The sequence below is a fragment of the Squalius cephalus genome, assembly GCF_949319135.1.
Source record: "Squalius cephalus genome assembly, chromosome: 18".
NCBI classification, from domain to species: domain Eukaryota; kingdom Metazoa; phylum Chordata; class Actinopteri; order Cypriniformes; family Leuciscidae; genus Squalius; species Squalius cephalus.
Window position 1 is genome coordinate 12,595,723 of NC_137139.1, and position 237,500 is coordinate 12,833,222.

The window sequence follows — 237,500 nt, forward strand, 5'->3', positions numbered from 1 at the left end:
ATATTATCTCAGAAGTACTGGGATAAAAGTGTATAGTTCGGATATAAACACTGATGTCTACAGAAGCAATCAAATTAGAGTAAATCACCTTTTGAAAGCAACATGGCGCTTCAAATAACGATTGTGTCAATTACATCGTTACACCAGTAGGTGGCGGCAAATGACGGTTAAAAATGTATTTGGCATTGAATCATTTTTTCAAGAAATTCGTTCAAAAAATGCTGATTCATCCAGTAATGAAACAATAAAGTACTTACAAATGAGTTTTTTAAATAATTAATTCAGATTAATTAAACATTTAAATAGACTGCAGCAATTAACATTTTGTCAGAACCTCTAGTAAGATACATGTTTATTAGTCTGTTCAGAATCGCGGGAGAATCGTGATCTCTCTCTCTCTCTCTCTCTCTCTCTCTCTCTGTCGATCTGTCTATCTATCTATATATAATCATTATAATGGAATGCATTTAAAGCAAACTGAGGCATGTTGATGTGTGTCCCAGAGATCCCAGGGTTCCTGAGTGTGGAGGAGAGCAGTGTGGTGATGCAGCTGGCCCAGCTGAAGGGCTTGACCCACAGCGCTCTCCACACGGCCCCGGACAGCCAGGAGGAACAGCTCACTCAGGACGAGCTCTTCAGCCTCCTCGACCTCAACCAGGACGGGCTTCTGCAGAGGGAGGAGGTCAGCCGCAGTCTCCTACACTTGTGTCAGTTCAACAGAAATTCTGTCATCATTTACTCACCCCCATATCTTTTCTGCAGCTTTTACTGTGAAACTAAGAGTGAGTTGGAATATTTTCACAGAATAATGACTTCCGGTATATCGCCAAAACATTATAGTGCTTCTTTGATAGCTTAATATCTCATTTGTTGTTCCACGGAGGAATCTCATGCAGGTTGAAATGACACGAGAGTGAGTAAATGATGACAGAATTCTCTCCCTTTCGAGGATGAGAGTGAATATGGAGAGAGAGAGAAGCAAGAGATGAAATACATTTTCCCAGAGTTAAAAGCATCTGTTCTGCCACAGATTTTGAGTCTGTCCCATTCGACTGATGGATCTTGGCTGAGCTCATACAATTTACGGAAAATCCACACCGGGCTTGAGACCAACCCTTCTGGTAAGTGTGTGTGTGTGTGTGAGAGAGAGAGTGGTGGGTCTGATACAATGACACAACATGCAATGTTTTCTAGCAGCTTCCGGATGGATCCTATTAGAGTCTCATTATTATGAGGGTTACACACACACACACATCCGCCTCAAATACGGACTCACCGAGGTAGTGTCCCCTCTTCCGGTCCCCCTGCCCTATTGTCTGGAGAGCATCCCGCTGTGGTTCGGTTCCGGAGGGGAAAGAGTGAAGACTCACTGACCCGCGAGTAAAGGAGAAAAATAGAGAAATGCTATTCTCTTTATTCTCGCCTTGTTCATTGTAACGCTGCCGTCAACTGTAATATTTTTTTGGTGCTGTTTGCTGAGACGAGCATCTCTATTGCTCTCGCTCGTACTTAAAGCTGAGGAATCAAACACACCCCTAACCCTAAATATTAAACCTCAGCATGTAACTTGTCCCGCACCATTTGTGATTTTGTTATCGACATGAATGATAACTGAAAGCATGCGTCTTGTTGACTAATCCCATTGAGTTACAATGAAGGAATGATCCAAGCCATATATAGAAACTAGAATATCTTAGAGACTTATAAACAGGCTCTCTTGACTTGGACCTGAAGGAAACCACTTAGAACACGCTAGCAACCACATAACAGTGCATTAAAACCATTCAGAACAACCATCTAGCAACATCCTTGCAACCACATAACAATAAACTAGCATTGCACATGAAAATGAAATATAAATTCCAATGAATCAATTTTTTTTTTATCATGACATCTTGCTTTTTTAAATGGTCGAATGGAAGCATAATGTGCAGATTCAGAGTGTGATTTTAATGCTGCATGACTGAGATTGGGGTCTGGTGTGCGTTTGCAGGAGTTCTGTCTCTGCAGGAGTTTAAGCGTGTCAGTGGAGGAGTGTTGCAGTACAGTGGAGCTGGACAAGGCTTGGACGGAAACGGCGAGGTCAGGCAGAGAAGCACACACACACGGCTTTACCTCGGAGAGGGCACACACCACCTGCTGAAGAGCATCAGAAACAGGTGATGCAGTCTGATGGCCGCTGTAGTGGTTAAAGCTCAGGGCTGGGACACTAAAGGATCCTGGTTCCATCCATCACAATTGTGCACTTGGCGCTTAAAGATAGTTCACCCTCAAATGAAAAGTCTGATAATGTTTGGTCCGTGTATCTTCTGATAATTTGATCTTCTACTTAAGAAGATTTATAGAGAAATGTGAAATTGTTTGTTGTTGTTTTTCCCATTTTTTGCTTAAAAGTCCTACCCTGGAAATCCAGAGTTCTCGCGAGAGCACAAGTTGAATTTGCTCAGCGAGTTTACTCTGGCGTCGCGTAATGTTGCTCATTAAATATGCCCTCGATCTGAGCTGCACCAATCACATCGGGTTATCTGATATAGGCGGGCCAGAGGCGAGCTAAACAGATGACGACAGCGCTGTGACGTCGAAGTCATTTGTAAACATTGCAAGATGGCTATGGATGAACACCAGTTGTTTGAAACGGCTTTGGCCGCTACAATGAACGAGTTAGACTTGGCTTTTAATCTAAAAGAGGAACAGAAGACGGCACTTGAACCGTTCCTTTGCAAGAAGGATGTTTTTGCTGTTTTGCCGACCGGATACGGCAAGAGTCTAATCTACTAGTTAGCTCCGCTGGTAGCTAAGCGTATGGGGTTTATTGTTGTGATTGGTCGTAGTGTTATCCAATTGCGTGCAGTGAGATTTTCAAAATGCATGCTTGGTGCCGCCCCTCGAGCTGGCCGATTTTCATTAGTTGATGCCAGACTATTAATCTTTCAGATTTAGGTCTGGATTTCCAGGCTATAAAAGTCCCCCTGTAGTCAATAATTTTATCCCTTAAAACTAATCTTTGATTACAAAAATTACACATTTAAAAGTTTTTTCCTTGAAAAAAATAGCTTGGATGTAACTCTACACCCTTGCCTTATTTAGTAAATGTGGTTCTATGAATATGCAAATGAGCCCCGCCTCCACTCACTCACACCAGCTCAGAGATCCACTCGTTAACAATTGGTTACAAGGTAGTTTGTGACGTTAAAAACACCAGCGATTTCAAACCGTGTTTTTGGTTCACTGCAGTTTTAAGGAATTTGTACATGGTTTGCCTTAAACACCACATAGACATATAAACAACATTAAAAGCTTGATTTTCAACACGGGGACTTTAAGAAAATGAATGAGAATTAAGCTAGATTTTTCGTTTACTGCTTTAATATTTGATTCATGGGCGGCCCTGAAATGGCCCTTTCGTCTGATTGGTCTTCTGTACTGCAATCAAAGCCACTTTCAACATTTTTCCATAAAGAATTTGGTTTAGATTGATCTACTTTTAGAATTCACTCCGAAAAATTAGCTGTTTTAAGAGAAGTCATTCACAGACAATTTTATGATTAGTTTGTTTCAATTGTTTTGAAGAAAATATAGAGAGTCATTTCTTACATGGACTATTATTTTGTGGGATGGGACTAAGGCAGTACAGAAAACAGGGTGAGTTCAAAAAGGCCATTTCACACATGAGAATAAAATATTAGCAGTGAACAAATGATTTTTTACTCATGAACAAAAACGAAAAATGTAACTTAATTATATATATTTTTTTGTTTCTTAAACAAAACGAAAAAACAAAGAACAAAATTCTTGTTTCTCTTCGTATCTCAAATGACCAGAACATGGCCCAGACAGCAACGTTGACTTTGATTGTATGGACAAAAACTGTTGAAACATGTTTTGTTTGGTTTTGTTTTGGACACCTTCTCATTACTTTGATTGTATGGACAAAAACATGTTTATTTTTTTATTTTATTTTTTGGACACCTACTCGTTGACTTTCATTATATGTCATACATGTTTAGAACGACATGAGGATGAGTACATTTTGAAGAATGTTTCAACTGTTTTTGTCCAAACCTAGAAAAGAAAAGAAAAGAAAAGAAAAGAAAAGAAAAGAAAAGAAAAGAAAAGAAAAGAAAACCATGTTGTGTTCTGCAGCAGAAAGACAGCCATATTGTTTTCAAATGATATGAGTGCGACTAAATGATGACAGAATTTTAATTTTTGGGTGAAATATCCCTTTAAGCCCAGGTGAGCCCAGGAAGATGGTTCTGGTGTTGTTCTGGTACATTGATTTGAGTAAAATGGTGCGTTTATGTTTTGTCGGAAAGATCATATTTATGAGTTTGAACGCAAATGAACGCCACCACAAAGTCATAAATACAAGTGGGAAGCTCGGGATTTTCTTTAAGCCTCGATCTTTTCAAGTTGGGGACTTGCCAGTGAGAAACATGGCGGAATACCACAATACGTATAGGCATTTAGCAATGACATTGTCAGGCATTTTATTTACAAAAAAAACAAGCTACAAAACTACATGCACAAAATATAATAGCATTGTAATATAACTATATAATATGTAACAATGAAGTTTACAGGGGATTCATAAATTAATCAAAAGCATAAAAAGCAAAACACTCCTTTGTTCTTCATTTTCTAGAAGTAGAGTTTAAAACCCTTGCTGTGTTTTTGTGTAGTTAAATAAGAGAAGGTGCACCGCCATCTTACTCCGATGAAAGTGACTTGAACATGCCTGACGTCGCAAACACGAATTCCCAACTCATAAATGCAAACTTCCCAGGAGAACATCTGGTAAAAAGTCTGCTAAATGGCTCCTTACTTGTGCACTAGACGTAGTACACAAAGTAGAGCTAGTTTAAGACATAAACGCACTGACAAACTTTGTTTTTCTCCAGAGTGACACGTGTAACGCGACTGCCGTCGTCGCTGGTCGATCTCAGCGAGCCAATGGAAGTTGTCCGTTACGAGCAGGGCGGGCACAGCCACGCCCACCACGACAGCAGCCCCCCCAACCCCGACAGCAGCTGCGCACACACACATCTGGCAGCAAATCACTCCAACCAAGTTGCATGCAGGTACATTTTAAGTACATTTGGTATCTAATTTGGTTGATTCGTAAAAATTCTGCGGCATAATAAAGGTGTTTCTATCTCCCAGGTATCTGACGGTCCTCATGTATCTGAACTCGGCGGATGGAGGGGGAGAGACCAGCTTCCCTGTGGCCGACAACAGGACGTATGAGGAGGAGGTGAGCCACGTCTCGTTTCTATGGCAACAGCTATGTTGCCTAGCAACCAGGCGGCAACAGGAAGAAGGACTTGAATTGTGATGGCTATCTTAAGCACTTGACGTTATGTTTGAGGGTTCACTTGAAATCTGCGCGCGTGTGTGTGTGTGTGTGTGTGTGTGTGTGTGTGTGTGTGTGTGTTTCAGGTCTTAGGTGATCTCTCTCAGCAATACTGTGATAAAGGAAATCTGAAGGTCAAACCTGTTGCTGGAACTGCTCTACTGTGGTACAACCACCTCTCAGATGGCAATGGTGATTTTCGTAATTATTCCAAACTTTTGACCGATAGTGCATGCGTAATGAATAGTAATGAACTCCACATTGTTTTTCTCCATTCATTTTAATCAGGTTGGGTTGGAGAGTTGGATGAGTTCTCTCTCCACGGCGACTGCTCGGTCACTCGTGGCTTCAAATGGACAGGGCGTGTGTGGGTGAACATCGACCCTGACCAGCAGCGTCAGGAGCGCTACCAGCGTCTGGTCTCGTGGCATCCAGAGGAGCAAAGCAAAAGGCCAGAGCATGGAGACCTTCACCAAGACCTCTGAACCAGACCTCCCGTCAGGAGTTACGCTTTACGCTGATCCAGGGTCAGTTTCCGCTAGGCAAGTCCTCATGTAAAGCCTGGTTTAGGAAATTAAAAGCTGGTCCAGTAAGAGATATACCCGGCGCTGCTGCAAGCTTGACCTTTATATAGCCGTCACCCCCTGCTCCGATGACATATCATATAATATTCATGAGCTCAACAGGGAGAATAATAGCTAAACTTTCACTGATATAATTTGCTGGTGTCAAACAAGTTATATATTCTCTATTTATGGAAGAGTTTATTTATTCAATGTTGCATATTTATTGAAATTATTTATTTGTCATATCACCATTTATTCAATTATTTATTCCTTTATTATGATTTATTAATATATATAAATGTGTGGTGTGTACATATATATTTATAAATATAGTCACATAATGTGTGTCTATTTATCTCAGGTTTGGTTAAGCACAGGTTGTCTTTATCCATTTTAATGCACTATTTCAAACAAAGAAATTGTCAGATGTGTAAGTTAAATTAAGAAATAAATTAATTCATACTTGTAGAACAGTATGGGTGGTGTGTTAATTGTTGTTAATTGTTGTGAATTAAAGCGTTAGTTCACCCAAAAATGAAAATTCTGTCATCATTTACTCACCCTCATATCGTTCCAAACCTGTAAGATCTTCAATCATCTTCCGAACACAAATGAAGATCTTTTTAATGAAATCTGAGAGATTTCTGTCCCTCCATTGACAGCTACACAACTACCACTTCGACGTTTCAAATAGTTCATAAAGAATCGTAAAATGTTTCTATGTGAATCGAGCGGTTTAGTCAACATTTTTTCTGAAGAGGCTCGATCGCTGTCTATGATAAACAGATTGAATTTAGGCTTTTATTCACATATAAACATTAATAAACTCACACATCAGTTGTGGTAAACAGAAGCTCAAGCATGTTCACTTGATGTGCGAGAACCTATTTTTTACAGTCTATGGCGAGAACCAATGAGGTTAATTCTAGTGTTACGCATCACGTTTGAGCTTCAGCAAGAACCAATGAGGTTCATTCTAGTGTTACGCATCACGTTTGAGCTTCAGCAAGAACCAATGAGGTTCATTCTAGTGTTACGCATCACGTTTGAGCTTCCTCAAGAACCAATGATGTTCATTCTAGTGTTACGCATCACGTTTGAGCTTCAGCAAGAACCAATGAGGTTCATTCTCGTGTTACGCATCACGTTTGAGCTTCAGCAAGAACCAATGAGGTTCATTCTAGTGTTACGCATCACGTTTGAGCTTCCTCAAGAACCAATGAGGTTCATTCTCGTGTTACGCAGCACGTTTGAGCTTCCTCAAGAACCAATGAGGTTCATTCTCATGTTACGCAGCTCGTTTGAGCTTCCTCAAGAACCAATGAGGTTCATTCTCGTGTTACGCAGCACGTTTGAGCTTCAGCAAGAACCAATGAGGTTCATTCTAGTGTTACGCATCACGTTTGAGCTTCAGCAAGAACCAATGAGGTTAATTCTAGTGTTACGCATCACGTTTGAGCTTCAGCAAGAACCAATGAGGTTCATTCTAGTGTTACGCATCACGTTTGAGCTTCAGCAAGAACCAATGAGGTTCATTCTAGTGTTACGCATCACGTTTGAGCTTCCTCAAGAACCAATGATGTTCATTCTAGTGTTACGCATCACGTTTGAGCTTCAGCAAGAACCAATGAGGTTCATTCTCGTGTTACGCATCACGTTTGAGCTTCAGCAAGAACCAATGAGGTTCATTCTAGTGTTACGCATCACGTTTGAGCTTCCTCAAGAACCAATGAGGTTCATTCTAGTGTTACGCATCACGTTTGAGCTTCCTCAAGAACCAATGAGGTTCATTCTCATGTTACGCAGCTCGTTTGAGCTTCCTCAAGAACCAATGAGGTTCATTCTCGTGTTACGCAGCACGTTTGAGCTTCAGCAAGAACCAATGAGATTCATTCTCGTGTTACGCATCACGTTTGAGCTTCAGCAAGAACCAATGAGGTTCATTCTCGTGTTACGCAGCACGTTTGAGCTTCTGCAAGAACCAATGAGGTTCATTCTCATGTTACGCATCACGTTTGAGCTTCAGCAAGAACCAATGAGGTTCATTCTCGTGTTACGCAGCACGTTTGAGCTTCTGCAAGAACCAATGAGGTTCATTCTCGTGTTACGCAGCTCGTTTGAGCTTCCTCAAGAACCAATGAGGTTCATTCTCGTGTTACGCAGCACGTTTGAGCTTCTGCAAGAACCAATGAGGTTCATTCTCGTGTTACGCATCACGTTTGAGCTTCAGCAAGAACCAATGAGGTTCATTATCGTGTTACGCAGCTCGTTTGAGCTTCCTCAAGAACCAATGAGGTTCATTCTCATGTTACGCAGCACGTTTGAGCTTCAGCAAGAACCAATGAGGTTCATTATCGTGTTACGCATCACGTTTGAGCTTCAGCAAGAACCAATGAGGTTCATTCTCGTGTTACGCAGCACGTTTAAGCTTCTGCAAGAACCAATGAGGTTCATTCTCGTGTTAAGCAGCACGTTTGAGCTTCTGCAAGAACCAATGAGGTTCATTCTCGTGTTACGCATCACGTTTGAGCTTCTGCAAGAACCAATGAGGTTCATTCTCATGTTACGCAGCTCGTTTGAGCTTCCTCAAGAACCAATGAGGTTCATTCTAGTGTTACGCATCACGTTTGAGCTTCAGCAAGAACCAATGAGGTTCATTCTCGTGTTACGCAGCACATTTGAGCTTCAGCAAGAACCAATGAGGTTCATTATCGTGTTACGCATCACGTTTGAGCTTCAGCAAGAACCAATGAGGTTCATTATCGTGTTACGCATCACGTTTGAGCTTCAGCAAGAACCAATGAGGTTCATTCTAGTGTTACACATCACGTTTGAGCTTCCTCAAGAACCAATGATGTTCATTCTCATGTTACGCAGCACGTTTGAGCTTCAGCAAGAACCAATGAGGTTCATTATCGTGTTACGCATCACGTTTGAGCTTCAGCAAGAACCAATGAGGTTCATTATCATGTTACGCATCACGTTTGAGCTTCAGCAAGAACCAATGAGGTTCATTATCGTGTAACGCATCACGTTTGAGCTTCAGCAAGAACCAATGAGGTTCATTCTAGTGTTACGCATCACGTTTGAGCTTCCTCAAGAACCAATGATGTTCATTATCGTGTTACGCATCACGTTTGAGCTTCCTCAAGAACCAATGATGTTCATTCTCATGTTACGCAGCACGTTTGAGCTTCAGCAAGAACCAATGAGGTTCATTATCGTGTTACGCATCACGTTTGAGCTTCCTCAAGAACCAATGATGTTCATTATCGTGTTACGCATCACGTTTGAGCTTCAGCAAGAACCAATGAGGTTCATTATCGTGTTACGCATCACGTTTGAGCTTCAGCAAGAACCAATGAGGTTCATTCTAGTGTTACGCATCACGTTTGAGCTTCAGCAAGAACCAATGAGGTTCATTCTCATGTTACGCAGCACGTTTGAGCTTCAGCAAGAACCAATGAGGTTCATTATCGTGTTACGCATCACGTTTGAGCTTCAGCAAGAACCAGTGAGGTTCATTCTAGTGTTACGCATCACGTTTGAGCTTCCTCAAGAACCAATGATGTTCATTCTCGTGTTACGCATCACGTTTGAGCTTCCTCAAGAACCAATGAGGTTCATTCTAGTGTTACGCATCACGTTTGAGCTTCCTCAAGAACCAATGAGGTTAATTCTAGTGTTACGCATCACGTTTGAGCTTCCTCAAGAACCAATGATGTTCATTCTCGTGTTGCGCAGCACGTTTGAGCTTCAGAAAGAACCATTGAGGTTCATTCTAGTGTTACGCATCACGTTTGAGCTTCCTCAAGAACCAATGAGGTTCATTCTAGTGTTACGCATCACGTTTGAGCTTCCTCAAGAACCAATGATGTTCATTCTCGTGTTGCGCAGCACGTTTGAGCTTCAGAAAGAACCAATGAGGTTCATTCTAGTGTTACGCATCACGTTTGAGCTTCAGCAAGAACCAATGAGGTTCATTATCGTGTTACGCATCACGTTTGAGCTTCAGCAAGAACCAGTGAGGTTCATTCTAGTGTTACGCATCACGTTTGAGCTTCCTCAAGAACCAATGATGTTCATTCTCGTGTTGCGCAGCACGTTTGAGCTTCAGAAAGAACCAATGAGGTTCATTCTAGTGTTACGCAGCACGTTTGAGCTTCAGCAAGAACCAATGATGTTCATTCTCGTGTTGCGCAGCACGTTTGAGCTTCAGAAAGAACCATTGAGGTTCATTCTAGTGTTACGCATCACGTTTGAGCTTCCTCAAGAACCAATGAGGTTCATTCTAGTGTTACGCATCACGTTTGAGCTTCCTCAAGAACCAATGATGTTCATTCTCGTGTTGCGCAGCACGTTTGAGCTTCAGAAAGAACCAATGAGGTTCATTCTAGTGTTACGCATCACGTTTGAGCTTCAGCAAGAACCAATGAGGTTCATTATCGTGTTACGCATCACGTTTGAGCTTCAGCAAGAACCAGTGAGGTTCATTCTAGTGTTACGCATCACGTTTGAGCTTCCTCAAGAACCAATGATGTTCATTCTCGTGTTGCGCAGCACGTTTGAGCTTCAGCAAGAACCAATGAGGTTCATTCTCGTGTTACGCATCACGTTTGAGCTTCAGCAAGAACCAATGAGGTTCATTCTCGTGTTACGCAGCACGTTTGAGCTTCAGCAAGAACCAATGAGGTTCATTCTCGTGTTACGCATCACGTTTGAGCTTCCTCAAGAACCAATGAGGTTCATTCTCATGTTACGCAGCACGTTTGAGCTTCAGAAAGAACCAATGAGGTTCATTCTAGTGTTACGCAGCACGTTTGAGCTTCAGCAAGAACCAATGAGGTTCATTCTCGTGTTGCGCAGCACGTTTGAGCTTCAGAAAGAACCAATGAGGTTCATTCTAGTGTTACGCAGCACGTTTGAGCTTCCTCAAGAACCAATGAGGTTCATTCTAGTGTTACGCATCACGTTTGAGCTTCCTCAAGAACCAATGATGTTCATTCTCATGTTGCGCAGCACGTTTGAGCTTCAGAAAGAACCAATGAGGTTCATTATCGTGTTACGCATCACGTTTGAGCTTCAGCAAGAACCAGTGAGGTTCATTCTAGTGTTACGCATCACGTTTGAGCTTCCTCAAGAACCAATGATGTTCATTCTCGTGTTACGCATCACGTTTGAGCTTCCTCAAGAACCAATGAGGTTCATTCTAGTGTTACGCATCACGTTTGAGCTTCCTCAAGAACCAATGAGGTTCATTCTAGTGTTACACATCACGTTTGAGCTTCCTCAAGAACCAATGATGTTCATTCTCGTGTTGCGCAGCACGTTTGAGCTTCAGAAAGAACCAATGAGGTTCATTCTAGTGTTACGCATCACGTTTGAGCTTCCTCAAGAACCAATGAGGTTCATTCTAGTGTTACGCATCACGTTTGAGCTTCCTCAAGAACCAATGATGTTCATTCTCGTGTTACGCAGCACGTTTGAGCTTCAGAAAGAACCAATGAGGTTCATTCTAGTGTTACGCATCACGTTTGAGCTTCCTCAAGAACCAATGAGGTTCATTCTCGTGTTGCGCATCACGTTTGAGCTTCAGCAAGAACCAATGAGGTTCATTCTCGTGTTACGCAGCTCGTTTGAGCTTCCTCAAGAACCAATGAGGTTCATTCTCGTGTTACGCAGCACGTTTGAGCTTCCTCAAGAACCAATGAGGTTCATTCTCATGTTACGCAGCACGTTTGAGCTTCCTCAAGAACCAATGAGGTTCATTCTCATGTTACGCAGCTCGTTTGAGCTTCAGCAAGAACCAATGAGGTTCATTCTCGTGTTACGCATCACGTTTGAGCTTCAGCAAGAACCAATGAGGTTCATTCTCGTGTTACGCATCACGTTTGAGCTTCAGCAAGAACCAATGAGGTTCATTCTCGTGTTACGCATCACGTTTGAGCTTCAGCAAGAACCAATGAGGTTCATTCTCGTGTTACGCAGCACGTTTGAGCTTCAGCAAGAACCAATGAGGTTCATTCTCGTGTTACGCATCACGTTTGAGCTTCAGCAAGAACCAATGAGGTTCATTATCGTGTTACGCAGCTCGTTTGAGCTTCCTCAAGAACCAATGAGGTTCATTCTCGTGTTGCGCATCACGTTTGAGCTTCCTCAAGAACCAATGAGGTTCATTCTCGTGTTACGCATCACGTTTGAGCTTCAGCAAGAACCAATGAGGTTCATTATCGTGTTACGCATCACGTTTGAGCTTCAGCAAGAACCAATGAGGTTCATTCTCGTGTTACGCATCACGTTTGAGCTTCAGCAAGAACCAATGAGGTTCATTCTCGTGTAACGCATCACGTTTGAGCTTCAGCAAGAACCAATGAGGTTCATTCTCGTGTTACGCATCACGTTTGAGCTTCCTCAAGAACCAATGAGGTTCATTCTCATGTTACGCAGCACGTTTGAGCTTCCTCAAGAACCAATGAGGTTCATTCTAGTGTTACGCATCACGTTTGAGCTTCAGCAAGAACCAATGAGGTTCATTCTAGTGTTACGCATCACGTTTGAGCTTCTGCAAGAACCAATGAGGTTCATTCTCGTGTTACGCAGCACGTTTGAGCTTCAGCAAGAACCAATGAGGTTCATTATCGTGTTACGCATCACGTTTGAGCTTCAGCAAGAACCAATGAGGTTCATTCTCGTGTTACGCAGCACGTTTGAGCTTCCTCAAGAACCAATGAGGTTCATTCTAGTGTTACGCATCACGTTTGAGCTTCAGCAAGAACCAATGAGGTTCATTATCGTGTTACGCAGCACGTTTGAGCTTCAGTAAGAACCAATGATGTTCATTCTCGTGTTATGCAGCACGTTTGAGCTTCAGCAAGAACCAATGAGGTTCATTGCAGAAAATTTGGACTAAACTGCTCAATCCATATGGATTAGTTTTATGATCTTCTTTATGAGTTTTTTAAAGCATCGAAGTGGTATTTGCGTAGCTGTAACTGGAGGAACAGAAATCTCTCAGATTTCATTAAAAATATATTCATTTGTTTTCTGAAAATGAACAAAAGTCTTACGGGTTTGGAATGACATGAGGGTGAGTAATTAATGAAAGAATTTTATTTTTGGGGGGATCTAACCTTTTAAACCTCATCAGCTGTCACTGATACACAAGTGCACATTTTCCCCACAAGAGGGCATTATCTTCACTTACACTTACAAAGGTCTCTTCTTGCATGTGCACAGCAGTTATAATGCCCATGCAGCACTTGTAAGTCAGCAGTGTAGGGAGCAGCACATTCCAGGGCACAGTTTTATGGCAGGGCCCCTGTCTTACTGCAACAGTGGAGAAAGGTTTGCAACATTTCGATTGGATAATGGTGGACTAGCACAAACAAATGTCCAACACCATCAGATAAGGATGCTAGGGCAACTGACTGACTCTTCAAGCTTGGGAAGGACGGGACTTCTCCATGATCCACAGGCAGTTTCTGCCCTGCACCCATCATGAGACTAATCCCTAAGGTTTAAGCCAACCGCCACAAAAAATCTTTAGGACTTTTTGGACCCAAGAGCAGTGACTGAAACAAAGGGAGGCCGCAATGATTCATCCTATCCATTAATGTTTGGAAATCAGTGACAGCTATTTGTTGGTCAACATCTCACACAAATTCAGCTGTTAATGTACAAATTAATGTTTGCATGGCAGTCTTTTTCCATCTTGTTTATAATGTTGCCAAAGGTATTCTAGTGGTGGTTTGGAAAGTGAGAAATGCATTGGTAAAACTTTAAAGACACTGTATGTGTGCTTTAGATTATGCAAATGAGTTCCACAGGGGAAAGAAGGGAGGGCCAGCAGCCAATCACAGCACTGGAATTGAGAAGCGCCAAATTGCCATCTCTTCCTCATTGGAAAAGGATAAACGTACCCTTTCAACAGACACACCTTCTCCGGATCATCCAGTGAGACATTAACAGATACATACAAGGTCTGAGCTTCTGGCCCGTAACAGGGAAGGCAGCAACAGATACTTTCAGGTTCTGAGTCTCCCATCTAGAGAGACTGTAACAGATACGCCGTCCTGAGTCTCCAGCCTGCAAAGCTGAGTCAACAGCCAATGAGGAAAGAGACATTATCAAAGACTACGTTCAGAGTCTTCATCCAGCGAGACAGTAACGATAACAGCATGTCCCGAGTCTCCATGCCAGAGAGACAAAATCAGATTTGACATACAGACACATTTGAAACAAGGTTAAGCTCCGGAGTGCAAACATTCACTTCAAGGTACCTTCGTCTGCATGTTCCAGATTGTCAAGGTCCTTCTGCACCAATACTTCAGGGCCTCATCTGTGTGTTCAAGATTAGGACCCTTTTGGTGCTCCAGGAGATCAGCATCCTACAGATCTTCATGTTCAAGGCTGTTGAGATGATTCTGGCTCCTTTCCCCACTGCATTGTCACCCAGAACCCGTCCGGTGGAAGACGTCACCGCCATCAGACTGCTCACTCGACCACCTGGAACTTAAATATCACTCTACCAAAACCTCTTTCCAGAGACCTTGGCATTGCTGTATATTATCAGTATATGATTTTCTAATTTACATTAGAGGTAATATAACTGATTCTAGTGAATAACAAATAATATTTAATTCATTTGTTTGATGTATAATAAGGGTCTTCACCTTATTTGTTTCAGAGGAACATCAATTTATCTTTCCATAGGATAATGTATCTCTGCCATAGCCACACCCCACTTAATCACTTGTATTTTATGCATCCTGTGCACTTTATTCCTTTATCATGCACGGTATTAATTTAGTAGTTATGTTGATTTACTCTTCTTTATCTTTTATTTCATTTTAAATAAAACTTCTTTTATTACACCTGTGTCTTGTGTTAAATACAGAATAAGATAATTGTCTTGAGATAATACAGAAGACGCTCTACAAGTTAACAATATCTCATGAATCCTTCAGATTGGTCTGATGACAAACTTTCTGAGCATGAAAGAAGATATTGTGAAGAATGTCAGCAACCAAACAGTTTCCCACTGACTTCCATAGAATTTGGGGCCCATCAACTGTTTGGTTACCAGCATTCTTCAAAATACATTCTTTTGTGTTCAATGGAATAAAGAAAGGGGTTTGGAACAACTTGAGGGTGAGTAAAGATGACATGATTTTCTGTTTTGGGTTAACTATACATGGCCAAAATTCAGAATATTATATGGTGCCCATACAGACCAAATCCTTACATTTTTGGTGCCCATTTTAAGCATAAATCACAAGAGTAGTAAGGGTTAGTTGCAATATGTTGACAATAAATGTTGACTATATATATATATATAATAAATGAGGTGTCTTGTCTTTTGAGTTTTAATGGTCCAGGTCTGGCAGTGATATTTTAGATAGTGTGAAACTCATGAGGCACGATTATAGAAATGCACGTATGCATCCTCAAGGGATTCTAACAGCAATTTGATAGTCATCATGATAGTCATCATTTTAGAAACCTTAGTTCCTGTTTGTACTTTAAGAGAGCTATAGTATATTCTCTGAAAGCTATGACACATGCTATATTCAAAAGAAAAATATTTTTCTTGTTTTCAAGTATGGCATATGTGTGTGTGTATATATAGTCTTTCTTTAGTTTTATTTCTCCTGTACTGTTGCAGCCGAGGGAACTCGAGAGACCTGCGTGTAAGCTCTTATTGCAAAAGATCCTTTAATACCCCTGGATCTTGAGGCTTAATACAGAGTTTATGGAATTTTGGGGCTTTTGGTGACTCACGAATAGTTTCTCGCAGCTGTTTGGCTGTGCTTGTATGTATTATGCACTGTAGGCCTATATATTATGATATTTTCTGCCAGTGAATAGCATTGGCAAAATACCTTTTATATCCACTTCAGTACAATGCAAACTACTTGGGTTCTTAAGGTCCAAAGTTAACTCACTCTACAAACATAAATGTAACTATATTTCTTTAAAAACAATGACATTTTGACCCAATTCGAAGGCTTCATCAGACAAATATATTTATTATTATTAAAAAGAACTGTATAGCATGCTGAAAGTCCAAAGGCAACAGTTAAACAAGAAGGTTTAAGTCCAGGTTCAATGCAGGTTCCTTTTACCAAACCACATTTATTCTTCCTTTTTCACCAGGTCCTCAAGCTAATAATCAACCCAGTGTACTCAAATTAAACCAGCATTGATGACTTCATGAGTTGCTCACTCGGTGCGTTTCTGTATTTAGTCAGGCTAGCAGTTTATCTCTGCAATTCACAAATCCAACAGTCATCTTCTGACATTCCTCGACAGCAATGCATACCTATGTACTTTTCTAGATGCATACTAGTTTGTATCAGTACGCGTGTCTAGTCAGGTACGCGTTTGTGTGACTGACTTCATCGGACATCAGCCAATCACAGACGACCGCACGTCCGTCAGCCAATCACAGCGCCGCGTCGAGCGTTACAGCCGGGACGCTGCGAGCTGAGCGCTGACGCCTAGAGCAGTGTAAAATCCAACGAGACGGGCGCCAGCATAACACCTGCTTTCCCGTTATATTACTTTACCAAACCGGGAGATTCCCTAAGACTTACTATCATTCTCGTTTAACCGACATCCATGCGATTCTTCAGGCTGACCTTCAAGTGCTTTGTCGACTGCTTTTGAGACCCTCTTATTCCTCGTCTGCCTGCGACGCACGTCAATTACTGTAATTTGGAGCTCAATCTTATCAACCTTCTGCTGAAGATCAATTTATTTAAACAACCAGACAGCACCCCCACGGAAAAGCACTGAACAACGCGAATTGAAAATAAATAAATAAATAAAAACGTTAATAACGGTTATTATTAGTCGATTCTCGGGCGCGCGACGCTCCTGCTGTCCAGCGCGCGGTATGTCGCCAGAAGAGCATTTCTCCAGTAAGAATGACTTTATGTTTGTTTGATAATAACAAGAATGCATTTTAAGGGCTTTGGTTTTGACATAAAATATTATCTAAAAACTGATATCGAAAGGAGTGTGGTGTAATGTATCTTTCCATTAGCAGTACTATTGATGTGTCTGATGATCAGGATCCGGATATGGTGGTCTCTTCATGTTTTTACCTGTATCAAGTGTCTCTCTTTCACTTTCTTCCTTACACGTGCTCTCTCTCAAACACACAGTCAACACTTCAATCCGCTCCAATCTGGATTCAACTGCATCTCTGACATGCATAAAACTGCCACTGATGTCATAGGAGCACAGCAAACAATCAAACCCTCATGCTGTATGGGTGCATTTGCATTCAATTTATATATACTGTATATTATACATATATGATATCTATATATATAGACTTCATATCAGCACAAATTCTGCTGTCATTAAAGCAAAAGAAGGTCAAACATTGACAAAATCATGTTCATCTCTCCCTCAGATGATGGAAGCACGTGTGAGGATGAATCTCAGGAGGAGGCAGAAGTCGCCCGTCCTTTGGTGTCAGAGACTGAGGGGTCTAACACAGAGGTGACTGAGCCCAGTGTCTGCGTGGGTTTGGCGGATACAGGCGACCCCACCACAGAACTGGGCCATCCAGAACGACAAACATGGAGCAGACAAATGGACTTCATCATGTCCTGTGTTGGATTTGCCGTTGGCCTTGGAAACGTCTGGAGGTTTCCTTACCTCTGTTATAAGAACGGAGGAGGTGAGATACTCACACATATAATCATATCTAACAGTTGCGTCTAAAAGTCTTGAGACCACATTGAAAACTTGAGATTTTCATCGCTGTACTTTATTATTAATGATCAGTCAGTGACCCGGAGTAAAAAAAAAGAAAAGGAAACATCAAAAAACCTTCTGTTGTTCACACTCCTAACACTAATAGACAAATATCTGAAATGTAATGAAGTATCTGCCGGTAGAGATAAGTCAGAAGGTCAGAGCGCTGAGAAAAATAAACGTGGGCATGACAGACAGGAAGAAAGAGGAAGGACAATGGCTGTCTAATGTACATGGCCTGAGTTTATCAAAGGTTGAAGAAGTGGCAGTCTGTTCTTTGTTCTCCTCTCCCTCTCTTGTAACAGTAACCGTCTGCGCAGATCTTCTGACGTATGAAGGTGGTGATGTAGCCTACGCTGCTTAGAGTTATCAGCTTTTTTGTTTCCCCTTCACTTTCTGTTTTTTCGTGCCAGCTGAAGCATGTTAACAAGCCAGTGTCAGTGTCATAAGGCCATCTCAAGAACAGTGTCAGTTGTGTATATGGAGTTGATACTAAACCTCTGGATTCTTTATCTGTCAGTAAACAACATGATTAGCGAGGGAGACATAACATATCTTATTCTCTCTCTCTCTCTCTCTCTCTCTCTCTCTCTCTCTCTCTCTCTCTCTCTCTCTCTCTATTACATACACAAAGGCCTCGTTTACACTGCTGGTCTTGATGCCCAATTCTGATTTGTTGGCTATATCCGATTTTTTTTTACTTATCTGACGTCCGTTTACGTGTTCTTTCAATTGTGACCCATATCCGATTCATGTGTTTACACTTTACATATTATCTGAAACGTTGCGCATGCTTAAAGGGGGTTCTTGCACAGATGGACAAACGCGAAACATCACCATGATTTTGAGGCGGAGGAGGACGAAAAGGGCCATCATTGCAGCCTGCGCATGTGCTTCAGTTATTGTGTGCGAGAGAGATCTCAGGACTGGTGGGAATATACAACACGATCTCATGAAAGTAATTTTATTTCTCGTGCCATTTATACGCCAAAAATAGTTTTTGCGTGCATGATACGCACTGTAAACCCCTTGGGTGGGATTAGGGGTGTGGAGTGCATGCGTATTACACGCCATAAAGTGCATATCATATATATGCGAAAACTGCGTATCATATGCACGCAAAAACAATTTTTGGCGCAAATGGCACGAGAAATAAAATGCTGTTTATTGTTTCTGTTTACACTGTCATAGAACACATCCGTTTTGTGTCGCATATGAGCAAAACATCGGAATTGGATCACATTTCACTGACAGTGTAAACGAGGCCGTGCATTTTAAAAGTTTACTTAAAGGGATAGTACAGCCAAAAATGTAAATTTTGTCATCATATACTAAACATTTCATGTCATTCTAAACCTGAACACAAAAAAGGAACAAAGTTTTTTTTAAAGGGACAATGGTCTACAAAGTGAAAGTTAATGGGGTCTAGTGTTGTTTGGAATAATAATATCTTATTATTAGTCCAGGCGTTTTAGGAAAAAAGGGTGAACAAATTGCAACAGAATCAAACTCAACTGATTTTGTGTCCTGAGTAAGGAAAAAAAAGCCCCGAAGAATCCCATTAGGGGAAAGTTTCGAAAAAGACCCAAATATATCCTATTCATACGCCTATTCATTCTTTTTCTCACATGAATAGGGTAAAAATAAACTTAAAATACTTAATATTAAGGTCTGAATGGAACCCATTTAGGCTACCCATGAGCATTAATACATAGAGGCAGGAAGAAGTACTTTAAACCAGCCTTTATTCATTTTTAAGAGATTGGGTTTGGGGCTGAGTCCGTGGGACTGTTTCTGGGGGACGAGTCTGAGGGAAGAACAGGAGACAATGGTAAGGAGAATTCAGAAGACAAAAGGTAGGCAAAATAAAAAGTGAACCCCCAGAAACAGTCCCACGGACCCAGCCCCAAACCCCATCTCTGCAATAATAATTAATAAAGGCTGGTTTAAAGTACTTCTTCCTGCCTCTATGTATTAATGTTCATGGGTTTCCTAAATGGGTTCATTCAGACCTTAATATTAAGTATTTTACTGTTATATGTAAACAAGATTCAACAAGACATTTTCACCTGGCTATACCCAATGTTTAGATCTGTTGTGGTATTTATGCAAATTAGCACATCTGTAATTAGATTATGCACCGTTTGTCCATGTTAACAAACAATATAAAAAAACTTGTAATACATTTTTTGTTTGTCTTGATATAAGTAATCAACTCAGTAATTTTCATGGTGATATCTAAAGCTTAAAATTTTTACCCTATTCATGTGAGAAAAAGAATGAATAGGCGTATGAATAGGCTATATTTGGGTCTTTTTCTAAACTTTCCCCTAATGGGATTCTTCGGGGCTTTTTTTTCCTTACTAGGGACATATGGAGGATACAAAATCAGTTGAGTTTGATTCTGTTGCAATTTGTTCACAGTTGACGCCCATTTTGGCTTAAAACGCCTGGACTATATGTGTTCCACAGATGAAAGAAAGTCATACAGGTTTGGAATAGAATGACATTGAGTAAATGATGACAGAATTTTCATATTTGGGTGAACTATCTTTTTAAGAACTAAGCTACAGACATTGTTACCCTTGTAAAAAAGAAGTGCGCTTAACTGTATGTAATGTGCACTTAAAAATAAATATATATATATAAAAAAAGATATATATATATATATATATATATATATATATATATATACATATATATAAACAGTACTTTCAGATAATATAATGTTAATGAAATAAAAGGGCACTTAAGTGTACTTAAAGGTATAGATAAATTCTGTCATCATTTACTGGGGTCCCTCAACTGTTTGGTTACCGACATTCTTCAAAATATCTTCTTTTGTGTTCAGCAGAAGACAGAAATTTATACAGGTTTGAAATGATGACAGAATTTTCATTTTTAAGTGAACTATTCCTTTAAAGAGAGTACACTGTCATGACAATGTTTCTGCACACTTTATTTTTAAGGTGTAGTTACACGTTACTATAGGTCTAGTTACACCTTAATATTAATACTGAATACTGAACTTAATACTTAATACTGACATTTTTAAAAATGTGACTCTATGAGCGTTGCTGAGCGGAATCGTAAACACCTCTGATTGGCTATTGTGTTCACGCGCTCATCGGATATGTCTGATTGGCTACAATGATCAGCGCTTCAAAAACATGTTGTAAATATACATCAGTGATGCTCTTCACAAAGCGCTTACACAGATACAGACTGGAGCTTTTGAAAGCAGGCGTCTATCAGCGGACCAGTCCTGCTTGTGCTTGCAAACACTCCCGCTCCCGTTTTTTAAATCACTTTGAAACACTTTCGTGTGCCTTTAAACACTCCAGTGCGTCATATATCACAGATATATCCGATGAGCGTGTGAACACAATGGCCAATCAGAGTTGTTTACGATTCCGCTCAACAGCGCTCAAAGTTAAAAAAAATCAGTACCCGCTTGGTACCGAAGTCGGTACTTTTTTGACAACTCTAATTACAAACATCTAACCCTAAACCAAGCCCTAACATGAACCCTATAGTAAGTACATAATGTTAAGTCATGTTAATTAGTACTTATGTGTGTAATTACACTGTAACAGTGTCACCTTAAATGAAGTGTAACGGTGTGTTCACACTCGGCAGGTTTGGTTTGATTAAAACAGACTCTGGTGTGATTGCTATGTTAGTGCGGATCTTTCAAGTGTGAACGCTCCCATCTGAACCCTGCTGCGCATCAAACAAGCAGTCTGCTTCTAAATGATCCTTGGTGGCGTTGGACAGAAATATGAACGCAACATGGACCAAAGACATCTTAATTAACCAAAAAGAGTACGTGATGTCACAAGATGCGACCCTAAAAATGAACATAATGCCCAAGCATACCTGTTTCTTCTCATCATAGTCGTGTTGTTGCCCACTGGATGTTCGGTTCGCAAAATATATGTTCTAAAAGCCGTTTATTTTTGTGTATTGTATCTTTTGGTTAAGTTTTAAAAATGTTTGAATGCGAAGTGAACCAGACCTAACAGTGTAACTTTCTTTTTTGGTCCAGACCAAAAGAACCAAGAGAACTGAACTTTAAGGGTGTGTTCACACTTGTAGTTCGGTTCGTTAGGTCCAGACCAAAGAAAAACATTTAGGGTCACATTCTTTTTAGGGTCACATCTTGTGACATCATGTCCTGTTTTGGGATTGTTTACATGTATTTGGTCCGTGTTGCGTTTAGATTTCATTGGAAACGTATCTTTTCAGTGATCTCGATCCCCTTGTTCGATGCGCACAAGGGTTCAGATGGTAGCGTTCACACTAATTCAAATGAATTGTGTGAATAAAGTGTGTTAACACATTCTAAAGGGCCCTACACACCGGGACGAATATCGGCGCGCGTTATTCGCCATTTTGTGTTCACACCCAAGCTATTTTCGCTGACGATGAGCTTAGTGAACATGCAAATTCATTCCCTGACATCAGATGGCACTTAATGTAAAACAGAAATACGCCGGTACACAAGGTGCAATACCACTCCATAACAGTTCTCTTTTATCAAGATTTTTGTAGTCGCTGTCGCGTTTGTCATATAGTTCTTTATGTTCCGACACCAACGAGACCAGCAGCTCTACAATCATCTTGCCTTGCATCTTCCTCGTCTTATTTCTTCCCGGCAGTGTAGACGCTACTTGGCGTATATCTTCTTCGCCTTTACGTATGTGTGCTCGGCAAGACCGTTTTGTGTTTGTAACTTCAGAAGCTCCAGACACGTGAACAAAAGCGCCAATCTCATTGGTCGGATAGTTTTTGACGCGGCGCGTCAAACCAAAAAAACGAACCCGAGGCGTTTTTAAAAAAATGACGCTTTTACGCGTGCCGTTATTCGCGTCGGTGTGCACACTCACATTGGCGCCCTTTGTTTAGTCACGAGGCGTTAAACGTCGGCGAATATCGCGTGCGAAATTCGTCCCGGTGTGAACAGGCCTTTAGGGTGCTTTCACACTAGCAGTTTTGGTGCGCTCCTGGGTTCGACTGACGTCAGAGTGGAGTGTTGTGAAGTGTCTGAAAACATTACATTAATTTCACACTGAAGTATAATCTTTTGAAGTGTATTATTTCTGCAATAAGCACTCTTTTATATATTATAGAGAGTAGTCGTGCCCTTACTGTGTCATTTAGATGAAACGTTTTTCCTGATACATTTGTTCATTTCATGTGTGTTGCAGGTGTGTTTCTGATCCCCTACATTCTGATGGTGTTTTTTGGGGGTATTCCAGTGTTCTTCCTGGAGATCGCTCTGGGTCAGTTCATGAAACAGGGTGGGGTCGCCACATGGAACATCGCGCCTCTTTTTAAAGGTGGAGTATTATTAATTGCCAGATGTATTTGTATGCGCACCCCAACCTTTACAACAGCCACAAAGAGATCCATTTCTGGTCCTGCCAGCAATTGTCTTGAATTTTTAATGGTAAAACCGAATATTGATCTGTCTGGGTTTTATTATTGTCCAGCTTGAGACACAGCATGTATTGGAGCAGGGGGAATATCTTTCTTTCCTCTAGGTCTTGGTCTGGCATCAATGGTGATTGTGTTCTTCTGCAACACCTACTACATCATGGTTCTGGTATGGGGCCTGTACTTTCTGGCTCACTCCTTCACTTCTCCTCTGCCGTGGGCCACGTGTGGACATGAGTGGAACACCGTCAACTGTACCACCAACTTCAGCCGGGTGTGTTTCAATCAGTCACTGTCCCCTTCCCCTCTTAACGTCTCCTCCCTCAACCACAGTGCCAGCTGCCTGGAGCCCGCGGGTTTGAGATCGTCTGTTATGGAGTTCTGGGAGTAAGTGTCTTTTAAATGTTTTCAAATCTGATTTTGCCCTGGCACAGATTTGATGAGACATTTGTCAAAGTGCTGTGCCATCAGATGAGCTGTTAAAGCTATAGTTCACACAAAAATGAAAATTCTGTCACCGTTTACTCACCCTCAAGTTGTTCCAAAACTTGTATGAATTTTTTCTTCTGCTGAACACAAAAGAAGATATTTTGAAGAATGTCGGTAACCAAACAGGTTATGGATGGGCTTCCATAGTATGGAGAGAAAAAAAGTACTATGGAAGTCAATGCTGACCATCAACTGTTTGGTTACTGACATTCTTCAAAATATCTTCTTTTGTGTTCAGCAGAAGGATTAAAGTCATACAGGTTGAGTAAATGATGACGACTAAATCTGCATTATAAAAAACAAACTGACCCTGGACACTGATTGGTCAATACAGCATTCCAGCTGTAGTGATTAAGCAGATACTGTAAAAGTAATGATGCGAAACACCTGTTCACCTACTGTATATATCACTGCGCTTAATTTGCATAATAATAGAGATACTCATTTTTAAATATATGAAAGAATTTGAATGCATTTTCAATAAAAACAAGATAAATATTTTTTTTATGTTGTGTATTAACCATTTGCAGATGCAACCAGGCTTTGCTATATTATCAGTGGCTGTGTGCTCTTTAGCTGTGATAACATTTACAATATAACATGGTCTCTCAAACCTTTTTTTCTTAATTTTTGGAAAAGCCAGGGTAAAGTATTTTGACAAAATGTTTCTTTCTTGATCAGGCGTAAAGTACTGCGTCTATCTGGTGGTTTGGATGAAGTGGGTAACATCAGCGGTTACTTGGTCTTGTGCCTACTTGCTACGTGGGTCATCGTCTACTTCTGCATCTGGAAGGGGATTAAATCCGCCGGAAAGGTACAAATACTTTAAATGTTTGTGAAAGATGATGGCTAGAAGCTTAAGAGTCATCAGTTAAGTCAAGGAAACAAAAATACGGAACTCAAGAACAAGGAACTGAGTGCTAACGTGTCTATATATACACTACAGTTCAAAAGTTTGGGGTCAGTAAGACTTTATTTTATATTTTTTGAAAGAAAAAAAATACTTTCATTCTGCAAGGATGCATTAAATTGATCAAAAGTGACATTAAAGACATTTATAATGTTATAAAAGATTTCTATTTTAAATAAATGCTAAAAAAAAGAATCCTGAAAAATGGAATCAAACACTGATAATAATAATAATAAACATTTTCATTGAGCATCAAATCATCATATTAGAATGATTTCTGAAGGATCATGTGACACTGAAGACTGGAGTAATGATGCTGAAAATTCGCTTTAATCACAGGAATAAATTAAATTTTTAAATTATAATAATATTTCACAGTATCACTGTTTTTTCTGTATTTTTGATTAAATAAATACAGCCTTGGTGAGCATAAGAAACATGTTAAAAAAAATTAAGTTTTGAATGGTACTGTATATAAATATAATAAACAAATATACAATATACAAATAAGTATTTTACTATTGTTGCAGCATTTGCCTTGCTGCTTGTTTTGTATATTGTAATGGCCATTCTTATTGGAAGTTTTAGCTAATCTACAAGTACTCTAATCAATATTTCATGCATCTATTTGGTAACTAGATGTGTAATAAGTGGGATAATGCACAGTCAGATGGTCATTATCTGATTCGCGTCGAGGTCCTGTTCACCCTGCTAGGGTTTATTTTGTGGTAAGGATTGGCTGACTGTACATTTACATACACTTACTGTACACACACACATTAGTCGAACCATTATGAATGTTTGTTGCGAACATGAGAAATTAGATCAGAGGCCAGAGCGCTGTCTGCGTGTAAGCCGATTATTAGCTCTCCCAGCGGATATGTTTGCGTGCTGTGTTTTTCTTCCTGTGCTTGACTGTCAGAGAAAAGGTACTGTGATAATAAACATGAGCCTGTGATGATTTTTCAGGAGGTACAGGGGTTTTACCTTTTAGGTGGGAAAATAAGAGTGAGGTGTAGTAATGTGTCTGTATGTGTGTGCAGATTGTATATTTCACAGCTGTGTTCCCATATCTGGTCCTGGTGGTCTTGTTTGTTAATGGAATCACACTGCCAGGAGCTCTTAATGGCATTATTTACTACCTGAAACCGAACTGGAGCAAACTCTCCGAGGCACAGGTGAGAGGCTCTCTGCACGGGTTTAGTTTTAATGTGTGCCTGATTCTATGGCAAGTATATCCAGGCAATTCCACATTTCATACAATTTGAATGTTAAATGGTATCAAGTCAATGTAGAGATGGGTTTTTAAAGACTTGTTTTGGCCCATATCAATTGAGAATCAAGATCAATGCCTGTCAATCAGTGTTATTTTAGTATCATTGTATCAATACTATTATAATTTTTATTAATATTTTGGTTAATGCTTTAGTTAAGGGTCCAATTCTCACTATGAATTAGTTGCTTATTAGCATGCATATTACTAGGATATTGGCCGTGTATTAGTACTTATAAAGCACATATTAATGCATTATTCTGCATGACCATATTCTACATCCCTTAATCCACCCAATACCTAAATTTAACAACTACCTTACTAACTATTAATAAGCAGTAATAGAAGTTTAGAGGCAAAAGTCGTAGTTAATAGTTGAACCCTAATCTAAAATGTGACCTTTTTATTTTTATTTTAGTTAATGTTTTATGTCAAGTAACAACAATGTTTTTTATGGTTTTGGTTTTTAGTTTTAGTTAAGTATAATAACCAGGGTTTTACATGAATACCCACCAAATGCGGGTGGATTTCAGCAGTACTAGCCACTAGGCGGGTTGAATTTTATATTTAATATACATTTTTCAATTTTAGTTTCAAAGGCATCTGAAATAAACTAAGTGCAATGTAGTTTTGTCAAAAATATAGATTTTTCGATACATATTGATACTGAAATATCTGAAATGCTTCCAGTACTTATTTTATTCTAGTATACACATAGTTTTACTCACACCCAAAGTGCAGCACATAAAGCCGCCTCTCAGTACTAAATTGAGTTATTTTTACTGCTTATTGTGCTTATAAACTGTCAAATACACACAAAATAAAGTCAAAATGCCAGTCTTGGCGAGTATTCATGTAAATACAGTCAGTTGTTTTAAGTGAACAGTAACAGTATAATGGATCCGTGCATCAGGTCTTAAAGTAACAGCAGCCTCATATTCCTGCTGCCAAATTCTGAAATAATATTAAAAATATCTATATGTCAGTTTTCCCCATGGTATCAATGTCAGCATTGTGGCCAGTGAAAATGCTGAGTAGTTAGTAACTTTGAAAAAACACTAGCCACAGTGGCTGATGAGCAAAAAAGTTCATGTCAATGTCAAGCCCTGATAATAACCCAGCTAAAAATGTATTTAAAAAAAAATGTCTTACTGGTCACTTAAAATGTGCTTGTGCATTCAAGAGTAGCAAATAGTTACTCTTTTGAAACAGAATTAAGCTCTGAAGGTGATAGAAGTGTAAATGCGAAATGCTGTTAAATGCTGACATTAAAATGAACTCAAATCTTAAAGGTATTTTTAGAAATCTTTTTCAGCTGGTTAGCAAATATTGAGCTGTAAGCAAAGATTTACCCATGTACCGAATGTTTAAAGCAATAACTAGAGCCTAGTGACATGGTTATATAATTCTTGTTGTCGTGACAATTATGATGGCAGGTATGGATTGACGCCGCCACACAGATCTTCTTTTCTTATGCGATCGGTCTGGGGGCGCTGACAGCCCTCGGGAGCTACAACCGATTCAACAACAACTGCTACCAGTAAGCAGAATATCACACACACACAAGGATTATTTCATAATGCTATATCTCAACTTTGTGATCATTATACTGTGTAAGAGTAGATTTATGTGGATTTCGATTGGTCTGCATATTGTATTGATGAACATCAAGAGTGTAAATAAATGAGTCTAATATGTTTTTGTAAATATGATTTTTAACAAGATTATGACATTTATCTGAATTTTGCTAATATATAATATTGTATAATATATTATATAACATTACATTATTGAAAAAAGAAAAAATTCCACAGTGAAGCAATTCAATTGATTTTAATGTTTTATATATATATATATTAGGGATGCCACAATTCTCAATATAATATTGAACCGTTCCACGGTTCAATACGCGCAGGTGAATTGCGTTTTTTTCGGTTTTACGTTTGAATAATTTATGTGCATTTTATTTCTCTCCGAATTGACTGTTTGTGTGTGCCTGTAAGTCTACGAGCTGAGATGAGGAAACTCCTCCCCGCGAGTAAATATTCAATCACTATGCTCTAAGTTTAGGGGTGCTTAACCATCATTCCACACTTTAACATGGCGAGCGGCGGTGAAGTGAGGCTACAGTACGAGGAAGCGCTTCGTACGATAGTACGACATTTCGCTTTTGCCGTGGAGTATAATGCCGACGAAGAAAAAACGGTAAACAAAAAAATGACTGTGTGCAAGCATTGTTTTACACGTGTAGCCTACTCAAACGAAAACACTTCCAACATGACTGCACATCTGCGGCGCCGTCACCCAGCAATATCACTGTCTGAAGGCACAAATATGTTTATATGAAATGGTCAATTTATGTTTACTAACTTCACGTGTATGTTTATTTTCAAAATGTAGGAATTTATGTGTTCCCCAGTTTGTACATGGGCTACCAGCAGCTGTGAGATGTCAGTGTTAATTGTATATTATACAATACACTAGGAACTAATGGACTTTTCTTAGCTTTTAAGTAAAATAAAGGAGTATTGCAATAAATCGTTTTAATTTTTTTCTCCTTAACCTCTTACTGTTCCTATTGCCTAAGCATAGAATAACAAAAAAAACACTCTTATGTGTCAAGCCATCAGAACCGAACCAAACCGTGGTTAAAAAACCGAGGTATGTATTGAACCATGGGCTAACTGTATTGTTGCATCCCTAATATACAGTATATATGATTTTTTACAAGATTACTCCATTTATTCTTCCTTATATGTAATACAGTGTATTATAATATATAATATTACATGAAAAAAATATATATAACATGTTTCCACTGTAAATATATAATCAAGATATAATAAAGCTCTAGACTTTTGGTCCCGACTGTATGTATTGTGTTGTACAGAGAATAGTTTATTATTCTTTTGTCTGTATATAAACACAGTAATGACACAAAGGCCTCCTGCCAAAAAAAAATGTTTGAGTGTTTTTTTCTTTATGGCTTCATAATCCCGCGGTATCCCTGTGGGACAGCAGTGCGTGTATGTTTGCATGCATGTGATCAGAGCAGAGATCAGAGGTTGAATGAGTTCAGAATCCAGCCAGTTTAACCCTGCGCGTTGCGTGTCCTGCTACATGCTAATCCCATGGTGATTTCTCTCAATTTAGGGATGCTTTCATTCTGGCTCTTATAAACAGCGGCACAAGCTTCTTTGCAGGGTTTGTTGTTTTCTCAGTTCTGGGATTCATGGCGGCCGAACAAGGCGTTGACATCAGTAATGTGGCAGAAAGTGGTGAGATATGCGTTTGTCCTCATCACACTCTCTGGTCCTTCATTCTCCTAGATTACATGAAACACTATTACAATAGGCTTTTGGTACCATGGTTGTACCATTGTGCCTGAATACACTTTGGCGTACCATGCAAATACAATGATACATCAACATATGGATCTTCTTTTCCCTCAGGTCCTGGTTTAGCGTTTATTGCCTATCCAAAAGCAGTGTCGCTCATGCCTTTAGCGCCGCTGTGGGCGGTACTGTTCTTTCTCATGCTTCTGGTGTTGGGATTGGACAGTCAGGTGAGGCCCCACCCACTTATTTATGACAAATCCTGCTATACATTTTAGTAGGCTCAAGCTGATTAAATTACAATCCATTTCATACAGAATGTTCTGAAAAACCTCAAGAAAGTTATCTGAAAAGCTCTAAGACATCAAATTATACAAAAATGTCTTTGTCTGAACCGTATCTGGGACTTCTTCTTCTACGACGATAGTTCACCCAAAAAGTAAAATTCTGTCATCAATTTTCTCACCCTCAAGTTGTTCGGTTTGGAAATCATGTATGAGTTTCTTGACAAAATTGATGACAGAATTTTAATGTTTGGGTGAACTATCCCTTAAAGTGGCTCATTCTTGCGCTCAAAAACCACAAGGCGGTAGAATCAAACAGAATATATGTATTTTTAATCTGTTTTTAATTTGAAGTTCAGCAAAGCAGCTTTACCCTTGTGAAAAAGAAGTACACTTTTGCTTACTTTTAAAATAAGTTCTGATTACATAATATATTGAAAAGAATATACTTAAATGCAAACTGTGTTTTCAGACACTGCATGTTAATCATGAAATATTTTTAAGATTTGAATCACACTACAATTGCATACTAGCAACCAACACTAGTGTACAGCAACCCACCAACCTCCAGCCATTTAATCTCTGTCACTGTGACGCATGTGTACGTAAAGCAACCATCAAAGAATAGCACAGGAATGCAAGAACACATCCTGAGTGAACGGCCCCTTAATGTTCACATAAAGCCTCAGATTAGCCTTAGAGCTCTTAGACTAGCAACAATGTTTAACAAGGTTAGACACATTCAGCTGTCCTTGTTGCCCACATATTTCTTGGTTAGATCATTAGCTTCCTTTTAAAATAGACTCATTTTTCTGTTTTCTCTCTCAGTTTGTTGGTGTTGAAGGCTTTATAACTGGAGTAATGGACATGCTGCCCCCGAAGACATTCATAGGCTCTCTGCGTCGGGAAGTTGTTGTTGCAATATGCTGCTTTACCTGCTTTACTATCGATCTTTCCATGGTGACCGAGGTACGTCTGAGGCCCATAGTGAAGTATGTGATGCTTCAGTAGAGTTCATATTACCACAGTGTGTTTCCTGGATGTATTTTTGGTAACATTTTCTCTCTGTACAGGGAGGGATGTATGTGTTCCAGCTGTTTGACTATTACTCAGCGAGTGGGATTACTCTGCTTTGGCAAGCCTTCTGGGAGTGTGTGGTGGTGGCCTGGGTGTATGGTAAAAAAAAAATCTGTAGTTTTTGCAGAGTAAGTCGTGTTTCTGGATCAACATACTTTGTTGGTCCTACAACAACATTGCTAACAAACATAATCCTTACAAAAATTCAACCCTGATGAAAAGACCAGTTGGAATTTCCATGCTGGTCCAGACTGGTTTATGATGGTCTAGCTCAGGGGTGTCCAATCCTGTTCTTATTAAATGTTTAGCACCAACTCCAATTAAACACACCTGAACAAGCCAATCAAGGTCGTACTACACTCTAAAGGGCCCTACACACCGGGACGAATATCGGCGCGCGTTATTCGCCAGCGTTTTTCAACGCGTTTTTTGTGTTCACACCCAAGCGATTCTCGCTGACGATGAGCCGAGTGAACATGCAAATTCATTCCCTGACATTAGATGGCGCTTAATGTAAAACAGAAACCACTCCATAACAGTTCTCTTTTATCAAGATTTTTGTAGTCGCTGACGCGTTTGTCATATAGTTCTTTATGTTCCGACACCAACGAGACCAGCAGCTCTACAATCATCTTGCCTTGCATCTTCCTCGTCTTATTTCTTCCCGGCAGTGTAGACGCTACTTGGTGTATATCTTCTTCGCCGTTACATATGTGTGCTCGGCAAGACCGTTTTGTGTTTGAGCGCCCCCAAGTTGTGTTTTACTGTAACTTCAGAAGCTCCAGACACGTGAGCAAAAGCGCCAATCTCACTGGTCGGATAGTTTTTGACGCGGCGCGTCAAACCAAAAAAACGAACCTGAGGCGTTTTTTTTAAAAAATGACACTTTTACGCATGCCGTTTTTCGCGCCGGTGTGCACACTCACATTGGCGCCCTTTGTTTAGTCACGAGGCGTTAAACGTCGGCGAATATTGCGCGCGAAATTCGTCCCGGTGTGAACAGGCCTTAATGCTGGGTTGTTTCATCCCATGTTTGGGTCAAATATGGACAAACCCAACCGGTGGATTTAAAATTTGAATTAAAAAATTAAAATCCTCAGTTGACTGAGGAAGTCTTGCTTGGTTTAACTAGTTAGGAAGTCTCATTGGTGCACAGCAGAGACGCCTCAAACCTGAACCTCAAATCTTTATAGCAGGGTTTCCCAAACAGGGGTTCGTGAGTTGATGAAATAAAAAAAATTATCTAAATCAAATGTAACACTGAAATAAACAAAAGGGGCTCTCTATCTATGTCTCTCTAAATCTTTTTTTTCTCTCTCTTTTAAATAAAAAAATAAATAAAACTACTAACTACAAAACTAAAATATTTTTGTAGTTTACTTGCATGTCATGTGACCATTAACCGACATCAGAGAACCGTGAACCAATGGTTTTAGTTTTGTTATAACCCTGCCGTGAACATGAATATGTGTAATTAAATTATTGAAATATTCAGAATTAAAATCTCAGATACTTCAAGTGAATATTTCACATCTAAGGGCTTCGGGTGACAAAAACGTTTCGGGAACCTCTGGTTCATAGGAGTGCTATCCCATGCCAACAGGGATATTGATTCAGGAACATGTACTTGGAAAATCATGGTGAGCATGCAGAGATGCACATATAGAGTCCGAAAACTGAAACCTCTCACTCTCGTTCTCTCCCTGCAGGTGCCGATCGCTTCATGGACGACGTGGCCTGTATGATCGGCTATCGTCCTCTGCCATATATGAAGTGGTGCTGGTCTTACATCACGCCGGTAGTGTGTATGGTGGGTTTTACGTGCAATATGCATCAACGCTGGGTTTCACATTCTTTCGAGGGTATTAAAGGGGTTTGTGTCTGTGTTTCGCAGGGTGTTTTCCTTTTTCATGTGGTCAACTACAAGCGATTAGTGTATAATGCCGTGTATGTGTACCCGTGGTGGGGTGAGGTGCTGGGCTGGTTTCTCGCTCTCTCATCCATGCTTTGCATTCCTCTCACCGTCCTCTACAAACTGCTGCACTGCAAAGGCTCTCTCATGGAGGTAGGACTTTGATGTGTGTGAGTGTGTGTGTGTGTGTGTGCGTTTTGCTACTTTGCTTGCCATGGAAAAAAGCTGCTCTGTAGGGGGTATGGGGTTATATTTGTTGCATATCTCCAGATAAATAGATTCTGAGCCACAAATGAATGTAAAGAAATTCACAAATATTTAACAAATTCACAAACAAATAAATTGAGATCCACAAAAATATACAGGAATTTCACAAAAATGGATCAAATTCACAAATAAATAAAATGAGATTTGCAAATAAAAAAAGTGTCCAGAAATATGCTTTTATGTCACAAACACAACTTTGCCTGGCATTCAATTGTGGATCACTTCCTGTGCATTTGTGGATGGCTTCCTGTGCATTTGTTGATCGGTGTACGCGTTTGTGGATTTCTTCCTGCGCATTTGAGGATCGCAGCGCGTATTTGTGGATTTTGAAACATTTCTAGCTTCAAGATGCACACAAATCCACAGATAGGTGGACTCCACCCACTAGGGGTGGAACGGTACACAGAAGTCACGGTTCGGTTCATACCTCGGTTCAGACATCACGGTTCGGTACGATTTCAGTACAATGGAGGGAAAAGCAAAACAAAAACGGGGTTACAGATTAGGTGTCCCTAAAGAACCCGCGTATCTAACAGTAGTTCCGCATTACATTAATTAATTTGCACGCGAGTTTTATTTATTTTTATACCGTGTATTCTCCGTTTAAATTCGTGCACTGAACCGTGACGCCCGTACCGATTCGATTCGATACGAATACATGCACCGCTCCGCCCCTACCACCCACTGACTACCAAAGCCAATCAGATAACAGCCACATTGTGCTGACCAATCTTAGCACATTCTCGATTTGCGTTTTGCTTTACACTCAGGCCGGGAACATATTCATTTTGCAACCCTTTTGCAACTATTGTATGGGCGCTTTGTTCAAATTGAGCTGAAGTGCTGTGGTTAACACTATGGAAGCTTGTTTCCGCCACCGAGTGAAAAATAAAAAAGGTAATTGCGAGTTTACATCTCACAATTCTGACTTTTTATCTCAGAATTACGTGATATAAAGTCGCAATTGCAGGTTATAAAGTCAGAATTGCGTGATATAAAGTCGCAATTGTGTTATTAAGTCAGAAATAAACTTGAAATTCTGACTTTATTTCTCAGAATTGCATGTTTATATCTCGCAATTCTGACTTTATAATTCGCAATTGGGAGATATAAAGTCAGAATTGGGAGATATAAACTATTCTGAGGTAACATCTCACAATTCTGACTTTATATCTCGCAATTCTGACTTTATATCTCGCAATTCTGACTTTATAACACGCAATTGCGACTTTATTTCACGCAATTCTGACTTTATATCTCGCAATTCTGACTTTATAACACGCAATTGCGACTTTATTTCACGCAATTCTGACTTTATATCTCGCAATTCTGACTTTATAACACGCAATTGCGACTTTATTTCACGCAATTCTGACTATATCTCGCAATTCTGACTTTATAACACGCAATTGCGACTTTATTTCACGCAATTCTGACTTTATATCTCGCAATTCTGACTTTATAACACGCAATTGCGACTTTATTTCACGCAATTCTGACTTTATATCTCGCAATTCTGACTTTATAACATGCAATTGCGACTTTATTTCACGCAATTCTGACTTTATATCTCGCAATTCTGACTTTATAACATGCAATTGCGACTTTATTTCACGCAAAATTCTGACTTTACATCTCGCAATTCTGACTTTATATCACGCAATTCTGACTTTATATCACGCAATTCTGACTTTCTAACACGCAATTGTGACTTTATTTCACGCAATTCTGACTTTATATCACGCAATTCTGACTTTCTAACACGCAATTGTGACTTTATTTCACGCAATTCTGACTTTATATCTCGCAATTCTGACTTTATAACACGCAATTGTGACTTTATTTCACGCAATTCTGACTTTATATCACGCAATTCTGACTTTATATCTCGCAATTCTGACTTTATATCACGCAATTCTGACTTTATAACACGCAATTGTGACTTTATTTCACGCAATTCTGACTTTATAATACGCAATTGGGAGATATAAAGTCAGAATTGGGAGATATAAACTATTCTGAGGTAACATCTCACAATTCTGACTTTATATCTCGCAATTCTGACTTTATATCTCGCAATTCTGACTTTATAACACGCAATTGCGACTTTATTTCACGCAATTCTGACTTTATATCTCGCAATTCTGACTTTATAACATGCAATTGCGACTTTATTTCACGCAATTCTGACTTTATATCTCGCAATTCTGACTTTATAACATGCAATTGCGACTTTATTTCACGCAAAATTCTGACTTTACATCTCGCAATTCTGACTTTATATCACGCAATTCTGACTTTATATCACGCAATTCTGACTTTCTAACACGCAATTCTGACTTTATTTCACGCAATTCTGACTTTATATCATGCAATTCTGACTTTCTAACACGCAATTGTGACTTTATTTCACGCAATTCTGACTTTATATCTCGCAATTCTGACTTTATAACACGCAATTGTGACTTTATATCACGCAATTGTGACTTTATTTCACGCAATTCTGACTTTATATCTCGCAATTCTGACTTTATATCACGCAATTCTGACTTTATAACACGCAATTCTGACTTTATTTCACGCAATTCTGACTTTATATCACGCAATTCTGACTTTCTAACACGCAATTGTGACTTTATTTCACGCAATTCTGACTTTATATCTCGCAATTCTGACTTTATAACACGCAATTGTGACTTTATATCACGCAATTGTGACTTTATTTCACGCAATTCTGACTTTATATCTCGCAATTCTGACTTTATTACACGCAATTCTGACTTTATATCTCGCAATTCTGACTTTATATCTCGCAATTCTGACTTTATTTCACACAATTCTGACTTTATATCACGCAATTCTGACTTTATAACACGCAATTGTGACTTTATTTCACGCAATTCTGACTTTATATCTCGCAATTCTGACTTTATTACACGCAATTCTGACTTTATTTCACACAATTCTGACTTTATATCACGCAATTCTGACTTTATAACACGCAATTGTGACTTTATTTCACGCAATTCTGACTTTATATCTCACAATTCTGACTTTATATCTCACAATTCTGACTTTATTTCACACAATTCTGACTTTATATCTCACAATTCTGCCTTTATAACACGCAATTCTGACTTTATTTCACACAATTCTGACTTTATATCACGCAATTCTGACTTTATAACATGCAATTCTGACTTTATAACACGCAATTCTGACTTTATTTCACGCAATTCTGACTTTATTTCACACAATTCTGACTTTATATCTCACAATTCTGCCTTTATAACACGCAATTCTGACTTTATTTCACACAATTCTGACTTTATATCACGCAATTCTGACTTTATAACACGCAATTCTGACTTTATAACACGCAATTCTGACTTTATTTCACGCAATTCTGACTTTATAACACGCAATTCTGACTTTATTTCACACAATTCTGACTTTATATCTCACAATTCTGCCTTTATAACACGCAATTCTGACTTTATTTCACACAATTCTGACTTTATATCACGCAATTCTGACTTTATAACACGCAATTCTGACTTTATAACACGCAATTGTGACTTTATTTCACGCAATTCTGACTTTATATCTCACAATTCTGACTTTATAACACGCAATTGCGACTTTATTTCACGCAATTCTGACTTTATATCTCGCAATTGTGAGATAAAAAGTCGCAATTATCTTTTAAAATGTTTTATTGTGTGGCGGAAACAAGCTTCCATACACCTCGTTTCCAAAAGGTTGTTGGAGCTTAAAGGGATAGTTCACCCAAAAATGAAAATTTCAGTTATAATTTTCTCACCCTCAAGTTGTTCCAAACCTGTATGAATTTCTTTCTTCTGCTGAACACAAAAGAAGATATTTTGAAGAATATCAAAAGCAAATAGAGCGCATTATAATGTCACTGGATGCAACATGACAAGTCATCTGCATTAAACGGATCCGTTCTACTTCTGATGTACTCCACGCTTACGCTACTTGCACAAATATAGGACATAATAGCACGTATATAATATGAATATGAGCCCAAATGACCATCAGTGATGTAACGGTACCAGCCTCAGCATCACCACAGGTGGAGTTTTGTGAGTGGATAATGCAAATTAAAATTTTGCAAAGCTGAAAAATACATCTTTGCATTTATTTTGGATCCTGTAAGTAATTTTTACAATCAAAAACTATTAAGTCTAATTCATATGAAATATTATTAGTGTGTTTTAACCAATAAATATATATTGCTTGCAAAATACACTATATTGCCAAAAGTTTTGGGACGTCTGCCTTTACATGCACATGAACTTTAATGACATCCCATTCTTAATCCGTAGGGTTTAATATGGAGTTGGCCCACCCTTTGTAGCTATAACAGCTTCAACTCTTCTGGGAAGGCTTTCCACAAGGTTTAGGAGTGTGTTTATGGGAAATTTTGACCTTTCTTCTAGAAGCGCATTTGTGAGGTCAGGCACTGATTTTGGATAAGAAGGCCTGGATCACAGTCTCTGCTCTAATTCATCCCAAAGGTGTCCTATCGGGTTTAGGTCAGGACTCTGTGCAGGCCAGTCAAGTTCCTCCACACCAAACTTTCTCTTCCATGTCTTTATGGACCTTGCTTTGTGCACTGGTGCAGTCATGCTGGAACAGGAACATCCCCAAACTGATTCCACAAAGTTGGGAGCATGAAATTGTGAGCATGAAGAGTTCCTTTCACTGGAACTGAGAGGCCAAGCCCAACCCCTGAAAAACAACCCCACACTGTTATCCCCCCTCCACCAAACTTTACACTTGGCACAATGCAGTCAGGCAAGTACCGTTCTCCTGGCAATCGCCAAACCCAGACTCGTCCATCGTATCGTCAGACAGAGAAGCGTGATTGGTCACTCCAGAGAACACGTCTCCACTGCTCTAGAGTCCAGTGGCGGTGTGCTTTACTCCACTGCATCCGACTCTCTGCATTGCACTTGGTGATGTGAGGCTTGGATGAAGCTGCTCGGCCATGGAAACACATTCAATGAAGCTCTACGCACTGTTCATGAGCTAATCTGAAGGCCACACAAAGTTTGGAGGTCTGTAGCTATTGACTCTGCAGAAAGTCTGTAGCTATTGACGCTGCACTCCGTGGCTGAGTTGCTGTTGTTCCCAATTGCTTCCACTTTGTTATAATAGCACTAACAGTTGACCGTGGAATATTTAGTAGTGAGGAAATTTCACAAATGGACTTATTGCACAGGTGGCAACCTATCACGGTCCCACGCTTGAGTTCACTGAGCTCCTGAGAGCGACCCATTCTTCCACAGATGTTTGTGGAAGCGTCTGCATGCCTAGTGCTTGATTTTATACAGCTGGCCATGGAAGTGATTGGAATTAATGAATCACCTGAATTTAATAATTTGGAGGGGTGTCCCAATACTTTTGGCAATGTAGTGTATATATTGCTTATTTCACTTTTAAATGCATGATATGATCTTTTGGGAATGCAACAACCTGTCACAAATTTAAAAAGAACCCACGTATATTCTCTACAAACAACGGGAATCATTTTGTAATACATTTAATTAATGTTTTAAGTATTGTTTATTTTGCTTAATGGATAGTTAGATCCACGGAGCTGCTCATATCCATCATTAAAACTGCTTGACTGAAGAACTGGGAAATGCTGTTGGCTGTTGTGTGACAGTAATTTCATCTGTTACACAAACTCATATGTTTATCACAAGGTTTAATCCAGATATTTATTTGTCAGCTACTTATTGACGCTTTCTGCTCTCTGTTTTTGTTCTACCAATTTTTTTTGGACCATATATCAAGTTATTTCAGGGCGAGACTGCCCTGATTGTAAAGCAAAATGTGATTGGTTGTAGCAAGGACGTGCTATGATTGCACAGATTGCACATGATTGGCTCCACGGTGGGTGGAGTTCACCTATCTGTGGATTTGTGTGCACCTCTTGATGCTAGAAATGTTTCGAAATCCACAAATGCGTGCACAAACTCACCAAAAGTTGTGTGAATCTCTGGCCTGTGATTGGATATTGTGTGATTCTCTGCTTCTCTCTGTTCAGCGTTGGCAGCATTTGACCACACCTATCTGGGGGCGACACCATCTTGAGTTCCTTCCACCTGAGAATGAAGCCAGACTTCTGCCAAAGGCGGAGGAGAATAAAAGCACACTGTTATATGAAAGTGTCATTTAATATCCTCTCCAGCACAAGCAACTGATCAGAAACGAACAGCACTGCCCTACACCTACACTACAGAACCACACACACACACACACAGCAGTGTTCACTCTGTTATGAGAAAGCGAATCAATGTCAGATCCATACTAGACACCCATATGCCATAAACACAGTTATCCACACCAGAGTCTGCGCACATCAACTGTCATGCAGTAATCATGCTGATTTTGTCCAAGCGCTCTTCTTTGGATGTAATTATATTTGAAAAGAAGGCCTCAGGCACACAAGATAATCACACGCTTGTGTTTGACGGTCTGTTCTCCGCCTAGTGTGCTGCTGTTGTTCAGTATTATGTGTTTGTTACTTTGCACTGAGATCTTACAGCAGTGTTGTGGAGCAGAGACTGGGATAATTAATAAAAACAATTTTCAGTTTGATATTGTGTACATTTATTTGGTTTGATAAAATCATATGTTTTTAAGTAATATCTCAGCATGTTTTTCATATTTAAAATTATGAAAATATGAAGGCATTTTGTTAAGATTTTTGAAGGTTTTTTGAAAGAAGTCTTTCAAAACAGGCATTTATTTGATCAAATGCAGTAAAAACATTTATATTGTTGAATATTATTTCAATTTAAAATAACTGTAATATTGTATTTTAAAATGTAATTTATATCCTTGATACAAAGCTGAATTTTCAGCATCATTACTCCAGTCTTTAGTGTCACATGATCCTTCAGAAATCAGTCTAATATGATGAAAACATCTCATATTTTTTGAGTAAACCGTGATTACATTTATTTTTTCTCCAGGATTCTTTAATGAATAGAAAGTTGAGTTTAAATAGAAATATTTTGTAACATTATAAATGTCAGTTTTGGTCAATTGAATGAGTCCTTGCTGGATAAAAGTATTAATTATTATTATTATTTTTAAATGTAATGACTCTAAATTTATAACTGGTAGTTTGATGTAAAGTCTACTCATGTAAATATACATAATAATAAAAAAAGAGTGTCACAGTGTAATATGTGATTTTAATCAGCTGTAATCATAATGTTCCTCATTAATGTAGAATTATTTATGTGTTATTTGTGTTGTCAACTTATCAATTAGTTTTCATTAACCAAGCCAGTTCACACACACCTTTCTGAAAATGGCTATACATTTTCTTTGCGATATACTGTATATCAATACCCATATTGTTACATCACAGTGATGCAGGGCATTTCCTGGAACGGAGCAAAAACTCACGTGACTGTGACAGGAAGACATTAATGATATTATTGAGAAAACATGGTGATGTATATAGTGCAAACTCAGAGAGGACAGATCTCTCTGACACAGGCAGTGCTGCAAGGCATCATGGATAGATGGCCAAAGTTGATGTCTGATGACATCTATTTTGGTTTCACTGTGTTGAAATGTTGAAACCGCTAAAAGCAGAATGTGTTCACGATATATTTTTGTAATTTGATATGGTTTACTGAACTGGAGTCAATGTCTCAGCATGTGGCGTAACAAATCAGAGAGATATAGTCTCAAGGTCAGTGTCACTGAAGCTCCTTCACTGTTATCTGTAGGCCTACTCCTTCCTGCAGCTGCAAGCTCATTTTCTCACTCTTTTTTGTCCTTTACTCATTCAACTCTTTCTTCCCCTTTCTGATTTGCCCTGTCAATGTTATGTTTACATGCACTCATTTATATTCAAATTTGGGGATATTGCATAAAAATGCTGGATGGAAACACCAAGATGTGCATTAATTCTAAAAATGCGCATTAAAAAAATGAATTTGAAATTGAGGCGGATCATTTTTTTATCCAATAAGAAATCATGCGCATAAACTACAATGGAATCACATTTAGTGAATACATTTAAATAAATGGATGCCCAACAAAAGTCATGTAACTTTGCCTCAACAGATCATGTGATCAGAAAAATCTCAAAAACCTCACAGCATCTCTAATGTAGGTTTGGTCATACCAGAGCCCGTCTACGGAGAGCCTGGCCACTCCCTATTAAGTCCTATTGTACCGAATTTTGGTTGTAGTTCCACCAGAGCTCCACTGGGGGCGCTCGCAGGCTAGTGCAAAATGAATGGGAGTCTATGGGGCTAGACGGCTAAATTTGTCTCTTTCACCCGATTGCCGTTGAGAAATCTCAGATTTGATTATAGGTTTTGCAAGTTCAACATGGGTTATAGGACGAAAGTTGAATGAACGAGTACTTATGTCCTTTCGATTTCTTACAGGTTGAGTTGTTGTTGCCCATAACACGCTAGCATTCTGCTAATGAACGCTGATTGGTCAGTGAAGGACTGATTACGACCAGAGATACCGCTTGATGGCATCGTGGCATCCGAAGCGGGACCAGAAACAAACAAAACAAAAACCTCGTGCATTTACCTCTGTCAGCTGTGTTGTCGATGCCTCGAGAGAAAAGAAAGTGCAGAGCACGAAAGCACCAAAGCGACTGAAGGATTGCTGTAAAGCAGTATCTCTGGTCGTACGATGTCGTCATTGATATTTTAAAAGACTTTTTAAAGCAAATAAGTGACTCTAAAAAATCTAACACCCAGCAATGTGTAATTTCTTTGCATCTCCTTTCAAATACAACATTCAAATTACTACACAAAAAATGATATCCTGAGAAAAGTGGATTTTGAGGGGTATAGCGCCATAGACCTCCATTTATTCTGCACTCGTCCTGTGAGCGCCCTCATGTGGAGCCAGAGTGGAACTGCAACCAGTTCAGAAGCCGGAAGTGTACTGAGAGTGGAAGTTCTCCCCTTATTAGACATTCTCTGGTCATACTGAGTCAAAGTCTGTAATCAAAAGGTTTAATGAAGTCCCAGAACTCTCACATGATATTTTTCAACAATTTCCGTTGTTGCGACGGTTCACTCTCAATATCAGTCTCTCGATGTCGCGTCATTGACGGCGCTATGGGAAACACCTTTCTCCAAGAAATACTGAAGCTTGACTGGAATAACAATTCAATTCAATTCAATTCAATTCAAATGTGCTTTATTGGCATGACAATTGTTTCAACATTTAATCAACATTTCAGAATTCTATGAACAATTTAGAATTCAGCGAGTGTTTGCGTGTGTGTTTGTGTGTGTGTGTGAGCGCATCACTGATTAGTTGACTCCTCCCTCTTTTTGTGACAGGAATAAATATATCTTGCCTATTAGAAGGATACAATCTCTTTTTTCACCTAATAAATGTTGAAGTTGTGTTTTATTGTTTAATTTAATGAAGTTAGGGCAAAGTATTTCAAATTGTGTATAATATGTCCCTCTAATGTCCTCATAGTTGGGACAGCTGATGAGGAAGTGCTGCTCTGTCTCCACTTCTATGGAAGACCAAAAGGGCCAAAACGTCTGAAACTGTCGTGTTAACATGTAGTTATGCGTTAACGCGCAATTAACGTGTTAACGCGCAATTTACGTGTTTACACAACAGTTTCACACATTTTGGCCCTTGTGGCCTTCCATACACTTCTCCCTGGTCACAGTACGGCCAGATGCGTCTCTCTCTGGATCTGGCCGTCTCTACAGTCAGAGTGTGATTGCTCAGTCTGTGCCTCTTCATTCTGTATTCCCGTCATTGGCGATGGCCAATAATGGTGTTCAAGCGCACTAACTAGGGGTTGTCATAACACAGACGGGATCTTTAGCATTTAAGAACTGAACTGAAATGGAACAAAAGTGATTTCAGCCAGGCCATCTCGCTCCACCAGCCCAGTGTGTGTGTGTGTGTGTGTGTGTGTGTGTGTGTGTGTGTGTTCGTGTGTGTTCTTTATTTGCACAAGAAAGAAAGCGGGTAAACTCAGTGAATTCATGACTGCACAAATCCGTGAAATGTGTGGGATGTAATGCTGGAATTTCATAAGGTCTGGAATGGGATTAGTGCTGTAGATGTTGTTTAATAAGGGTTTAACAAGCCAGTCAGCAGTCGCCAAGAAACCTTTCTGATCTTCTACCTGAGCTCATGTTATTACATTTAGTGATTGTATTGTTTTGAAAAAGAAACTTTTAACAGTTTAAGAGTTACACAGTTTAACTCTGCTGAATGCAAAACAATGTCAGATGATTTCAAACCTGCTGCATATCTAGTACTAAAAGTCTGGTGTAAAGTCCAGGTTCAGAAAGTAAAAGTCCTCCTCAGTATTTTGTTCCAATCACCTGGATTTGCTAATTAGCACAGTTCTTCAGCCAGGAGATTAGTGAAATCAGCCGGCAGAGTTCATGGGTGGAATAAACATTTGGCAGGACTTTTACTTTCTGACACCTCTGGGTCTAATATACAGTATTATCAGAGTTCACGGTGTTCCTGTTGTATCCTAAGCCTTAGAAATAGGCAAATGTATCACTGAAAGATTAATATGAAACATAAACACACTTACCCACTGTCAATGTCTCTCCAACCACATCAGTATAAACTAGTCCCTGCAATAATCTATAAATATATTGTAAAGAATTTACATAGCTTAGCAATTGTGACAAATGTGTTTTGAAAAAGTGTGCAGGATCCTAGACCTTTTTCCTATTTCCAACATATTGCATTGCTAAAGATTAAAACACTTCGGTTCCTTTACCTGCTATTCACCTTGGATTGTCAAGAGATTGGTCATCCGGAGAACTGGGGGAAAACTCCCTGTGTCCTGGCCTGTGTCTCGACCTGATTCGTCCCGCGCGTTTTCATCTAGTAGCGATCTGATCATATTGAACAGCACGCGCTGGCGACCTCTGCTGGGCAAACCCGTGTAGATGCAACTCGAACACAGCCCAGGCGTTTCTTAAAGGAGAAGTTCACTTTTAAAATGAAAATTCTGTCATCATATACTCACCCTCATGTTGTTTCAAAGCTGTATGAATTTCTTTCTTCTGCTGAACAGAAAGGAAGATATTTAGAAGAATATCAGTAACCAGACAGTTTTTGGGTCCCAATGACTTCCATAGTATATTTTTTTCCTACTATGGAAGTCATTGGGACCCAAAAACTGTCTGGTTACTGATATTCTTCTAAATATCTTCCTTTCTGTTCAGCAGAAGAAAGAAATTCATACAGCTTTGAAACAACATGAGGGTGAGTATATGATGACAGAATTTTCATTTTAAAAGTGAACTTCTCCTTTAAAAACCAAGTGAATTAAAGTTGAATCTTTTTACAAATTATTAAATATCATTTTTCATTTTATTTTATTGGTTTATTTGAATAGGGACAGTACAGAAAACATGATTCCAGCTAAAAGCTGAAAAATATTCAATTGTCAATCCTCCAATTTCCTCCTATAGTAGTTGAACTACCATCCTGTCTCTTTACCACACAGAACCAGTGGTGCCTTATTATGCAAACATTTAATCAGTTTTATATGACAAATTCATAAAACTAAGCATATTTCGTTTTTATGTATATAAATATGAGAGTGATGCCATCAATTTGGCTTTTTATCTAGTATTTTTAGAGCCTGATTATACAACCTTTTTAGTTTTTATTACGGAGACATTTGAGTCCAGACTGTAATACAGTTAGAAAGGCAAGACAAAATGATTGCATGTATGAAAAGATGAGCTGCCTGATTCCAGATATACTGTCTAAAAAGTTTAAAACAATTTAGATTAATCCTTTTTTGAAAGTGTTTTGTTTTTTAAAATTTAAGTGAATCTGAAACTACACCTAAAAAAATAAATGTCTACCTCCTCTATTTTTTCTTTATGTACCCTAATTTCTTTTCTTTCTTTTTTTTTTTTTGTGTGTGTGTAAAAAACTGTTTTCCTAACATTTAAAGTGAGATGATTTTCCTGCAGCCACATGGATTTTCCTCTCCATTTGTTCATTTAAAATTACAGCAGTTTAGGACCCAAGGACCAGATGTTTGAAAGAAGACCCAGAGTCAGAATTATAATAAACTGAAGAAAAGTTTTACTGAAGATAGTTTGCAGTTTCATCAGCAGAAGTTCAGCTTCAAGACTCACACAGGAGTTCATAGGCCGCTCCGCTGACAGTTACAAAGATCATAGCAGTTATACCCTTCACCACACACACACACACACACACACACACACACAGCAGTTATACCCTACACCACACACACACACACACACACACAGCAGTTATACCCTACACCACACACACACACAGCAGTTATACCCTACACCACACACACACACAGCAGTTATACCCTTCACCACACACACACACACACACAGACACACAGACACACACACACAGCAGTTATACCCTACACCACACACACACACAGCAGTTATACCCTACACCACACACACACACAGCAGTTATACCCTACACCACACACACACACAGCAGTTATACCCTTCACCACACACACACACACACACACACACACACACACACACACAGCAGTTATACCCTTCACCACACACACACACACACAGCAGTTATACCCTACACCACACACACACACAGCAGTTATACCCTACACCACACACACACACAGCAGTTATACCCTTCACCAGGTCTAAGATACATCCTTGCTTCAGGTTTCTGATTGGCTAAGAAATAGATAAACATAGTAATTTTCCACACATATACAGATAGACTGAAGCATATCTCCATAGATTATGCCGCTGACACTCGGACCCTGCAGGACCAGTTAGGCACGTCGTGACCTTCCAGGTCGCAGATTTGGGTTGCTGGGTGCCAGCATGTCCCGAACAACAACTCAGTCAATCTCCAACAATGCCAGTGGTTCCTTAACCTGTAACCAAGAAGACTAACACACACACACCGACACACAGCTTTTCCAAGGCTGGATTTGGCCAGGCTCTAACTATAAACAGGAGAGTCTTCTCAAAACATCAAGATAATGCGTTCTTTCTCAAGGAGAGCTACACTTTAGTTAACTGGAAAGTAAGGCTTTAACAAAGAAATGGTCCCTTAACCTATAGACTTCAATGACCCCTATATGTTTTAACACGTTGAAGACCTTTCTCAAACACAAAACAATTCCCTATTTCATTTCTGGAAGCCGGGCTGAATAAGCAACATGGCAAATCATTTATAAACAAACTAAAAAGCAAAGGGCCTAAAACTGAGCCTTGAGGTAAGCCCATTTTATTGTTCAAGAACGATGACATTATACCCTCATTTTTTGCACATTGCTCTCTCAGATTTAAATATGAGGAAAACCACACTCATAATTTGTGTTTTATTAATTTGTAGCACTTTATGTGATTTCTTGCTTTGGGAGGAAGTAGCTAATCAGGGCAATTACAGACAATTAACTATCATGCTCCATTTTTTTCCCATTTACACGCGTTTGTCAGCTTTGCTATAGCATATAGATTAATCTCACGAAACATTGTGCGCGTGCTGCTCCTGCACCGCATACGCACTGCACACGGAGTATGTGTGAAACGGGCGTTATATTGAATTGTATTTTTTGTTTGTGACACTAGAGGGCGTATGAGTATCTGAGTATATTTAAATAAGGGGATGATGAGTTACAGGTGCGCATATGGAAGGTCAAACAAACTTTTTTGGCCGTGTTGAGCGTCGTTTTAGATGTGCTCATGCCCAACAGTTTGTTTGAATCAAATAGGGGAGAGCGGGGCACAAAGTAACGCTTTTTGACTTTCTCAGTTTGTGTAAATCTACTTATGGTTCAAAGTATTTATTTTTTCCCACATTAATTTCCCACATGTCTAGTACAATTATGTGTTTTTGTTTTATTAATACAGTATATACTTTTTTCTTGATATACCCCGAAAGAATGGAAGTGAAATGTGACAACATGCCCCATAGGTGGGGTACATTGTAACATGTGTGGGGCACATTGTAACTTAACATATGACAGCTTAAAATGTTATCTGATCTAATAAAAATATATATATACAAAACAAACTAAAACATTTTCTAAATAAAATACAACTAAAAACTTTTTCATATAAAATAATGGCAGTTTTTAATAATTAAATATAAACTCATTTTTGAGTTTTGACTACGAACCCATGAAAACACAGCTATACAACATAGTTCAAAACAAATAAATAATTAGTAATTTCTGAATATTGACTCTCAGTCTTTATTCACCTTTTTGTCACGTTTTCTCAATAAAATTAATAAAAGTATAGAATATAATAGCATATTTCTAGGGGCACATTGTAACGAAGTGTTACAACATGCCCCCGCCTGCACAACTGGGATTTAAACCCGGCTAGTGTCTTCTGCTAGTTAGCGAAGCATTAAATAACTATCTCAACTGTTAAATAACATCTTGGAGATTTAAAATAATATCAGATTTGTCTTATTTTAAATAAACACAAAAAATAGAGATGAAAAAATAACTTAAGTAAGAAATTTACTTTTGCTATGGTTTAATAAATGTCTATGGATATCTTCCAAAAAAAAAATTTTTTTTTTCTATATAGGCCTAGTGTTTATATGGCAACTAGTAAATACACAAAGTTTCGTCATCCAAGCATGTGCGGAAGTATTTAAAACAAGCGTGTTACAACTAGCCCCGCGTTAGGTTGTGCCCTGCGCTCCCCTATTTAGTTTGTTAGTAATAAGTCAAAGTAAAGTGTTGAGTATTTATTTATTTAGTTTTATTTGTTGTTTGCAATGCCAAATGGACAATAAATGGATTTGGCATATCCGAATTTATTGAGAAGGTATGGACAATTAATTCATTTTATTTTTCAAGGCAAAGCATGCGTCAGAAACAGACTAATAAAAAACATCTGCGTCCCTACAGAGTGTTTCCTTAACGTTCGCCGAAACCAAGAAAACACATGTTTTTAAAACATGCAGTAAACTTGACTTTTTGAACGATAAGATCATTCAGAAATAACGTTTTCGCAACTTAATGGGAATGTTATAAACCGGTCTCAGCTGTGGATGTACAGCAATAACTTTTACAAACAATTCACCTATAAGATCCTCAGATGTGAAAAGCTATAGAAGAATGGGAAGACGGTCTCAGTGAAGCTGGTTGTGAACGTGTATAGATGTGTGTTAGATACAGGATCAGAGAATGACACCGTTCCTCTGTCATAGTCCAGCTGAACTCTCACCCGCTCAAGCTTCTGTTCCACAGGAAACCCAGACTCTTCAAACAGTCTGTACTGCACACTCCACACACCCGTGTCAAAGAAATCACATCCCTTCCTCTGGTTCGATGCCGCAGTTACTCCCAGAGCCCAGGACGAGCTCTCTTTAACCTCCACGTCCCAGCAGTGTGTCCCCGAGTCAAACCCCTCTGAACCCAGAACGCACGAATGCTCGTCAAATCTCTCTGGATTATCGGGAAGCGTCTGACTGTCCGAACTGCATCTCAGACTGGTCAGATCATCAGACAAGAGGAGATCCGGATGAGCTGTATTTGGATCCAGAATCACAGGAGCTGATGAGACACAATCAACAGCTGCTTTTATTCTGATCTCCATATGAGCAAGAGTGAACTGTACACAAATTAAGATGGATTATGATCACTCTGAAACACTGCCACGTTACTGGGGCCATCCAACCTTTCATCCAAATGTTGCAAAAAAAGGGGGTGTTGTACATGTGGACTGTGGATGAATTTATAAACATTGAGAAACAAAGTTGAACAGAAATAAACACAAACAGAAAAAGGAAATCTTGCATATGAAATTATACCAAAGTATGAACTAAATAGTGTGATACACTCACCTAAAGGATTATTAGGAACACCTGTTCAATTTCTCATTAATGCAATTATCTAATCAACCAATCACATGGCAGTTGCTTCAATGCATTTAGGGGTGTGGTCCTGGTCAAGACAATCTCCTGAACTCCAAACTGAATGTCAGAATGGGAAAGAAAGGTGATTTAAGCAATTCTCAGCGTGGCATGGTTGTTGGTGCCAGACGGGCCGGTCTGAGTATTTCACAATCTGCTCAGTTACTGGGATTTTCACGCACAGTCATTTCTAGGGTTTACAAAGAATGGTGTGAAAAGGGAAAAACATCCAGTATGCGGCAGTCCTGTGGGCGAAAATGCCTTGTTGATGCTAGAGGTCAGAGGAGAATGGGCCGACTGATTCAAGCTGATAGAAGAGCAACTTTGACTGAAATAACCACTCGTTACAACCGAGGTATGCAGCAAAGCATTTGTGAAGCCACAACACGCACAACCTTGAGGCGGATGGGCTACAACAGCAGAAGACCCCACCGGGTATCACTCATCTCCACTACAAATAGGAAAAAGAGGCTACAATTTGCACAAGCTCACCAAAATTGGACAGTTGAAGACTGGAAAAATGTTGCCTGGTCTGATGAGTCTCGATTTCTGTTGAGACATTCAGATGGTAGAGTCAGAATTTGGCATAAACAGAATGAGAACATGGATCCATCATGCCTTGTTACCACTGTGCAGGCTGGTGGTGGTGGTGTAATGGTGTGGGGGATGTTTTCTTGGCACACTTTAGGCCCCTTACTGCCAATTGGGCATCGTTTAAATGCCACGGCCTACCTGAGCATTGTTTCTGACCATGTCCATTCCTTTATGACCACCATGTACCCATCCTCTGATGGCTACTTCCAGCAGGATAATGCACCATGTCACAAAGCTCGAATCATTTCAAATTGGTTTCTTGAACATGACAATGAGTTCACTGTACTAAAATGGCCCCCACAGTCACCAGATCTCAACCCAATAGAGCATCTTTGGGATGTGGTGGAACGGGAGCTTCGTGCCCTGGATGTGCATCCCACAAATCTCCATCAACTGCAAGATGCTATCCTATCAATATGGGCCAACATTTCTAAAGAATGCTTTCAGCACCTTGTTGAATCAATGCCACGTAGAATTAAGGCAGTTCTGAAGGCGAAAGGGGGTCAAACACAGTATTAGTATGGTGTTCCTAATAATCCTTTAGGTGAGTGTATATGCTTATACTGACCTAAATCAATGATAAGATGTGCTGTCCCAATCACCCAAATATTACCAAAAACGGTATTTTGGATCAGTTTACATAAAAGGGTATGTGTTGGGCTGATGTTTTTAATTTATGGCAAGAAACCTTACACAAGGTGGAAATTCAAAAACTGTCTCAATCACCCTTAATTCACCCCTATGCTTTGGGTTTGACTTGAGCGCTTGAAAACAAAGTCCACTAGATAGTGCTAACGCGCCAAACGTGTCTTTCCGCACTCACAGCCAACGGAGTAAACTTTGAAATGCTCGCGCAAAGTAGAATGCAGAAAATGAAGTATACCCGGGCCTTAAGAAATGTTATTTTTGCATCCCATGATAAAAACGGTATCTAAATAACTAAATATCAATGTGTGCCAAAGTTGTTGTTCTCTTGTTTACAGCTCATCTGGTTATTCCACATATTATGACTAGATCTTTAAAGTCCCCTGTATTCCGTACTTTTATCCCTTAAAACTCATCTTTGATCACCAAAATTACATATTTAAGTTTTTTCCTTGAAAAAAAATTTCCACATACCTTAAAATAGCTTGAATGTAACTCTACACCCTTGCCTCATTTAGTATATGTGGTTCTTTGAATATGCAAATGAGCCCCGTCTCCACTCACTCGCTCAGCTCAGAGATCCACTCTTTGACGATCACACATTGATCTGATTGGTTACAAGGTAGTTTGTGACGTCAGAAACACCAGTGATTTCAAACCGTGTTTTTGAGACTGTCTTTGGTTCACTGCAGTTTTAAGGAGAAAATACTCAGCAATGCTGTTGACTTGTAAATTTGCACATGGTTTGTCTTAAAGCATATTAAAAACACCACACAGCCATATAAACTACATAAAAAACTTGATATTCACCACAGGGGGACTTTAATATTCACCCATCTGTCATTAAGGCTGTATGTGCAACAGCGCAGTGGTTCTCAACCAGCGCCGGTACCCTCAGCAAATGTCCAAGGGGGCCGAAAAATTGCTTAAAATTATTAAAAATAAAACAAAGCTAACAATAAGACAGCTAACAATCAATACATTTTTCTTATTTCAATTTGCTCCCTTGGTCTTAGAAAGCCTGGATACTGTATAAGGGGGAATTTTAAAAGTGTGATTTCCAGACATCGTAAAGTCATGGAAATTTCTATAATGAATATTAATTTCATAGTTATATCAAGCTCTAAACTATTTTGAAATATATTACAAGACAATGTTATTACAAGACAAACCTTATCATGTAATGAGTTCTTTAAATATCTGCAATTATGAAATGTAATTATTTTAATATACTATATTGCCACTCCTTATTTCCTTGTTTATGTAAAAAGTTGAGAAAGTCAGTAAGATTTTTTTTTTTAAGAAATACCTTTCTTTAGCAAGGATACATTAAAGGGGTGGTATAATGCCGTTTTCACAAGATGTAAAATAAGTCTCTGATGTCCCCAGAGTGTGTGTGTGAAGTTTTACCTCAAAATACCCCACAGATATTTTTATACAGCATGTTAAAGTTGTCACTTTTTGAGGGTGAGCAAAAAACGCACCGTTTTTGTGTCTGTCCCTTTAAATGCAAATGAGCTGCTGCTCCCAGCACAGGGGGCGGAGCTTCAAGAGCTCGTGTCCTTTTACCTCACACACACATGCACTGAAAATTTCAAAAACGTTTAGCCTTTTATGTTCAACCGGAGTCAGACAATGATGGAGAGACTCAAGAAGAAGTGACAACATGTAGACAACATTTCTGAATGGTTAGTTGATGAATTTATGTAGCTTATGTGTAGTTCTAGTCATTGATTAGCATATTCTGTCTTGATAATCTATAAATCGTATTCCGGGGGCGGGGTTTATGTAAATTTTAGGGTTCGTGATGTCACTAACCCTGGAGGAATGTCGTGTAGTCCCTACCAGTTTGCTGTAGTCCTTAAAAAGCGATTTCTGTAAAAGCAAATATCTCCCTTTGCTTTGAACTTTGAGTGTCGTAACTTTGCAGATGTTGTTTATGCTCAAACAGCAACATTACACACTAACTCAAATTAAAAAAGTGAAATCATAATCAACCACCCCTTTAAACTAAACAAAAGTGACAGTAAAGACATTTACAAAGTTACAAAAACTTCAAAGTTACAAGTTACAAAATATTTATATTGCAAATAAAGGCTGTTCATTTTGAACTTTCTATTAAGGATTCAATTCAAAGAGCCTTGGTGAGCAAAAAATGTTTGAGAATCACTTTTCTAAAGAAGACTCACTGTTTTGGACAATGCCTTGTGCCTTCTTCCAGACTCTGAACGGCAGGTTGCCCAAGTAACGCGCCACATGAATCAAAGCTCCAGAAGCCATGTGTGGATCCGGCTGTGAGCTCTGGACTCTGGAACCACATTCAGGAGTCAGAACTACAGTGGCTTTGGACCAGAAACAGAGAAACCACCAGTAGATCACTCACCTTTCCATTGTGACTGGAAAGTTCTGCAGAATAAACAGATAATTTATTATCTCATAAAATTATAGGTTGTGATCAATCAATGAATCAATTATCAGAAATGACACCTTTAGAAACAAGACTTCGCTGGCATTCATCATCTCCTCCATGTCTTGGATTGTGTGTGAAAGAGCTAAGATGTGTCTGTTCATCTCCTCAAGCTTCTCCTTCATCTTCTGGTTCTTCCGCTCCTTTTCCTCCCTCAGTGCAGTGACTGCGATTTCTTCTTCATCTCTGAGGAACTGATGAAGCTTCTCAAACTCCAGTTTAATCTGACGCTCTGTGTGCTCAGCTTGAGACTGAAATTAATAATACATTTGATTTGTAATGTTCTTTTCTTACATATTATGCAACAACAATTTAAAGTCACATAAACATATAATTTATGTCTAGTGAAAAACTTCTTGTGAAAAATAAGTGTGCTTAATTGTACTGAATGTGCAATTGTAGTGTACTTCACATCGCAAAAAAAAAAAACTTTACTAACAGATAATATAATAATAATAATGAGACAAAAGGCAACTTAAATGCACTTTAACAGAGTACAGTCATAACTATTTCTTAACACACTTAAGTACAATTCTAAAAAGTACACTTTGTTATAGTCAAATTAAAAGTTTACTTTAAAGTACATGTAAGAGACATATTTCATATTTTTAGAATTTATATTTTCACATTTTTTGTGTAAATTTGGTCATTAAATATTGAATATATTTCTTTGGTTTATATTTGTTCTTATGGCGCATATTATTAATGACAGAATTATCCTTTTTGGGTGAACTATCCCTTTAAGTCAGACTTAAGTGGGTTTTATTAGCATTTCATTACATGCAAATAAATGTCATGTTTAGTAAATATTAGTTTGCACTTATGCATTTTATTTTTTGTATGCTTCTAAATAAAAAAATGTGTACTCGTTTTTCACAAGGATTAACATGTTAAGTTGACTTTAAAGAAATTTAATCATAATAAACTGGAATCGGTACCGTTACATTAAATTTTAGATCCTACCATTTTGTATCCTCACCTTTATGTGTTGAATTGTTTTCACACACTCTCCTTTAATTTTCTCCCTGTGTTTAAGTTTCTCTTGTAAGAACCTCAGCTCCTCCTAGAATTGAACAAAATAAAACATAAAGAGTATAGTGATATGATCGTACATCATGTGATTATAAAGTTGAGCAAAATGGCATAGAGAAATACTGAGTGTATGAATGTGATGATATCTGTGACTATTTATTGTTCATATGAAACAAGAGACATTTGTCCTACCTTATAAGATGAAACCACTTCACTGATGGGTCTGAATGTGTGCTTGACATGTTTCTGTGAATCTCTGCACACTAAACACACAGGCTGCTTGTCCTCCAGACAGAAGAGTTTGAGCTTCTCGCTGTGTAAACTGCAGACCTCCTCAGACCCTGATGATGAACTCCTCTTTCTCCCCTTCAGGAAGGACTCGCACAAGTTTCTTAACACAAGATTACATGGAGGATCATCTCGTGACGACCTTCTCCTGCAGAGAGGACACTCCCTGGTGCTCTTGCTTCTCCAGAACTGTTGAAGACACTCTTTACAGAAACTGTGACTACACGACAGAAGAACAGGAGCCTTGAAGATTTCACAGCAAATTGGACAAGACATTTCCTTTGCAGATAGTGAATCCATTTTCACGATTTTTTTCAAACGAGACTTCACTTTCCCGGATGAAAAGTAAACATGCAGGAAAATCACTCAAACTATGCTAGCTATTTGGAAATAAACTTCTCAAAAATCCCCTTTGAAAGTGTCTCTCTTCTTCTCCACTGATTGCAGGTTATTTTATGCTTTTGTCGAGACGCTGAGATAGATTACAGTCGCTATGACAGAAAGTAAAAACACTGAGACAGTCAAGTCCTTTCAAGTTTTTTAATCGCCTTTGGGTATTTAAAACAGGTCCGACGACACCATCAGAATTTTTTTCCTGTGACGTGGCTTGATCGAGATGGAGAGAGTTGCGCGTGCATGCGAGGAGGAGCTGGAAACTGAGACGTGAAGTCAGACACTTGATGGTTTATGCTTCCCGTAGACGCTCGCGCTGTTTGCAATGCATAGGCCTACTTTATCACAGCTGAAGTGAAATAGATGCAATATTTGTCAAATATACACAGATGTTTCAGAGACATTTTCATTCAATACTTTATGTACTGCTTAAAGGTACAATATGTAAGAATTTTGTATCAAAATATCCAAAAGCCACTTGCACAGTGTTATATATTTCTTTCAATTGTGTACTTACATTATCTTAAATGTTTCCAAGAATTTATAAATTCAGAGAAATTCACAATTTTAAATTGTGCCCGTCCCTTGTCACTTGGCATATCCGCGTTATCCCTTGGTTCCGCTTGTACTGCCATAGTAACCCTAGCGACAGATGTGGACAACTGCGATCATGGCAAGCAGACTTAGGGAAAAAAGGAAAACTAAACCAAGGATCAATATCAGCGTGGCGTTTTGGAGATGCTGAGAGCTCCACATCCGCGACTATAACTTCGACTTGACAAGGCGCCGCTCTTGCATGTACTTTATTAGACAGGTGAGCAAATACTACGAATCAATGTTATATAGCTCAACATGATGAAATGTTAGAATATAATCAGTATGTTATTCTAATGTTGATCTAGCTTACTGCTAGTCTTATAGCCAACAAACAAACACATAGAATAACATTATAACTTTCATAACTTTTTTTTTTATAGTGCATATATTTAGCAAAATGCTCTTCTTTAGAGTTACATTTTCTTTCTAACTAACAAGCTATTTCCAGAGGTAAACGTAACGTTACGTGTACATTGTTTACAAGCTGTTTTACTGACCGCTTTCCGCAGTTGAAACACTGATTGCTCAGCTGTTCTGTCTCTTTCAACATACCTTCTGATGTTCATGTGCTGTAACTAGTAGTAAAGAGGAAGAGATGATCGGTTCAACTGCTGCTTGAAACAAGGCAATACAGCGATCTGCCATGCCACATTAAAGAGCGTCAAAACGGTATTTATTGTTTGAATTTCGTAACAAAATTGACAGAATTTGAAAGCTAAGACTTTGTTTCTTATCAAAAGTAGCCTGATCTGTCTTGTCTTGTCTGTCGGCGTGTTGTCAGTGTCCTCTCTGCTCCGCGATGTTTTGTGAGGTGTGAATGCGCTGAATGCGTGATAGTTTGCAGCACTGCACACATATAACGTTATCTCAAAATCACTAGATGTTTTCATTGTGGGATGTCAACATCCATTGACTTATATCATCCTGATGCCGGTCGTCATGGTAACACGAGGTCTTCACATAGGCACATCAGTCCAAGGAGGAGGAGATACTGACATCTGCTGGTCAGAACCTCGTAACGCAGGGCATTTCCTGTGACAGAGCAACAGTTCACATGAATGTGACGGGAGACAGATTAATGAAACGCTCAGTGTGATCACAGTCTCACCAGTGCAAACTCAGAGCAGGACAGATCTCTCAGACACAGGCAGTGCAGCACAGCATCATGGAGAGATGGGAAAAGTCGCCCTTTTGAGACGGACTCTGAGAAGAATCCTCCTCGCTCCAGCTGCTGCACTACACACACTGCAGCCACAAAAAGGTGCAGTTGTTGACGGTCGAATATATTATGCATATTCTAATAATGTTATTTATTTAGATTTCTGATTTAGCATGTGAATGTTTGTATTTTAATTAAGGGTGTATCAGATTTTACCCACCTTGACATCCAGCGATGTAAACAGTGACATCTACTTCAGCAAAGTTTTGAAATATCTAGAAGAAAGATTACCATGTCTTTCTTACCAGCATGTCCATTTTTTTTCTCTCAATGTGATGTCATTTCTATGGAAACTTGTTTCTGCCATGGAATTAAAAAGGTAATTGACACTTTTTTTTCCCAATTCAGACTTTTTTTCCCCTTGCAAGATTATATCTCACAATCTTTACTTTTACTTTAACCCTTTTAAAGCATAGAGGTGACTACAGTGGACAGCTATTCAAAAAAGCATTTTCTTGCAGATGCATGGGTTTTGATGGCATAGTTGCACTTCAACTTCTACAGTGGACACTAGTGCCTCATCCTATACACTGCTACCAAGTGGCAAGCCGTTGTATGTGGATTTATTTGTCCAAACAAAGATGGCCGACGACCAGTCATAAATGCCAAGTTGCTCCGGAATATCCATCCATTCCTTCTATCCTAGGAGACTCTTGCAGGTAAAAATGTTGTAACATCAAGTAACATCTTAGAAATCAAATCGTATATAACAAACATTGTTAAACTGTTAAGTATTGATTTCAGATTGGGAGGAAATTCTGATTAGTCATCTGTCCACTTAATTGGACATCATGCATCACTTTATTTCAGCTACAGTTCATACTATTAGTGTGACTGTTGTTCTTGAAAATACTTCATCTGCAGTAACTTTTTTGTCTGTAAATAAATGTATTTGAGTTATTAGAATGTAATTTGCAGTTACATCAAAAAGTAATGGTTATGTAACGTATGTTACTTGCAATGTGTTACTTTACTCGTTACATAAAAAAGTAATGATTACATTACGCATGTTACTTGTAATGCATTACTCCCAACACTGCTCATTTCAGATGAGATTGAAAACACCTGATCTCTAGTTTTTCCACAGGGTTTTCCACAGTCTGAGGCTACGTTTACACGTGGCCGGCTATTTTCATAAACAGACATTTCACCCACGTTTTCAGAAAAGTGTTCGTTTACACAAACCCGTGTATATGCCGTCAAGAGCATGCCAAACCTGTAGGTGGCAGTGTAACGAGAAGCTCAAGCCCATGTTAGCCAATCAGAATCCCGAAAATATAGGTCGCACCTTTGACGCAGTGCAAGTTCTGTCACATACTGTGACGTCGACTGCCTAAAACTCAGTTTTTCTCAGTTTACATGCAAACGTGCAAACAGAGTTTTCCAAAATCTCCACTCTGGCTGGAGTTTTTAGAAAGAATCGGTTTCAGAGGCGAATTCTCCATTTGCGTGTAAACGAGGGGCACAACCGAAGGGAAATGTCTCTGTTTTTCAAAATAACCATGTATGTGTAAACGGGGCCTGAAATCATCAATAGATCGATGAAGATTTCAGTCTGAGGTTTTCTCAGAGAGGAGAGCTACGGTAGAAATGAGTCCATTTTTGAACATAATCAGAATGATCAGCTAATAAGGGTAAATCAACATACTCTGGTAGACTGGAGGGAGCATGAGCGTTTGCTGCAGAGTTGTACATTCAGAAAAAAAAGTTGTATTACACAATTCACTTTTTTTCTCTCAATTCTTTCTGAGAAAATAAGTCAGAATTGCGAGACATAAACTCAAATTAACTTTTTTTATTTTATTATTCCATAGTGGAAACAAGCATCCATTCATTTCTCTTTCTATCTCTCTAACTATTATCTTCTGTAGAGCTGCTTTACAGCTGAAAATTTTATTTTACAACATTAACACCGTTTTTGTCGTGTTTATCAATGTGACGCTGCTTTTGAAACAATCTTTATTGAAGGTATATATAGGCCTATAAATAAATGTGACTTGTTTTGACCTACGTTTTTCAGTGTTTTCAGGGTGACCGTGTCGATGAAGCTGACAGGAGTGAAGTCCAGGATGATGGAGTGTGTGTGTTCCTGCACACTGTCACAGCTGGAGGAGTGTGTCTCTGTGTTGTCCCGTTCCTCCTCCTCAGAGTCCTGCTCTGGCTGGAAGCCGCGGTTCATGTTTACTGTTGCTATGCCGTTGTCATTGATGATGTGTTCATGGTCCGTTCTTTGGCGGTGCACAGATTCACTCACATTCTTCATGGAGACCAGCAATCTGTTCGCTAAGACTCTCAGAACTCCAGTCTATAAACAAGAAACAAAACCGCTTAATTTCACATGCTCACATCTTAAAGAACTAAAACTTTAAAAAGGTTTCTGTAAAGAGGTATGTAAGAGTGTGTGGGGACGTATGGCGTAGGATGAATGACGTAGGTGTAGTGTAAGCTTAGGTGAGAATTGATGAATGCGGAAGCACAGACAATAGAGCAAAACAAAACACTAGTGACGATTTAGAAGTCTAAAACAAGATGTTTGAAAGAAAAATGTTGAAGGATTTCGATATAAGAGAAAGGAGCTACTTCTTACGTCATACGTCAGGTCAAAGGTCACCCTTCCTTCAGAACTCGACTCTCTTAACGCAAGCTGTTGCCTAAAGCCAGTGATTACTCACTCACTCAGTCACTCCTACTAGCCACCTTGGCGGGTTGAATTTTACATATAATATATACATTTTTGTCAAAAGTGTTGTCGGTCAAAATGCCGGTCTTGACGAGTATTCACGGAAACACAATCAGTTATGTTTTAAAAGAAAAGAAAGCGCATGTGTAACAGTATAATGGATCCGTGCATCAGGTCTTAAAGTGACAGCAGCCTAATATACCTGCTGCCAAATTATGAGATAATATTAAAAATATCTATATGGCAGTTTTTCCCCATGGTATCAATGTCAAATTTGTGGCCAGTGAAAATGCTGAGTAGTTAGTAACTTTGGAAAACCACTAGCCACAGTGGCTTCTGAGCAAAAAAAGTTAATGTGAAGCCCTGTTCATAAAGGTTTAAATATGGATATTTTTCTTACAAAAACCATCGCTTCGTTCAGAAGGCATTTATTAACCCACTGGAGTCGTATGGATTACTTTTTTGATGGATGGATGGATGTGATTTTTTGGAGCATCAAAATCTCGGGTTCTATTCAATACCATTACAAACCTGGGAAGAGCCAGGATATTATTTAATATAACTCCGATTGTGTTCGGCTGAAAGAAGAAAGTCATATACACCTAGGATGACTTGAGGGTGAGTAAATTGTGGGATAATTTGAATTTTTGGGTTAACTATTTCTTTAAGTATACTTAATAAAATGAACTTGATGTAAGCTATACTTCTTTTTTGTAAGGGGTTGTTGGAAAATTATTCACATATATATATATATATATATATATATATATATATATTTTTTTTTTTTTTTTTCAAACATACACAAAGTTTCTTTCATGGGTAGGGTTAGTGTAATAATGATGAATGTGTCTATGTGATTGTCTGTGGTATTTGGACAGAAACTCTCATGTTCTCATCCTTTCAGAAGAGTTTCCAGAGTTCGTCATCACAGCATTCCTCTCGCACCTGTTTATCTTTTTCCTTCTGTTGTCTCTTTTTTCCCTTCCCCTCCTCTTTCCTCTTTTTCAGCTCTGGAACATTGATTCCACACTAGAAAGAAAGACAAGCTGAAAGCTGTTGACGGTTCATGTCTTTAGTCATGTGTGTAATTCATCTGTTGTGTGAGGTACCTTCTCCAACAGGGCCTCTTGATAGAGTTCAGCATTTGCATAGTAGAGCATTGCAGAGGAACGGAAGATAGTGATACCTGGGATTGCTTTAGCCTGACCAGAAACACAAATATAGATTATAGAAGTTCCATAAGCAGAACCCATAAATGAGCAGTTTGCCTGCAAGGAAGTCTCACCTCCTTATATGACTCTGTTTCCAAGTACAGTTCTGTGTCAGGCACCCTGCCAAGTAAAGAGTAGCTTGGACTAGACAGAAAGACATTAGGAGGGTTATGAAATACAAAGCCTTTATCTTTATAGACACACAAATACACTTTCACACAGGCTCACCGCTGAGTCCTGAAGATCACTGTGAGCAGTGTGAATATGATGGATGCTGCCAGACCCAGATCCAGATTCAGCAGGACAGTACAGAGAAACGTCACCAGCCACACCAGCTAGAGGAACAGACAGAGAAGGGCTTTTCACACTAGCTAACCCTGGTAGCCTGGCAAGCCAGACCCACATCAAGATGTTGGGTCTGGGAACACACCATTGGCAGGGCTCAATCCGAGGGGTGGGATAAATGGTTGTCTTTCAAATTCCCTCTACGCGCAATAGGATACAGTGCTACAACCAACCAGAGCGTTTTCCCACCAGTGGAGCTAGTTGATAGATTAAACATTTGCCGTATCTGGTCGGCAAAACTACGAACACATCTTCCTTTTTTAAGAATGACTTCAGTGCCGTTCTTTGTTCTTTTCTCAAAGAAAAGCTTAACTCCATGTCCTCCAGAGTTGCAGCCAAAGCCGGTTCGAAAGAGTGCTGTTCCCCAAGAAGCAGGGAACCGTCGCAACTCTGTCGTCATTATGTTAAGCCCGCCCGTCGACTCTATACACGATGTGATTGGCCTGACTTTGGTTTTTCCAGCTCGAAAGCCAACGGAGAGTTGCTAGACCACCCTGGCTGCAAAATAAAATTTGCTGCCGCTAGGGTGCGTCTAGATTTCTAGGCTATAACCCTGGGTTATTTTGCTTCACATTTCACACTGCTCATAATTTACCCGTGGTTAAAGGGGTGGTATAATGCCCTTTTCACAAAATGTAAAATAAGTCTCTGATGTCCCCAGAGTGTGTATGTGAAGTTTTAGCTAAAAATACCCTGCAGATATTTTTATATAGCATGTTAAAGTTGTCACTTTTTGAGGGTGAGCAAAAACGCCTCGTTTTGTGTCTGTCCGTTTAAATGCAAATGAGCTGCTGCTCCTGGCACAGAAGGCGGAGCTACAACAACTTGTGTCCTTTTACCTCACACAGACATGCACTGAAAATTTCAAAAACCTTTAGCCTTTTATGTTCAAACCAGAGTCAGACAGATGGAGAGACTCAAGAAGAAGTGACAACATGTAGACAACATTTCTGAATGGTTAGTTGGTGAATTTATGTAGTTTATGTGTAGATATTTTCTAGTCATTGATTAGCATATTCTGTCATGATAATCTATAAATCGCGCTCCCAGGGGCGGGTTTATGTAAATATTGGGGTTAGTGATGTCCCAAACCCGTGAAGAAGCTCATTGTAGTTCCTACCAGCAGTTTGTTGCAGTCCTTTAAAAGCAATTTCTTTAAAAGAAAATATCTCCCTTTGCTTTGAACTTTAAACTTGATGTTGTTTATGCTCAAACAGCAACATTACACACTGACTAAAGTTAGAAAAGTGAAATCATAATCAACCACCCCTTTAACAATTAATCCTGGGTATTGATAAGCAGACATTTCACTGTATATTCTTATGTCCTTATTTGCATATTTGTGGAGTCAGTGTCACTGATTGGACGAATGTGGCATGCAACCTATTTACATAAAGGCTCTAGCATTGCGCATCCTCGTATTACGGTATATATTGCCATAGCCTACTATCAAGTTTATACTAAATGGACCTTTCGACTATAAAGTAAGAATAAAACGTTCTCTTCTTCACTCCAATTGTCACATTTTCTGACACCATTTAACCGTTTATGTTTTGGTGACTGTCCAATTTGAATATGAGGCATGTAATTGGTTGTCCATCGCTAAGCATCTAGTCGTAACAATCTAACACCTCATCCATCGTTTCACACTGTATACATTTGGTACACGGTTAAAAGCAGTGTTTAGAACAATGATAACCCGGGGGTTAAGTGCAGTGTGAAAAGCCCTAGAGAGGGTCGGGAGTCGGGACACAGTATCATACACAGGAGACAGACATATTAATTAGCCTTTAATGATCAGATCTCACCAGATCTACTCTGTTGCTCTTCCATAGAGCAGGAATATCCTGACACTGCATGAACATTCCCTTCAGATTCACAAACACGATGGTGGAAAGCACAGCCTGATGACAGACACACAAACAACAACTTTAGGAATACATTTTTAATGTACTAATCTTAAAAAAATTGCCTAAATCAATTAATAAATAGAGTATTTAAAATTATGTAAATATGTAGTTAAATATATAAATAAATATATAAATAAATAAATTATTTCTAAACACAGCTTTCATTGGCTCCAGAAGTATTTTTTAATTGGCATTTATTCTAATAATCTAATAATAGTAGATCAATCACACCTTTACAAACTTTCATTTTGAAAAAACTATTTATATGGAATTTGTAGAATAAATAGTAGAAGGAACAAAATTTGTAAATGATGTAGGCTGACTGCAATAAAACATACTGATTATAAGTATGGACTATAATACATTTGAAGTTTACTGCAAAATATTCAGATACATACAAATGTTTAAATGCAGTTCCCTGCAGCCTGGCAGTTTTTTATTTTATTTATTCACTTTAATTAAAAAAATAATAATGTCATTGGTCAGTTGATGCAAGTGGATGCAACCAATGAACAATTTTAAATTATACCCCCTCTTTAGTATTATTTATATAATATAATATTATAGTATTTATTAATATTCTGTATTAGCATGTTGTTGTTTTTTATAATTCTATTTAGCTTTAATTTATATTTATATTTATTTATTGTTTTAGTTATTTTAGTACTTCAAATAATTTCAGTTAGTTGCCAAGGCAGTTTTTCAAGTTTAAGTTTTCAATTACCAAACAATATTTTTTAATAATATTTAATTTAATAATAATGTGTCACTGGACACAAGAGCCACCAATGAATGCCAATGTTTGGAGAGAGGTCCTTAATTAACCTCCGTGTTGTATTAATTACAAGTATTTTAATTACATGATGTAATTCTATATCACAAATGCTCCTCTCTATATTGATTGTATCTTTATATTTTGTGTAGTGTTAATTTGAGTGCATGACTTACTGTGGGCAGCTCCTCAAACAGTGACCCGAGCTTTAGAACTGTAATGAGCACAATAACAGCAGATATCACTCCAGCCACCTACATGACACAAAAGTACATTTGTAGTTGAGCATAACAGACAGCATATGTTTTATATATTTATACTGCGTGTGCAAAAGTTTGGGGTCGGTATGATTTTGAATTTTTTTTGAAAGAAGTCTCATTTCTCAAGGCTGCATTTATTTGATCAAAAATACAGTAAAAACAATAATATTTTGAAATATTATTACAACTGAAAATTGCAGTTTTCTATTGTAATATATTTTAAAATGTAATTTATTCCATTTGATCAAAGCTGATTTTTTAGCATCATTACTCCAGTCTTCAGTGCCACATGATCCTTCAGAAATCACTCTAATATGATGATTTGATGCTCAAGAAAACTTTATTATTATTGTCAATTTTGAAAACAGCGCTGCTTCATATTTTTATGGAAACCATTATAAAAATAAAAAAATTCAGCTCAAAAGAACTGCATTTATTTGAAATAGAAGTTTTTTTCTAACATTTTAAATGTCTAAATACTGTCACTTTTGGGTAAAAGTGTTCATTTCTTCTTTTGAGCGGTACTGTATGTTTTTCTCAAGTGGAATATCACCTGTGTTTTCCCCCCTGTGCTCTCCTGGACAAGACTGCGAGATAGTGAGGAAGTGACGGAGTAGCACTGGAAGAAGCCACCAGTGACATTACTGAACCCCAAAGCCAACAACTCCTGCAGAGGGACAATGAGAGACTCTCACCTCTGCACAATGCTCACACATCTTCAGAGCATGATTTATCTATGTGAACAAGTGTACTGAAGGCATACGTGACACATGGGTTGGTTGGCCCGTGTCGGTTTTGGGTGAAATATGTTGTACCTGATTGCTGTCTACTTTATATCCATATTTGAGAGCAAAAGTCTTGCCCAGAGAAATGCTGATGGCGTATCCCACCACAGCCACAGCAAACGCATCTCCTACCACTGAGGAAAAGAAGCCCACCTCTGGGACTCTGGGTGGCACCAGCCTGTGGAGAGGTCAGAGGTTAGAGATCTTCTCCCAACCGACCTTTGAGTGTGTCTTATATGCTTAACTCTGCAAAGCCTGACGTGTGAAATAATATAATAATAGTCAACCTTTAGACAATATATTAAAATATTTGCATGTTTTTTGTTGAGTATCATATTTGATAAATCAGGCTTTTATGGCTCATATGATACAGGAAAATATGAAGCTCTTTTTTCAGAGGCCAAAACTGAGCAAAAATGTGCAATTTGATGCAGTTACTGATATGGCCAAAAAAGTTTGATGAAATTCTGATAGCTTGTAATGTAAATCAATTAGATCTTTATAACAGTATAGCAGATACTTACATAAAATGCATATAAATATCATTTATCACTCTATATTTCTCATAATGTCTTAGGATGGTATTTAAATGCTTAGTTTTATGACCAAAGTTCTGTAGTTTTTATAGTGGGGGCAAAAAATATAATGCAATGCATTATATCGAGAGAAAATCTTATCGAGAGATGAACAAATAAACGTTCCTCAAACCCTGATGGATCATATTTGATACTCACATTTGAAGGAAGTCAAAGGTCCAGTAAATCTCACACGTGAGGGTGTAAGTGATGGAATTTCACAAGGCTTAGGATTAGTGCTTTGCTGTAGACTGTTTTGATGGTGTTAACAAAGTCAGTCAACAGAGATTAAGACCAAGAAGTGAGTCACCAAGAAAACTTTCTAACCCTTCTGCAAGAGGATTGGTGTTTCAAAAGAAAGAGTTTAATTTTCAGTACCCACTCAAAATCTATCCCTATGTACTGTATGTGATGTGAAGCACACACTTACCCACTGGGAATTTTTCCCACCACATCGACACCATTGACAGCTTTCAGATCAGTATAATGAGAAACAAGAGTCCCTGCAATAATCTGGAAAGATACACCCAAAGTTGTTTACTGAGCATCTGAAGTTTTGAAAACTACTGGAGTTTACTGAAAAATCATGGCACACCATGTACTCACTAGCATGAGCTCTATGGGAACAGGGAGGAGTAATTTGTGACGGTAGCAGGAGTTGATCTCTTTTACAATGACCAGAGCTGTGAGAGCCACCAGACTGATCACCAGAGTGGGAATATGAGTCTGCGCTAATAAACTGCCCAGCTCCACCAGAGTCTAAAGAGAGAGAGAGAAATTAATGTACTTAATATAGTAATAACAGTAAGTTATGCATAATTACAAGTAACTAAACATAAGCTAAACCTTAGTTAAAGGAGGACTCCGGTCAATTTTAACATTGAGCTCATTTTTTTGTAAATTTGGAGTGCTGTCAGTACAGAGAACAACGACAAAAATCGGTGTTGCCTACACCGTGCTATCCTCTTTTTAAAATTTGCACCCTGTTGACTTCAATGGGGCAAGTTTTAAACCTGCTTTTAGCCTCTTAACATCCTTGATGTGTCATTACAAGTGCCCAGCCAATGTGAGTTATTCCTTCAGAGTGAACACGGGTGAATCTGACTGCAGTAGATGTGAAAGAAATGAATAAAAATGATGTTATTTAAGCCAGCGCTCATACCTGTATTTACATCCTGTTTTTGGTTGAAGTCCACAGTAGTCGATTGTCGAGTTCACGCGCGTGATCATAGGTAACTAAACCTATGCGCCCGAACTCGACAATCGACTACTGTGGACTTCAACTTCAACCGTTGGGTAGGCAATGTTTTTCATAAACTAAACTCTCTTCACATCCTGATAGTAATCAATAAAAGAAGTGGTCTAGATATATATATTTTTTACATGTCTTCTGTGGAAGTATCAGGGCCAAAAAGATGTTCGTCCAATCATTGCATTCGGTCCGAATCCAATGATAGGATGCCCTACCTGCTTGTCAACATATGTATTTCAATACCTCCAGTCATCCCTGTAGACCCCATCCCCTCACACCTTCTACAAGCCATCTCTCACTCTCACACACTTCTACCAGCACTCACACACATCATCAACTCATCCCTCCATACTGGCATTTTCCCTACTGCATTTAAGCAGTAATAACTCCACTGCTTAAAAAAACAACACTAAACACATCACTTGTAGAGAATTACAGACCTGTCTCTCTCCTACCATTCATTGCGAAAACAATTGAACGAGTTGCTTTCAACCAAGTAACATCCTTCCTGTCTCTGAACAACCAGCTGGATGTCAACCAATCCGGCTTCAAGAAAGGGCACTCAACCGAGACTGCATTGCTATCGGTCACAGAAGCCTACGGATCGCAAAAGCTGCTTCCAAATCTTCAGTTTTCATTCTCCTGGATCTGTCGGATGCCTTCGACACTGTGAATCATCAGATCCTTCTGTCCACCCTCTCTGGGCATCACAGGTACTCCTCTCCACTGGTTTGAGTCCTATTTCACAGGTAGGTCCTTCAGGGTTGCATGGAGAGGCGAAGTATCCAAAGCACATCAACTGACCACAGGGGTTCCTCAGGGTTCAGTTCTTGGACCCCTCTTCTTCTCCATCTACACCACATCACTGGGACCCATCATACAGGCACACGGTTTCTCTTACCACTGCTATGCTGATGACACACAGCTCTTCCTCTTATTTCAACCAGATGATCCCACATCAGCTGCACGGGTCTCTAGCTGTCTGGCGGACATCTCCACATGGATGAAGGAACATCACCTGCAGCTCAACCTGGCAAAGACTGAGCTTCTCGTCCTCCCTGCCAATCCATCTCTACAACACGACTTCACTATCCAGCTAGATTCATCATCAATCACTCCATCAAGGCCGGTCAGAAATCTTGGAGTAATATTTGATGACCAGCTGACCTTCACAGACCACATTACAAAGACAACTCGATCATGCCGGTGTGCACTGCACAACATCAGGAAGATCAGGCCTTTCCTAACTGAGCATGCAACACAACTTCACGTCCAGACCCTGGTCATATCTAGGCTTTACTGCAATGCTCTTCTGGCTGGACTTCCATCATGTGCAACTACACCTCTACAAATGATTCAGAATTCTGCAGCTCGTCTCATCTTCAATGAGCCCAAAAGGGCCCACGTCACTCCTCTGTTCATCTCTCTGCACTGGCTACCACTCGCAAGGCATTGACGCTTGCTTACAGATCTATCACAGGGTCAGCTCCCTCCTACTTTCACTCACTCCTACGAGTCTACATCCCTACCAGAAGCCTACGATCAGTCAATGAGCGAAGTCTCGTGGTACCATCACAGAGAGCCAAAAAATCACTCTCCAGAACATTCTCATTCACGGTTCCATGCTGGTGGAATGATCTCCTAGCCTGGAAATCCAGACCTAAATCTGAAAGATTAATGGTCTGGCATCGACTAATGAAAATCGGCCAACTCGAGGGGCGGCACCAAGCATGCATTTGAAAATCTCACTGCACGCAATTGGACAACACTACGACCAATCACAACAACAAGCCCCATACGCTTAGCTACCAGCGGAGCTAACTAGTAGATTAGACTCTTGCCGTATCCGGTCGGAACGATTCGAGCTCCGTCTTCTGTTCCTCTTTTAGATAAAAAGCCAAGTCTAACTCGTTCATTGTAGCGGCCAAAGCCGTTTCAAACAACTGGTGTTCATCCATAGCCATCTTGCAATGTTTACTAATGACTTCGACGTCACAGCGCTGTCGTCATCTGTTTAGCTCGCCTCTGGCCCGCCTATATCAGATAACCCGATGTGATTGGTGCAGCTCGGATACAAGGGCATATTTAATGAGCATCATTACTCGACGCCAGAGTAACTCGCTGAGCAAATTCAACTTGTGCTCTCGCGAGAACTCTGGATTACCAGGGTAATGATCTCCCCACCCTCATCCAGAATGCAGAATCCATGACAACAATCAAAAGACAACTTAAAACTCATCTCTTCCGTGAGCACTTTAACCTCTTTAAAAAAAAAAAAAAAAAAAAAAAAAAAAAAAAAAAACCTTCCTTTTCTCTAAATCCTCCCTTGTCTGGCTTATGGTACTTTGTATTTTGAGCACTTCTTGCATTGTTTTTGTCTCTTCACGATGACTCACTTAATTTAGTCCTAATTTGTAAGTCGCTTTGGATAAAAGCGTCTGCTAAATGACTAAATATAAATGTATTACATTTATTTTTTTAATAATTGGCATTAACGCATGCTATTTTTAATTTACATTGTTAATTTCAAGATATACTGAAATACTCACATAAAGCAGCTGCAGGGGTCCAGTGAATCTTCTGGGCGAAACTCCTAACATGTATTTGAGCTGAGAGATGATGACGTGAGTGGCCGCGCCTGTCGTGTAGCCCCGCACTAACGGCTCGGAGAGATACGTCACTACAAACCCGAACCGAACCAGACCCAATAAAACCTACAGAAAAAGACACAACACGAAATTAGCAAAAGCACTTTTGAAAAATAATTGAAATTACACAGAGCAACTGCATTGGTTTCAAAATGTATTGTTTTGTTTTTCTAAATTAATCCTTGGTTTGTTTGTTTGTTCATTCTTTTATTTTCTTATTTATTTATTTGATTGTTTTTCACATTCCTTCATGCGTTTCTTTGCTCACTCTCTCATTCTTTTGTATTTTCATGTTTGTTTTCATATTTCATATTAATTTGCAAGACTCACTTGAAAGATGCCGCATAATAACGTCGTTGCTGCGGCTACTTTCACCCGTTGCACGTCTCGCGCCTCCGTATCCATGACGACTGATCCATTTGTCCCATTGGTCAGAAAGTGATCCTCAGGAGCCAATCGCTCTGAGACGCTCCCGATCATTATGCTAATCACCGAAAAGGTTCCTAAAAGGCATTGAAAGCGCGCGAATTGGGTGTTTTTACTGAATCCCACTGTCAGAAATTATTATTGTAGGCTATACATATCCAGTATGACAATTATGCGTGATAATGCAGGTAAAAGTATTAGATGTTTTAAATGTATTTTGTATCAAATACAAAATCACATTTCACATTAGTCTCTTCCCCTCACCTATGGAGACGTGTTTAGAGGTGCCAAAGATGAAGTACACCAGTACAGGATAGAAGGAGGTGTAGAGACCAAACACAGGTGGGACAGAAGCCAAGAGAGCGTATGCCATACCTGAGTATCAATCAACACACAGACAAGCTTTTAGTGGATAGAGAGTCATTGCAATTTACGCAATTTGTGTTTTTGCAAAGTAGGAAAAAATTCCCAAGTCAAGATGTCCAAACAAGCCGAGTGCTGTATGCAGTTAATTATTCCAGAAATATATATTTTTTTGCTCTTAAAATGTGTCACTGGTTTTCAGTGGTAATAAAGGTTGCAATTTTTTCCATGAAACGTGCTAAAGTTCTGACATGATTTATCTTTGCTTCCTTTTTTACAACACAATTAACAGCTGTTTTAACAGGGGTGTGTATACTTTTAATACCCCCTCTATAATGTATCCCTTTAGAGACTTCCCGTTCAGTTCTGGTGTTATATTTTAATTAAAACATTATTTATCACGATTATCAAACCTTTTTCTTGGGGACATCCCAGCAATGTTTTTTTTTTATTCTTCAAGGAAGATTTTGTGAATTTTTATCCAATGTGTAGTTTTGCTTTGTAACTTGAACTTGTAAACTGACCCTGAGGCAGATGCATGATTCCCACACTGACACCTGAAACCAGGTCACCAAGTCCATTCTCCTGAACGGAATACCAGGGGATCCAGGACAAAACTGGTATCCATGTTAGAATCCAAATCTTCCACTGTCCTACAGAGCACCTTGTAGACAGTGAAAGAGTAAGAGTTTTATAGAATGTGTTCATGGAAAATAGTTTAACTCTAAATCTTCTTTTGCATTATTAACTAACAGCAACAATATCCAATGCATTAACGATTTCATTAAAGACAGACAGACAGACAGACAGATAGATAGATAGATAGATAGATAGATAGATAGATAGATAGATAGATAGATATACATTTTTAAAACAAACTGATTGATGATAAAAATTATAATTAAATTTTAAGTGCAAATTTACCACTTCATATCAGTCATAAATAGGGTTGGGTATCATGAACCAGTTCCATTTTAGAACCGGTTCCAAAAACCGGAGATTCGATTTTTTGCACTTGAACGGACAAATACACAAAAATGTCAAATGTCCTTGTAAAAACATAATAATTGACAAAGAAAACGCATGTGTAACAGTATATTGGATCCGTGCAGCTCTTAAAGTGACAGCAGTCTAATTTTCCTGCTGCCGTCTCTACAATCACATCAAACAACAAAATACAAAGAGAAAATTCCTTCACTGTTTTTGACTGAATAACTTTCTATATTTGTAATTTGTATTTTATTTTTAAAGCGCAGCGTTATTTTACATTAGATTACAGTTTCTGTATACATATCTGCATATCTGCAAATCTTATAACAATTTATTTCAATCATTTCTTTGTTCAGTTGCATCTATTTGTGCAATTGCTTAAAAAATGTTTTATTACTGAGTGTTTACTTGTCTTTAATAATGCTTGAATTTTATATTAGTTAGGCTAGTTGTCTTTTAAACCTGCAGAAGTTCCTTGTGTAAGTGTTTTTTAGCCTGTTGATTTTTGTGGTATTCAGCTACAATGAAATGTTTTGCAATAAGACTCAGAATAAATGTGAATGATATCCAAGTGTTTTTTTTTTTTTCACCTTATTGGAATCAAAATTAGGAATACATAAGAATCACAATCGATAAGCAGAATCGGAATCGGAATTGATCAAACAAATTCAAATTATACCCAACCCTAGTCATAAAGGGGGCTGCATCATTTTCCTTGCATAACAACACACTTTGTGTCTTTGAATCTTACCTTATAGAGTCACAGATCTTCTGCTTTATAGAGGGCCCGTGGATTTCAGTCTGCCGTTGAGCTACTTCCTCTAGTTTAAGTTCATCCAGGATGATCCTCTCCACGCAGAATTTTGCTCCAGCATGTTCAGAGAAACCCATGCCTGTCCTATTCATGTTCATTGTATGTTCCTTTTTGCCTAGGTTTGGGGCTTTCAACAACTCAAACCCCTCAAACCCTCAAACCCCTCCCAGGGGGTAAAGTGTAAATTGAAATGTTTTTTTCTCCCTGAGAATATATCTTGTGACGATTCTTCTTTTCACTGAGAATAATGAGTATAGGTTTCCATGGACAGATGACAGACAGATAAAGGAATCATCTACAGGAACAGCCAAAGGAGGCTGCAGTTTTGTTCAAACCAGAAATGTCCATATGGGAAAAGTTCTTGGGTCATTATCAGAGTCTTCAAAGATCCATCCCACACCACACCCACAACAATAAACATGAGTGTGCCAAATTTTACACATCTGTTAATGAACTTGTGACACTTCACTGACTCACAAACACACGGACAAAAAGAGTGTTTTTAAAAGAGTTATTTGGACACTGTGCTTGACCAGGAATGAGGTTCAAAATAATGACAGTTTCAGTCCTTGTATGAAAAAAATATAAAAAGGCAACACCTTATTTGCAATGAGCTAAAAGCTGTCCCTTCAGCAGTAATAAAAGCCTGACCAGGTTTTGCTCACTGTCCAATTGTTATATATTTTTTCATCATCTGTCAGTTTACTTTTAGTTGTTTTATTTGCCAAGATGACTTCCCCAAGTGAGCAAGATGAGAAGAACTGACAAAGTAATCAGACAATTTATATGTAGCAACGACTTAAGATATGCAAAGATGGTGCACTCGTATTAGAAATATAGAGAAATTGAATTAGAATTAGAGAAAATGCAACGCACAAGATGGCGGAATATGTCCCGCCTTTTAAATAAAAGAGACAATGGCCTATTGGTAAAGTCACTGCAGCTGCCGTTAGAAGCTCTGGTTGCTATAGAAACAGTGTTCTGAGACATGCGCTTATGACTGCACATGTGAATTGGCTGAGAGGCGTTTCAAAGATGGACGCAGAGTGAAATGACTTGCCTTAAAGCTACTTTGTAAGTTCTGTATGGAACAGAGCCACCAGACACTGGGTGCACTCATTGCAAATTATTTGCGGTAAGAAACTCTGTTCTCGCTTGATTCTCTATTGAGGGATGAGAGCTGAGTATCTCCTTCGATCATGGCGTTGCAGGTTGGTAGAGTCGAGGCAGGTGTTATCAAATGAGTCCGCCTCCTCTGCTTTACCTCCTTGCGGCTTGTGGCAAGGCAAATGTGGCGGCAGGTCAGCCCATTGGGTCTCTGCACACCATGGGATCTGCCCAATCTGCCCAATCTCCTCTCAGCAGTGCTGCCCGAGGGTCAGCTTAAGCTGATGTTGCTTTCTGCCTTCATGGACCTGCGGGAGTTTTCCTACAGAAGAGTTCTCCAGCTTTTAGGCTTGGAGAGTGTGGACACAGTTAATGTCTGCTCGCTTCTCTAGGAGAACCCTGCTTAATGCTTATATCCTGCTTTTGGAGGGGCTTAACCACAAAGTGGACAAATGTCAAGAGCGTGAAGTTGCGGTGAGATTATGCGATCCGCTATCTTATCTTATGCTGTTGTTCAGCATTTTCCTCTGGGGCTGAGGTCCATAGGATGTAAGGTTGCGGGACGCTGAAGGTGTTAGTCGTTGTGAAAAGATGCGGCCCCTTCACTTTTATAAGATGCCCTCTCTCCAGCATATCTGGGGGTGTTAGGCAGAATGTGGCCTTGAGGAAAAGGAGGTTTGAATGGATTAAAAAGCTGGTGTTTTAAAGCATTTCCATCAGCTCATATTCAGCAAAGATCTGTTAGTGTAAACATTGTCTCTATGTTGGCATGCTTCCTAAAAGTAATCAAGGAATGGGCAGATTAATAAAATGTAGAGGACTTTTGTAAAAGTCCCACTTATTATCTGTATCCCTCTCTAGAGTAGGAGGTGATAGTGCAGTATAGCACGCTTCCTTGGTGAACTTGCGGTGATAATAGCGTCTGTAGGGTTGAGATTGACCCTCCCCAGTTCAGTGTCTGGGATTAAAGCATGGTTGTGCTCACTGACAGATATTCTTATGAGTCCAGATAGGTGAAACTGAATGTGGTCTCTGTTCATTCTTTCATAGGCTCACCTCTCAAGGCTTGGTTAGTATACTCATGGTTTAGAGCTGAACAGATGCTAGATGAGGTGGACTAAGCCACACAAAGTGGTCCACTCTCTCATCTGTCACCCTCCCCAATCTATCAGATCTATCAGGGGACCTATTATGACCCTTTTTACAAGATGTAATATAAGTCTTAGGTGTCCCCAGAATGTTTCTGTGAGGTTTCAGCTCGATTGATGTAGTGCTATGGACTTGGCTGAAGCTATGTCTATATAGTCCTATAGTTCCTCTTAGCTCTGCTCATAGGGGCTCTGGGCTGTCCTGTAGCTGTGCCTCGGACTGGTCTAATGCAAGAGTCTCCGTTTCATAAATGGCTGAGCATAGGGGCTTCAGGGTTTTCCTAGCGCCTATAACACTGAGCTTCTAGCAAGGCTTTGGTGTCACAGGACGCGTCCGAATTGGTTGCTAATTCATTTAGGTTCCTCCGGGTTGAGGCCCATTGATACCCCTTTTCCACCAGGATGAACCGGGTGCTAGTTCAGAGCCAGAGCTATTGCCAGTTCAGAGTTGGTTCAACTGACGAGCCTTCTAAGAACCGGTTTACCTTTCCACAGGCCAGAGAGCCAACACAGTGCCAGATCTTACGTCACTGTACACATCTCGTGTTGCCCAGCAACGCAAGCACGGCAGCGCAAAACACAAGCACACCAGGCTTGTTTGAGATGGTTCGGCTTCTCGCAGACCGATCCGCGCATAACATCAAAGCACTGCGAAAGCGATCCAAAAGCACAAGGAGTCTTATGTTCTCCAAACACTCCCGCTGCTCCGACCGGTCCACGCCGCTCTGATGCATCTCCAACAAGCCTTCCATCAGCAATGGCAGTCGTTGCGTTACTATTGATGCTCATGGCTTTGCAAACCTACTTCGGCATCCAAACACAGCGAATCCAACGCGTTCTGCAGCTCGCCGTAACTTGCATAGATGGAGATTACAATCGAGCTGCTATTAGTTCGATTAGCTGCTATTTAAAAAATGGCGGTCACAAGTTTCTGTTCGTCTTGTTGGTCACGGTAACCCGGTAGCCTTACCAGCCCCTGACGCAAGCGGTTCTTACTTCTAGACCAGCAATGTTTTGGTGCTACTTAAGAACCACTTTTACTGGTTCAGAGCTGGTGCTTTGGGTGTACTTTCACAGTGCACAGGCAGGCAATGGTCAGCATGGCATAGTGGGTATTACGTCCCCATAGAGTCAGCTCCTGACGCAGCATTGAGCATTGAGAATGTCTTAGGGTTATGAATGTAACTCGGTTCCCTGAGAAGCATCTTGATGCTGGGTCGTGTTCCCATGCTTAGGTTATGCCTGTGCGTCTTCCTTCAGACAATTCAAATCTGATGACGTGTAAGGCAAGCACCTTTTATACGCCTGGGCAATCCATGTGACGTCATCGGCCTGCTGTCAGCCAATAAGATTGGTGTGAATTCACACATGCTTTAGACACCAGGATCCGCAGGATTGTGTCAGCTACTGACAATGTGTCTCGTTCCCTTCTCTGGGAACCAGATTACCTACGTAACCCTATAAGTTACATTCAAAAGTTGAACTCAGCCATGATGTATCTCAGTTTGGTCTCATTTCTAATCACAACAATACTAATACAAGCTCAGCAACTAATATGTAAATATTATGTTCAGTTGTATTTGTATATGATCATAATGTCAGTCACTAAATGATCTTTGACATTTACATATTTGTTTTCCCTAATAGCTTCAGCTCCAAACTGTTCATAACAGAAATGCACTGAAAGTGGAGACTTTAGACACATATAGAATAAATAGCCTGTGTCAGATTTACATTATATTGAGTACAATATCTCTAAGAAATTTGTATCTGTATCTAGCATCCTTATGCTAGACCTTTTCTCACAACTAACACTTTTCTGAGACATTTTTGCTACTTTTCTGTGCAATGTTTTGATGGAATTTTGTCTTCAAAATAAATACAATTTGTTTGATATTTTATAATCCAATGCAAAAACATTAATCTTCGGTGTGGCTTAAGTGTCCAATTCCTTTTTTTTTTGGCTACAGTACAGAACAATTCTTAAGCGAGAATAAAAATAATTTTCTCTCTGAACAGCAAACCATGGATGTAAAAGCCATTGAGTTGCAGTCACACTGTAAGGTAGGATTGAGGTCAGCAGTCCCACATCCATCAGAGTCTGGCTGGCACTGATGCGCGTCACCGCTGGTGATTGACAGCAGGACTCCACCCCTCCCACTCCGAGTCTCACCATCCCACCGCATAAATATTAGCAGAAGATGTTTGAGACGTTCAACATAACACAACATGCTAGTGTCTTTCCTATTATTTTATCACCGTAAATGTCAGAAAAACTATTTTTAAGTCCGTTCAAACCAAGCCTCACTGCAGGTGAGCGGAGCCTCCGCGCGCGGTTGCCATGGAGCGGCAGCGGGTCACTGACGCGGCCCCCACACACACACCGGAGGAGCGAGCGGAGCGCCAGACCTCATGCGGAGTGAAGAAACACCATCACACACACAGACTCAAGCGCCGGTATGAAGTGCTGGAGACGCTGGGCACGGGCACGTACGGCAAAGTCAAGCGCGCGGTGGCGAGACAGTGTGGAAAAACGGTGAGCTAATTCTTTTTAGAATATTTTAAATTTGCAGTGCATAAAAAAATGGAAATATCAGGGATTTTAAAAAATTTGTTTCCCATAACTGTAAAAATCATGGACATGAAATCTTGAGGAATTATAGAAATATTCATATAATTTAATGCAATGATTATACCAACCAGAGGAACACCATGGAGTATAAGGAGGTTTAGGGATTTTGATTGTGCTTTGTTAAACCTTGAAAACCAAAAATGATGACTTTCATTATTATGATGTAGGGTAAAATAGTTGCTTTAACAAATTCAGTTTTTTAAGAAAGAAGTTGGGCTTGGTTCACGATTTTTCATACTTTATTTGATGAGATTGAAATCCAGCCATACAAAAACGGTAAATTGTTTTGCTTTTGTTAAGCATCTGATCTGGTTTTGTGAATTTGTAAATAAGTTCACTGTTACAAGAAGGTCTTTATTTGAGAAAATGTCAATATGACGTGTTAAAACAAGTGTCTCAGGTGTCTCAATAAAGAGAGAAGAGACTTCATCATTTATTTTCATCCACAGTATTGATTGTTTTTCATTTAAAAGTGAATCATTATAATAATAGCGATTTTAATCATATCAATAATGATGCTCAGTGATATCAGTTCTGGTTTTAGAGTTGATGAAGGCATACTTGAGCCTGTTGCTGAGATAATATATAGGCTAAAGTATAAATTATGCCTTTCTATACAATTATAATAATGATTTGACAAAAAAGTATTATGCAGTGAAAATGAAGAGTTATGGAAATGTATTGACAAAAGTTCTGACAAAAACACTAAAGTATTACATTTTAAATTTAACTGAAGTAAATTCACAAGTATGCATAAATAAATAAAATCAATAAATTATTTAACTTGAAACGCTTTCAGTATTCCCCAAAAATATTTTTTTTCTTATTATAGTTCCTAATAATGGCTACATTTTATTGATTTATTTAATAAAAAATGTATAATGACTTAATTTTTGACGTCAGTTCTGACAGCCTTGTCTGTCATTCAACACAACTTTACTTAGCAATTAATTACTCTTGGGGTCTTACTTTTGGGGCCATCCAATAGGTGCTTTGTGTGTGTGTGTGTGTGTGTGTGTGTGTGTGTGTGTACTGTAGTTAGACCTCATGTTAGCACACTTAATTAAATACTTATCACTCAGTATGTCATTTAACAAAAACAAAGGAGATATTTCCCCTAGCCTGCTGTCTGCACTCATTCACAGCCTGAAAACATATGAGAGCGTTAATGGAAAAAACTGTCCAATCAGATTAGAGCAGCAGCTGAGCCTCTCTGTCACTCATCTGGACTCAGAGGTGAAGTATTCCGGAATCCAGGAGCCTTCGCATAGCTGGGATTCCTGCAGACAAACACTAACAGCATTCAGAGGGAGCCGGGTGCTTGTGTGCATGTGTGACAGGGGAGCGAGGCGTCTCTCCACATCTCCAGATTGGGGTCAGAGGTGCTTGGCAGATTCCCAGATGCCAGTGCCGTAATACAGACAGCAGGTTTCGGCCACCTCCGTTAGAGTTTTTTCAGTGATAAAATTTTGATATTCCACGCTAGAGACCCGCTCAGAGCGGGTCGTGTAGGACCGATTGCTTTTGGTGCCGTGACCCGGATGGGAGTGAGGTTTAGGGGGTTGAGTGTAACAGATGTAGGCCAGTAAGAGCTGTGTATGTAAACCTCACTCCCCTGGCCTTAAGAGGCGCGCTAAGAAGAAATGTATTCAAGTTGATATTAATTGCGATATTCCACGCTGGAGACATAGCCAAACAACGACGTAACTCGCTGCTTAACTACCATAGTACGATGCATCATTGAAGAAATCAACTAGCTAGTCACGACTGTTTCCCGACACCATATTTTCGCTAATTTGTCGTTCAACCACGTTGGTTAATGACCTCACGCAGGTATTGGAGTAATAACTTCTTTTAATTAATCTGTGCTAGATGCTAGATGTTTTGCTTTAAATTACAGACATGACATGTATTCAAAATAAAAGATATAGATTGTACTGAATGTCAGCTTGCTTATTTTGCTCAAGATAAGGATTTATTAAGTCCACGTCATGCAAGAAACTGCTTCTAACCACACAACTTTGTGATGCTGTTTGCGAATGTTCGTTAGAACGATGGTTTCAGGAAACACAGAGTCGTTAAACTATGCTGATAACGACAGAACTTGCGACCATAGTTGGCTTTCGATGCTTTTGGGAAATGCTCCCCAGAACGGGTCGAGTAGGACTGTTATATTTGGTGCCGTGACCCGGATGGGAGTGAGGTTTAGGGGGGTGAGTGTAACGGACGTAAGCCAGTAAGAGCTGTGTATGTAAACCTTACTCCCCTGGTCTCAAGAGGAGCGCTAAGAAGAAATGTATTCAAGTCAATATTAATTGCATTTTCCATAACTTAATAAATGAGCATCACATCATTGACCCATATTCTTACAGACATTCGTGTTTTGTTAAATGATGTGTTTGATTACAATGTGTCTGTTTGTGTGCTTCAGGTGGCTATTAAATCCATTAGAAAGGAGAGATTAAGGGATGATCTGGATAGGGCTCACATCCAGAGAGAAATTGAAATCACCGCCTCTCTTGCGCACCCAAATATCATCCGTCTATACGAGGGTAAAACACACAACAGTCTCACACTACGAATTTGTTTGTCACAAATCCTAATGCAAAATGCTGTTTCATAGAAATTAAGATACTTTCTCTTTCCATTAACCCAACAAATGATTCATGAAATGTGTGTGGATATGTTTTCAGTGTTTGAGAGCAGGGAGAGGATTGTGATGGTGATGGAGTATGCGAGTGGAGGAGAGCTTTATGAGTACATTCAGGAGAAACAGAGACTGTCAGAGGACGAGGCCAGACACTTCTTCGGACAGATCACCTCTGCTGTGCACTACTGCCATAAAGTAAACACATTTCTGTTCTTAAATTCTACATATGAGCAGTTTTCTTAAATAGGCATTTCAATCATGACGATTCTCGGAAAAGATTTAAACAGCATTTTATTGATATGAATGGAATATAGATAGGCTTTGTCTTGGCGGACTAGATCTGCTGCTGGATTGAGTGAAGGCTAATGCTAAAACATGCTCACAAATACAGGCACTAGGATATGAGCCGCTGCAAGGAAAGTAGGGAGAACCCCCTAGCAGATTTAGACAGGTGGTGCTGGGGACCGAGGAGGGCGAGGGAAATTCCCATGCAGCACTGCACAGAGTTGAGTCAGTTCGGGACAGAAATAAACAGGTTACGTAGACTGAACAAAAAGACGATTGGCCATGCAGTTGGCTTTAGGAGAACCAATCAGCTGCTCAGAAGAGTTAACTATCTATTTCACCTACAAATGCTACTAAATGTATCAAATGTGCATGGTCAACACTTTACTAGCCGAATGTACCTGAATGTAACATATTTTAATAAACAACATTCAAATTATAAATGGAAGTTCAGTTCAGTTAAGTTGACAAATTTGTTATTAGTAACTTTTATTTCTCCTCAATACACCCTAAACAAAACAAAGTCCTGATTATTACTGTATTCATCACCTAGATAACAGTGCTGTCAGTGAGAAATGTTTGGTAATCTTAGTAATATTATGAAACTAAATAACACTCAAAATACTGCAAACAGACTTCGCCTCAGCAGTTTAAAAAAATTTGTAATGTATACAAATTACATATTTATATCTATAGTATACACTCACCTAAAGGATTATTAGGAACACTTGTTCAATTTCTCATTAATGCAATTTTCTAATCAACCAATCACATGGCAGTTGCTTCAATGCATTTAGGGGTGTGGTCCTGGTCAAGACAATCTCCTGAACTTCAAACTGAATGTCAGAATGGGAAAGAAAGGTGATTTAAGCAATTTTGAGCGTGGCATGGTTGTTGGTGCCAGACGGGCCGGTCTGAGTATTTCACAATCTGCTCAGTTACTGGGATTTTCACGCACAACCATTTCTAGGGTTTACAAAGAATGGTGTGAAAAAGGGAAAAACATCCAGTATGCGGCAGTCCTGTGGGCGAAAATGCCTTGTTGATGCTAGAGGTCAGAGGAGAATGGGCCGACTGATTCAAGCTGATAGAAGAGCAACTTTGACTGAAATAACCACTCGTTACAACCGAGGTATGCAGCAAAGCATTTGTGAAGCCACAACACGCACAACCTGGAGGCGGATGGGCTACAACAGCAGAAGACCCCACCGGGTACCACTCATCTCCACTACAAATAGGAAAAAGAGGCTACAATTTGCACGAGCTCACCAAAATTGGACAGTTGAAGACTGGAAAAATGTTGCCTGGTCTGATGAGTCTCGATTTCTGTTGAGACATTCAGATGGTAGAGTCAGAATTTGGCGTAAACAGAATGAGAACATGGATCCATCATGCCTTGTTACCACTGTGCAGGCTGGTGGTGGTGGTGTAATGGTGTGGGGGATGTTTTCTTGGCACACTTTATGCCCCTTAGTGCCAATTGGGCATCGTTTAAATGCCACGGCCTACCTGAGCATTGTTTCTGACCATGTCCATCCCTTTATGACCACCATGTACCCATCCTCTGATGGCTACTTCCAGCAGGATAATGCACCATGTCACAAAGCTCGAATCATTTCAAATTGGTTTCTTGAACATGACAATGAGTTCACTGTACTAAAATGGCCCCCACAGTCACCAGATCTCAACCCAATAGAGCATCTTTGGGATGTGGTGGAACGGGAGCTTCGTGCCCTGGATGTGCATCCCACAAATCTCCATCAACTGCAAGATGCTATCCTATCAATATGGGCCAACATTTCTAAAGAATGCTTTCAGCACCTTGTTGAATCAATGCCACGTAGAATTAAGGCAGTTCTGAAGGCGAAAGGGGGTCAAACACAGTATTAGTATGGTGTTCCTAATAATCCTTTAGGTGAGTGTATTTTGTATTTATAATTAGTAAGAATTTCTATCTCAACGCAGTCTGTACATTAAAATCAGCCTTGAAATCAAAGATTTTTCAATATTAGGACTACACTGTAAACACATTACATTTAACAAAAAAAATTTGAATATGATTTTTAACATTTATTTTAAAGAAATTTAAGAAATCTCTTGTTATCCCTCAGAATGGTGTGGTTCATCGTGACCTCAAACTCGAGAATGTGCTTCTGGACAAGGACTTAAATGTGAAGGTAAACAATTCAAGCTCAAACTGATTAATGAAGAACTGACATTATGTTTCATGCATTTTCATTTTTTATTCATGTTACCATCACATTACAGAAACTGGTGGATCCTTTGAGAAAAGCAATTCAAACTTAATGCACTTAGAATTTTTAAAATCATAAGTACGGTGGACAAAATAACAGAAACACTATATAAAATAAAGACCCTATAGGATCAGGTAGAATTATGCGTAATCATCATCATTTTCTTCCTGGAATCTGTCAAACATGCCTTGAACTCTGGTTCTTTCGCCTATTTTTGATGGGATGATGAAGTATTAATCGACTTGAACCTCAAACATCCCCATGACGGTTTAAGGGTGTGCAGATCTGGTGGCCATGGAATGCATTTAACTTCATCCTGGTGTTTATGAAATCACGCTTTAATTACTTTAGCACTGTTTACTGGAGCATCCTGGAATATGGGAACATTATAAGGGAACAATGTTTGCATTATTTTGCACAATAGAACAGCTTCATTCCTTGGTCATTACAAACCGTACAGAGCAGTCATTGGATCAGATGACTCTTGCAAAATGCTTAAACCTCACCATGATTCATAGTTGGTAACAGACAGGTTTGAAGGTATCCTTTGTCTCCACATGTTAACTGGATGTGGGAAATATGATGAAAGATGACTTGTATTCATTATTTGTTATATAGAGTCTGCCATGAACAGTTTTTGATGTAATATTATTCATCTCTGCAGCTGCATTTATAATTTTAATTCTACTTCAAAATCAACCACCTTTCATATGGACGTCTGCTATTTGTATCCACCCTGTGTGATTCTGAAATAGATTATATTAAATAAGTTGATGTGAGTCACCCATTTTAATACAGAGTTGATTTATCTCTAATTGCTCTGTTTGTTTGTAGCTGGCTGACTTTGGCTTGTCGAACCGCTTCACGAGAGGCCGACGTCTGGACACTTTCTGCGGGAGTCCTCTGTATGCTTCACCAGAGATTGTCAACGGACTTCCATACCACGGCCCTGAGGTGTCGATCGGTCTCCACAGTTTGCTCACCCTTGTGAAAAGACATGTACTAGCATACTTATAAAAAGAGTACTTATTACGCAAATAATATACTTTAAGAGAATACTGTTAATTGCAGTGAAATTAAAATGTATTACAGAAATTTATATTAAACGCAATTATTTAAAATTAAGAATGCTTTTTTTGACCTACTTAAGTACATATTTATATGTAATTTCATAATTACTTCTGTTGTCTATAAAATATGGTTTAAAGTGTTCTGACAAGCATTTATGGTAAATTTATTTTAATGTAATTTCTATTGAAATGTATTATGCTATGTATTTAAATATATTTGTAATTGCAGATTTGTAATGACAAAGTTCCATTTTAATATATTTACTTTAAATGTAATATCAAATAACACACTACAATTAAATTATAATCAAGTACTTTACACGTGCTTTAGTTTGTTAGTCGACACATCAAAATAAGTAAAACACAACAAAAGATTATTAAAACATAATGACTTAAAATATACTTTAAATTAGTGCACTTTTTAAAAATGAAAATTCTGTCATCATTTACTCACCCTCATGTCGCTCCAAACCCGTAAGACTTTCGTTCATCTTCAGAAGACAAATGAAGTCGATATTTTAGATAAGAAAGTATGAGAGATATGAGAGATTTCTGTCCCTCCATTGACAGCCTATGCAACTACCATTTCAAGCCCCAGAAAGGTAGTAAAGACATCATGAAAGTAATCCATAACTCCAGTGGTTTAACCTCAATTTTATGAAGTGTTGAAGTGAAGTTTGTTTGCTTAAAAAAACATAATTTACCACGTTATTTAGAAAATAATAATCTCCAACGTGCTTCTCATTCACAAGGGCATTTAATACTTGAAATCCCACTGTTTGTACAGCAAACACGTCATATACGATTCAGCATGTGCTCTTCTTCCGTCCCAGGTGGACTGTTGGTCTCTTGGTGTGCTGCTGTATGCTCTGGTTTACGGCTCCATGCCTTTTGATGGCACAAGTTACAGCATCCTTAAAGAGCAGATCTGCCAGGGACGATACAAGACCCCTGATGTCCCATCGGGTGAGATTCACTTCCATATGTCTTCTCTCCATCATGAGTGAGAATTTACCGTGACTCTTTCCATTCTTCTTACAGAGGCCTGTTCATTGATCGGATGGATGCTCACAGTGAAAGTCGAGGACAGAGCCACTGTGGAGGACATAACCAACCATTGGTGGCTAAACCGAAACTGTCCCAGCTTTCCAGATGCTTCATTCTCAGGAGTTACAGAGAGTAAACCATGTGCTTCTACCCTACCGAGAAGGAAACATAAGGAAAGAACATTCAGCAGCTCTTTTCTGGTGTCACCTCTTGAAGCTTCTTCCCACAACCAGCACATGACACTGCCAAAGAAGGGCATCCTGAAGAAGCTCTACCATCAAGTTGAATACACATCTCTCTCTGAGCACTCGGACGGGTCTGGGACTGCTGGGAACAGTAAGGCAGACACTAGCCAAGATGTGGAAAGAAATGGGACAGATACTGGGAGAAATAGGAAGGGTATTCTTAAGTGTAACGGAAAGTTTTCCGGTGTTTCTCCAATCACATCGGCTCCTACATGGTCACACAGTTTCAGCAAAACCAGCCGAGAGTGTGATGGAGGTGGACGGCAGGAAATGCAGTTTGAGATCAAGATCTCCCTGTGGAAAACACACGAGTCTACAGGACTACAGTTTCCCCAGAATAGCTATTTTGATCATTCACACTGACTATAAATGTATGAATTCAACTACGGAATATAGGTCAAGGTTTACAATAAGGTTCAATAAAAGAATAGTTCATTTCAAAATGAAAACTCTTTCATCATTTACTCTCCCTCAAGTTGTTTCAAACCTGTATGAGTTTCTTTCTCCTGTTAAACACAAAAGAAGATATTTTGAAGAATGTCAGTAACCAAACAGTTGATGGACCCCATTGACTTCCATAGTAGGAAAAAATACTATGCAATAAAATACTAAACAAAACTATAAAAAATCTTCTTCTGTGTTCAGCAGAAGAAAGAAATTCACAAATGTTTGAAACAACTTGAGGGAGAGTAGATGATGACATTATTTTCATTTTGAAGTGAACTATCCCTTTAAGTATCATGAACAGTCTAATTATTAATCTGAGTTAATGCTAAATGTATAAATATTAATCTGAGTTAATGTTCATTAATAAACATACGTTTGCTAATTGTAATTAATCTTTGTTACTAACATTTATGTAAGGGATAATAGCGAGGCGACGCGAAGCGGAGGGGTCTTGAATCAGCCTGAACCCAGATAGCAAATAGTAATTGAAACGATGTTAAATCAACATCCCGCTGTCAACGATAAAATAATTGAATCAACGTCGAACTCTGATGTTGATTCTTCATCATGTTGCACCCTCTATTATCATTGAAACAACGTTTAAATCATACCTAGAGATCAACAGAATTTCAATGGTATTTCGATTACAATGGATATTGAAACAATGTTGAAATCCCAGCATATCAACAAAACTTCAATGGTGTTTTAGTATACCACAGGTTTAATCTGAAGGTCTGTAAATTTTAATATAATATTAAAAACATTATTATTAGGCTATAATCCTGCTTTATCGACAGCCAGGATGGGCTAGCAAAATATAGAAAATATAAACTATACCTTTAGGCTATAGACTACCACAAATGACACCCCACGCATTCTTTAAAAATTAAACAATCATTTTTATTGTATTATTTCATTTTTTTTTTTTTTTTATCTTCGTCCTGCTGCGTCTGTCTTCCAGCTCCTCCCGCTCGGTCTGGGGCGTAGCGCAGCCACTTCTGTACAGCTTGAGCGAAGTCATAGGTGTTTGTAAGACGTTGAGTCAAGGCATCTAGAATACAAGTAAAAGTATGTGAGTGCATGTGGTGTGCAGAATCAGAAACAGATATTTTAAGATTCTCAGATGAGGCTTAATATACTAAAGACTTACTTGAAAAACGATGTGGATTAATGATCTGGAAAAAAAAAGGACAAAAAGTGTCAGTAAACAGCAATTTAATTCAGAATCATCCACTGCCCTGATTATTTCGCCACAAAGCAGATGATAACATGTTCTTTTAAACTGGGCTTGCAAAGTTTTTTCTAAAGACTGAACAATTTTTATTCATGAATAATGGACTCCGTTCACTATATTTAAGTAAGATGTCTATATCACATCACGTAATTTTCTGTCACATGTGCTAATGTCTGAATGGAACATATATCCGTGACTGGTCGAGTGGCAGCTCCACCTGCCACGCAAAGATTTTACCCCCTCTCTTGCCATCTCATAGTTAGGTAAATAATTTTATATTTCTGGGTAGAAACGCATTTTTGTTGAGGCTGTATAAGCCGGACTACATTCAAAGCACTTTTCAAAACTACCCAATATGTTCATGGATGTATTCGAATTAAAGGGAGGCAAAAAGGATTAGCTTGCAGTGTGACATATTTCAATTTATGAGGCCAAGTGACTCTAAAAAAAAATCATGTTTATTATTTTATTAAATCAGAACTAATTGTTAACTCAACAAATTAAATATAAATAACTGGATACTTATAACTAATTAAATAGTAAATGTATTGATTAGAGTTACCATAGACAAAAGATTTTTCTAGTTGACTAAATCTAAATTGCACATTAATTTCTGCTTAAATACTGGGTGCATGGAGGAATAGCCTATGCATAAATCTCACCCCAAAAACAGGCTAATAATAAGGCTATGTCTTTAAAATTAACGAGGCATTTTAATTGTTTCTAAATGAAGTATGTGGGGCTAAGTCCCCCCTTGACGCCAGGCCTGGTTGTCAGGCGCTGTATAACAGTGCGCGTGTGGCGCGCGCGCTTCCCCGCGCTCAGAAAAGGTGCAGAAGATCATCAAAAATCGTGATATCGCATAAGCACTATATAAAACGACTGTTATCATTTCTGAAAACAAACACAATGGAGTTACAAAACTGTATCGCACGCATATCGCAGCACTGCTCGAGGATTATTTTGGATTTAGGCTATTACGACGAGATGGTCTAATCGGCATTTCCAGTTAAAGATAGGCCTACAACTCGAGACAGTTCTGCATTGAATAAAGTAAAGGTAAACCATGTCATTTGTGTAATTCTGGCCCGCCGCGGTCACTGCTGTGGGTAGCGCTAGATAGAGCACTATGCTAGCGTTGGTTCCGCCGGTGTTCTCCGGCGGTCAGAAGAAATAGCGGTGCTGTGTTAATAGATTTCACGACACTATAGCAATGGGTACAGACATGTATTTTGAGCTAGCTGTCACAAAAATAGACTGGACCAATGAGGTTTTGCTAACTTTATAACCTAGAAGAGAACCACAAAGTACTTTTGGCAGATTTGGACACATTGGTAAAACAAAAATCTATTTCAGTGACTGCAGCACTGCGTCGGTTACTACATTAACCATCATTTTAACGATCAACCTAACAGTATTTGATTTGGTACAATTCATTCATATCGAACATTAAGCAAGCTTACCTGTACGCTTGTGCCAAGGTCCAGAAATGAGCTGTGTCCGGTGCAGTTGGTGTCGATCTCCCAGTCAACCAAAAATCGATGGATTTTCAAACATATTTCCCGGTCAACTATATATCGATGCATTTTCAATCATATTTCCCGGTCAACTATATGCCGATGACTCTTCAACAACAGCGTTGTTTCCCGGTCAACTATAAATCAATGACTTTTCAACAGATTCAGTGATCGCCCGGTAAACCAAATATCAATGCTTAATCAATCATAAAGATAACTATAGATCAATGTTGTTCCAATATTGTTGCCATCAACATTAATAACATCAGATTTTCATCGATATGGTAATGGTGATTCAACATTTATTTTGCATTGAAATTTCAACATCAACCATAATGATGATTCGGATGGAAAAACAATGTTTATTCAATGTTGGCTTGCTGTCTGGGAAGGTTGTTATTCACTATAACAACCGCCTCGCTATACATTATCCCGCTTATTACATGGCTACCTACAGAATAAATAAATAATTTGACATAAAATATTGATTTAAAACAGAGTTTATTGATTTAAAAATGATTATATTGCTTCCGCTAAAGAAAATAGTCCGTTCCGCGTCCATAGCAACGCTCTGTTTTTCATGGCAACGGTGTGTTATACTTCGCAGCGGTCTGTATGTTATCAAGAATTATTACATGGCTTGGTTGAATTCTAATGTAGAATGCGGTCTGTTATTTCTTGATAACAGACCGCTGCGAAGTAGACCGTTGCCATGAAAAACAGCGCGTTGCTATGGACGCGGAACGGACTATTTTCTTTGGCGGAAGCAATACATTCGTTTTTAAATCAATAAACTCCTTTTTAAATCAATAATTCGTGTCAAATTATTGATTTATTTTGTAGGTAGCCATGTAATAAGTGGGATAATGTATAGAGAGGCGGTCGTTATAGCGAATAACAACCCCTTCAGGCTGATTCAAGACCCCTCCGCTTCGCGTCGGGGTCCTGTTCAGCCTGTCGGGGTTGTTATTCGCTATAACGACCGCCTCTCTATACATTATCCCTTACATAACAGACCGCATTCTACATTGGAATTCAACCAAGCCATGTAATAACTATTGTTAATGAATTAAACCTTACTGTAAAGTCTTGCCATATACAGTATATCAACATTCAAAGGTTTGGGGTAAAGTTTGTTATTTTTTTTAACAAAATGAATATGTTTATTCAGAAAGGAGGAATTAAATTGATCAAAACTAACAGTAAAAAACATTTACAATGTTAAAAGATTTCTATTTAAAATGAATGCTGTTCTTTTGAACTTTTAGCAGAATAACTCAGGAATACCTGAGGCATTACAGCTGCTAAGATAATGTGTAACTTACTGTGTAATTGCTAATAACCCAGGTCAATGTTTATCTGCCTCAAGGAAGTTAAAGCAGCCATGAATCCACTAATCCCAGCCCAAAAGAACAGAGGGCTTTGTCCAGAGCTGCAGTCGTGCCATTCTCAGTTTGTGCTGGCATACAAAACTGGCAAGAGTTTGAGGGCATGTTCATTATAAACTTTATGCTCTCTGGCTCTAGTTGGCTTTCTCACGTGAAGAGAAAACACGCTTTTTAGACTCGACGCCAGACTGATTAGCATGACACAGTAGCATTAGTATTAAAATCTCAGCAGCAGGGTTTAGTCTTATGTGGCCTATTAAAGGAATAGTTCACTTACAAATGAAATTTCTGTCATCATTTACTCACTCTCAAGTTGTTTCAAACCTGTATGAATTTCTTTTGTTTTTGTTGAACTCAATAGAAGATATTTTGAAGAATGTCAGTAACCAGACAGTTTTTGGACCCCATTGACTTCCATAGTATTTTTTATTTTTTTCCTACTATGGAAGTCAATGGGGTCCAAAACCTGTTTGGTTACTGACATTCTTCAAAATATATTCCTTTGTGTTCAGCAGAAGAAAGAAATTCATACAGGTTTGAAACAACTTGAGAGTGAGTAAATGATGACAGAATTTTCATTTGTAAATGAACTATTCCTTTAAGTGGATAATTTTTCTCCTTTATTCATCATATTGTATGACTGAAGGTTTATTTTTTTGAGGATTTGATTTCAAGAACTGTACTGGACACCAACACTTTTTGTTATCTAAAACTTTTTAATAAAAAGGGTGGGAAAAAAATCCACACATTTTTAGAAAACATTTAATCTCTCCAAAGTTAAATTACAAAGATAATCTACATCTTTACAGATTGTTAGCAGTGAGAACGTCTGTTCAAGAGTTGTCCGAGAAGACTTGACCCATGACGGCCAGTTTGGCGCTGAACGGCTGCACGGGGCAGGAGAGCGCAGGAGGTTTCCGTTTCTCTCCCGGCTTCAGTGCGATGCTCTCCGGGGCGCTCCGGTCCCCTGACGTCTCCCCTGATTGGTCCGTGGGAGGCCTGAGTGGTTTTGAGAAGCTGAGGAGTATGTCCTGTAGTTCCCTGCGCTCGTCCTGGTATCGGCTGCAGCAGTGGAGCGCGGCGGGGTCGAGCGGGTGAGCCTCCGTGTTAAATATGTACCCCCCCGCGCTGAGAACGCAGTCCCCGTGCAGGCCGCCGAGCTCAAACTCAGTGCCCGTGTTATGAAGGAAGTTTTCAGGATCGAAGAGGAGGTAGAGGTATTTAATGGTCTCGGCCAGGAAGAAGGACTCCATGCGGTTGTCCAACTTGTGGTCCCTTACGTCCTTCACCTTTGGCGGAAATAAAAAAAAGACGAGTACGTTTAGAGACTGCTGGATTCAGACTCAATGTTTGAGACTCATTTCGAGACACTCACAGTGGCGAAACCACAGTTCACCCGGCTGATTTTGTCGATCGACTCGATTGCGTCCCGGCCAAGCTGCATGAATGTCGGGTCGCCGGTGGCCTTGTACAGATACATGGCGCTCTCGATCAACTCTGCACAACACAATTAGTTACTTCAATGTAAATTAATCAATACAGATTTTACAGCAAAATGTGAATGCAAAACTTGCTGCCAACATGCCTGTTATCTGCAAAGCCATTGATTGCTAAAGTGTTCTCAGCGGATTGTAAAACACTAGGCCATCATTCACTAAAAGATTGAGGATCATACACTACTAGATTTTCAAGTTGTTACAAATATGAACACAACAAACTCACGCAGAAACATGCGGCTAGTTGAGTTGGCGCATGACAAATGAAAACAACGCGTGTTCTTAAATCAGCTCAAAATATCAAACATGTTTGATCGTGACGACTGGATGGAATCAATAGTCAGAAGTTTAAAAAAATAATAATAATTAGCAGTTTGTGGCCATCACAAACTGAGAGATTTTCTGTGAAATCTGTCAACTCAAATCTGAAGACCGGATTTGACTTCCGACAACTAGTGCCCATCCAGACTGTAAATCAGGCAATCAGTTATAGTGTATTCCGGCTCTAAAGTAATCTTAACCCTTATAAAGCATTAAAAAAAGACCCACATTCCAGGGCTGTTGTGAAAATCTCTGAAATTTCATATTATACTGTATACTGTATGAACTTTACTGTGATGCAAGAAAGAATATTTTTATCAATACAGATAAATTTTACTTGAATATATTGTTATATGAGAATTCCCAGTATTTGTTTATTCCTTGAACTTATAACTCGGCACAAGATCAAAGCAACATACACTACTGTTCAAAAGTTTGGGGTCACTAAGAGTTTTTATTCAGCAAGGATGCATAAAATTGATCAATAGTGACAGTAAACACATTTATAATTTTACAAAAATGTATGTTCTTTCTGTTAACTTTTGTTCTTCATAGGATCCTAAAAAAATTTGTTAGGGTTTCCACAAAAATATTCAGCAGCACAACTGTTTTCAACACTGATAATAATCAGAAATGTTTCTTGATTAACAAATCATCATATTAGAATGATTTCTGAAGGATCATGTGACACTGAAAACTGGAGTAATGATGCTGGAAATTCAGCTTTGATCACAGGAATAAATTACATTTTAAAATATATTACAATAGAAAACAGATATTTTGAATTGTAATAATATTTTATAACATTACTGTTTTTACTGTATTTTTGATCAAATAAATGCAGTCTTAGTGAGAGACTTCTTCCAAGAACATTAAAAATCGAACCAACCCTAAACATTCAAACGGTAGTGTAAATATTACTTTAGAATGTTTTCTAACGAAATACATTTATTTTACTTCATTAAACTAACCTTTATGATGAAAAAGATGATCAAATGTTCATGCAAATTGGTGTCAGCAGAGTGAAATATCGGCTTCTTTAAAATGTAGACTATTTGGTTTTTGAACTTTTGCTCTGCGCACCTTCCAGGCTGTAGTTCATTATGATATTCTTTATTTATATCACTTACATTTGGTGTATAGTGCGTCTAAGCATGCATTTTCATGTTTATCAACATTTGTCTCAAAAATACTTTTGTAAAATAAAATTCAGAGATGGAAAAAAAGGCATCAAATCACTTCTAAAGCCACAGTTGATATTGACCCATAATGCAAAAAGGACTATATATATATATATATATATATATATATATATATATATATATATCTCATCATTGAGACCCCACGAGGTGAGATCTTGCATGGAGCCCCAGTCCGAGGGAGATTGACAGTCATGTTTAGCTTCTTCCATTTTCTAATGATTGCTCCAACAGTGGACCTTTTTCACCAAGCTGCTTGGCAATTTCCCCGTAGCCCTTTCCAGCCTTGTGGAGGTGTACAATTTTGTCTCTAGTGTCTTTGGACAGCTCTTTGGTCTTGGCCATGTTAGTAGTTGGATTCTTACTGATTGTATGGGGTGGACAGGTGTCTTTATGCAGCTAACGACCTCAAACAGGTGCATCTAATTTAGGATAATAAATGGAGTGGAGGTGGACATTTTAAAGGCAGACTAACAGGTCTTTGAGGGTCAGAATTCTAGCTGATAGACAGGTGTTTAAATACTTATTTGCAGCTGTATCATACAAATAAATAGTTAAAAAATCATATATTGTGATTTCTGGATTTTTTTTTTTAGATTATGTCTCTCACAGTGGACATGCACCTACGATGACAATTTCAGACCCCTCCATGATTTCCAAGTGGGAGAACTTGCAAAATAGCAGGGTGTTCAAATACTTATTTTCCTCACTGTATATATATATATATTTTTTATGTTTTTAAGAAAAGCTCAGGAATGTGATATAATGGTTTAAAAGACAACTAATCTATGGTTTGAGGACTTTTCGTGCATGTATTGCTCTGATAGATACCTGGCCGCAGAGGGTAGCCCTCGCGTTTGTCCACTGTGTAGCCTTGAGGAATGCTGTAGAACTCTGGGAGGCCGCCGAACTGACGCCAAACACTGTAGTAGTTATGAAAGGTCTTTGTGGCACTGGAAATATCACCTATCAAACTCTGAGATTAAATAAACACACGTGCATTACTAGGAGTCACAGGAATCTGCTCTCAGAATATATAAAATGGTGTTTTCCCATTGTCTTGTGACATACTGGACTAGTGAATGGAGAAAGATCTGCTCTCTCACCTGCAGTCCAGGCCAGAACGCCTCCAGAGACTGAAACACTGGCATTGATACGGTTCCTTTATGCATCTGCACCCACAGATACCAATCATCAAACTTAGTGTAGTTCTTTATGGACTTATCAAATTCTGCAACACACATTTGAAAGTTGATAATGCTTTCACGCAAGCAAGATAAGGAAAGATATACAGCAATTAGTGGAAATGAGTTGGTGTTATGATGATTATCTAATGCTATCTAAATAAATAGCAATTTAATTGCACATACACAAACAAATTTGGTGCAGGATTTACTTTGAAACCATTTTCACTTGGAAATTGCAAGTAAACTTCACGAATAATTACAAAGGAACGGCAAGTGACACATTGAATTAAACATGACATTTTGAAGTAGAAAGCCTGAAATAGTAAAACTATTGTACAATGCTCGTGTAATACAGCCGCTTTATTAATTATTTAATGTTTACCTTGAAACATTGCCAGCATCTCCTCATCTTGCAGCAGGATGGCCCCCTTTACGAGATACTCGAAGTACGAGTCCACTCCCGCCCCGATCCCTGCGTCCTGAGCCACCCACTTAGAAGTTACGACATCTATATGATTGCCCACCTGTAAAGATGAGATGGTTATGTGATACAGTTAAGAAGAACAGTGAATGCTGGAGTCACAGCACATATTTCAAAAATCCATATTTTTCCAGACTTCTCTATCAATTTTACAGACCATATTTAACAACTGATAAATGATTTTAAAAGCCAACATTCTGACCATGTATGCTATTAATGCTAATTAATTGCTGGAATATTGTGGTTACTGTAGCTCATACTCATCAAATAACACCAAACCCGGACGAGTTCAATCACTCATTCATTCAATTTAAATTCCACTATGTAGGAAAGCTGTGGTCATATAAAAAAAATGTTTGCACGTGTGTGAGCTCAGCAAAAAACATTGCTACTCATATCACATGCAAAAGAGGGTTTACATTGCGGCCCTAAAGCCCCACTTAATTCTCAGGGTCAGAGAGAGGATGGAAACTGATCACAAACTGATTTAAATTAGCATTTTTGGTGCAAATCAATTGCAAACATTATAAACTAAATGATTCAAAATGAAATCAAATGATATAATTAAAAATAATAAAACATGTATGACCCTTTTAAACCATGTCGAGCTATGCAAAATGCTAAACTGTTCATTTAAATCAGATTTGGATCTCTGAAAGCTTTATGGTTCTATTGAATACTTAATCCCAATAAAGAAAACAGGGATTGGGGAAATAATCTGTTTTCTGTGAACTCAAATTCTGTTGTATACAACCAATTATCCTTGAATCACAAGGAGAAACAACAACATAAACATAGATTTTGCCTTTTTAATCAGCCAGCCACCCAGTAGTTGCTGTTAAAGCGATTAACATTCTGGTAAGAAAGCAGGGGCTAAAACATAAATATTAATGTTATTAGAGGCATTTGGTCAAAGCTTTTCAGAAGAGACATTTCTGGGTGGTTTACTTGAGTGCGGTCAGTAGGGCTACAGGGTCATTCATGACGCATTACACTCATGTGTTGTAGTATGAAGTAAAATGTACTGTTAATATTGTATGTGGAGTTAAAGGGATAGTTCACCCCAAAATTAGAATTCTCTCTTCATTTACTCCCCCTCATACGATCCCCAATTCATGACTTTCTTCCTTCAGATAAATACAAACAATGACTTATAGAGTTCATTCGCCCCAATGGAAAGCATATTTACACCGTCTGAATCGTTCCCTATCCCCTATATAGTGAACTATGTGCCATTCACCATGTAGAACATAGTAAATGTGTGAATAAATGACAGATTTCATCGTCTTATAATGTAGGGGGCGGGGCTTCAGATTCTAGAGAGCATTTGATTGGAAGCTGAAGTGCAGAGTCATCAAAATCATTGACCCATATTGGAGGAAGTGAGACTGTCAGCTTTGAATGCTTATATCTTCTAAATATGAATTTTGTCATTGTTTTGGAGCACACTAGCTTATAGATAACTGTAAAGCCTGGTTTATAATCGACGCGTCCGCACCACAGTCTATGGTCCGCACGAGCGCGAAGGTGCGCGCGGCAAAAATGACGTCATTGCGGAGGGGGCGGTCGTGCGCGTTTGGTTCGCAAGACCCAATTTCGCCTGCCGGTGTGCGGGACATTTTTTGTAACAACGCGCGCGGCGCCGCATCCGAAGATGAACGACTTCGAGCCGAATCTGGCCGAGCTCGAACTTCTCACCACACCGGCACCCAGTTTGCACGTCTAAATGAGTTGATTACATTTAAAAAATGAGCATACAATAGCATAAAAAGTATTTTTAATGAACATAAAGGTCCATGTTTAATAAAAATGTTCACGAAACTTAATGAAATGTTTAGTGAAATTAGAAAATATGTAAGAGATCGTTAATTTAGTTATGTTGTATACACATTCTCATATCCATATATTTTGTTTTATTGTCACGAGTAATAATCTCAGGGTTTACTGGGTTTTACACTATTCTTTTTATGGTATTGGTGGTGGTGTACTAAAATAAACATTGTCACGTGTGTATAGCTTTCTTCTTCTCACTGCTGATTCCTGATGGTTTAGAGGACAATTACTCGAGTTGCCCCCTGTCGTTTCAAAGAAGAGTACAACGGCGAGCGCGTCAAGTATAAACGCCTCGTCCGTTTGGGGAGCTCCGCAGTCAGCGGAGACTCGCGCTGCGGAGCCAGGCGAAAGTATAACCAAGGCTTAAGACTAACATATTCACATTCATTTTGATTTCAAGGGGACTTTAAATAGCCAAGTAAACACACAGTTTACATATGCTTACTCCATGAACATGGAAAACAGCGATACGACTAACACACAGAAAGCTAATGTTAACAGAAAGCCTTCGTCTGCGACGTTGTGTTATTTTCTTAGCACAGGTGGCTAGTTCCGATAACCGAGTTCCTGTAACCACCGGGTGTGAAAGCTCTAAGACTAGATCATTTTCATGTCTGGGTGAACTATCCCTGTAGAACATCATGGCTGACTGTACTACAAACAGCTTGATCCCAGATAAAAAGATTTTACCAGGCCAATTTCTGAGCGTTTTCTCCATAAGGCCCTGAGAGCTTTGCGAGCCACGTTCTCAAACACAGGGTCTCCAGTCAGTCGGCTGAGGGTGGAGAACTCCAGGATGAAGGTGCCCACTCCAGCAGTGCAGGTGACGGGGGTCTCAGCGGGGTCCACCCCCCGCAGCAGGTTCACCGTGCCATACGGCATCCCTGTGGGCGTCTGGAAAGCTGAGAAGGGACAGAATGGAGAAAAACTAACAGCATTATTCAATTATCATGATCAAATATTATCATGATGCTAAAATATGTTAAAATGCCAGATTAGGATTAGTGCATTACATTGAAGGAGTTTTGGATAAATCCATGCATGCCTTTTGGGCAAAGGTTGCTCACACATCCTTACACAATTATGAAAGATGCAATTTTATGTCCCAATACTGGGATACTAGCTTAGCTAATGCTTAAAACTACATGTTTTTCCAAATTAATAGGAGTATGCAAATTCAGTCTTGATTTGAGTGAAAACTATTAGCACGGTAAACTAGTGATGAATGTATGTATGATGTAGGATTTTCAAATTATTACTTTTTGATTTAATGGCAGGAAATATAATATATATACTAAAAAACTAAAATGAACAAAATGATAAATGGAGAGTTAAGACAATCATCACATAAAAAACACACTATGCACTCATTAATCTGTGTTATTTTTATATTAATCATATACTGTTATAGTATTTATTAATATTTTGAGTGACCATTTATTTTGTATTTTTAGTTTTCATTTTTAATTTGAGTTTGAAGAAAATTTTTTATTTTCTTTTTCAATAATTTAGAACTTATTTTATTTGATATTTGCGGGGGGGGGGGGGGGGGGGGTTATCATTAAAGTCCCCATGAAATCAAATTTGACAATTCTTATTTGTTTTATGAAATATTGCAGTAATTATTATAAATCATTTATCCGTGCACATCATTATTTTTTACTTTAAATATGTGTCCTTGCAATCTTTTATCAAAATAACTTCCCCTCCCTCTTGAAGCGACATCTCTTCTCTGATGATGTGTTTAGTGGCGTGAGGGCGGGGCAACCTGTCACTCACATGATCCACCAATAGCAAACCACAACCATCCAATCAATTCCCCATGGACAAAATCAAGTCCCGCCCTACATTTCTTCTTGGTCTAGAAGATGTTTCACTCAGATATACGTCACAATAGTGAAGAAAACCCTATTGCAACTTCCTTTCCATGCCATCTTTAACAAAATGTATGGCTCATTTTCTGTGGTTCAATGACGAATGCAACAAACGATTCATGCTAAATATAATTTCAGATAGTGATGTAATTTGAATATGGTTTTGAAGTATCCACGAGCTCCCTCACCAGGCAGCAGTTTGCGTGCGGCGTCCTCTGCCATGCGCAGAAGGGGTCCAGAGCAGGGCCAACCCTCCTCCACCTCCATCCCAGCACGCTTGGAGAGCAGATGGGCCGAGAGAAGCCCACCAACCACTGCAGAGAAACACATCAAGTCACCAGATTATAAACAGATGCACTGGTGAAACTCACTGAACGCCAATGATAACAGCCCTGCATTACAGGATAAATAAAGATAAATGAGTTTGCCAAAAACATGTCCGGGTCATATGTCCCCCCAAAATCAAAAGAAAAATATCAGATCTGTTTTGCATGACGAAAGTAGTTTTCATGGCTATATATATATATATTAGGGGTGTAACGATACATGTATTCGTATTGAACCGTTCGGTACGAGGCTTTCGGTTCGGTTTTCGGTATGCATTTTCACCATGGATTTACTGTAGTAACACTGACTGCAACCATGGAAGTTTGGCAGGAATAGTAGGCATAATGCCTTCAAGTAACATTACGTCGGTTTTATTTTGACATTATGAATACAATTGCTGCCCTCAAATGTCAATCTGAACTAAAATAAACCTTTGTTTATAACTACTACAATATTACATTTAATTTTTTCCAAGGAGCTGTTTTGTTTTATATGCTCCTAAGAAGAGTCATTTATAACTCCAGAATTGCTCAAAGTAAAAAAAAATATCATATTTTATGATGTTAGTTTTAATAAAAAAAGAATAAAAAAAAATTAAATCAAGGAAATTTCTCTGGCATTTCTTTCTTTTTGCTGTATCAAAAACGTATAGAAGCGTACCGAACCGAACTATGACACAAGTGTATCGTATCAAACCGAACCGTGAATTTTCTGAACCGTTACACCCCTAATATATATATATATATATATATATATATATATATACATAAATATATGCCTTACCTCGTATATTCGTCTCAAACACAGATGCATTTACATCCGTGTCAAAATCAACCGTGTCCTGGAGCAGAGTGGCCACGCGCTGGAACTCAGTGTGGTTTCCCAATACCTGTGATCAAGAAGGAAAAACACTCTCTGCATCTGAACTACAGAAAACCACTGTATGACACCGAAGAATCTTGTTGAATGTAATTCATACCAGCAATGTGTCCAGAGCATCAATGAGTGTGAGGGAAAAACTTGAAGGAAAAAGGGACAAATAGAGAGGTCATAATGCTAGAATATGATTTCTGAATCTTCTGAATTATGTGTTCCACTATTAAAGATAATATATTACAGACAAAACTCAATTCCAATTCCAATTCAAAACCTGCAGCAACTTTTTTGTGTATTTTGTGCCAAAAATTCATTGAATGTAAGTGAGAATTTTACTCTGACCAAGTTCAATTGAAAGAACCCCATTGCTGTCCATTTTAATCTAGTGAATCATTATTTTTTAATTTTTTTAACGTCATGTCAGCAGCAAGGCTTTCTTCACGCAGAGAACACAGTGAATGACAAAAATCTTACAATTAACAAAAAAAACACATTAGGCCTAAATATTTAAGATTAATACAAGACAAATGTCCTAATTTTGAAGTACATCATTTAAACTGATCTCTGAGTAAAATGTCTTTTTGGATTAAAACTGTGCAGTCCAGTAAAATACGTTTAACATTGGAGTTTGACAAAGAAGGCATGTCGATAGTTCTTCACCTTTCAAGAAATAACCATGTGCAAATCTTTTATGACCTAAATGTCCCCAAGTTAAAAACTTGATCATGCCTAGATTTAAAATGACTAAAAACCTTCTCATTATTCTAGGTCTTAGTTAATTTAACTTAGTGTCACAGCTTTCATCCCATTGGGTCTGTCACTTGATGGTAATAGAAGAATTTGACAAGCTGAAAGCCTCCTTCGCGGTGATGTCTGCTCTCTTGTTATCGAATAAACGAATATATATATGATGGTCGTGTGTGTGTTAATATTTATAAATACTGTTTCCAAAAAGAATTAATTTTGACAGAAAAAATGTCTGATTGTCTTTTGGTGATTTCTATATACCGGTAAGCTAAATTTGGCAGATCTGTTAGTTTATTTATTTTACGGATGCACCAATATTACAATTTTGGACGATACCGACAGCCGATAATTCTTTACATTTTAAAGCCGATAACCGATATATTGGCCGATAAATCTAAATCCAAATTTTTATATAATTTTAACCTGATTACAAAAACAAAAGTCTCACCATTAAAAGCAATGTCCCAAGCACACAATTATAATGTTCTCATTATAATTTTATAAAGCCAATATGACAGACTTGCCCTGCACATGTTGCACTGAACCATATTTTTCTTTTTTAAAGGGATAGTTCACTCTGAAATTAAATTTTGGTATGTTTTAGCTTACCTCAAGGGCATCCAAGATGTAGGTGTCTTTTTTTCCGCAGTAGTTTCAATTTTGATATTTTTAGGTCAAACCGTTCTTGTCTGTCAGTCATTTAATGCAGGTCTGTGGTCACTGTCTCAAAGAGCATGCACAGAGTCCAAATTAAACAATTCCCCATCGTAAGTACACATTGATGGCCTAAGACACGAAACGAGCGGTTTGTGTGAGAAAACGAACAGTATTTATATCGGTTTTACCTCTTATACACAGCCACGTCCAAGTGATCTGAGGGCGCGCGTGCATCCTGGTGTGTGACGTGTACGCAGACTGGTGCATAGATATATATATATACACTAGATGTCGCCTTGTCTACGGCATTCATTAAAAACTGCGTGGCCGAGGCGACATCTAGTGTATGTGCACCAGTCTTCACCAGATCACTTGGACGTGGCTGTGTTATAAGAGGTAAAAACGATATAAATACTGTTCGTTTTCTCACACAAACCGCTCGTTTCGTGTCTTAGGCCATCAATGTGTACTTACGATGGGGAATTGTTTTAATTTGGACTCTGTGCATGCTCTTTGAGACAGTGACCATAGACCTGCATAATGCATTATATGACTGACAGACAAGAACGGTTTGACCTAAAAATATCAAAATTGAAACTACTGCAGAAAAAAAAGACACCTACATCTTGGATGCCCTTGAGGTAAGCTAAAACATACCAAAATTTTATTTCAAAGTGAACTATCCCTTTAAGAGATTCAAAAGCATCATGCTGAACAGTGTGCATCTGAAGTGTCTCAGCTGAAGGAAACAATCCATTATTTATCGGCTTTAATATATCGGCCAATTTTTCTTATTGGGCCGATAACGATAACATTAATGAACATATATCGGCCGATACCGATATGGTGGCTGATATATCGTGCATCCCTAATCTATTAATTTTAGTTTTGGGGGAGAATATAATGTGTTTTCATTGGTTAACTGCTGTCTTGTTTGCTGGCCACATCTATTCAGATGCATGTATACATTTTAACATTTGTGACTAACTGCCGAAGAGCGAAATTGTAGAAATGTAGTTTGCCTCTCATTAATGCAGTTCGAGAGTGTTGTGGCAGTGTGTGCTGTCCTTTTGTTTTCCTTGTTATTGAAGAACAGAAATGTTTCTGCTGTAAACTCATACCTTCCCCAAGTGTCCTGTCCATCACATGTCAGGGGTCTCAACTCATCATAAGGATATGCGTTTTCTAAGTAGCTGTTGTAAGCATGATAAAACATCGACTTTATTCTGTCCCTGTTAAGACAAATAAAACAGACAACAAATATCAAACCACTTTAACCAGGAATGATTGTCAATATTCCTCAAAGCAGTGTAAGGCATTATGACAGGTGCCTAGTTTCAGCTGACTCCTGTATTTACACATGAGCATAATGGCAAAGCCGATTGACTGACAGCAAATACCCCTTCCTGACCATGAAGGACAGAGATTCATACTTGTTAAAGCAGTTGTAACTACTTATTTACTCTATACGGCACCCCGATCATCTGGCCCTCTTATTACACATCAATAATTAAAGATGAATTAGCGTATCATAAATGAATCTCACCTGTAATGAGACATTTCCTGCTCAGTAAAATCTCTGCCTTTAACATGACTGATGATGGGAGACAGGTATGTGGCGCAAAAAACGGCGGAGAAAAGGAAAGTAAGCATCAAGTAACGAGATGTGAGCAGACATAAACAATACTATAATTTCAAGCGACATGGATATGCACAAATACTACAAACAGTGACAATAGGAAGTGCACGTAGTGCGCATGCGCATGGGAGAATGCTGACGTGCAGGTAACACGCGCTGTTTTAAAATAAAAGCCCCGCGACTGCTACAGAGAACATATAAAAGTCATTGTTTCTAAAAAAAAAAAACGATTGTGAATAAATAATAATAATAATAAAAATGCATTTCACAGTTTGAGTCTTTTAAAAAAGCTTTTATTTATTTATTTTTAAACCTACTTACAGTAAAAGTGGACTAATGGAAAGAATCAACAAAACAATACATAAATCAGCAGCACCATTGCAGCAAAATTATGGATAAACTGACGTCCATAATGAGTTTCTGAACATTGGAAGTGTTGATATGATGAAATGCCTGACAGTTTCCAAACATTCCACCATCCAATAAAACTTCAAACACTGTAATTCAGAGAAATAAACACCTTCTTCTACCCAACACATTTTAACAGATGAATCCACTGAAATAACATGAGATAAGTTACTGAGTGTATTTTGTATAGTGTTAGTTGGACCAATGAGAACATGAATAACGTAGTCAGCGTTAAATTATTACAGCTGTAATTTTGGCTCAATTTGCAGCACCAGATGTGAGTGTCCATATATATGTGCATCTAACTGTGCGTAACTGTACTTAACATGAATATCTTTTGAACTTGCTATGCATAAACCATATATAGAGCTATCAAATAAAACATATACAACCAGAAGAAAGATAATCATACGATTTCTTATGAGCTTGACACAATCTCAGTGTATCATTTCACTGAAGGAGTATTATACAAAACACTTGGTGTTCTTTTTTCTTTAAGTGAAAGTGAATAAATAATGATAAAGGGAAAATGAATGTGCATACTGTTTTAAATAATGTGGTGTGGACGGATCTGAAGTGTGATTTAATACGCCGTCACACTCAGCAGCCTCTGCCAGCAGTTTATGAGTCTTCCCATCATTTTCATTCTCCACTGATGTCTTCCTTTACGCTTCTTCCCCGGCTCGCAAGATGCTTTCTTGCATCTGTTTGCCTGCAAAGTAATATATTTTCCTAAATCATCACCTTTTTATTTCAGATTATTACTATTCAAATTAACTTTATTTTGATTATTCAAGCCACAATCAATCAATCAATCAATCAATCAATCAATCAATCAACCAATCAGTCAAATCAATATCTAGTAAATAAATAAAATACTTTCTAAATAAAAACATTTCTAGATGATGTTATCCTCTGTTCATTTCAGATGACGATTATTCAGTAAAAATTCAATTAATTTAATAATTAAATAATTAAAATTTATTTCAGAATATAAATATTCAGATTAATGTTTTTAATTATTCAATCAACAAATAAACAAACAAATTAATTAATTTCTAGATTCTTACCTTCTGTTCGTTTTAGAATATAATTAATTATTCAGATTAACTTTATTTTGATAAATAAATACATTTCTAGATAATGTAATCCTCTGTTTAAGATTATAATTATTTATATTCATTTTTTTTGATAAACAAACAAACAAACAAATATATTTATTTTGAATGATCATTGTTCAGATTATTGTTTTTAATTATTCAATCAACAAACAAACAAACAAACAAACAAACAAATTATTTAATTTCTAGATTGTTACCTTTTGCTTGTTTTAGATTATAATTAATTATTCAGATGAACTTTATTTTGATAAATAAATAAATAAGTTTCTAGATCATGTAATCTTCCATTTATTTCACATTATAATTATTCGGATTAACTTACTTTTGTTAAATAAATTAATTAATTAACTAGTTTCTTGATCATGTAATCTTCCGTTTATTTCACATTATAGTTATTCAGATGAACTTTAGTTAGATAAATATAACAAACAAATAAAAAAAATAATTTCTAGATGATGTAATCCTCTGTTTATTTCACATTACATTTATTCAGATGAACTTTAGTTAGATAAACAAACAAACAAACAAACAAACAAATACATTTCTAGATGATGTAATACCCTGTTTATTTCACATTATTATTATTAATAAGATTAACTTTTTGATTATTTTGATCATTCAATCAGCAAACAAACAAACACTATACCAAGCTTTGGGGTCTGCAGCAGTTTTTTCGGATGAGCTGTGCCATCTGTCCCACCACCTTCGCCATGTCCCCGCCTCTGTCCACTCGGCCCCGCTGCTGCCTCTTGCTTTCACTCAAGCATCTGAAGATTTGGGTCATATTATAGATGTCTCGCAGGATACGGTGAACCTATCGCAAAACAGACGAGCGATTATTAAGACGCCACCAAAAAGAGAAGCGCTCGGTATATCAACAGTCTCTAGAAAACATCAAAGACAAAGTACAGTGTATTAAGGAAACATACATGTGTCTATGTACAGGTGGCTGTACCTTCTCAGAAGGACAGTGGTCCTTTTCTTTTGATATGTCAAATGAACCAGTCAGATTCTGGGCCAAGAGTGAAAAGAGCAAACACAATCAGTTCACCTTCTACAGATAACCAGAAGAGGGCAACAAGTGAACACATATTCATAACTAATCTTCCAGTAGTATGAGAGAATGCTTATATAATTTGTTAAAAGATCAAACAAGAACAGCAAGTCACATGTTACATAAAAACTCTGTTTTCGTGGATTCTGCTTATCTGACATGACACTCACCAGGTTTTGGAGCTCGACCAGGGTGACGGCCCTGTAGGTGCTGATGATCACAGAATAATCACATGCGCGTTTCCCGTGGGCCACTGCGAGCAGCAGCATTACAGCCACACAGACAGCAGGCCTGTTCACACACTGAGCAAAACAATCACATTATCAATTATCCTAAAGCATCTCATCATGTAACATTGATGATGGGACATTTTCCTTTGTGCAGAACCTGATGCACCAGTAGCCTATCATATCCTCAAAATATAGTTCATCATTATTTACCCAATTCATTTAATCTCACTGATAACTGTGGTAACTTTAAGTCTTAAAGAGATAGTTCACCCAAACATTTTAATTCTGTCATCATTTACTCACCCTGAACAGTTCTAGGGCACCATTGAACTATGCACCACTAATATGGAAGTCTTTCTTCAAAATATCTTCTTTTGTGTTCAAAAAATTCACACGTGTTTGGAATAACCCGAGGGTGAGTAAACGATGACAGGATTTTCAATTTTGAGTGAACTATCCCTTTAAGTGTTTTACACAGAACAAATCATAGTGCAGACTCTTGATCTCTTGAGTTTTACATGGCTGCTATAAAGTCAAATGACCAGAATGCCTGTCAAAGCTCCATAAAACATGTCATAATGCATATGGCAATAGGCCTGCAACTACTATATTTAGAGACTTCTGCTCTGATCAAAGCATAAACAATTCACATTGAGTCACATTTTGAATAAACAAACTGATTCATATTATAATTATCCATTTCAAAGCATTGTTACATTAAATCAAAGTAGGCCTAAAAGTAAAAACTATGCAAAGATTATCATTCCTTACCAGTACTGCCTACTAAATAGACTACTTTATTAGTTGTTTTCAACTTTATATTTGGTCTCACTGAAGAATTAGATTTTGTTTTTACGTTTTCCACCTATATAATAGAAAAGTAAAAAATGCTGGGTTGTTTCGACACATGTTTGGGTCAAATGGACAAATCAAATATTGGTTTATTTATATTTTTAAACCCGCTTGGGTTTGTCCATATTTGACCCACACATGGCTTGAAACAACCCAGCATTTTTTAGAGTGTACTCTTAGACACGTTTTATATATTTTTTTAGAAAAGCATGCAGTGTAACTGTTAACTTATTAATTCTGGGATTAAATAGGTTAATTTAGAATCTGATAACGATACTTAGCCTATCTATTAGTATTAGTAATAGTTTTGCAAGTTACTGATTTTTCAAGAAACAGAAGACAGAATACAGCCGTAGTGCGCATGAGGGATCTTACCATTGACCATGGGATGAAGAGGGACTCTTGCGCGCACCAGTCAGGGCTTGGAAATGTGGACATGGTCCAGCGGCGTCCAACGCCTGTTACATGTTTCTCACCGAACACTTCAACAACGGTCCGACCGGAAAAGAGAATCAACCTTAAAAACGCGTTTTTGGTCTAGTTAGAGTCGGTGGTCTGGCGAGAGGCGCGTTGATGAGGCTTAACCGCGTCCATTCCAGCATTGGTGAAAGAAAAGTGTCGAGGCTCTCATGTGTCTCCGCCGTCACGGGCTGCTGCTGCCATCGCGCTTCTGATTTCACCAGGTCTCTAGTCTGATCAAGTCGAGAAAAATTCCGCGATCAATCAACTTTGCGCTTTGTTTCGGTTTCGGCGGGAGATTGCTTTATAAACCTGGTGCACTTAAGGGTTTGAATCTTCACTGGACCTGGTTGCGATCAGGAAATGACTCTTTATTTCTACACTGATTCATGGACAGACGAAAACCTTCATCTTTTTATAGTCCAAACATTTGTGTGAGGTTTCAATGTGCAGAGAGTAGTGTGGTTTGTGTCAGGCTGATAAAATCACCACATGTTTTTTACATTGATTAGATTTTTTTTCTGAAGGAAATTCCAGTAATTAAAAGGCAGAGAAATAATAGTGATAATGGCAGGGCAGGGTCATCTTCAGGGGAATGTCGACAATTCAGGTCCAGCTCTATTGTTTCTGAACCTTACTCATGTTATATCAGCTCAGCTGAATAGTAAATTAATAAAAAATTCACATCAGAGCTGCATTGCTGTAGCCATAATGCTCAACGTTAACATTGTTTTCAATGTACAGTAGGCCTATACTCAGATGTGAATACAGATGGAAGAATAGACCAATCACAATTCAGTAGGCTATGCAAAATAAATGCAAGAAACAAAACTGTATCGAAAAATTGCTATAGCATCATAAGTCACTTCTAAAACATAAAAACATTTCAAAAATGTATCTTTGACCTGTTAACTGCCCCACTAGTGGGAATCTTAGCACACTTTTTTTTTTGCCTCCTCCCTACCTCCCCTTTGCCCTCCCCCTTATAATCCGTACTATTTTATAATCAAATAGTTGTCTAATCTTGACGAAACACATCGTTGGAACGGTCTTAGACTTCAACGGGGATTCATATTTGGTGAAATGTATTAAGTTATATTGTGACAAATGTATTAATTTGTGACAGGAGAATGCATCAACAGTGTCACGCAGTGGCTATTTTTGATATAGAGCCTAAACAAAATCGTTACAACCTCAAATTTTGTGATATCAACAATACTGAAGGACTGTGCCGAGTTTGGCAGCCGTAACTTGAAAAACTCTAGAAGTTATAATTAGAAAGAGTTTAGATATTTCAAAACAAAACCTTAACATAAGTAACCTAAATCAACAGAACTGATATCTGAAACAAATCAGACTTCATTTATTTTCTGATAATCAAGCAGCACATTTACACATACGCATAATGAGAAGCAGAATAAGAGGCTATGACATCGTTCTGGCAATTAATGTTCAAAATGTACTCTCTATCAATCTCTGGGTGTGACTAGACTTTACAACACCCTGAACATACCAGCATGTGTAATGAAAACAGCCCGGAATCATCACTGTTCCAGAAAGACAAACACACTAAAAGTGGGAAAATAGGCATTAAAATATAAAAATCCACAGACTCAAAAACAACATTATTTGCTAAACCAAACATGCTCAGATTTGTGTATCTGATATTAGTCCCACAGCTTAGAAGGTGTTTTTGATCTTTGCAGCGACGAGGACCAGGATCTCTCCGATGTTCTTCTGCCAGTTGAGAATGTGCTTGGATTCGGCACACCACAGCTCGCCGTGCCGCGGTTCTGCATTCTCACAGCGTTTCTTTACCTCCTGCTGTTGCTCCTGAGGGAGAGAACAACAGAGTAAGGAGATGAGATCTCACACAAGACCTGGATTCACCAGTCCAACTGATTGGACACGTCTCGGGTTACGACTGTAACCCTTGTTCCCTGAGAAGGGAACAAGACACCGTGTCGGTAACGACACTTTGGGGAGCGCCCCTCAGTGTAACGCGTCTAAAGTACGTATGGAACTAATCCAATCCTGATTGGTGTTGTGTCATGACACAGCGTGTGACGGCATACACGGAAGCTACGAAGGAATGCCGCCACACAACAGAGTTAGCTTCTGCGATTGAAGCAAGCCGCTCCCAGGCAGGGGAGGCATGGCAGAGGGACGCAGCGTCTCGTTTCCTTCTCAGGGAACAAGGGTTACAGTCGTAACACGAGACGTTCCCTTTCGAGGGAACTCGCACTGCGTCGGTAACGACAATTTGGGGAACGAATACCCACTATGCCACAACGAATCCTGCCTGTCTTAGTGTGAAACTGTGTCAGGCTCAATTTAGGATGAGAGGACTCGTGTGCCCGGCCTAGAAGGAAGGTGCAGACTGTTGAACCTAGTGAAGGTATGTGGGGAAGCCCAGACAGATCTCCTGAATGGGGGCCCCTGAGAGGAGGGCTCTAGAAGATGCCATGCTTCTCGTAGAATGAGCCCTCAAGGCCAAAGGTGAAGGTAAACCACGCACCTGATAGGCCAAAGCAATTGCCTGAACTATCAAGTTACTAATGGTCTGCTCAGAGGCGGGAAACTCTTTCCTGGGTGACCCGAAACACACCAACAACTGATCTGACTTCTTTCATTGAGATGACTTCCGAATGTAGATACTCAATGCACTGACAGGGCAGAGCAGATGAAGTCTCTCTTCTTCCACCGGCTCATGAGGAGGGGGATAAAAAGCCAGCAGAACCGTGGACCGTGCCATGCTAGAAGGGACCATAGGCACAGAGTCAGGTCTGGGATGCAAGATAGCTTCAACTCTTTAACAGCTTTAATAGCTTTAACGAGGCACGTTGAAGAGATAGAAAAGGCCTGGAGGTCCCCCACTCTTTTGAGGGATGTAATAGCCAGGAGAAAAGCAACCTTGAGCGTTAGGTTCTTAGCGGAAGCTGACTCCAAAGGTTCGAAAGGGGCCATTGACAGCCCTTCGCAGGTCGGGATCCTGACACCCCCTCGAGGGCTGCCTGGGCATGCTGTTCTCCCAAACAGTGCACACAAAGCTTCTGTGTGTGTCCCCCCCTGTAAAGTATCTCGAGCAGGGATGCACACCACTTGAACTATTCACCCACCATTATTTTTCTTTTGAAACAAATGCTTTATGACAAACAACACCAAATAGATACTTCACACAACACAGAGCGCTTGCTGAAGAGCGAAAGCTAACTGTTGTGTGGCGGCATCCCTCTGTAGCTTCCGTATGCCGTCACACGCTATGTCATGACAACTCCAATCAGGATTGGATTAGTTCCATACGCACTTCAGACGCGTTACGCTGCCCAAAGTGTCCTTACCTCAAAAGGGAACAAGCAGCACACCCTTCAAAGTTTCTTCCGTTATGTTCCACAGAAGAAAGAAAGTTACAGGTACAGGTGTGGAACGGGTGTGTAAATGACGATAGAATTTTTATTTTTGCATGAACGATTTCTTTCAAAATTTAATTTACAATCACTGCATCACACACACACACAAAGATCTGAGAATAAACCAGGTCCTGAAGAACACATTAATGTAATAATGTGACTGAATGCTTACTTCTGTCCCATGCTGAAGCTCAAACTTGTAGAAGAATCCCCAGGTGTCACCCAAGTCTGGTTCAATCTTTACCGTCCGTAGGAACCACTCTCTCGCCTTCGTTATCTTTCTCTCACTCCAGAACAATCTGCACACAGTACACAAACACAGATATAGCATAAATGCAACTGAAAATGTCAGCCTGTTCTTGCAGATAAAAGAAAAAAAAACACAGGAGGAATGTGGGTGGGCAAACTGGAATTTAGGGTTGGGAGAATTTTGGCAATAGTCTGGTTTGAAGTCTTACTTGGCCACAGCCAGAAGTACATGAGGATCATGTTCACACTTTTTTAGTGCGTCAACACTCTTGGTCTTGCGCTGAGGTCTGGCCTCCAAAAACACTGCTTCGGCCCAGAGGATACCTAACAGGAAGAAGTGAGTGTTGAGGTGTGATATTGTGCAGAGGCTCTTGAAGAATCTGTTCATGGGTGAAAGGCATGGCTTACCAGAGTTAGGACACTCCTGAAGGGCTTTGGCCATGAGTGTGTTGGCGATGTTTTTCAATCCTGCTCTGTATTCAAGTCGGACAGACTCCAGCCTAGAGAAATTGAGATTAAAATCACTTACTATTATTTTGGTGAGTCATACAACTATAAAGAAATTAAAATGAAACGACTGCATGTAGCCTTGAGCAAAAAGTAGTTCTGCCATTTTTCGATGAGTCCTCATTGGATCCAAGTTCATGCCTCACATGGTACTGTGATGAGAACTCAGCTTATGAATATCAACTAGGTAACATGATATTCACCTATTAAGTTTGAAAACTGAAAGGCCGGGATTAGTAATTAGTTGCTGGGCAGCTGTTAAACTGATGAATCCCGCTACAGCAAAGGCATTTCTTGTAAATATTAAATAGGTTCTCATTGAATTTTAAGGCCCAGACACATGAATTAAAGATTGGTGTCAAATTGCGTCTGAATCAAAAGTTGGGTTTGAATACACTGCAAAGACTACAGTCAACGTTCAACTAGCCGTATGTTTTACACCAGCGTGAGAGGAAATAACTCTCCATTCCAGCAGGTGACAGTAGTCTATATTCGTAACTAAGCGCTTACGTTTTGAGCCTGCGAGAGATAAATAACTCTCCTTGCCAGCAGGTGACAGTAGTCTATATTCGTAACTAAACGCTTACGTTTTGAGCCTGCCAGAGATAAATAACTCTCCTTGCCAGCAGGTGACAGTAGTCTATATTAGGGGTGGGGGAAAAAATCGATTGTTAGATGCATCGCGATGCAGACGTGGACAATTCTGAATCGATTCACAAATGTCAAAAATCGATTTTCTAAAAATATATATTTTTTTCTAATAGCGTAATATTGACGGAACGCAAAAGGCGGAACTAGCGGACGTGCAGTGCGCGGACAGTCTGTGGCGTGCACATAACAGAGACGCACGATGGCTGAGCGCCAAATTCGAACGGCACCCTCTTCGTTAAAAGCTAACGTATGGAAAATTGGCAATTTCATTGTTACCTATTTAGTATTTTTTGTATGAGAGCTGCTTTCTGCATTGTTTAGTTTTCACATCAATATGCTGTAAACCGATCTGTTATACGTACGTTATACTGCCCTCCACAGTCACAGTATGTATCAGTGAAATGCCAGTCACAAAAAGTAAAATTTTGACTGTGCTGTGAAAAAAAAAAAAAAAGATGCATCGATAATCGTTACCCTCTGAAATGTAATCGTAATCGAACCGAATTGTGAGGTCCCTAGAGATTCCCACCCCTAGTCTATATTTGTAACTAAGCGCTTACGTTTTAAGCCTGCGAGAGAGAAATAACTCTCCTTGCCAGCAGGTGACAGTAGTCTATATCTGATATTCGAAAAGGGGAAAACGGAAGAGCTAAGACTGCGGATATACAAACAAAGCAGCAATTAATCATATTGATCAGTTGGTCATCACTTTTTTCATTCCAGACAACCATGCCATTGTGAAAATATTTGCATATTGGTTGATGCTCAGATGACAGATGAGATGAAGTCATTTGCTTGCCTGTCATCACTTGTGTTTTTCTTGAGCACTGATTCGCGACCTGAACAGCCAGTCAGTGACCTCTCTCATCAACGTGCTTCACTGCTGACATGCTTTATCATACACAAAAGCAAGGCAGAGGTCCAACTATTGCCAAAAAAACTGAGCTGACAAGACGCTCAACAATGGCCGAAATTGTCCGACTGTTGGTTTGGTGTCACTCTGGCCTTTACGTGGCAACGTCAGACCAACTGAATTAATATTCATGAGCTGAGCCTTTGACATAGTAGAATATTTTGCTACCTGCATATGAATTTAGTCCGTAACGAATCTATAGACTCATTATTCCTGTTTTACATTTTGATATGGGCTTTGTACTGAAGTGCAAGAACCTCTGGCATGGTTTCTTACCAAAGCTCAGGGCTTTGTGGATTCTTGAGGCGTGCTTTCTCCAAGATGGCTCGAGCACGCGTGAGCTGCCCAACTCTCTCCTCCAGTCGAGACAGGAGGACCCATAATGACATGGAATGAGGGCACTTCTTCAGCTAAACGGATACATTAGAAGAACATTATGACAATGACACTTTTTTTTAACACATTTTCACTGAAAAAACAAGTTTGTTCTTAATATTATTTGGACTTGGATTTTGCATTACTTGAAAACCTTCACTCTAAAGGGTTAAATTAGGGACCGTTCGGTATTTATGGAAAGGACCACCGGAGGAAAATAGGGGAGGGTCATGTCTTTTTATTCTTTGTTGAGGGGAGGGTCATCCAACTTTCTTTAGTCTAGGGGAGGGTCACCCAACTTTTAAATTCATGAAAACAGCAACATTTCAAAGTGGCTTGTTTGCTGCATATCTTTTACATGTAGCTCCATGTTGCTCTCGCGGTATCAGCCCCCCATCTATATCAGATGGGTCTGACCCAACAAAAATCCAGTTTGGCGCTGTTTGACAGTGCGCGCGCACTTCAGTACGCGCTCAGAAAAAGTGCATCATGTCAGAACAGAACGCCAGTGAAATGTTTACCCGGCAAAGCTTTAAAGCACGAGCAAATAATGAACTTTTGTGATTGCGAATAAATGCACAGTGTCCTGTGAGTGTAACTCTACCGCTGCATTAACATGTGTGATGTGAATGTACATCGAGTTTTACGTTGAATATACTGAAATTGCCACCATAACAGTGGAGTGTGATGTGTAAGATGTAGGGCTACCACATCTTTAAATTACTATTAGTATTATTTAAGTTAACATAATAAAATACGTAGACCTACACCAAAAAGCTAGTTGAGGATAAATTCGTTAAAATTGGGCAATTCCAGCGTTATGGACGTGACATTTGCAGTCAAAACTTGAAATATAAATTCTCAGAAAATGCATTTAATACCAATAAACGTCTGTTAATATATACTCCCTTAAAAAGGAGTCAAGACATTAGAAAAATATCAGTCTACACATGCGTTTTATATTTAATATGAAGGAAATACACGTGACGTGACAAAAAAAATCTTTAACTTTTAGGTGGCAAACTATTTTTTAGTAATTCTATGAATTACACTGCGCAAACCAAAAGATCTAGATCGAAGAATCTCGTTTTTTTATTAATTGTATCTTAATTTTAATCAATGTTTCATCAACCAATTGCCTGGATTTAATAAATAAGTAAATGTAGTAGAAAATAGATAATCATGACACGGAGGCGCCGGCGAGTGAACTGGACTGAATGAAATGTGCATTTCTCTCTGGCACGTTCTGCGAAGATCACAACGCATCGTCAACTTCATCTTTGCAGTCGACACAGAAAACACTTGTTTATTAATAAACAATTAAAATGTCTCCTTGCTATATTTGACATATTCATAATCATTACTTGTGGTGGTTCTTTGTGACAGCATTTAGATGCTTTATTGGCAGCGCCACCCACATGTTGAACGCGTCACACCGCATCAGCACCGAAAACATGATTTTTTTTTCAAATCTAAAATCAAAAATCGTGATACGAACCGAATCGTAGGTTTGGTCTATCGTTACAGCCCTAGTAAGATGAGAAAGCAAGAGTTTATGGTTGTAAAAAAAACAATGGCTATCTGAACATCTTTGCCAAGTGCAAACCAGTACAGAAGTAGGCTAATCAATAAATTATCGGGGAGGGTCATGCCTTTTTTCACAATCATTTTGGAGGGTCGTAGAAAAATGTATTGCTGGCGAAGGGAGGGTCGTGTATTTTTTGACTACAGATCTCAAAACTCCTCCGGTGGCCCCTTAAATAAAAAAACGAACAGTCCCTTATGGTAAAGCATCTCCTCTAGATCCCCAAAACGTACTCCCTGGTTGTAGGCCTCCCTTGCTTTGTCGATGCTTTCTGACTGTTCCTCGATCTGTCCTCTCATCATCCAGAGTTTGGGGAAATCCTCATAGTGCTTTAGGGCCTCTGTACACAACTCCTGTGCTGCTTCAATATTACCCAGCACCCACTCCAGCTTTACCGACTTCATAAACACCTACAAATAACACAGAAAGCAGTTATGACAACTCATATAATGCTTTTTAACAGTCTTTAAAGTCTCTCTGATGTAGGTGTCATTTTGAACATGACTTTTGAGGGTGTGTGAAACGCATAGGGTCTGTAAGTGCAAAAAAAATAGCCAGGGAGATTTTCATGATGCCTTTCCCGTATGAAGCTCACATGGCTAGTTTCCATAGGTGCAGGAAATCATAAATTGCGGGTTGTTTGTTTTTTTTGATAACATTAGCACTTATGAGGAATCCTGCCAAGTGCTCGAGGTACATTTGATCCTTTGATATTTGTATAGATGCTGACACTCTTTACTGGAGCCAAAAGTTAAACAAGCCCAGGCAGGAGGCTATTCTAGCACCTTCTATTCTCTATTTCCTCCCAAAAATCCCACAGTACTTCTGTCACATCTGCTGTGAGCTGCTTACCAGTCCACTTAAAGAGCTCATCTGACATAATCCCTAGCCACATTTGTGTAGTTATCTTGTAAAAACAATACTGTGCAAAGTCACCAACACTGAATCAATAAACATTTGTATTACTGGCTTCATGCTTGTTGTTTCGCGTCGAACACAGTGACACGCAGACATGTTCATAACTCTCTGACACGGAGTCCATATTTTTCAAGTCCAAGCTGAAGTCATGTCTCAACACTTAATATTTTATGGCAAGTTCAAGTCAAGTCTAAAACAGCTTTTGATTTTTTTTTTTATGAGAGTGGGGTAAAATGAGTCAGTGGGTAAGCTGTGTCAGCCCCTTAATCTAGCAAACTGCATGTGAAGATAGATAGATAGATGGATAGATGACATATAGATAGATGATAGATGATAGAAGATGGATAGATGATAGAAGATGGATAGATGATAGACAGATGATAGAAGATGGATAGATGATATATATATATATATATATATATATATATATATATATATATATATATATATATATTTATATTATATATATATATATATATATATATATATATCATCTATCCATCTTCTATCATCTGTCTATCATCTATCCATCTTCTATCATCTATCCATATATATATATATATAGATATATATATATATATATATATATATATATATATATATATATAGATTAATCTAGATTAAAATGGCTCATTTGAATTCTGCCGAAGGCATTCAGAATATGTGTGCTACCCAAATAATGACTATAAAAGTAAGTCTTTGTGAACGGGTTTCTCAAGCCAGGTGGCGCATTAGACCAGGGGCTCATCTCCTGTTTCCAAAATGCATCACAGACTGCTTGAGAAAGCTGTTCTACTCATAGACTGTAAAGGTTACTACTGTACTGGTACCGTCCATAGGCAACATTAGGTAGGCCTATGTTATTATCAACTACTATAGGCTATCAATTAGGGATGGGCGATATGGCCTAAAATCTATACTGTGATATACATTGCAGCCTCTTGCGATAACGATATACAGTATATTATAATAAAACCATTTCAGAACAGGTTACACAGACCCTGCTAAACAACTGCTAAATGTATTTTTTTTAAAGGGTATATGTAGTTTTGAGAACATATATTGTGCAAAACTGTAAATATACAACATAATTTTGCAGATAAATAAAATTTAAGTACACTAGCTGCAGAGACTTAAGTAGGTCTAATGTTTATTATAGCTTTGAGCTTATGAAACCCCAAATTTAAAGTGATAATATTGTCTAACTGATGTCTTTTCAGTTAAAAAGAAACACAACAACGAATCTTAAAATCGGGCATAGACAGAGATTATGTGTTAACGTTACACCACTAAGATATATTGGAATGAGAATAATACGCGCGCGCTGGTATTCAGTGATATCATGTTTCGTTTTGAATTTGAGGTGGTAGAACGGATTAACGGATTAGTCGTGTGTTAACTTACCGAACCGTTACCCCACACACTCTGTCTATAGTTTGCTGCTGTTTGTCGGACGGCTTAAATCCGAACCAAGTCCAAATAATGGATGTTGCAGCTTTCACTTTCAGCCGTGTTTACTTAAGATGACGACGAATATGCGTTGCAGCCGGGTTTACCTCGCGGCCGCGGGTAGATTGCGTCATCATCTCCCAACCCAATTTGGGGAATAGATTAACGGCGATATTTTTTTTATCGCGCGATAAGAGTCTCGCTGCGTTAACGCCGATAACGGCCCACCACTAATATATATATATATATATATATATATATATATATATATAAATAAAAAGTAAAAATAAAATTATATATATATATATATATATATTTTTTTTTTCTTCTATTTTAAGTTTAATTGAAATGTAAATCAGTCACACATTCGGCAAAGATTCAAATCAACCCTTCACATGATGCCTAACATGAGGCAAGGTATCACTGGTTCTTTTTAGGTATATTAAGTTGCTAGGTTAATATCTAGGTTTATTAAGTTTAACCTAATCTCGGCTGACATGTGTATGTGCTGCCTCACAGATTCACTTAAATTTAGCCTACTTTCCACCGCACCAACCCGTCATGCCATGGTACGCTTACAAAACAAGCAAAACAGAAAAATCTCTTTTCATTAGCCATGCCTTTGTAAATCGTCTTCCTGCTAGTGTCACATTCAAAACCCTGTTGCACAAGCACTTTTACAGGGTGACTCACCCTTCATCTACATCTCATCGCTTATCTCTTTAAATCAAAATAAAAGAGAAATCACAACAACTTGCAGAACCGAAACTGTGTGTTCCCGGCAGATGGGTGTCCCCAGCATGACACAGCAGCAGTTACATCTATCTGACAGTCAGTGGGCTGGTCTGAACACTGGGCCGCTCACCCTGGCAGTGGGGGCGCTGCTTCGGGCCTTGGCCAGCAGCCTGCGCGCTCTCTCGTACTCGTTATTCTCCGATTCCAGCTTCACGGCAGCCAGCCAGATCTCTTCACTGTTGGGGTTAGCCTAACACAAAGAGAGTGACAGAAAGAGGAGGGATGAGTTTTTACTGGCCTTCATCCCAGTGAACACTTCAATGCTGCAAAAAGTGGAACGATTAGTTTCAGGAAATGAGTGTGCACTCAGAGCACTGATACGCAGTTTAGCTTTAGTTTTTTTGTTGTTGTTGTTCTGCTTCTTTAATTTGAAGTTTTGTTTGGTTGAAGTGTTCTTTCAGTTATGACTAGACCAGTTATGACACTGAATTTGCCATTTTTTCCTCCCACGCTTTCCACACTGATTGTGAGGGGAAATATGAAAAAAACAATTTAAATAGTATCTTTTTAAAAATAAAATAATACTTTAATTCAGCAAGGACACATTAAATTGATCAAAAGTAACAGTGCAGACATTTATAATATTAGAAATTATTTAAATTTCAAATAAATGCTGTTCTTTTACACGTTATATTCATTAAAGAACAATGAAAATAAGTCACAGTTTCCACAAAAATATTAAGCAGCATAATTGTTTTCAACATTGATAATAATAACAAATGTTTCTTGAGCATCAAATCATCATATTAGAATGATTTCTGAAGGATCATGTGACACTGAAGACTGGAGTAATGATGCTGAAAATTCAGCTTTGATCACAGGGATAAATTACATTTTAAAATATGTTAAAATAAAAAACAGCTCTTATAAATTGTAATATTTCACAAAATTACAGTTTTTACTATCGAATTCTCTAATGCTCACCATGGCTTTTTATTTAACAAAATTAATTAAAAAAATTATATAATAATAATTATAAAATAATATATATATATTAGGGCTGTCAAAAGATTAATCGCATCCAAAATAAAAGTTTGTGTTTGCATAATATATGTGTGTGTACTGTGTATAATTATTTTGTATATATAAATACACAGAAATATTTGCATACATATACTGTATATATTTATATATAATTTATATTATATATAAATATATTTTTTTAGATATAAATTATACAAAAATCAACATTTTTCTTAAATATATACAACATGCATGTGTGTGTATTTATATATACAAAATAATTATACACAGTACACACACATATATTATGTAAACACAAACTTTTATTTTGGTGTAAGCACAAACTTTTATTTTGGATGCGATTAATCGCGATTAATCTTTTGACAGCCCTAATATATATATATATATATATATATATATATATATATATATATATAAAATATTTTTTAAATAAACCTTTGTGAGCATTAGAGAATGATACTTTTTTTTATTACTTTTTTAAATCTAATAACGGTAATATTTCCATTTATTTGTTGTCAATTAAAAATGGCTTTAAAATGAATTAAAATACATAGGCAGTTAAGTGTGAAGACAACAGTCACCACAATTCTTCACAAGTATTTAGTGAATTACTTTTGTACAAATAAGTGCATGTTGTGCAGTTGCTTCATGATTACAATGCTGTGGTGTTAATTATATATAATAAAAATAGAAACGGCTGCCACTAATTGTGTAGTAATGGATCTTGAAGAGCCGACGGGGGCGGCACTTACCTGGAAAGCCAAAGCAAGGATACTTCTGGCTGCAGGAACGTCTCCGGCCAACCATTTAGATTTAGCACCCATGAGCCATAACACCTCAGCCTTGGGACAGTGAGCAACGGCCCTCTGCAACAGAGCCTCCAACGACTCTCTGAGAGAAAGAGACTCAAATCAGTTTAAATCAAAGTCTAATGGTCTAGAACAAATACAAGTGGGCAAACACAAATAGGCCTGGTTGTCTTCATGTCTCCATAGTGCCTGCGTGCGAACGCCCGGACAGAACCAATGGATGCTGATTGAAATTCAGTTCAGCCAGTGAGACTTGAAGAGGAAGTGAGTATTTCTCACCGTGTACCGTTGTTCTTCTCAAAGTAAGCGGCCCTCAGCCAGACGCTCTTCTTGCTGGGGAAGACCTGGAGCGCATGAGCGTAGATGGCACGAGCACACTCTAGAGCCCCATGAGACACACACTACAGCAAAAACAACAGCCAATCAGCATCAGATATCACAGTAATCACATCCAGCTGTAGTACTGCTGAAAAAGACATTATATAGCATCATAAATGATTGGAAACGGTTGTAATAAACAAATATGTGGTGCTGATTGAAAACAGAACGTGGGCGCGTGAAGGTGAGAGGATGTTTACACTGTCTGCGTCCTCCATCCATGTGTGTTTGCAGTCCTCCTCTTCAATGCCAATTCCAATCACAGCTCTGATCACAGCCTGACATGTGGCCACGCTGCCAGCCTTATCACACTCCTCTGCATCCTGAGACGGGATCACAAAACAGACATCGGTTACAAATCAACAGCCTGATATTGCCTGCGTGCAGAAGCATTTGAATATTTTTCTCTGATCTGGCAAAGCAGCTTAACTGAAAAATTTAACTCAATCCAGACTGGAATGTCTGTTGCATTTAATTTTGATTAAAATCCTCAGATGATAGCTTTAATTGAAAAATACACATGACAAGTAGTTAGTAAAGCCAGAGAACCTCTTAAACATGAAATCTAGCTCGTCAGACCTGAATCCATTGTTCACGGTTTATCTCCACGCCGTTGGCTCTCAGAGACGTGATGGCCCTGTCGATGATCTTCTCCACCATCTGTGTGTTGCCGTTGGCCTCCTCCAGCTTGGCAGCGGTGATCCAGATGTGCCGGTCAGTGGGAATGTTTTCACGGGCCTTGTTCAGAACGCGACGGGCATTCTCATACGTTTCTAATCGGGCCAGAGCCAGCCAGAGCTACGGGAGACAAGGACAACACTGTTAGAGCAATCTGATTTATGGCCCATAAACAGGTTTATGGGTTTTGGCTGATTAGGACCGTTCGAGTGTGTGTTGCTGTGTGTGTACTTGTAATCATGTTTGTGAGGAACAGGGGCCGGTTGCATTAACATAGCTATTATTAACACATTTTGGATGGTCCTCACTTTCTGAGAACCTTTTAAAGGCCAGTTTGAGGGTCAAGACTTGGTTTTAGGGATAAGGTTATAATTAGGGTAAGTTTAGGGTAAGGGTTCAGGTTAAGCACCTAGTGGTGATGGGTAGGGTTGGGGTAATGAGCTAGAGATTGCATTGTGTCAATGAATGTCCTAACAAGGAAAGATGTACAAGAGAGAGTGTGTGTGTGTGTGTGTGTGTGTGTGTGTGTGTGTGTGTGTGTGTGTGTGTGTGTGTGTGTGTGTGTGTGTGTGTGTGTGTACCTCGACACTGGTAGGACAGCACTCGACTGCTCTGCTCAACATAATTCTTGCATCCTCTGGTTCCTCCAGCTCAACAGCGGTCTTCCACAAACGCACCGACTTCGACACATTTTCCAGAGCTGTGGAGACATGCAGATATTAAATAAAAAAAATTTAAATAGTAAAAATTTTTATTAAACAAAAAGTGCAGCTAGTGCTAAGGTTTACTAGCCTGGGAAAACCCAGACAACTTCCGGCAAATTTAGATTTGCTCTACAAGTAGTCTGGCAAAGAGCTCATTCAAGCCCATTTCTAATCCGTCGAAATCGCGGCACCAATCAGAAACGTTGAGGCGGGCTTTACACAATGACGATCGCTCTGATTGGTTTTAGGTCTATCCAATTGCGCCCAGAGGCATTTGAGCGACGTCCATTGGTGAAGCCACCAACTTTTAAATGCATTATTATATTCAAATTGCAAACACATGAGGACAGTCTCCATGAAAGACCCACTGGCAGATGAACGTGCTACTACATTTCTCTCCGAAACGGTAGGAAATTAAATTAGATTTAATAGAGGATTTTAACTGTGACAAGATGATTGACAGGGCAGTTTATGTGACAGGATGCACGCGACAGATCCGTCCGATAAAGATGACGAAGTAGTATGTCCCAAAGCTTGCCTACTTTTTTGCTACACATTCAAAAGTAAATACATTTTCTTCACAAAAAGAGTACATACTTTTATGGCGTAGTGTAACTTAGGCGAATTGGGACGCAGCATATGGCTTTACACGATGACGATCGCTCTGATTGGTTTTAGGTCTATCCAACTGCGCCCAGAGGCATTTGAGCGACGTCCGTTGGTGACGCCCCTTTGGAAATTAGTTAATGAAGCTTTGCCAGACCATAACTCAGTTACTACTGAGAATGGTCTGGTTTTAACCAGGCTAAAGGTTTACCAATGTAAATGTAAATGTTTACCAATGTCTTTATTTTCTTTTTTCTTCTCATGAAATAATTCATAAACATCATCATAATTTTTGGAAATCTGAACTGATCTTTCCCCAGTATAATATAATTTCCTGTTTTATTCACCAAAACAGTTTCACTGCTTTTCCCTTTACGAAATAAAATAATAAATCTCCTACTATTCTTATTTTCTTCGACATTAGTGCCGCATTTGACACTGTGGACCACAAACTTTTACTTAATCGTCTCGAAACTTTTGGTATTTCTGGCACCGTTTTAAACTGATTTAGATCTTATTAGACCGGCCGCAGACAGTTTGTTGATTTAGGCGAATACAGGTCTGATAATGGACCAGTTTCTACTGGTATCTCTCAGGGCTCAATTTTAGGACCCTTACTTTTTAGTCTTTATTCCTGCTTGGCCAGCTTTTACAAACTCTAGGTATTCAGTATAATTTTTATGCTGACGACACACAGATCTAGATTCATTGTAAACATGGAAAAAGTGAGGCGGTGCTCACTAAATGTAAATGTGACTTTCTTTGTTTGATCCTCAGGTGATAAAACTGAGGTTATGGTTATTGGTTCTCCTCATCAGCTGGCCAAACACCTCTTATCACTGATGGTTCTGTACCTGAGTTTCAGAAAAAATTGAGGAATCTAGAAGTGATCTTTGATTCTTCATTGACATTTGTACACAATGTTGTAAAGACTTTTTCTTTTGAAAATTGCATCCCATGGTATGCCTTACAGCTGTAGAAAAGTACATTTATTAGTTTTTTTATCCTGCATTGAATATTGTAATACGCTACATACTGGGGTTTCTAAGTGTACTTTAAATAAGCTATAGTACATTCAAAATTCTGCAGCTAGAATTTTAACTAGGACCAATAATGGATATAATAATACTACTAAAAATAATAATAATAATAATAATAATAATAACAATAATAATAACAACTCTTAAATTCTTATTTTTTCATTCTTTAAATGTGGATTTATTTCTTAATTGTGATATCAGGACTGTTCACTTTGACATGTTTGATTTTATGGCCCTAAAAAAATATAAAAATTAATTTTAATTAAATTAAAAACAATTTCATCATAGAAGAGATATATTCAGATCATTGTCTGTAATATGCATGAATTGAATTAATGCACTTTTAATAATGCATAAATGAGTAAACAGAGCTGACCAACAACATGAGCATAATACCATTGGCTTTTATATAGATATGGATCAGAAACAAGAAATAAGGCAGTGAAAAAAAAAAAGTGTGTCAAGCTAAAATAAGTTCAGCTTTTTAAATATTTGCCTTGAGTGCTTGCAGTGTTATAAAAACACAACGATGATGCACAAATTGCGAGCAAGACAAGAACAGTCAAAGACATCTGTCTGGTGCATACATAGAAAAACAACAGAAAAGCAATGTTTTGAAACAGCACTGACCTCTACGGTAACATCCTAACCTGTAAAATGTCCTTAAAAACTATTATTTAAACAACGTTAGAGTTCAAATAATAAGTTGACAAAATTACTTATAAAATGTTATAACATAAATGTTATAAATTATATGTTATATAATGGTCTGGGGCCGTATTCACAAATAATTTTAAGGCTAAAAGTAGCTCCTAACTGGCGAATTTAGGAGCAACTCCTAAAAATAATGGCCGTGTCACTCGTAACTTTAGGACTCCTAATTTTTTTGACTAAGAGTAATTCACGAAGCATTTCAGCCCTAAAAGTAGCACCTAAGCCTGGGACAACTTAAAAGAAGTCGAGAGGACTCCTAACTCACTAAGACCTATTCACAAACCGCTTTTTGTGGCATTTCACGTTGCGATGTTTTGAAATGCGTATGCGGCGGCTTAGGAGCTTCCAATCGCGAGGGAACAATTTTGCATTGTAGGCATAACTAGGGATGCAATAACGCCACCAACAACAACCAAAACTAGGCTACTCATTGCATGTAAACTAATTGTAACGTTTCATTGTGAATCAAATTAAAATGTTCTTCTCTTTGCAAACGTAGGCAGAGGCATATAGTGACAGATTAATTCAATAATGTTGCAAAGATATTGCATCAATCCATATGTTTCATTAGGCTATAGGCTATTTGTTTAGCCTTACTCTTTATTCATTTAGGCTATTTATTCAGTTATTCATCATCTTCCGTCCTTCACACTGCTTGTGTAGCGCACGCATTCTCAGACCTGTCACCTGTCACTCATCATCGTAGGGGAGGTGTTTGGAATCATTCCCGCGTTACAATCATCAGCCAATCAAGGTGGTCACTTCAGTCAAGCTCGTGCATGAGTAATGACGTCATCCATAGCAACGAAGACTCACTCTTAGTTTAGGAGTTGTCATTTTTCTTTACTAAGAGTAGGTATGAAAGGCATTGTGAATAACTTTTAAGAGAAAACTCCTAGCTAAAATCTTCTAGTGCGGTTTAGGAGTACTCCTAGTGGTAAGATAAAATGCTTTGTGAATACGGCCCCTGAACAAGAAAAAAGAAAACAGGGTGAATGGAAATGCAAATCCACTCTCTGACAGTAGGTGGTGTTTATGGAAAAGCAGAAATACAGCAGTTACCCCTTACAGTATCCCATAACCCCCTGGCACCTGCATGGGCAAGCAAAAACCTCAGAAATTTTCTCCAGAAAGCACAAAATCCATTACATTGCAAACACTATGTAAACCACATCATGAATAATCATCAAACTGGAACTAAAATGACAGCGCATCGGATTTTTAATGACACTAATTACTTCACTTAAAGCACATTACTTTACAGAGTTAACATGATAATCACGCTAGAGACATTGATGAAGTAGAACCGCCAGCCTGTTTAGAGATACCTTTTATTATAAAGGGGAGATTCAGGACGTTTTAACAAGCTGAGACTGATAGAGCTTTCAAACATAACTAACAATTCATCCGTCTCTGTCACACAGGTATGCAGGCAGAAAAAAAAAAAGGAGGCGACTGTGGAAAGAGAAAACTGAAGAGGAATAGAAGAGAGACACTGACCTTTCCTGAGCACTCGTTTCTTGGCCCTGATGTCCGTCTCGAGCTCAGCCGCTCTGATATAGATGCGCACAGACTGAGGGAGGTGACGCACCGCCTGGGCAACCACTGCCTTCGCCGTGTCTCCAGGCTGCAGCCGGGCGGCTTCTAGCCAAACATCCTCACTCTGAACAGACAACACACAAACCACAGATTATACACATACATCCACACTCTATGAAGATAATACATACACAAACGCACTCTATATTAACCCTTTCCAGCCATTGAAGGATATTTCCGTGTTTTCACTGTTATATGGTAGGGGGCTCTATAAGACATCTTCTGAAAGAGTACTGAATCTCCAGGTGAAAAAGGAGCAGAAACAAGAGATAGAAGCATTGCTCATGCACATGTCAAATAATGCGATCATCAGACGTTAAACAGCATATAAATCAAAACTGGCTGAAATGTCGACCCATGAAGAGGAAACGACTGTGAAGCTTTGGGGGTGTTGAGGGACTCCATCTATGTTTTGATCATCGTTCTGAATCCAGACAAGCAGTAGTCTTTGAATTTTTTTTAATTTTTCTCAGCTTTTTGTGCCAAATGATGTTTTGTATGAAACGTACCCACATGCAAGTGTTGATAAAAAATACAATGCATGAAGAATAAAATGGTTTAAAAAAAAAAGGCTTTTTTCTTTTGATATATTGCATGTTCAGATATTCATACAACAAAAAATTCTGGGGTCCAAGAAGGTTTTGTGAAAATCATCAAATGCAAGTGGTGACTTTGCAAAAAAAAAAAAAAAAAAAAAAACCTGGCGGGAAAAGAATTAAAAACAGACAAAATCTCAGAGCAAATAACATCCTCAGCAGGTTTCCGGACAAAAAAAATATAAAACAATTAAATAAAAAACGATGAGGGAGCTAAAAAATGACTTTAGTTTCCAAAATGCTCCCTAGAGAGTCATAAAATAAAAGAAAGTTTCATAAAATATTTTTTTGAATTAAACCATTTTGTTGTTGTATTTAGTATACATTAGTTCCAATTTACAGGGATATTTCCCCCAATGGTCATTTTCTCACCCTCATGCCATTCTAAACCTGTATGACTTTCTTTCTCCTGTTGAACACAAAAGAAAATATTTTGAAGAATGTTGGCAACCAAACAGTTTGACTTTTCAAAACTGCATCCCATGCTATGCCTTACAGTTGCAGAAAAGTTCATTTAGTTTCCTCATGCATTTAGTAGCAGACTGGAGCCCTGCTCTGTATGAAGAATTCGGATAAAATAGCTAAAATATAAATAGTTTCTGTCCACATAATTGGAAATCACCAAAATGGTTTGTTTACCAACTTTCTTCAAAATATCTTTTCATATTTTGGGTGAAATATCCCTATTTGAGGGGCCATATTCTACTTTTTTTTTTTTGTATTATCAGCAACCCATTTATAAAGCTAATCAAGGTTTCTTGCACCTAAAACATCATAAAGGCCCCAACACACTTTGGCCAAATACACACTGCAGTTTAACTCGGTTGTCAATTCCCCTTTTACTGCTTTATCCAGGTCTGTACACGCACACTTCAGTAATTTAAGGAAATTACAACTGCATTAAAGGGATAGTTCACTTTGAAATTAAATTTTGGTATGTTTTAGCTTACCTCAAGGGCATCTAAGATGTAGGTGTCTTTTTTTCCGCAGTAGTTTCAATTTTGATATTTTTAGGTCAAACCGTTTTTGTCTGTCAGTCATTTAATGCAGGTCTGTGGTCACTGTCTCAAAGAGTGACCACATATCTCATAGATATATATACACTAGATGTCGCCTTGTCTACGGCAGTTCATTGGAACGAATGTCTTTAATGCGACATCTAGTGTATATATCTATGCACCAGTCTGCGCACACGTCACACAGCAGGAAGCGCCCGCGCCCTCAGATCACTTGGACGTGGTTGTGTACAAGAGGTATAAACGATATAAATACTGTTCGTTTTCTCACACAAACCGTTCGTTTCGTGTCTTAGGCCATCAATGTGTACTTACGATGGGGAATTGTTTAATTTGGACGATGGGGAATTGTTTTAATTTGGACTCTGTGCATGCTCTTTGAGACAGTGACCACAGACCTGCATTAAATGACTGACAGACAAGAACGGTTTGACCTAAAAATATCAAAATTGAAACTACTGCGGAAAAAAAGACACCTACATCTTGGATGCCCTTCAGGTAAGCTAAAACATACCAACATTTTATTTCAAAGTGAACTATCCCTTTAACTCCCGGAAAATGCGGATAGTGACAACCGCTATAACAAAAACAATCTACACAGTGTGGGAACAGGCCTTTGTTAACCCCCTGGAGCCGTATGGATGACTTATGATGGATGGATGTGTTTTTTTTGGGCTTCAAAATCAAGAGCGCCATTCAATCCCATTATAAAGCTTGGAAGAGTCAGGATATTTAATAATATAACTCTGATTGTGTTTGTCTGAAAGAAGATAGTCATATACACCTAGGATGGCTTGAGGGTGAGTGAATCATGGGATCACGTTCATATTTGGGTGAATTTTCCATTTAAACTACAATCCCTGTAAGAGTACGCTCATATTCAAAACATGACGCCTCTGTCGACTGTGCTTTAGTTAAAATTGCTAAACACAACACTGCAATATTACTTTGTTCCTAATTGCAGATACCAAAACACGTGAGATGCCAGAACGTTGCTATAGTTACCACGGTGTCAATCATCACAGTTTCGTACACACACGGATAATTTACGGGACTCAATCTTGCATTTAAACGCGGTTGTCACTCCTGAAACTCTACAGTGCGTACATGGCCTTTAAAGGAGAACTCCGGTCAATTTTAACATTGAGCTCATTTTTTTGTACATTTGGAGTGCTGTCAATACAGAGAACAACGACAAAAATCGGTGTTGCCTACACCGAGTTATTCTATTTTTAAAATTTGCACCCTGTTGACTTCAATAGGGCAAGTAGTAAGCCTGCTTTTTAGCCTCTTAACATCCTTTAAGTGTCATTACAAGTGCACAGAAAATGTGAGTGATTCCTTCCGAGTGAACACGGGTGGATCTGACTGCAGTAGATGTTAGAGATATTAATAAAAACGAAGTTAATTCAGCCAGCGCTCATACCTTTGTTTACATCCTGTTTTCGGTGGAAGGCCATAGTAATCGATTGTCGAGTTCACGCGCATATGTTTAGTTACCAATGATCACGCGCGTGAACTCGACAATCGATTACTATGGCCTTCCACCGAAAACAGGATGTAAACAAAGGTATGAGCGCTGGCTGAATTAACTTCGTTTTTATTAATATCTCTAACATCTACTGCAGTCAGATCCACCCGTGTTCACTCGGAAGGAATCACTCACATTTTCTGTGCACTTGTAATGACACTTAAAGGATGTTAAGAGGCTAAAAAGCAGGCTTACTACTTGCCCTATTGAAGTCAACAGGGTGCAAATTTTAAAAATAGAATAACTCGGTGTAGGCAACACCGTTTTTTGTCGTTGTTCTCTGTATTGACAGCACTCCAAATGTACAAAAAAATGAGCTCAATGTTAAAATTGACCGGAGTTCTCCTTTAAGAGAAACCAAAGAACAAAAGCACGTAAGGAGTAAATGAGGAGGAGCTGGAGAATGCTGGAGGAAGCTGGAGATGAGCTGCCAAATCAGCATGTTTGTTCATCACGGGCATGTTTGACGACTGAACGTACTGATCGTGCCCAGAGATCTCGTCAAAGTGGGACAGCCGGGGTGTCACTGTTCTTCTGCTGAAATGTGAAGCTGAACTATTAACTTTGATTAATGAGCCTGCAGGAATTTCCCAACATATAAATGAAGCTGTGCACACACTGAGAGCAAAAGGGCCTGACACGGTTTCATTTCCAGGCCTTTCTCTCCGAGTCCAAAGTCAGCACCAGTAGACAAATTGAAGGCACAGCTTACATAAACAAGGCCTAATTCTTTGGCCGCATTCACCATGACATTTTTATGTTGTTCTTGAACCATATTTAACATTTTAGGAAGTGGATTTTGCAAGCTAAATCGCTATAACAACATGTCAACACTGTCAACATTCCTAAAGCTGTAAACCTTCAATGGTTTGCACACACACACACACACACTGCCCCCTACAGGACACACAGAGTCAGGCTATCCTGTTTTACTTATTTTAAAGGACAGTTTAACCAAATATGAAAATTCGGTCATCAATTACTCAACCTGATGTCGTTTCGATGATCCTCTATCGAAAAATAAGCTTGACAAATTCTGACAGTCTTCCACATAAGTAATTCAATCATCTTTTAGGTGAATTATCCCTTTTATATTTTATTACCAGAGACCCATTTGTAAATCTAATCAAGTTTTCTAGCACCTAAATTATTATAAAGGCCTCTAAATACTTCATGCGAAGGCCCACTGAAGTGCCTTGGAAGGCGCAGCTTTGTATGATGCGTTGACGTAATTTCCACTGAAACAGGAGGCTAAGGCGGGACATATTGAATGGCTCCTCCCCCTTTTCAAATCGCCAATAGTGTTTAGTTTACCTCACAGACTGCATTCTTAACCAACATAAAGTAGGAAAACGGAATAAATCTTGAGCGTTTGAGCAACCGAACTCACATCTCTCACCCATGATTCGTGACGTGTCAACAGTCGCCTTCGCCAGGTGGTATTTATGGCACAGGGGGCGGAGCTTTAGATTCTAGAGAGCATTTGATTGGACAGAAGATGTGATGAGAAGCTGAAGTCCGCGGTGATGTCATACAAATCTGTGATCCATTTTAGCGGAAGTGAGAGACTAAGTTTTGAATGCTTATATCTCCTAAATACGAATTTTGTCATTTTTTTGGAACACACCAGCTTATTCATAACCTTAAGGCTAACATATTCATACTAAAAGCTAAAACACATACAGTACAGGCCAAAAGTTTGGACACATTACTATTTTTAATGTTTTTGAAAGAAGTTTCTTCTGCTCATCAAGCCTGCATTTATTTGATCAAAAATACAGAAAAAAATGTAATATTGTGATATATTATTACAGTTTAAAATAATTGGTTTTCAATTTATTATACTTTAAATTATCATTTATTTCGGTGATGCAAAGCTGAATTTTCAGGATCATTACTCCAGTCTTCAGTGTCACATGTGACATCCTGTCAATCACATGATCCTTTAGAAATCATTCTAATGTTCTGATTTATTATGAGTGTTGGAAACAGTTCTGCTGCCTAATATATTTGATGAATAAAAGGTTAAAAAGAACTGCATTTATTCAAAAAAAAAAAAAATTTTTTTTAAATATAAATCTTCTTTATTATCACTTTTTATCAATTTAACACATCCTTGCTCAATAAAATTATTGATTTATTAAAAAAAAATAAAGAAAAAAATTACTGACCCCAAATTACTGACCAGTAGTGTATATTGTTGTTATAAAAGATTTCTATCTTGACAAGATTTGCTTTTTCTTTTTTTTTATTCATCAAAGTATCCTAAAAAAGTATCACAGGTTATGAAAAAATATTAAGCAGCAGAACTGTTTCCCACTTTGATAATGAATCATCATATTAGAATGATTTCTAAAGGATCATGTGATAGACTGGAGTAATGATCCTGAAAATTCAGCTTTGCATCACAGAAATAAACGATAATTTAAAGTATAATAATTTGAAATCCAATTATTTTAAATTGTAATAATATATCACAATATAATTTTTTTTTTCTGTATTTTTGATCAAATAAATGTAGGCTTGATGAGCAAAAGAAACTTCTTTCAAAAACATTAAAATAGTAATGTGTCCAAACTTTTGGCCTGTACTATACATTTTTATTTCAGGGGGCCTTTAAGAGTTCGAAACAGCTCGCCAATACAAACTTTCTGAAAAATTTGCTCTGCCTGGTAAACGCCTTCAAACCACATTTAGTCCGTGGCGATTATTTAATAAGAAGGTGCGGCTCTGAGGCTCTTCCTTCCTTGACTTTTAAGTCTACTCTGGTTCATTGCTTCTGTTCAGTTTATTGAGGTCAGACGTCCAGAATACATTGGAGAGCCGCTTTATTGTAGAGTTGCATGATTAATCGTTAAAAGATCACAATCTCGATTCAAACACCCAATGTCTATTAAACCTATGACAAACGATCACAACAGCGAACGTTCAGATCTGCAGTTCAGACGTTCAGAACAGTTGTCATGTATAGGTATGAAACAGCTTCACAAACAGTCTTTTCAACCACACAGTATCATTATTTATGTGTTTATAGTTTGGAAATAAAGACTTGTGTGTGGTAGCCATCAAAGCCGAAAGTAACTTGACGCTTCAAATAACGATTGTATCAATTACATCGTTACACCAGTAGGTGGCGACAAGTGAGTGAATTAAATGAATTAGTCACTGAATCATTCATTCAAGAGATTCACTTGAAAGTGTGTAGCACATTATTTACATATCTAAACGTGGCTTTCAGCATCAGGATGTTCGCTAACAGTTTATCACTATAAAGATCTGTTTACCCACAAGCAAAGAATGAAAAAGATCTTCGCCTTGAGTATATAAAGGCCTTAATTTAGTCGCACACGACTATTTCTTTCCTCCTCTTGTCTCTCACCTTCGGACACATCTCAGTGCCTTTCATGATCAGGTTTCTGGCCACCTGCAGCTTCCCGGTCACCTCTTCCAGACGGGCAGAAGCGATCCAGGCGGGGGGGTGGTGGGGGTTTGTTTCTCTCACTGACTTCAAGAGGAGACGGGCCTTCTTAATATCACTGCGCACACACAGAATGACATTTACCAAATGCAATACAAACAGCCTAGATGTGAGGGTCAGATGTAAAACACTGAGTACCTGATGTCTCCTCCGTGTGTGGGGATCATGGAGTTGAGATCGGTGAGATATCCTTTAGGATCGACAACCGTCTGACCGCTCACAGAGTCAGACACCTGGAGACACAAAGACATCGACTGTGTTTACATGTTCACCCATAAAGTGATTATTTACAATAACCAGAGTAAGGATGGTAACACTTTATTTTACAGTGTCTTTGTTACACGTTACTAAAGTAATAACTGTAAATTATGCATAATTACATGCAACTAACCCTAAACCTATAGTAAGTACATGTAGATAATTATAAATGAACAGTTTCACTATAACACAGACAACTTATTTCTGGGTTCGCTAAGAACTGTGGTTAATTTTACCGCCATTATTCACATAATATCCCAATGAACAGCATAAATGATGAACTCTGGTCACACGGATAAGTTTGCCGGTTCTTTGGTCTGTGGCCACAGTAATGTTTTTCGGGGATGCACCTAAAAATGTGCTTTCAACCATTAATGCACTGCATTAGATTCATGTGCAACATTGTCAACATGAACTCAGTTTCAATGCGATGCCTTCTTTACCGCCGTTTTTTATGAATCTGCGTAAAACTGCAGGAGCGTGACATGACATTTGTGTGGCATGTGGTTGCTATGGTTGCTACTACGACTATGAGCTAAATCACATCAATTTGACCGAAGTATTGTTTACACAAGGTAACGTTTAATCACAATACTCCCTAAATCTAATTATAATCGCATTATGAGGGTGTATGTAAATGTAGTCACTGAAGAAACTTTTGGCTTTCTTCAAGTCAAACTAATTAAGTATGGAATTAAAATGCTATGGTGCGTCACCTGACTGAGCCTCATGTCCATCAGTGTGTTCCTGGCCTGTCCGATCTTCCTCATGTCCAGCTCTCCAGCACCGGGTGTCATGCCTCCTGGGTAGGGCGTGTTCAAGCCCCCTGGGAAGGGTGTGTTCAGCCCACCAAATTGCTAAAAAAAAAGTAGCATCTCAATTAGAAATTTGTTTTTTATTTTTCAAGGAAACGGTCAAGGTCATTGAAATGCAATGCATTGTGCTCTGGTTATATTCATATGCCTTACACAGTGGGAGGTCATTTAATTTTCTTATTCATAACACAAATTTGCATTCAGTGTGGCAACATGCAGTAAGTCTGTCTCTGGTTTAGGCTACTCCTCAAATTTTCCTTAAAGGCCCCTCTGTGGTGAAAATCAAGTTTTTAATGTTGTTTATATGCCTATGTGGTGTATTTAATATGCTTTAAAGGGATAGTTCACTTTGAAATAAAATTTTGGTATGTTTTAGCTTACCTCAAGGGCATCCAAGATGTAGGTGTCTTTTTTTCCGCAGTAGTTTCAATTTTGATATTTTTAGGTTAAACCGTTCTTGTCTGTCAGTCATTTAATGCAGGTCTATGGTCACTAGAATAGACGCCGCCTTAAAGACATTTGTTCCAATGAACTGCCGTAGACAAGGCGACATCTAGTGTATATATATATCTATGCACCAGTCTGCGCACGTCACACACCAGGATGTGCTCGCGCCCTCAGATCACTTGGACGTGGCTGTGTATAAGAGGTAAAAACTATATAAATACTGTTCGTTTTCTCACACAAACCACTCGTTTCGTGTCTTAGGCCATCAATGTGTACTTACGATGGGGAATTGTTTAATTTGGACGATGGGGAATTGTTTTAATTTGGACTCTGTGCATGCTCTTTAAAACAGTGACCACAGACCTGCATTAAATGACTGACAGACAAGAACGGTTTGACCTAAAAATATCAAAATTGAAACTACTGCGGAAAAAAAGACACCTACATCTTGGATGCCTTTGAGGTAAGCTAAAACATACCAAAACTTAATTTCAAAGTGAACTATCCCTTTAAGACAAACCGTGTGCAAATTCAAAACTCAACACCATTGCTGAGTATTTTCTCCTTAAAACTGCAGTGAATCCAAGGTTAGAAATCACTGGTGTTTCTGATGTCACAAACTGCCTTGTAACCAATCAGGTTAACGTGTGATCATCAACGAGAGGATCTCTAATTTGCATATTCATAGAACCACGTATACCAAATGAGGCAAGGTGTAGAGTTACATTCAAACTATTTTAAAGGAGAACTCCGGTCAATTTTAACATTGAGCTCATTTTTTTGTAAATTTGGAGTGCTGTCAATACAGAGAACAACGACAAAAATCGGTGTTGCCTACACCGAGTTATTCTATTTTTAAAATTTGCACCCTGTTGACTTCAATGGGGCAAGTTTTAAACCTGCTTTTAGCCTCTTAACATCCTTGATGTGTCATTACAAGTGCACAGGTCATGTGAGTGATTCCTTCAGAGTGAACACGAGTGAATCTGACTGCAGTAGATGTGAAAGATATGAATAAAAATGATGTTATTTAAGCCAGCGCAAATACCTGTATTTACATCCTGTTTTCGGTTGAAGTCCAAAGTAGTCGATTGCCGAGTTCACGTGCGTGATCATGGGTAACTAACCCTATGCGCGTGAACTCGGCAATCGACTACTTTGGACTTCAACCGAAAACAGGATGTAAACACAGGTATTTGCGCTGGCTTAAATAACATCATTTTTTTAAAAATGAGCTCAATGTTAAAATTGACCGGAGTTCTCCTTTAAGATATGAAGAATTTTTTTTTCCCCCCGAGGAAAAAAACGTTTAAATATGGGTTTTAAGGGATATAATTATTGACTACAGGGAGACTTTAAAGTCAATGTGACCGATGTCATAACGTTACTCACCCCTTGCAGTGGGTCAACAGAGGTGTGGTTCTCTCCGGTCTGGAGGTGCTTGGCAAAGAAGCTGTCCGGCACAGGCGTGAGCTTCTCGTAGCGGGGATTCCTCTGACGTTTGTTCCTGGCATCACCCACCTCAGGAATACTCAACCATTCATCCTCTGTGACCTCAGAGAGCTTCCTCTGGAAGGCACAGATAATGCAACAGGGTTATCGTTGACAGCTACACTATGGTTCAAAAAGTCGATTTTTTTTTTTTTAAATGTTTTTGAAACAAGGCTGCTTTTTTGTGAAAAAAAAAAAATACAGTAAAAAAATGTGAAATAATTACATAATCATAATTCAGCAGCTCAATAACAACCACGTTCCACACAAACCTTCAGATCTGAGAACTGTTGCTGAATCTTGGGCCGCTCCATACGGTATTTCTCAATCTCGTCTTTCTCTCGCAGCTCCCTGCAGACACAGCAATAAAATGAGGCAAGAGATGCTACTCAAAAACCAACAAGCGTTGATGAGAGAAGAAAGTCCACACTCACCGTCTTTCCTTGCGCCTCTCATCCATCCGTTTATCCAGCGCGGCGTAGATGGCGTCGGCCTCCTCGTCGTCTTTCTCATACGGCCCACTGGAGAACAGACTGCCTGCATAGCCGTTGAACTAGAGGATACAGAACAACACATCTTACAAAGCCACTAATAAATAAACATAATTTTATTTATTTATTAAGTTGCATTTTTGCATGCAATCCCATCTTGCACATCAAGTCAACATGACTCCCTTCAGAATGATGTACCTCATCATAGTTAGTGTCGTTCAGATCCTCTTCATCATCCTCCTGGTTCTTCTTCATCTGATCGCCCACCGTCCTCTTCCCAGGGGGTGCGTGCCGATCGTCCACCGGGTCATTGGCATCACGAGCGGGACCAATGTCAGACCGTGTTGTGAAACCCGTGGCACTGCAGAGCACAATGCATTACAACAGCCGTTTACAAACTGGGGTTCACAGAAAAACGTTAACAAGTTCAGAAAAATGTAAATATGCAAATAAATTATTTAAGCCAAATTATATATAAATATATATATATATATATATATATATATATATATATATATATATATATATATATATATATATATATAATATTATATTTAGTTACACAAAACAATACATAAACATTACAACATAACATTAAGACAACATCAAAACGACTAACGGTAACGTTATATATTAACGAAACATTATAATACACAAGACAGCACAGCCCAACGTTCATAACTTTAAATAGGTGTCTAAAATAAATTTATATTAAAAAAACAGGTAGTGTTATTCAGTCAAATGAGTAACGTTAACTACACTGAGATCAGACTGAGGTTATTTGTACGGGTGTCTCACCCTCTGCCCAGACCGGGCACGTAACCCAGCGGCGCAGGCATGCCGAGGAACGGCTTCTTCTTCTTGTTCAAGCCCCCCATGAGCGGAGACGCGAGCGGCATCGCAGGAGCTCCATTCGCGGCGCCTCCGGCTCCTCCGGCCGGGGTTTTGCTCCCAGTTTTCGCAGGTTGCTTCGCTGTAGCGCTCGCCATCGTTGCGCTACCGACAACACGCTTCACTTCCGGAACAACAACAGTCGCGTTTCCGGTGACGTTAAAGTGTGTTTTTAACGTGTGATTTTAGGGTCACTATCGCCACCATAAGACGGGCGGTGTGAAGTAGCTTGACCTAAATTCACCTGTTTTTGGATTACAGTACATGTTTCCAAAATAACTGAAATAAGTTGATATGAGACGAAAAAAAAAAAAAAAAAAACTTAAACATATTATGTATGACCTCAACCTTCCCTTACATCTTAAAGCATGTGTCTGATTTATAATTTATAAATAATCATCTTTGAAAAGATAAATTGAAAATCATATTGTAAGGTTTGTTGAATTTGATTTGAAGTTTTATTTTATGCATCCTTTTGATTTCAAATTATGATTATGATTATGATTAAATTAGCTTTCCTGATCTTTACACATTTATTTGATTGAATTAGTTCTTTAAACAGAAAAATTTGACCTTTTGGACTAAAATTATACAACTATATTAATAAAGCTTTGTGTCACTTAATGCTTATTGTCAGAGAATGTATACTATGAGATCATCAGTGTGAGTGTCATCTACAGAGGGCAGCAGAGGCTTGATTTATATTTCAGAACAGCACTTAAAGGTGAAGAGTTTGTGTTTTAGTACTATGATACTTACTTTTATTCCAGCTTAATATGCAGAGACAATTAAAAGTAAATCGTTTGTAACCCGAATCCCCTGACAAGTATAAACACTGTGGCTCTGTCCCTGCCCATTGCAGCAACATCGGCTCAACCAATGGAGTGAGTTTGGGGCGGGACTTTCTGTTGTTCTGAGTCTGACCCTCTATGGTCTGACCAATGGAAGACAATGGGAGAGTTTGGAAACCTGCAATTCTGTTTCATATGTTAAAAAAAGTTTTGTTAAACTTTTGTTAAAAAAGTTATTTTCAAGTCACCATAAAATCAAAATTGACAATTTTTATTTTTTTATGGAATATTGCAGTATTTATTATAAATGATTAATCAGTGTACATACTGTTTTAAATTCATGTTTAATCAAAATAACTTCCCCTCCCTCTTGCAGCATCTCTTCTCTTCTCTGATGATGTGTTTACTGGCGTGAGGGCGGGGCAACCTGTCACTCACAGGAGATCCACCAATAGCAAACCACAACCATCCAATCAATTCCCCATCGACAAAATCAAGCCCCATCCTACTTTCACTTGGATAAATGTCACAATAGGGAAGAAATGACTACAGCAACTTCCATTTCATGTGACTTTAATTCGAAATACTAAAGTAAGAAACTGAAACTTTGATGTTAAAACTTTGAATGAGTAAGCAGTTTTAATGGATTTTTTAATGGAGCTTCAAGAATCCATTCTTGGTGAGTGCCATGCTATGTTGCACGCTATAGTTCATATTTTTAAAGTTCAATCTGTGCTTATAATGTTAAATAAAATCAATCTGTGCATGCCAGTGGAAGTAAATATCTAATTTTAAGTTAATATTTTATCAGTTGGGATCCATCAACCATCTTCGCTTTACTTCAATGCTGCTGCGGATTTCTCTGAACAGACACTAATGAAAACAGACACTGTCACATCAGACTCAAGGGCTTTCGGCAGGTCAATTTAATAAATGCACCTTCAGAAAATTAAGCTGGGCTGAGAAGATAGTTCTTGAAAGCTTATAGATTCAAGTAAAAATGCTTGCTGAACCAGACTGTGTTTAACACACAACTTATTCAAATACAATAAAATCCCTTATACTTTCAGTGGCCTGATATTGGCTAATCGACTGGAATACTGTATGAATTGAAGTTCTCTCCGATCTTTTATATTGCCCTCACACTGATATGATGTTAATGTCAGAAGTACTGGCCAACATAAAGCTCAGCTGCCAGACTCAATTTAATTAAAACTACAGAAACGTCAGGATATTTTTATACCACTAGCGCTGACTGTAAGTGTTACCGGTACAGCTACACTTTATTTTAAGGTGTCATTGTTACAGTGTAATTATACATTTAAGTACTGAGTAACATTAAGTAACTACATGTACTTACTATAGGGTTAGGGTAGGATTAGGATTTGGTTGAGGGTTAGTTGCATGTAATAATTTACTGTTATTACTATGGTAAGTACATGTAACATATAACAAGGGCACTGTAAAATAAAGTGCTAGTGGTACAAACTTTCTGAACTTCTTTACATGACCCTTTTTACATCTCAGCCCATGATATCCTTGGATGTTTCCATGTTTGAGAAAACGTAATCGGTTTTGCTTAAGCTCTGTCCAGAACTTGAAATAAAAGCTGACCCTCTTTACTTTTTAATGTACAATCTGGGATGCAAATGACATTTCATGCTGAGTTTAAGGTTCGGAGTACTCTAATTCTCTTCATTTTCTAGACTGACCACCATACACATGATATAGAGGTGTTGTGTTGATACAGAAATGCACTGGAGTCAAATGCCATGGTTTTACATCTAAAAAAACTATAGTTGAGTTGAGTTTGTGTCTTTCAATATTGAGACATGAAGATTTCTGCCTGGGATTCTTTCAGACTTGTGTCCTTTGTATGCCCCGCTGTGATAATCAGGACTAAAACATAATCCCGTTATCATCGCTTTTGTAGTATTGTGAACAGGACTGAGAACACATCACGTGTGTGGAGCCCAAGGATTGAGCCACTGGAGGAGGTACAGGGGAGAGGAACAGGAAAGGAATTATTCTCTTTGATCTGTTCCCATGGAGCAGTTGGCTTTGGTTTTCCTCCACACATAACCTTGAACAATGAAGCAGGAAGAGAAAGGAAAGAACTCCTGGGAGGAAGAGGGAGAGGACATGTAGCGGTGGGGGAGAAAAAAAAAATGGGTGAACGAGGGTCAGAAGCAGATTATACCTGAGAGAGGTTTAGTGTGTGAAATCCACATTTCCATGGTATGGCAAAAACCTAAAGTGAAAGTTCATGAATATGTTGTGGTTTGTTCAAAGGAGCCCATGTCTGTAAAAACCACAGAGCTGGGATAACCTTTCAGAAGTGAAAAATATGCTGGTTTGTGTTTTTAGCCTACAACCAAAAACACTTCATTTTACTTGGCGGCCATCTTTGAAACGTCTCTCGGGAGTGAAAGTGCCAGTCTCTTTAGTCTCTAATGTCAGGGAATGGTGGCTGCCTGGTCAGGTCAATGCGAAGTGATATATTTTTATTGCAGGTTTAATGGAGTTATATCAACATATAATTTGTAATTGTTTAATAAAAGAGAAAAGCCAGTAAATTAAAGCGATCCGGTTGTTATATTTGTGTCGTGAGTTCAACGGTATTGCAAATGTGTCTATTTACAATGTGATTTTTGCAGCACTGAGAATTGTAGCCAATCACAGGCGTTTCTGTTGAAAATAATGACCAATCAAGTGTTTAAGTTACCGGTAGTGTGAACCTACCGAGTATCGCTCAAAATGCTGAATGAGTATGTAAGGTTACTAAGTTCTACACGCGTACAAATCCTCTCATTATAATCAACAAAGCGGAGACACAATGCAAATAAAAAATGAATTGTGACGTTCAGAAAAGAAAAGGTTTTGTTTTTCATGAGACTGTGGCTTAAAAAAAATTGATTTTTAAATGTTATAATAGTGATTTGATAATATCTAAAAATAAATTTGCCAATAAGTGCTCCTCTGACGCCATCTACTGGTTATATTGGTTATTTGTTTAATTTTAAAATAAAAGTTTTCCGGTCACGCTGAGGGAGTAAGATTGGATTACGTCTGCCATACCTTGGCTTTTGGTGAACTGATGCCACTGAATGGGGAAACATCAAATTCTCCAAAACTGTTCGTCAAGCTTATGATTAAATTTCATATTTGAAATCCCCAATAAAATCTGACAACAGCTGTCTCATAAATTTTGTATCTAAATCCTCAAATAATGAAAAAAGTAAAAATGAATTTTTCAGGCTGCTGCAGTGTTGCGATGACTTTACCAATCGGCGATTGGCTCTTTTCTTTAGAAGGCGGGACTTATTCCACCATATTGCACTTTCTCCCATAGTCCCATTCATAAACAATAGGAATGAACAGTATTTTTGTATATAAAGTCTTTGATGCTGTATAAATCATCTGCTAATGTCTATTGCAGATATAGATATTCATGCATGTGAATAATAGGTTGCAGATGCACAGCTCTCGAATGTTCATGGACTGGATTTGACCGTTACAAAAGGGCGTATATAGCAGCCCATTGAAACAGACACTAGTGAGGTATCTATGTATATATATTTATGCTCCACCCTATTCTCATTTCATTGTGAGGAAGGATGAGCTAGTATACCAGAGAGAGAGAGAGAGAGAGAGAGAGAGATGGAGAGCATGCCAGGATATTGTACTTCAAACTGACATTGAAATGTAACCATCCATTATAGTTTAGATTAATAAAAAATATGCAGAACATTACTACATAAAAGTACTTTTCAAAATGATTTGAGTTTGTACTCTCAGAAAATGTGCTTTGTCCTTGCAGGGGACGGCGGCAAATGCCATTACAGCTTCTCCATTTAAGCAGCCGCAGAGATCCTTCCCAGGTAACAAACTGCCAATTGAAGTTTCATTGATTTACAAAATGATGGCATATATCCAGAGGTTCAAATAAGGACAAAACAGCAATTAGTTGACCTAGACGACCTGAGAAAAGCATCAGAGAGGTGAAGAAAGGGCGATCGATAGCGAATCCTTTGTTGAGGCAGATAAGAACAAAGAAGAAAGAGAAGTTGATTAAATATGAAAAGACTCGATCAATAACCTCATCAGGAAGTACATGGAAATTGTTTCCTGTTTGCTGGAATATATTTAGTCTTTTCATGAATGTGACTGGGACAGAATTATAAATAAAACATAAAGTTGAAATTATTATCATTTGCATTTCCATGATAACTTTACTGTATCCAGACACGTTCTTTTTGAGTTCAATTATTCTCATTGCGATAAAATATTGTGGTTAAACGATTATACACAGAAACCGAATTTCCTTGGGCACTCTAGGAAATGATGTCAGGCACGAATAATCAGACTGATGTAAGTGTGTGACAGTGTGTGCCAGTTCCTGTTCCTGTGTTGTCACCAGCGCGGCAGCACTCCTTACGGCAGGACTTTTGTCCTCTGCCTGGATAATGAGTTTCCCTCCTTCACTCTTCATCTGTAGCTGGAGGACATTTTTCCATCTTCCCAGCTCTTCTTCACTTATGGAAGTCACCCGTGCTGTGAGTGGCCCGTGCTTTTGTGCCGGGTGCAAGTGTAGCGTAGAGTAAATCTTTGGGTAGAGAGGTTGAGATTTTTTTTTCTCCCCAAGACCGGATATATTGCAATAGAGTGCAACAGTAACTGGCCGTTTTTTCAGAAGCTTTGATCCCTGAATTTTTTTCTGTTCATTTTCTTGAACCAACCAGCTTCAAGAAATATAAAAGTATAACTATACAAACTATATAACTATTTTATTTGTACAACAATTTATTTATAGCCAATATTGTTATACAAGTGTAAATTAACATTTGAAGTTTATTGCACAATATTCAAACATATACTATTTTATTTAGACTATGATTGTTATTTGCAGTGCTTCAAAGGGCAGTGACTGCAGAGCTCTTTTGCCATGTTTCCTGTTCCATGGTAGAAGCAACTTCTCTGATTGGTGGATCTATTTATGAGAATCATGGGTAATGTAGTTCTGCAACGAGAAGTTGGCTGTTAAACATATACAAAAAAATGTTATTAAGTTAAAGTCACATTGTATTGTATGTAATACACATTACTAGTCAATTATTTTAACTAGTTAAAATCATCTTCTCTGTAGAGGAAATTAATGTTACTTCTGGAACCATACTGGTGTTCTCTATACAGGAAGGAAAACATTTATATAGGCCTAGTCTTTTTGGCACTTACACTGTCATTTTTAATGTATCCGATAAAGGATTTGGTCTCTCTAAACCCCTCCTTTCCGTGAGCCTACTCTACCTCGATTGGTCAGATGACCCCGTCTGTTGTGATTGGTCTACTCTGCTCTGATTGGTCAGATGGCCCCGTCTGTTGTGATTGGTCTACTCTGCTCTGATTGGTCAGATCATAGATATCATATAAAGGCTAGATGTCTCGTCCGCGCTGCTGGCCAATGGAGCTCGACATCCGCACACGGCGGCCATCTTACGACAGGGTGCTCGCTCACTCATAACATGGTGCATGTACTTTTAAATAACCATAACTTGCTCAATTTTCTACCGATTTTCAAACGGTTTGGTTTGTTATAAACGTCAGAGATGTAGCTATTATACTGCATACATATGAATAATTATGTTCAAAATGTTTAAGCATTCAGAATTATAGCCACGTTAATAACGTTTGTAAGAAACCAAACCGTTTGTAAATCCGTCCAGATTTCAGCGAGATAAGAGGATTTGTGTGCGTGCTGCTCACTCACCTTAATTCACAGAGCCCTGTCCTAAGATGGCCGCCGGTGATGCCGGAAGTGACTCCGCCTTAAGACATCTAGCCTTTATATGATATCTATGGGTCAGATGGCCCAGTCTGTTGTGATTGGTCTACTCTGTTCTGATTGGTCAGATGGTCCAGTCTGTTGTGATTGGTCTACTCTGTTCTGATTTGCTAGATGGTCCAGTCTGCTGTAATTGGTCTACTCTGCTCTGATTGGTCAGATGGTCCAGTCTGTTGTGATTGGTCTACTCTGCTCTGATTGGTCAGATGGTCCAGTCTGTTGTGATTGGTCTACTCTGCTCTGATTGGTCAGATGGTCCAGTCTGTTGTGATTGGTCTACTCTGTTCTGATTTGCTAGATGGTCCAGTCTGCTGTAATTGGTCTACTCTGCTCTGATTGGTCAGATGACCCCATCTGTTGTGATTGGTCTACTCTGTTCTGATTTGCTAGATGGTCCAGTCTGCTGTAATTGGTCTACTCTGCTCTGATTGGTCAGATGACCCAGTCTGTTGTGATTGGTCTACTCTGTTCTGATTGGTCAGATGGCCCCGTCAGTTATGATTGGTCAACTGCTTTCAAGGTTTAGATATTTTTTCCCCTGAAAAACAAAACAAAACAGTTTTATGTTAACTACTTCTGACAAGTAGTTAGACAAATCACTTACAATAAAATAGGGAAAAGGTCATAACGTCTCTGAAGGCTTTTAAATAACATTTTATTTTATGAAGAAAGCATTGAGGTCAGTCTTGCGAAGCCGAGAGCTCCGAAGGCAACCGTAAATACTGGTGACATCGTTCTAATAATGGCAAGGCCTTGGGCAAACCAACAACCGTGCCAGCCGAACGACAAGCTGTCTTTATCACTGGCACGAACTCCTGGGAAAATGAAATAGTCTGGAGACATTTAAGAGGGCAATAGCAAGCACTGATCCTGAAACAGCTTGTGCACGCAGAGAAAAACTGACACCACTGATGTCAGAACAGTATGAAAACACAGTTCAGTATTCAGACGGTGAATGAGCCATTCAATATTTGAAGTGACAGTGAGAGTAAGAGTAAGACAGGTAAAAAAGTCCATCGCCTGCAGGTTTGTGTGTGGGTGGAGATTATAGTTCAGTGTCTGAATGAGGCATGACACACAAGGCTCGGCGTCCACTGAGCATTCAGTGCATGAATGAATGCTAGATTACATTATGCATCAATTCAAAGATTAATGGCTTCTTTCATTTCTAGTAAACAGACTTCAGAATAGTATCGATTTTAAGTTTGAAACTGAGTTATATTCTGATCCCTTTCGTGTTTTCTATCAAGTTCTGGTCTGATTTTGGTGGGTGAGAAGCACAGAGGCTATCAAATGAGTCTATTGACAAATGCATTTTCAGCGAGTAATGCCTTGAGGAGCCTCTGAACATAATTTCCGAACTGATAGGTATTTGCAATGATGCATGGAGCCCTGGATCTTATTTCCTGGTCCTATCTTGGTGTGAAGGTTCTGTGCTTTCATCAGATAGTGTTTGACAGATGCGTAAAAACAGTGCCTGTAACCAGGCCTTGGAAATGACACTGACAGATTAGAGGGAATTGGACCAGAGAAGAAAGAAGAGAGAAAGACATAGAGAATGATCGTGAAGAGATAAAATAATGGATCATGTGAGCTACTGGGAATGTGTTTCACTTTGGTTTTCATTCTATGGAATATTTGTAATTAGTGCGGATTACTGAGGCAAGCATCACTTTTAACCCTGTAAAGCCTGACAGGAAATAATAGTCAGAGACAATTTTTTTTGTGTGTGGAAATATAACAGCAGTGAAGATCAATAAGGCTTCGCTTGGTGGGTGATGGATGATTCATCCTGTGAGAACCTTATAGTGGTGTCCTTTTTTGTGATATCAACTTAAAATTTGGAAAACAACTTGGTTAGACATTATGGCTTTATGTCTGTATTCCAAAGCATTCATTGATTACAACCAGATCCGGCCCACATCTGGTACACGTGGAATCCACATGTATCAGATGTGGCCCGGATCTGGGCCGACACTATGTTGCTGTCTGGGATATATCCTAGTGAAACGGCTTCTCAAACAAGAAAGAAAAATAAAAAAGGGCGGGGCTTGATTTTGTCCATAGGGAATTGATTGGATGGTTATGGTTTGCTATTGGTGGATCTCCTGTGAGTGACAGGTTGCCCCGCCCTCACGCCAGTAAACACATCATCAGAGAAGAGACGAGATGTCGCTGCAAGAGGGAGGGGAAGTTATTTTGATTAAAGATTACGAGGGAACATTAAAACAGTAATGATGTGCACGGATAAATCATTTTTACTAAACACTTCAATATTCCATAAAAAAATAAGAATAGTCAATTTTGATTTCATGGTGACTTTAAGGAGCTAAATTTGTGGATCCGAACCTTTCGCGAAGAATAATTCCAAGTGAGTCAACACTCTCTCAGGCTGGTGGCGAGGGAATATCCATCAACAGGCTGTCTGATCTTCCGGGTGCTGTATTCGTCATGAGAGTATGTAGGGCATATTTTCAGCTTGACTGGGGGGAACAGAGGCAAGGTGGCCTAATGGGAAAAATGAATGAATCCTCTATCATGCGATCTGTGCCCCAAAGAGGAAGATAAAGAGAAACTGTACATATATTACCAGAGAGGGAAAGATGAGTGGGAAAGGGAGGCAGCGACACACTGACCCATGCTGTGTTCTCTAAAATGTTCGTGTCAGATAAACGGAGAATCTAGTCTGAATGCACTAGTCTGCTTCAACAGCATCTGATTTGCATAAGACAGGCTGGCTTTTTGGTGTGAGTGGAATGGCAAAGACTTTTGAAGCTTTGAACACACTCACATGACTTCACCATTGATGGCGAAATGCCTAATCTTTGCACAAAAACACAAGTATTTCAGCAATATCACAAAGAGCAAGAGTGCTGTTGATCTGTGCATCCATCCATCCATCCAACATGGTAAATGGTAAATGGACTGCATTTATATAGCGCTTTCAACAGACCCATGGCTACCAAAGCGCTTTACATATTGCCTCACATTCACCCATTCATTCACTCATTCATACACCGACGGCGGTGTCAGCCATGCAAGGCGCCATCCAGCTCGTCGGGAGCAGCTGGGGTTAGGTGTCTTGCTAACATCCATCTATCTATCTATCTATCCATCCATCCATCCATCCATCCATCCATCCATCCATCCATCCATCCAATCCATCCATCCAACATCCATCCATCCATCCATCCATCCAACATCCATCCAACATCCATCCATCCAATTGTCTGTTCATTTTTCAACAAAAAAAATTCTAACAAAATGATGTCAAGGCAACATTCAATGTCTATCAAGACAACTTATCACTTTGAATTTCAATTTATAAAAAAAAAAACAATAAGCCACGTTCTAAGCAATCGGGTAAATTGAAGTTACTATGTTGTTGGCAACAGTTTGCACTGAATTATTTACTTGATTGCCGTACATTACATTGATTTTACCATGGTAAAGGTTGGTCCTCATTAGGTTGTGCCTAAGAACCACTATAATGCCAGCCTGATCTCATGAAATGCGTCTCTATAGCACGCATTGTATTTATTGTGCAATTTATACACGAAAATTCGTTTTTTTACGATTGCACAATAAATACAATGCGTGCTATAGAGATGCATTTCATGAGATCAGGTTGATAATGCACAACCTCTCATGGATTATTGCTTTATTTTGCGCTAGAAAACCATCTGAATCCCAGTGTAGCAGCCATACAACAGTATGTGTTTAAAGCTCTGTTTGCAAAGATGTTTTCAGGTTCTGCACTTTTGGACTTTGGCCACAAGCTCTGGATTTGGAGAGTCCCTGGAGTGTCATTGAGTTTTCATGCCAGCCATTCAAAATGCCAACACCATGACACCATTATAGTATGAAAATCAAGTGCCCCAGTATGTTCAACCCCCAAACTTTACTCTTTTGTGGCACCCTGTTTCCCAGGCAATGCCTGGCCCTGACACTAACCAAGACCATATGAGAGAGCATGACAGAATACATCTTTAATTAGTCGTCTGATATGGGATGCAGTCCACAGCCTGTTATTGGACTTCGATTGGCATCTAGTCTGAACTCACTCTGTTCTTCCGTTAAATAGACAAGGAACTCTGTGGTGCATCTGTCTGACTACCAGAACCATGACCGATCCTGTTTTCCTGTTTGAGGCTGGGCATTGTCGGAAACCATGCCAGCTGACAGCTTGGTTCGGAAAAACCAGTGGCCGTACAAGGGGGGCATTGGTCCACAATTACACCCGCACTGTCCATCAATGTTTAGACAAAAAACCACCATCTGAGGGTTGTTCAGTATGTGTCTAAACGCAGACTGTCAATCTTATCGGCAGGGGCTGAAAACTTCTCTCTCTCAGCTTGCCGCCTGTCTGAAACACAGTAATGAAAGTACTAACGGCACACTGGAAACGCAACCTCTCTGCCAGGGGTCAGTGAACACTGCGATTGCTGTTTGGATCTTGAGACCATCAGTCTTGATGCTCAATATCTGGAAAAAGAAAGAAGGCGAAAACCATCTCTTCAGATTTGCAAGCTTTGATGGCATTTGATGGATGGCTATCATAATAATTCTACACAAATTAAAAAAAAAATCTGAAAGATCTTGTGCAAAGCTTATCATGACAATGCTAAGGTGTTTTGAGTGGTGGTTAGGGTCAGGGCTGTCCAAAATTCAGAAATCAACAACTGGCTCCCTTTTAGTTTGTGAGGATGAATTTGAATCGAATTGTTCACACACCACAGGAAGTTGAAGTGGAATTTATTGATGTGCAATTTAAAGTCTACATGCAATGAAAGTTTTCCCCCCATTTTATGGTACATCTGATTGTCATATATATATACAACCACGTCACATTTTATCACATTAACCACGTGACGTGGTTAATCTGGTTCATTTCTTTTTCTTTTTTTTCTTCTTTTTTTTTTCAGCTAGTAGAAGTTCTGAATGGCCGGTAACTTAAAATTTTAGTTGCCAAATTGAGCGGTGAGTGAAAAAGTTCATTTCAAACCCTGCAAAATAGCACACCGCCACTCTAAAGCCCAAAGTAGCCTATACTTTTTTTATGTGTATTGCGGCTCTCTCTTAACAAGCGTTTGACAACGCGGGCATCTGTTGGCGTTGCAGTCTCTGGTATTTTGTTGTTGTTGTTCTGTCTCTAGTTTCGTTTTCTACTTTAAAACAATGGCCCAGACCAGAGTTGCCACATTGTGGATCAACTGATTAGTTTCAATGTGCATGTTCGACCTGTACGTACAAAGTACGCACACTTACAAGAATTGGGTGGCGCGCATTATTCTGGCGACAAAATTTGCATCACGCGCACTATGCGCAGACACTCACGTAAAAAGCCTTAAAGGTTGATTTGTACTTCTACTTCTGCGTATCGACGTGCAATTACACATGCAGACCGCTAGGAGGCAGTGTCCATGGGCATAGTGATGTTGTTACCCACAGTATCAAGGCAAAAGCCAAAGAAGCAGCTTGTTGTATGTTGTAGGAGAAGCAGCAGCAGTGTTGGCAGCAAATAGACAGCAACTTTTATTGCAGCGTTGTTACATTTTTGGAGAGGTGCACGTCAGGCTACGCGTTCTACACCGTCTATGACGTAGCTATGCCGTAGGTTCAACGCCCTTAAGGGCTCATTTACACTTGGTATTAACATGTGACCTGTATTCAGATGTCATTTACTCACTAGAAGGTGAGTAAATGATGACAGAATTACAATTTTTGAATGAACTATCCATAGTCTGTCTAGATAACTATAGACAGACAGGCAATTCACATGATTTTAGGTATGATTCACACCTGTAGAACAAACCAGACAGTTTCATATTCAGAGTTAGTGGTTTCTTCAAAACACTAGGCTAATCTTAATATACAAGCCATTCTAATTGTGACGTTGTCTTTGCAAACAGCCTTACTCCACAATGCTTGCTTTTGCTAAAACTCAACAAAGATCTGAAATCTAAAATCTGTCAAAAAGCTTAAAACCTTCAAGTTAATCAGTGCAACATCAATAACACCAGTCTTGTGAAGTAAAGAAAAGCTGTAGCTGCTGCTTCGTGTTTGCCCTACAGAGAGAGACTCTCCCACACCTCTTTAAACTTCAGAAACCCACCTCACCAAACACCTTCTCATCTGCTCATACTGTGAAGGCAATCAGTGTTAATTATGACAGTAAATGAATACAGCTCATTTAAGCAGACATCTTCTCTGGCGTTTGGTGCAGTGGCATCTCTTGTTCTGGTGATCGTCTGGAAGATTTCTTTGTCGAACGGGCGACTGAAGACCTAATACTGGTGTTCTGGACTGCACGCTCTCCTCAGATCCTCCCTCCTCCACAGCTTCACGACAAGCAAGTGTTGCCCTGAGGCGTGACGGTAGCACTTAACAGGCTTTTCTTCCTTTTCTAAAGAACAGATATGGCACTTATCCTAGTGAAACCGCAAGAATGGGGGAGTCAGAGTGCACAAGAGTGTGTAGTGACCCAGACGACAGTCACGCTGTGGACAAGTTGTAAAGCTTTAAGTGGAGTCAGCACTTCTCAACGTTTTAACTGTTTAAGTAACTTGTTTTTCTGTGTTGTTTCATGATCCATAAATACAGTGGATGTATTGACATAATTATTTGAAATAAATTATATGATGATAATTTATTTAATAATTTAAATGGACTGTGCACAGAGTTTGAATAAAAATGTATTTGGTTGTTAATGAAATGACTAACTGAAGTATTAGATGAATGCTATAATTACATTTCTTTTGTGTTCCGAAAAAAGAAAGAAAGTCATTCAGAATTTGAATGTCATGAAGATTAGAAAATGATGACAGAATTTTTGAGTGAACAATAGGCCTATCAGTCATGATACAATATTTAACTATGATTTATTAATGTAATCTCGATGGATGTATGGATAGACAGAAAGACAGACAGACAGACAGACAGATAGATAGATAGATAGATAGATAGATAGATAGATAGATAGATAGATAGATAGATAGATAGATAGATAGATAGATAGATAGGTTTACATATTATTCATTTATCAGATGTTTAGTTTTATCCAAGGATGGAAATGGATCTATAGCCTACTAAATTTGAATGATTCTTATAAACGTGAATTAAAATATGAACATAATTAGGCCTACATTATAGGTTAGGTTTTTATAAAGTGTTATTGATAAAAATTTAACCTTTTTAAATTGCTGACTGATTTCTTGAGAATGGTTTGGGGTCCCTGGGTCTGTTAAGGTTGACATTTTAAATATACATTAACTAGTCGGTAAGACATTAAAGTTACACTATTTGACCCTTTAGCGGACGACCAATTTTTTTTGGGATGTGCTTCGGCTCTGCTCCTCTGCGCGGATGAATGTAGGCTAGTTACTGCACATGTAGATCTTATCAGAGCAGATTGACAAATAAATAAGGTTTGGTTTGTTTTTACAAAACTGCAATTTCCCATATTTTTCTTGTTCGTTGTGACAAAAAAACGTTAAGCTTTACACTGGAGCGACTCTGCATAGTGATTCACGAGTGAATGACACGTGTGCAATTTCCCGCGAAATCCGTCCCAACAGCTTTAAAATGCCATTATAGGTACAAATTGTTTTTTGGTAACGGCTTCTTTGCAGTCTTTCATTGATATATATATATAAGCAATTGGCCGATTTGTTTGTAGGCTATACCACATTACTAATGAAAGTGATAATTAATCACCCCCTGCTGGCGCGCGGGGCAATCGCAGTCTCATCCATAATGGTGTGCTTTGCATAAGTTTATTTTGTCAAGCGCCCTCTCACGCGTTTGCCCATATGTTCCCCACTCCCTCGTGCACGCGCGGGTCTAATGTAGTTTAAATGACACGCGCGTTTTATTGCACTGGCTGCGTTCTGCCATTCATCTCCACAGCCACTTGTGTTTCAGTGGATCGCGCGCTGTGTGTGAGTGCGTTCAGCACTAAGGTGAGAAGCAGAGGGAGGGGTTTAAACTTGCCCGATGCGCTGGGAGCTGATTGACTGTCATCTCTTTCTCTCTCTCTCTCTCTCTCTCTCTCTCTCTCTCTCTCTCTCTCACTCTCTCTGGTTTATATGTGGATTTCTCCTGCTCCACAGCAGATCTTTGCGCTCGGACTGGAGGTGTTGTTCAGGAGCCCCGGCTCTCTCTTCTACTACCGGACAGGACACCCGTGAGCATGAGTATGGCAGACACCCACTAAAGCCATCACGGAGAGATACGCGTATATACCGACTATGGCTGTGGACGGTAAGCTCGCTGCTTGTTATTTACTACATAAACCAGTTCAATTATTATTTGATTCATACTGCAGCCACATGCAAACTATGATCCGTTTATTTACAGGGTGGCGTTATACAGACAATATTTATGACTTTTGATGTTTACAGTATTATTCTAGACTAATATTGTTGTGTACTATAGCCTAATACCTACTATACTATAAATTAACTCTTTACATTACACTGTTTACACAACATTTACAGTGCTATTTACTAATGTCCTTTACTAAAGTATAGGACTAAAACTTTAAAGTAGGCCTATAATATAACATATTTTAACATTGTCTTTTATATAAGTTTTTTTTTTTCTGCAATTTGCCAAAGTTTTAACTTGGATTTCGTCATCAATAGTTAAATGAAGAGTTGTTAAAACTTTTTCAATTTTAGCATTTTTTTTTACTGTGTACTTTAGACTATAATTTTTCACTGTAGTAGCTATTTATGATTACACTTTATTTTAAGGTGTCCATGTTACAGTGTAATACATTTAAGTACTGAGTAATAATAAATAATACATGTGCCTACTTACTATAGGGTTAGGATTTGGTTTAGGGTTACTTGCATGCAATAGGCATAATTTATAGTTATTACTACAGTAACGTGTAAAAAGCTGTATTTACTATAGTACATGCTTATATTCTACTACAGTGTATTATAATATCCTATACTACACTGTACTACTATACAACTTTTTTTTTTTTTTTTTTTTTGCTGCACCCTGTGATGCTGTTTATATTTTTCCTGAATACCATGTGCAAGGTCAGAAAGTTGGTAATTGGTGCAGATGTTTTTTTTATTTTTATTTTCCAGATGTATTTGTGCCCATCATGTTGACAATGACATTGCGCTCAAATCGCTGAAGGGAATGTCAGACAGAGTTCATGGGTTCACATCTGGACATAAACATAAAGTCTACCTGACAACTTGCATGACAAATGAAAACATTCACACACATTCTCTCAGTGATCTCGAGGGCATTTATGCAATGGTATTTATGTTTTCCCTTGGCCCCAAGCAATTTTACATAATCATATAGTAGCTATATCTGCAGCGCTCAGCGTGGTGCTGAAACGGACAGCAAGACCTTGCCTCACTTTAACCTTAATCTTCATATTAAATGTCCTTTTCCTAATTCTCTCTCCTGCCACACGTGTGATTCAGTAACTTAAAAGTGCAGTTTGTGCCCAAAATAGGATGTTCTGTACATAGAAACAAATTGCATAATCATAAAGCCCCCCTCAAGGAAAGTTAGATCATTGTTTATTCAAACGTGTTGTTTTTTATCCAATTAAAATGGCTTGTTTTAATCCGCGTTGTGTGCGCAGAATGTTATTTAAGAACGTTTTTCTCAGCCGCCCTAAGAGAAATTCTGATACGTGAGCGAGTACACAAGCGGTTTATACAGAGGCAGCTTATATTTGCATCCGAGGCGTTTGATTAGACAACTGAATTACACTTGAGAGAGCTGATTGTTTTGCTTTAATATCTTCTATTGCACAGATATTGCCGTATCATTCTCCTGTTACAGTACAGTTATTACTTGGCAAGGTTTCATTTCATGCAGGCTGTAATAAAAACGTTTCCAGAATAGCACTGGTCTCTGATTCACATAAAGCATGTTTGTGTCACTGCTCATATAAAGCTTCATTAGATCTGGAGAGGCACAGATGTTGGGTTAACCCCCTCTCGCCCTGTTTCACACACCCTACAGCTCTCAACCAATCCCAGCATGCAGCAGGAGGACTGGGCTGTTTTCCTGCTACCTAAGGGAGCACCAATGCATTAAGTGCATGGACAAATGCGTGCCACTCATTCATGCATACAGATGGATTAGAAATGCTAGACCCACAAGCCTCACTCGCGGTTTCTAACCACACGCACATGTCTGAAAAAATAGAAAGGGAGAGCGTGAAAGGGCAGAAGCGATAAAAAGAGAGTCATATCTGGTTCTGTTTCGCTCGGATTGACATGCAGTGGTTGAAGGGAGTGTGTATTTTGTCTCAACGTGTGTTTGCCTGTTATCGGCTGAAGCGATTCCATGCTTGTCAACACCATTGACTTTTATTCTTTCTTTCTATTCTTTTACCTGTAATTGCTGAGAGATGAGCAGCTTTTCCATCGCATTTAATCATAGTTTTCGCTTGGTCCACCAGTTTTATAAAGCATGTAAAAACGCAGTGCACTTATAATGGAAGTCTGTGGGGAAATGCAGTCTGGAGGGTTTAAAAGCAGAAATGTGAAGCTTGTGCTATAATCCTTATTTTAATTCTGACATACAGTGTGTGTTATTTAAGCTATAAAGTTGTTTAACCCTTACATTATGGCAATTTGGCCCACAACACAAAATTGAGCGACCCTAAAAAGGACATTCTCGTCATAGTCGCGATGTTGCTCATCACAGTTCGATACAGGCATCAGAACCGCATCTCCTCAATGCAGATCTGTGTTTGTGTGTGTGACGGAGGGATTCTTGACACTGTTTTCACTCCTTTACACATTTATAAGCTCTTCACGAGTTCTCAACTGGTCAAAATACCATCATATGTAGGTTACGCACACACAACGAGCACATTTATCCCAGAACACAGCACTGTTTTGGATGTTCGGTTAGTTCTGTTGCGAAATATACATCATAAAACCCGACCAATCAGGTTGTGAATGTATCTATGCCTTTAAGTTTGATATCTTTATGTTCAGTGCTAAAATGCCAATGTGAATGCTAATGTTCAGGACTAAATGGTTTTTTTTTTGGTCCGGACCAAACGAACCAAGCGAATCGAACTACAAGTGTGAACACACCCTGAACACACTGGTATTTACACACCATTATTTTACACACCATTAATGTCTTAAATGTCTGATATTATGACATGACACTGAATTTGCACATTGTCAGCAATGTAACACTGTAGCTTATCCATGTTGTGGGCAAAAAATAGATGCTGACACAGTCAATATTTCAGCCCTCAAAAAACCATTTAGTCCGAAACCGAAAATGCGTTCAATCATTATTGAATACAAAAGGTTAGATCGCATTTTATCGCACTAGACTCATTTTAAAATGTGTAAAGTTAAAATTTTATGGCTGATTTACATTTTATCCAAAGCATTATAGAGTGGTGCAGGGATGACATCAGAATTTTCCACTGGTTCCTTTGAGATTTTCCTATGGGATTTTATAATTGGGTTTAATTTATGCGTAAAATAAAGCCTGTGGTAAAGATAACTTGACTATACTTTGACGTTTTGTTCTACAACGTAAATTACACTCACCCATTGTGAAAACGTGAATTTAAGCAGAAAACGTGTATTTCTAATAAGTAACTAGATCAGAAAGCTTGGGGTGTGAGTGTGTGCAGTGTATGTTGTAGAACAAAACGTCAATGTTCACCACAGACCTTATTTTAATACTCATAAATTGAAAACCCCCATTATAAAACCCAATAGGAAAATCTCAAAGGAACCAGCGGCCGAATTAGACTTCAGGTTTTGACGTCATCCCTGCACCACTTTATTGCCTCGCTCCATAGACTTTGCTTAGAAGTGAAATACACCATTTTAACTTAAAAAAGGTCACAATTATTGTCTGTGGTAATCGACAGTATGTCACAGATGCTGTTGATAGAGCTTAATTAGTACTGAACCCCAGAACATTCCTTCAACAATGGTCCCAAATCTGTTCTTTAAGAGCTTTTGTGCTAAAGCCTCTTGATCTTGTTTGTACTCACAGAGCATTGTGGGTCAGATTAAACGAATCGCGCCCAAACCACATGACCGAAGTTACGTCCCTGTGAACCGATTCTCACATGAGCGCATGAATAAAAGAAGAAAAGGAGGTGAAATGAAAGGAAGCTACTGTTTTCTTTAGCCACATAAACATGGTCTTTATTAGCCTTCTCTCACATGTTGGTTAAGGAGGGGCTCTTAACAGCTATTTGGTGTCCTGCCCAAAAGTTGCCTTTGGAGAGCTTTTGAAATGTGATCCTGGCTCAAATGGTGTGTGTGTGTGTGTGTGTGTTTAGGCTAGCATCCTTATGTCCTCGCAGGCATTATCTCCACCTTAAACCATCCATCCATCCGTCCCTTTATCCCCCCTATTCTTTTGTATCATATCTTTCAAGCAGACAAAGGATTTTGCTAAAATGGATTTTGTGTGTGTGTCTGTATGGAATGTTTGATCTGTGTGTGTGTGTGTGCACATCTATGAGGGTGCATTATGTTTTTATGCTGCTGTATGTACGTTTGGGTTTTAATTCTCATTCCGTTGGCCTGTTGTTGGTCTTAATACCCTCTTACTGTGTCATCGCAGTTCACACAGCATCTACGCTGACATCAGGGGAAGAGAAAGTCAAAAAAAAAAGGAAAAGATTTGCCTGCTTTTTTTGTTGTTGCAGTGATCCGTTTAAAAGATCTTAAATGAAAAGACTTCACTTTCAGTGCATCAGCATAGAATAGGTTTACTGTTTGTATATTTGCACAGCTGTTGTGGGTGGATATTTTTGTCTCTGACTTTGATATGATAAGACAATTCGCCGTCAGGTTCGTTCACACGTCAAAAATGTTAAAGGATTGTGTACAGGAGTGATGGCATTTCTGTCAGAATTTGGGACCAGAATCTCAAATTATAATACTTTAAGAATGAAACTGCGAAGAAAAAATTCTTACTGGATAATTATGATTTGTTCCAAATTCAAACTGTATTTCTATTAGCAATCCTATAAAAATGTCCCATCTGGGTGGTTGCTAGGGTGTTGCCAGGGAGTTGCTATGCTGTTGCTGACATGGTCTAGGATAAAGGAGCCTTCTAAGTCTCTATTACAGTATTTTGTGGTCCTTCCCAGCAAGCAATTTTGCATTTAAAAGACATCTGATAGCCGTCCAAACAGCCCAGATGTCTAAAACAAGGCAAAATTTGGGCTGTCAGTGAAAACATCTAAACCATATCCCAAGAATAGACTAGTCATTTCATTTAATTTCTTTGTTATCTAATTGATAGCTACTCTATTCTTGGGCTATGGTTTAGACGTCTAATAAATTTTCAATGACAGCCCAAATTTTGCCTTGTTTTAGACGTCTGGGCTGTGTTTGGACGGCTATTAGACGTCTTTTAAACGCAAAATTGCTTGCTGGGTTCCTTCAATGTAAATATAGGGATTTTTTTTTTCAACCATCTGATTGCTTATAAAACTAATACCACACCCCAACAATGTTGGTAACACAACAAGACAGGTCTAGTTTAACACTTTTGGTTAGAGGTTTGTTCCAATACCTAGTGCAAAATATAATGCTTAAAAGACACTGTTTACAAATATGAAAAGATCCAGTGTGCAGATTCATTTAAATCAATAATGCCCGGTACACATTGTATGATTTTGGCCTGTCCCAGACGAAAGATGACCAATCGCGGTGATTTCTGTGGTTGTGGCTCCTAAACTGTGTTCAGAGGTTCAGAGACGGCCGTTGTCGTGTGAAAGATATCCTGCGATCATTTTCTGACTGTGTCAGAAATTTAGCATGATCATGACTAACCAATAAAAATACAACATTAAATGGCATATTGATCAACGCGACATGGCACTAAATCTTAAAACTACTTTCCTCAAGATCCATTTGCAAAATTGCCATGCCAAGTTGGCCTCTTCTCTCTAGCAATGACCGCGTCCATATTCTCCTCTTTCGCTTCCTCCTCTTTTTTTTCAGCGCACATAAAAACCACAATTGCTAAAGTTATTTGTTTACCACTAGCGCACGATGATGACGTTTTATTCTTCTATACTAACTTGCGTCGTAGCCCACGATTCAATAGCTGTCATCATCGTACAGTCTACATACATGTCGCACCCAAGTTTATGGGTGTAACGATTTGTCATTTGTAATGATCTTATTATAGGATTGCTGAAATCACACAGTCTGTAGCAGGCGTAAGACTGTATAGATCCTGGAAAATCACATGCTTCATCCATTTGCTGCCTTATTATGGATCAGTGCTACTCTTCTGAGATTCCCCATGAATAATAGTGGGATTGAGGGGGATGGGGAGGAAAAGCAAGGGGGAGGTGTCTAATAAACATTCACTCGTCAGTCCCCCCCGGACTTTAAACAGATTGATCAGGCGTTAAAACCCGGGAGGGATCAATTTGGCTTAAATCAACAAGCATCTTGGAGAAAATGGACAGAGAGAAAGGAGGAGGCAGAGAGATGGCTGAAGAATGGAGAAGAAAGGTCCATTTCTTTTGCTGGGAGGACTGATGGCTGGGTCGACCCGTGAGCTACGGATAATTGCTTTCGCAGAGGGCAAAGCTTTACACCCCACCCCGCCATCATCCCAAGTGTTCTCATCTTCGTTCTCCACACCCACCCAGTGGTACTTAATTTCTTCAGTACTGTGGTCACTCTTGATTTCATTTTTTTTTTTAAATGGGCGGTCTGTCAGCCCCTGTCATCCCATTGTATTAGCAAGTGCACAGGCCCATGTCCAATATCTCTCCGTTAATTAGTGCCACGCGAAGGAAAGAAATGCACGATTGAGAAAGATAAAGGATGAAAGAGGATGATGTTGAAGAAAGAGACGGGGAGAGAAAAGATAATAGAAACTGCTGAGAGAGTTGTGCTAATTAGAGATAATGCAGTTGGTTTGAATTTGATGGAAATTGATGGTCTTGTGTAATATATTCCAGTTAGTTGTCATTTTGTGGTTGGTTTTCTAAAGCATCTTATTGGTAAATAAAAAACTCTAATCTAAACTAAACTAAACCTCTCTTCATTTAGTATTCTCTATTCTGTAATTCTGAACGGTTTGGGACTGTTCCTCGTGTGTGATAGAGGTTTCTGATTGGCCAATGGCCTGGCTGAAGGCACCAGGAAGAGATGATGCAGCTCCTGGTGGCGAAAAGCAATTACACTATTTGATTGCACTGATTTTTACATCTGTATTATCAGTCTCATCCAGCTCTACTCCAGGGTGCTCTCTTCTCATCTCTGTTTCTGTGTGTGATGAACAGCTCTCCACATCCCACCCTTTCCCTCAGAATATCACCCATGGGCCATATATCAGACTCTAACTCTGTCTCTGTCCCTTTCTTTCACATCAGTGTTCCCTTTCTGACCCTTTCTGACTGCTTGGCCATTAAGAAGACATCCATGAAAGACATCCTTCCAACATCTACCCCTTGGAAGGGCTGTAGATGTGGATATCATAAAATTAGGTGCTATTTAGGTTTACCTAGAACAGTTTATTAGATATATTAGATTAATTTTTATGGTTGGTGTTAGCACAGTACAGTTATGATACCAGAAGATAATACCACGGTACTTCACTGTAACACATACCACAATGAAGAGCAGAAAAACGTGTTCTTGTTTCCTCTAGAGGAATTTGATTCTTTCTTCGAGGGCTTGTGAAAAATAAGTGCACTTAATTGTATTTAAAGGGGTGGTTGAATATGATTTCACTTTTCTAACTTTAGTTAGTGTGTAATGTTGCTGTTTGAGCATAAACAAGATCTGCAAAGTTACGACGCTCAAAGTTCAAAGCAAAAGGAGATATTTTCTTTTAAAGAAATAGCTTTTTAAGGACTACAACAAACGACTGGTAGGGACTACAAGACTTTCCTCCCGGGTTAGTGATGTAAGATAATTGTGTGATTCTGACAGCTCAATTTAGCTCAAAGGAATTATTAATTAATTTATAGGGAATTCGAAAGAATCACTTATTACAACCGAGCAAATGACTCGTCCATTTGAATCGGCTGTAGCTATCAGCTCTGCAACGGATATAAAAATCCAAATTATAGTGAAACACTATTTATTAGCAAGGTAACTTAGATCAGCAGTTTAAGACATTAAATTTGTAAGCACATAACACAAGTAACACTTCTCTTTGAAATACAAACAAGACTTTATTGATTATTCTAACACATAAAACTAATATCTAACACGAACACACGCACACACACATTCATACGAGTTGCAGAAAGAAAGAGAGTGAGGAAAGAATGAGTTTCAAGAGTGAGATGATGAAATCCCAAGATTCTATGCACTTATAAGACATGACCTGAACGAACCATCAATTTAACCCTTCTGGGTTATTAAATCCATATCAAATACACCAGTTCAGCTTAAAAGTCTGGAGGCTACTTGTTCCTTTTGAGGATTCCCTTTGTCGGTGTAAAAGGGGTTTCCCGAGTTCGTTCATTGGCTGGTGTCCTCGTGCTGGGATAGATGTCTGGGGCGGCCAATCACGGGGTGTGCTGGCGGATGGATGGAAAGTCTTTGTTTGAAGCTGGCTTTGCAGTCGAATCGTGGACCGAAACTTTGCCGCAAAACTTAACTTAGAACCGAGACTCACAACGGAAAAGAAAAGAAAATTCAGAAAAGAAATGACTTAGATGACTTGAATGAAGCTGTTTAACCCGGTCTTCTGATCTTGATTTGGGTTCTTTCGTCTCTGCGCATCTACATAGTTGCTAGTCTGTCTGGTTTCTTCTCCCTTCGCGCACTTTTTCTAACCTTGTTGTCACAAAGCTTTGTTCAGGTCTAAGATTTTTAACTCAAATGTTTGTCCAGCCTCCTGGATCAGTTCTGACCAATTAGACACTGTCTTTATTTGTCTCATCGTAAATCATGCGTTATCTGTGATCTCCTTACACTCCAGCACTAGCAGAGAGAAAAGAGGCCACAGTTTAGACATTTTTACTATTATAAGAATACAAAACATTTTACACAGATTTCAATCAAGCCATCTTTTGAGTTAAGAACATATAATCATATTGATAGGAGACACGACACACTTTCATTCAAACATCTAATAGTTATAACAATTACATGAATTATATGGTATCTAAGCATATTAGACACACACATATACTGTAGACACAATATAGAATTATGTAGTTGCATGATGTTTGATTATAAGTCCATCGAGAATTGTTCTGGGATGATTTTATGTATTTTTTAAGAGATTTCAACCTTGGGGTCATTGAGAGTTCCTTAAGAAGAAGGCGGTCTGTTTTGTATCTGTCGTGGGGGTCCAGCAACTTCTGCTGTTATCTTGATCGGGCACTGAGCTTTTGCCATCTCTGAACTGAACCAATCAGTCTTTCCCAAACAATCTAACATTGACAACGTTCTTCCTTTAGTTTGGCCATAAAAAGTTCTTAGTGGAGCCTGGATGGGTGATTTGGGGTCTGGAATGTTGAGTTCTGTGTGGAATTATGTTTGAACAAATCACCTGGAAGATTCATTTGTGTTTGATTTCGCCCTCAAATCCTACAGTGACATCACTAACCCTAAAATTTACATAAACCCCGACCCAGGAACACGATTTATAGATTATCAAGACAGAATATGCTAATCAATGACTAGACGATAACTACACATAAGCTACATAAATTCACCAACTAACCAATCAGAAATGTTGTCTACATGTTGTCACTTCTTCTTGAGTCTCTCCATCATTGTCTGACTCAGGGTTGAATATAAAAGGCTAAAAGTTTTTCAAATATTCAGTGCATGTGTGTGTGAGGTAAAAGGACACGAGCTCTTGAAGCTCCGCCCCCTGTGCCGAGAGCAGCAGCTCATTTGCATTTAAAGGAACAGACCTTTGAACTCACCCTCAAAAAGTGACAACTTTAACATGCTATATAAAAATATCTGTGGGGTATTTTGAGCTAAAACTTCACATACACACTCTGGGGACATCAGAGACTTATTTACATCTTGTGAAAAGGGCATTATACCACCCCTTTAATGTACACTTGTTGTGTACTTCAAATCTTAGTATTTTTTATAGTTACTTAGTTACTTTTTTATCTAAAAAAGTAGTTGCAGATAATGTTAATGAAATAAAAGACCACTTAAAGGTGCTCTAAGCGATGTTGGGTGACGTCACTTCTTGTTGACGTTCGAAGTATTGTCAAACAAAATGGAGGCTAGCTCGACCCTCCCTCCTCCTCCTCCCTTCCGTGCTTCCTGAAACAGGCTTTTCCGATGTAAATTCGGGACTTTGCGCGTTCCTTCTCCTTTTCCCTCTTCTTTGCTATTTGTTCATCGGAACGTCGTCTCTTTGGTCGTGTGTCGGCCATATCAAAATTCAAGAGAATATAATTCTAACGTTAGTCATTGTCGTTGTCTAGGACATCTCTCCTCTAGCTAACTTCCCTCTTCATGCTTCTCTCTCCTCCACTCCCCACACCCCCCTTCATGTGCACACGCACTAACCCCCCAACCCCACCCCCAAATTATTCTTGTCGGTTATTGGCTGGAACACTGTTTGTTATGTTTCGTGGTCCAGGCTGGGCCAGTTTGTTTTTGTTGCCATTTGTGGAGCCTGGGCTGTCTACAGAGACCGCGTTTTTTACAGTGTGTTCAGGGGACAGGCAGCTAGCGGATAGTGAGGAGATGTTTGCTGTATGTGTCAAAAAATGTTTCAGCCTAAAAAACGCATGACATCGCTTAGAGCACCTTTAAGTGCACTTAAAGAGAGTACACTTTCATGACTTCTTAACTTTTAAAAAGAGCACTTTGTAATATTGTCAAATTAAAAAGTACAGTATAAATCATGTTTTAATAATCTTTTGTTGTGATTTAAAGTACACTAATTTTGATATGATGATATTCGATATTACATTTTAAGTTAACATATTTTAACTGTACTAAATTGTATACACATACACACACACACATATTTGAAATTGCAAATATATTTTAATACATGACATACACGTTTCAATAAATTACAAATAAAGTGTATTTTAGTTTATTATAAAAGCTTGTCAGTGCATTTGGCAGTAAACTTTAACTATATTTTAACAGCCAATATGTAATTATGAAATTACATATAAAGAAATAAGTTATCAAAAAAGTGCTCTTAAGTTTAGCTAATTGCATTTAATATAAATTTAAACAATAATACATTTTCGTTTAATTGCAATTAACATGCAACAATAAGTGTACGAAAACAGTACATTCAGTTGACATGTTAGTGTATTCTTTTAAAGTATATTATTTCCATAATAAGCTTTAAAAGTTTGCTGCTTCTTTTTCTCAAGGGTAGGGCTGATGTTCTACACGGCTGACTGCTGTAAAGATGCTTCATCAGGGTGATTTAGGGTAGAGGTCTTACTGGGCCTATGAAATGATCTAAAGGGTGGTTTTCTTAGATAGAAGAACCATTTTTGTTTCCGCAAAGAACCTTTCAGTGAACATTTCTTAAAAGAACCACTTTTTTTTTCTTACACTCTAAAAAATGCTGGGTTGTTTCTGTAAACAAATTGTTGGGTTGATTGTGCTGGGTCAAAAAGTTGGGTTGTTTGAGGTACTGTAAACACATTATTGGGTTGCTCATGCTGGGTCAAATGAGTTGTAAGGGGGTTATTCACAAATGCTGGTTCACGCTGGTTGGGTTATTTTGACCCAGCAACTGGTTACTTTTTTCATTCTTTGCGGAACTTTCTGGATTCTTCACTTCTGACTCGAGGAGCACGCCACTCGGAGCAGGCATTGTTTTATGGTAAGTTAATATGAATGTTTACCTATATTTTTAATAAGTTGTGGTGGTAGCAGCAAGCTAATTTCACTGTTCAACATACAGTCCTTGATATGGAAGTGTGAGGGGTAATGTATTTATTTCGTGAAACATTAATTAGCCACAGCTAGCCGGTTAGAATTTTTGACAAAATGCCGCATGTTAAATCCTTAGTTGAAATTAAACCAGATATATCAGCAGCCTTTTTGAAAATTTTAATTCTAAATTCATCATGTAATTATCGTAGGCCTATTCATTGTGGACGTTGCGTATTTAAAAGTGAGAAAAGCTTTTGTATGAAATCCATACACGCAGTTTCCCTCACAGGGCTCGCACGTAAAATCAGCGGGAAATGAGTCTCTAATGTACGTTAGGCTAGCAAGTGAGTTGTGAGTGAAAAGTCTGCTGGTGTAGTTTTAGAAATACTCGTCTGAAGAAGTGACTGAGGTAAGTTCCAGCACAGTCTGCGTGTGTCTTGTCTGTAATGTCTCGAACCATCGTTTCTGGCAAAAAAAAAAAGGCTTTCAAGAGCCTTGATATAGCCTTTTTTAGTAAATGTATGACTTGCAATCTTTATAAACATCGACTGAGGAAAGGAGAAATAGCGCCAGTTTTATTATTTAAAACTTAAAAAATGTAAACTTACATGATAGCCTACCCTGTCATCTTTCATTTTATTGTGTGTAAGTTAACATCTAAACGGGCGATCATCAGCGCTGCCAGTCAGGAGATTAACGAGCAGCTTTGTGGGTTTGTGAATTTTAATGTTAAAGACACTATATCAACATTACAGTAATATTTTACTTTTAATAAAATAATGTTTTATTTTAATGCCTTAATGTTGATATTTGTCAAAATTACTCTTTTATTACTATTACTATAATTCAGTTTGCAATATTGAATGCACATTTTGTTTGTTTTTCACATTTGGTCATTTGGTAATGTTTGCAATAATTTTAATTGCATATTCAGTAATAAATTGATACTTCCACAAAAAAAGCTTAACTTGCATGTCAGTTTTATTGCAACACTCTAAGTGATTGTCCGGGAAGCAGACACACTCTGTCAGTTTAAATTTAAACTTAAACGCATCTCTTTTACCTGGAATTCATATAGAACATTATACATTTCTATTAGTCAAATCAGTTAAATGATTATTAGGCTGCATAGGTCAGCCGGAACCGGGGACACTTTCCTATAACACCTGATGTACTCATTATTTAATAAGAAGAATGGCATATATGCTAATGTATGTCTTTCTGTTCATTCTAAAGTTTACTGAAGTCAGCCGGATCCAGGCCGTATCCAGATCAGAAGGTGGACCTGCGCCTGGACCCATCCATGACGCATCCCTGAAGGGCCAGCCTCATCAGCCCTGTGAAGGCCTCATCGACACGACTGATCCTCAACAAACTCATCTCCATACCGGTGTGATGACTCCGACTTCCAACCAGATGGAACTGGATAAATATTCTGAATGTTCTTATTCAATCTGACCTCTGACCTGTAATGCCTGGATCATAATCATACACTGTTCGCTCGATGGCCAGAGGGGAACTGAATGCCTGAGCCTTCTCTCAAGGTTTTTTTCTCCATTCTGTCACTGATGAGTTTTGGTTCCTTGCCACTGTTGCCTTGGCTTTTGGCTTGCTTAGTTGGGGACATTTAATATTCAACAATATTATTGATTTGCCTTAAGGTGGACGATGACGCAATTTTCTTCTAGAAACAAACTTTGTTGTATTATATTCATGTTACAGTATCACTGAAGCTGCTTTGATACAATCTGTATTGTAAAAAGCGCTATATAAATAAAGATGACTTGACTTGATCAACAGGTGAGGACCAACATGGTTGAATATTTACAAAATGAGATGACTGGTGAATTGCTGCACATTCTGTGCCTCAGGGATGAAATGAGGGGGACATGTCAGACCTTTGACATTGATTAACATTTGTATTTGATAAAGAAAGGATTAAAGAAATGTATAAAATAAAATAAAAAATGAGATTGAAATCATACAGTGGCCTCTCTGGTTTATTGTATTACAGAGATAATAATTATTTTACATTCATAATATAACAAATATTTGTTTCTAATTTTATTAAGGCAATGAGACAAGAAATAACCCAGCACATGAGTAAGACTTAACACAGCAAGAGGGTTAATTTCACCCACTGGTTGGGTCAAATGAATGACCCAGAAATATGGGTCAAATGGCAAAAACCCAGCACTTGGGTCAAACCAACCCAGCGCGTGTTCTGTCCAATAGTGACCCAGCAGTGTGGTTAAGGTTGGGTTATTTTTTAACCCAGCAGTTTTTAGAGTGTAGTGTGAAAAACGTTTTAATAATCTAAAGAACTTTTTTCCACTATAAAGAATCTTTTGTTCAATGGAAAAGTTTCATGGATGTTAAAGATTCTTTACGGATGCCGATAAAGAAGAGTATTGGGACTTTCTGATGCATGTTGCATACAAACATTTGTCTGTGGATTTGCCAACCTTTGCAAATGCCATGAATAATATGCAAAGTGGATCACAGACTTGATTAAGATGCTTAACTCCAGGTTATTCCAGAGAGACCCTCCCTCTTTTAATTAAGGTGATTAGAATGTAAGTGTCAGCTAATTTACATTAATTAGCAGTTCATTTTAAAAAAAGATTTGCAATATCAACAACGGGGCCTGCAACATTGTCATTGGTGCCATTGTTAGGGGACACATTAGTTTTGGTTCTGGCAGGTGTTGAGTTCATTTTTGCGCTTGAATGTTAAGTGATGGACTTGAGGTAACAGTTATAAATTCATGTTTTTTGGTTCATTCAGGGATGCTCAATATTTTTCTGATTTCAATAAAAAACAATTAATTTAGATGTTACCATTTTTTCAGTGTCTTTTATAAAATAATGAAATCAAATAACTGAGATTATAGGAGTTCAACTGACAAAAAGTTCAAGTAATACACATGGAAATTATTCCAAGTATACCAATTATACTTTTAACTAGTTTTTCGGTGTGGCTGATTTATCGCTTATTCACTAATTTTAATATTGGGTGAAAATGTCTGCCTATGTCAACAATAAGGTTGCATCTTTCCTGTATGTGTCTTACTTTCTCTCTCTGGCTCTGCGGTGTGTTTAAATCAGATGGACTACTGCTCTCATTTCATGTTTTCCTTGTTTACGCTCCCATAATCGCTAGGCATCAGTTATGTTTCCTAGAGGTCATGCATTATCTCAGTGACTCTAATCTCTGCGCTGTGACACATTGGTTCTCTCTCCTGCTTGAGTGAGTGTGTGTGTTTGTGAGGTTCTATCACTGACCTTTTAACATGTCTGTTCTCATAATCCATTCTGAAAGAGTCCAGACCACCTAATCTGTGATAAGAAAGGATTTGATGTATACTGGCATGGCTGTGTGTGAGAGAGAGAGTGAGGGAGGAAAGCGAGAAATACACTCTGTCAGGCGAGCTCAGAGTAAACAGTCCAGTTTTTGAACTCAAGCTGAAGCTTCAAAGTCACCCTCAGGATTTGCCCTCGCTGGTTCGAGGCTGTATTGAATTATATAATGCCCCTCTGGACCAAAAATAAAGACTGTTAAAAATTAAATACATTAAAGACATCGGCCAATGCTCCTTCCGAGTTAGCAAACCCTGATAGATTGAACCCTGTGAACCATTGCATCTTAAATTTCCGGTCTGTGTGTCAGTCAGAATCTGTCTGTCATGTGTGAAATATGATGTGGAAATATGAACTGATATGAGCTTTTGCATTTTGGATGCTCTGTAAAGTTTTCCACAATCTTGCGACAGTTTCATGATGGGATGACTGCCAAAGTAACATTGGGTGGACTAGAATCGGCACACTTTGCAGTAGGCACTGGAGTAAAGCAGGTTTGTGTTCTTGCACCTGTCTTGTTTAACATCTTCTTACTGTGTGTTACAAAGCTGCTGTATAAAGAAATGGAAGAAGAAAGTGGGGTTGCAGTGGCTTATAGATTGGATGGTAACCTCTTTAACATCCAGAGGTTTCAGGCAGTCACTCAGCTTCAGTTGGTTCGCGTGCTGGAATTGCAGTATGCGGATGATTGTGCCCTAGTGTCACATACTCCAGAAGATGTCCACTCTACAGTCCACTCTTAAAGCTGCTGTTAGAGCATACAGCAGGATGGGCTTGGATGTGAATATCAAGTAAACAGAAGTCCTTTGCCAATGGTCATTGGATCCCCTACAAAAACCTCCAGTATTTACTACTCATGATTCCCCACCTGCCACAGTGCCACACTTCAAATATCTTGGCAGTTATTTATCTAGTGATTGTAGCATGGATCAAGATATTCAACACAGGATCAAGCAGGCTTTATCTTCCTTCGGGAGCCTGAGGAAAAGAATGTTCAGCAATACTAATTTACATCTACACACAAATATTGCTGTTTATCGGGCAATCTGCCTCACCACCCTCCTGTATGGTTGTGAAACATGGACCGTCTATGCTCGACATCTGAAAATGTTGGAATCTTTCCACATTAAATGCCTGCAGCGCATCTTCAAAGTGTCATGGCAAGTGCTACATATTGAGATCCTGACAAAAACCAACTGTTGGAGTATAGAAGCAATCTTAATGCTCTACCAACTTAAGCCGTGTTTCCACCGAAATTACCCGGAACAATTTGTTCCAGGAACTTTTTTTCCCCCAGACTTGTTGCTAGCCGCGTTTCCACCGCGGTCTAAAGTACCGTGAAGATTAGGCAAATAGTCCGGTGATGTAGGACTGCACGTGACTTTACAGTTCCCACTGGAATTCATCCTCTGAATTTAAGCTTAATAAAGCCTGAACCCCGTCATCGGTCCATCGGTCGTATTTTTTAAACTCCATTGTTGATTCGAATAGCAAACGACTGTTACTGCACGCACCGCAACAGATGGTGGTTGAATAAAATGCTGCGTGGAGTCAACCAATCAAAATGTGGCATGAACTCAACCAATCAGCATGTTCAGCGCCCAAGTCCCACCCCTGAAAGTTCCTGAACTTTGAAAAAGTACTACCTTGCGAGCAGGGACTTTCGGAGGGGGGAAATATATACCTGGAACTTCATTTAGACCCTGGTTCTTGCAGTGTAAACACACCGAGTACCAGCCGAAAGTTCCTAGTTCCTGGGGAAAGTTCCTGCGGTGGAAACACGGCTTAAGATGGCTTAGTCATGTTGTGAGAATGCCGCCAAGTCGCCTTCCACGTAAGATAATGTACGGTCAATTACATCTTAGCTTCCGATTTGCAGGAGGCCAAAAAAGAGGCTGAAAGACCAACTAAAAGGCTTTCTTAAGAAGTGTGTGATAAAGCCCACATCCCTGGAAACTAGTGCAGTGAATCGCACGCTCTGGCAGCAACTTTGTCAGGATGGAGTACAAAGTTACGAAGACAGGAAAACTGAACATCGCCTGGCTAAAAGACATCAGAGAAAGCAGGCCATGCTTGTGGCTCCTGCCCCTTTAAGACAATCAGGAGAAACTTTTATATGCCCTGTCTGTAAAAGACATCCCGCATCAGACTATAGAGTCATCAAAGAACCCACAAATCATTGGAGACGAATTATCATCGGATGACGATGGACTACCCAGAAAATGATGTGGACATATGAACTGTTCCTTTAGAAATGTGAGTGGAAAATCAAATTACATGCTGGAAATGTGTTGGGTGCTCCTTGACATTGTGAGATGTCTGTTTATATACAGTATAATTCAATTTGACAGACGCTATGAAAATTACCTTGAGAATTAAATAGTGATTTGAGTGAGTAGATCTTTTTGTGTAGAATATGTTTCAGAAATACTATTTGACTATTTCTAAAAGCAGAATCAACCATCTCCATGTAACACACAGCAGAAGTGGTGTTTGGTTCCTGAATTATTCAATTAAAGGATTCAATGTCCCACTCATACAGACATGCACTTGTTTGTTCCTGAAGTAATTTCTTGAGTAAATGTTTCAATGACTCACTTACTGTTTAAATACTTTTTTATTCCTGAGTAGCGTGTTTGAACGAATCGGTTGAGTGAATGATTAAATGCCTCACTCATAGTCATCCTAAATTAATCAATGTGTTTGAACAAGCAGATTGAGTAAATTATTCAATGAGTTATTCAATGGGCTGCATCCAAATCGCATACTTCCCTACTATATAGTAGGTGAAAAACAGTATGTGACAAAAGAAGTACGTTCGAATTCACAGTACTCATAAAAGAGTAGGCAAAAATTACCCAGTTGACCTGCTTTTTCTGGTGGGTCTCCGAAGTGTGCATACAATGAACACTAAACTATCCCATGAGGCCACGGGAGAGGATTTATGAATGACAGTGAAGTGCCATAACTGACGCTGGCAGGTCACATGATAATGACAACATGGCGAATATAAACGTCTGGATTACATTCACACATGCATACTATATAGAATGCACTTTTTTAGCGAGCGTGAAGTAATTACTTATTCAAAATAAGTACCTACTCAAGTGAGTATGCGATTTCGGACGCAGCCAATCACTTGTTTGGTTAGAAATCCGAAGAAATTTCACATGCTCAAAGTCTAGTGTAAGTTCTGCTTAAGCTGTAGAGTCTGAATGGATCTGCACTACAAATTTCCAGCAGAAATTGTAAACCATTAGGGAACCTTTGAGATAAACATTTCAACATATTATGTATTCTGTATTATGACAATTACGATTTAGAACACACCAATTGGAGAAAGAGTTGAAGAGACGGTTCATTCAGAAGATTCAGTAGAAACTGTGAGTAGAAAGTGCAGTAGCTTTTATTCTCTTCTCTGTTCTGCGTCTAAACGGCCAGTCTGGACAGCACACAATGCAGGTAATTGGCAAAGCTGTCAGGGAGAGTCTGATAACATGGCAATTAAAGCAAGTGAATACAGTGAATGGAGAACGTAGAGCAGCAATCAGAAACAGAGAGAGAGAGAGAGAGAGATTACATTTGGGTCCTTTGAGGAGTTAGGTGAGTTCATAAAGATATAACCTTTCTACTCTTTACGAGACAAGAGAGAGAAATGTTCTCTGTGGAGAGTAATTGCTAAGGCAATTACTATTGCTCATTCTTGGATTTGAACAAACCACTAACTCGTCCCGCACCGTTTGTGTGGACATGAAGGATATTGTCAATGATTTGATTGTATTTAAAGGGATAGTTTACCTCACATTGAACATTTGGTCATCATTTACTCACCGTCATGTTGTTCCAAACCTGTATGACATTCTTTCTATTGTGTAACACAAAAGAAGATACTTTGAAGAATGATGGGAACCAAACGACAATGGAGCCCATTGACTTCCATTGTAGAAAAAAGAAAAAAAGAAAACTGGTTCTCACTCCTTCATCGTTTGTTTCTGTCTTGTTAGTTATTCCTGTGTGTATAAGCCCCAGTGTTCGCTGTGTTTGGTCAGTTGTTGTTCGTGTATCCTCGTTGTCTTGCTCTCGTTTACTGGCTCCTCATGTTCCATGTTGTGTTTTGTTTAATAAAAATACGCCTGCACTCAGTTCCACACTCCTGCCCACCTTCCTTGCCCTCTCCCTGTTACAGAATAACTGACAACCAAACCAGGGGTAACTAGATAACAAGAGGGGAACCAAAGGACTACAAAAGGACTACAAAACTAGAAACAGGAAACAGGAAATAAACCAAACACAAACTAAACATAAAGGTCCGAATGAGAGACATGGCATTTTCTTTCTCATTACTTAATTTGATTTTTGTTTTGTTTTCTGTCAGACGGCTGCAGAAAAAAAGCCAAACACTGTAAAATGATCATAAAAATGTTCAAGTCTAGGGTTGAAGGAGAGAGAGAAATGAATAAGAGAAAGAGGTGGGGCTTTAATGGATGTGGGTGAGTTCATTTGTGGAGAGATTTAGCATTCGGGACTGACCCCTGCATGTTACTACAGTAATTACAGGCAGACTGAGTCCATACACGCACGCACACACACACACACACACACACACACACACACACACACACACACACACACACACACACACACACAGCTGAGACGTCCCGCTGTTTGTAGGAGAGTGTGTGTGTTCGGCTGTACTCTGTTGTTCATTACTTTCACTCTCTGTCTTGAGTTCTGTTTGTCCTTTTATTATTCTCTCTCTCTCTCTCTCTCTCTCTCTCTCTCTCTCTCTCTCTCTCTCTCTCTCCCTCTCTCTCCCTCTCTCTCTCTCTCTCTCTCTCTCTCTCTCTCTCTCTCTCTCTCTCTCTCTCTCTCTGGTGACCAGAGATGAGTCTCTCCTCCTCTCAGTTGTTGATTTGTTTCTTTTCGTTCTTCGGTTATATCCATCCTTCATTAATTTATTTGTTTGTGCGTTTTCTTTCTTTCTTTCTTTCTTTCTTTCTTTCTTTCTTTCTTTCTTTCTTTCTTTCTTTCTTTCTTTCATTTCCTTTATTTCACTTCCTTCTTTTCTTCATTTTGTTCTTTCCATTCTTCTTTCTTCCATTTCATTCTTCCATTCCTTCATTTGTTCATTCCTGCCTTTCTTCCTTCTGTTCCCTTGTTCCTTCCTTTTGTTCTTTCTTTCTTTCCTTCATTCATATGTTTGTTCCTCCCATCCTTCATTATTTTCTTTCTTTTCTTCCTTCTTTACTCCCTTCCTTCATTTCATTCATTCCATCCTTCTTTATTTTTTTACTTCCTTCATATCCTTTCCTTCATTTTCCTTCAATCCTACCTTTCTTTCTTCCTTCTGTTCCTTCCTCCCTTCCTTTATTTGGTCCATCCTTTCTTTTCTTAATTTGTTCATTCCTTCCTTACTTCCATCCTTCTGCTCCCCCATTTGCTTAGTTTTTTCCTCCCATTCTTTTGTTCATTTGTTCCTCGATTCCTTCTGTATATTCATTTGTTTCTTTCATTCCTTCCTTCCTTTTTTCATTCCTTCCATTTTTCATTCAGTTGTTCTTTCCTTTCCTTCATTCATCATCAAAATGCACATGAAATGCAAACGCAAAAATGCAATAATTCTATAATGAAACGACGTTCCTCACACTTAATACATAAAGTAATATCTTGAAGAACATTAATAAAATCATATTCTTTTACAGTGCTCCATTGTGGCCTACAAATGAAAAATACTGTTACTATGCCAGCACTGCAATGAGAAAAGGCTTTAGAGAGTTTTTTATTCATATGTGATTTATTTGGTATCAATTTTCACTCTGTGTTTTCCTAGAATCTGAGCATATTTGAGCCAAACTCATCTGTCACGGGACTGATCATAGTCTAACAGACATGATTTCAGTCATAATGTAACTTAATTTTGACAATTCAAGAGAAGCACAGAGTCAGCTCTGAATGTCCCTATTAGCTTTAGAAATCACCCAGAGTTACAATGTCACATTGAATAAATACGTTGACTGTGAAAGAGAAATAACAGCATTAAACACATTCAATTACACATGTTAGCATGTTAACTTTGACATCTACATACGTACATAATTCATAAATGGCTAAATAATTTATCCATTCAAAGCTAAAAACACTTTATAATTGGTACTGTCACATCATAGTTGACATTTATGAAGTTATTTTTTGAGTTTTCATCCACAGACACACACTTCCCGAGTCAATACTGTCGATACAGTATTGAATGTGGCCAGTGTTGAGGACATTGGACAGTAGAGTTGAGGTTAGCTCCATTGATCTGTCAGGAGAATCTGATTGGCTTATATTTTTGTGTTTATATGCGGCAGGGCGTTAGATCACTATACGTAAGCTCTTCTCTCCTATTTCAACAACCTCGAAATGCACAGTAACAAGCTCTGTGCTCTGGACGGTAGCTGTTCTTGCCCTTTCTGGTCCCAACCGTGGACAGGCCAGGCCGGTTGACTCCCGGGGCTGAATTGGGGTGAAGGTAGGCTGGCGGGGCAGGCCCATGAGGGGGCAGAGGGTAATGGTGCTTCAGCCCGGCACTACTCCGGCATACAGAGCTGCCATTCAGTGTTTCATAGAAGGTACAATTATTTTTCTTTTTTTACTTACTAATGGTTGGATGGTTTACAATGATGAATGCTTTTAATGTTTGTCCCAGAGGAAGGTGTTTTTGCTTTCAATGCTCAGGAGACCTAATTTAGCTGTCCGGTATGTTTCATAATATGTATCATGTGTGTCAAATTTGTATCTGATGTTTCTACAGAAATGACTTTAGGGAGAAATAAAAATAGATATTATCAGACTTAGAGAGTTATGAAATGAAAGTGGATAGTATAGTTTGGGTCTTTTGATGGGATGTGAAATTGAGTTGAAATTTCTGACTTTGGTAGATCTGAGCGATCTCTTCTGAAGAGATTAATACAATATTTACTTATTCTATGATTTGTGCATTTCCAAAATTCTCAGTCTTCCTATTCAGCCTATGTGTTAATCATTTTACATATTTGCATAAATATGAATATTTTGCACAGTAATGGGACTGTATTGAGTCATCACTTGATGACTAATGTAAAATATGGGTATTGAAGCAAAAACGCTTGAGATGCATTTAATAATTATGGCCTGGAAACTAAGATTAGCTAGGGGTAATTGAAAAAAATTATGTAAACACACAACTTAATTTTTTCAATTACACATGAAGTTTATTTACTCAATAATTTTAAGGCAACAGGTGTCCTCCCTTTTTTTAAGTTAAGCCAACTTATTACTTTTTACAGTTTTCTCCTGAGGAAAATCACTTAAAAACAGTAATTGTGACCACACCTTTATACTGAGATCTCATTGGTGGCTTTCCTTCCTCTTATTATTATGCGTATGATGTATTCAGTACAATCGGAGACAGCAAATTCACAAAAGAAAGGGTTAGGAGATTATACAATATTGCAGTATTATGACTGAATAGAAGGACTACTGGACCTTATAAGTGAATATTTAGTATTTGAATATTCTTATTATGCAGATGATGCTGAATATGCTAATGAAGTTGTATAAAAAAAGTTTCCCAACAAGGTCAAAGTTTCCCTCCAAACTCCGCAGATGTTCACTTGTTTTTGCATTCACAATGAAGTCCTCATCTCTTTTATGGATCTAATTTAAAACGTCACAGCTACAGGAGCTATAGGGGAACTTAGCTCTCTCTCTGCAAGGTTTGGTCTGTGTGTGACGTGACGAGGCAGTCAGTGGGCATGAATAATTCACACACATCCATGAATCAACATTCACACTTTTTGTTTGTTTCCCTTGTTTAATGATGTTTTCTGTCTGTTGATGGAGGGCGTCTCAGACTTGTTTTTTCAGCGGGAGATCTCCTGTTATTCCCCTGTCAATCTTCCTCCGTTCCAGGTCGAACTTCTGGCTGTCGGAGCAATTTGATCTCCCACAGATTGACTGTTTGCAGTGTGAAGAGACTCATTTTAGTAACGCAGGTTACTGAATATGCCAGAAACTGAATAACCCTCTAGTGAAGTGAAGTTGAATTTCTAATTCTAGCATTTTATTGAACAGAAAAGTTAGAAATACCAATTAAACTTCAAGTTGAAAGCTGCTTTGCCTTGGAGATTCACTGAAATGTCCAAGGTTTAACCATGTTGTGTCGACTTTCTGAATCACCATTTACATAAACTGAACTCACGTCGGACCTGAAGTTGGCTCTGCTTGCTTTTGTGGAGCAAAAGAATTTTCTTTTGGAGATCTTGAAGTGAAAAAAAATGAGAGATGGGACTATTCACCCTGCCTACTAAGTACTAAAGCTAGTTTGTATGGATGAGAAAGTTCACAACACATTCTTTGAGAACAACTTTATATTTTTTACGGTATTTTTCTCAACATGATTGAATTGCTCTCTAGAGCTGGGTCAAGATGGAATAATTTCATGCTTCATTTCTGGGGTTCAAGATTGTCCCTGCAGGGCTTCCCCTTGGTAAATACTAACCACGGATTGAACACACTATAGCTGGAAGACATGCTGATATGGAATAGACTTATATATTGAAAAGGTAATCTCAAGAATATGTTTTTAATTAGCTTGTGGCTATATGTATTTAACCTGTTCATGTTAACTGTAGTTAAAGTTTAAATTTGAGGACACTTTCTTTGTATGTAATTTTTATGTATTTTTATATTTTTCTGATGGTATCAGATAGCGATACCATGGTTCATTGACACAGTATACCATTCAAAAGTTTTCTTGAATTTATTGTTCTTTTTTTATTCAGCAAGGATTACTTTACTTTGATCAAAAGTGACAGTAATGTAATGTTACAAAAGATTTTTCTAAGAAGTTATATTCATCATAGAAATGATCAATTATCATGGTTTCCACAAACATATTAAGCATTATTGATAATAATCAGAAATGTTTGTGTTTCATCAGATAATCATATTAGAGTGATTTCTGAAGGATCATGTGACACTGAAGACTGGAGTAATGATGCTGAAAATTCAGCTTTGATCACAGGAATAAATTACATTTAAAAAAAACAGAAAACAGTTATTTTAGGTTGAAATAATATTTCACAATATTACTGTTTTTACTGTATTTTTGATCAAATAAATTATTTACTCAGCCTTATGAGTACACAAGACTTCTTTCACAAACATAAAAATAAAAACACTGAATTTGTTTCTCATGTTTTGGCATAATATAGACAAAGGGTGACAATTTGTATTTTATTATTTTATTTTATACTTGCATTTGGATATTTCAAAGTTTTAATGACATTACTATTATTCTAAAATATAAAATAGTAATAATAAAGTATTATTTTATGCAAAAAAAAAATAGCAATAATAAAGATTTATAAACCTTTACATAGTGCATATGCAAAAAAAAACAATTAATTTATAATTTGTTAAAGTGTTCTTTTTTCATGTTAAGTATTTATTTTAGTCTTCTGTCCAGTTCTTCAGGAAGAAAGTGCCATTTTTGAGGGGATGAAGGTAGTGCAAGTGCCTTAGATGCCAGCTTGGTTGACAGGTGAAGGAGTCTTGGAGCCTCTGGGAAAGTTCATTCAGCTCATAAGAGGACTTTCTTCTTTAGGAAAGAATAAGTTTTTCCAAAAGTGCTGTGGTAATTTACCTTGGGCTTTGGCTCTGTATGACCTTCCCACAAGCCACACTAAACCACAGGGTAATTGCTTGCTAATGACTGTTAAAAAAGAAAGGAAATGTCAAATGAAGTTTGGAAACTTTCATGATTAGTCTTCTTCCAAGGTGGCAGGAGAAGATCTAAGCCATTCCATCAATCATATCAGGCAGGAGAGTGGCTCTTTTTTCAGGGTCAAAGCATTTGCTATTGGATCCCAGCTCTCTCTCTCTCTCTCTCTCTCTCTCTCTCTCTCTCTCTCTCTCTCTCTCTCTCTCTCTCTCTCTCTCTCTCTCTCTCTCTCTCTCTCTCTCTCTCTCTCTCTCTCTCTCTCTCTCTCTCTCTCTCTCTCTTTGCATTTACTTACCGGTCCTTGCTCCTGTTTCCATCTCTCTCTCTTTCTTTGTCTTCTATTACATGTATCTAAGCGGTTTAGTGCATTGCATCAGCACTCAAAGAGCTTTGTACATCTCCCTCCCAGAATATTTAATGAAAATATTCAGACTTTTGTCCACATTTGACCTCTCCGTTCTGTCTCCTCCCCTCCCCTCTTCTGATGGTGGTGTCGAGAACGCCTTTTGTCTTCTTCACACTGAAGGACTTGAAGATCAGTTCTGGACAAGTTCACATTCTGAAGGGTCAGAAATAATCTTGCTTCCTAAAATTACACCAGACTGTCTCCACGGCATTATCTACATATAGTCTTAAAGACAAAGAGACACAGTGTCATTGTATCAAAGTCATCAGTTGTCCAGAGAATGCCTCATCTGACTTATTTCTTGCTAAAGATTTGCCAAAATCAACAATGTGATCTTGGTATTGCATGTATTTGCAAACCTATAGTTCAAACTGCATAGTCCAGGAAACACAGGTTATTATGTATGTAAGAAATAATGTAGAGCGAGGCGGTTGTTATAGCGAATACAACTCCGACAGGCTGATCGGGACCTGAATCATTGTCTTGAATCAGCCTGAAGGGGTTGTATTCGCTATAACAACCGCCTCGCTCTACATTATCCCGCTTATTACATGGCTACCCACCAAATAAATCAATAATTTGACACAAAACGATTGTATTGCTTCCGCTAAAGAAAATAGTCCGTTCCGTCTCTACGGTTAGAATCCTGCGTCCATAGCAACGCTCTGTTTTTCATGGCAACGGTGTGTTATACTTCGCAGCGGTCTGTTATGTAAGGATTAATGCCCGACGAGGTGTCCATTGTCAGGTATTACACTTCGAAGGGCATTAACCCGCTTATATCATGGTCACTTGCCAAATAACCCATTTTTAAAACATTAGTTTATATTTTAATTAGTTTTACAATTGAAATCTAAAGTTTTTACAAACAATAACTTGGTTTTAGAGATATTTATAGTCTGCTCAGCTCGTAGAACCCTTCAGTTTTGTTTAGATACAATACAATAAATTGTAAACGGATACTTTGACTGCCTGTTGCTATGGTTACTCACAGCTGATGTAGCCAGCGCATTTATTTATTAATTTCGAACGGTAAACAGTCAGTTTCACCAGAACTCCTTTACTAGGTTTCCTCTATCACTTTTTAATGGACACCCTGCAGCCAATCAGAATCGAGTATTCACCCAGACCATGGTATAACAAGAAATAACAGACCGTATTCTACATTAGAATTCAACCAAGCCATGTAATAAATATTCATAATATATTTATAAATCAAATGTGAATGGCTGAAAGTGTATTAGCGGTGGGAATTTTTTAGTGACTGCTTTAAGTTACATCGTTGCACCAGTAGGTGTCGACAAGGAACTGTCTTGTCGACTGTCATTGAATCAATCACTCAACCAAATAGTTCAAAAATACTGATTCAATTTGAGTCAATTGGGAATTCGGAATCACATATTAGCATAATACTCTTTCTTTCTCTGCCATAGAAAGATGTGGTAAAAATGGTAAGATTAGTATGCTAGTATGATTTTCTGAATTCATTGGTTTAGTTGCCCCCTATACACGCAGTGTCTGAATTCACTCACTCATTTTCATTCACTCTATTTCAGTGGAGTAATGTTGGGAATATTGAATGAGGTGATTTTAAATACAGCCAGCGTGTGTTCATGGGCGAGTCATTGAATTATTCTTTTAACCGATTCATTTAAAACAGTGATTCATTCCAGAACATAACCGCCTATGTAGATTGTTTCAGATCAGTCACAATCCGGGTAATTTTCGCCTACTCTTTTGGTGTACTGTTTTTCGCCTACAGTTTTTCGCAGCCAGTGTCTCCTTCTGGGATACCAAGTGGGAGTTTGTATTCTCTGATTGAAATGCTGACAGAGATTTGGACAGATGGGTAGATTGTGCAGGATATCCAGAGAAAATATAACTCTTAGCCGCAACCCCCTATGGATGACTGACAGATGCTGTACAGTCTTTAACCACACCCCTTTCTTTGACTGATGGGATGTGTTTCTTATCCATCTCAGTGTGTAGAGAGCTCAAATTTTTTGCCTCACACGGATTTGATTGGCAGTAATTCGTTTCCTGACTGCCCGAGAGAGAGAGAGAGAGCAATGAGAAAAGCAGACACAGGAAACGCATCACTGAACCCTGACTCCTGCTCCACGATCCCTCTTTCCCATCACCCCATGATTACACTATGAACTTGACCTGCCCTTTGGGGTGGTTTTGATAGGTGGAAACACTTTTGTTTTAGCTGTCAGCATCTTCTAAACCAGTTTTTCCCAGAGTTTCCATTTTCCCACAGTCGCTTTCATAGCCCTTCGGTTAACACAGAGGTACCGGCGACCGCAGCACTGTTTGAAACACAATGGGCTCGAGCTCTTCACGCAATGAGACTCTATGCAAAGAGCTTTGAGACCAGCTTAACCAGACAAACAAAACTTTTTCCAAGCTGTGTAGGGCTACCTCAGCCCTTTGTGAGTTTTTGTGAATGGCCATTAATGTATTATTTACAGTCTTTCCTCCCTTTTGATCTCTCGCTCCCTCTTTCTCTTCCTCACTGACTTGTTTTTTAATCTCTTACGTGCTGATATGCGCTGGTAGCATCTTTTACCCTTCATTAAATATTTTGTACTTACCAAGTGCTCTCGTAGCACTGATCACATTAGCTATGCTGGAAAAAAAAGAGCTTACATAAGAAAGCCAACTGGGAGAGGTAGGTACACAGAAAGAGAGAGAGAGATAGCCAGGGGTCAGAAAAAAAGAAAGAAAGACCAACGGCCTTTACAAGCACACCTGTAGTTTTTTATTTATTTTAATTTGCAGTTGTGTGTTTGGATAAAGCAGCTCAGGAGTGTGAATGGCAGAAAGGGAAAAGTGAGAGAATTAACTATATTCTGAATAGTATACTACTAAACTACTTGTACTATTTCTGCTGAATTAAGCTTTATTTAAACAGAAGGAAATGTCTATTAAAGGTGCTCTAAGCGATCCCGGGAGACGTAACTTCTTGTTGACGTTCGAATTGTTGTCAAACAAAACGGAGGCTAGCTAGACCCTCCCTCCTCCTCATCCCGTCTCCTCCCTCCTCCCCTCCCTTCCGGCATAAAGGAAAGTCAAAGTAGTCACTACAAACAAAGTTAAGTTTTACTGATACTTCATTCAATGTATAATGTCACCAAGTTAGATAAATGCTTTTATATATTGCAGAACAGAATGCAGAAAAAGAGAAACATTATCTTAAAATCGTTTCAACTTAAACGGTTACAACTATAGCTCCCATACAAGGACGCAATAATAGCATGATAAACGTTAGCTTCGCGTTTCCCAGTGAGCATAAACAACGGCGGCGGCGTAAACAAATTTAGTCAAAGTTGTCAATAGCCTATAAATGAACATTCAAATTCATAACAAACAGTGGGTGAAAACAATCATTCACATAAATTGTCGCCCTACTGTGAATTTGCTTGATCATTTACAATAGAGATTGATCGCTAGCTGCTAGAAACATGTTGTATTCACCAAAGTTAACGGTGACTGCATAGTTCTAGCTAATTACATCCTTGTGTTGGTTTGGCGAACATGAACGTCAGTTTAGAAAGAAAAATGGATTTACCTGTCCAGCAAAAACAGAGCAACTGAATGTCGGATTGGAAGCCGTTCTGCCGGCGGAGTTCTCGCCACCTTTCGAAGGTTTTTCCGATGTAAATTCGGTACTTCGCGCGTTCCTTATTCTTGTCCTTGTCCCTCTTCTTTGCAATTTGTTCATCAGAACGTCGTCTCTTTGGTCGTGTGTCGGTAATAATTCAAACTTCCCTCTTCATGCTTCTCTCTCTTCCACACCCCCTTCATGTGTACGCGCACTAACCCCCCAAACCCCACCCTCAAATACTTGCCAGTGATTGGCTGGAGCACTGTTTGTTGCTTCGTGGTGCGGGTGAGCCCAGTTTGTTTTTCTTGCTGTTTGTGGAGCCTGTGGTGTCTAGAGAGAACGCGTTTCTTTACAGTGTGTTCAGGGGGACAGGCAGCTAGCGGATAGTGAGAAGATGTTTGCTGTGTGTGACAAAAAATGTTTTGGCCTAAAAAACGCGTGACATCGCTTAGAGCACCTTTAAGCAAGCAACTTTGGTAACACTTTATTTTACAGTGTCTCTGTTACATACTGTATGTAACGTACCTAATAACAGTAAATGATGCATAATTACATACAATTAACCCTAACACTAACCCTCTAATCAAACATCTAATTAGGATTATGAGTCTAGCATAAAATATTTAAATAGTGTCATCTATTAAATTTATTTAAGTTTAATCAACTCAATTTAGTTGGATCTAAGAAAGAGGAGCGCCTTCTGCGCATGCAAGTACATGTTGTTAATTAATATTACTCAGTATAATTACACTGTAACAAGGACACCTTAACATAAAGTGTTACCGCTTCTTATTTTTTATTACCAATAAAGTCGGCATGAAATGAAAATTCATCCTAATGGTTTTGTAAATGCATGTTGAAGATCTTATTGTGAATGATTCATCCACTCATGTTTAATGGAACAAAAGATCTGTCACTACTTCTGTTTCTTTGCGACTAAGTTATGTTGCATTGCCATGTTATTTTTGATGACAAGTAAGCACATTTTTCACCTGAGATTCTTTATCCTAATGCACTTAGATGTTTTACATAATATTAGACTTCTGAATAATGGTATAACAGTCACTTAGAAATTGCAAGTAAATTTTTCGCAAATAATTTCAAAGAAAATGCATGTAACACAATGAATTAAACTTGAAATTTTGAAATAGAGAGTGAAGTTTGAATATTGTAAAACATACTACAATAATTTTTGTTTTTACATTGGTTTTATATTTGCCTAAATGAGCAGAATACATGACCTTCTATTTCCAGTGTGATTATTTGATCTTTTTTAAAAGAAACTTAAAATCCATTTATTCACTGCAAAATAACCAATGTTATTTCCAAGATGACAACTTATTTGATAAGGTTTTGTGACAACAATGAAGCATGCAACTGTTTGAAATGTTTTCTTTTGCATACTGCATAGTACATACTGCTTCATAAGACACTTTTTTTTTTTTTTTTTTTTTTAAGTTAATAGTATTACACAGTGGGTGGCTTCTGATACTTTGTATGCATGGAAGAGCCTGTATATGATAATTATGTTGTGGCATCACAAACAGACACTGACATACTGATGTGCTTCATTTGCATTTTTACACACACACACACACACACACACACACACACACACACACACACACACACACACACACACACACACACACACACACACACAGAGACACTGACATACTGATGTGCTTCATTTGCATTTATACACACACACACACACACACACACACACACACACACACACTGCTCAGCGGGTCCATGACCTGAAACACCTTACCCGTCTCCTGTATCTGGTGGGGTTAAAGATTGTCCCTCAATGGCCACTTAGAGGAAGAATTAATGTCTATTCTTCTATTTTTCTGGACTTCGAGCACATGTTTGCTGATTAGGCATGTTGGGTTGCCAGGCACTGAATCATACATGTGCCATATGCTTAGAAAACTAGACTAATTTACTAGTTAAACGGGTCTGTGTGTGTTTGTCTGCGTACACTGTAAAGTGCAGTATTTGTTGAGTCTTGTTTGTTATTCTGAATCTCTATATTGATCACTTTCAGTAAGTGCTGGAAAACTGTGTGAATATTAATGATAAAATGATAATGATAATGATAAATGTTTGACTGGCAATTAACTGTCATATAAATAATAATTATTTGCCTGCATTATTCACGTCTCTTTGAAACATTATTACAATTTTAAATAAATGTTTCTATGTGAGTATATTTTAAAATGTAATTTATTCCTGTGATGCAAAGCTGAATTATTTCACATTTCTGATTATTATCAATGTTGAAAACAGCTGTGCTGCTTATTTCTGCATATTTTTGTGTAAACCGTAATAACCCCCCCTCCCCCCCCCCCCAGGATTCTTTGATTCTTTTTGTAATTACTTCGTCACTTTTGATCAATTTTATGTTTTGCTGAATAAAAGTATTTTAAAAAAACTTTCAAATGGTAGTGTATAGTATAGTTAGTATTAGTATTTTAGTGATGCAAAAGTAATATATTTCCCCCATTCTGGTTTAACACTACATTTTAAATGTGGCTAAAACCTTAATTTTTGATTTCACATAAAGGACTTTGAGTTTGTTTGTGAGGTTGAAAGTACACAATGACCTGTGATTGACATAATAATGAATTCATGGAGCTTCCTGTAACGATGACAGTGATCCGTGTATGAGATGGCGGGATGTGCTCAACATCTCTCTTCGTCTGTCCTCCACAGCTGCGTCCAGCTTCAGCTTCTGTCGGGCTGCGCTGGACCACACAGTCTCCGCAGAGGAGCTGAACTATCAGCTGCCACGCAGGGCCGGGGGCAACCTTACCTGGCATGAAGGACGCGGGCAGAGGGTGACGAGGAGGACGGTCAAACTGCTACAGCAGCCCGGCACAGAAGGAATACAGGTACACAACCACACTCCCCACAGGAGAGAAAGTCACTAATGACATCTCATTACCATCTTAAAGGGGTCATGACATGGATTTTCTTTTATTATTTTAATATGTTCCTTGAGGTATACTTATAATATTAGTAAAGCTTTTGCACAAAAAAAAGAAAACAAATATATATGCGGAAAACCGATTATTTTCAACTCTCATTCTGACCCTCTGTCTGAAATGATCAGTTTTTAAGGAGCGGCTCCTTTAAGGCTTGTCAGTAAACGTCACTGTTATGATTGGCTAACGTCACTGCATTGAAAACAGTATCAACGCCCACTCGTTATTCGACGCAAGTAAGTGTTTTGAACATTATCTGTATAAAACCGTCATTTTCAGACATAGCTTTATGAAATCATTTACTTAAGGTTTGTGATGTGACTGCTGTCAGATCCAATACCGCTGACTGCTTCAACTATCTACAAAAGTTTCTTTGCGAACTCTCCATTACACTGAGCCTAGTTTACAAAACAATCTGCAGTCAAATGCTCCGAACAATCATAAAATCCTCCGACACGATCCATTACGCCATTAAAATAAACCACTTGTTTCAGACACTGGGATCCTTCTGAAGTCTGTACAGAGACACAAACAGTCAAAGCGAAGTATGTCAGAAATCTGTGCACATCTGTATACTGTATCCAGTGTAGACAGCGTCAGTCATTATAATGGGCTCTAATTTGCTTTTGTCACGACATGATGTTCACATCCAGTGAAAGCAAATATCAGCCGTTAAGTGACTAAATACAAGTGGGCGGAGCCTATGGTGCGATAATGTAAAACTATTCATCGATGTCTTGCTCTGGAGGCGGTCATATGCAAATATATTTGCCAGTGTGACATCACAAATCCTGCAATGTCAAAACGAGCCGCTTGATTAAATAAATGCTTTGTTTATAATGAAGAGGACATTTTAAGCTATGAAACTTAAAGGATGTTTTAATGGTACAAAGACCTGTTATATGTCAAAAGATCAGGGCCAGTTTAATTTCTCATCTCATGACCCCTTTAACTGTTTCCTTTGGAGTTTCAGAAGAGATCTCACCAATGTGCTCAGATTTGCCTCAATTTCAATGAACATGTTTTTAACTTCTTTATACCGTTAAAGGAGAACTCCAGTCAATTTTTACATTGAGCTCATTTTTTTGTACATTTGGAGTGCTGTTAATACAGAGAACAACGACAAAAATCGGTGTTGCCTACACCGTGTTATCCTCTTTTTAAAATTTGCACCCTGTTGACTTCAATGGGGCAATATTTAAACCTGCTTTTAGCCTCTTAACATCCTTGATGTGTCATTACAAGTGCACAGGTCATGTGAGTGATTCCTTTAGAGTGAACGCGGGTGAATCTGACTGCAGTAGATGTGAAAGATATGAATAAAAATTATATTTATTTAGCCAGCGCTCATACCTGTATTTACTTCCTGTTTTCGGTCGAAGTCCACATCTACTGCAGTCAGATTGACCCGCGTAAGCTCGGACGTTATCGGTTCTGCTGTCGGTACTGGAGAAATTAAGAAAGTACACGTGCTATTTATTATTGCTATTAAGAAATTATTATCTTGCAAATTTAATCTCGCCAGCCACTTCTATATATAATAATATTGAACCATATGTCTGTGATGCATTTTTGCTAAAGAGAGAGAGAGAGAGCGAGAGAGAGAGAGAGAGCGCGAGCGATCTTTCACACGGTGACATGGCGCGCACAACACAACAGCCCTGCTTATTGAGTGACGAGTACAGAACTAAACATTCAAACGGTTACACTTTAGATCTTTGATATTAAACTAATTTTATTTTAGATTTAGATTTTGGCTTCCAATGATTATAAAAAGGAAGATATTTGAGATATAACCGTTAAAAACTAAAGCCGCATTCTGTCAAGCCGAAACACACCACAACGAGACAAGCTACGTATATTTTGGGCTTCGTGTGCGCATCTAAACGATCAAATATACACAAAAATATGTCAAAATGGCCGTCTTGGAGATTCACGTAAACAGTTTATTCACTTAAATACAGTTTATGTCTTAAATGGGCGTAAATAGCTGGGAGAAAATATGATGCGTAATAATGATTAGATCTGCATTTGGTCTTAAAGAGGCAGCAGTCTAATAAACCTGCTGACGATTGCAGGTCAGTCAGTCGCAAAATCAGTCGCAGCTCTTGAATGAATAATTTTGGCTTTAATCTATCTATGATAAACTATGCAGTGTTATTTTACATCTGACTTTATTAGATGTCTTTTTAGCCCATATTACTCCGGAACAGTAACGTCAGTAGACATTACTGAAATTAAAGCACTGGGTATATAATTTGTATATTTGTTTTATTGTATACTTTTTTTTGTTTGACCATGTGTTTGTACTTTGTTTTTGGTGTCCTATGTCTTCTGAATATAAAGCACAAAAGCCTGCACCCTTCTGCATAACATAGCCTACATGTTTTATTTGTTTTGTTAAAGCATTGCTTTTTCTTTTGCTGAAGATATTTATTTTACATTTCAAAATATAAAGCAATATTAATTCTATTCTAAATTATTTTTCCCCCTTTTTTTTAATATAACAAAAAGAACCGATAAGAATACCGTTAAAGTACCGGATCGATAAGGAGTATCGGTAAGAGTAGTAATACCGTTAAAACCTTAACGATACCCATCCCTAACTCCGAAGGAATCACTCACATGACCTGGGCACTTGTAATGACACATCAAGGATGTTAAGAGGCTAAAAGCAGGTTTAAATATTGCCCCATTGAAGTCAACAGGGTGCAGATTTTAAAAAGAGGATAACACGGTGTAGGCAACACCGATTTTTGTCGTTGTTCTCTGTATTGACAGCACTCCAAATGTACAAAAAAATGAGCTCAATGTTAAAATTGACCGGAGTTCTCCTTTAATGGTTGCCAATGCCAACAGTTGTATTTCTTTCTAACTTTTACAAGGACAAAGCTCTGAAGGTCATGCAGACGTTTGCTTGTTTACAGCATTGGCTTCATGATATTTGCAGTGTGTAAACTTCTCCTCTGATCTATTTGTCAGTGCTAGCCCTTCTTACCCACTGCACACCTAAACCATCATAACAGGCTCATACTCCACCTGTCATGATGAGGAAAATGCACCTCTGATGTCTGGATATTATAGCATCTCATTATAAGAACCATTAGCCAAGAATCAGGCTAAGCTTGATCTGAAGTGTCTCATAATACGCATGTTTTTCTATTACCAGTGACAAATGAGAGGCGTACTTGAAATTAATTAGTCCCTCTTTGTATGCATCAACCTTGAGGCCCATAATTATTTCATAAAAAAAATATTTTCACCTATGATTTTAACTACCAGATTTGATAAGCACGTTTCTTTACGCTCTGTCTGTTATGTTGCGAATAATTGATTTGAATTGCGTGAATTGGGAAAATATCCTTCTGTAATGTGTCACCTTAAAACAAAGGCTTAGTGGCTGACAGTAGCGTGTGGTTATTATATGATAAACATCTTTTTTTCCCGGTTGACACTGACAGTGAACTGTGAGGAGATGTGTGTGTAAATGAAGCTGCTGTGGTGTTGAGAATCACTTTAAATAGAACAGATTTTATGCATCTGTCCTGGTCTCAGGATTGGCTCAGATGAGCTCAGTATTGCATGAGGGCTGCTGGATGTGTGTGTGCGTGCGTGCGTGTGTGTGTGCACTTGTGTGTATGTGAATTGGAGAAGGTCACTGGCATGTATTCAAACACACAGGCTTATAGCTAACTGTTGAAATTCAAGGTTATGGCAACTAGAATAAAGAGCAAAATTTATCTTAAACTCTGTTTCTGCAGAAGGTTTTATCACACCCCAATTTTGCTTAAAGAGGACCTATTATGTTTTTTTACGTTTTCAACTTTCTTTAGTGTGTAATGTTGCTGTTTGAGCCTGAAAAAGTCACTCCAAATGGAGTTATTCTCTATATCAGTTAGCACTGTTTCTTAACTCCCATTTCTAAAACAGGCAACGCAGTTGACCAATCACAACACACACTGATCTAGCCGACCAATCAGAGCACATTGCATGTTTCAGAAGGAGGGACTACATAGATACCGAAACTAAACAGTGTTATTGACAGACTGGGCCCAAAGGCTGGAATACACTACACAATTTTTAAAATCTGAACATATTGTTATTGTATTTGTAATGCATTTTATTGCAATACTGGTGGATAGAGGACAGCTTCAGTTTTTAGTAGAGAAGAGCAGAGAAATCTAGACATGTGTCGTACTGTACATGACATTGATATTAAAATGTGCAGCCTTCGCAGTGTCCACAATTTGGCTCTATTTATTAATTTTATAGTTAAATTTTTTCGTTGTATACCATCCATATTGAAATGAAATGGAAGCATGCAGGAGATTTGTGCGCAAACGGTAGCACAGGTAGGTCAGAAAACACATGAGGAGAAGCGTTAGTGGTTGCATACCACAGACATTCACATTCAGACGGGATTAGATTTCTCAGAGGACTGTTGAGTTTGACGAAAAACAGGAAATTTGCCCTGGAATTGATTTCTTTGCATTTTAAGTGAAAATAGGAGAAAATATTTCACATTGGTTATTACACAGTTCTTTGCCTGACCCTGATTGGCCAATCACAACATTTAGCGATCTGATATTTTCTAATATTCTTGGTCATTCATGGCAATGCTGCATATCAGACCATCCAGATGAAATAGGGCTTATTCACCGTCTTTCCTACATTTAGATAGGTGGGCAAACACATCTCAGTGCATGATTTGTTTTAGTTTGGCAGTGCCGCCGATAGCTTAGCTTAGCATAATGAATGGAATCCTTTGTTGCCAGCTAGCATGTCATGAGTAAAAGTGATAAAAAAAACAAACAAAAAAACGAATTACTTCTTGGGGCCTGCGTATTCACAATGAGTACGTATAGCAATGCAGATTAAGACTAGGCGATTTCCTAGGCAGATATTGACTTGGGACTATATTGGGCACAGGCGAAGCACTGCTACTTGGGCGCAGAGATATCATACAACACCTGAAATCCCCCAACTTCCATCAACATACCAGCGTGAATAGCAGCCGGCTATTTTTCCTACAGTAGACATAGTGAATGGCGATGAACATGGCGGATTTTGTGAGGGACGAGGAGGGTGACTTCTCAGACAGTCAAGAGCCAGAACCATACCTCTATGAACCAGAGTTTTCAGAAGAGGAGCTGCGTGCTTTGGAAATAGAACGACAGGAGGAGGAGGTTGCGATCGCTCAACAGCCTAAGGACGTTAGGATGAGAGCCAACACGAACTGGTGGTGAGTGTGATATCTCTGCGCCCAAGTAGCAGTGCTTCGCCTGTGCTTCACCCCAATATAGTCCCAAGTCAATATCTGCAAAGGATTCCATTCATTATGCTAAGCTAAGCTAGCGGTGGCGCTTCCAAACTAAAACAACGCCTGCACTGAGACAAAAATGCGTTTGCCCACCTATCTAAATGTAGGAAAGACGGTGAATAAGCCCTATTTCAAAAAACGGTGGAGTGTTCCTTTAATATCTCTCACATCACACCACAGATTCTTGGTTTATATGCAATACATCTTGAGTCTCCGTTATCAGTTGTATCAGCTCAAATCAATATGTCCACATATTTATTTATTTTGTCAGTAGCAGTGTAATAAGTGGGAAGATTAGTAAGGGATAATGTGCATTCAGTTGGTGTAAGATGGCAGCAGCTACGTCTGAATGTAGCATAGCGCTGTTCGGTGACACAAAGAGCGAAAATTAAACAACAGCCACTAATTATCGTGCTTTACCAGTGGAGACAACAGAAAAATCATCACCTGTACAACCGAAGACAAAAAAACGAGCATAAAGACCAGTAGTTTTGTTGGCCAGGTAAGGGAATTAATTATTGTGTAGACTGCTCTCTAAAACTCAGAGACGATCATGCTGATCCACGTCAATATATGGCAGTACAGGAATAGGCAAACTCGGTCCTGGAGGGACACTGTCTTGCAGAGTTCAGCTCCAAACCTAATCAAACAAACCTAATCAATGTCCTCAGGATTACTAGAAGGCTACAGACAGGTGAGTTTCATTAGGGTTGGAGCTGAACTCTGCAGGACAGTGTCCCTCCAGGACCGACTTTCCCATCCCTGGTCTAACACCATTGATACTTAAAAAATACACAAAGAACATTGATGCTAACGCTAGCTAAAGAACTACGTGTTAACACTGAAAAGACATATAGTGTAAACTATATCAGATTGAAACATAATGAGGAATTTGAGTCATAAAATGTTACCCATACATCCCATAGGTAATTGCACTTGCACTTAAAGACAGTTTGTACTCAGTTTGAGCTCTTTGTCAAAAAATTTCTTTCATGATGTTCTAAGTTAGAAAAAGTAATTATTCTTTTAACATCCATAAATAACAATTAATATGCTACTATTATATCATATCACCTACAGCCATCTGAGACACACAACCTGGTATTATGAAGAATGTTGTGTAATCATGTAGCAGAAGTCAAGCTGTCCTGCTCTCTAATTGGCTGTCTCACAAGCCCATTCTCCAATGACATTATGACACCGTGATTGAAAATACTTGGTGGTCATTAATCCCATCATTACCAAATCATATTCTTAGATTAAACTTCCATTACACATGATTGCTCTTGGCATTGGTTGTGGGTATAGAGTCCAGATAGAAAATGATTTCCTTTGGAAGAGGTTATGTTGTGGCTTTTTCTGACACGGCTTATCTCATGGGGCCAGTCCTGGCATGAAAATGACTTCTGCTGATGGGATTTGTGTTAAAGATAACATTCATTTACTGTATTTGGCTGAAGACTGGTGAGGGAATGATTAGGGATAAACCTTTGCTATTTCAAGGTGAGCAGTGTCAGTTTGCTGTTGGCAAGATTGTCAAGGATAGAAATAATTAGGACGACCAAGACCATGACTAATGAACTATGTACGAGAATGGTTTCACAAGCAGTTTATTTAATTACCTACTACAAGATGCTCTTGTTTTGTCGTTTTGAAGCTAATTAAGAAACACATTCTTCAGAAGATATTTAAAACTTTGAGGGGTGATTTTGGTTTTCTAATAAAGCTGGTAAAAATGATCTGGGGCCTCATTTATAAAACTTTGCGTATGATTTGCGTCATAAGTGGCGTACGGATGAAACATAGGACGTGCGTACGCACAGAAATATTCGGATTTATAAAACCGTGCGCACGCACATCCTACGCAGTTTTCCCTTAATAAATCACAATCAATTCTAAATGTAGCGCAGCTTTTGCGGCTTCATGTCACGCCCATAGTTGCCCATAAATAGTCCGTGAAACGCCCACAAGTTAATATTCATCGATTGCGAAATCATGGCAAACACAGAGAGGAAAACCAAGAAACGTAACTTCACTCACGTCATTACGCATTGTGATGGCATCATGGCATTTTATTACCATCCATTTGATTGCATCTGACAAGCTACAGATGTGTTATGATGATGAATTGCATAACATGCCAATATTATTGCAGAACATATTTCACTTTTCTTTTAGCAAATATGTGTTAATTTGCATTTCTGTTGTAATCTTCGTTTGATTTTGTTTGTTTTACACTGCAGATCGATCAAACGGGTGTTCGTGTAGGCTGTTAATTGTAAGACTTGCTTTGTGAAGTCTTCATGTTATTTATGAGAGGCAGTATTGCCGTTTATTTTACACAACGGTCTACAGTTTCACACACTTTCACGTGTTTCTTCCAACTGCCGACGGTGTCGCCATTTCTCATTTCACCCGTTTTTGTGCGTACGCCTGGGTCAGAGTGTGCGTGAAAGACCGCACATTTTCCCGTCAAGTTAGCTTTTTATAAATACCAATTATTGCGTAGAGAGCGGCGTACGCCTTCTTTTGTGCGTACGCAACGTTTATAAATGAGGCCCCTGGTCTGAAGAAGAGAGGATTTGGTAAAAGATTAACAAATAAAAAATTGTGCAAAATCTTGTAATATTCACATAGTACCTGCAGTCCAACTTGAGTGCGCTGATTTCTCTCGACCATCGTAGAAAATACTATTTCAGTCTTTCTACTTCAAAATTTCAAGTTTAATTTAATGTGTTACTTGCCATATCATTGTAATGATATGCATTGTAAGTAAATCTATACCCCAGTTTTGTTATTCAGTGTACTCAGACAATGCAGATAAATGATGCCTTTAGTGAGGGCAGTTAAATCCTTATGGGGTTTTCACACATCACCAGGTGGCTGTAAATGTGATTTTAGTGGGCGCTCCTACTGCTGGATGAACATTTTTATTGGCACCACTGGCCACAGCTTTTGAATGTATTTCAAACTATATCACAAATTGAATATATTAACACTAAAATAAGATATTTTTAGTAATCCCTTTTCTTGCAGCTTACAATGAAAATTCTAGACTGCACAGCTCTTGAATATCGTTGCATGAATCAAACTCACGTAGAATGCTAATCATTTCTGTTGCACTTTTCCACGCATCACTTTTTAAACCTTTTTTAGATATTTTTTATTAATATTAAATATTCCAAACTTTGTCATTGCTTTACCCCAAATACACTTTAATAAACCTATAATAATGATTTATAGTTTCAATATTCCTGGACGGATTTCATGGGAAATTGCGTCATTCGCCCGTATATTATACATAAAGGCCAAAAGTTACATTGTGTAGCTTTAATATTTCCCTGAACGGGGGCTGAAACAAATAATAGAACAGTGGTAACATTATCTTCCCTATCTTCAACATCTCACAAGAATGTTTTCCCTAATAATGCCTCAGCAGTGGATGCTACCCAGCAAGCAATTTTGCGTTTAAAAGACGTCTAATAGCCGTCCAAACACAGCCCAGACGTCTAGGCTAATACAAGGCAAAATCTGGGCTGTTAGTGAAAATTTAATAGATGTCTAAACCAGAGCCCAAGAATAGACTCGTCATCAATTATAGAACAAAGAAATGAAATGAGTGAAGAATTGAAACCAAACACTTTGTAATCACTGTTTACTTTGCTTACATGATGGAATATCGTACATATCGCAAGTTATTTTTGACATGTAACCAAATTCAAGGTTATTTTGTCTAGAAGCGTGTGTTACTCATAGCCGGACTATATTGGGTCTATGGTTAACATTGACGGTGAAATGACGGCTTTTGCTTGCTGAGCCCCTTTAGGGACACGGCGATGAAAAAAAAAGGAAAATGGAGGGCAAAATGTCAATGCTTTTGCGTTCCCCTCAGAAACTTTGCATTCGCTTGCAAAACCTTTGCGTTCCCTTGCAAAAACTTTCGCGTTCACCCAAGGAACTTTGTGTTCGCTTGCAAAGAACCCGAAGTTTTGCAAGCTCTGGTTGCTATCGGTCATGTTGCCAGAAATTGCCACCTTTCATTGATAGTGAATAGCTTCTGGCTGCTTTTGCTGTGTGAATGTGTGATTCTGAAGTACAGTTGAATTTCTGTTGGTGTAAAGTCTTATACGCACATGACATTAGAGATGAAAAGGACGAGAGAGTGAGAAAGACAGACTAAATATGGGATTAATGGGAAGAGGAAAAGAAGTAAACTGTCTGATTCCTTCACGGGAACAATGCCAGAGCGCATACAAATGTTGTTTAGCATGCAGTGAGTTTAGTCCATTAAAGCAGAGCTGTGATGAGGATACCTGAGGCTGACAGCCAGAGGAGATTGGCCTCCAGATTTGTTTAGTTTCCTCATTACTGTGAAGGTTACCGACCCCATCAGCGGCACAAAACAATTTCGAAAAGCACACAGATTACCAAAAGTCAGCAAACTTAGCCAGTCTGCCATAAGTAAGCTGAATAGCTCAATTTTTTCACATCAGCAAGCAGTTGTTAGTTAATCTCGGATGAATTAATGAATGCCGATAAAAATGAGAAAGATGATTCCGAATTGTGAGTTTGTTTTCTCACCCTGCATATGTGAACAGATGTTGTGGTGACACTTTGAAACCTCATAATGAATGCAAAGCCACATCTGAAGTCTCATATCAGTCAGTTGTCACCAGGCTGAGATGGATCGTTAGTTCTTATGCATGTAAGCTGTTCTGGCGCAAAGGATTGTGGGATTGGAGGATGTCTGTAGAGAAAAAGCGAGATGGAGAGACAAGCAGGAGTGAAGGTTTACCTATTTGTAAGAAAGATTATGTTTGCGTTGAAGGACGACATAACCAGATAGAGGGATGAACGGAAGAGCAACACAGATTTAAAGGATGTAAAATAGAAAGATTATGAATAGAGAGCTAATTAACTCAGAAATTAACCACTGAACATGATACTGTACATGTTCCAGATAAAAAAAAACTTGCCCTGTAGAAGAAGATTTATACTAACGACCTTAATTATCTTTTCTAACCATAAAAACAGTAGTTTACATTAAATACTTGAAATTAATCATAACAAATAAATCAATTTTCAGTCTGGAAAATGATGGCTGTAAAAAAATATATGTAAATGATGCAGTTATACAGTCTCTGGCGGGCACATACATACTGATCTGAACTGAAATTAACTAAATTTACTTATGTTACTGTAAATCTAATGGATCTACTATTCAACCTAACTGTTTTGAATTGAACTGATGAATTCAATTCAGTGAAACAAATTGAACTGACTTGACCTAATTAGGAATAAACTGATTTGAAGTTTAACTTAATTGAACAAATTATTAAACTGACCTGAATAGAAATGGAGTGAAATGAACGGAACTAAATTATTCTAAACCCAGCTCAATAGAAATGAACTGAACTACAGTCAAATAAATTATACTCAACTGACATAAAATGAACTAAAATGACTTATGATTGAATCTGACATGCACTATTGTATACTAAATAGAAATAAATTGAACTGAAGTGAAGCAAACTGAAATAAAATAAATTATAATGAACTAAAATAAACTATTTAACTGATTTGACCTGAATAGAAATGAACTGAGCTAAATTATATCAGGTCAGCTGAACTGAAATGAACTGAACTAAATTGAAATGAGCTGGAGACAGGCAGGAAAACATTAGGCAGAAAGCAGTGGATTCACTTGGAAACACGAGCAGAATCTCATGTTTAAGTAAAAAAACAAGCAGCACAACAAGGTCAGTGTGACATCACCTATTTACATGCTAACAGACTCACTGTGTGCTTCAGACTGAGCCGGCTAACTCATTGTGATCTCTGGTTGTATCTGAGGTTGTAAGAGCAAAACGATCTCTAAGACAGGAGGAGCCGGTGGAATATTAAAGAGATGTCACCCGTCAATGCCTTTAAGTGTTATCCCTGATTCAGCTCCAGTGGGTAAAATCAGACATTCACTGCCAGGACATCAAGAACATATGCCAACGGGAGAATAAAGGGACCAGGAGCGAGACCGAGAGAAATACAGGACAGTAAAGGAAGAAGAGAGAGAGAGAGATTTAGAATAAATGAAAGAGACTTAGAGGACAGTTGAAAAAAGTTGGCAAAAAAGTAAAAGTAACGATTTTGGAGGTCGGAAAGGGGATGAAGAAACATACAAAGGAATTCTGAGGCCAACTGAGACATTTTGAGGAGAAATTGAAATGAGACTCTGATGATGTTTCTTCAATAATCTATACATATTAATCACACTTATTAAGAATTTATAGTAGAGGTTCAGAACATGAGCCCTAGAGGAAATATGAAGTAAAAAGGCATGAAATAATAAGCCAGCAGAACTGGATACACTCAGTAGAGCGCTCATGTATTGACTAGACTTGATAAACTCCCACGGGAACCTGATACAATCCTTTACTTGAAAGAAATAGTTCACCCTTATATCATTCTAAACCTGTCAAGCTTAAAAAATGACAACAAATGACCATGAATTTAGACCATACACTATAAAGTTCTGGTATTATGGGATTGTATTTTCGTTTTACTATTTAAAGTCCCCCTGTAGTCAATAATTTTATCCCTTAAAACTCATCTTTGATCAGCAAAATGACATATTTAAATGTTGTGTTCCTGTGAATTTTTTTTCTCATGCCTTAAAATAGTTTGAACTCCACACCCTTGCTTCATTTAGTATACGCGGATCCATGAATAATTAATATGGTTAGCCTTTGTCTTGACTACGTTATCAAACAGCTAATGATGTGTTGCTAACGTCACACAAACCATGTTCTCGTTCTCCATCTCAGAGTCAGACAGATGCAAAACAGATCTAAAACATCTAAAACCAGCATCCTTATAGAAACACTTTGAACAACTCAGAACGTCAGTGGAGAAACGCACATAGGTCATCATAACATCGTAATATACATCATATACATAATTCACCCGCTATATTGCTAAATGTAGCTGATTTTTCATATCAACAGAAAAATATACAGGGATAACCTGTCTTCTCTTGAGACTCCCCTGCTTCAGAGTGGTCATAGTTAATGATATGCCTAAGCCCGCCCCCCTCAAGACGTGATTGGTTACAAGGTAGTTTGTGACGTCAGAAACACCAGCGATTTCAAAGTTTTTGAGACTGTCTTTGATTTGCTGCAGTTTTAAAGGGTAACTCTCGCCAAATTGCAACCTAGGCTATTTTTGTTAATCTACCCGAGTCAAACATTTGTGTAAAAGCATAATTAGAATGGAAACGCCACTTTTAAGTTTGACCGTATTTTCGTTTTTGGTCAAAATGCCTTTTGAATGGGAATGAATGGGGCACGACTATGATAGCATCAAAAATGGCTATTTTTAAAACACTAAGAAGGCTCGACACAACATGAAACTGTGCTCGAAGTGTCACCAGGGGCTCTACACATGAACTCCAGCATTGAGAACTTTGTTTGTGTACACAGAGTTTACTAAAAAGAAAGTTTTTTTACGACTCACTTTATCAGTTAGTGTTTCCGTCCGCCGGCATTTTGTCAGTCAAAAATAGTCGATCTCTGAGTGCAACGTAACAGGAAGGAGAGTAAAGATGGAAAGCTCCTAAAGCTTATAGTTCCATATAAATTCACGGATAATCTGTTGTTTTGTCGTTAGTGAAAATCAATATTGACCTTGTATTTGAAAAAAGGATCCTCATATAAGAAGCAATACTAAAATTCAGAGTCAGTTCATTCGCGTTCGGAGATCGTCTATTTTTGACTGTCAAAATGCCGGCGGCTGGAAACAACAACAGTTGTTCAAAACCTTTATTTTCAGTTAACTCTGTGTACACAAAGTTCTCAATGCTCGAGTTCATGTGTAGAGCCTCTGGTGATACTTCGAGCAAAGTTTCATGTTGTGTCGAGCCTTCTCAGTGTTTTAAAAATAGCGATTTTTGATGCTATCATAGTCGTGCCCCATTCACTCCCATTCAAAAGGCAATTTGACCGAAAACGAAAATACGGTCAAACTTAAAAGTGGCGTTTCCATTCTAATTATGCTTTTACACAAATGTTTGACTCGGGTAGATTAACAAGAATAGCCTAGGTTGCATTTTGGCGAGAGTTACCCTTTAAAGAGAAAATACTCAGCAATGGTGTGACTTATGCATTTTTACATGGTTTGTCATAAAGCATATTAAAAACATAAAAAATTTGATTTTCACCACAGGGGGACTTTAAACCCAATATTTACTACAGTAATATTATATATGCTCATAATTTGTATAATTTATATGTGCATATACACTTTTTGAAAAAAATCTCTTATGCTCACTGAGACATTGATCAAAATACAGTACAGTAATATTGAGAAATATTATTACAGTTTAAAATAACTGTAAATGTAATTTATTCAAAGCTGAATTTTTTTTAGCATCATTACTCCAGTCTTCAGTGTCACATGATCCTTCAGAAAGCATTCTAATATGCTGATTTGCTGCTCAAGAAACATTTCTGATCAATGAAATCAATGATTCATCAATCAATTGATGAATAGAAAGTTCAGCTTCGGAACAGTGTAGTGTATACATACGTATAGCTAAGGAGGACATGACTATTCTTCCAATCATGCATCGGCGAGAAGCATTCAGACTCATCTCACAAAATGGCTGCCCAGTTTGGGCCGCCCCTCTCCTCACAGGTTCAATCCCCTGTGTATTATTAATGACTGTATGTTTCAGGCTGGACAGAATCGGGTCTCATGGGTTCAAGGGTGGCTGTTTAATGCCCAGAGGCTGGCTTGGAAGAGATAGAGGTGATGGATGGCTAGGAAAGAGGGAGCGAGAGGGAGGAGGAGGTGTTGATGGTGAAGCGGTTCTCACCAGATCCTCTTTGCTTTCTGTCTCATCCTCATTCTCATTTCCCAGCACTTTCCATAAATATGGTACACTTTGGACATTTAAATATTAAAGGCATAAATCTGTGAGAACTATTAGATATGTTATATAAGATACATATAGTTTAATTTAACCTAGCATGAAGGTGTAATAGCGTACATGTCTGTGTAAATCAAGTGATTTTCTTTTTCAGGATTTTTCAGGATTTGTAAAATTTCGATGTTCATTTAAAGGGACAGTTCACCGATATATGAGTCACATGTCATCATTTACTCACCTTCGTGTCATTTCAAACCTTTCTTTCTTCTGTTCATTCTTCTATTTTGAAGAACGTTCTGAATCAAACAACATTGGAGCCCATTGACTTCCACTGTATGAACAAAAGATAACAACAAACAAGTTTTGTGTTCCATAGAAGAAAGAAAGTCTAACAAGTTTGGAACAACATGAGGGTCTTAATGATGACAGACTTTTCATTTTATGAGTGAACTATCCCTTTGTACCCTGTTCATGTAAAGTACCTACCAGCAGAAATATGAATCCTTTTACACAGAGAAATAATATGCATAGGATTAGATGACTTCTCTTTTATATTATATTCTTGCTTTTCTTGCCTATGCTTTTCTTTCATTTGCTTCGTCTCTGTGTTTGACTTTCCTTTTTCTTATACTGAATCATGTTTTCAGGCTTTTCCACAACCTGTATGTTGAGCCATCTTTCACTTACTCTGAAAATGTCTGAATCAGTCATTTTTTTTTCAATCTCTTTTTCCCCTGTTTTGTTCTGTCTGCTACTAAAGTCAATAACTGTCTCTTTCTGTATGTTTCCTGAGTGAAAATGGGCTTTTGCCATTAGGTGTTGATTAATGTGTGACCTGCAGCTCTTGACGACAAATACTTTCTTTGCTACAAGAGTTGCCATCATTCTGACTGACCATAGTCCTTTTATTTGAAATACACACTTCTTCTTGAAGGAATGATAGTACAGGTGCGTTCACAATTGCGAAATTTCGGTTCTGTTGTCAGTATGTAGTGAAGTATGAAGCACAGCTCACACAGAGGTCACTTTCAAACCAAGCAGCTTTCTGTTTTCTTGCGAAAGAAATTCTTGCGAAATTTGCATGGGAAACTTTTTCACCCTCAAGCAAAAGTCGATCGCGTTGATTTCAAAACTTTCACAGAGCAACAGTAAATGTGGCAAACACCTTAATAATTCAGTGCTTTCAGATTAATATGTTCAGTTTGTCAACTATTAAATAATGGGTAACACTTTAGTTTAGGGTTCAATTCTCACTGTTAACTAGTTGCTTATTAGCATGCATATTACAAGGATATTGGCTGTTTATTAGTACATATTAATGCCTTATTCTGCGTGACCATATTGTACATCCCTTCATCCTACCCAATATCCTAACTTAACAACTGCCTTACTAACTATTAATAAGCAGTAATAAGGAGTTTAGAGGCAAAAGTCATAGTTAATAGTGAGAATTGGACCCTAAACTAAAGTGTGACCAAATAATGGCAGCAGTCCTCGTGTAGTCTTTTCTGTAAATGGTTATAAAGCCTACTGTATCATATCTGATACGCAAATTTTGTTTTGTAAAAACGTCCCCCTTCAGGTCGTGGTTCACGTGTGTTTTAGCTGTGAAATCTTTACTGGTTTTTATAAGTAAACAAATATTTCAAGATGAACACTTACTGGACTGAAGCAAGTTAGGTTTATTTGATTATCCATACATCATTTTTTTTTAGAAAAATCATGTTAAAATGTGAGTCTCAAATATAATCCATCAGGCTTTTGGGGAATGTTTATTTTAATATATTTTAACCATCATTAGCATTAGAATCATAGCATTGCATTAGTTGTTTTCATTAGAACGTTGATCACAAAAACTAAGCATTTAAATATCATCTTACTTATACATATTATTGGGAGATATAGAGTGGCTGGCAACTGAGATTAAAATTTTACATTTTCTTTTCCCATTTCAGGTTTTACAGAGATATTTCCATCATTTGCTTGTTAACTTTGTCAGCCCTTAGAAATAAGACATTGTGACTTATTGATGTTTTCCAATTTTCCAAGTTCCAAGGCACTTTCCACAATGTAAGTTTTAATCTTTTACTATAGTGTAGTAGTCACGATATATATCCTAGTAAAAGTTTTTATCACAGCTCCCGCTGTGCAAGAATCTGCAGCAGAGAGCCATAAAAAGTGTGTTTTGATGAATCTTTCTGCTCATTGCGGCAGTCAAAACAAAGTGTGCGTGTAATTAGAAGAGCGTTGTTTACACAGAAGCATGCAGCGCTAGTTGTTTTAATTAGCGCTTTCAAAGAAAAACGTACCCTGTAAGTACACCCTGAAGATATGAAAGCAAAACATTTTTTCACATTCTTCTTGCCTACTAATCCAATCTGTAGTCTTTTTAGTATTTAAGATACATTTTTCGAGTTTAAAGCCTGGTGGGAAAGTTTCCTGGTTAGCATATGGACTGGAGATGTACTGTAGACACCTAGCATGCACACTAATACACTGATAAGGATGTTTCCCTACTCCACAGATCCAGCCGGGAGAGGCCTTCACTGTGTACCACACCAGCCCAACGCTCTCCAGCTTATGCAAACCAGTGGTGCTATGGACCCAGCAGGACGTGTGTAAGTGGCTGAAGAAACACTGTCCCCACAACTACCTGACCTACGTGGAGGCCTTCTCTCACCACGCCATCACAGGTACTGCACAGCTCTCTGTATAACACAGTACACGTTTGGATAACCTGCACATACAGTATCAGGGGATTTCAAAATTGTGTTTTTCAGACTTGGAAACGTCATGAAAACTTCTTTAGGAAGACTTTTTTTTGTAGACTTGATATAGTTCATGCATAGGTCATGTCTTATTTGCGAGGGAATCATTAGCTATGTTTCTATCCACCTATCTTTGTGCAAATTTTGAGATACTGCCAGATGGAACTAGTCTAGAAATCTAGACGCACCCTAGCGGCAGCAAATTTTATTTTGCAGCCAGTGTCGTCTAGCAACTCTCCGTTGGCTTTCGAGCTGGAAAAACCAAACTCTAGTCTGGCCAATCACATCGTGTATAGAGTCGGCAGGCGGGCTTAACATAATGACGGCAGAGTTGTGACGGTTCCGTGTGAATTCCCTGCTTCTTGAAAAGAAAGAAGAGCTGCTGCTGCTGGCGAACAGCGGCCTTTCAAATCGGCTTTGGCCGCGACTCTGGAAGACTTGGAGTTCAGCTTTTCTTTGAGAAAAGAACAGATAACGGCACTGAAGTCATTCTTAAAAAAGGAAGATGTGTTTGTACTTTTGCCGACCGGATATGGCAAAAGTTTAATCTATCAACTAGCTCCGCTGGTGGGAAAACGCTCTGGTTGGTTGTAGCGCTATCCTATTGTGTGCAGAGGGAATTTGAAAGACAACCGTTTATCCCGCCCCTCGGATTGAGCCCTGCCAATGGTGTGTTCCTTGATGTGGGGCTGGCTTGTCAGGCTAGGATGGAACGGCAAGATGTGCATAAATCCCAAAAATGCTCAGGAAAAAAAAACATTGGAAGTGACGATTTTGTTCTCTTGAACACATTGGATGGAAACACTGATTTATTCACAAATGTCTTATGGGGCCCTATTTTAACGATCTGAAACGCAAGTATCAAATGCGAAACGCAAGTAACTTTGTGGGCGGGTCTTGGGCGCTGTTGCTATTATACCGGCGGGATAAATGACTCTTGCGCCCGACGCAAATCTAAAATGGGTTGGTCTGAAGTAGCTTCATTACTCATAGGTGTGGTTTGGGCGTAACGTGAAATAAACCAATCAGAGCGACATCTCACATTCCCTTTAAGAGCAGGCGCGCTTGTTCCATGGAGGATTGCTATTAAACAGTGGATTTGCCAGGCGTACGCGAGGAGCGTTTCACAGCCGAGGAGACCGACGTTCTCGTCAGGGCCGTAAAACACAGAGAAGTGACATTGTATGGGGATGGGAGAAACCCACCCAAATTAGCTTCGGTTAAACAGGCGTATGATAATTTGGGTAAATGTGTAAGCTACATTTATGCCTATTTTTTCACATCTTCATGGACACCAAAGTGATTTCCCTCGTGTGGAATATTTTTCCTTGTAATTATGTATGGATTGCAAAAATGGGAACTGCTGCGTCTGTGTGTTGATGAGAGAAGCAAAGTGTATGCGCGTTGTGCACACGCTACATTATGGCCAAGCATGCGCCCTTAAAGTTCATTCGCAAGTTATTTAAGTCCGCTGTGCGTGGGTGCAAAATAGGAATGATACATGCGTCGGTGTACAAAGTCAATTGCGCTGGGTGCGATGGGGTTTAAGTACTAGAGGGGTAATAGGCAAACAAGAAACACCTGGGAATGATCACAGAACCAATCAACTAGAAAAACTACAAAGAACTACAAAAATGGCACACAGGACAGGAAACAGGAACATAAACGGTAAAATGCAAACTAAACATCCAAAAGGAATGTTATTTATAATAAATTAAAAAATCTAGCTGAAATAAAAAAAGTTTAATGTTTTTATATATTTTTTTTTTCTGTGTGTTTCAGTTAACGTTAATTTTATTTCAAGTAACAATTTTAGTTTTGGTTAGTTTTATTTAATGATAATAAACTTGATCGATATGAACCAAAATTAATTTTAAATCTGACTGTCCAGTAATTCTTTTATGAAGCTGCCGAGGATAATCACGGATCCGCAAAGCCTTAGCCTGGTCCCTCTGAGGAGCAGCTTTGGCATGACACATCCTCTAACACACTCTCATCCAACTCCCAGAGCTGTTCTCTCACTAATGGACAATTATACACTGTAATGTTGAGCCATTTGTCAAATCACAGTCATTTCCATGAGGCCTCACCATCTAGGGGTCACCGGAGCAGAGCTTCCAAGTAATAAAATCATTTTACACTGCCATCCGTACATTTGTTCCTGGAAATTTAGCAGTGTTGAAGAAGGAGCCGAGTCTAAATGGATTTACCTAAGGCGGACATTCACAGCCTTTGTTGTTTGTAATATTTGTGATCTCAATCTCATATGAGTGTCAGGCCATATGAGCCATGTGACGACTTCTAGCCAATCAGTAAAGAGTTGCCGTAGGATGGATGGTTTGTATTGGGGACAATGACATATATCCATGATACAGAAAAAAGTCTAGTTTAAATCACATGGTTGCAAATCATACGGTTTTGAAAAACTTTTATACCACTTTCAAGAATAATACAAATATATGACATTTTACAAATGTCTGATATGACAAATGACAAATTTTCTGATATTTTAAGAGACATATTGACCTTGACACACATTCATAAGTTCATTCATGAGTCTTCTCTATATTTGAATTTCCTGTTTTCTGTTTCCTGCACATTTATTCATATTGGTCATGCCACATGATTTTGATTTGGTGGACAAAAATAATATTTTAACAAAATCTTACTTCTAAAAAGTAATAATGAAAGCTTTAGCCAAACTACTTAACTACAGTTTTATTTTGAGGAATGTCATTCTTTTAATGATGCCTTTTTTCTTCATTATGATATTATAGCTGGATCAGCCTGACATTTTTTGCTTTATGCCACCCCAAAAAAATACAAAAGTTTCATTAATAGATTAATAGATCCATCAAATAATAATAAATAATAATTATTACCATCGTTGAGTTGACCCATTGTCATTTCTTGGTTTTAAGCACTCAACATTCAAGAATATTCAGTATATGTGTTTGTGCATATGTGTATATGTAGGCCTATATGAACATATAATCAAAGTTTAGCCTATAGATCAAAATCAGTTGTGATCTAGCGGGTCATTTTTTCTCCTGTGCAGTCCCTGGTGCTTCTAACGTTCGTATGTGTTTAGGGCTATGTGCATGCATGCCGTGAATCTTCCTGTCCTTCAGACAGTGACGGTTGAGCACAAGCACTCATTTTAGCAACATTACATTTAGTTGGGTTGGAATGACAAATGTGTGCCCCCTCCAAATGCCCCTTTAAGTAATTCATCCGGGCGCCGACACTGGCTAGAGGCCTTATTCTATTATCTGCACTATTATTTATCGCTTCATATATCAAGCCTCTTTCTAAGATGGTGTGTGTCTCTAAGTGAGTGTTTGCGTGTGTCATTTTCCCCGGGTCATTGGCACTGTGGCTTGAAGCACTGTTACACACACTGTAAAACACTGACTCATGTCAGACAAGACCGCCGCTTGCTTCAGGCGCTGAGTGTTTCTGCTCCAGCATAGTTATTGGTCTTTTGAGTCAGATGTTTAACAGCTGCAAGTGTGAATTCCCTTGCACTGCGTCCACATTCATTTCTAGCAAGTACTGCATCTTTTAAAATGAATCTTGAAGGGCCCATGAAATCAAAATTGCAGTTTTGTAGCTGTCAGTCTGTGTCTGTTAACTTTAAGGTCATCGGTGTACTAGTGTACTCCTAAAAGTTGGCAAAATAAACATGAAGCAGATAAAATGTTGTTTTAAAAGTCTTTCTCTTTTGGAAAAAAATAGACCAAAATATTGATGACATCAAAAATACATTACAAAGGCAACTTGCACATACAGTGACGTACACTCACCTAAAGGATTATTAGGAACACCTGTTCAATTTCTCATTAATGCAATTATCTAATCAACCAATCACATGGCAGTTGCTTCAATGCATTTAGAGTCAGAATTTGACGTAAACAGAATGAGAATATGGATCCATCATGCCTTGTTACCACTGTGCAGGCTGGTGGTGGTGGTGTAATGATGTTTTCTTGGCACACTTTAGGCCCCTTAGTGCCAATTGGGCATCGTTTAAATGCCACGGCCTACCTGAGCATTGTTTCTGACCATGTCCATCCCTTTATGACCACCATGTACCCATCCTCTGATGGCTACTTCCAGCAGGATAATGCACCATGTCACAAAGCTCGAATCATTTCAAATTGGTTTCTTGAACATGACAATGAGTTCACTGTACTAAAATGGCCCCCACAGTCACCAGATCTCAACCCAATAGAGCATCTTTGGGATGTGGTGGAACGGGAGCTTCGTGCCCTGGATGTGCATCCCACAAATCTCCATCAACTGCAAGATGCTATCCTATCAATATGGGCCAACATTTCTAAAGAATGCTTTCAGCACCTTGTTGAATCAATGCCACGTAGAATTAAGGCAGTTCTGAAGGCGAAAGGGGGTCAAACACAGTATTAGTATGGTGTTCCTAATAATCTTTTTGGTGAGTGTAAATACACTTCTATAATAAATATGTTTTTACTTTGGTAAAGACCAGCAAACTACCCAAACTTCTGCTTTTATAGAGGTGGTCACACTTACTGATGATCAGTTAATCAAAGACATTTTATTGGCAGCACCAGACTGCTACTTACTTACGACTACTTTTATATATCTTATGTACTCTCTTATTTGCATTGACCCAGTAGCAAATCACAATTTTGCTGGGATGGATGACATATTTTTATGTCTTTTCAGTCTCCTTGTTTGTTTGTTTGTTTTTTGTCAAAAATATAAGATAAATCAAAAGAACAGTGTACTTTTTAGGAGCAACTGTTCTTCTTTTTCCTCTATACTCCACTTCATCTTGTTTTTTGACAGCGCCTCTATCACTATCTTCAGGGCATTATTTGGGAGCACATTAAACCTGTCTGAAGGGAATTCATTTCTGCTCTGTTCACCTGTGCCGTCTGCTGCTACACAAAAGACTCAGACAAACAGCAATTCTAGATAAAGTGTTTCTGGAGGGCTGAATTTAAAAGCACTGAATTAGCGTGCGTGCGTGCGTGTGTGTTATACAGGTTCCTAAAGCAAGCCCCTCAATGTCGTTCAGCATCAAAGCGCCATATCAAAATGAAAAATACAATGCATCCAAACATCAGCCTCAAGAAGCACCTCTGGCTGGTTACGGACGTTTCCATTATCCTGTGTAATGCTGTTAGCATCACCCATGCTCTAATTGTTCTTCCCAGCCTATTGTGAGTGACTGAGAAGCGAATGCAATCCCCACAGCGATGTGTGAATTCTCAGAGCTGGAAACTGGGTCAGTGTTGGCCCTTGACTGTCCCCTAAAGCCCCAGGGGCAACTGGAGGTTGGGTCAGTAGGGCATCTCTGTCCTATAATACCCCATAAGCCTCAAGTAGTTAAATACACCAGGAATTTATTTAACAGCCTATACATCAGGATTAACAAGATACACTTCAGTAATTGGTGCTTTTTAGCTTGAAGATGGATGTATGGAGAGTGCGTTTGTCACATTAGCTTTGTCCTGAATTTGTTCTGAATTAGATGGTTTTATTTTGGCAAACAACTATAGAATTCATAATGAAGATAATAATGCATAGAATTTACCTTAAAATGACATCAAATGTAATGTTCAACAATTTAATAGGTACTATACGGTTATCCGGACCACATGTGATGACCTACCCCATCCCTGCCCCTAAACCTACCCGTCACTGGGGTTACGACCAACCAAGAGCGGTTGTGGTCACGTGTGGTCAGGTGTGGTCCGGATAACCGTATAGTACCATTTAATATTTGCCACTGTATATAGTAAGATAACTTACAGTTCTTTCAACTTTCAAAGTAGTTTTGGCATGTTAATGAATATGGCTAAGTTAATTTGGTCTTGGTAAACTAGATCTTCTATGCTGCTGCTGTTGCAGAGGAAGTATGGACTTGCTAATGCTAATAGATAAACCAACCCGGTCACACTAAATGCGTCTCTATAGCACACATTGTGTTTATCGTGCAATTTATACGCGAAAATTAGTTTTTACGTGCATATGATACAAATGGGTAGGTTTAGGGTAGGTTTAGTAGTGGTGTGGGGTACGTGTGTATTATACGTTGGGTTAGGATTAGTGGTGTGGGGTGCGTGTGTATTACACGTAATAAAGTGCGTATCAAATGCACACAAAAACTGCGTATCATATGCACGTAAAAACTCATTTCCGCGTATAAATTGCATGATAAACACAATGCGTGCTATAGAGACGCATTTTCATGAGACCAGGCTGGATAAACAGATGCGCTGCTGCATGAATAGACATATATAAATCCCGTAGCAGATCTAGACAGGTGGAGCTGGGGGAGGTGGAGGGTTTCAGAGGAACTGTGCAGGACTAGCCTATGGCAAACACTGAACCAGACTTTGAACATGTTGAGCAAGCAATCTCATTTGTCTCTATTTACTATGAATAAATAGATGCATATTAAAAATATACAGTAGTTATCCTATTTTTTGTAAAATATTTCTTACAACTTTGTCATGATAAACTGTGTATTAGTGGTCCAACTGACACTAGATCGGTCACATTCATTTAAAACAACCGATAATGAAACAAATGAAAAATGAACAAATTTGATGCCCCTCATCAAACCACTTATTTACCTCCAGAAAATATGACATGACAACTTTTGAGCCAATTTGTCCTGTTCTCCTTTCATTTAATATTGGTAATTTGTTGTTTCTTCATGCGTCACATGATTTGACAAGCATGACATATCCATATATCACATAGGCGATCAGAACACCTTGATAACAGAGAGAGCTTGAGCCACTGCAATTTAATAGCATGCAAATATGTTCTTTCACAATTGTACAGAAAATTGACTTTAAAAATCACCTTTCCAAAATGGGAAAGGCATTTCCTATTTCCTGTTCAAGTGTTCTGGATATTATAGGTGGAGATTCTAACTGTATATCATTGATATAGACCAAGAGACAGAGCTTAATAAAGTTGTGTCCTGTGAATTGCAGTGATTTACTGTAGTATGCCATTTCAGTATGGTGGTTCTCTTTGTTTTTGCTCTCTCTCCCTTTCTCTCTCTGTTTGTAATTCACCTTGCGATTCAACTTAAGGGCTTTGTTTTTTATTGTTCAAACACACACACACACACACCCACGCACAGACAGTGTCCTCTCACATTGGCCGCTCTTTTATCTCTTTAACCATGTATATTTCTGTAGAATAGCTTCAGTTTTGTAGCTGATCTCTTCCACTGTACAGCAAATCACAATAAAGACCCAATAAAATCGAAATTGCTTTTAGTCATGAAAGTTTTGAGTCAGTGTCTGTTAGTTTTGAGATCATTTATATGCCAGTGTACTCCTGAAAGCTATAAAAAGAGACAGTATACACTTTATCTCCTTGAAAACGAAACAAAATATATTGAAAACTCATCTCACATTCATGGTTGTGTCCAGATTTGTTGTCCAATAAAATGCTGTTTAGAATGAGAATGTTCGGTTACACTTTATTTTAAGGTGACGTAAATAAGTACTGAGTAATATTAATTAACTACATTTAGGGTTACGGTTAGGATTCGGTTTAGGATTAATTTTCTTGTAATTATGCATAATTTACTGTTATTACTATAGTAAATACATGTAGTAATTTACAAATGTGTAAGTACGTCACCTTAAAATAAAGGGTTACCGAATGTTCCCTCCTTAATTATGAATACAACCTCTCTTTGATTAGCAATAGCAAGTAGTAAGTCAATATCAAGTAGCAAGTCACTGTCAGTGTGTGCAAAACGATCACTTCATCTACGACTAATTGTGAAAGTGTCTTGCGTCACTGTGGCTGTGACGTAAAAGTCAAGTCACCTTTATTTATATAGCGCTTTTTACAATACAGATTGTATCAAAGCAGCTTCACAGTGATAACATGAAAATAATACAACAAAGTTTGTTTCTAGAAGAAAATTGCATCATCGTCCACCCTAAGTAAGGCAGATCAATAATATTGTTGAATATTAAATGTCCCCAACTAGGCAAGCCAAAAGCCAAGGCAACAGTGGCAAGGAACCAAAACTCCATCAGTGACAGAATGGAGAAAAACCCTTTGGAGAACCCAGGCTCAGTCGGGGGCCAGTTCTCCTCTGGCCAATGAGCGAACAGTGTATGATTATGATTCAGGCAGCATTACAGGTCAGAAGTCAGATTGGATCAGAACATTCAGAATATTAGCCAGTTCCATCTGGTTTAAGATCGGAGTCAACGCGCCGGTATGGAGACAGGATTGTTGAGGATCAGTGCCGATGGCTGTCACGTCGATGAGGCCTTCACAGGGCGGATGAGGCTGGCACTTCAGGAATGCATCGTGGATGGGTCCAGGCGCAGGTCCACCATCTGGTCTGGATACGGCCCGGATCCGGCTGACTTCAGTAAACCTTGTAATAAACAGAAAGACTAACATTAGCGTAGACGCCATTCTTCTTATGATGTAACGAGTACATCAGGTGTTAAAGGAAGTCTCCCCGGTTCCGGCTGACCTAATCTATGCAGCCTATTAATCAGTTAACTGATTTGAATAATATAAATGTAATGTTTTATATGAATGGCAGGTAAAAGAGATGCGTTTTTATTCTAGATTTAAACTGACAGAGTGTGTCTGCTTCCCGAACAATGTTAGGAAGACTGTTCCAAAATTTTTGGTGGTAAATAGGAGAAGGATCTACCGCCAGCAGTCAATTTTGATATTCTAGATCAGGGGTGCCCAACCCTGCTTCTGCTCAGTTCATCTCCAACCCTAATCAAACACACCTGAAGTAACCAATTAAGGTCTACAGGATCACTTGAAAATTAAAGGCAGGTGTGTTTGATTAGGGTTGGAGATGAACTGTGCAGGACAGTCGATCGGCAGGAGCAGGATTGGGCACCCCTGTTCTAGGTATTATCAACTGGCCAGAATTTTGTGATCACAGTAGACGTGAAGGACTATAATGTGTTAAGAGCTCGCTCAAGTAGACGTAAAAGGAACGAGCCTTTCATTATGCCCTGACCAAGGTCAGATTATGACATTGGCATGCCTTGGGCATCTGGGCACAGATGTTTGCACCATCTGTACACTGGAAGCGTGCTGCGTAGTGTGACGCCACACAGCACAACTAGATTGTGACAGTATAATCCACAAGTCTGGCTTGCATCATTCTGCACTTGCTGTGTGGAAGAGCATCTTTGATTGTGATGGCAACAGTCCAAGCTATTATGCACTGCATAATCATAATAATTTCATAATTTTTGAAAATCATCAGTGCCCCTGCTGGTTCTTTGGCCTGGAAAAAGGACAGGGCTGAATACAACCCAGGCTCATTGAAAAAATATTCCTGTGCTAAGTTGCTGCTTGCATGTTTTTGCGACGCTTTCAAAGGAAAATGTCCAGTGAGTGGCACGAAAAACGTTATTTTACATATGCATATGATTACATAATATCGCTTGTTTCTGCTTCTTGTTTTGATGTGTTTTGATCAGGAGATTCAGGAGATTCAGTACTCTTTCAGAAGATGTGTAATAGCACCCCCTAGCGTATAACAGTGAAAACATGGAAAGCTGGAAAATTCCGTCAATGGAGAGGAAGCGCTTTCTCACAAATGACGGAAATTTCCGTCAATAGCGGGGAAAGAGTTAAGGTCCTTGCACACTGAGTCAGAAATTTTTGAATGCGTTTTTTCGTATTCGTCATTGTCGAATTGAATTGTCAAAGCACTTCTCAAAATGCTTGCCACGGATGCGAAAAACGCAGAAAATCGAACCCGATCCGATTTTTTTTATGATGGACGAAAGTTTCTGAGGCAGTGTGTAAACGTGATTAACACAACGTGAGGTCGTATTTATTTTTTAACATGCGAAAATTTCGGACGAGAATTTCAGATTCAGTGTGCAAGGACCTTTAATCTTGATTTTACAAGTCTTTGAGCTCTTTTATCATGATTTGTGTTTCATGAGACTCACCGAGCGCTTGGCATCACAAATGCAATGCTGTATCAGGTGAGCTACTGAGCAAGTTTACTATGCCAAAAAAGCCAAACATGAATCTGATCATGTGCTGCAAACATCAAAATGTATTAGTTTACAAACCATGGTAAAGTGCTTTGAGGTCATAACATAGTATTGTGCAAGGAAGGTCCTTGAGTCCGAAATTCTCGTCTAAAAAATAAATACGACCTTACATTGTGTCAATCACGTTTACACACTGCCTCCGAAACGTTCGTCCATCATAAAAAAATGCAGATTGGGTATAATTTTCTACATTTTTTGCATCCGTCGAAAGCATTTTGATAGGTGATTTGACAATTCAGAGCCACCGTACAAGCGAACGCCAAAATCCAGCCCTGTTCAGAATCAATTGGTTCATGGAAATTGGTGGTCTTCTTTTTAATAAGTGGCTCCAGTATCGCTAGCAAAGATTTAATTGAGCCACTGACATCCTGAAGTAAACTTTGAATCGCTCGGGATAATTCCGCAGCTCCTTGATAAGGAGGTGGAACTCTCCTTCCTCTCTACGCAATTTCAGGATTGGATGGATCCAATATTTCTACTTTCTTTTTCTCTTTTTAAAAGAAGAGAGAGGACAACAAAATCATCCTCACTGCTTGAAGACTCCATTTTGTATTGTTTTGCGATTTTTTCGCAACGATTTAATTAATTTGCGTCGGACCCAGTGTGCAAGGTTTACGTGAAATATGAGGATGAATATTAGGATGAAAAAACGCATACGAAAATATCTGACTTAAAGGAGAACTCCGGTCAATTTTAACATTGAGCTCATTTTTTTGTACATTTGGAGTGCTGTCAATACAGAGAACAACGACAAAAATCGGTGTTGCCTACACCGTGTTATCCTCTTTTTAAAATGTGCACCCTGTTGACTTCAATGGGGCAAGTTTTAAACCTGCTTTTAGCCTCTTAACATCCTTGATGTGTCATTACAAGTGCACAGGTCATGTGAGTGATTCCTTTGGAGTGAACGCGGGTCAATCTGACTGCAGTAGATGTGAAAGATATGAATAAAAATGATATTTATTTAGCCAGCGCTCATACCTGTATTTACATCCTGTTTTCGGTCAAAGTCCATAGTAATCGATTGTCGAGTTCACGCGCATTGGTTTAATACCTATGATCATGAGCGTGAACTTGACAATCGATTACTATGGACTTCGACTTCGAGTTCTCCTTTAATGTTCAAGGACCTTAAAGGTGCAGTCTGTAAGAATGACAGCTAGTGGTCAAAATAGGTACTGCAGTCCAAATTCAAAATATCAGAGATCGTTGTTTCCCCTGCCCAAACGAGCGCAATTGACAATGAAAGCACTGACAATGACACACTGTAAGTCGATGAGTTGATTTATCAGTGTTTTAATATGCTCTCGTTCATTAAGATTTTTAGAATGATAGAATCTGTAGAATCGAGTAGAATCTGCAATCTCTGACCCAGTTTGTTTGCTGGCTGCAATACGCTATGTTTCCTGTCAACTGGCATCCCGGGGTGACGAATTACTATTGGCAGTGGGCGAGATCACACAGACCAAAACAAAAACTGACAGACAACTAATAATAATAACTGGCTGTAGAAGTGTTTTTCAGAGAAACGAGTATGTGAGTACTCAGCATGTTTCCTAAATATCTGCAAACACATTATGGTATTTTTATGCTTTAGTAGAGTAAAAAAGTGACTTACAGCACCTTCAAGTCTGAATTATTCAAAAGCCTATCCCTGTAATCCCAATGTATGTGGAAAGGAATAAAAGTTGTTGGTGTTTTACTGTCACTAGTGTTCATTTCAGCTGGAAACTGCAGTGAATTGTATGTAAAGTCACGTCTTTAAAGTTTTGCAAAAATGTAGATAGAAGCACGTTTTTTTCCAACGAGTCTAGGTTGCCCAAATATCTAAACTTCCTGTTAATGTCAACGAAGGAAGGCTATGCTTGTCATGCTATTTCTAGCTGACTTGAAAGAAGACAACCTTTCTGCCTCTAACCGCAAAATATCCAAGATGAGTCATTTTGTTCCCCGTTTCTGAACGTATGAAGGTTTCAGCAACCAAATCTCACTTATGAGAAAGTAATTAAACGCCAGGTAGAGGTTCGTCTCAAGGGACAGCTCTTGAAGTTCTGTAGATGATCTGTAAAACTGTAATTATCATTATCCAGTCTCTGAACCCCCAAACCACACTGCACTCATCTCTCCAATTCCACTACACCATCAGAGAAATAGCCACAGCCAGCTGGTATTAAGGTCATTATGTTTCATTTTCGGAGGGGAATGGCTGTCCAGCGCCCATGTTCCTGGACACTCACCACACAAATCAATAAGCTCATCCAAGGTCATAAAATGGGCCTTACGTAAACCGGCTTCATTAGTAATCATTACACAAAGCAATATGTGTGGAAATTGAACGTTCATTAATGAGGCTTAAAATAGACTCTCGTTATGTAAACTGTGTGTGTCTGGCGTTCTTCTGAGGGAGTGTCTGTGGACTTGCCAGGTAAGAATGAGGATGGATGATTATATTGTAAGAGAGAAAAAGATGATTTATGCGCTTAATTAGAGCGAGCGCATTCGGGGCGATTGACAATAAATTCTCATGTTTTTTTGAAGGACGAGGCTCTGACAGTGACGGGACAGGCTTTATGATGTAAATATACTCTCTGTTGCAAAGCTAAGCTGCTTTGCTGTCTACTGCTTACTTAGGCAGCTAAAAGGTAGCATGCTAGCCGAAATGGAGATATAGATTTGTTGTGCGAATGAGAGATGCAACTCACAATTAATTTCAAATAACGGTCTACAATAGCATGTTACAACTTAAGCCTAAGCTATACTTCAGTTTTGACGTGAATACTTAGCGTGTCTGTGCTATTTCTCTCCGGAAGTTATGAGTGATTAAAATGTCTTTGCACTGGTTTAAACTAAGAGTGTGTGTATCTCTTAACCCTCTCACTCAGGCGTATATTGCTATCGAGTCTTCAGTAGTTTGTTTGGTCAGTTTTTTGACAAACTAAATAGTGCAAAAAAATCAAGGCTCATGTGCGAGTTAGGAAGATTTGGCTACACGCCTATTATGTTGATGATGAAGTTTACATGTCATGCACACTGAACACACACGTATAATTCCACACCCTAACATTTTATATTTTACTGAACAATTTTTTAATTAGACCCCTTTAATTATTTGTCTTATTTGATTTATTTGGTCAATTTCCAATTTCCTGTGATACGGCTGCATTTCTTTGTATGAAAGGTGCTATACAAATAAATTGTTTTATTATCTTATATTTATTTTATTTCCTTTTTTTATAGTCGATTTATCTCTTCATCTTCCATCTGCCACCTTGGATGAATTTTCACGGCACTGTTTTGGAATCCCCTAATTTACAAAGGATACATGCTGTACTACTTTCAGCATTTGGCCAAAATAATAAATAATATTACTTTGGCTAGTGTATATGATTTTTTTTTTATTAGACCATTTTAATCACACTGAATTTTTTTTAATTATTATTAATGAATATTTCTATAATTCTATTATTTTTCTCAACCTTATTATTTTCCTTTTTTGCTTTTTACTGTTTAATTAAATTAGACTGTTTTAATCAGACTGAACATTTTCTACAATATTTTTGTTAATATTTCTTTCTCAACCTTAATTGTGTTGCTTTTTATTGTTGTTATTTATCTTATATACTTGGTTAATTCTCTAATTTATAATTTTTTTATTATTCTGATACGTGATACACTAGCTGCATTTTATGTATAACAGGTGCCATACAAATAAATTGTATTATTATTTATTATGCTTATTTTTTTATAGTCGACATTCTCTTTTTAGCGCAATTTTCCACCGGACAAAATTGCGATTGTTAACTCATGATTTCTGTTCTGTCTGTGCGCACCAATCTTGTACTTCTATCTACTCCTCAACCAGACCACCTAGAGACTTCGGGTTTTCGGCATTATGTTAAGGAAGGTCTAATCTCGGGAACGCACAAAAAAAAAAAAAAAAAAAAAAAAAAATACAGGAAAAGATTAACTATCTCTTAGTGTTGTGATCCCATGAGGTCAGAAAATTGCGCTAAAACACTCACCGAGTTTTTATTACTTGTTTTTTTCACAGAGCTTATAACAATATGCCCTGGAACTGCTTTATGCACAAATGATATATTGGCCAAAATGAAAGTCTTAGAAGCATCAGAGCTAAAACTCTACAGCAGGAAGAGAAAGTCTTATTACATGTCTGGTTCCTCAAAGACATCTCAAAGACTTTTTCTAAGGTTGGCTTGTTCTGTTGGCAAGACTTGTGACATTAATTTGATGGCTTCTAGGAGGATTTAAAGAAATGTAAACCAATTCCATACTATTGATCAAATGTTCTCCAGATATAATCCTTTTCTGTTCCATCTAGCTATTTTACAAAGCTGGCATTGACTTTTCACTGTCACTCATACCCTTTTTCAGGTCGTGCCCTGCTGCGGTTGAATGGAGAGAAGCTGGAGAGGATGGGTATAATCCAGGAGACGCTGAGACAGGAGGTCCTGCAGCAGGTCCTACAGCTTCAGGTCCGAGAGGAGGTGCGCAACCTACAGCTGCTCAGCAGAGGTGAGACTCCAGCACCTGGAACAGACACAACCTAAACAATATTGCTGCAGTTGACAGGGATGGCCCATGTGAGACAGAGACTCATTCAAAAGTTGCATGAAGCACAACCCAACTTCCCTAACAATAATAATGCAATTTATTTATAGTGTGCACTTCCAACAAACACAAGTGGATTCAGAGAACAGAGAGAATTTTTTTTTACTAAAAGTATATATAATTACATATATTATATTATATTATATTATATTATATTATATTATATTATATTATATTATATTATATTATATTACATTAATCACTCATTCACTTCAGAGGAAGTGAATGAGAGGTGCAACTCAAGATTGTGTTACAACATCTTGGCTTACAACATTATAGGCTATATATATATACTGGCACCATTTTAATTAGACTGTTTTTTTTATATAAATATTTGTATTATATTTTTAATTTTCATGCAATAATTCAATTTCATTTCATTTCATGTAATACTTTGTTAGGGGTTTTTAAAGTAATAAATGAATTATCAGCCATTCACAAATATAATATAATATAATATAATATAATATAATATAATATAATATAATATAATATAATATAATATAATATAATATAATATAATATAATATAATATAATTAGTAGGGCTGTCAAACGATTAATCGCGATTAATCGCATCCAAAATAAAAGTTTGTGTTTACATAATATATGTGTGTGTATGGAGTATAATTATTTTCTATATATAAATACACACACATGCATATATATTTAAGAAAAATGTGTTATTTATATATAAAATATTTATATATAATATAAATTATATATAATATAAATATATATACACAGTATATACATGCAAATATTTCTTAAATATATACATGCATGTGTGTGTATTTATATATAGAAAATAATTATACACCGTACACACACATATATTATGTAAAAACAAACTTTTATTTTGGATGCGATTAATCGCGATTAATCGCGATTAATTGTTTGACAGCCCTAATAATTAGTGCTGTCAAATCGATTAATCACGATTAACCACATCAAATATAAAATTATTTGTTTACATAATATATGTGTATGTACAGTATATTATTATATTTATATATTGTATATACACACAGACACATATATTATATATAAATACAATAATATACAGTATATACACACACATTATGTAAACAAATAATTTTATGTTTGATGTGATTAATTGTGATTAATCGATTTGACAGCACTAATGAATTATTATAATAATAGAATAGAATAGAATAGAATAGAATAGAATAGAATAGAAATCAGCCAATCAAATTCGAAGACCAGAAATCACTGTTGTATAATATCCCATTAGTTAATGCATTAATTAACATTAACTAACAATGAGCGATACATTTGTTACAGTATTTATTAAACTTTGTTTATGAAATTAGCATGAACTGACATTAAGAAATGCTTTAGAAGTATTTTTTCATCGTCAGTTCATGTTAACCAACGTCGTTAACTAATGTTAACGAATGGAACCTTAGTGAAAAGTGCTACCAACATAACACACTGTATATCCATGTTTTATCCGGCATTGAGTCTTTTGGGATGCAAGTCTTTTTTGGGCTACAAAAGCTCTTAGTTTCTCTTTGTTTGAAGCTCACTTAAATCCAACTTTCAAAGTTTCAAAGGACAACCCGTAGTTAAAGACACAAAGTATCAGGGTCTCCTCGGAGCGAGACACGTCCTCAGAACTCCCGCCTCAGCAAGTGTCAAACCCCAGTGTACCCCACATTAACAAGGAGAGGGAATTAGAGACCACTTAAACGCTGTGTCAGGGAATTCTACCAACAGCTTAGGGGGCAAATTTAATTTAACAGTTCACCAAGTCCTGGCCTCCGTGCTGTGATAAAGGAATCTAATTGAGCCACCCAATGGAAAAATCCTCACCTGAGGTTCAAACAGAGGACTCGTGTGGGGGTTCAAACAGGTGAAGGGTGTTTGAGAGAGGAGGACGGTCGAATAGAAGTCCCGCCAAAGCTGATTAGTTGGTTTCTGATAGTTGACATCACCTGTCAGTGCGAGTTAAATCTGTCTCCTGGGGACCGTTGGGCTGGCATGGCTGGAGGACACAGCTTGTGCGAGTTTATTCTTAGACGCGTCTCTCAGCCAGCAGGGTTTCCAGCGGATGTCTATAGCGGCCTGTCATTTTTGATTCAGTGGGCATGAATGAAAATATGAAATATTGATTGGGTGAAAGACTAGACAACCACTCTGGTCATAAAAGGGTCTTGATCTACGTTTTGGATGATGTCGATGTAAATTAACTGAAGGGGCAAGTGTTTTTGGCGTTGATGTAGGAGTTTTTTTTGTGGTTCTTAATTCTTGGGAATTAAAGGGATAGTTCAACCCAAAATTAAAACGCGGTCATCATTTACACACCCTCAAGTCGTTCCAAACCTGTATGACTTTATTTCTTCCGTGGAACAGAAAATTAGCGAATTCTCGATTAGTCTGAACCATAGAGATGTGATTTTCATACCCATGATGTTAACAAAACCAGCATGTTGCTAACCAATCGTAATATTGCCTTCCGTGATTAATCATAATCATACGTGCCGTGCATTGTGATGTCATGAAAGCATCCATCCTCTGAAAACATGAAAAATAAATTTCAAATTTTCAAGCTTTTCATTCAATATTTTGTCAATATATGCTTGTTTTGTAAGTTGATAGTGAGTGTTCAGTCGGTGGCTAATGCTTTAAATGCACTGCGTTCAGCTAATCTTCTCGGAGCAATTGACGTGGGATATTTAGCTCAACTTATTAATGACTACTTCAGTGATAATGTGCCACCACTGAAACAAGATGGTTGTGGACATTAATGTTGCAAGTCTTGAACAATATTTGGGCATCGACACAATATGAAACTGTCACGACTGTATTAAAGGTATAGTGGAGGATTTTTTACTTCCGGGTGGATCACCTATACTATTGGTCCTCCTAATTGTCAATCATTCTGGTGAATCAATCTAACAAAAAAGTGGAGAGGGCGGGCCTTATCTAAAATTCGGAAAGATCCTCCACTATACCTTTAAAATGAACTTTGCTACTATAGCTGTGTTGATCACTATTAATCTGGCCACACATCCATGCAGGAAAAATCCTTTTCCTTTTTTATATAAACATGAGATGGGCAGTTTGTTATTTATTGTTATTATTGATATTTTGTTGGATGATTCTGCTACATGGATTGCTACATGTGTAGCCCTTGACCAATGACACACTTCTCAGACTGACTGCTAAGCAGAAAAGGTTGAACATATATTTTCCCTATAGATATCGGTTTGGACTTGGTGTGTGCCAAATTTGGTGTTATTACCATGGATTTTAAGTTATGTTTGCTAGGTGATTTTGTTTTGGAACCTTCAGAAAACTTTTCAAAATTGGCTTTACTGACTCTATCGAAATCCAACAAATCAGAGATATTTTTAAAGGTTTTTTAATGGAGAATGTGAAAATAACAAGAACTCATTTTGGAAAATTTGCTCATTCTGAGTCATTTTGCCAGCAAGGGTCACAAATATGTCCTGATTAGCTTTTTTAAGCAGCTTTTTTCCTTTACCAGGACATTGGATATTTAGCAGGAAAGTGGAGTGAGAGATATGAGGGAAGAGGTTCGGGACACACCTCGGCTCTTTATATGTCCTGAACCTTTATATGTCCTGAACCTGAGCTCTTTATATGTCCTGAACCTTTATATGTCCTGAACCTGAGCTCTTTATATGTCCTGAACCTTTATATGTCCTGAACCTTTATATGTCCTGAACCTGAGCTCTTTATATGTCCTGAACCTTTATATGTCCTGAACCTTTATATGTCCTGAACCTGAGCTCTTTATATGTCCTGAACCTTTATATGTCCTGAACCTGAGCTCTTTGTATGTCCTGAACCTTTATATGTCCTGAACCTGAGCTCTTTATATGTCCTGAACCTGAGCTCTTTATATGTCCTGAACACGACTGCCCGCTAACAAAACAGCTCCTTTTATACATTTAGCAAAAGTCTAAAGTATATATCAATGTACCATGGTACGATATATATATATCAGTAAGGGTAATAGCTTTCTGTCCCCTGCCCAATAATTTAGCATTGTTTATTAATGATCAACATGGACTTATCTTGCTCTCTCTGTTAAAGCTCATAACGCTCACATGAGTGATTCGGAGGCTTAGATTGACCTTTCAGTCCAATTGCTATCTGGTATTTATGCTCTGAAATGTTGCCTCTGTACTCTTCTAAATTGCTTTGTTCTTTTGGTTCCAAGGCCAAGTAATTCAGCCCTCTTCAGCCCTCTTCATCCCTTCCTCAAACCGAAGCAATTTAGCCGAGAGCGAGGCAGATTCTCCCAACACTATAATTGCTGTTTCTATTGAAACACCAAACCTTATTACTCTTCTCCAAATTACCACCCAACCTCCCCATTGTATTGGACTTTAAACATCTCACACAAAGAGAAAAACATGTGATCCACTGCTTCATCATAGCAAACAATGCATTCATTTGCTCCTGTTAACAAAACAAGTCAGTTGCATGGAAAAGTCTCTTTTTTTAGTCTCATTGTCGTGTTTGAGATGTCGCTCGCTGCCTTCGGGACTCCTCATGTGTATTTAAACACTAATATTGTGTAGACGTTTTTCCTGAAAAGGGTTCGTACATATTAATGCATGTTTTCATGAATCTTTTACGTGCGTTGCCATGCACTTTGCTTGTATGCCATTTAGGAGAACTGTAAAATCGAAAGGCTTTAATGTTTCATTTCATACCAGGAAATGAAGATCTGGGAAATGTCATTGTACTACTTTGAAGACATTTTAAACACAATAGGAAATGTAGAATTGTTTATCGTTAAACAGGATGGATTTCGTGATGCTCAGTGAAATGATAAGTCTTCAACAAGCCAATTAAATGTTGATGTAGCAAACACTGTGAACCTGACGGGAAGTCTCTGAGAGCGACCCACACAAACTCCCTGAGACATCCGCTAGCGTAATCAGCTTGTCTCTTCCATATGCCTGGTTCCATCAGGAGAGCATCCTGAGGCCCTTCCCAACATCTGCTACAAGCTTCTCTATTCACATTTTCAGCTTGTTTCTTTCTTTTTTAAAACATTCAGACAAAAACAAACCTTGTTATTTATGAAAACCCTGTGTTATTTCAAAATGACTCTTTCTACAGCACAGCATTTTAATATATCAGATAAATGAAGAGTTCAGATGCAAAAGCCTCTAAGTGCCATCTGAAATTTTCTTCTGGAATGATCATTTTTATCAAGCTCGTATATTTAAGTTCAGTAATTTCACTTAAATGGCAATGAAAATGGCCTATTAATTGTCATTGTCAAGTGAAATTACTGAACTTAAATATACGAGCTTGATAAAAATGATCATTCTAGAAGAAAATTTCAGATGGTACTTAGAGGCTTTTGCATCTGAACTCTTCAAATATATGATATGTAATTTAAATAGAATTTATAAGGTTACACTTTATTTTATAGTTTATTTGTTTCAGCGTAATTATAAATTTAAGTACTGAGTAATAATAATTAAATGCATGTACTACAGTGTCACGGCCGGCTCGCAAGCCGCGACAAAGGAGACAACACGTTGGATAATGATCAAAAGGAATAACATTTATTAAAGTAAGAATAAGTCAATCAGCTCCAACACAGGTGTAACTCCTCAGTCATCAATGACGTCACTCACCCTAACTCCATCCTGCAAACCAAACAAAGGAAAAACAAACAACCCACAAATATAACCCATACTGGGTTCATAACAATAGGATTAGAGTTTGTTTAAGGGTTGGTTGCATACATGTTATTATGTGTAATTTATAGTTATTCAATTCAAATTCAAATTCAAAAGACTTTATTATCTATCAACCAGTGATAGAAATTTGTCTTTGGTTAAACGGCTCACATATACACAGTACATTATTACTACAGTACATAACTACATGTAACGTGTAACAAGGACATATAGGCCTGGTTTCACAGACAGGGCTTAGGGTTTCCAACGTGATGGCGTAATACGTGGCGCGTCGCAGACCAGCACAAGACGAACAATTGTGGTTAAAAAGTATATACATTTTTTTATATATATAAAATGACAGGGCCCGGTTCCCCGATAACGCTCACTCTTAGCGCGCTAAGAAGACTCGAAAGCTATATCTTACCAAAGTTGTTTATGTTCCTAAGTGTGTTCCCCGAACTATACCTTAGAAAGCTGCTTGAGATATACCTTCTTATGTGCGACGTTACCGGGCGCTGTCCGTGGCGATGGTGCTGAATTGTTTGATATCGATGGCTCGAGAATCAATTATTCTCTCGTGCAGGGGCTGTTTATGTGAGAAAGTGGTGTTCTTTATTAAAGAAGCACTTCAGAAATAGTTGAAATTACATTTATTAGCACTATTGGATATTATAAAAAATAATCCAAACTATAATAGCCTATAATAGCCTAGCCTACATATTTTAAAATTGTAACATATATTGCTGCCACAATAACCTTTTCAAAAATTTTACGTGCTTTCTTCTCTTTCCCATTTTTGTTCGCTGAGGTGGAGCTGCGATGAAATATTGTTCTTGTAAACACTTTCCAGCATTTCAGTAATAAAAGTGTACATCTTATGTACGGTGCTCGGCAGTGATCAAAAAGGATTTAAACCGTGAATTTTGAATCTCTTCTTGTAAACTCAGAAATGTGGATTCAGACGGCAATTAAATTACCACACGACCTGTTTGTCAAAAAACCGTAGGTACTAATTTGGCCAGGGATTTTTACGTGGGTTGGGTGAGAAAAACACTGATATTATGGATTCGGACAGCACTAAAATCACCGACTTACCCCTATAAATGTTTAAAATACCATACAAGCCCATGAGAAACAATATTAGCGTCCGAATAGGACTTAACTGACAGTAGCCTATGCTTTCACTGGCCTTTAAAAGCGCTTTTTAATTAAATTAATAATATTGTATAATAATATAATTAAAAATCTAACAACAATCAGTGTAATGACAATTTTATTCTTTGCATGAAAACACTTGAATTAGCCTAATTGAACACTGTCTGGGTGTATTAAAACTTCAGAATTATATTTGTATAGACCTGCAACAGTGATAAGGTAAAGCTAAGAGTGGTCCAGACCAACCTTACGAAAGTGTGACTTACAGAAGATATACTTAGCGTACGAACGTGTCGGGAATCGTGCCATAACGTTAAGAGAGAGGTTAAGGAATAGGTTAAGAACTACTTAGTGATAAGAACGTTTTGGGGAACCGGGCCCAAATCGTTTCGCTACATAAGACCCTTATTTCTCGACTGGGATCGTGCAGAGCCCTTTGAAGCACTTCAGAGCCCTTTGAAACTGCATTGATTTGAACTTCAACATTCTGGTTGCCATTGAAGTCCATTGTGTGGAGAAAAATCCTGAAATGTTTTCCTCAAAATACTTAATTTATTTTCCACTGAAGAAAGAAAGACTTGGATGGCATTGGGGTGAGTAAATTATCAGGAAATTTTCATTTTGAGGTGAACTAATCCTTTAACCCAGGACTAAGCCTTAGCTAAATTAAGATATTTAAATAGCATTTATTACTTGCTATTATTCACATGCTACTGAAAAAACTACTTTTCTACTGAAATCGGGTTGTTTGGAGTAGTGGGTCAGTATCTTAACTCCTCAACCTTCTCCCTTTCTCTGGTCTCTCTCTTTCCATTGTAAATGTTACTAGATGGGTGTCAGTAATCAGGTGTCTTCATCAGAGACATGCTGCAGATAACACACATTCACCAATCATTCTGACTTTCAGCAGCTTTGGCACTGTGTCATTTGATGTCGCAGCAGCACAAGCCATTCCACCTGTTCCTTTCCTCAAATGCGTTTGTCTCTGATTGTCCATTGTTCGGTGACTTGAATTGGTCGTTCCATGATACTTTTATATTTTTTTAACTTTAATTTTCATATGTTCTTTCTCGTCAGATTGAACAAGACTATCATTGATTGCCCAGGCCCGGAAGAAACGCATCTCTAAATTGCAATCAGCTTTTTTTTAACAATCCCTACGAACTGATTGCATTCCAAAAAATAAATAAATAAATAAATAATAAATCATGCAGGTTTTCCTGTCAGCTGCTACAGTTATAATGTATTCTGATTTTTTTTCTAGTCCTTTTTGTTTCTGCCCTTGATGAAAAGATCCTTCCTGCATTTTTCACACATAACACTCTCTGCTGGTGACAGATAAGAAATATAGCAAACCATGATGTTCTTGAGAATTATGTTGATTGCTACCATTAGACAACCTCCACTCAAACAACATCTGGCCGGTCTGTCTCACTTCCAGTATGAATGATGGCTTGCTGCACATCTGAATGTTACGAATTTTGGGGTTCTGAAGCAAAAGTACACACTAGTCAAATTACAATTTGAACAATATTTGTGCAAATCCATACCAGTTTTTTGCTCTTTTTTAAAATCTAATGAGACAAATGGCAGCCTGTCACTAATGTAACAAGTGCAATGCTGTACTTGGTGAGTTTACTACATTACAAGAACCTTAGGGAGCTGGTTATGTGATGAAAACGTCAAAATGTATCTTGCACTAAAAGTTGTTGGTGTTTTACTCTCACTAGTGTTCATTTCAGCTGGAAAATGCAGGAAATTGTATGTATAGGTACGAGTACGAGCAAAAACTTAGGTACAGGCGTCTTTTTCCAATGAGCTTATGTTGGAAGGAATGGAAGTCAGTTAAACGTAAAATCGGTGAAATGAGACAGAAACCATTTTTAGGGTAATTTTAGCAAAAGAAGCAATACAGATACCACTCAGATACCATTGTTGTCAAATATTGCAGTACATGTGATCTGAAGTATGTTATGTAATTTTGTCAGACAATAGATATTAGCTTTGTATTAATAATAGGCACTTTTGATTAAATTAAATTTTGAATCCTTTGTGACTCTTTTGTTTTGATTTGGTGGAATCAAACTGGCTAAGTCATCGAAATTTCAGTGGTTTGACACTAGAGACTGTTGATCTCAAGGTAAACCCTTAACCCTTAAATGCATGAATGTTTTGCCAATCATTATTACATATCCGGGTCTTTAGTGACCCGGATCTATATCTAACACGGATGGATCTCTACCTGTCATGAATATAAAACTCTCCTGATATTAGAGTAATAATTACAGAAGAATAAAATAAAGCATATTTTGTTAACTTTTGGAGCTTGGAAGGGTTCAGTTTGGTATGTTTTATGCCATCATCACTGTCCTCATCAGAGCTCATTTCCCAGTACATTCAGCATCTGCATCATATTCGCCATCTCAAACATATTCTCAAAACTATCGTTTTCAGCTTCTTCAAAATCAATATTTTGATCACTGACAGCTTCTTCATCAGATCCAGCATCAAGTGACAGAGACACTAATATTTGACTGCGTTCAGTACTTGCTCTGTAGTAAATCACTGAGTCATTTCAAGTTTTGCTGATGATTCTTCCTATTCTTTTGTTTTCTGCCTCAGTAACTATGAGTGAAATATCACTTTATCATTGTGTATCAGACACTGTCACTTTTTTTTCTTGTTATATTGTTTATAATGAATTGATTAAGGAATACTAAGAAGGTTGATGTGTAACTTTAAAAATGAATGAGGAGGAGGAGGGTAGTGAATGACGTCGCGGGTCACTAAAGACCTGAGGTATGCTTTTAAGGGTTAACCACTCTCAAGCGATATGTCCTGGTATGTGTCTTAATCGCTACAGAGCTATTGGTTCAATTGATTCAGAGTTTCAAAAAGCTCAGTTTCTCGCATCGCTATTTTGTATGGCCTATTGTCTACATATAAAATGGCTGCCAGCCAAGTGAACCCTCATATCTTTGCAAACCTGTATGGCTTTCTTTCTTTTTCTGTAAAACATAAAGGAGATATTTTGAAGAATGTTGGTAACCAAGCGGTTTTGGTTACCATTGACCTCAATTGTATGAAAATTCTTCAAAACATCTTTTATGTTCCACAGAAGAAAGAACGTCATACAGGTTAGGAAGACATTAGGGTGAGTAAATGATTAAAGAATTCTCATTTTTGGGTGAACTATCCCTATAAGGAGACTTTGGAGAGTCTGTAAATAGCCTAAAATGCTGCACATACAGATATTAAAGTAGTTTTTTTCCCTGTACTTTCTGGTATTAAATGAAACTCTTATATATGCTCCTTGGGATTGTGGACAAATAAAGGTATCTGAAAATAAAGGTTATTTATTGGCATCAATGATTCCATGAAGAACCTTTAACATCCATACAGTCTTTCCATAGCAAAAAAGGTTCTTTATAGTGGAAAAGGGTTCTTTAGATGAATGTTCTTCAAACTAAAAAAATTGCTCTTTTGAGAACTATTCACTGAAAGGTTCTTCAATTGCCATTCAGTTTTTAAGAGTGTACCTTTAGTAACAGCCTTCACATCTGAAATGTGCACATGATACATGGTTATATATGGGGATGTTTTTAAGGCTTTGAATATCTCCCTGATAAAATGCACATTAGTTGGGAGAACATGGAGGTCCAGAGGGATCTTATAGATGAGAAGGTAAGGTTTGAGATAGTGAGTAAATGTCTAACAACAGAGGTTCTGTGATGCACATCCCTTCTCTACATGTTATTTCCTGCAATCACATGAATAATTTATGCTCTTTTTCATTCTCCGGTCTCTTTTCTCTCTTTACAGCTTCCTTCGGCAACATTTCTTAGCTCACTATCCTTTTGGCAGCTCTCTCGTCTTCCCGGCGGATACAAGAGGCCTTGTTCCTGCTACAGACAGACAGTCAGAGAGAGAGAGAGAGAGAGAGAGAGAGAATCTGCCTGGTGGTGGAGCTGTAGAGGAGACTGTTAACTCCACACCAATTTAACAGACAGGACCATCTTTTTATGCAAAACTGGATGGGGTTTCAAAGACTCAAAAGGACAAAGTTGGACTCTAAACCTGTAATATAGTGATAAGATTCAAGTCTCACGTCATCTCTACAAAACCTAGACAACCAAGCAGAGCTCTGTCAGACAAGAGTAAGGACTTGGATTGGATCAAGACCTCTCGAGAAGTTGATCTCAGATCCAAATCTCAGATCATGTTAAGGGAGCATTCCCTGAGGTTTAAAGTGTACAGTTGTCTGATAGCCCTGCTCTTTTGACCCAGCATCACTTGCTCAGAATGGACGTAGATGCAGTGCTGAATAAATCCTGTTTCTACAAGTGTGGGAACAACAGACAATTCCTCCTCCTACCTCTCACAATAGATTGTATCATTCCATTTGCAGATGTAAGAAAGAGAATTACATGTAGAATAGGGCATGAAGTTTACCAACATTTCCCCATTCCTGACTTCTACACAACAGACTAAAGGGATGTTCACACTGACAAAAACAATGATAACATGATCTGAAACTGGATATTGACTGTGATTTGTGATTAATGATTTGTTTAAAAATGAACATTGAATGTTAATTATATCAGATGTGCACACTTAAAAACCAACCACCATTTTTATTTCCTTCTCAGGATGTTATTTTGCTTTCTGTGTTGTTCCTGCTGTTACCTTCATGAATGCACTAAGTTATATTTTTGATTTCAGTGTCATGTTGAAATCTTGCACACAATGTAGATGTTCAGGTTTTCTCCTAATATATCAAAGAATCCGAATATGAATATACCTTTACTCTAGGAGTTACAGTATGTGTCTAGATCATTGTCACTCATAGAAGTCCCAGTTGTCCTCCTTTACAAAGCAATAATGTAAGGCGCTGCCACATGTCTGCATGGCTAGACCTGTTTTCGAGTAGCTACCTTACAATCAGAATCTTTAGGTCTGCAACATACTCTACGCAATCAAATGCTTCTAGATTCTAGCTCAATTTGGTGTCTCGTTCCAAGATGAAGCAATTCGTAACTCTGCAAGTATATTCAGTTTTGTTTTGTTTTTTCAGGTGAACTATTGTAATGACAGAGCAGTAGATTGAAGAGAACACCAAATAGTTGTTGGGTTTCATTAGATCGGTCACCGGGATATTTAACCATGTTGGTTTTTGTTGGTTCAGTATGAACATGGCAGTTGTGTTTCCCAACATACTAAATCCAAAAGTCAACTTTAAATGATTGAAATGTCGCTGGCTGTGTGAACTAGCCTTTTAAATAATGAGGTTTGTTATCATCAAGAACGCAAGAAGGCATGTTAAGTATTTTCTATATTTCCTTTGTTATGATAAATGACCTTTTTTGGAGAGAATAAACTGTAATTCTTTCCATTTTGTGATTTTGCCATTAGTTTGGTAAAATCCAGAATGCTCCACTGAACTTCACTGTGATGCAGTAGCATGTTTGTTTAGGAGGCTCGAATGTTTGTCTGTGTTTAGAGAACAGGGCTGAGTTACAGTAAAATCTCATTTTCACGAAGCAGTTGGAATCTCAGAGTGATTATCTGATGCTCATGACACCAGTCATTGTTCAATGCCTTTTCACAGTGTACTCAAAGCTGATGGAAATCTGGCCAGTTGACACAAACCAGTTCAGTTCATCCAGGTTAAAAGTGTTTATGTGGGACTGTCAGGCCGGAATTCTCTCTGAAATTGATTTGACATAATAAAAGATGGTTCTCCAGAGTGTTTTGCTGATTCCTGCATCCTGACACACAAGCATTTTTTCTCTCCAGACAAGCAATGGGTTTCTTTTCAATCTTGTTATGCAAAAATGAGGGAAATTAACATTGGTTATGTAATGACCTGCTACCAACATGATTATACAAGACATGGTGTGGCAAAGACAGATGTACATGTGTGTTTTGGAATAAAGTTTTAAAAAATAAAGATTTTTCATATGGAAATTTTCTCTTTCACAATTGATTGAAACAATTATAGTATGGTCATCCAAATGCAAAGTTAACTGTATTAAATATATTTAAAAAAATAAATATGCATCTAAATTTTAAATCTAAACATAAATCTTAAATATAAATGTATACTACTGTTTTAATTTAAAAAAGTTTTCGAAGTCTCTTATGCTCACCAAGGCTACATGTCTTCGATCAAATCATTAATTGTCTGATTTCATCTGTGTTTTCCCTGTTTTGTCTTAGTTTGAGTTTTCCTTTGTTTGTTGTCATGGTTTTTGATTTGGCCTCATGTGCTTTAATCCCCATTTGTTTCAGCTTATGGTTGGTTCTCGTCTATTATGTTGGGATGCTTTATCTCCTGCTCTTTCATGGTCTCCAGTGTGTTTTTTGTTTTGGTCTTTTGTAAATAAAATTGACTGTTGCAAATAGATACTGCTTCTACTCTCCCTTCCTGCAACCAACTGTGACAGAGAAACTGAACCAATTTGATGGATCTAGCAGCAGGAAGGATCCTCCATCTCTCACAGGGGGATTGCTTCCTCGAGGACCACACTCAGAGATTCTTAGATCTGGCTCACCTCATTCGTTACCCTGATGACAGCCTCTGTGTTTTCTGGGCAGGACTCAATGTCCAGACGAAAATTCGCCTGCCTGGAGATGGTCCATGCGGGACGCTTTGTGAGTATGTGGAATGGGTGCTTTTTCACTGTGGATCCCCCTCCACCGTTTGTGAGAGAGAGGAGGGTCCCAACCCTACAGCACCCAAACCAGTCCCCACTTGTCTTTTAGAGCTCATCCAGTCCCTCGCCATGCCCGCCACTGACCTAGTGCTAGAGCCTACAACCACCATAGACCCAAAGCCTGAGCCAGTGCCAAATATGGAGCCAGAGCCAGAGCCAGCCACAATGCCCGTCCCAGAGACAGAGCCCGTCGCCTGGTACATCCCGAAGCCTGCACCCACATTTTGGTCCCTCCCAGAGCCAGAGGTTGAGGAATGGCTCATTGACTTGGAGGACACGGAGCCTGTCACCTCCCTTCTGCACACCCTCAAACTCCTTCACCCTTCACCGGTCCTGACTGGTTGGATGATCTCTCTATTCCCAACCTATTCCCTGGCCCTTCCTTTTGGTCCTGCACAGTAGCCAGGCTCCTTCATCTCCGCTAGTCCCAACCAGCAGCCAAAATCCATTATCTCTGCTAGTCCCGCCCAACAGCCAAGCTCCTTCGTCTCCGCTGGTCCCGGCCAACAGCCAAGCTCCTTTGTCTCCGCTGGTCCCGGCCAACAGCCAAGCTCCTTTGTCTCTGCTGGTCCCGGCCAACAGCCAAGCTCCTTTGTCTCCGCTAGTCCCACCCAGCAGCCAAGCTCTTTTGTCTCCGCTGGTCCCGCCCAACAGCCAAGCTCCTTCGTCTCCGCTGGTCCCGCCCGACAGCCAAGCTCCTTTGTCTCCGCTGGTCCCGCCCAACAGCCAAGCTCCTTCGTCTCCGCTGGTCCCGCCCAACAGCCAAGCTCCTTCGTCTCCGCTGGTCCCGCCCAACAGTCAAGCTCCTTTGTCTCTGCTGGTCCCGGCCAGCAGCCAAGCTCCTTCGTCTCCACTGGTCCCGCCCAACAGTCAAGCTCCTTCGTCTCCACTGGTCCTGCCCAACAGTCAAGCTCCTTTGTCTCCGCTGATCCTGGCCAACAGCCAAGCTCCTTTGTCTCCGCTGGTCCCGCTCAACAGCCAAGCTCTTTTGTCTCCGCTGGTCCCGCCCAACAGCCAAGCTCCTTCGTCTCCGCTGGTCCCACCTGACAGCCAAGCTCCTTTGTCTCCGCTGGTCCCGCCCAACAGCCAAGCTCCTTCGTCTCCGCTGGTCCCGCCCAACAGTCAAGCTCCTTTGTCTCTGCTGGTCCCGCCCAGCAGCCAAGCTCCTTCGTCTCCACTGGTCACGCCCAACAGTCAAGCTCCTTTGTCTCCACTGATCCCGGCCAACAGCCAAGCTCCTTTGTCTCCGCTGGTCCCGCTCAACAGTCAAGCTCCTTTGTCTCTGCTGGTCCCCCCCTGCAGCCAAGCTCCTTCATCTCCGCTGGTCCCGCACTGCAGCCAAGCTCCTTCGTCTCTGCTGTTCCCCCCCAACAGCCAAGCTCCTTTGTCTCCGCTGGTCCTGCCCAACAGCCGAGCTCCTTCGTCTCTGCTGGTCCCACCCAACAACCAAGCTCCTTCATCTCCGCTGGTCCCACCCAACAGCCAAGCTCCTTCATCTCCACTGGTCCCACCCAACAACCAAGCTCCTTTGTCTCCGCTGATCCCGCCCAACAGCCAAGCTCATTTGTCTCCACTGGTCCCGCCTAACAGCCAAGCTCCAAACTCCTTTGTCTCTGTTGGTCCTGCCCAACAGTCAAGCTCCTTTGTCTCCCCTGATCCCGCCTAACAGCCAAGCTCCAAACTCCTTTGTCTCTGTTGGTCCTGCCCAACAGTCAAGCTCTTTTGTCTCCGCTGGTCCCGCCTAACAGCCAAGCTCCAAACTCCTTTGTCTCTGTTGGTCCTGCCCAACAGTCAAGCTCCTTTGTCTCTGCTGATCCCGCCCAACAGCCAAGCTCATTTGTCTCCACTGGTCCCGCCTAACAGCCAAGCTCCTTTGTCTCCGCTGGTTCCGCCTAACAGCCAAGCTCCAAACTCCTTTGTCTCCATTGGTCCTACCCAACAGTCAAGCTCCTTTGTCTCCGCTGGTACTGACCAGCAGCCAAGCTCCTTCGTCTCCTCCTTAATCACTGCTCCTCATTTCCTCGGCTCCACCATGGCTGGTCATTCCTATGGTCCCTCATCCCACCATGGTCCATCATCTCCTTGGCTCCACCTCGGACTTCCGGGCCTGTGGCTACGCCTGGTTCCTCTAGTCCTGCAGCTCCACCAGGCTCCTCCATCTCTTTGGCGGCTCTGTTGTCCTCGCTCCCACCGGTGTTGCCTCAGGCTTTCCAAGCCCCGGGTTCCGCCTTGCTCTATGGATCTCCTGGCTCCTCCTGCGGCATCACCCTGTCCCTCTGGCTTCGCCTGGTTCTCCAGCCTCCCTGACTCTGACTCGTTTGCCCTTTTCCCTGGCTCCGCTCTGCTCATCACCACCCAGATCTCAGCTGTGGGCAGCCGTTCCTCCGTCATCATCAGGGAGAGCCATAGCGTCCATTCAGAGTCTCCTTGGACTTTTCTCCTTGCACCCCTATGGACTTGTGTTACCGTTTAGCCCTCCTTCCCACCCACAGAGTTTTTGGTAACCCTCTCCTCTCCACTTTGGTGATGTTTTTGTTTATGGTGCCAGGAGGTGCCTACTGGGAAAGGGTGTAAATGTCAGGTTTTATCTGTGTTTTCAGTTTTCCTTTGTTTGATGTCATAGTTTTTGATGTGCTCTCATGTGCTACACCTGTGTCTAGTTAATCATGTTGTTATGTTCTGTGTATTTAATCCATGTTTGTTTCAATTCATGGTCTTGTCTCATCTGTATTATGTTGGGTTGCTTTATCTCCTGATCTCTCCTGGTCTCAAGTGTTTGTTTTCTTTTGTAAATAAAAGTGACTGCTGCAAATAGATCCTGCTTCTTCTCTCCCTTCCTGCAACCAGCCGTGACAATAATATTTTGAAATATTATAAAAATGTGTATAATGTGATTATTATAAATATTATAATATAAATGACAAATATTACAGTTTTCTGTTCGAATATATTTTAAAATGTAATTTATTCCAGTAATGGCACAGCATTATCAATGTCACATGATCCTTCAGAAATCATTCTAATATGCAGATTTTCTGCTCAAGAAAAATTTCATGTAATAAATGTTAAAAACAGTTGTGCTGCTTAATATTTTTGAGGAAACCATTAAGGACAATTAGTCCTTAAATTTGAGTGAATCATTGAATCATTCACTCAAATTCTTTTTCAGCAACAAGACATTTCATTTGTTCGTTATCGTTAGTTCATTTTGTTTGTTTGTTTGTCACTCACTTCATAATAGTTAAATAGTCATATTTAATTAAAATAGTTATTTCAGAAAAAAACATTCTGTGCATGAACGAGAGAACGATTAATCCATTTGTTCAAAAACACTGCTATGTTAACAAATGAAACACTGCCAATGCCCCATATTATAGCACTGTTTTCTGTTTTGACGAATGCTTTGATTTAATACAACTTAATATAACATTGCATGCATCAAAACAGAAAAAGCTGATCTTCACCATCAGAGATTTTACAAGTCCCGCAGTGCACCGGTTTCCCATCTCTCTCTCACATCCACAGGTGTTCTGTCCGCTTCTGCTGAGCAGAATCTCTTCGAGCCAGTGCAGCGCAGGCTGAGATGGAGGGGAGTTAGTCGGCATGCTATTTTATTCATGAGGGTCCTCTGAGCCGTGTGTCTGAATACCTCAAGCTTCTCCTGGTCACACTACAGGAAGCTGATTCACTTCAGCAGGCCCACAGTCAAAAAGTATACATGCCAAGGGTGAAAATATTTATTTTAGCTTAACTATATCTCAAACCTATTGTCTTTCTTGTTGCCAACTTTTGTCTTTTTCACTCTCTCAAAACCAAGTGAGCTGCCTTGGTGGGTTAAATTAATACAACTCAAATGAATTATTTATCCTGACTAAATCAGCCAGAGTAGGCTACACTGGGCTACATCTACATGTGAAAATATTTTTTTGCAGTGACACCGTGTTTTAAGCAGGACATAGAGTATATATCACATATAATAAAAAGTTAAAAACTGACTGAAGCTACGTAAGGTCATATTAAACACTCCCCTTCTTTTGTGTTTCAGTTAGCCTTCGCTTAGCACGCTAACTGCTTAGCCCACTAGCTTAACATGATTGATGCATTGAAACCTGGCTATGATGCCCAAAAACACTGTTTAGTTAAGCAGCCCACTAGGTTTTGAAATTCAGCCATTCTTTATGATCTTCCTGAAACTCCTCCACATTCCTTTAATCACCAGTTTATTTCCCACTGTGTGCATCTGGCCCACGTCCATTATTTCTCCCCTTCTCATTTTCATGTTTTGAAACCACTTCTAAAGCCTCTCGAAATCATTCAATACTCAAAAGAGCTGTTCAGTTTGTAAGCTAAAACGTGTAGCAAAATTTCCATTTTCAAGCAATAGTTCCCTAATGAGTTTTCAATGGGTTTTTAGAATAAATTACACATATTCATACCTCGAATGTGAAGTTCCTGACGTAAGTACTTGACGAATTGGACACAATGCTTATGTATCAGTTTGTTAGCAACTTATCCATATCCTTTTACAGAATTAGCCTTCCATGTTGTCTGGAAGCCTTCTGTCACAGGAAAAAAGTTTCTTTATTTGTCACAATTTTTAGAAACATCTCTTGAGTTAATGGTAGCGTAGGCATTTTTTTTGGTTGTTTTCGTTGTTCCTCCTGAACCAAAACAGTGAGCCTATGTTGCGTTCACGCCATGTCGTAACCATAGTTACAAGATGGCAACGCATGACGTTCTTCCCGGAGCTGTTCACGTCCCGATTTTTGCGTTTCTATCTTTCAGCGCTATCAACGGCGAAATTAATCTGCAGCAGGCGGGTGGTTCAAGTAAGAGCTCTGTAAGTTGTTTACGTCCATTATTATTGTGCTTTGAAACATGAGGAAATTTAACACCGTCTCTCGTGGCACTTTGCAAACTCTGCTGTACATGTCCATGCACTTTGGAGGAGGCGTGGCTTTGGAGACGCTCTGAAGGGAGGGTGGATCTCATGCTATTGCTAGCCTGTCAAAATTGCCTACCCTACCTTTAAAGTCAGAATTGTGAACTTATATCGTGCAATTCAGACTTTCTCAAAATTGTGAGTTTATAAAACACATTTCTGACTGTTTCTTGCAATTTTGCAACATTTTGCAAATCAGACTTTTTTTGGGGAATTCTGAGTTTATAACTTTCCAGTCTGACCTTTTCTTGCAATTTGAGTGTGGCCTATATCTCGAAATTCAGACTTTTTTCTTGGAATTCTGAGTTTACCGTTTGTCTCTTTTAAGGGGAACCTAATTTTGTTGATGAAAGGATCTGTATGTATCCCAAAATGCATATTTCTTTTGAGAAATATGTCATATTAATGAATGAAATCACATATTACATTCACAATGTATAGTGAATATTTAGTTTACAAAATGCATTTTGTGATCCAGACAGACCCTAACATTCATGAAATAAAGCAGATCACCTGGCCTGGATTGGTCATTGGCGCATCAGAAGAAATCCCAGTGGCCTATAGTGACGGATTTGGCTTTTTCCCACATGTTTTCATTTATTTAATTACTTGATTTCTGAATTCGACATTGATAATAAATCATGAATCTGTAGACTTACAGCCATAGGATAACTTTCAATCTTCACACATTCAAATTTAACTCTTTGGCTCTAAGAACCAATGAAGGATTTCTTCTCTTTCAGTGAGAGGGACTTAGGGTTTATGAACCCAAAGAAATTCTTGTGTGTATAATAAGTATAAGTTTTGAATGTTCTAGACTTAAAAGCTGTTTTATGGCATCAGAGGACATTTGCCAATTCTCACATTTGCCATCCACATAAACACACCACAATACAAACTTCTTAGGCCATTTCTCCTCATATTATCTCTCTTTCACCACCTGTTCCCTTTTCCCCTACAGGGAATATTGTCAGCCCGACGTCCTGAGTGACTGTGCAGTTCTGCGACAGAGAACAGACCAGTGCGTCTGGCACGCACCTTTGTGTCTCTGAGTGTCACTTGTGGAAGCAGCTGTCACACACACAGATAATTAAAGAGAGGTCGATCTCCACCGCCACCTTGAGAGGCAATTACCACACAACATGGAATATTGCAGCCGCATAATTATCTGTGCATTTGGAACACAGACACACACAAATGTGCACATTATAAGCAGCCCGTGACATTATGTGACAGTATCTGACAGCGCTGGGGCTCGGGGGTTGTGCCTCATTGGCTGCCACATGGCTTAACCAATCAAATGCTGACAGTACAGAGGGCAGTTTGAGCCGTGGGACACTGTCCAGAGGGTACTTTGTCTGAAAATATTTTGCCTCAGAAATGCAGCAATACAGTGTGTGTAGCCTTCAAGTCATGTCCGAATTAATGATTGTATATGAGTTGCACATGAGCACCATCACAGCACATCAGTGTCGTGATTATCAGGACTAATGACAAGAAAATGAAAAGTACAGCACTTTATTTCACAGTCCTGTTCTCCATGTACATACTATGTACTTAATATAGTAATTGCAATATCTGTGTGTAGTAAAGGTACTATCCCGGAACCCACCCCTAAACCTAACCTTTACCCATAGTTACCTCATATTACCCAGTGCTTTCTTAGGCAAGTACATGTACTGTAAAATAAAGTGCAACCAAAAGGAAAAATGGGTCCCACTTTATATTAAGCGTATTTAACTACAATGCACTGACATTTAAATTAATCATTTAAGACAATGCACTTATTGTGTACACGTTTTTATATTTGAAAAATGCCTGCATGTAATTAATTAATTCTGTAATTACATCAATAATGTAATTACATAATTACATTATTAATTATTGTAATTACATAATAATTACATCAATAATTTCACTCTTAACCCACCCTTAAACCAACGCATTCCACTAAACCTGTCCCCATACACATATCCCACCTCAAGTGTCTCGCAATACAACATCAACATTGGACCGAATTATTATTATTTTTAATTAAGTGCATAATATTTAAAGACACATAATATAAAGTGTGACTGAAAAAAATCTTATGAACATTAAAACATATGTGCCAGGTTCTTAGAAATGTACTCTTTGTTTGTTTTCATGTTCACTTTTATACCATTTTTGAGAAAAGTTTCAGTTTAATGACTTGTGATGCAACGATAAAGGAAAACGTAGTAACATGTTTCTCTTCTTTTCTACTCATTAATTACACCTTACATCTTCCTGTTTTTTCATCAGGAAGTGAAAAGAGAGCAGCATAAATCCATGTTAAGGATAGGCTACTTTAAAAAGGGATGTAATATGATTTTCTGCAGGAAAAAAACATGTTTGAACCAGCTTTTAGCAGGTTTCAGCTGGTCTATATGGTGTCCCAGCTTGGCCAAGCTGGTGTTCAAGTGGTTTAGCTGGTCAGCCACCATCCAAATCCTCCATAAAACCAGCAGTCAAACCCCCGGAACAGCAGGGTCTACGTACAAATGCTCTGTGCTATTTTAGCAAGGCTTTCCGTGTATGTTCTCTTTCATTATTCACAACACCGTCTGTGACGGGGCAAATTCAGAACTAGTCAGGCGCAGTGTGGACGCATATGTATCTCTGTCAGTGAGCTTGTGACAGCAGCATTTATTAGAGATCCCTGAACTGCTCCGCTATTGTGATATACGACTGCACTCTCCCCTGGGTTCTGTGCATGTTGTGCTCCACAGAACACATGTTACACACTCCATCTATAAGATCTGTGTGATCGATCATCACTGTATCTTTCACACACACACACACACACACACACCTCTCCCCTGCAGTCACTGGGCCGTGACTCAAAGGTAAGTGAACACCTGATGGTAAACTGACCAGTAAGTGTTGAGAAATCTGCTTAATGGTGTTCAAGATCTATGACACAATTCTGCTTTATCAGCAACACACAAATCTATATATAAGCAGATTTATGCTCTGTCAGTCCATATTCAACCATAATCATTAATTTCAGCTGCATTATATGATGGGAAAACGGAGATAAAGAGAAAGAGAGAAGTGTGGATTGTAACACGGTATATATGCAGTTTATATAAATATATACTGGTATAAGATTTGAATGTTCTAGACTTAAAATTATAAGTATATATATATATATATATATATATATATATATATATATATAGTTTTACAATTATTATTAACAATCATTACAATGAATACATTAAAATGTAGCATAAATATGTATTAATAATATTAACATACATAAAACCTATTTATATAATTAAATAGGTTTTTAAGAAATATTTGCATGTATATACTATATGTATATATAATTTATATTATATATAAATATTTTATATATAACTAACACATTTTTCTTAAATATATACATGCATGTGTGTTGTTGTTGTTTTCTTTTACTTTTTTTGTGTGTGTATTTATATGTACAAAATAATTATACACAGTACACACACAAACATTATGTAAACACCAACTTTTATTTTGGAAGTGATTAATCGCGATTAATCGTTACTCAGCACTAAATTGTAAAAATATATTGTAAAACTAAACAAAAAAATATTTAGTTTTATATATAATACACATCTACAGTAATCAGTGTTATTACATTATATATATATATATATATATATATATATATATATATATATATATATATATATATATATATACACACATATATATATATCAGTGTGGGAGAGGGAAACATTCATGAAATGAAACACTTTCATTTCAAAAACTTTGCCTTGGTCAAAAATATTATTAACTAGCATTTAATATTGTTTTGCTGTTTACTTTTTTCACACAAAAAGTAGCTTGTGATCAAGCCATAAATGGTGGACCCCCTAAGGATCCCAGACGAAGACCCCTGGAAAGTGAATTGATGTTGATAGATGAATCACAGACTCTATGCAAACTGGAACGTCAGCGGAAACCCAACGGAAACTGCTCTACCTTTGAACTAACAGCTCTTCATAAAACAAAAATAGCAAACACACTGCCAATCTCAGCAGCAGAAAGACATTTCTCTCCATGTCCTCTGTTATTCTTGGATTTCAATAGTGAGTTATTCAGCGCCGGAGCAGTTTTTCACACAGCTTGCTTTACTTCATTTCATGGCCTACAAGCAGCTGGACTAACATATAACCACAGGGTTATGGGAATGTGTCCAGATGAGATGAACTGGCCATTATGTAAGAGTACTTTGTAACCCTGTTTGTAATTTCAGAGTAGGTCGGCCTTCACCAGTCGCTAACACAGGGTTCATGTGCTTTTTATGGCCTCTGGTGGATATAATTCAAGGCTTTGTTGAACCGTTACATACGATTTTCTGTAGCTGACTATCTCTGGACTGTTATAGCGAATTGTGCTGAAATGACTGATGTATTAATAACATACAAAAGCCTACAGGATTTATATGTGCATTATTAAAGTCATGTGATTGATGGTTTGAGGGACAGGTCTGTCCAGCCCACAGACGTGTTAAGTGCTCATCGCCTGTTATCATCTGTCATAAACTCATCCTATACTGTCAAATAATCCTGCACTATACCGCTGACTAGTGGACACTTTTATGAGAATGAAACGTACACTGTAAAAAAAAAAGTTGCGGCATTAAATTTTTAAGTGCAATCAACTTGGATGTTTAAGTCACTTCAACTTAAATTACATTAAACTGACTTAAACAACGAGTTGAATCTTGTATAACTTATACAAAAGTTGAAAACTGCTTTACTTAGATGAGTTAAAGCAATGTAAAATCATACGTTGACATTAACTTTTTTTTTTACAGTGTATGAGAGAAGTGAAAGAAGAAGGTAATGATGGAAAACCTCTTTTAGTAAATTATAATGTATTAACTAATGCTGTAAAAGATAAGATAAGTAAACAGAGCATGTTATCATGCAGTCCAAGAGCTTTTCTGCCTAATTAAGACTTTAGGGTGTTTTTGAGGTTACATTTGGACAAATAATCCATTTGCAGCCAGTATAAAATAAGAATTCGTTTCGAAATCTCAACAACAGCCTCAGAAAAGCAGTCATTTGCCTCCCCCTCCTGGTGGGCGCAGTAATAGTAGCTAGTTACATTACGTCATGGTGTGAAGAGGAAAAAAGAGATGGGTCAAAGTCTCTACTAAGCCATTTTAAAGAGCCCGTGACGTGTGAAAAGTGAGACCTCAGTTGCTGTTTATTTAGAAAATATAAAAATTAAAAAAATAATAATTTGAGGCTATATAGGTAAACTAAAATAATTTGAGAAAAGTCGTAATTTGTTAGCCTATTAGTTGGTAAATTGAATTAAAAATTACAAAAATTATATCTGTTTTATTTTGACAAGTTCAGAGACAAAAAATAGGCTACGTAATATTTTCAGAGATGCGACGTCATGTTAAGAACATTCTAAGATTATTATTTAGGCTATTTTGAACTGCACAATCCCAGATAATTACTGGTTAAGAAAATACATTTTTAACACTATGGGAAAACTCAAAAGTATGATTAAAAAATACAAATATTTTATCCAAAGCAGACGACGTCATATAACGGTGAGAATATTCTCGTATTATTGCCTTAAAACTACGTCATCTTTTCTGAAACCTCAGAATCGCACCGACTACGTCATAATGTTTAGACCATTATCAAATGATGTGTACGAAAGCTACATTGTAGCCGAAGCCTTTTCGTCATAACTGAGCGGCATGACGTCGAGCCGCATCAAACGCTTCCATTCAGGCAGGGGCTTTATTATGCAGAAATACCAAAATGATTGGCCTGATATCAAAATGAGTGATCATAAATAATAACGCGAGAGTTTGCAAGTTGCCTGCCGACTGTAGTCACAACTGTCAAAGGCAGCGGCGGCGGCGGATACGCGCGTGACCCAGCACCCATAGCCTACTGTTACTGTACACGGTCGCGGAGATAATATCCCTATCAAACAAATACACGGAATAATCCCGAGGTAAGGACAGGAATCGCGGGGCTGCGGCGAAACTGCGCGACGCTGTGCCTTCTTCTTCCCCTCCGCTTTTCTTTCCGTCGCGTTCACTTCTTCCACCCTCGATTATACTGCACTAAACATATCCCCGTGCCTCCTTTAGCAACAGCGCGAGGTTTTTTTTTTTTTTTTTTTTTTTTTACTCCTCCTTCGTATTAAAGTCGCCATTTTGCTTCACTGCCTATGAAAGCTTCTTGTATTTTCATATTTTTTGCCGGCGTTTCTGCGTATTTGTGCGCGTGCTTTTGAGTTGGATTTTCATACGAGAGAGCTCGTGGATTACATTAATGAAGAGGGGCGCCGAGTGCAGTCTGGAAACACGGTGAAAGTGTTCGGCTTGTGGGCATTTGCATCAGCTTGCTCTTTTTTTTTTCTTCTTCCTTCACCTTCTTCTTCTTCATCATCATCATCGGACACGCACAGCGGGGGCTGTGAGTTTGGCTACCGACCGTAACGCCCGTCTGTCCGTGACCCCCCGCGCGCCAGGTGTGTTTGCCATGTAAAGTCAAGCAGCGCGACGCGAGAGTAAAGGCTACAGCCTGACCCCACGTGGGTGACCCGCTCACCCGCTCACC

General features: G+C 38.6%; 10 protein-coding genes across 13 annotated transcripts in view; 5 read left to right on the forward strand and 5 right to left on the reverse strand.

The window, feature by feature from the left end:
- p4htma (prolyl 4-hydroxylase, transmembrane a) overlaps positions 1–6,449 on the forward strand; it is a 15,876-nt gene extending 9,427 nt beyond the window's left edge. Inside the window, exons 3-9 of the mRNA XM_079848896.1 lie at positions 504–682; positions 1,031–1,121; positions 1,994–2,159; positions 4,902–5,081; positions 5,164–5,254; positions 5,440–5,545; positions 5,642–6,449. Coding sequence (XP_079705022.1) covers positions 504–682; positions 1,031–1,121; positions 1,994–2,159; positions 4,902–5,081; positions 5,164–5,254; positions 5,440–5,545; positions 5,642–5,838 — 1,010 coding nt within the window. The 3' untranslated portion in view covers positions 5,839–6,449. The remainder of the gene's footprint in view (positions 1–503; positions 683–1,030; positions 1,122–1,993; positions 2,160–4,901; positions 5,082–5,163; positions 5,255–5,439; positions 5,546–5,641) is intronic.
- Positions 6,450–16,391: 9,942 nt separating this feature from the next.
- LOC307146364 (sodium- and chloride-dependent creatine transporter 1) lies at positions 16,392–38,904 on the forward strand. Of its 2 annotated transcripts, XM_079850288.1 has the most exons (15): positions 16,421–16,841; positions 17,088–17,191; positions 17,342–17,611; positions 22,899–23,030; positions 23,235–23,514; positions 24,298–24,430; positions 25,570–25,704; positions 27,236–27,339; positions 28,953–29,077; positions 29,252–29,364; positions 30,247–30,387; positions 30,492–30,594; positions 32,205–32,305; positions 32,390–32,560; positions 38,754–38,904. In XM_079850288.1, the coding sequence occupies exons 2-15, from the start codon at positions 17,134–17,136 to the stop codon at positions 38,883–38,885; spliced, it is 1,998 nt and encodes a 665-aa protein (XP_079706414.1). In that variant the 5' UTR covers positions 16,421–16,841; positions 17,088–17,133; the 3' UTR covers positions 38,886–38,904. The 2 variants fall into 2 exon arrangements, with proteins under 2 accessions (XP_079706415.1, XP_079706414.1); XM_079850289.1 differs by lacking the exon at positions 17,088–17,191 and having other exon boundaries at positions 16,392–16,841.
- Positions 38,905–47,301: 8,397 nt separating this feature from the next.
- On the reverse strand, positions 47,302–54,438 carry trim35-39 (tripartite motif containing 35-39). The gene is made up of 6 exons (XM_079850290.1): positions 53,556–54,438; positions 53,311–53,394; positions 52,352–52,582; positions 52,248–52,270; positions 52,054–52,172; positions 47,302–48,266 (listed from the first exon to the last, which is right to left on the reverse strand). The coding sequence occupies exons 1-6, from the start codon at positions 53,949–53,951 to the stop codon at positions 47,794–47,796; spliced, it is 1,326 nt and encodes a 441-aa protein (XP_079706416.1). The 5' UTR covers positions 53,952–54,438; the 3' UTR covers positions 47,302–47,793.
- A 775-nt stretch (positions 54,439–55,213) lies between these two features.
- slc26a6l2 (solute carrier family 26 member 6, like 2) lies at positions 55,214–70,968 on the reverse strand (the record flags this gene model as incomplete). Its single annotated transcript, XM_079850170.1, has 19 exons — positions 55,214–55,673; positions 55,750–55,886; positions 56,021–56,075; positions 57,872–58,165; positions 59,486–59,569; positions 59,650–59,742; positions 59,826–59,895; positions 59,980–60,086; positions 61,905–62,000; positions 62,955–63,032; positions 63,592–63,705; positions 63,854–64,001; positions 64,829–64,911; positions 65,005–65,157; positions 68,200–68,364; positions 68,629–68,801; positions 68,989–69,099; positions 69,612–69,751; positions 70,829–70,968. 19 exons carry the CDS (start codon positions 70,966–70,968, stop codon positions 55,647–55,649), a joined length of 2,268 nt encoding a protein of 755 aa, XP_079706296.1. The 3' UTR covers positions 55,214–55,646.
- Positions 70,969–75,342: 4,374 nt separating this feature from the next.
- LOC307145908 (NUAK family SNF1-like kinase 1) lies at positions 75,343–84,163 on the forward strand. Its single transcript, XM_079849547.1, has 7 exons — positions 75,343–75,682; positions 78,210–78,330; positions 78,472–78,623; positions 80,825–80,890; positions 81,803–81,922; positions 82,872–83,004; positions 83,080–84,163. Exons 1-7 carry the CDS (start codon positions 75,488–75,490, stop codon positions 83,691–83,693), a joined length of 1,401 nt encoding a protein of 466 aa, XP_079705673.1. The 5' UTR covers positions 75,343–75,487; the 3' UTR covers positions 83,694–84,163.
- Positions 84,164–87,814: 3,651 nt separating this feature from the next.
- edem2 (ER degradation enhancer, mannosidase alpha-like 2) lies at positions 87,815–100,715 on the reverse strand. The gene is made up of 11 exons (XM_079849799.1): positions 100,461–100,715; positions 100,036–100,146; positions 97,614–97,653; positions 97,418–97,523; positions 96,496–96,621; positions 95,124–95,335; positions 92,502–92,643; positions 92,039–92,163; positions 91,764–91,908; positions 89,292–89,413; positions 87,815–89,205 (listed from the first exon to the last, which is right to left on the reverse strand). Exons 1-11 carry the CDS (start codon positions 100,565–100,567, stop codon positions 88,750–88,752), a joined length of 1,692 nt encoding a protein of 563 aa, XP_079705925.1. The 5' UTR covers positions 100,568–100,715; the 3' UTR covers positions 87,815–88,749.
- A 121-nt stretch (positions 100,716–100,836) lies between these two features.
- LOC307146337 (uncharacterized protein) lies at positions 100,837–105,113 on the reverse strand. The gene is made up of 5 exons (XM_079850238.1): positions 104,594–105,113; positions 103,307–103,438; positions 103,038–103,094; positions 102,729–102,896; positions 100,837–101,673 (listed from the first exon to the last, which is right to left on the reverse strand). Exons 1-5 carry the CDS (start codon positions 104,654–104,656, stop codon positions 101,545–101,547), a joined length of 549 nt encoding a protein of 182 aa, XP_079706364.1. The 5' UTR covers positions 104,657–105,113; the 3' UTR covers positions 100,837–101,544.
- Positions 105,114–106,004: 891 nt separating this feature from the next.
- Positions 106,005–134,205, reverse strand: prpf6 (PRP6 pre-mRNA processing factor 6 homolog). The gene is made up of 21 exons (XM_079849791.1): positions 133,963–134,205; positions 133,363–133,525; positions 133,108–133,226; positions 132,946–133,024; positions 132,575–132,751; positions 130,637–130,777; positions 129,801–129,895; positions 129,564–129,720; positions 122,943–123,105; positions 118,960–119,078; positions 118,280–118,498; positions 117,901–118,023; positions 117,602–117,723; positions 117,266–117,404; positions 115,600–115,719; positions 112,601–112,777; positions 110,684–110,817; positions 108,745–108,836; positions 108,546–108,660; positions 108,260–108,386; positions 106,005–106,510 (listed from the first exon to the last, which is right to left on the reverse strand). The coding sequence occupies exons 1-21, from the start codon at positions 134,151–134,153 to the stop codon at positions 106,358–106,360; spliced, it is 2,925 nt and encodes a 974-aa protein (XP_079705917.1). The 5' UTR covers positions 134,154–134,205; the 3' UTR covers positions 106,005–106,357.
- Positions 134,206–148,534: 14,329 nt separating this feature from the next.
- samd10b (sterile alpha motif domain containing 10b) lies at positions 148,535–226,807 on the forward strand. Of its 3 annotated transcripts, none has more exons than XM_079849839.1 (6): positions 148,535–148,649; positions 148,800–148,950; positions 180,386–180,564; positions 197,425–197,593; positions 212,143–212,283; positions 223,054–226,807. In XM_079849839.1, exons 2-6 carry the CDS (start codon positions 148,938–148,940, stop codon positions 223,074–223,076), a joined length of 525 nt encoding a protein of 174 aa, XP_079705965.1. In that variant the 5' UTR covers positions 148,535–148,649; positions 148,800–148,937; the 3' UTR covers positions 223,077–226,807. The 3 variants fall into 3 exon arrangements, with proteins under 3 accessions (XP_079705965.1, XP_079705966.1, XP_079705964.1); XM_079849840.1 differs by having other exon boundaries at positions 148,803–148,950; XM_079849838.1 differs by lacking the exon at positions 148,535–148,649 and having other exon boundaries at positions 148,783–148,950.
- Positions 226,808–236,411: 9,604 nt separating this feature from the next.
- znf512b (zinc finger protein 512B) overlaps positions 236,412–237,500 on the forward strand; it is a 71,578-nt gene continuing 70,489 nt past the window's right edge. Inside the window, exon 1 of the mRNA XM_079849792.1 lies at positions 236,412–237,500. This exon is cut by the window's right edge and continues 24 nt beyond it. The gene's annotated coding sequence lies outside the window, so the exon portion shown is untranslated.

Bases quoted from the DNA above. Each gene is read 5' to 3' on its own strand.
- LOC307145908 (XM_079849547.1), top strand. From the start codon at position 75,488: ATGGAGCGGCAGCGGGTCACTGACGCGGCCCCCACACACACACCGGAG. The intron at 78,624-80,824 runs GTAAACACATTT...GTTATCCCTCAG, and splicing joins CTGTGCACTACTGCCATAAA to AATGGTGTGGTTCATCGTGA. The intron at 80,891-81,802 runs GTAAACAATTCA...GTTTGTTTGTAG, and splicing joins ACAAGGACTTAAATGTGAAG to CTGGCTGACTTTGGCTTGTC.
- LOC307146364 (XM_079850288.1), top strand. From the start codon at position 17,134: ATGCATAAAACTGCCACTGATGTCATAGGAGCACAGCAAACAATCAAA. The intron at 23,515-24,297 runs GTAAGTGTCTTT...TTTCTTGATCAG, and splicing joins TCTGTTATGGAGTTCTGGGA to GCGTAAAGTACTGCGTCTAT. The intron at 30,595-32,204 runs GTAAAAAAAAAA...CTCTCCCTGCAG, and splicing joins GGTGGTGGCCTGGGTGTATG to GTGCCGATCGCTTCATGGAC.
- prpf6 (XM_079849791.1), bottom strand. From the start codon at position 134,153: ATGGCGAGCGCTACAGCGAAGCAACCTGCGAAAACTGGGAGCAAAACC. The intron at 110,818-112,600 runs GTACGTTTTGGG...GTATCCGTTTAG, and splicing joins GGGAGGCCTACAACCAGGGA to CTGAAGAAGTGCCCTCATTC. The intron at 108,387-108,545 runs GTAAGACTTCAA...TACTGTGTGCAG, and splicing joins GTACTTCTGGCTGTGGCCAA to ATTGTTCTGGAGTGAGAGAA.
- edem2 (XM_079849799.1), bottom strand. From the start codon at position 100,567: ATGCTTACTTTCCTTTTCTCCGCCGTTTTTTGCGCCACATACCTGTCT. The intron at 100,147-100,460 runs GTGAGATTCATT...TTGTCTTAACAG, and splicing joins CAGGAAATGTCTCATTACAG to GGACAGAATAAAGTCGATGT. The intron at 89,206-89,291 runs GTGAGTGTCTCG...TTTCCGCCAAAG, and splicing joins TGAACTGTGGTTTCGCCACT to GTGAAGGACGTAAGGGACCA.
- LOC307146337 (XM_079850238.1), bottom strand. From the start codon at position 104,656: ATGTCCACATTTCCAAGCCCTGACTGGTGCGCGCAAGAGTCCCTCTTC. The intron at 103,439-104,593 runs GTAAGATCCCTC...TGTTTTGCTCAG, and splicing joins TCTTCATCCCATGGTCAATG to TGTGTGAACAGGCCTGCTGT. The intron at 103,095-103,306 runs GTGAGTGTCATG...CTCTTGGCCCAG, and splicing joins TGGTCGAGCTCCAAAACCTG to AATCTGACTGGTTCATTTGA.
- trim35-39 (XM_079850290.1), bottom strand. From the start codon at position 53,951: ATGGATTCACTATCTGCAAAGGAAATGTCTTGTCCAATTTGCTGTGAA. The intron at 53,395-53,555 runs GTAGGACAAATG...GTTCAATTCTAG, and splicing joins AAGTGGTTTCATCTTATAAG to GAGGAGCTGAGGTTCTTACA. The intron at 48,267-52,053 runs GTGAGTCTTCTT...GTGTCTCATCAG, and splicing joins ACAAGGCATTGTCCAAAACA to CTCCTGTGATTCTGGATCCA.
- samd10b (XM_079849839.1), top strand. The intron at 180,565-197,424 runs GTACACAACCAC...CCTACTCCACAG, and splicing joins CCGGCACAGAAGGAATACAG to ATCCAGCCGGGAGAGGCCTT. The intron at 212,284-223,053 runs GTGAGACTCCAG...CTCTCTTTACAG, and splicing joins CCTACAGCTGCTCAGCAGAG to CTTCCTTCGGCAACATTTCT.